General features: G+C 42.5%; 8 protein-coding genes and 1 long non-coding RNA gene across 15 annotated transcripts; 6 read left to right on the top strand and 3 right to left on the bottom strand.

Annotated features, from left to right (window-relative positions):
* Window positions 1-1,998: 1,998 nt before the first annotated feature.
* uchl1 (ubiquitin carboxyl-terminal esterase L1 (ubiquitin thiolesterase)) lies at window positions 1,999-6,326 on the top strand (the record flags this gene model as incomplete). The annotated part of the gene is made up of 9 exons (XM_079279271.1): window positions 1,999-2,031; window positions 2,131-2,142; window positions 2,462-2,590; window positions 3,207-3,348; window positions 3,657-3,742; window positions 4,190-4,237; window positions 4,787-4,856; window positions 4,941-4,999; window positions 5,726-6,326. The coding sequence occupies 9 exons, from the start codon at window positions 1,999-2,001 to the stop codon at window positions 5,807-5,809; spliced, it is 663 nt and encodes a 220-aa protein (XP_079135397.1). The 3' UTR covers window positions 5,810-6,326.
* A 1,342-nt stretch (window positions 6,327-7,668) lies between these two features.
* LOC306785044 (uncharacterized protein) lies at window positions 7,669-33,655 on the top strand. The gene is made up of 32 exons (XM_079279270.1): window positions 7,669-7,918; window positions 14,822-14,892; window positions 15,003-15,072; window positions 15,176-15,282; window positions 15,369-15,399; window positions 15,504-15,614; window positions 16,030-16,157; window positions 16,350-16,420; window positions 17,875-18,076; window positions 18,260-18,457; window positions 18,939-19,241; window positions 19,443-19,703; window positions 21,303-21,560; window positions 22,121-22,480; window positions 22,607-22,936; window positions 24,101-24,448; window positions 24,606-24,644; window positions 25,278-25,407; window positions 25,549-25,706; window positions 25,864-26,497; window positions 26,829-27,089; window positions 28,014-28,394; window positions 29,461-29,563; window positions 29,849-29,874; window positions 30,064-30,177; window positions 30,350-30,442; window positions 30,538-30,733; window positions 30,872-30,971; window positions 31,712-31,786; window positions 31,917-32,025; window positions 32,286-32,388; window positions 32,996-33,655. Exons 1-32 carry the CDS (start codon window positions 7,811-7,813, stop codon window positions 33,019-33,021), a joined length of 5,505 nt encoding a protein of 1,834 aa, XP_079135396.1. The 5' UTR covers window positions 7,669-7,810; the 3' UTR covers window positions 33,022-33,655.
* tmem192 (transmembrane protein 192) lies at window positions 33,135-46,119 on the top strand. Of its 2 annotated transcripts, none has more exons than XM_079278540.1 (6): window positions 33,135-33,207; window positions 36,687-36,842; window positions 37,530-37,791; window positions 37,912-38,034; window positions 44,912-45,017; window positions 45,314-46,119. In XM_079278540.1, exons 2-6 carry the CDS (start codon window positions 36,708-36,710, stop codon window positions 45,426-45,428), a joined length of 741 nt encoding a protein of 246 aa, XP_079134666.1. In that variant the 5' UTR covers window positions 33,135-33,207; window positions 36,687-36,707; the 3' UTR covers window positions 45,429-46,119. The 2 variants fall into 2 exon arrangements, with proteins under 2 accessions (XP_079134666.1, XP_079134665.1); XM_079278539.1 differs by lacking the exon at window positions 33,135-33,207 and adding an exon at window positions 35,357-35,490.
* Window positions 46,120-60,572: 14,453 nt separating this feature from the next.
* Window positions 60,573-69,991, top strand: marchf1 (membrane-associated ring finger (C3HC4) 1; the record flags this gene model as incomplete). Its single annotated transcript, XM_079279269.1, has 6 exons — window positions 60,573-60,659; window positions 64,172-64,222; window positions 64,846-64,919; window positions 67,412-67,592; window positions 67,720-67,864; window positions 69,681-69,991. The coding sequence occupies 6 exons, from the start codon at window positions 60,573-60,575 to the stop codon at window positions 69,989-69,991; spliced, it is 849 nt and encodes a 282-aa protein (XP_079135395.1).
* A 974-nt stretch (window positions 69,992-70,965) lies between these two features.
* tma16 (translation machinery associated 16 homolog) lies at window positions 70,966-73,536 on the bottom strand. Its single transcript, XM_079278058.1, has 7 exons — window positions 73,465-73,536; window positions 73,272-73,381; window positions 72,792-72,829; window positions 72,606-72,690; window positions 72,367-72,515; window positions 72,216-72,258; window positions 70,966-71,871 (listed from the first exon to the last, which is right to left on the bottom strand). Exons 1-7 carry the CDS (start codon window positions 73,465-73,467, stop codon window positions 71,697-71,699), a joined length of 603 nt encoding a protein of 200 aa, XP_079134184.1. The 5' UTR covers window positions 73,468-73,536; the 3' UTR covers window positions 70,966-71,696.
* A 3,414-nt stretch (window positions 73,537-76,950) lies between these two features.
* tmem154 (transmembrane protein 154) lies at window positions 76,951-83,964 on the top strand. Its single transcript, XM_079277864.1, has 9 exons — window positions 76,951-77,141; window positions 77,873-77,935; window positions 79,052-79,108; window positions 79,331-79,366; window positions 79,499-79,678; window positions 80,027-80,081; window positions 80,993-81,069; window positions 81,491-81,533; window positions 82,628-83,964. Exons 1-8 carry the CDS (start codon window positions 77,051-77,053, stop codon window positions 81,520-81,522), a joined length of 591 nt encoding a protein of 196 aa, XP_079133990.1. The 5' UTR covers window positions 76,951-77,050; the 3' UTR covers window positions 81,523-81,533; window positions 82,628-83,964.
* Window positions 83,965-88,107: 4,143 nt separating this feature from the next.
* fbxw7 (F-box and WD repeat domain containing 7) lies at window positions 88,108-183,103 on the top strand. 5 transcript variants are annotated; one of them, XM_079278067.1, is made up of 15 exons: window positions 88,108-88,559; window positions 96,452-96,600; window positions 101,458-101,538; window positions 117,334-117,582; window positions 117,866-118,453; window positions 162,740-162,822; window positions 164,231-164,372; window positions 167,636-167,770; window positions 170,020-170,143; window positions 170,331-170,467; window positions 171,065-171,178; window positions 176,042-176,223; window positions 177,675-177,900; window positions 178,768-178,978; window positions 180,713-183,103. In XM_079278067.1, the coding sequence occupies exons 4-15, from the start codon at window positions 117,403-117,405 to the stop codon at window positions 180,979-180,981; spliced, it is 2,391 nt and encodes a 796-aa protein (XP_079134193.1). In that variant the 5' UTR covers window positions 88,108-88,559; window positions 96,452-96,600; window positions 101,458-101,538; window positions 117,334-117,402; the 3' UTR covers window positions 180,982-183,103. The 5 variants fall into 5 exon arrangements, with proteins under 5 accessions (XP_079134193.1, XP_079134195.1, XP_079134194.1 ...); XM_079278069.1 differs by lacking the exons at window positions 88,108-88,559; window positions 96,452-96,600; window positions 101,458-101,538; window positions 117,334-117,582; window positions 117,866-118,453 and adding an exon at window positions 128,590-128,978; XM_079278068.1 differs by lacking the exons at window positions 88,108-88,559; window positions 96,452-96,600; window positions 101,458-101,538; window positions 117,334-117,582; window positions 117,866-118,453 and adding an exon at window positions 128,590-128,987.
* A 27,154-nt stretch (window positions 183,104-210,257) lies between these two features.
* Window positions 210,258-217,195, bottom strand: LOC306785042 (uncharacterized protein; the record flags this gene model as incomplete). The annotated part of the gene is made up of 8 exons (XM_079279268.1): window positions 210,258-210,986; window positions 212,916-212,963; window positions 213,054-213,212; window positions 213,359-215,357; window positions 215,456-215,526; window positions 215,946-216,051; window positions 216,261-216,383; window positions 217,073-217,195. The coding sequence occupies 8 exons, from the start codon at window positions 217,193-217,195 to the stop codon at window positions 210,751-210,753; spliced, it is 2,865 nt and encodes a 954-aa protein (XP_079135394.1). The 3' UTR covers window positions 210,258-210,750.
* Window positions 217,196-219,010: 1,815 nt separating this feature from the next.
* Window positions 219,011-221,538, bottom strand: LOC306784066. Of its 2 annotated transcripts, XR_013772342.1 has the most exons (4): window positions 221,133-221,538; window positions 219,846-219,959; window positions 219,604-219,766; window positions 219,011-219,499 (listed from the first exon to the last, which is right to left on the bottom strand). It is a non-coding gene; the product is annotated as an uncharacterized lncRNA (long non-coding RNA). The 2 variants fall into 2 exon arrangements; XR_013772343.1 differs by lacking the exon at window positions 221,133-221,538 and having other exon boundaries at window positions 219,846-220,150.
* Window positions 221,539-234,151: the final 12,613 nt, after the last annotated feature.

Raw genomic sequence — 234,151 nt, 5'->3', positions numbered from 1 at the left:
TTTAAAGTACTGTTATCTGTTTGTTTGTGTCACATATTTTATTGTAAATGTTAATATGTTTCTATTTTTAAATTATGTCTTGATTATTGCACTGTGTTCATTGTTATTGTTATGCACCATTCACCAAGTAAAATTCCTTGTATGTGTAACGTACTTGGCAATAAACGGTTCTGATTCTGAACATAAATACCTTGTGTTACCAGTGATGGAGGAAGTTATCAGATCTTTTACTTCACTAAAAGTATCGATTTGAGTTCTTGCCTCTCTTGTCTTCTTACGCAGACATTTTCTACAGACCGTTGCCTCATGCATGTCCACATTTTTTTTGTTTGGAAACACTGACATCCTGTTTTGAAAGTAAAAACCCATTGCGTAAAGTCTAGAGGAAAAACAAAAGATCAGCCTATTTAGTTCAATATATTTATTCGAACGCAATGAATATTATCTAAAAAGAGAAAAAAATGACCACCAAAACATACAATTGTCTTACCTGTAAAAATAAATCTCCTTCCATGTTGGTAGGCGCAAGTGCCTTATACGAGAACAAATGTAATGCACTATTATCTTTATCTTGGATGGTAAAAACATACCTGCCCCTGTGTGACTCCCCCGTCAATGCTGTGGGAACATCAGCTCCATCACCAAGAAGGCTCAGCAGAGGATGTACTTCCTGAGGCAGCTGAAGAAGTTCAACCTGCCAAAGACAATGATGGTGCACTTCTACACGGCCATCATTGAGTCCATCCTGCTGAGAGGGTGATTGGCTGCAATCTGCCGTCCCGCCACGATTTGTGTGCTTCCAGGACCCTGAAGCGAGCAAGGAAGATTGTAGCAGACCCCTCTCACCCTGGACATAAACTGTTCAACCTCACGCCACAAGAACAGTTTCTTCCCGTCTGCAGTTGGGTTCATCAACAAAGCCCAGGACCCCCACTGACTCTGACTCTTACATCCTCAGGACACGTTACACTCCCTTGCACATCCTTTCTATGTTTCTATATTTAAATACACATGCTACTTTTACATATACTTGTTTTAAAGTACTGTTATCTGTTTGTTTGTTTGTGTCACATATTGTATTGTAAATGTTAATATGTTTCTATTTTTAAATTATGTCTTGATTATTGCACTGTGTTCATTGTTATTGTTATGCACCATTCACCAAGTAAAATTCCTTGTATGTGTAACGTACTTGGCAATAAACGGTTCTGATTCTGAACATAAATACATTGTGTTACCAGTGATGGAGGAAGTTATCAGATCTTTTACTTCACTAAAAGTAACAATACCAAAGTGTAAAAACCTTGTGTTACAAGTACTCTATTGGCAGAATAAAATGGAAATACTCAAGTAAAATGGAAACACTCAAGTACCTCAATATGGCACTAAAGTACAGTACTTGAGAAAATGTACTTGTTAGAATGTATTTACACAGTTCATTATCAGTTGTTTTAGTTAGAATGTGGACATTCATGCAGCCACAGGGTTCACGATATTACATGACATTATCATAGAATATGGCCTGAATGATTAACATGTGATCTGTGCACTCCACACCACGACAGTTATTAATAAAATAGATGATAAACAATATTTAAATTGAACTCATTGGCCAGTACCATTGTTGATTGAGAGTGATTAGGGTTGTACATCTTTGCTTCTAGAAAGAGCTGGTTTGACCAGAGTGATCTCACATTTAGCAGTGTGATCTAACTTCTTTTTTTTTAATGAAGAAGGAAATATCTCATCTGGGATGTAACTACATAAATAGATATGTAGCAACAAAAACCTAGCATTTCAAATCCCTTTGATATTTCTCAGAATGCCTTTTAAATATGGAACATCACCAGTTATTTGATCGAGGACACCCCCCTGTCTGCCGGTAAGTGGTATGACCGGCAGCATAAAATATGGGCACGCGCTGTAACTTCACTGACGACTACAAACCGGCAAAGGAAGCACACACAACACGCGGAGTCACGTCGAAACAGTTTAAAAATGGAGTGGACCCCAATGGAGATCAACCCCGAGGTGGGAGGGGAATAACTTCGGTTTGTTAACTTTTTAACACCGTAACGTTTTCAAACCGCAAACTCACCTGTGCCCTCGCTCTTGTTTATGTCGTTTCAGATGCTGAACAAGGTGAGAAACTGTTAAGCTAACTAAGCAATGGCGACGTGTTGGTAACGTTAACTGCTTGATTCTACTGTCAGGTAAGTTTTAGAGTAGCTAGCTAGATATGAGGGGCAGTTAAACTGGTATAAAAAAAAGACCTGCGGCAGCATCATCCCCAGCCTAGTGACTAGGCTAAAGGGTGTGGCCCTGCTGGACCAACACAACGCAGCATCCTTCAACACCCCAAGGAGTGGAGGCATCATTTATATGTCAAGACCTCAGCTGTTTCCATGTGCATTTAGGTCCTCTTATTTTTGTGTTATTGTCCTGTCTTGTGTGTTTTCAGATAATGAGCAAGCTAGGCGTGGGTGAAAGCTGGTGCTTTGTTGACGTGCTGGGTCTGGAGGGGGAGCAACTATCTGCCGTCCCTAAACCATGCTGTGCCTTGATGCTGCTCTTCCCACTGACACAACAGGTAAAATAATGGGTTTACTGGAAGTGGAGACCACTTCCTGAAAATGGAATGGTGGGGTGAGCAACTGATGCAGGCTGTCTCGGGTGGGGTTAGATTGAGGTGCAGGGAGGGCATGGATACAGAGGGAGTAAGAGCTCTATTGTTATGTGACCGGTAGAATAGCGGGAGGCTGTGATGGAAGCAAGGATAACAATATAAGGTCCAGTTATCTTGTTAAACTTACACTATCATTCTCATATGTGCTTGTATTTTGAGCCTGGAATCCAGACCACATCCCCAGAGTCAACAGCCCAAATAAAGCAACAACTAACAATGAATTTAACCTAAAATATATCCGATGATTGTGAAAAATGTCCATCACAGATCCCAAGAGGTCACGATGATTTCTTCTAATGCCTCATTAAATTTACCATAATATTTTTGCTTTATTAATGCCATGAGTTATAAGTTGTCAACATTTCTATATTTTGGTTGATTGCCGTTTCCAATATTGACCGTATCCACACAAACATTTAAAGTGACATAACTGACTGCGCACTGTGTTTATGTGGGCAGTTGCTCATGACGACGCTCAATCTGACAACCATGACCGTGCTCTTATCCGTGTGTGTTGCAGCATGAGTCCTTTAGGGAGCAGCAGGCAGACAAGGTTGCCGACGGCTCTGAGGTTTATTTCCTGAAGCAGACTGCAGCCAATTCCTGTGGCACTATCGCCCTGCTGCATGCTGTAGCCAACAACAAAAGCAAAATGACATTTGGTGAGTGCGGATCAAACGAGCACTGGCACCATAGTAGTTGGTCTGTATGAATGACACAGCAGTTTCTATTCACAGTGCCGAGATATCTTGCTGTCATTATTTCAAATTACAACCCATAAATTACTTTTAATGCACATTGTTTTCTGTGGCTGAAAAATTAGACTATAACAAGTGCTTCATACAACTTTCACTGATGATTGGCAATGCAGTTAGTTAGTCTGGCAGGTTGTGATTTAGGATATTTTAATGTGAATGAATTGCATATTATATTTCTGATTACCGGTACCTTAATGTTTGGGTCTTGTCAGATAGTGGCTCTGCCCTGAAGAATTTTCTAGATGAGACTGCAAACATGTCTGCTGATGACCGTGCCAAACATCTGGAGAAGAACCAGGTAAGAAGCTGTTTTCTGTTATGGATATTGATTGTTAAAGAAAGGAGATGCAGCTGTTTCATGAAGTGGGAAAACAAATCAGCAGAGGCTAAAATATCTTTTCTGGTATCGGTGAGATTTAATTGTCTATGAGCTAATGATCTGAGGCCGTATATAGTTACTGTCTTATATAGACTTATAAGTGATAGATGACAGTGATAAATTAACTTCAAATGTAATGCCTTTGCATTTAACAACTGATATAAACACCTAATTTCTGCACGTTCTGTTATGCATAACCTACATGTTTTGTTTTACCCACTTGGGGGCGCCACACACCACTAAATCTATGTCACTCTACAGGACCCTTAGTAGCTGATTACAGAATTCACTATTAAGAATATGTCGTCACACCTGATTTTGTTTTAGCAGTATTCAACTGACATGTTCTGACATTTTCTTCTGTAGGCAATCTGGGAGGTTCACAATGAGGTTGCAGTGCAGGGCCAGTGTAGGGTAAGATGCTTAACCACAATATCAACTGCTAATGGATTACATCATATTCCCCTTTCTGATACTAGATGGAAGTCTGTCAACCCACATTTGATTCAATCATACGAGTATAAATCTGGAGTTTCAATGATTAATTACCAGACAAAGAAAGTTCAGTTTCACCTTTCTGTTTGTCTATATGCTTTTTCTCCTGATTGCCCATGTGTGAGCTCTCGCTCTCTTTAGTTAGCGAGTCGGTTAAAAACTAGCATCGTTTACTTGATTTCTGTTCCTTGTGGCAATGCCAGTTCACCAAAGCTGGGCAGCCTCCGACCGGCATCCAACCCTGGTCGAGAGAAGGTTCATGAAAGAGTCAGTTGATGCGCGTTCACTCATTCAAATAGATCCTGATGTGGGTTTGACCTGCATCCCTGTTGTGAAAGGGGAAACGGAGAGATGAGAGACTTTGTAATTGTGTGTGAACCAGTTACCTTTCAGTTTGTCTTTTCTGAAGCCTTTTTGTATTGCAGTATTTACTCTGAATATTAATTCTTCCCGCCTGAACTTCCGCAGCCCGAAGCCGATAAAGTGAACTTCCACTTTATCGCCTTTGTCAATGCAAATGGCCAACTTTACGAATTTGGTAAGCACGTCGACTCATTGTGTACAGTCCTGTATGTGTTTCCATGTTGTGGATTCTTATCTTATAATCTTATTTGTTCCTAAGATGGGAGAATGAATGGACCAGTGAAGCACGGAGCTACCAAAGAGGAGTCATTCATAACGGTAAAACTATAGTTATTCTTTCACAGCTGGTGTCCATTCTGTAAATGTTGAAATAGGATTGTTAGCCAAGTTTATTTCGGTCTGTGATGAGTCATGGTGGTATGAACTGGAAAAGGGAGTGGCCGTTCCCAAGTGTCTTGACTCGATCAATAAACTTTGCAAATGCACACTCTCAAATCTCAAATAGGGATCATAAAGGATATTTAGAACTTAAGCAATATTATGTTTCACCTTATACTTGAACCACCACTGTAAGACGTGAACATCAGCTCTCTTTGTTAGATATTAGATTCATAACTTAAGCTCTCTAGGAAGATGACTGATAAAACGAAATGCGTTTCGTCCCAGTTTGTGAGTGGGCAATGTTTGCCAAAACCAAATGATCATGTAATTGTTTTGACCAAATGGTGATCTAAATGTTACAATATTTTGTGGACTACTTAAGGCGCTACAGTGTGTGTGTGTGTGTATATACAAGCTATATGAATACAGCCACATTTGAACAGCCTCATATTACAGTATTGATATTTTAATGCTATAGTATACACCCACTAGGGAGTATACAACATTTAGCCGAGTAACCTCAGATGTCAGAAATGTAGTAAAGTTAAAAAGTGCAGTATTTCTAGTTTTACATACAGTGGATCAAACATAAGTTAATGTAACTAACTAAAAGTTTTACACAGTCAATTTACTTTCTTCTTTCTCCTTTTCATACATGCCCAGGATGCAGCCAAAGTGTGCCGTGGATTCATGGAGAGGGAGCAAGGCGAGGTCCGTTTCTCCGCGGTGGCTCTTTGTCACAGTTAGATATTCGGTAGGAAACCAAAATGTCCTGAAGCATTGTCATGGCAAACACAATGAGCAGACGCCCAGAAACGACCTGTGAACCCACACATCTGCAGACACTATGCACTATAAAGCGCACATTGTTGACACATACTGTTCTTTCATCTCATGAACAAAGCACACATGAACGCAAACTCACCATCAAACCCTTTTGTTCTGCTGACACAAACTGATATAAGCGTGTCTGTTTTATGTGATATCGTTCAGCAATTTTTTTTTTTATGATTGATTTTCACTTCATCTACAAATAGTCAAAATACACTTAGTGTGCCAGTTAAACACAGCAAATACAAAATGTCCAAACACGTTACGGACTGTTTAAAATACAGTGCTGCTCTATGTTGAGTTGTTGCAGGGTGATGGTACTGTATGTTTAGGATGTGCACTAATTGTTTACCTTTATGCACCTTTCAAATACTATGTTGCTGTAGTTCTGTTGGTGAAGCAGCTGTGGGAATTCAATAAAGCAACCATTGGACTTACATGCGTCTTTCTGGCTCTTGACTCGTCTATAGCCCTCACATGACTTCTTCCCCCCCCCCCCCCAAACACCAGCCTGCTTTTTAGCCGACTGCCCATTCATTCATTCTTCTGTCACATGAGGTGATGAAGTGGTTGATGTCCTGTGGCTCTCACAGTTTGGGGCTCGTCCTGTAAAGGGATGAAACGGGAGGTGTGGGACCACAGAGTTGTCGATAGATTGTGTGGTCAGTCCACTCATCCCTGTGGATATCGACGCAATACCTTTTTTATCTGTGTTGCATAACAGCAGGTACAGTGTATTGACTTAAATGACAGGATTCTGTTTAGATAAAGACAAAAGCGATTGTGAAAAGGCATACATGTATACCAAAATCCTGTGCATGCATTTATTATCAACGCCACTGATTACTGACTGCCAAACCATTCTTTGGTCAGTCTCTGAAATACAGTTAGTAAGAGTTTAGGCATACTTCTTTGTTATAGTAACTTAAAGACAGGGCTGTAGCTATATTTGAGGTCAGTAAGGCCATTTTGGTGGGTTTTAGCATCCTGTTGGAGTTAACATTATGCTCTGAGGAACGTGCACTTTGTAGATCTATAGACTCTATATTTTCAATGTATCCACTTAAAGGTCAACCAATTATTATTTTGCCACAAGAAAGAGTAAATAGATATCTTGTTGCCTTAAGTACCCGCCAGCTACAGAGCACACACAGCTGCCATCTATAGAGGGCAGGTTCTTTACATTTTGCCCAGGTTTACTATGTTAGTTTGTAGTAATTTGATTAAACACACTTATTTGTAGGAATATGTACCACAATATCAACTGAAATAATAAAGGTATTGACACCAAATTAATGTTATTTAATTTACTAAATTAACAACGTCCCTATAGGGTCTGAAGGCCCCAGGGTACATTTTTGTCTTTGGTAATCCAGCAGCCCTGGGACTAATTAATTGAACAATTAACTAAGCAAATAAAATGTGGGAACATTAAATAATTCTGACTCTTTTGGTGCATGTGCATCTTTGTGGACTTACTTTCATGGACTCAAACAGACCTCACAGCTCCCCCATCCTTCTCTCTCTTCTATTGCTTTCTATCTCTCTCGACCTCCCCCGCATAGATTCCTGCCTGCGCGTTCACGTCTAAACAAAATGCGCGGCGGCAGCCTCGCGTAGTCAGGCTGCCTACAAGAATCATTATTTTTAGCGCGTGGCTCGTGTTGCAGTGACGGGGTCGCGAGAAGCTTTCCCCCCCCCCGACACTCAGTTTGAGCAGGACTCGCGGGGGGAGCACGAGAGAGCTACGCAACGCACTGCATGGTGTGTGGAGTTGCGGGGCGGTCGACGGTAGAAAGCGAGGAGGAGGATAACAACGGACTTTACGGAGCGGGCGGGGAGAACCACAAACTCATCTTATCCACACACACACGCACGCACACACACTCTGGTCCTCGGTAAACGGCCTGTCCGGAGATGGCTACCCCCTCTGCAGGTCGAGATGACCCGGATGCTTCGCCGATGGACGAGCCGGGGCCGAACCATCCCGAACCAGCGTGTCTGGAGGCACAGAAATGGATAGAGGTAAGTGAAGGAGTGACCGCTCAGGGAGGCTCGGAGAGAGTGAGAGAGAGAGAGAGGGGGGGGGGGGGGGGCTGCTGCACCGCAGCGGGGACAGAAACGCACCACACTGGGGGATAAAAATACCCACAGCACCGGTGCGTCGTCACCTGTTTGTAGGGACGACGCAGTGTCCGCTTACCGTGTGGGACAACGGCTCTGGGGCACGTGGACGACCATATGTGCCAAAAGTTTTAACACATGTGTCTCTTGGTTTTATTGAAAACACACACATGAGCACGGTGGGGACTTTAAACACCGACCAAAACATACATGTAATCATCTCAAAGTAGCCATTCCCGTTAGATTAGGATCAATGTTTTTATTTTGACTTGCTATAAAGGTGTGACGCCCCCTTCTTCGTGCGCGAGTGGATTCCGGTTGCCATGGTATTAACGCATGAGATGCTGTAACCAGTAGGCCCCTACCGACCGTTGATCGCATCGGATGAGATTATCGTTTGCGGTTTGCTGCATCGCTTCCACCATCATCTGCTCGGATAAAAACGCCTCTATATAAGCCTGAGTGGTGAATCACCATTCTTTTTGCCCGTGGAGCTGCGTTATGACCTATTTTTCGCATGTCCCCGAGCTATACCTGCCAACAACAATCTCAGATTTGGGAAACAAACCAAAGGCTTGGTTGTACAACACGATTATACTTTAATGTGAAAGTTTTGGCTTTAACTTCACACCTTGGCTGTGTTTTCACATGACTCCCACAAGCCGGTCTACTACACGCTTGTGGTAGATGGAGAAGAAGAAGCTGGATAGTTTATAGATCTGTTATTTGACAAATGTGAAAGTCATTGCCAGACTGTAACAACCCAGTCCTGACATACAATTATAATAAAACGCAGAGATATAATGCTTATTTGCATTGTTATAGAAGTAGTAAGATGACAGACAGGCTAAGACATGCAAAACGGAACAAATAAACATATGTTAATTGCTCTAAATCAGAATAAACAATCATCCAAACAGTATTAAAGATGCTATACTGTTTATAACGGTGGTTATCAACCGGGGTAAGGACACAAGGGGTTGACAAATACATTATTAGACTTATTAAGAGGATATAAAAGCAAAGCTTGATAGTTTTACCTATTTAGGCCTCTAAAAAAATATTTGATCACAAGGAATTAAACAGGTTTGGGCTGAACTGGTCCCAACCAGTGGGAGAGGGGTGGCAACTAAAGATTGTTTTCTTTTATTTATCGGTCTGTCAAAGTTGAACAGTTTGCCATCTTTCCTCCATGATTACTTTTAGAATTCCAGAGGCCACAGAAGTCGATCATTCGTTTCCCATCCACCCACTTTAGATCTGTCAAGTGTCCCAAATACAGTGCACGGAAATCTAAATGATCAGCATTTATGAACAAAGGCTTTTCTGTCTGTGCGGAGTATTGGCCTATATTTGCTTTAGAGATATTATGCACAGATACTCTTCCACCAAACTTGCACAGTTGCCCCTTCAATGAATGATGTCTCTTACTTATCATACTTGTGCCCTCAATCACAAGAAAGGATGGCGTATATATTCCAGTTAGATGGATTAAGTTATCAGCTTGGCTTTTAGTAATTCTCACACGTCTCCAAAAAATAGAGCCCCTTTAACCTTTAAAGTGCCGTGTTGTATTCAGCATACTATTTCACTAATTGATGGTTAGAACTGGACATTGTTTGAACATTTTATACTGGCACCAATACGGTGCTTGAGTTTGGTGTCAGCTATAAACACGTTATCACAAATTTCACTCCAAACACCAGATAAATAACATTACAACCATCTTTTTTGTTTTTACAGAATGCAGTTTTTCCTCCCCGTTGATACAAACATTTACAAGAAACAAATATAGCCAGAGGTAAAAACAAAAGCCAGCTCGACTCTTAATTTAATGTTCTGTTTCTCTGAAACACAACGTACTCAAATCTACTTTTGCACCTGTGGCTAACTCAAACTTATCATTCAGTACAGTTGTCTTTGGTACATCCAAGCATTCAAACACAATGATTGTTTTTTGAGAACTACAAAAATGGCTTCAACTTACAATTATTGACACGTTTTGATACTGAACGCAATGGACACATTGTGGTCTGTACTTAAAAACATACTTCGTAACATCAGCAGCGTAGTCTCGGGTTAATGCTGGCCTCTTAAGTCTTAATCTCTCCTGCGTTGTCTTTGCTCGTTGTCCCACTTGTTTTGTCGTCTTCCTGTCTCCTAATTCTCCAGTTATTTTCAGTCCGTCCAGGCTGACTCTATTTTGAGTGTTGTATTTATGTGCTCTCACAGGTGGGGATGATTCAGGGTATACCATACTGCACTACGCTCCATGCAGCATTTTCAGCCTGTGTTGCCATGTCTGTAAGAGTATGCAAAGCGTATGCACACACACACATGTCAATCAGCGATGCATGATACTGCTCACACACTCCTCAGGCACGCCCCGGTTGGGTGACACTGGTCACTATGGGAACATAACATGGGCAGGCTCTCAGGTGTCACTGTTTCCAGGGGGGGGCAGTAAAGCAGTAGGCTATATATCACCCCGTGACCCCAGCAGAAAATACAACTGGCACAGACGAGACCTTTTCTATCTGTTTAAAAAACGAGACAAGGCGGGATTAGACCGTCTCAAAGCTGATGCGCACCATCGACTGTGCTTCACACCTGTTGGATGTGACGTTGAGCAGTTTAAAGTTGCACAGGCTTAGAGAAACACAAAGTTAACTTTAGGGACAGCAATTAACCTCTGCTGCCACCGGCATACAGTACATAGCAAGAGTTAGGCGTCTGTCACGCAGGGAATAAATGGAAGAATGTGTGTGTCTGTGTGTGTGTGCTTGTGTGCGTGTGTGTGCCAGATGTCACAGCTGTCTGGCCGAGGCAGATTAACTGCAATGGTCTCAGACAGCCAGCTGTGTCTGAGAGCAGGGATTCATGGGATTTTCCACGCATCGAATACTGTATGAAAGAATGTGAGATAATTATGACACAGACTTGCTGTTGACGGAGACGTCTTTCATGCCTCAATGTTGTTGTTTTTGGTGAAGCCAGAATAGTCGCAGATTGGCCACAGACATCTCAACGTGTTTTGTAAAGCATCAGCATGCTGCATCATGCTACATGATGGATTGGCTCCGATTAGCATCGTGCAGAATTTTCAAGCAGCATTCGTTTGTGTTGTTTCAACTTTGACTGAGTACTAAACTGTACCCTATTTAGGATGCAATGCACCCTGAAGTGCACACAAACAGAGTCAAATCATTTCCTTAATGTTGTACTTTATACTTCAATTTACTTCAGTTGCACAAAATAAAAAAGGTAAAATACAGATTTAATAACAAACAACTAACAGCAACTAAGTATGTTGAATAAGTATGACTACAGTTCTATGTACAGTGCAGAGTGAAATACAAAGGCATATTAAAAACATCAGTTTAAAATATCATTTTTTGCCACATTATACATATATATATATTTAATTGACTTAAAAGTACTACATGCAGTGATTTTGCTATGATAACTCCTAATCGTCACCATAAATTAACTTGTATGCTTTTACCACTAATTTGTTTTACTATTATAAAGATATGTAGTACAGTATGTGTGCTTGGATTACACGGAGGTGTTTTTGTTCCTCATATTGAACAAATATCAATTTTCAGCAGTTGAAGAGATGTTTTCTAGTGTTGAGTCACTGGTTCGTTACTCTGATCCAGATTAAACTCATCCTCCATCTGGATTATGACTTTAAATCGCTCTTTCTCTTTCATGTTTTTTTCCTCTTTAGTGTCTTCTCCTCTTCTCTGCATGTCACGTTAGTCCATTAGTGCCTACAGCACGGGATCGCGTTGTAGAAAGGCTAATGCTTCTGCAGCACCGCAAATAAAAACAGTCTGTGGATCACACTGGAGCTCTAACCGTCAACATCTCCATCAACTGGCTTTACTGGAAGTAAAGTACATTCAGCCCTAGTTCTGCCTCCCGTGCATCAACACCACAGAACCAAAGCATCTGCTTTAGGTTATTAAACAAGACTTTGTTTCTTTTCCAAGAGTCCTCAAACCATTTGTACTGTCTGCTTCACAGATGAAAGGATCTTCCATTTGTTTCCCAAATTGCAACTTTTATTTCTGAATCCAAACACAGACGATATATGACCTCGCTAAATTTGTACGATGTAAACCAAAAGTTGTGTTGACAGACATGTTTGTCTGTGACTGCTTTCTGTTATTTTATATTTTCAGACAAAAATAAACATCTATATTTTTCTGAGGTTCTTGTGTATTACAAAACCAGAAAATAAATTGTTATTTCTGGCCTCTGTCTCGGGAAATCAACTTCAGAAACATGTGAAAGGTCTTTTTTATCCAAAGTGTTATATACATCTTAAGAACAGCAACTATTATCAAACACTCTATTTATCATCTATTTATATATGCTCATCTCTGTGACTCCAATGGTTATGGTAACACATGAGAGCCACAAACCTAGGGTCAACTCAGGAGACCTAACTGTCCCATGATGAACATAATCAACAAACTGTCAGCAGCATGGCCCCATGTTATTATTACCAACATCCTGTCTCATGGCTTTAATGCGTTACAGCAACACATTAGACCTAACTTGATGTACTGCACATTTCTCTCCTCTCCTACTTTCTGTTTTTCTAGCCTCTCATTCTTTCCATGTTTTTAAAGTTGTTAAAACTGTAAAAATTAAGTAAATGGTACTTTCGCCTACTTCGGCTTCTCCTCTACCCCCCCACACACACAGTCCCAGCTCAGGGTTTAAATGGTAGCTGCTGCTGCCATTCACCCACACGGAGCAGAGCAATCCACCATGGGGACAGAGAGGAAGCGAGGGAGGCTCGAATTACCGTTGCTGGCGTTGAAATACCCCCAAGGCCTTTGGCTGTGTTTTTGTGGCAGGCGTGGATGCTCACTTAACACACATACAAGCTGTGTGTCTCTTTCTTACAGTAACACACACAATCGTTTGTCCTCTGCTTACATTTTCTAGACCTTTTCATCCAAAACATCAGTCGCTGTGTCTAATAACTGTGTTTCAGTTTCAGCATTTTACACATAACCAATCATTAACCACCCCACCCCCACCCACTGTCTGTGTCCTGCATCCCACACTCTCACACACACCACCTACATGAAACACAAACACATTTGTCCTGCTGTCACTCGGTGCAGTACTCTCTTTTATCCGTCAATTATGCATGACCATGCTGTAAATGTTTCAAAGACCTGGAGTCAAACCTGAATAAACATGACATATGCCAGCAGCTGTGTGTGTGCATGTGTGTGTGTGTGTGTGTGTGTGTGTGTGTGTGTGTGTGTGTGTGTGTGTGTGTGTGTGTGTGTGTGTGTGTGTGTGTGTGTGTGTGTGTGTGTGTGTGAGTGAGATAACAGAATGGGAAAATAAAAAGATGACAATGGGAAACATCTGGTCATCACCTACATAACGATAAAACAATAGGCTATTTTCTTAGCTGCAGATGCACTTTGTGTGTGTGTGTGTGTTCTTATCATGCACGTGGTACACGTGCATCAGAACTGTACATGGATAATGGAAATGAATCATGCATATCACTAGAAATAAAGACGAGACAAAGACTGATAAAGCAAAGAAGCAAAAGGACTCCAGTATTTTGCCGTCAAAGTAACCTCAGATTATTATTTTTGTCAGTTGCAGACACATTCTGTCATATTGGCTCAGAGTAAATGTAGGTTATTTGAATGTATAAGAGCATACTGCAGCCTGCAGTTAACAGTTTTGGTGCAAACTATAATCCATGCTAATCTGGATTAGAAGTCCAAAGAGTGAAATCTCTCTTTTCTTTCATTCACCTTTGGCTGCTGGTTACACAACCGATCTAGAAATCAGTGCGTGTGTGTGTGTGTGGGTTGGTGTTGTGTTAGTGTGTCAATGTTAGCTTCCTCCTCCTCTCCTGCCTCTACTACAGGATAGGCTGCAAACTGGAGTCGAGGTTGGAGGATTGAGGTTATCGTGCGATCGGGCTACGACTGTGTGCATCCAAATCAGGGAGACTGGAATGAGGGCACAGAGCAGTGTGTCAGTGGCTTGGCGTCACTCTAATTTGGTTTCTACTGAAGCAAAAAATGTTGGGGGATGGGTGAACCGGGCAGCAGCAGGTTCCTCTGTCAGGGACACAGTGGGGCACATTTCAACAGACTTCAATCACTTTTATACTTGATATGTATCTGTTAATTATAGCGATCGCATTAGGGCTGCAAATAATACCTATTTTCACTGTTGATTAATATGTTGATTATTTTTTAATTACTTTACGCCTCCTTTAAACTCACAAATGTCAGGAAGCAGGGACCCCATAAGAAGTACCAGAAGCCCAAAATACATCTTCAAAACGCCAAAATATTTTATTTACAATGTTACAAAACAGAGAGGAATAGCAAATCTTCACATTTGAGAAGCTGGAACCAAAGAATATCTTGCATTTATGTGGGAGAAATGACTGAAATGATAAATGAATTGTCAATAATTATAATTTATTAACAGATCAAATACTTTATTTAGTAATATCGATATCTGCACAAAACGAATCTTTTTATTTTCTGTCATTGTCAAGAAGAAAATGCATTTTCTGCTTCCACCCATCTCAATGTGAGAATTTGATACTTTATATCGTTGTAAATCGAATATCTTTAGATTTTGGACAAAACAAGCAAATTGAAGACATCACCCTGGGTTCTAGAAACGTGACGGGAACATTTTTTTCCCCCAATTTATTGATTAATCAGAAAATAACCAACAGATGAATCTGTTATTCAAACATAACATTCACATCTGTCTCTTCCTGTCCTCCAGGCTGTTACGGGCAAGAGCTTTGGCGACAAGGACTTCCGCAGCGGATTGGAGAACGGCATCCTGTTATGCGAGTAAGCCCCTGACATCACCCCCACTCGGTTTTTGATGTCTGAAGTCGCAACAACATACATAACCTCCTCTAAAACTCAATAAATCTCTGCTTCTCCCCTCCTCCACTCAGGCTGCTGAGTGCAATCAAACCAGGGCTGGTCAAGAAGATCAACAGACTGCCTACCCCCATCGCTGGACTGGTAAGAAGACACTCTCCAGTGTGACATTAGTCCTTGTAAACCAGCCGCTTCATCAAAGTGATAAACTCTGACTGTCTGTGGTCCCCTGCTGTCTGTCTTGTAGGACAACCTGTCAGTCTTCCTGCGGGGCTGTGAGGAGTTGGGCCTGAAGAGCTCCCAGCTGTTTGACCCCGGGGACTTGCAAGACACTTCCATACGAGCTAACCTCAAGTAAATAGGCTCCTGTGGCTTCTTTGTCCTGTTTATGTACATTTGAATGTTGTTCTCACGACAGTAACACACCTCTCTCTCATCAGGGACTCTGACTGCAACCGCAAAATAAAAAATGTGAGTAATTATTGCCCTTTCATTTAATTTGCTTGCTTCATCTTCGATGCCAGTATGTTAGCATTTATGAATATACATGAAACCCTTGAATCTGTGTCTCTCAGGTGCTGAACACTGTGTTCTGGCTTGGGAAGGCTGCCAGCGGCTGCGCATCCTACAGCGGCCCTACTCTCAACCTCAAGGAGTTTGAAGGGCTTCTTGCTCACATGAAGGTGGTGAGTGAACACAGTGAAGAGGACGGGGGAGGAGAGGGACACACAGAAAGACAGATAGCAGCGTGGAGGAGGTGCAGGGGGTGCATTTGTTAGTTTCCTGTTTTTGTTGGGGGGGGGGCAGGAGAGACACAGGACACAAACACATTTTTGTTTGTGTTACACCACAGCTACTCCTATTTCAGGGAGAGACCAAAAAGAGAAACAGGATATAAGAGTTGGCTCTGCACATTTTATCTATTTGATCAATTGGAAGTCTATTAAAATAACAAGACCACCTGGCTTCTTCCTTTGGCTCCTTTCCAATCAATATCTCAAACCATGTTTTTTCTCTAAAGTGAGCTTCTCTATGCATCTTCCCTACTTTTTCCCGATATTCTCCTAATGCCTGATGTGTGTTTTTGTGTGTGTTTTACAGGAGAGTGAGGAAGGAGGCGACAGTTCACAGAAGCGCAGCGTTAGGGACAGCGGATACGACTGCTGGGACTCGGAGAGGAGTGATTCTCTGTCTCCACCACGACACACTCGCGACAACTCCCTAGACAGGTGAGAGACATCTGTCAAGACGCCCACAGGCACACACACCAGGGCTATTTCAGATTGCTGATGAGAGGTTAAATACAGCTGTTGACTTGAAACTCAATTCCAAACCATTGATAGAAAACCCTCATGTGATTTTACAATGTTGAACAGTAATATGTTTTTAAAAATAAATCTGTTTCCTTTTGTTTCTGACAGTCTGGACTCCTTTGGCTCTCGCTCACAGCACAGCCCTTCTCCTGATGTGGTGAATCGAGGCAACGGCGATGGTTAGTTCTGATAAATGTCTCTTAAGGAGGAAAAGTTAAAAATAAAAGAGAGCCAGGCTAGCTGTTTCTCCGTGCCTCATGCTAAGCTAAGCTAGCCCCGGGATTTGCGTACAAACATGAGAGTGGATATTTATCTTCTCGTCTGACTCTCTGAAAGTATGCAGATAAGCCTATTTCCTAAAAACGTTGAACTAGTCCTTTAAAGCAGCAAAACATAACCCACTCACTCATCCATAAATAGCCTGACTGCTGTTCTCTAACATGTTGGGGTTTTAACCTTGGTATGTTATGGCCAGCAGCTGAACGTTTCAGACACTGTGTGTGTGTGTGTGTGTGTAAGTGTGTGTGTGTGTGTGTGTGTGTGTGTGTGTGTGTGTGTGTGTGTGAGTGCCCCAGATGCAGCAGCTGTTGGTCTGAGTAGCAATCACTACAGATTTGGACCTGGGAAACACAGGCTGAGGTCAACATCCTGCCTGTCGTATGTCAGTCTGTGTGTGTGTGTGTGTGTTTGAGGGCGAGTGTCACAGGCATCCTGTTTGTGTCTTTTATGCTGACAGTATAATATTTGTGCAGCAGGGTGACAAGAAAAACGCTATTCCAGAGCCAGGAATAGACTTCTTCCCCACATTCCCAGGAGGCCACAGAGGAAGTGTACTGCCTTACCTTAACTAATATGTATTACCCAACAAGAAAGAAAGACACGGGATTCTGTCTCTCTGTGTGTTTGCAGAATACTTCATAGATGTGTTGCGTCTACCTTTAAATAATTATTCTGGTTTACTATAACTTGAGTTATATAGTTTTGGTTATATTAACACTGTACTCACCGAAAGCAGTTGCTGAGATTTGGGGACAAATCAGACCGCTTGTAACAAGCCAACAGTTTAGCCAAACATCTAAACTACTTTATTTTTTAGGTAAAATGTGAGAACACTCAAAATGTTGATAATAATCCATCAATCTCTTTCAAATAAATTGAACTAACCTTGGAGTTTGTTTAATATCTGTCTGAGTGCTCTTGTGTTCTTGCCTATCAGACTTTTCGGGAGTTAACTTGTTATTATTACAGACACGATTGTGGGATGGGAAAACGTTAAGAGACACATAACTGCAATGTCAGTCTTTTCAAAGTTAATATGGTGGTAGAAAGGCAGACCCATGGACAAACAGAGCTGATTTTGCCGTGTGGTGTCACTGTAAATGCCTAAAAAGCTTTAAAGTGTCGAGACATTTAAGATGAATATCCCGTTTAATTTAAAAGTGTTTTTGTTCTTACTGACATGGAGCAAATTGGTAAAGCGTTGGAGATATTATGAACAAAATGGAGCTAATATGTCTTGAATATCGTTCGGCATTTACAGACGTTATTATGCAAGGCCCAATTAAAATAATTCCTGACTTTCTAACCTTCCCTCTCTTCACTTCTCTATTATGCTCCATTGCTCTCTGCCCAGGGCGAGGCAGCGACTCGGAGGCCGATGCTTCCAGCAGGAGGCCAGATGTGCGAAAGGATGACATGTTGGCCAGACGGACTGCCAGCAGTGAATCGAGAATCTCCGTTCCCTTTAACCAGTTTCTTCCCAACCGAACCAACGCCAGCTCCTACGTCCCGACTCCACGACGAAAACCACATACGGAGGAAGGAGAGCAGCGCAGGTAATGGACCAACAAATCAGTGCTTTAAATAACTCCGATGCAAATTATGCATTTTATACCCATGTTACTTAGTGCTGCAATGGAAAAAATCCACAAATTGAGCTGAAGGAAAAGGTAAATCACACACGACACACAAACTTCCTCATCCCTAATCTTTCCCTGCCATTACACACCGTTCCCCAGTCAGCCTCAAGCCCCTTCAGAGCAGTTCAAGAGAACCCGGCTTCACCACAAAACTCCCAAGACTGTCACTTGGGCACCTGAGAATAATGGGGAAAAACTAACACACGAAGAGGAGGCGGTGACTCAGGAAGTGTTGGAGCAGAAGAAGGTGGAGAAGGCAGGAGTCAAAGTTCTGCCTGTTGCCGTTCGCTTCAGCAGGTCAGAGAGGAGGGGCATGAGAGACGCCGCCGCTGCTGTGGTTTGACAGTTTTGGTCGTGTTCACTAACGGATCACGACGATGGTAATTTTTGTTTGTGGGTTTTCTTTACCTGGTGCTCCATTCACACGAGTGCTGAGGTTTGACTTTTGGTTTGTGTAGCTATCTGGCAGAAGCAATCTGGCTTATTAATGAGTGCGTTTGCAGGTCTGACTAACTGCTCGCTACTGTGCTGTGTTTAACGTACGGCTGAGGTTCGTTTAAATCCTTTCAGTCATTAATATTTCAACAGAGGTTTCGATGGCCATGAATTACTTCCAAGTTGGTGTGGTATTTTCTTGATGTAACGGGACCTTGCCATATTACAATATTGGTGGACGCATGTCAGATCCGAACTCCGCGTGTTGCGACGTTGCTACAATCGATGGATCTTTGATAATCTCTGACATTACCTTGCCACCCCATCTCGTCTCTAACCCCAGCCCTCCGACACTGGAGGAACAGGAAGTGAGGTCACCATCCCCAAACATCATCCTTCGCTGCGAAAATGACTTTTTGAGCTCTCAGAAATCTGCGTGGGACTCCTCCTCTGAGGTGGAAGAGGAGGCAGAGGGGCGGAAAGTTCCGGATGTTCGTAGAGACGACCTGGCATCCAGACGAGCCCATCGCAGCCCCGTTGCTCCCAAGGTGCATCAGTTTGTCCCTCCACCTGTTTGTAGCAGGAAAGACCGAGAGCGCTGGGAAGGCATTCGACGAGCCTCGCAGCAAACACTGCAGGAGATCAGGTTAGCCAGTGGTTGTTTGCGTGTGTCGCCGTTTTTCTTCCATGTTCTCTCAAACTTACTGCTAAATATTCTCTCCCATTCGCCTACTTTCATTGTTCTCTTTGGGTGTTGTGGTCACTTGTGGTTTGACGTGTGCTTGCTTCACCTTGATGTGACGTGTGTGCCGTGTGATGCCACTGTACTGGCGCTGTGAATGGACAGTGAGAAAGAAGCAGTCCGTGACATCATTACACGCAGAGACAACTCTTTCTTAAACTCCGCCCCTCGCCATGAGGAAGAGGAGGATTGGGAGGAAGAGGGGAAGGTTAAGGCGACGCCTAATAAGATGAAGGATGACTTGGCTCGTAGGAGGGCTCAGAGTAAGCCCCTCCCTCAAAGGGACCGACCAGTGAGCTCGGTTTCTGCCTCCATGAGCCAGGCAGATATGCAGAAGTGGGAAAGACTCAAGATGACTGAACCCAGGTGCCCAACACACTCTCTGTTTCAGCACACAGCGCACTGAAATGCAGCTATATGTGACAGTGTGTGGTTTCAAAATGACTTGACAGAATGTGCAGTGTGTGTGCTTCTACTCTGAGTTCCAGTCTTAAGGAGATCATTGCAGGCAGAAGAGAATCTTTATGAAGTAACGACCCAAATGGCGTTCACTAGATATTTCTTAAGCCTTAACAAACAGTGGTTGAATATATGGGGAATTCTGTACCTTATTTGGAATGTCATTTGGGTTGAATCCTCTCTAAACCGCTACAATTTACAAGTGTCATCACGCTATCTGTGTCACCTGTTTTAAAATCAAATATCAGCGCACCCACAGTGGCTTATTTAGTAACATAACGTTGTTTGTACGGACAAAAAAGACACAAGATATTATGTGTTGATTAGCGAATCAGAGGTGCTGGTAGGCAGAGTCAAGCTAGCTGTTTCCTTATTTACAGTCTTTGTGCTAAGCTAAGCTAACTGGCTTCAGACATGACATCGGTCCTCTCATCTAACTCTCGGAGAGAGAGAGAAGATAATTGCACTCCCCAAAATGTTAACCAATTACTTTAAGTCATTTATTAAGCAAAAAGGCCCAATAATCTTAAATAAGGAGAGTTCTACTACTTCTACTTCTACTGCTACTTCTTCATGTTTTCTATCATTATTAGAAAAGATTTGGGTTCTAGACTGTTGTTCAGTGAGAACAATAGAAGATGTCATTTCCCACTGTTCTTTTTACACTTTGTACAAAATTATGGATTCAATCAGTAATCCAAAAAATGATCTACGGGTTATTAATTATTAATCCATAATGTGAATAAACGTCCATTAGTCGTGCAGACTTCAAAGTATATCAAGTTTACTTTAGAGAGATTTAAGGTCAAGCCACTTCAGTAGAATATTTATTTATTCATTTCATCAGTTTCAGCGCTGTTTGTCTCTGGTATCCTTTTGTAAGCACCTATATGTCCCCTTAGGTTTAGCTCTTCCTTTCTCTTTTGCTCCCCATGTTCTCATCTGCTTGTTTATTCTCCTCACTATTGTGCACTTCAGGCCTCTTCAGTCTTCTATGACAGGCATTGAAACAGAGCAGGGAATTGGCGTGTGTGTGTGCGTGTGCGTGTGTGTGCGTGTGTGTGTGTGTGTGTGTGACCAAAAGAGAGGCAATTGTTGGCTGCGAGCACTGCTTCGGCTTTGTTTTTCTCTCTGCGCTGATGTCATTAGATAGGATAAAGAGTTTTTTGTATTCCCAGAGGAGCTGCAGTTACCATGAAAATGTGGCTAGCTAGAGTAGATAAAAAGCTCGGTGTGTGTTGTGAATGTACGTATGCGTGAAAGGGATTTAACCACACAACCCCATGCATTGTCCTCTTTTGTCCATCCACACTTCCTGTCTGATTCATCATTTCCACCTCATCCTTCCTTTGTCTTCACAGTCTGATCCTCTGTCTCTGGTCGCTCATGATTTACCACCCTCTTTATTTCCCACTGCTCTTTTGCGGGCTGTTGTTGTGTGTTTCTGTGTGCGTGTGTGTGTGTGTGTGTGTGTGTGTGTCTTCATTTGTGAGATTGTATCTACAGTGAGGCTAGCCCGGCCCCTGTGTGTCAAGCTTGTCTGGAGAAAAATTATGGGAGTCCTTTCAGCGGATCCGCAAAGGCAGGACGAGGTCACTGCAAAGTTGTGACCTTTGGGGCCGTGACTGAGATCGAGCAGCCAATAGACACAGTCACGTCAAGTGAAGGGGAGGAGATGGAGTTGCTAAGACGACTCCTTTCCAAGGCAACTGTAGCCATGCCTACCATTGGCCTGGGCTCCCAGCTTTCAGAGCGGGAACGCAGGTATGGACGAGAGCAAGTACGAGACAACTTAGCTGCAATGGCTTGACTCCAAAGTCTATTGCATTAGTGTGGATTGTATTGAGGAATAAAAAGCTCCCTTTCTGTTCCACAACTAATGAAATAGGTTAATTTAATTGCGTGTCATTGCCGTTTTGTGACGTTTTCAGGCCTATTTGAATGAGTAAATATGTTAGTTTGGATGCACCTCTTTGCATTGTGTTGATTTGCTTGTAGTTTTGATAGGAAACAAAGGCACACACACACACACACACATGCATGCACATGCTGCAGTGACAAGTAGAGCTAGATATACATATTAGGTATGGAGGTTATCGTGTGACTATGATGGTCAAAAAGCTTAAAATGTTATCACAGGTCTTTTTTATTTATTTATTGTTTTGCATGTTTTTTTCTTTTTTCTAACCTTTATTTATTTGTCCTTCTTTACGATCTGTATTCTGTACACTTGGCCTTCTTTTCTGCATGTTCACGCCTGGATTTTAAGACGATAGTATCCATCACTGTTGCTGCAATTTGAGCTTCATGTGGTGCTCTCACAGCCAGGTAGATGGAGCAGACCTCCATCAAAACACACCTCCTTCAGCTGACTTCCCATTCCGCACAGCTGACACCCGCTCTACTCTCGCTGAGCTGGACGCACGCCTGGATCAATATGAATGGAGCAGAGAGGAGGAGGAAGATGATGAGGAAGAGGACAAGAGTCCGGATCCTCAGAAAGATGACATGATGGCGAGGAGGACAGGAGTTTTCCATAAGCAAAGCACCGCTAAAGCGACTTACAACCATTTCCTGCCTCTGCCCAGCACCAAGCGCTGCACGCAAGGGGAGGTCACCACTGACGCTGCTCCGAGGAACAAACGGGACGTGCAGGCGGACAGGAGCAAGAAACTGAACGTCAGGTGGGCTGAGATTTGTGTGTTTTAACAGTTTGAGAAGGCACTAACACGCTTGGAGTGGCTTGCATCCTCAAAGAGATTCTCCAGCTTGATGTTTAGTCATTTCAACTACAGGAGTTTCTCTCATAGAGTCGAGCAACAGACGCCCAGAGTTCCCATGGAAGCGTCTCAACTTCACCCCGACACGACTGTCATCCGAGCAACGTCTCACGCCGAATTTGAATATGAAGATGATGAGGATGAATATGATGAAAATGAGCCTGCGCCTGACCTGGAGAAGGACGATATGATGGCTCGGAGGACCGGGTCGTTCCAAAAACCGAGAGCGGCCAGAACAAACCAGCCCATCAACCGGTTCCTGCCGGTCCCTGGATCAGTTAAATACAACATCGCCCCAGTGTCTGCAATGAAGCCGCTACGCAACAGACCTAAACTCACAGAGAAGATGGCGAGTGAAAGGTATTTCACTGTGTTTGATTGATGAGGAGATTGTGGTGTCGGCCAACTGCTGCAACTGACAAAGCATATTTTACTGGCAAAGATGAAGGTTTGATTACGTGTACAAGTGAAATGGCCTGCGGTACTAACACTATTAAGTCTCTGTAGGTGAGTTATAGTTGATCCTGACTGTGTTGTTGTTTTGATTCCATGCCAGCATGTTTGAGCGCCTGCAGCTGGACGCTTGATGTGGTTTAGTTTATATTATTTGTATATGAAAGAGCTGGTTGACTTTGATTTGTTGTTGTGGTCGGATACTTTGACTTCTGGATCTCATATGGCTTGGCAAAGTTTGTGCTTGGTTTGGACTTATCTGGCCTTCGGGTTTTTGTTGCTGTTGAAGTTTAGCCTTGGCTTTGTTTGGCATGACTTTGGTTGTTTTGGTTCTAGTTCAGTAGGGAGTGATCAGCTGTTATCTTTGTATTTAAAGTGTAAATCACTGCTGAATCACATAGAGACACTCGTATAAGTCATACCAAATGACAAAAGCAAAAAACTTCAGAGGAAAATATTAGGAAAGCACAAACCTGTAAAATAGCAAACACATATTTTTGCCATACCTGTAGTGGTGTCTAGCCAGACAGATAGTTTTTCATTAAGATCATTTTCCGGGTTTTGATATATTCACCTTTCAACGTTTGCTAGACACCAAGACACAAGTTAATAGTGCTGACACAATTGATTTATCAATCATAAGATAATTGATAATAATTGGTTGGTAGGGGAACTCCAGAAGTGTAACATTGATCTCACATACAGAATGGGGACTTACACGTCTTCATGATCTTCTTTATCTTCATTGAAATGTAGTTCTAGTGACAACACATCACAGTAAGATCTATGGATTATCTAAACTGACAGTTTCTGTAGAGAGATGTTGCTTTAGAATTTTATACATTACATTTTTCAAAGCTTTGAGCACAATTCTACTCACCTTCATTGTTCTGTGGTGGGGGCAGAACATACTGCACATACTGAGTCTTTGAGCTCGTTGTCGTGTGTTAGGAAGTGCAACATCGTGAAAACAGATTTCAGCTGCCGTCTTCTGTTGCCTGCGATGCGGTCTTGATTTATCCCTTGAGCTGTACTTCCTGGTAATCTTGGCCTTGTCACTGGATTTAACAGCGTCGTTAACGTGGCAGCGGAACCTCAGGCGCCGCTCTCCAAAGCCCCAACCCTCCCTAAGTGTGCGGGGCTGAGGGAGAGGCGGCGGGAGGAGGATGGAAAGCAAGAGGGAGGCATGACAACCCCTAACAGCTCTGTCACAGATGTGACCGAGCCCCTCTCCTCTCCGTCGCTCGCCGCTCCATCCCGTCCGGCGACTGCCCGGACTTGTAAAGTGGAGGCAGAGCTGGAAAAACAGAGTGTGGAGGAAAGAGTTGAGGAAAAGGTGGAGGAGAGGAAGAAGGACGTGAACGGGGAGCCACGAAGGAAAGCCTTCTGGCTGGATGACGACGATCTACCTCCCATCATGTGAGATGCTCCTTTTGTGTCTTCATCACTCCACCCTCTCAGATTTACCTCTGCCATTCATCCAGTCTGAAGTGTGACATTAACACGAATGCTGCTGCTGCTGTCATTGCTTCACTTACGCTTTCCTCTCATTCACTTTATTTTGTTATTGTTTTAGGATGAGTCGGCGAGTTGCTTTTATGTCTGAGGACACTGAGTAAGTCTTTTGGCGCGAAGCTGGATGATCTTCTGCATGACAATGACATATACACACACACACACGGTGCACATTCAATTTCAAGAGTACAGTCCAATAAAATATCAATATACGCCACACTAACAGTGTGCTCATTGCTGTGCATTGTCACGTCATGACTCATTACTAACTCATTACTTTTGTTTTGCATTATTTTGCTTGTTTTAATTATAATTTATAGTACCGTAGTCTTTTACTATAACCTATGAATGTGTTCGCTTAGTTTTGTTTGCTCAATTGCTTGTTTAATCGCTTTGTGATTAGTTTATGGAAACAGTAACATGTTTTTTGTTGCTGTGTGGAGGTTTGCGGCAACACGTATGCAACTAATATGAATCCACTATATACTGAACAATAAGAAGGATCGTGTACTATTTGTGTTTAGTGGACTGTCATTGGTTGCGTCTGAGTTTGTCTTGCTTTGTAGTGACCAAAGTAAACAATGAATGAATTAAAATGGAATATTTTCTGTTTTCCAGAGTCAAACTGGACAAAGTGAAACTGTTGGGTCCAGTGATTCAGTGTTTTTTTCATATATATTTTTTCAGAATTCAGTATTTTTTCAGATTATACTGGTTTTTTTTCTCTCTCTAGGAGCGTGAGCATGAGTGACATACTTAACGAGGAAGAGGTGGAACACTTACCGCCACTGAGCCAATCGCGTAATGAGCGAATGCACGAACAGTACAACAACTTTCAGGAAGATGACGACCACTGGCAAAACGTAAGAGACGTATGACATTTAAATTGAGCTTGTAGAGACCATCTACAAACTATAGGGGAACATATTATGTGCATCTTATTGAAATAACAGCAATACCCTGAATTAACTCTGCCACTAATCGACCCTGTGGACCCGTGACAGGACTTGGCTCGTTGGAAGAATCGGCGTCGCAGCGCGTCACAGGAACTGATCAAGAAAGAGGAAGAGAGGAAGAGGATGGAGAAAAGGATGAAGGGGGAGGGAAGTGACAGCAACAAGAGGAAAAGCATTAAGACCTACAAAGAGATCGTGGAGGAGAAGTAAGGATGATATCGAGGCGCTTTGTACTGTTGTACCCTTAACATGAGACAGACTTGGCCAATTTTAAACCTTGATATGCAACGATACAGCATTCAATATCATAAACATGACCTAGATACCAAATACTTTTTGTTCTCTACTTACTTCTCTGTCTAGGGAGCGCAGAGAGGTCGAGTTGTGCGACGCCTACAGGAATGCTGCAACTCCGGAGGAGGCCGCCATGGTTTTACAGCGTTACGCTCTTCGCTTCACCATCAGTGACGCAACACTGGACAGTCTAAAACTGCCCAGATCCACTGCAAAGCCCAAACAGGACCTTCATCAGGCGGACAAGGAGCACAAAACGGCATCACCTATTAATGAAGCATCACAACCTCCGCACAAACCAGAAGCGCCTGTTATGAAAGACCAGAGGCACACACAACCGGAGGAGATGGAGACAAATATAACGGCCCAACAAGAGACATCAGTGTCAGTCTCCTCCAGCTCCCCAACAGCTGGCCGCCCCCTCAGCCCGGTCACAAAGTCAGAAAATGTGCCACCTCAGTCACTAGAACTGAACGAACCTCGATCCAAACCCACTCCAACCACACAACAAAAACAACCGATTGCAGGAGACGCAAAGCCTCAAACCAAACACACTAACATTGCACATGTGCAGCCTCACACCACACAGCCCGGACACTCACTCCCCTCACCTCCATCTGTGTCCAGCAGACCCGTCCCCTTCCTGGCAGCCAAGCCCTACTGCCAGCCCAGGAACACACAGTCCGGACACAAACCTGTCAAGGTGAGAATATCAGTCACAGCAGTCAGCATCATCTGATACTCACTGTTCCACCTCAACGCCTGACTTCATGCTTACATGAAAGGGGGCGTCTGTTATATTTAAGACATTTGTTGAGAAGAATGAATCAAAGTGATTGGAGATGATGTGTTCAACAGGAGCTGCAACTGATCCCTTAAACCTCCACTGAGTTGGAGAAGGATATACGTTTTTTCCATATCTTCAAAATGCCTGCAGTCATAAAAATGACGTCCTTGAGTTTGTGTTATTCTCACTAAATAAGAAAAATGGACTCTCCCTCTAATCCTAACTTCTATGCGTTTGTCCCACTCAGATGGCCGGGTTGGTGCGAGTGAATGGAGAGGTGACGAAGAATTTATCTGTTTCCAGTCCGCCTACCGCTGCTCGTCACTCACCACCGGAGGTCAAAGACGTTCCCTCACAGCAGACAGTGAAAGACGTTCCCTCACAGCAGACAGAGAGATACGTTCCCTCACAGCAGACAGTGAGAGACGTTCCCTCACAGCAGACAGTGAAAGACGTTCCCTCACAGCAGACAGAGAGAGACGTTCCCTCACAGCAGACAGTGAGAGACGTTCCCTCACAGCAGACAGTGAAAGACGTTCCCTCACAGCAGACAGTGAGAGACGTTCCCTCACAGCAGACAGAGAGAGACGTTCCCTCACAGCAGACAGTGAGAGACGTTCCCTCACAGCAGACAGTGAAAGACGTTCCCTCACAGCAGACAGTGAAAGACGTTCCCTCACAGCAGACAGTGAAAGACGTTCCCTCACAGCAGACAGTGAAAGACGTTCCCTCACAGCAGACAGAGAGAGACGTTCCCTCACAGCAGACAGAGAGAGACGTTCCCTCACAGCAGACAGAGAGAGACGTTCCCTCACAGCAGACAGAGAGAGACGTTCCCTCACAGCAGACAGTGAAAGACGTTCCCTCACAGCAGACAGTGAAAGACGTTCCCTCACAGCAGACAGTGAAAGACGTTCCCTCACAGCAGACAGAGAGAGACGTTCCCTCACAGCAGACAGTGAGAGACGTTCCCTCACAGCAGACAGTGAAAGACGTTCCCTCACAGCAGACAGTGAAAGACGTTCCCTCACAGCAGACAGTGAAAGACGTTCCCTCACAGCAGACAGTGAAAGACGTTCCCTCACAGCAGACAGAGAGAGACGTTCCCTCACAGCAGACAGAGAGAGACGTTCCCTCACAGCAGACAGAGAGAGACGTTCCCTCACAGCAGACAGTGAAAGACGTTCTCTCACAGCAGACAGTGAAAGACGTTCCCTCACAGCAGACAGAGAGAGACGTTCCCTCACAGCAGACAGAGAGAGACGTTCCCTCACAGCAGACAGAGAGAGACGTTCCCTCACAGCAGACAGAGAGAGACGTTCCCTCACAGCAGACAGAGAAAGACGTTCCCTCACAGCAGACAGTGAGAGACGTTCCCTCACAGCAGACAGAGAGAGACGTTCCCTCACAGCAGACAGAGAGAGACGTTCTCTCACAGCAGACAGAGAGAGACGTTCCCTCACAGCAGACAGAGAGAGACGTTCCCTCACAGCAGACAGTGAAAGACGTTCCCTCACAGCAGACAGAGAGAGACGTTCCCTCACAGCAGACAGAGAGAGACGTTCCCTCACAGCAGACAGTGAAAGACGTTCCCTCACAGCAGACAGAGAGAGACGTTCTCCCCGAGCAGATTCCGGCCCATCAGGAGACGGTGGAGCAGACGCCGTCTCCACAGACGGAAAGATCGACCTCGTCTTTAGGCTCTGCCATCAGCTCCCTGATTGGAGGCCGAAACTGTACCATCACGACAACTATTGTGACCGAGCTCACACATGTGGAGCCACATCACCCGGACAGTCAAAGCAATGGACAGGTAATATCACATGTGGCATATAAACATATAGACATAAAAACCTGTGTTTCTTCTGGGTTAGTTCATTTAATATATATAATGCACGCTTCACATTACTGATGACCATTTTCAAAAGGACACAGGATTCTTTGATGATGTTTTTGAGTAGAATATATTTTTCTAACCATCCAGAAAGCCATGCTTTTCGGTTATTTTCAATATTATGAAGATCACCCTGCAGAAATATGACATTAGCTTGTGAGAGGAGATCCATCATAGTTACTCTGTGAAAGTTGTGTTTTCGCTGCATGGAAAAAAAGTGTGAATTGTTTTCATGGATGTTCCACCCTGGTACATTCAAGTGTTCATGGGAAGTCTTGACACCTTAACATTAGTGTCAGCCGTTCTTCATAGTATTCATGAGCTTTGTTAGTGGAACATGAAACCCGGGGGACAAACTGAAAGCAGACATGGGTGCTGTTAAAAAATGATGTTGTGAATTTAGTTACTCTTTTCATTAAAAAGGTGCAGTTCAGCAGCTGACTCGGGTCTTGGAAGCGCATTCTTTAATGTGCCCATGAGGGAATTTGTCTTTGACTCCGCACTGCAGTATGAAAACTATAAATATAATTCAGACATAAAACATTAAAAAGACATTAAAAACAGAAGAAATTCACATAACCATAAATGGCCATTGCACAAACCCGAAACCAGTTTTTTTTTTTTCCTTTCTGAATTCAAAACTCCAAATTTAAGAACATAAAGAATATTTTGTTGCAGGTCAGTCTTCATCTGGGAACTTTATGTTGCCTTAAAGAGGGCAGAAGTTGTAACTCACAGTGGAGAGACATGAGCCTGACCTGAAACACTCTCACGCTGTTCGCAGTGATGGATGTCTTATGTAAAGTTTAGAGTCTCTGCAGGTTGATTTTAATATTGTATTTACATGAACTGAAGCCAGCGACTGCCTGAAGAACAAAAGCGATGGTATATTTTCAACTTTAAACTGGTAAACAAGTGGTCCATTCATTTTTGATAAATAGTCAGTTAATGTTTCATTCATTTGGTTGAATAATTTGACTTTCAGGTCAACGGTACTTCTGGGTTGTCTGAGAGTCTAGTGGAGGAAAAAAAGGCTCAGCCAGCTTCATCGCCAAACAGCATGCGAGAATATTCTCCCACTGTCACAGGTAAATCTGTAGATTACAGTATTTGATATTGTATCGCTTACAGCATGATCTCTGCTGCAGACATTCTGTATCATTTACTTTTACAGTTACTTTTTGTACATTTTTCTTCAGTTTTGTTGTCATTGTTTTTAGCTGTATGTCAATATCTATCTTTCTGTAAATTGTTCTGTGTGTCTAAGAACATTGAGAGCAACTTATTTCCCTGTATTTGTGCACAAACTTAGCCAATATATTCTGATATATTTAGTTTATCTGTGTGTTTGTCTGTTTCTTTCTCTGCCACAGAGGGACTTGAGGAGAGCAGTGTGACCGTGAGTATCTCTCAGCAGCCCCAGCTTGTTTTTCTCTGTTTCTCCTTCATTCTTACATTTGACCCTGCCCTGACCCTTCGTCTCCTGTGGTCGCTGTAGTCAGACTTGTCCTCTCACCTTTCCTCTCTTTCTGTCCTTTTGGTCCGTGTACATGTGTGTCTGCGTGATTGTCGGGTCGGGTCTGGGTAGATTGAGACCCCCATGTTGAACTTGGCTAAACGTGTTAATCACTGGGTCTGGGACCCCAATGAGGAACGTAAACGCCTGGAAAGTTGGCAACAAGAGCAGGAGCGCCTCCTTCAGGTACACTGGTGGAATGGCGTTTATGTGCATGGCACCTTGAATGTTTAGCAGAAAAACCGAAGGCACAGGGTGTACTGGATGTGTATATGTGTGTGTATATATATGTATGTGTGTGTCATTGGTGTGTTTTTTGTTGCATTCAGTATTTGACATGCACAATTTGTCTCTGCAGGACGAATACCAGAGAGAACAGGAGAAGCTGAAGAAGGAGTGGGAGAAAGCACAACTAGAAGTGCAGGAGGAGGAGAGAAAACACAATGAAGAGGTACAATCACACGCAGACTGACAAACACATGGAATCAAAAGCATCACTCGCTGCATTTGTATGTCTTACGAGTTGTGTCTTTCTTTTACTTCCAGGAGAGAAAGATCCTAGAGGAGACTGTAACACCCTTAAATCCAACGGGTTTGTCAAACCAGCAGTCGGGCCAGACGGGGACGACTTCATCAGCTCCAGAATACAACGAGACAGAACGAGGAAACGTTGCTGAGCAGCAAAGCGGCCAAAGAACAGGGAACCAGGATCAGCATGCATCCAAGCTGCATTTCTTCCAGGGTGAGAACCCGCCGAAATACACACTGTTATTCAGGAGGTGTCCACATTTGTGTTTGCACAGCTCATTCAATCTCAGTTCAAACATGTAGTCCTCAGAGTTTCTCTTATAAAAGGTTATTTTATGATATATATTCTCAGATTCTACATGTGATGGTGATCCTTTAAAGAAACAAGAACTGTGGAAGACGGCCTCTCTGGATCGCAACCCTCAGCTGAACCAGGCACATATTACTAAAAGGTATGCAATCTGTATTTAAGGATTGTCCCATATTGCTGCATGTTTGTCCTGAATGTATGCAAAGTTGTTTTCTTATATCACATTTAAAAGTAATGCTTTCAAAGGCTGATCAAGTGTTTGGGACTGAAGTGGCATTTTCTATGTACGGTAGCTGGATTCTAGCTAATTCGGGAGCATATAAAGTAATGTATGACGTAACAGTGAGTTAAAGTGAAAAACGTTTGTAACTTTAAATAGCAGCCTCTGTAGATACAAGTGACGAATATGAGACAATAAACTTTTAGCTACAATGCTAAGCTAATGTTACATCAGCATAAGTGGAGAAGAGTCATTCCTGTAAATCAGTGAACTGACCCAGTAATATGCATTATAATAACAATGTTGACTCATGCTAACATTAGCTACACTAAGCTACTGGTCATACCAGACCAAGAAAGGCTGCAGCCGAGTATTTGATTCAGCAATAGTGAGTTTTATTGATTGTGAATTCAACTTTCCATTTGTATGACGAAGAATGTGTTTTACATAGTCTTTAATTAATATGATCCATTAAGTATTGATAGGAACATCATTTCGAATTTTTTATATCAGTTTGTTTGTCAACATTTTTTTTTTTTTAATGAACCTTAAAAAATATAAAATGTTCAACCTAACAGGCTTTACTTATGTAAGAATCAACTGACATATGTTACAAACTTGTTTTGGATGTGCATATATTTGTTTTTGTTTTTTCCCCACAGGTCTGAATCACATGACACTGTGATAAACAAACAGCAGCCCTCTCCTTCAGCACCTCAGCCTCCCTCACCCAGCAGGTGAGGGAGGCTATACAAACACTCATACACAACTACAAACATGTTTGACAGAAGTTAGGCTTTGTTGTTTAATGGAGTGAAGGTGCTTTAATATCCATTTTCCTCCTGTCTTGTGTGTGTGTGTGTGTAGATGTGTTAGTGGGAAGAGACTGTGTTCTGGTTGTTCTCAACCACTGGAAAAAGGAGCTGCCATGATCATCGATACACTTGGACTGTTTTTCCACATACAGTGTTTCAAGGTACTGTACTATTCTAGGACACACACAAACAATACTTTATACACATCTTCTAAGGTTTTGAAGATGTACAAAGTTTACTAAAGCATGTGTACATCCCAATTATCTCCAGGGTAGTGTGAATACATACAAAAGATGCAGTCATAATTATTATTATATGAAACTCATCCTTAGGGTTTGGGAGACACATTTAACCATTTGATAGTCTAAAACAATCCTTTCTGTGTGTAATGCTGATGGTTAACTGTATGTCTCCTCCTCAGTGTGGAGTGTGTGATGGGCAGCTGGGTGACGCCACTGCTGGGACTGATGTACGAATTCGTAATGGACTGCTGAGCTGTCACGAGTGCTATATTGCATCTCGGGGTGAGAAGACGTGCACAAACAGAGACTGACACACACATATATATAGTCATGAGAGCCCCCAATTAACGACATTATTATACTTCTATATTTTTTTAAAGGCGTGTTAGACTTAACCAGCTTCTTACCCCACATTCAAGGGTGTGGCAGGCAAGAAGCTGGCCTTCATAGAGAGGGAGGATTACATAGTGGAAGTAGTAACAGAAATGTCAATCACGTGTTAAAGGTAGAGACAGGTACCTGCATTTTCTGATGTATTTTTCCATCATTTCAAAAACTGGAATGGACTTTCACATGTTTATCCTTCATAGTTAAGTACATTTAGCTAAATTACTCATGCTCTCTTGTAAAATTCTGAATGTCTGACTTTTACTTATAAGTATTGCCACTATTCTAAACTGTATTAATTATTTAAACGATCTTAACTTTAGACTCTTCCTAAAATGGGGTTAGGGGCCGAAATGACAAAACCATCTCACCTATTTCCTTATTTCAAGGGTTGAATAAAGTGGCTCCAACAAGAATACAATCAGACAAACACAGTTATTGAACAACATAATTATAAGTTATGAGAGCAGACTTCAACACCTTTCCATGTGATTGTATGCAGGCAGAGGTCAGCCCACCACACTATGATGACCTGCATTTGAACTGGAACCCCCCCTCTCCCCTCGCCCCTCCCCCAGTGCCCTCGTCAGTGATTGGATGAAGAATTGTTTTATTTTCCTAAAATGCACAAACAGCTTTATGGAGTCTACTGAGAGCGAAAACTGGACTGATATGCGGACTGATTGACCATCATCACATGCACATACAGTACAAGTACAGTGTGTGTGTGTGTGTGTGTTTGTGCTTATTAACTGTACACATGTATACAACTGTACACATTTAACATTTTGAATATGTGTAGCATGGATGTAATCAAGAAATCAGTGTGTTTAAATCTTTGCACACCCATACATGCCACAGTTAAGACGCTTAAATCAGGCTCAGTTCTGTCACAAGCTTAACATATTTCGCTAAAAGCTGAACAACAACCATCAGTCTCAAAATCTTGATCCATTAACCGCTGCTTCTGCACTGATCACGTGACTGGTTTGGGTTGGATAACCTGAAGTAGCTTGACCATTATGCCTTACTCATCGTCATACCTTCTCATTCTTTTGGGGTTTTGTGTTTACAGTTTTGCATGAAAGAAGAACTTATATAAGTTATTGTGAGTGTTGCTCAGATGCAGTCGTGTGAGTTTGACGTACGTCGTTGCTATCGTCTCAACAGCTAAACTTTAACTTTCCTCTTGTATGTTGTACATCATCATCATGATGTTTTTGAAATGTTATGGGAATCTGGCTAACTCACACAAGCTTTCTTTCTTTACAATACATTTTACTGGAATGAGAATGCATGTTATTAATTATATACTTGTTCTTTGGATTTTTAAATATTTTCCCTTTAGGATGTTTTAGCCATTGTTTTTTCTCATAGACTGACTGCATCCGAATCAGTGCCTTATGTAAAGAATGCGAGGGCTAGTGTATGTGGAGGAGTAATTTCACACTCACACGGACCTCTGGGTCTCGGCACATGTGTGTGTGTGTGTGTGTGTATGAAATCATGCATGTATAGGTGTGTAAGCAATGTGTAATTTGACTTGAAGCACAGTTCCATACCAGCAAAAAACATTCAAAATAGATCTCCTAATCACCTGCTGTTCTCTTCCACCCCCTCCCATGAGCTAAACCAATGACACAAAGTGATTTGCTGCTTCCCCAGTTAATTATTCCCCCGTACAAACACAATGTCCTATAATCTCTCCTCGTCTGCCTCTATCACAAGTGTTGCCTCCCCAGAGTCTGAGCTGAATGTGTCTGTCCTTTGTGTGTCGTTGCTTCTATCTGAACACCTGACTAGAGCGCTCAGTTCATTGTCTTTTATAGCAAGTGTATGTTTATCAATAAAATATTTTAAATGGGATTATTTGTCTTTTTTTAAATTAAAATGCACTTTAAGTAAGCATGTTAAGTATACTAGCTGTCCAGACAAATGTGCATAGATCTACATTTAAACGTGTAGAAAGTATTTAGATCAGTAAGAAATACTCTGTTACATGCAAAAGTACAGAAGTAATTTCAACAAAATGTACTTAAAGTACTTCAAGAATGGTCTCCGCCCTTGCTATGCATTACTGTGTAAACAGTATTATAATTTTGTAGCTAATTGAGGGGGAGTTATTTGTAACTATTATATACCAAATGTTGGGTGGTTGAATTTCAAACATATGCTTTTATAAATGTGTCGTGTTTTTGACCATAAAAGCTTCTAATGTCCACAGCTGTTTGACACATATGGAGTATAATGTACCTCTGTCAGGTTGTGGAGTATTCAGTGGCATTGTAATGAAACACAAAACAGTACAGTACTTGAGTAAGTGCACTTCGATTATTTACTTTCCACCATCACAGCCAATTAAACAAGACACAGTTTTGTGATCTGTGTTCCCCAACACATAGAATTGGCTGTAAACAATCGACAATCAACCAATCATGACAATCATGGGCTGAATTACCATAACTCTGTGTAGAACAAAACTTCAAAATCTCAAATTCTTAATCAATACAAGTTATTCCCAGCAATTGATGCCTACAATTATACTTTTACATGCTTGTTTCTGTATTTGTGTAAAGCAAAAAGTAAAGGATTTCCTCGGATAATAGAGATGGTTTGATGAGGAATGTTATGGGAACCAAAGGTTGTTGTTTTTGTATGCACAATTATCGAAACTGTAAAGTATCAAGAATTGTCTTCTGTAAATCCTCTGGCAGCCCATAAAAATACAATTAACAAAATATAGTAGGATTGCAGGACATGGTTTATGTTGTTCTGCAAGTAATTACAATCAAAGTGCTGGATTAATTGTGCTAGGAACTAACGTTAAACAGAGATCGGAAACATAAAATAAGGGGACCGGAAATGCACCAATATTTTACTACCCGCCCCTTTTAGAGCATGTAAGCTAATGGTTGTTTGTTGTTGTTTTGTCATTTCTTCTTTAAAAACGTGGAACATCAAAACAAAATGGAGTCAAAGGGACCCTCTCTTTATGCAGTATGTACCCGTCGTTCACCTTTGACTGGACATATCAACAGCTACGTGCTCTGTGTGCTAGTTAGCCTGTGTTAGCTAGCCAGTAAGCTAAAAACAGCAAGATATACGACTGTGTATCTGTCGTGTAGCAACGTTTTTATCATATAAAATGATCAGATAAGCTAGACGTTATTTCGTGGGTTTCTTCGGCTCTTTCCTGTTTTGTGAATGGCATGTTTGTTGTGGTGCATAATTTAGATTAATCATTTATAAGGGTTAGGGTTTCAGTTTCAGGTACAAACACACAGTCATACACAGATATGTCTTAAATAAATCGACCATTTGTTATTGCTCCCCTTAGTCCTTTCATTGAAAAATGGTGGTCCGGGTGGATTGTAGTTAGTTGTGAGTTGTATTTTGTTGTTGTTGTCTTTGGAAGTGGAATGAGCCATTAGTCATTACTGGAAGATAATCAATTACATGAGTACTGACAGATATGAGGATAAGTACTGTTGTAATACTGGAGACACTGTTGTAATACTGCCTCAAAATAAGTACTAAAAGTAATTGTGATGCATTTCAGGATAGGTCATGGCATGGCATGGCATGGTCATAATAATGATGCATGAATGTATACATCACTTGAATATTACAGCTGCTAAAGTTGGAGCTAATTTAAACTTTATGCTTTATACACTTTCTGTATACTTATCCTAATCTGTTGTAATCTGTCATTTGTTTGTTGATTATAGTTTGTTTTATTAATCTAAATCTGCAAAGAAACTAAAGTTGTCAGAAAAATTTAGTGGCGTAAAAGTACGATATGTCTTGAGTAAATGTACTTAGTTACTTTCCACCACTGGATAAGAGACAACTTGATTGTTCCCCTGGTGGGAAATATAGTGGCACTAGAAACAGAAGACTAAGTAGGAACATATACATAAATCACACATCAATCAGGTGCAACATTAGAAAGTTATGTACAGTATGTTACTTTAGACAAGTATGCATGAATAAGATGTTTATGCCAAAACAATGGTGGTCAAAGGGACATAGTAGATGCAGAATATATACAGTATGTGTAATGTATCTGTAAGGTATGTATGGATGCATTTCTTTGCTGTTATATCAACAGCTCTGTTGTGTATGTTAATATATCTCTGTTGTCTGTTTAAAGACGGGCCAATTGTAACTTTATAATATGCTGTTTGTTTTAGCCGGCAGGCTCCTCAGTAGACATGACACGAAGCACAGAGGAGGACTCTTTGGTGGACGGACCTCTGATCTCTGCCGACGCCCTTTACTCCGCCATCAGGAGAGAGTTTCAGACCATTCCAACACCCTGCCATGCCGTCCTGCTGTCTCTGCTGCATGTAGGACACACACACACACACACACACACACACACACACACACACACACACACACACACACACACACACACACACACACACACACACACACACACATACACACACACACACACACACACACACACACTTTGAAAACACAGAACAGAAAAACTGAATTATTTTGGATTACAAATTCATTTAAAAAAACTGTTGATTTTGGAAATAAACTGCTGAGAGCAAAATGTTTAAACCAAGTTTGAGATCATATTTGTACTATATGTTATTTGTTATATATATTTATTACATATATTTATTACATATATTTATTACATATATTTATTTTATATTTATTATTTATTGATTATTAGTAGTATTTCATTTTTGAAATAGTGGAACTACTGTTGTTGTGATGTTTTTGCCACTATATTTTAGTGCTGAAATGATTACTTTGATAATCAATTAGTCATCTAAATAATTTTTCAAGGAAAAATCAGATTATGAAAATAGGTTCCAGACCTATACTTGTGTATTCAAATGCAACACATTTAAAGACATTTATCTAATCTGCCTTCCTAACCTGCATACTGGCAGTGACCTGTTTATTTTCAATGTGTAATAATATTGATAGTGTGTGCTGGTCTGTGCTGTCTTATCGTCTCCTGCTCCACGTATCTGTCTCACTCACAGTGCTCTCTCCTTTCCTTTCAGGTTGTGTACGTGGTGTTGTCAATGTGTGTGGCAGTGCTGTGTGTGTTGGAGTTGGGCCAAAAGGGGGTGTGTTTGAATATTTTGGGTAATGTGCGAGGCGACAGTGTCATTGTGTTTGGGAAGGTGTGTTTATGGGTGCTGGTGCTGTTGTTCACTGGGTGTGTACAGCACCACCACAGCCAGGCCAGGAGCAGAGGATACCTGCGATTCTACAGACAGACGCAGGGACTGAAGCATCTGCCGCTCACCGTGCACTCTGCAGGTACAGCTGCACACAACTAGGAACCCGTTTACTCAACATGTAGAGGTCAGTTTCCGCCTCAAGATGGCAGTAACGCTGAAGGAGGAATGTGTGTTTGTATTTCTGTATGTTTCTCTGCAGGCAATGTTCTGCTGCTGATTGTTCTGGCCATGCGATTATCACAGACCGTGCAAACCTACGTGCTGCTCAGTGTGCTGGGGTTGGAGCTCTTGGTTGCGTTGCCGTGCCTCCTCTATTACACAGGTAAACGGATCTCAGTTAAGATGTTTTGTAGGACAGCAGGTATATGGTTTACATTTGGTTGCACACAATATATCAGCCAAGACTTTCATATCATTGAAAAAACAAGAATATAATGAGAGTAAAAAAGTTAAATCTGAGCCAATGAACAGAAACTCAGCAGCGATGTAGAAAATAACAAATTAAAAAACAGCAGCAGAAAAAAAAAAAATAGATCTGAGCAGTGAAAAAAAAAAAGAAGTAGCACATGAACAATAAAGAGGGCTCTCAGCTTAACAGCGTCATCAAATACAACATTTTTTCCTCAGTTAGTCATAAAGACATTGCTTGCTGTATCTTTAAAGGATGCATGTTTATTAGATTCTTACGTATTGCTAAAGGGCAACCGGGCAGCATTTGCTTTCCGACTGTAAAGTTTGTGTGAATTGTTTAATATCTCACACAGATCGACAAGGTATGAAAAAAAAGCCCCCGTCCTCCAGGGTTATAGGTGCACCACCATTTTCCTGTGGATGGTGGTAGTTATATCAGCAGTGTTAGCTGGAGAGACACACCCTGTAGATTACACTATACACACACACACACACACACACACACACACACACACACACACACACACACACACACACACACACACACACACACACACACACACACACTACCCCCCACTCTCTATCTGAGAACATTCGCATCACAATACCTGCCCTGCCCTTTTCAGACTCGACGGCATGACAATCAACCATTCAGCTCTCTGTCCTCCCACTGTCTCTCTCCCTCTGTCTCTCTCCCACTCTCTCTCCCACTCCGTCTCTCTCCCTCTGTCTCTCTCCCACTGTCTCTCTCCCTCTGTCTCTCTCCCACTCTCTCTCCCACTCTCTCTCCCACTCCATCTCTCTCCCTCTGTCTCTCTCCCACTGTCTCTCTCCCACTCTGTCTCTCACTCTGTCTCTCTCCCTCTGTCTCTCTCCCTCTGTCTCTCTCCCACTCTCTCTCCCACTCCGTCTCTCTCCCTCTGTCTCTCTCCCTCTGTCTCTCTCCCACTCTGTCTCTCACTCTGTCTCTCTCCCTCTGTCTCTCTCCCACTCTCTCTCTCACTCTGTCTCTCACTCCGTCTCTCTCCCTCTGTCTCTCTCCCACTGTCTCTCTCCCACTCTGTCTCTCTCCCACTGTCTCTCTCCCACTCTGTCTCTCTCCCACTGTCTCTCTCCCTCTGTCTCTCTCCCACTGTCTCTCTCCCACTCTGTCTCTCTCCCACTGTCTCTCTCCCTCTGTCTCTCTCCCACTCTGTCTCTCACTCTCTCTCTCCCACTGTCTCTCTCCCACTCTGTCTCTCTCCCACTCTGTCTCTCACTCTCTCTCTCCCACTGTCTCTCTCCCACTCTATCTCTCTCCCACTGTCTCTCTCCCACTCTGTCTCTCTCCCACTGTCTCTCTCCCTCTGTCTCTCTCCCACTCTGTCTCTCACTCTCTCTCTCCCTCTGTCTCTCTCCCACTCTGTCTCTCACTCTGTCTCTCTCCCTCTCTCTCTCACTCTGTCTCTCTCCCACTTTGTCTCTCTCCCTCTGTCTCTCTCACTCTGTCTCTCTCACTCTGTCTCTCTCACTCTGTCTCTCTCTCCCTCTGTCTCTCTCTCACTCTGTCTCTCTCTCACTCTGTCTCTCTCCCACTTTGTCTCTCTCCCTCTGTCTCTCTCCCTCTGTCTCTCTCCCACTCTGTCTCTCACTCTGTCTCTCTCACTCTGTCTCTCTCCCTCTGTCTCTCTCTCTCTCTCTCTGCCGATCAGCTGATTATTTGCTTTTGATACAAACACCATGCAAACTTTGGATGATACCCCCACATATCCATCTATTGTCTTTTTATTCTTGTCTTTGAAGTCGGGAACAAATTGGTTGAGTTTACATTCACTCCATCTGACTCCAGCGTGTCGGTCGCTTTGTTGAAACGGCCTTAAGCTGCAAAAAACCTACCCGAGGGATTCAACCCCTTTGCAACCTGACGGAGCGTTCCGCCCACACTGTAACACTTTACCTAATGATCTGTGAACAAGTCAAATCATCTGAGAGCGTAGAGATAGATATGGATGCTATTTAGGTTTGTTTTTTTGCTGGATGAAATAAAAAACTACAAAATGTTGATTTAACGTGTAAAAATGACAAATGTATGACTAACTGACGAACTTCACTCGTCGTAACTTACCTTGTGAATTAAATGCTGTTTTGCAGCTGGCTCTCACATGAAATATATACGTCATACTTAACTGCTGAGTGGGGGAGACCTTTATAATTATCCCAACATGCTCTCTGCCCATGCTATGAATGACACAGGTGACATCTCACATGCAGGTTGTGGTTTGTCGATGGTATCATCAATGAGATAAGAGAGATAAGATAAGACAGACTTTATTGTCATCCATCTATATAAAGTGCAGACAGCAGATAGAGGAACAAATTGCGTTTCGCCGGTTCGAGTGCAAACGTTTCTGCCATGTCGGCTGTTTTCACAGAACATCCCCTGATGTGACTCTGCTTGACGTCTTCTTTTGTTCTAATATTATTTTTCTGTGTACGTTATGATTCTGCATTGGGCCTCAAACAACTTATTTAAGGATTTAATGTCGTTATTGTTAAATGTCAACTCTAGAACGTTTTGTCTAGTTGGTGTAAACATCATTTACCTCTGAAATTAGAATTAGGAGTATTCAGAAATAACAAGTCGGGAAACTAAATGTTAGCTCTTATTATTAATACCAGTTAATAACAACACGTGCAAAAACCGTTGGACACACAAGTCGGACAATACTGTATGTATGACTGATTTAATTTGACACAATTAAGACAGAAGTGCGAATAAAACGTATATTACTTCTTTTTTTTTTATACTGTTGACGCACAGAGCAGCCATCTTTGATTTTGAGGTCGGGGGTTGGTGGTTATTCAAAAGAGTTTAACAACCGTCTCATGAAAACTACACGCTTGGTAGAATCTCGAGATTCCTCCAAACTTTAGCAAGTGCAGGATCTTTAAGGACAGAAAGGACACGTCTTGCAGCTCTAGTGGCATGTATGTAGTTCTGTAACACGGCTTTTTGAATATTAAATATTGAATGTTTTGTGTGATTTTTAGATATTGCAAAATCTAATTTAAATCTCAGCTGTTTGTTTCATGAAATATGTCGTTACCACCTACTGTTTAAAAAACTCCTCAAAAAGTACATCATTTTGCTTCTTTTAGACTGAATTTTATTGAGGCATAGTTTTTAGACAATTGTTTTGTGGTCAGATGAAGTTGAACCCTGATGTAATTTGGGTTTATTTGGTGTAGTTTGGAAGCTTGAGTGGATCAAAAAAACCTTCAAAACAGTAAAGAATCAAGAAGTTTATGGTTTATGACACGGAACCTTCTGCAACTTGGCACTGATATCAAAGCATTTTCAATTATACCCAGCCTCACACTAGTATCAGTATTCTGAAATAAATCTTCTTTCGTGTGTATTTTAAATTAAACAAATCTGTAATTTGTAATCTGGGATATTTTTCAACAGTTACAGACAATAAAAATACATATTTCGATATTCCAAAGAGTGTTAGATAAAGTCCAATGCACTGGCCTTCCTCCCAGTAAAGAAAAACTGCTATTAAGGCCGCTGTACCAGAGGATATTGAAATTGAAGAATCTGTAATGAAAGGAAATCCATATTAAAGGTGTGTTTGGCAGCTGAAGGGCACAGATTTCGGTTTGAGATATCGGAGAGGCTCGAAGAGCAGATAAGAGGCATTAGGATTTATCCTAGCCAAAGGCTAGCCCTCGACCCACTCCACCCAAACACAGGGTCACACACACACACACACACACACACACACACACACACACACACACACACACATTGTCCCCGTGTTTACAGTGTGGGGGGATCCAGCTTGTGGGGGGGGGGGGGGGGTATCAGTGTTCGGGCCGCCACATTCCTGCTCAGATCAGTGCAGTCAGCCACGACGCAAACCCAGCGACGCCTCGCAGCGCTAACCTTTCCTCAAGCACGCACACGCACATTCTCCGAATGATGCAGAGTCAAGGTGACATCAGAGAGTTCACGAGGAGGGAAGAAGAAGAAGAAACTCAAAACTAATTTCAGAGGCGACGGAGAAGGAGCGATATAATGCCTGCAGCTATGACGTCCACACAGGAAGGCCTCGTTCAACTTCTCTTTGAAGTGCATGCTCATTGTGAGAGTGTGTGTGTGTGTGTCTTTGAGGTTTGCTGTATGTTTCTGCCTCTCATTTTAACATGAATACACTCTCCTCCATAGACCTCCATGCACATCAAAGCCATGTCTTGGCCTTCAAAGGCTGAACTTAGAATACGTCTCTCTCTCCGCTGCCTCGCCAGAACTTAGTGTAAGCACTGCAGGGCACGGGGTTGACACACACTCTCAAACAGATACAGAGAGCATATAACTAACACATACACACGAACCGCCATGTGCTTTTCGACAAGACTAACTTTCTTTAAGATCATTGTTTTTGCCCTTTATTCAGTAGCGAGGTAGAACAGATAGACTGGAAAGGGGGATGAGAAAGGGGAAGACATGCAGCGAAGGGCCACAGGTCGGATTTGAACCCCCGGGCCGCTGCGGTAAGGACTCTACTAGTTGAGCTACCTGGGCGATTCAATAGCGGGATGATAAAGCATGAGCATCTTGTGAACCTACAGCTGCGTGACGCAGATTCATGAGCAGCGTTTCTTTTCTAACACACCATCGACTCGCATTCTTCTTTTGAACTCCTTTAATGTGCCGCGTTGCTGCTGAAAGGCGATCGTGCCGCTCTTGTCGGGCTCCGTGGTTGTTGGGATCCATTTCCTCCCGCTTCTTTGACTTTGATTCAGGCCGTGCAGAGTTGTGAGCACGTTTTGTGGCGCCCATCAGCTGTTAGCACCTCCGCAGCTCCACTGTTGTCACCTGGAAAGAGGTCAGGTCTGAGCACTGTCTGTCCGGTCGTGTGAGTGCTTCAGAGTCTCTAACAGGGACGCGTGAAATGTGTCACTTCCTTTACGGTGCTCCGTCTGTCCGTCCATCAGAGTATCTCTATCTGTTCTTAGCCCCCTGCTGCAGTACCACTGAACTCCACAGACCTGAATGACCTCATCCTCATAACCTTTCACCCTTTTCTGTTTGTGCACTAATTCAGGGTGTTTACAGGTATTTGGGTGGAATTAAGGTTGAAAGAGTAACAGATGTACAATCCTCAGTCTTATTAATTACTGTTGCATGTACACGTCTTCATTTTTTTAATTGTTATTATGAAGCAAAGACAGACAAATTATCAGACACAAGCAACAACAACAATTAACAAAACATATTCCAGAAACAAACAACACAGAAAAACAAACAAGCCCAAAATGAAGCCTGTGGAGCTTTCAAAAGCACGTTATAGTTACATTACATAAATTATTAACTCTTTCTCTCTCTGCTAACCAACAACAACCCTTAAACAATGTTTACACGGACTATTCCTGATTACAATGTATCTTTATAAAACATAATATATCATTTATTTATAAAATAACTTATTCAAAAACCAATAGTTAGGATGTTTAAGAAACCTTTAACATGTATTGATATTTCAGGAATTTCCCACAGCACCTATTAATAATAAACTCTTTCCCCAAATACAATAAGATTACTAAGATATGACTTTGTGTCTGTGTTCAACCAGCACTACAACAAGTGATTGACATCTTCATTTATCTGCTTTTTATTTTGCCGCTTTTTTTTTATTACGTTCATAAGCTGCACGGTTCACTGGGGGACATACATGTGAAACAATGGAGGACAATCAAAGTAAATCTATTATACATTTTAAAAGCACAATACATTTATTAGCCTCATTAATATACGTTTTTTTAAATATGCCGCTGTGAATATGAATGCTTTCGTCAAAGTGTTTCCTTGACCCGGTCATTCTCCGTGATGTGTGCATGCAAAACACGTGTCACGTTTCTTTTTCTTTCTTTTTTTAAAGAGAATCTTCTTTCCTGTTGGTATTTATTTGACAGCAGTTTGTGTTTCTGCTTTGTCATTTCTGAAACAGACCTCTTCATTTCTCCGTCTTTCTGGAATGTCTTTCTCTCTCTCACACATACCTGCTTGCTGTTGCTATATTTACCGACACAAGCGCACACACACACACACACACACACACACACACACACACACACACACACACACACACACACACACACACACACACAGATTTAAGGCCTCATTATGCAGGAATGTGCAGTATTTCTTTAGATTGTGTGTGAGTGTGGATGCTGAGATGCTGCACTGTAGCAAAGTAAAGATAGCGCTCTTTAGAACCTCCCTGACAATTTCCTCTGGCTAATGACACTCAAGTCTTATCAACACTGGTGCCTCTGCCCTTCCTCACACATTCGGCCTGCAACCCCACACACACACACACACCACGGCCTTATCTTGATTCAAACAGCAGCAACATCTGCCATATTTTGGCTGTGGCTCCTCTTCCAGCTACTGGACACTCCACACCTTGCTGCTAACCCCCCCCCCCCCCCCCTCTTGTGTAAAGGTGTATGTTTAGGGCGGGAGAATTAGAGGTTTGAGTGCAGGATATGGCAGCTCATAAGGACTAAGTGCAGGATATAACAGCCAGTGTGTGTTTAGGAGAGGGAGAGGAATGGAAAACTGTTAAAAAAAACACACAAACGTGTGCAGTTTGTCACCTGAGTGATTAATGTTAATAGGACGGCTCTCACTGCCCGATAATGTCTGCCTGTCTTTATGTGCGGCTGAAAAAGATAAAACACTGGTTTGAGGATGTTAAGGGAAAACCAACCGAGTGTTTTTTGTTTGTTTGTGGTTTTAGTCCAAGTGATGCGGTTCAACAGGGAGCGAGCTGCCCCAGATGTGAGCCAAGAAGAGCATTCACTCAGCCACAGTGTCACGAGTCTGCCGAGGGAGACCGGCTTCAGGTACGCCGATTTCACTCAGTCACCCACACAAAACGAAGGGAAAAATAAACTAAGAGATATTACATGAAAGCATCAAAGCTAAAGTCAGTTTTCCCCGACTTCTCCAGCTTGTCTGCGGCTTCAAACTCATTTATTTCCTCCTGAAGGTGTATATACTTTGAAAGATGTGCTTAATGATCTCCAAATTGATTTCCTAAAACAGGTGGGGACTGTAGTTTTTTGCGGATGTCACTCATTTAAGAGTAAACTGTATTTGTTTGGTTTTTAGAAAAATGTGTTATTGTTTGTGTCAACAGAGAGGGCTCCAATCTGCAGGAGGTGGTGGAGAAACAGGCCGACCTGATAGAGTACCTGAAGCAGCACAACACCTTACTGAGCAAGAGGCTGCTCAACCTCACCGCTCAGCACTGACCACAGTCCGGCCTCCTCTTCCTCCTCCTCCTCCTCCTCCTCCTCCTCCTCCTCCTCCTCGTGAGCCAGAGCCCGATCACTTCGACACTCCGCTCTCTCGACACAAAGGAGAGGGGGGATCTGTGGGTTTGAAAGAGATGACGAGAAGCTAGAAGAAAAACTGCTGGATAAAAGACTAAAAGCAAGGGAATCCCTGTGCACACAAGGCACCTGTGCGCACAGACATGAGATGGGGGGGGGGGGGGGGGCTTCTCCACGAGGCACCTGAGATGGACAGATAACGCAGGAGGAGGTGAAGCTGTAAGTGGAGGGCAGTTAGAGAGGCAAAGTGGGAGGAGGAGCAAGAGCAGTCATGGGTCACAGATCAGAGGTGAGGGTTGTTGTTTTTTTTTATCACTGTGTAACAACCTCCGGTGACCCGCGTGCGCCCGCCGCTTGTGAGAGAAACAGGAGAGGCGAAATTGTTTTTAGAGCTCATCTGCACTGAGGAGGAGCTGAAGGAGTCTGAGATGTGTTCACTCATCACGGTCGAACAAAAGAAACCGATCGTGCACCGCTGTAAATGTCCGTAAGTGATATTTTATCTGTCCGAATGTGTAAATGCTTCGTTTGGTAGAATTGTTTTTCTATCTGTTTAAATCATTGAGTTTGTGTATTTGTGATCTGATTCCAATAAATATGTAATAAACTTCACCTGTGTTTAAGCCTTTTCAGGAGTGACAGTTGACACAGTATACTTCAGTGAAACACAAAGTAAGTGTGTGTGTTTTTTTTTTTTATCGTATTGTAAGAGCTAAAAGAAAAAGCCCCAAACAATAGACATACTGCAGTGTCCCGCCTCACCTTCTCTGTGTTACGTTTCAACAGTCACGGGAATCTACGTTCACGAAATATCGGGGTCGTGATTTGAGCCCTCGGTGTTTGCGCCCCATTGTGATCTCTCTCCGGCGTCCGTAACTCCACGGGGAGCGCTGCATTTACGACTCCTTTACCACGTGGCTTCTGCTGAGAGCCCAGTTATCTGGACTACAGCAGGTATCGGTAGCCACGTTTGATTTTAGTCTTACAGGTTACACATTTACAGAGCGTTCTTGTACTCTGTCCTAAGACTAGCCCGCATTTAAAATGGAGTCTGGCTTAAAAAAAACCTGTATTTCACAATTGCCATCAATCCTCAAAACTGCTTCATTCCATTCCTCTTGTTGTTTTAACACACAAACACATGCAGGAAAAACAAAACACTACATTGACACTTTTTTTGTTTTTCATTGAAAAGGTTTTAAATGTAACTCAATAAACATTTGAAGTGCGTACATGCATTATAGACACTTTGTAGGAATACTATGTGGCTGCTGTTCATCGTGAAGCTGCATTCACGATGATGATTCCAGCTCTTTGGTCCGTAGCGTTTAAGTTGAAAGTCGAATATACTTCATGATGTTGTTGCTCCTTTTCACTCGTTCTCGTTCAGCGCAAAAGTATTGTCGACACAGAAGGAAGCTGCTTGCAACTGGGATCCGTTTTCCACCAGGATGCCAAATCACAGCCTGGTTTTTTTGTTTTTATTTCATTGGGAATGAAGAAGTTCATTGTAGCTCTTTTGCAGCTACATACTTCGTCGTCTTTAGATGACATGTTCATGGTGTCTCTTCCACTTTACAATCCATGTGTTGGTGCTGGGACCCATCCATGGTGTTTGGGCCGCACAACTGCAGATGCTTCACGTTCATATTTCTCTCCTTAGGTCACCTTCATTCTTGTGCTTCGACCTGTGACGGAGAAGAAGAAAAACAGAATTTAGTGTCCAGCTGAAAAGAATTTAGGGGTGTGACAAAAAAAACAAGCTGTGCAGGAGTCAAAAAAATTAAAGCGGAAACTCCCCCGTCTCTTTAAACAGTCCTCATGGCACTAAAGCCTTCCTCTTCATCGTTAGTGAGATTTATGCCTTTCTCCCCCCCCCCCCCCACCCCCACCCCCTGCACGCCTGCTCTATGTGAATACACACCTCTGCCACTAATCACACACACCTTCTTAACTGCCACCTGCCGGCTCTGTAACCTTGTTTCGTTCCATCTATCACGCAGAAGCACACGTGCGAGTGCACATGTCTCACCTTAGGGGAAGGGTACTCTGGAGTGGAGAGGCAGGCAGCGTCTGTGCGGGCAATGGCGCCTGTGATATCTCTTCCGTAGCTTCAGGAAATCTGGAAGAAAAAGATTTAATTTGAATATGCAGAAGCCAATGGATAAGCTGTTTGTTTTATAACATTTGTAGCATGCAATGTTTCTATTTGAATGTGTGTAACTGCTTATCAAATGTCATTTTAGATGTGGGACTCCTTTAAAAGCTAGATGTATGTCTGCAGCCGGACCCCTGCTTATCACCGGACAGGCCTAATTACTCCCAAGTGGAGGAGAGTAACTCAAGCTGAGCTTTTTAGCACCAAAGGCGATAAAACAACACTTCACCATTTTCTAAGTAAGTAACATTTTGGAACGAACAAAAGCCTAATTATGTCCCAAGTTTTCCTCTGTTGACCAAAGATAAGCCCCCCTTTCATAGGTTTTATTGTTTGGACCCATTTACCATCTCAACCAACCCCCCCTTCTAATAAACTGGGACGCACAGGCCTAACACATGATTATTTTTAAACGTCCCTAATAAATCCACTTTGACTCCTGCGGTTCACAGACTGCCAGCCAAACCCAGGAAGAGATAAACTTCCAGATGACTTTATGACTCCCTCTTCCTCCTCCCCCTCCTCTCTCTCTTTCTCTCTCCCCCCTCTGAAAGAAACTGCACCCCACGCCTGAAGGTAGGCTTCTTTACACTTGGCACTGCTCCTCCATGTCATGTTAATACAGCTCGGGTATTTGCATGGCGTTTTAACACCGTGATTAACAAAAGCGCGCCGGAGTGCCTTCCAGCCGGGGGACAAAGGGCCTCACGAGGGTCGCCGCTGTGCGATCCCCGGCGGCGCTCCGCTCGCCGTCCCTCCCTCTTCCTCCCTTCATCCTCTCCTCACCACCATCACACGAACCTAATCACGACCTCGAGCCCCAAAGCCCCTCTGCTTAACACGCGCTAACGCAGATAACCGCCGCTAACCAGATTGGATTTGTGCAGAAAGCGCACCTGTTGCATCCACAAAAAAAACAAAAAACTTATATAGTGGGCGTGTAAAAAGAAAAATAATAAAGCTAAAAATCCCAAATTTAAAAACCCAAACACTACATTGGGCTTAATTCATATTTCGGTTAACGTTCTATCATTACTGCAGCCAAAAAAACGAAGATGCTATTAGATATTAATTATTATTAAAATAAGTTTGTGGGCAATATATAATATGTTTAGATATTTTTACCCAGCAACAATTAGGCTAGTTTAACGTGCCGTTAATTTAGCTGGCAAGAAGCAAAAGCACGGTTCCTCTGGTCTGTACATTACGCAGTGATTTAACAGGACAAGGGTTGTGCTGCCCTGTTTTAACGGACACCTGCTGGACCAAGCTGAACAGCTGGACGGGTTGAGTTTTGGGACGCTCACCTGGCCTGACGGAGGAGACTGAAGCGACAACGGCGACGAGCAGCAGCAGCAGGTAGAGCAGGTTGAAGATCCTCATGGCTGGGCAGCGGTTCTCAAGAGGTTAGTTCAGGGTAATTTACCCAAAAGTCTGGAGAGTCTTGATGACCCTGAGCAGGACTGGTGATGCTCAGCGTGGTTTTCTTTCTCCTGCTCTGTTTCAGTCCACCACGGAACGATCCGGTACCCGGGAAAAAAAGCTCTTCTCTTCAGGATAATAAGTAGGTCCCCGAGGAATGCGTGCGTTCAAAGTGTGTGTGTGTGTGTCCAGTGAGAGTGTGATTGTCTCTGTGTCTGAGAGCAAAGCGACAAAGGTGCTTCTCCCCCCTCCTCCTTTATACAGCCTTTTTCGAGGGAGGTGGAGCATTGGGGAGGGGGTGTAGCTCCCTCAGCCGCCCCCCACCTCAACCCCTGAGACACACACACACACACACACACACACACACACACACACACACACACACACACACACACACACACACACAGAGACTTCTACATTGCATATGTTGACCCCACATGTAGAGGGTAATTCAAATGACAGGAAGCCCCCTCCTTACCCTCCAACTGCCCCTTGAACACAGGCTCTCCTGCGTGCAAGTTGTGTATGCATGAATGTGTGTGTGTGTGTGTGCAACTATGAGTGTTTGGAATATTTAGACAGATACTTTATTCATCCCGCAAGGGGAAATTTGTTGTTTAATTACAGAAGCAGGCGATGTTTGTTCATCACTTATAAACATCAGGGCAGTGATTTAAGAAGTTGAAAGTATAGCAGGTTCTTCAAGGCCGAGAGTAGAGCCAGATCCCGCCTTCCTCAGTTGTCCCCTACCCCCGCACTGAGGAGGACACACACACATCTGGGGCTTTTGGGTGGTGGAGAGGGGTGTTTGCATCCAGGATTTCGGGGGCCGGGTGTCCCGACTGAATGAAATGCAGTGATGCATTGGACGAATGGCACACAAAGAAGTCCTTACTGTCTGCCAGGGTTGCCATCTACTGTCTGTCTCTGTCTGTCTCTGTCTGTCTCGGTCTGTCTGCAGGAGTGTCTATGTTGGGAGGGTGTGCTTGTAGGCTGATAAAAGTTACATTTTTTTAGATTTCTGTTTCGCAGGGAAGTTTCTTCTGTAAGAAACGAAATCCATCTGGCTTCCCAAGATGGCTTCACTTTGTTAGCATCTTCTCATTATTGTCATTAGTACATGCATCAACCTCAAGAAATGTTTTGGCACTGACCGAAATGTGTCTGTAGCACTGAGTATCAAAAAGTGTAAAATGCTGAAAGGGCATCGGATGCTTGATGATTAGGGTTAGGGATGATTAGGGTTAGGGATGATTAGGGTTATGGATGTTTAGGGTTATGGATGTTTAGGGTTAGGGATGTTTAGGGTTATGGATGTTTAGGGTTAGGGATGTTTAGGGTTAGGGATGATTAGGGTTAGGGCATATAACCTTTTTTTGTGTCGGCCAAAATGTGTTTGAAACAGTCCAAATTTTCAGGAAAAGAAATAGTATTGAAAGATAAGCTGGCATCAAATGACTTTGTTTACTTATTCAGGTATCAAAAAATGTATGGGTACAAAAGCTCTGCGCTCGTATGGAAATATCCCAATAATACGCAGCCCAACATCTCATGCAGGCTGTCAGCTGGTGGTACACCAGGGGATTTCCCTGCAGGTAAACCAGGTCACTTGGCATTAGCTCTGCAGTGACTTCTGCAAAGTGTGGGGACTCATTAGCGTGTCTGCTTACGGCCGTCTCTGCGGACTGGAGACTCTCCATTCAGCACCAAGCTAATGAATTAACACATTAAGATGAAATGTCAGCCATTACATGTGAATGAGGATTAGAGAAGCAGCAGGACACTAATGGACCAGGGGCTCAACATAGTCACGGAGACTTTGAACAAGCATCTGGACCCTCAGCGCTCTTCAGCCCTCACAAATATAAAAAAAAGAGTCTGAGACAGATTTGTGTTTTTCTTTTAGTGGTGTGTGTGTGTGTGTGTGTGTCTCATTATGTCTTTTGACATTTTCCCTTTATTGCTTTATGATGTTTGCAAAAATGTTGCTTGATTCCTCATGTACACACACATTCATCCTGCTGCAAACACTCAGCCGAGGTATTCGTTTCTGTGGCGAGCTGCGCTTTTCATCGGTTGCCATTGTCTTTCGAAAAACTTTTATTTTCCCGATTTGAATATGGTAATTCCGTTTCAATTGTCATTCAGAGCCACCTGGTATCCAACTGTATCCAACTGCTGCTGAACTCGGCTTCTTACTCTCTGCCCTTCAAAACAGGAACAAGTCAACCGTACTGACTTCTCCCCACCAGGTTTTCTGTGTGACTGAGTAGAGCGTGTTGTAATATTTGCTCTTCCTGGGGATTATACGTCTTTACAGGGATTACCCAGCCTGCTCAAACACTCCCCTAGGAGAGAAACACACACACACACACACACACACACACACACACACAGAGGGCAACCTCCTATTAAACTGCTTCAGTAGCTTGGCAGGGCTGCACTGCACAGATGGCAAAGGTTATTCTTTGGCGTGTGATTATAAGCGTCGGGTACTGGACTTCAGTACCCGACCAAAATGTTTCCACCAAAATAGTTTACGCTATAAAATCAATGACATAATGCCAAACGCTTTTTTCCAGAATCCAAGGTGAGGTCTTCAGATGTTTTGTTTAGTCCCATCAACATAGATTCAGGAAGTAATGATGTAAAAGAGAGAAATGCAGCAAAGCTGAACGTTGCCATTCAAGTTGAATTGTTCTTTGATTGGATTGAGCCCCATTGAAATCAATATTTTGCTTATGTTCGACAATTTCTTTCAGCAAAATTTTGACAATATGAAACATTTGAGAACTTTATGTTTGTTTACATGTTTATATTTCTGAAAATATGGTCGTTAAAAAGTGCCGTCTCTGTATTTCTAGGAGAGCTGATACAATGAACAATTTAAGCAATTGTTTCATAATCAATGAATCATTTCAATAATTTGTTCTATTTTTTTTAAATGTGAATTTGTGCTGCTTTTCTTTGTTTTGTATCAGAGTAAATATTGAATACATTTGGAAACGTGTGAAAGTATTTTAACCCATTTTATGAACTTTGTTCTGTGTTATCTATTTATATTATTATGTTATAAACTGATTTATTGAACGATTAATCGAGGCAAAACTCTTTGGATAAATATTTAATTAGAATAATCATTAATCCTAATTGCTACCAAAACTAAGGTGTCATATCAGCATTACGATCACAAAATGTTCCATTATACCTGCAGCCCAAGCATTGATCTGACACTCACAATCAGCATCCCAGCCTCCAAGAGCTTTCCACTGTAATAGGCAGTTAAACTCGTCATTGGACGAGTGTGTAACTCAGGAACGAGTTGGACAGAGTTGGACTGCAGAGCTTCTGTTATTGCTTCTGTTGCGAGTCTTCCTAGTAGCTGTGATCTTTACGAGGTCAGAGGGAGCTTCGGCTTCTCCTCCCCTCCTCAATTTTCACTTTCTTCTTCCTCTCGCATCATCTCCTGTCCAGCACACGCAGATAAAGAACTTCCTCTCTGATAAAACCTGTTGAGTGGAACAGAGCCTCATAAAATGACTGTTTCTCTGCCACTGAGACGAACGTCATTGCATTGTGCACACACAGGTACGCTTAACATGGACAAACAGTTATATACAGACACAGATAGGTAACCAATTACATAACGATAACACCATAAAGTGTCTTAGTCAGGTGTCGCTCCCCTTGACAGAGAACACCATTCTTCTTAAAGTAATTCCCTTATTCGATGATGTAATGATGGTGGTGGAGAGTGCTGTCCAACACCGATCCAAAATCCCCCATCGGTGTTCAGTTGGATTAAGAAAGATGTTGGGTTGATCAATATGACAAAACCTTAAAACATCGCCACAGAACAATATTGTGGCAGCTGTCGCTTTTAATGTCACTGGTTGTATTCTTTGTATTTTTTGTGAGTACAATCTTATCGCGACCAATTGAAACGTTTGCCAGAGCTGTCGCATTGACCGTAGATGTTCACGCTCCTTCACGTGGATCCGGAGGAGAGTGTTGGTGGGGGAAAAAAAAGAGGAGCAGAGATGTCACGTGCCGTGATGTCTAAAAAAAGTGTTTGGGGTGTAGTCCTGTGTGTACGTGGGAGCGTTGATTGTGATCTGATGGTTCAGTTCGTTGTCCATCGTTAGAGTGAAAGCTGGTCTGTTGTCACGCCGCAAAGGTCGTCAGTGTTAATGAGAGACGCAGCCAGTCAGAGCTTAATTACTCGAAAAAGCCTTTATCTCAGATTGCCCAATACAAACCCCAATGGATGCATATACACATGAACAGTAGTGAACACCCAATACACACACTGACAGTATGGACCATCAGATCCCATCTCACAAATGAACCGGGCCGGTTCTTTCTTTTCTTTCTTTCTTCTCCTCCGACACAAAAAAAAGATAGGATCTCACGACGGTTGATCAATTAACTTTGTCTTTATTCTGGAGCGCCTCCACCCCTCCGTCGGCAGCTAGACGGCTGACTGTGGAGGAGTGACGGAGGGCTCAGGGGTCAAGGGGCAAACTCAACAGGGAGCAGCCTCTAACCCCCCCAGGATGTCCCCCCCGATAGGGCTTCAGGGGCCAAAAGTCACTTGGTTTGTTAAATCCTAACCCAGACACAGCGGCTTCACAGCTTCTGGACACACAGACCCAGTGTCCGTGCTCTTTTGTTCTCTTTGGCTGCCCATATGGCAATAAGCTGTATTTTGTAGGTGTGTTTTTGGAACTCACGTTCCAGAGATCCAAACAGTCGCCTGTGCGATGTTACTGCGTTGGCAGTTGTTTTTGAAACGTCATCGTCTTGTCGTCGTTGTTCTTTTCTTTCTTTGGTCAGCCATCGTACCAGTTAACTCACAATAGCACAAGTGCGTTGAAGAGCGAGTGTGTTGCCTGAGCTCAGCCTGCTCCCTTCTGACGGGCCGAGCCCTGCTGGGTGATGGAAAAACGCAGGGTCTGCCAACTGTGCGCTGCTTGTGATTATTTCCAGTGATGTCGCCACAGGCACCCAGTCCGTGGTACTGCGGATGCAACGCGCTTTCATCAGAGGTCCATAGTCACCATTGTGTTACCGCCTTACCCGATGAATAATGACTGAACAGGTATTTATTTAAATGTAAATCTTCGAGATTATTACTTGAATGTTCAATGTGAAAGCTCATGCTGTCATGCAGACCAAATTGTCACTGCTCACTAAGCTGATATGCATTTTCCAAAAAGGCTCCAGTTTGAACAAAAAGCGTACAGTGGACAGAGCATTACGTCCATCACGTTGAGGACTGGAACACAATCTAGAATCAAATGGTTTTATTTTATAAATCACAAAAGACAGAGATAGGACCAATAGTCAGGGTCTGCAAAGAAGGCAGGATTTGTATGCATTGGCTGTATAATTCACAGGATGGATCTTTTTTCACGACATTTTCTGTGTTCAAACTGGATTCTGCGTCTCCCAAAACTACACATTTGAATTGAAATTGTCAACAATTGGACTTTATCTACTGATGTGTTTCCCCTTTTGTATAAGATGTTGATGGTGTGCTCAGAGACTGCATCATTCATGGGGGAACAAGTTTATTGTTGCCTTAGCATATAAAAACTCAACACTATGTGCCATAGTGGCATTCTATTGTAAACAGACAAACAAAAAGATGTTTTCAGTTATTCGTGAGAACTTTACATTGAAAACCCAGCAGTACACCAGATCAAGGTAGAGATCTGGGACTTTTACTGGATGGTTTCTGTCCAGCTTGCTTGGTGATCACTCTCTGCTTTCTGTTAAACTTCTTTTCTTCAAAGACTTCTTCTGAAAACACAAAAAAACCATCATGTATGTATGTATATATTCGTGTATGTATGTATATATTCAGCATTGGAGAAGCTGACAGTTGTCTGTGTGTGTCTGACAACAGAGGCGGAGTGTGTACCTGGCCGTGCTGCTCCTTCTGGTTGGATGCAGACTGAAGCAAAGCAGAATATCGAGAAGATGACGAAGGCAATGATGATGAAGGTCAGCTCAAAGCCAGAGAACGGCAGTGCCATCTACACAACTATAGCCGACACAAAGCACGCCATTACTTGATGCAACATCTTCACGTTACGATGCATGACACTCGGGGTGGGCGGAATACCGGTGTCATCACCGGTGTCGCATTTGGCCACGACGTGGATTTTGTAATCTGGTTTTTACCGCGATAAACTCCCACGTGTTTTGGTTTAGCACACACAATCTGGTTTCGGCATACACACAGTGAACCTCTTGCTTTTCTTTCCGGCGCCCATGTTAGCGCGTTAGAGCAGTGGAAGTAGGGAGCCTGATGGCTGTTAGAAAATATGCCATTTTAAGGCATTTCCGCATTGGCTTCACTTTTCAGACTTTGAGGTTGCTGCCAGGTAGAAATGCAGTAATAGTTTCATGATAATCTGTACTTTGCATTATCTTGCCGATCCACACTGTCTATTATGGTCGTATCAATATATGTCATGCATATAGTATCACTATATGTTATAGCCACATGTCACACCCACACAGCAAATACTACACTTTGTATTTTCTTGTGTTTCTGAATGATGATTCACGAAGTTAAAACATCCATCTTTGCCAGACTAATGTAAGATGTGGATCAAATTAGGACTTGACTTGTAAATTCATAGTGAAACTACAGATTATTGCTGTCATAAATACACATCCACATACTAAAATAGATGTATTTGTCCTCACAAACGCCACTGCATTACTAACTAAGTATTTTCATAGCAACACTGTTTATGCAGAGCTTGAGTTGCAGTAGCATGTCGCCTCCACCAGAGGGCAGTACAACGTGTTAAATGTAACTGTTCAGTCGCTCAGTTGTTAGTTTATGACTCGTGCTCTTCAGTACAGTGCTGAGTTTAACTGTATTAAAACTCAAAATGAAAAGAAGATTTTCTTTCCTAGTCGTGACACTTAATGGCACATTTTATTGCAGAATCTTTTATTGTTATGATTATTTTGAGCCTGAAACGGAGCAGTACCAGATGCTGTGTTTAAGAATCACAAAGATAAGAAATGTACTCCAGTGTCAGAGAACGAGTGACCGGTGGAATTGGAGATATGAATAAAACAGTCTGTGCTAAAATCAAAGAAAAAACTAAAAACACAGAAGTTCTTGGAAGTAAGGCTTGGAAGTAAGGTTCGCCTGAAGTTCTTCAGACGAACCTTACTTCAGTGAATTCATTTTTCATTTTCAGCAGTCTCGGGATCAAACCCTTTTTTACGATAACCAACTTCAACCAAAATCCCTTTGCTGTGAAACTTCAACCACATTTTCACTTTGCTCATGTTAACCATTAAGTTAAGAGTATGAATCCCTGGCTAAACATTTCTCATCAACACATCCAGTCAACTGACTGCAGCAGAAGATGGACAGGAGCTTCACTGGAATTACTAATTGTTGCGTCAATTACAAAAATACATAATTTCGTATAATTCACATTGCACCATGTGGTTTTATATCATCACCGAGAGGCTGAGTGAATCATAATGGCCTGCGATTCACACATTTTTCTTGCTGCTGTAAATCTGTCCACCCTTCGATCCCTGACAAGCCTCATTCCTGAGGAATCATTTGAGAGCTCACTCTAAACCTTCCAGCACACCTTCCGCTGTGACCCAGATTCAGAGAAAAAAGCTTCTCTGGGGCCGTAGACTTCGATCAGAGGATGACCTTTGTTTGAGGCACGTTTCTCGACGAGCAAATCCAACAGAGATAAAACAAGAATAAGAGGTTTTGAGACTTACCAGTAGGAAGAATCACGGCAGGTATTTTCAGATCTGAAAATGAATACAAAAGCACTTCTGCGTGTCTTCACATACACACACACCCTCAAAGAGGAATGAATGTAGGCGTGTGATACTGTCTTTGAACGGTTGAAGCAGGCGTTTGTTTATCGACTTATTTTTTACAGTGTAAAATCCAGGCCACTCCTTTGTGCCACATCCTGGAAGAAAGACTGGATCGTGTAACAACGTACACACACACACACACACATTCAGAGGTCACCAAATAGACTTTGTTCCTGGTGACTCACACAAGTCTTTTCGCTGACTCGGCCTCACATAAGGACGAAAGAGGCCGCTGGTGCCGTCATGAATCTCGTCAGACGATCAGTTCCTCCTTCTGTGGTTCTGTGGTGTTTGTCTCTGATGGATAGAAAATAATCTTTTGGTTTTCCACTGCAATATAGAATGGGTTTTTTAAGAAGAAAATTACTGATCAACATGATTAGCGCTTGTTTGTGTCATCTATGATGGATTATAAATGAATCATGTGTGAACAATGTATTGGACCATTTATTCAAAAAAGAATCATCGACGTACGTGAAATGCTGTGAAAAGCTTCAGTAAAAGCGACTAAGATGGTTCCTCAGATGTTTAAATACATTATTTACATTTCTCTCTGCTATAGGAATTACATATGTTGTATGTACGGTTTACAGTCAGCAGATAAGACATCAATAATAAACACATAGTCACACAATTATTACAAAAGCTTCTGGACTAATTATAGAACAGCAAATTATAACAAAACAGAGTAAAAGACAACATCAAGGACAGAACCTTGACAGTTTGTCCTGTTATGATGCATTATATTCTGGTTTTTAAATAAAATCAGAGAGCCAAACAAGTATGAAGTTTCAAAGATAGATGGGAGAGTGCTACCATGTTCTGCAAAGTTAGTTTTAAGGGAACATTTAAAAAGAGTTACAATGATAAAATATATCTCCATCACATTTATGTCAATGAAGTTTGGCTGCAAAATGACCATTCAATTGTATCAACATCTCTCTAAAACAGTTTCAACAAGTGTAACATTATAAGTTTTAACAAGGTTAATCTAATGGCCTGAAAACTGTGCGTAGTGCACGTAGCTGTTTCCTTTTGTTCCACCAATATTATCATCAAAATCCATTGATATTTTAAATGCAAAGTCAATCTGTACCGTATGGAGTGAATAACAAGTGTCTGCAAAGGGACCAAATGGATGTGTGTGTGTGTGTGTGTGTGTTTGCAGTCGTACCACTCGAGCGTGCACATTCCTCGCCGAGCATCCCAGTGAGCGTGAAGAGGGCGAACACCAGCAGAGAGAACATGATCGTCAACACCTCCAGCTCGGTAAACGGAGATGCCATCTTCACCGGCTGCTGCAGCTGTGAACATATTCATCTGTAAAAATCAACTGTTGTCCCTCAAAGGTGACATCCTCCTCTCCCACTACACACACTGAATCAAAAACGATGATTAAGCACTTACCCAGAGTGGGTAACTGGAGCGTTTAGATGTTGACCATCGCACAGCAGCCTCATGACACATGCCACAACCTCCTCTTTGTCACATGCTTGCTAGAGCTGTGAAGAGCAGACCAACACTTCCCCTCTCAAGTTCAAGTGAGATCATATTAACCCGAATTATTGATGGGCCTGTGTGTGTGTGTGTGTGTGTGTGTGTGTGTGTGTGTTTAACAGCAGAAGTGTCCCATGCAAAATGTATGAATGTATTGATTTTTAGGATTTGTGATTGCTGTCAGGTGGAGTATTTGCTTCAGGTAATGAGCGTGTTCGATTTTGTTTTTAAAAGTGCCTGAGCCCACTTCAGAGTGTCTGTAAGCCACACTCTTTGCAGGAAACCACGTGGTGTGGTAGCTTTGCGTGTTGCAAATGAATAGCACTGTTTCTTTTAAACCACACCCCCATTACCATTGAACGGTATTGGAGCAATGTGTGTGTGTGTGTGTGTGTGTGTGTGTGTGTGTGTGTGTGTGTGTGTGTGTGTGTGTGTGTGTGTGTGAAAAGGGTATGGATGAGCACTTCTGCCGTCACAAATCGACATCGCTTTTCATTTTCATTTTCATTTTAAGGAGTCACGTAAAAAGAATCTGAGACACAAACATGAAATAGAAATGATATGTAAAATACATATAATAATGTAAATACTTTTGTGATGGTCGTAAAATAGAGATACTGTATGTACACTGCGATGTGTGCAGGTATAAACAGGAAGTAGTATATTATACTCGCAGAGATACAGTATAAACAAGTCGTAACATTATGATAAAATGACAGCCATTCTTGTTTTAACCGCAACCTGTTTATGATACAACAACATACAGTGTGACTCTATTGCCCACTGTAGAACAACACTGCAAATGTTACAATTTAACACAACTTGTAGTCTTAAAAACACAGTCACAAGACAAGAATAACATCAGTTATCAACAATATCGTACAAATAATAACAGTAAAGGGTCGAAAGTGGACCTGTGGACAGGTGTTGTAAATTAGCGTTTCGCTACAAACACTAAACACAGTGCATCTGGTCCTTGTGCATAAATGTATGTTACAATTCTAATGCCGAACATCCATATCAAATACAATAAACATAAGTTCAAAAATCGGGTTTAATAATCCAGGTGCAGCGGGAATTTATTGGTTTTTTAAATTTATTAAAATCTTTCCCATAATGCATCTTGGAAGCCCTTTGAATGTTTTCGCGAAAAAAAAAGCGTAGCTGTCAAAATGAAGTGGACAGTCACTGCCCGGCGCTCATCTCTGGAGAAACCTCACCTCATTCAGCGGCTGCTCTTTAGTCATCACTTTAAGTCACCAATTGTCCAGTTATATCAATCATAAGCCCCATGACCTGAGACAGGTTGAAATAGGATTACACCCCCACCACAAACACACACGCACACACACATTCTGTGAAGAGGCCGATATGGTTGTGTAGGTTTCTCACTTCGTGGCCGGTCAGACGATTAATGGGCCTTTATTTCTTTAACATGACAGAAATGAGGCGGCTTAACTTCTATTAAGGCATTGTTTCTCAGCGGTGTGTGTGTGTGTGTGTGTGTTGCTGCTGTCCATGTGCACAAATTGTGTAAGCTTATTAGCAGCAGCACTGGTCAGAGGAGGAGATTGAGGTTAGTCTAAACCCTAATCCTTATGGACCGTGTGCTTATTACCCAGCAAGCACGACACAATCCTGGCTCCGCCCCACCGAGAGAGACACCACACACACATAAATACATATATACACACTAACACACACACACACGTGTCACGACAGCGCACATTTTCCCTGTCTCCTTGTTTACTGCTCGGCTCCATCTCAACTCTTGTTCTCTCTCTCTCAGCAGGAGGGACGAGGAGGAGGAGGAGGAGGAGGAGGAGGAGCACACTGTTGAGTAGTTACCCAGTTGTCATGACGACCTCACACCCCACCATCTCTAGAGCTGTCCTCCTGTTGCCACGGTGAACTGATCCTGTTCCAACTCCGCTCCTCTCGATGATCCGGATTGGGCTGATAAAGGAGAGCGAGTCGCTCCGTCCGCTTTCCCCTAAAAACCGCTGGTGGATGGGATAGCGGCTCACACGCAGAGATCGGACAGGACAGCGCGGCGTGCTGGGAATGCTGCCGGAGTAACAGCGTTGCCTGGAAACAGCAGCATGCCAATACAACAGATAACTGTGGTTCCGGCCAAGGAGACAGCCGGCAACGGCAAGAGTGCTACTCGCTCCAAAGACAAGACGGAGGTGAGTTTCTGAGCTCTTTAATCTGCTATCGAGCCTTTGAGGTGCCTGAAAAAAACCCTGAAGATTGATTGATTTTGTCTTTTTTTGCAGTTGAGGCTTAAAACGAAATGTAAAGTTGGTCAGATTACAGACATTTAAGATTGTAGCTTTGCGTTGTCAGAAGGTAGAAGTAATTTGATGGTCCTTGAGCATTGATCTTGATTGTGTAAGTGTGTCAGCCACCAGCTTCCAGGCAGTCAACTCAGTGACTCACATACATTGCATGTATGGTTTCAGCAGCCTTTTATCACTGTTCCCTCACTTGGGGTTTGAGGCTTTCAACTGCCTCCTCCACAGAGCCTGACCTTGAGCTTGACCAGAGCTTGGGATCACAAGATCTGCCTCTAATAGTCGCGAGCTTTTTGAAAAACATTTGTCATTCGTCAGTGACTTCAATATAGGAAAAACTCCTCCAACCATAGGGTGAGAGAACTGACATCATGGGCTGTATTCATTTAGATTTTTACGCATATTGTACATAAGTAAGCCTGAGGAGAGATTTACATACAACAGTCGATGAGTGGGTACACCTGTTCATATACAGTGAAGGCCACAGTAATATACAGAATCCATCAAACCGTAAAGAGTCAAAATGTGATGGCAAATATTGGGTTGTTTGGTTACAACACAACCCTGGTAACGTATTTACGAACAAATATTTTATGTTTTAAAGAAAGACTTCGGATTTTTAAACAACCGTTAGGTTCTGTGAAACACGTCATGACCAAATATGAACAGTGCAGCTGCAGCGTCATGGTTGGTTGTCTAAATGTGGCTGTAGGGTTGTTGTTGTTTTTTTTATCCCAAGCCAGAGCACAGAGCCAAACTATAGTCCTCGGTCCACGCTACATCACTTAATCCCCTCTGCAGAAACATGCACATGTCCACACTTAGACTCACCAAAGTCACAGTGTCCAGAGGAGCAGACGCTGAGGTAAGCAACAGTGGAATGTTGTCTCTGATGCAGCACTGAACTGTAGGGTGACGCTCCAGCAGGAAGGAGCGGTGTGTTTTGCTGCGATCTTGTGTCTCGTCAAGTCTTCCTGTAATGTTTTGTTGTGACTTAGACCAGCCTAGTGAAGCTTAATTGAGGATATTTTGGATGTAACATAACAGGTTATTTGCTGTTCTCTATCGGTGGTTATTTGGTGTGAACCAAAGAGTTGGGAAATCAGAGTGATTATGAAACCGATGCATCCGCTGTACAGATGCTACACACACACACACACACACACACACAGTAGTACTGTTTGAACACTTTATTGGCTTTGTCAGACAGGGAGAGTAATTAGACTGAATAGCAAGTTGAACCTGTTTATGTTTAAAAGACACTGTTGCTCGCTTTCTTACTTACTTCTTAAGAGTTAGATGATTCGAAGATTGATATCAGTTTAAAGTCGGTGTTGTCAGAAAAGGGGTCCAGTTGTTGTTAGCTTAGCTTGACACAAAGACTGGAAGCTGGAGGAAATTGCTAGCTCAGCAAACTTCTCATCGTACTGTAAAAACAACAACAATCACCTCTGTATGTGTAGATGACACTGGTCATGTTGTGCTGTGGAGACCCCAGCTTTTCTCGACAGTTGCGGGCAAAACATTGGTAGTATTCGAAACAGCCGACTGATGAACGCAGTATGTAATACACACTGTGTTCGTCAGTAGTATGCCGTATGAAACCGGTGAATCACTTTATTTTGCAGTATGCTGAGCCAGGTTTTAGCCTGTAAACAAGCTCTTTAAGCACAGGACAAGAATTATTGAAAAATACGGTTTGAGCTTTGAATCTTTTTGAGTTTATGACCTATGTTTGTTTACTTTCAACGAGACTGCATGGTTTAGACATGCATGGTTTAGCTCCCCCAACCTGTAACCGGTTGTATATGGACCCAAACAGGAGATCAGCCCGTGAGAGCGTGCTGGAGAGTCTGGCTTTAAAAACCGAAGAACAATCTGGCAAATGTGTGTCTGGGAGGCAGGAGTTAGGGGCTTGATTGCTGATCAGAGGCAGGTGAGTGAACAGGTGAAGGGCGTTAGAGTGATGAGGAGGGAGTGACTGACAGGTAGAGTGAGGAGGGTGTGGAGCTGAACTGTGACAAAACCCTTAAACAATGTATTCTTTGGCATACTGTCGATTTAGCTTTTGTTTACATCCTGCACAAAACAAATATCAGTATGTACTGCTGCAGTACGCGCTTTCAAATACAGCCATGGTTTGTCTTTTAGGAAAAAACTCCTCATTATTCTTATATATTCTTATAATAATGACCATGTATGTTTATTGTTTGTTTTTTAGTTTCATTTTCTGACAGCTTTTTGACAGCCTACGCTGAGGTTTACATGAGCACATGAATGCACCATTAAAGACGATTAAAATGATGAAGTTGCACAAACCTGCAAATTCAGACGAATGAAAAATATTCTGAACATTTCGGTGCAGCTGAAGAGCACACGTCCACAAGCTGTGGACCTCGGAACTAAATACATTTTTTTAACCACATTATGGAGTAGATATGTGAATTGGTGGCAGATAATCTGTTTTGTGACTCAAAATGAATATCTGATGTGTCCCGTTAAAATACCAAACCTTACAAGCATGTGCCCTATATTCCCAGTACATGTCTCCATGTAGTCCAACACCCAGAGGAGGCTGCAGTGTTTACCTTGACTTTACACAGGACTGCTGATTTAAACCTGGCTATCAGCAAATCCCTTGATCAGCTTGGAAGATGCAGTCTGGTACTTGTCAGTGTCTCTCTTATTTATTTCACTGATTTGCAGAGACTGTGTCTGTGTGTGGGTTGCTATATACAGTATATATATATATATATATGGTTTTGCAGAGTTAAAGCATTAGCATGTCCCAATTTATCTTTGTATCGAATCTTAAACTACCGTAACAACACACAACTCAAGGAATGGTGCCACACTTCTCACATTTCACTTATTTCTGGGGCCTTTGGGGTGAATTTACAAATGAAAATCTAGTTTTAGATGTAAACAAAGTCATTGTGCAGTGTTTGGCGTTGACATATTTGACCAAGATGAAACTAACAGCAGGTTAGAGTTGACACAATCAGTAGATTGAGCGATTTGTTGATTGACAGAAAAATATCACAAACAATCAACCATTGGAAACAATCTGGTTTCTGATCCTAAAGACTTTTCCAGTTTCTTTATTTTATAATATATTTAAAATACAATTTCAAGACTCCATTTTTATCGACTAAACTAAGTCATTTCTTAATTACTAATCTGCAGATTCTTAATAATATAATAATCACACTGAAATGTTTCGGTGAGATGAATGAGCCCCTAGATCCGATGTTCATGTGAGTGCAGTGAAATATTGTTTTCATGTTTTATATACATATATATCACTGGTTTAAACACCTCCGGCTGCATTGCCATGTGCCATTAGAGCATCACATACTTCTCTGTGGTCTCGAATGATTTTCTGTCTCTTCTTCTTCCTGCAGCGGAGGAAGACCCCCGGGCGCTCAGGGAGTCGATCCAGCAACATTTCTAAGGTAACCGCTGAATACCAGAGCTCTTAAAGGGCCAATATCAAGGTCGCAGCTGCCAGTGTTTTGACAGCATCTTTTACTCCAGCAGAATCTAACGTGCCAGAATGTGCTCATGCTAGAAGTCTTAGTGATACAAGGTTGCTCTCAGCACACACTGTTGTATGACTCACGAGACACTGAAGTGTGCTTGCTATGACTTTGTGTAATGTGCTAGAGCTGCTAGTAGAACCAACACTTGTAGCTCAACAGGTCACTTGAGCCTTTAAGCATTTTTTTCAGCAATTTTCTTTCTGTTTACAAACAGCAAATTAACATTTTTAACAGTCGTGGTACATTTCTCATGAGTTTTTGGAGGCCGGACCAGAGCTGGACGTGTACATGCTAATATATTAGCAATACTTTATAAGGCTGTAATACATCAGGGCGGTATGTCAGCTTATCTTGGGTTGTTAATCCCGCTAACAACCAAAAAATTGAATAATTAAGCTCAAAGATCATTCATGTTTATTTTGATGATGTGGTCTTTAGTCATTGTGTGAAGACGTTGTGATGTTTCGATAAACTGTTGATGGTGACTTGCAAAGCAACATGGAAGAGTCGTGAATTTAGTCTGTTGGTTGTTTCAGGCCAGCAACTCTACAACAGGAATAACTACAGCCTCAAGAACATCCATCACCCCGTCTTCTCAGGACATATGCAGGTGAGACAGCTGTCTCTTTCAGTTTTACCCCAGAAGTACAAGACCGAGGTTTCTTAAATATCTGCTGACACCAACACAATATCTCCAAAAAGGAAAGAGCAGCCACAGTTCTCTCTGTGATATTCACATGCACAGTTTCTTCTCAACTGAGTGGGAGTCTAATTTAGTGTGGTCTGCCGCACCCAGAGGGCATTAATAGAACTAAAATGGATGCTGAAATCCAATGATGCGCCCACAGGGCAATCAATGAGGGGAAGATGGCTGATTGCAGAAATGGGATCCTTGATATGGGATCCTTGATATCTACTGGTGGTACGGTTGCAGCTGACAGGCTCAGTCCTGTGACTTGAAGGCTGCAAGGATGCTTGGTTTGAACACATGGGATGTATGTGAGTGCTTGGACCTCCATTTGTCAAATAGCATGCTCGGATCGTTCCATATTCATCATTTCCTATTCTGATTACCCAGCCTGATCATCAATCAATCGATTTTCTCATTTCTTTTCACTTCATTGTTCAGTTATGTCCAATTTCTTTTTCTCTATATTATTTCCCGTTACCAAGGAAGCTGGTGGGAGTTTCAAGGAACATCGAATTTAATGCGTTTCACATTCATCGGAAAACTATTTGCTGAATTTAGACCGATTGGTCCTCATGCAAGAACCACTCGTACGGACACATTCGTTCTCACAATTTAGGAGAACTTGCATCATGTGAAATGAGTCTGCTGTTATCCAGGCCAAGTTGTTCACTAACGGATTGTATATTTCATTATTTTGAGTTTGAAAATCTTATACATTACTCTGTTGACATTATCCATTTTGACTCTGAAAATCAAATTATAGGCTAATATAATTCTAAATGTATTTACATAGCCTAATGCCAACCCATTTAAATTGGCTATTGATTCTGTAGATTACTGTTATTTAGTTTTAGTTGCCAACGTTTGGAGAAATTCCTACCTTCACTCACTGACAGTGGAGCTGGATAGAATTCAGCTTGTGGCTCAAAACACTGACACATTTCTAAAAAAGAATGTTCCTCTGAGAAGTGTCACATGTCAGGAGACAGCTCCTCATTGCCACCAGCAAAAGGGGTCGGGGACACGTCAGTGCCCACACCACAGAAACACTGTGGTGTGAGTGGAGGCACATACAGCAGTACTCTGATGACTCTGAGATGGAGGTCTGCATGTCAGTGGGTGTTTGTGAGCCCGATATGAGTGTGTGTGCGTGATAGGTTCACCTTTAACTTTATCGGCCAAAGAGAGAAAACTCTCTCGGTCAAGGATGCAAAAGAAACCCCCAAAAAACGAAATCAATCCATAAAAATAGTGCAAAGGCTACATATACCTGTGGACTGTATGTTTATTTACTGTATCTATTTACATGTGTTGAGTTAATGTCATCACATTCATGTCTTTTCCATCTCGTTTCATCTGATCATCTCTCTGTTTGTTTGTGTGTGTGTGTGTGTGTGTGTGTTCAGTTCGAGCCAGCTGACCCCTTTAGAGGAGGATGTTTCTGAATCACACGAAAACATCAAGCACACAAACACCTCTGAGATGACCGTCACCAGCGCAGCTCTGGGCTCGTCAGCTCCGGCGCAGAAGAAGCAGCTGAAGCGCCACCACCGGCGCAAGCGCAACAGCTGCACCGCCAGCGACTGCGTGGAAACCAGCGGCAGGCAGGAGCAGAGCGACCGCAGCCTCAGCTCAGACCGCAGCGAGCTCGGGGAGAAGAGGGAGCGGTCCGCCAAGAACCGGAGAGAGCTCCCACCGCACCTCCGCTGCTCGGGGGCCACGGACTCGACCTCTGACGATGAGGCGTTGCGCGAGGCCCGCAGCTGGAGCAAAGAGAAAGCCCGAAGAGTCTGCCACCGCGGCGGCAGCGGCCGAGACAGGGATGCAGCGAATGGGAGGAAAGGAGGGGAAGACAGGGTCATGGAGCTGCAGTCGGTGGGCTCAGATGAAGGGAAGGAGAACCATCCTCTGGTGGAGGACAGCGGGGGCCTCAAGAAGCGCCACAGCAGCACGGCCTCGCTGAAGAGGGACGGCCACGGTTCACAGCAGGAAGGCTCGCTCAGCAGAGACAAGGAGAAGTGTCACAAGTCAGGAGGCAGCTCCTCATTGGCAGAGGACGGCGAGGAGCTCATCACCAAGAGCTACCAGGAAAAGGGGTTAGGGGGTGGGGACATGTCAGTGCCCGCACCACAGACACACTGCGGTATGAATGGAGGCACAGTAAGGCAGTACTCTGATGACTCTGATATGGAGGTCTGCAGGTCAGTGGGTGTTTGTGAGCCTTATATGAGTGTGTGTGTGTGTATGATAGGTTCACCTTTAACTTTATCGGCCAAAAAGGGAAACTCTCTTGGTCAAGGATGCAAAAGAAACTCCAAAAAACTAAAATAATTCCATAAAAATAGTTCAAAGGCTACATATCATAACCTGGTCTCATGTGTATTTTTTCTAATGCGTGTGTGTGTGTGTAGGATCTGCCACTGTGAGGGGGACGACGAGTGCCCGTTGATCATGCCATGTCGCTGCACTGGGAGCTTGATTTTTGTCCACCAGACCTGTCTCAACCAGTGGATCAAATCCTCAGACACTCGCTGCTGTGAACTCTGCAAGTTTGACTTCGTCATGGAGACGAGGCTCAAACCTTTATGCAAGGTATCGGCCCTCGCTCGTGAATCTAATTCACAGCTATGAACAAGCTGTAATAATGAACACCATTTTTCTCTTCCACCAATGTTTCCCCTCATCCCCCCCCCCCCACCTCCATCTCTCCATCTTCCAGTGGGAGAGGCTAAACATGACGAAGGGCGAGAGGAGGAAGATCTTCTGTTCGGTGTTGTTTCACCTGTTGGCAGTAGTGTGTATGTTGTGGTCAGTCTACATTCTGGTCAAGAGAACCGCGGAAGAGATCAGAATTGGGAAGAGCGGTGAGTACCTTCCCCTATTCTCTGTCTCTTTCTCACATGCCAGAGACACACAGAGTAAACGTGTTCTGATCTATGGCAAACTAAAGGTACCATGGGTAGTTTATGAATTATAAAACAACATTTCTCACCTAAAGGTATTGTGAGTGAGGCCTAACGGACATTTCCTACCTCAGTAAACGTTTGAAAACCTTACTTTAAAAGGTGTGGCTTACTGGACTAAACCGTTGGGATGCTCTGATCCGACTATAGCTGAGCTTTGATTCCTGATCCGATGCCAGAGTTTAATTCATAAGCTGTATGCCTCACTGTGTGGAAGAGACTGGGACCATTCTTTTATGGCTCGGCTCAGACATGCTTTCCTAACTTTGTAAAAACTAAATATAACAAATAGAGAGATATAAATGTATTCAATTGTTATTCGATAAAATAATGGCATCTGATATCAGATCAGCTGTGCAATTCTTCCATTGTATAAAAATGTCTATGTGTTACTGCCCTCCACAGACGTTTGTGTCACATCCTGTCACCTAATACAAACAGTACTGTACCATTTAGGCTCTGCACTGTAGCGCCCCTTGTGGTCAAAAGCTCCACCTGTTGATCTTTACACCTGTCTGACTCTGGTGTAGTGATTTTTGATGATACATTTCCTGTGTAGTCACCCACCGTTTTCATGTTTTCTCCAAACGAGTGAAAAGTACGTGTCTATTGTTTCGTATAAACCTTCCGGTTTCTAAATGTGCTGTGATGGTCACCCATCCCCTCGTGTCCATCTGCACATTAGAGGTCGAGCTCTCGTGATGACGTTGGTTTTTAGACATCTTCAATGTTCTTAAATACAATTTATTTGATCTCAAAATCACCAATAGCTTGTGTTTAAACATGATTAAAAAAAAGGTGCAGCAACTTTCCAATAAAGCTACTGCAGCATCAATGTCTTTACAAAGACAAGTTCAATTCATTTGTAGATTCTACTTTCTTGTAAGACGTGAAATTTGACATCGACGATCCATTAATGTAAACACTAGCGCTCAATACTTGAGAGAAAAGCATTTAATTCAAGAGCAAGATCTACAGTATGTTCGAAAATAGAACAACAAATGTCTTGAAAAAGGCCATGTCAAGTTTCAGATGTTAGATTTCATCACAAGAACCAGAATTCACCAGTTTTTCACAGCAATTTTATTTGAGATTGGAAATCGACCCCTCAGTACTTCTGTCTGTTCATTGTGTTTGTTGATGGTGTGTTGTGCTGTAATCCCAGCGCATCCGTATTATTCTCTTATCGTAGGACCTCCGATATGTTATTGTATCCAATAAATAATGGCAGAACACATTTGTTGTTCATTTGGGGATGCACCGATCCAACTTTTCAGTCACGACCCCTGAGCTTTGGGTATCGTCCGATACCGAGTACCGATCCGATATCAGTGTCTAATTAATAAGCTGTATGCCTCACTATGTGGAAGAGACTGGGACCATTCTGTTATGTGTGAGGCAACATCTGGCCTGACTTAAACATTAAGTTCATCAACAAAAATGTAACAATTACATCGATAAATTGTCACTGCTATCTGATGGAGCTATTCGAGTGAGTATCGACCTCGTATCCAACATCGGTATCGCTGCATCCCGAGTTTATTCAGAGGTCATAGAATTAAAGAGAAATTACACTCACCCTTGATTGCAGACGAATTATGGAGAGCTACTCTTCTGAAATACTATACACCAAATGGTAAGCACAGCTCTGCACATACCACCATCATGATCCATGACGCGTCCTGCAGGATGACTCACAATGTGTGCGTGTCCTCAGGTGTGCTCGAGTGGCCCTTCTGGACCAAGCTGATTGTGGTGGCCATAGGCTTCACGGGCGGCCTCGTCTTCATGTACATCCAGTGTAAAATCTACCTGCAGCTGTGGCGCCGCCTCAAGGCCTTCAACCGCATCATCACTGTGCAGAACTGCCCCGAGAAAGAGCTGCACAACCCTCAGGCCCGAACCAGCACCCTGACCAACGGCAGGCACGAAACTGTGGAGGTTCCAGTCGGTCCGGCTCCAGAGGCACTGATGGACTCGGACATGTCGCTGGAGGCTGCGGTGGCGCCGGCTCAAAACCCCGTCTGAGCGATTCTCCTCCCACTCAGACAGAATCGTGACTCACACGCTGCTCACACAACACAAGCTGGTGTGGGCAGCGTGTCCTTTCGACTCGTACAATATTTTAGCGTTCATCTCAGCGCCTGTGATTACTGATCTTAAGACACAAGAGATGGATTTTATGTCCTTCAGTGATCACGGAAAACTGAAAGAAGAAGGGCTGCAGTGACGTGACTGTGCAAAGTAAGGCCGGAGAAATGAGGAGTCGAATAAATCCGTCAGCAAGAGAAGTTTGTAAAGACTGTAGTTATGTAATATATTGAGTTTTATTCCTATCTGCACTTTCTCAAACTGCACTGACACGAGTTGAAGTTGTGAACACCCTGAAGATGCTTTTCAAGGTCTCAGTATGCTTCAAACTTGGGATGTTAACAATTAACTGTTTATCTAATGCCATCAGTTGAAATACATTTCGAAAAAGGCCCGAGTAACTCAAGAGGAGCTGCTTGTCACAGGCTGTTCACACTCCACATGCCAATGACGCGTTAAGATATCGTGCTAAAACGTACACGTAGTTCTATTTTTACTACATTTGGTGTCTGATAGCTAAAGATTGTTGGACATACCCGGGTCTTTTGCTTCCTGTCAGACAGTAAAATTAGCACGATGGCCGGGGAAGTTTGGCAGTCCCTCCCCTTCCGCACCGTAGCAAAGATCGCAACTACATTTTGCTGTACTCGTCGGTGTGAAGGCACTTGTGCACTAACAATAGCAGGTGTGAGTACAGAACGCGAGTTGAGAACACAGCACTGTTGTCATTACAAAGGAAATAACCTCGCACAGTTTGGGACGCTCTCCGTCAGCAGACATTTATTCTCACAACTGTGCACACTTGGCCCACCATTCTGTAAAGTGGGCAAACACGTGGAACTGTTTCAGACGCTGTTTGAAGCATACCGAGGCCTGAACTCTCTTTCTGGACAATCAGGTCTTCAGACACCAAAGAGTGAACGTAGAAGTAGAGAAACTATTATTGAGCTCAGTCTGAAAAATGTATTGTTTGAAAAAGATGAATTTATTTATTATGGTAGGATAGTTTTGACTATTTCTTAAAATAGCAAATCTAAAGTATCCCAGTTATTTATGACATTGTTTTGAGTTTGCAGCTTCATGAGGTTGTGCTATTTATTTAATGTAACTTCATTCATGGTTGCCATCCATAAATGGCTTTACATCAGACTTGACACACAGACTGACCAGTCTGTCTAAAAAAGGCGACTGTTTACACTTATTCACTTTTCTACAGGTTTAATTTGGTGTTTTATCAGCATCGCTGTCAAGTTACAGAAAACCTCTCGTGTCTTTTAGCCCCCACGACATTAGAGCACTCAACATCTTTGTCAAAACAATCTCCGATTGGATAAAATGAAGTATTTCGGTTACATACAATTCATATTTGTTTGTGCAATAAACAATGAATGTAGAACCCTTCACAGGCTGGTGTGAAGTTACTGGGCAACAAGAAGAATTTAAAAAGGAGGACAGACTGATACAACTTTAGTTTGACATCTTTGAGAGTTCGGCACCATCTTCTGGACAAGCATGGAGCAGCAGCACAAAAACACACTTTCTATAAAAAGTATTTTCTGCGGTCCGTCTGATGTTCAGCTCCACGGTCAGTCGGGCTGAATGAACGAATGGAGCTTTGAGCTACAGTCCGACAGGGAGAGGCTCAGTTTAAGTCAGACATCAACTCCAGCTGCTCATCATCCAAATCATCTTCATCATTATCATCATCTTCTGCGTCATCACGTTTATCCTCTTCTTCATTCTTCGTTTCCAAATCTTTGTTCGACACCTTCCGCAGTTTCAAATTTGGAAGTTTCTTCAGATCGCCAGTCCACTCCCTGCCGAAATAATGGAAAAAAAAAGTCAAACGTTACCAGAAAGGAGGTGTAGGAATCATCACGTCATGTGCAAATCATATACTTAATATCCCAATTTTATTTGAAATAATTTAAATAGTTTTGACGTGTTGATATCTTTAGGCTTTTTTTATTCCATGTAGTTGTTGCAATAAATCGGAATACTTGTTCAATTTCATCATTTGCGTGATTGTTTGTCGAATCATTGAAGCTGAATAATTACGGCTACTTTTCAAACACAAAAATGTTTTTTATATACATATATACATATATACATACGCGCACACACACACATATACACACACACACCATTTCTACCCACTCACCTGAATGTTTTCAGATTCTTTGTATTAATGATGTCTGGAATCTCTGCGAAGAGGACAAAACACAGGATCATGGAATTTTTCTCCCCCCCAACACACTGAATGGTCTCATGTAAAACATGTGTGTGTATTCGTATCCGCGTCGAGGACTCACCACACCCGACGCCCTCATACAGCGCTCGCTCTCGCTCGACGGTCTGTTTGATGACAGCCTCTCTGGCCCCATGGAGGCGACCCTGCCGGCCTTTGATGCCGTTCATCAGCTCTATCTGCTCAAGCTCTGAATCAAACCTTTGGAGGTGTCTACACGCACACACAAGAACACACAAGCTCACTAGATGTCACAATGCCATCAGATTTAGGAAACAAACTACATTTTCATAAATCATTCACCTTTCGACGAGGTCACAGGCATCTTTTTTGGTGTAAGTTGTCTTTTCTGGATCCAACTGTTCCTGAAACCACAACAACTTCTCACCTGCGAGTTCAGAGACGAATAGAGGACAGACGTGGTGTTAACGGGGAACAATTTGATCCTCACAGCCAGCAGGTGTGCTCTGAATGATAAAAGGAGCTTACCGATGCTGCTTAGACGTGTTGCTTTGTCACTCTTCTGCCTGCAGCATCAGAAAAAAAACAATTAAATGAAAGTAATCCGATTCTACAACAGTGTGTGCGAAGCAATGGTTGATTACATTCAATTATTAACCAAGTGGAAATGTACTGTAACTGTTCTTTACTTAAGTATTTACATTTAATGCTACTTTATACTTTTACTTCTCCACAATTCAGGGCAAATGTTTTACACATTTATCCGTCTGTTGTAGTTACTTTAAAGATCAGATTTTGCATACAAAATAAATATATACACGGTTTATAAAACTATAGATTCCTTTTGAACAAAAGTATGTTCTAAATATCCTATTATGGACTGTGTTAGGGCTAACTGTAAAGCATTTACTACCTTACTTTTACAGTTTTAAGGACACCTGGAGGTTAGCTGTGCTCAAACGCAGCTAATGTGCTGCATTTATTTTGGTTTTATTTTATTCCTCACACCTTTCTTTCTTTTTCAGTCGGATTTCTTCCCGGTTGAGGTAAGCAGCTTTCCTGCTGTACGGGTGAACAACCTTCTCCGGGGCTTTCCCGTGTCCTTTCTGAGCCTTCGGCTGAAAAATAATAAGAAATATTAAATAATCAGGAAGCTGCTGATTAAAAATAACTGCAATCATTAATAGTACACCAGGCTTACCATTTTTAGTGATTGACAACACGTGTGGTCCTCTTATGTTGACAACGGGACCGGAAGTAGACCGGTCCGTCCTCAAAGTTCGGCCGTATGTGTTGCGGAAAAACACAAAACGGTTCCGGATTTTAGCGCGTGACAAACTTAAAGTGATTTAACGTTTGGATGACTCAAGAGCCAGAGGTATAATCATTCAAATGAAACTATGATTTATGTTCAAACTATGTTTGTCAAACTGTTGTCGGGTCGGAGTTGTCAAAAGTTTGTAATGTTAGTAATGTTGGCTGCAGTCACCGTGAAGGATGTGGATTTTTATTTTTCAGCATTCATTTAAAAGTTCCCCTTTTGAATTGTAGACTGATTCAATTACATTTATAAGGTTATAAACCAAACCGCTGGTTTAGAAATAAGCAGATTTAATGTAAAGTGGATGATCTCGCCAATATTTCAGTATCGCAAGCATCTTTCTGAGAGGATTACCAAAAATGAAAGCAGCAGGACAGCACGGTGCAGTTGGGAGAACATAGTTATCCAAGCTGACAGAGCAGAGAAACAGGTGAGTTTGTCAAACTGTGAGATGTTTAACTCTGATTATCACCTGTTTCCAACTGTTTGAGAAATGTGAAATAGCACTCTGACAAATTGTAAAATGATGTAATTTTCTATGTTTTATGATAAACAAAACAAAAACACAAAGCTATTATTATCTATGCAGCACTTAATTTCTAAACATTACATAGTGTTGAGATGATTCATGAATAAATATTCAACGATTAGACAGATGAGTAAAGCACAGACATAATTAGACCTACAAATTATTATTATGGATAACAATAATAATAATAACTTTATTTATATAGCACCTTTAAAAACAGACTTCACAAAGTGCTTTGACAGAAAGCTCAGTGAGACAGTTGGATACGTTAAAAATAAACTATGAAATAAATAAAATAAAAGATAAAAATAAAGATAATTAATTAATAAAAATGATATATATATATATATATATATATATATATATATATATATATATATATATATATATATATATATATATATATATATATATATATATATATATACACATACTTACATACATACATACATACACACACATATATACATACATACATACATATACAGTTTCACTCAAAATGCTTCAACCCCCATCGCAAATCAGGTCCATCCGCAAAATCTACAAACTACCAGCCGCTCCCAATGAACAACCCAAACGAGGATGCGATGTTACTGATCAGTCCAGTTCAAGCTGCTGCAGCGAGACTAGTTGAGACCAGTCGGGTTCCTCCAGCACCTCAGGCTGCTTTGCTTTGCTTGGTTCATATGTTTAAAAGATCAGATATGAGGCAGGGGAACAGGTTTGCTTCACACCATCATTTCAAAATCAGGAACAACGAACTTACAACTTTAAAAGCTGGTTGATGTTCGGCCCCGAAATGTGTATTTGTTGGTGGTATTATAGTGGACATACCGTCAACATACGTTTGATCAGGGGCTGTTGTTCACAGTTTCAAAGTGTTTCACATTGTGTGGCAACAGTTTGACATGACAACACATGCACAAGCAAAATCTGTAAAGGAATTTCCCAGTTTGGTGTGGAAAAACTTGACTGGTCTCCGAGAGCCCTGACCTCAAGCCCGTTGATCAAACACCTTTGAGATGAAGTTAAAGATAATCGCCCAACTTCCGTTCCCAACCTCACTAATGCACTTGTGGCTTAATAAAAAAAAATCCCTGCAGCCAGGTTCGCAAATCTTGCGGAAAGCGATCCAAGAAGAGTGGTGGCTAGAAGCGGATTAAGATCTATGGTTGTGTGGTGTAGATGTTCAACAACCACATGTTGGTTTGATGTTCAGGTGTCAATATGCTTCTTGCAATAAAGTGTTCATGTGTGTCTTCACCTTTCTTTTGTTCAACAGGAAATGTCATGTGCGTCTGTGGTGAACTCTTATTTCACAATGCCAACAGAAGAAGAAAAAAACACTTTCAAGGTAGGAGACACCTGGTATTTTTCACTTTATCAATGAAATAAAACTCCTTTAAAAAGACCTTTCTGAAAAGTACTCCTGCTGCTGAAAAATGTCCACCACTGGAATATCATTATATATGACATTATTAGATTGTTAATTAATACTGATGCATCTAGTGTAAGCAGGAGCTGGAGTAAGGAGCGGGAAGTAAGAAAAAACAAAATTCTGCTGTACAAATGTTTAGCGGCGTTATCACTATTTGGTGAAAGTGCAAACAACTGGGAACACCTGGTTCAGTCATCAACTACGTTTAGTTTTTTTATAACATGATCATAATCTTTGATTGTATAAAATCTTAATCTATAAAGTAACTAGTATCAGCTGTGAAATAAATGTAGTCGAGTAAAAAGTACAATATTTCCCCCTCAAATGTTGTGGAGTATAGAAATACATAGAAATACTCAAGTAAAGTACAAATACGTACCTCAATACTGTACTTAAGTAAAGTACTTTTCCACCACTAGAATGCCACTAACTCCCAGTAACAAAGCAAGTGTGTGTCCACTGAAGTGAGTTACACCCGACTCAGATCGAATGACACAGTTAGATAGATAAATCTCTTGAAAGAGCAACGGCAGCCATGGATACTAAGATGACTCCTTAGTCACCGACGAGAACTATAAAGCAAGAGATTCGTTAGAAAAACTTCATTTACTTCTGGTTTTCCCAGAGGCAAAAGTTTTGAGGCGGCAGTTATGAAAGTCGTCGCTTAAACTTGACCTCACGCAATGAGCTCAGAAATCGAATACACTGTTATTCTGTGTTGTGTATTCTTTGATTTAGTGTGTGTGTGTGTGTGTGTGATGTTTATTCCACATACGTTTCTTTACAAGTTTGTGTAACAGGGCCTGTATGACTTTCCTCTGACTTTTCCTCTAGCGCCAACACGTGATTGATGTTTTTCATTTTTTTAGAGAAATGTCTCTCCAATTTTTAGAAGGATCAACTTGTGCACAGTTGATAGAAACCTCAAACCCCAGCCATCATGTGGAAACCTGCTACCACCATGTTTCTGCTCTTAGATGAAGAAAATCCTGCAGTCTTCTCAAAGTAGGCCGACAGTCTTCATCCGTAGAGAATCATAACTGCATGACCATCATATCCATGCCAGTTTTCTTTAATTGTTATTTTTTATAATCCTGCCTCTCATACAAACAAACAATCATGCTGCACATTCACAGCCGCCGAGTTATTTTAAGCAGCAGCTCAACACATTCACATTGTCTCTCTGAAGAGATACATGACCAGCTGGCCCTCACTGAGCTCACACACAACTAGCTTCTTTTTCCTTCCTTAAAGTTTGTTCAGCCCCCCCCCCCCCCCCCCCAACCAGCAGGAATGTGATTCTGCTCAGCTGAGGAGACTTGTGTCGACAAGCACACAGTCGATTGCATCACATCCGAGTGAGTTATCTGAGTGAGTCTGAGGGTGTGTTTGTGTGTGAGCGCGAGTCTTTTTTTTTCTTCGTCCTTTTAGCATGTTAAGTCAGATCAGGAAGTGTGATGCTGTGACAGTAGAGAAGGAAGTGTGCACACAATGGCACTATGTTTGCTTCTGGGACTGGTAGCATGAGAGGGCCCCGGATGAAGACCCCTCTGCTGCTGCTGCTGCTGCTGACCACTCTCACTGGAACAGGTAGGACTCGAAGATTAGTTTCTTTACCCTCCCAACTCACCTACGCTTTCCTGCCTCCTCCCTGCTTTCTCTTTTTGTGCTTTAGTTTCTGCCTGTGTGACTGTGAGTGGAACGTCTTGATAGGGCAGATGAATGAAATCGGCTTGAGGATCCAAAGTACTTGGAGGTGAAGTTAAAGTTTGGCCGAAACTCACTTTTTGTAAAAACATATGCCACGTTTTCCTGTATTTCAAATTAAACTATTTTAAGTTAAAGCCAAGATCAGCATACCAAATGTCTTTGTACAATATACACCGTAGTATTTATAAAACTGATCTTTTGCTTTCCTCTTTTGTGTGAAGCAAAGAGGAACTTTTTTCTCACAAAGTGAAATCTTTCACATCGTGACAAAGCTCTGTCGGGAACTAATTGCTCAACATGTTGAATATCTCCACCTACTCTGTGCTGTCCAGTAGGTGCATTTTGCAACAGTTTTGATTTTCGTAGCAACGGCTTGAAAACATGCTCACGGAAGTCTTAAGTTCCTGTGTGATCTCACTGTGACAGTTTTTCAGATGTTGTTTTAGAAACTACACATATTAAGTCCCAGCAGAAGTAACTGACTTATTTCACTTTGTGTACTCATTCATTCACTTTCAATATGAACGCTGCACATGTTTTCCTTTAAGTTTCACTGTATTTTTCAATGACATGACGGGAACCATAAAGTAACGAGAGGCGTTGAATTGCAGTGTTGTGCGAAAATGAAAACGATGCGACAGACACTGAGACAGGTGACGAGGAGACAGCTGAAGGTAAGACGAGAATAATAAATTCAAGAAATAATAATACTCTCTGTGGCCAAAACGTATGTGGACACTGTGGGGCTAGACCGCTCAGTCCCATTTTTTCTCTTAACAAGATACAGCACTTTGTCGAAGAGACACTTTGTCAAGAGAGCAGCATAAAAAACACCGTTACAGCAATAAGTACGACATACGACCAACTTTGAGAACAGCACAGGCCATTTTGGTTTTGATTTTACAGGTAAGGAGGACGCTGCAGCCTACAACGATGTTCTAGAGACAATAGTGTGATCACAACTTTGTGACAACAGTTTGAGGAAATATGGCAATACCCCCTCCTGCACAAAGCCAGGTCTACAGTGAAAACGTTTTCAGAAAGAGCTGAAACCTGAATTTGGTTTGATTCTTCGTTTTGTTGACTTATTCTTTGATCAGACATTTACAGATGTAAATCAAGAAACTTTAGAAAGTTGGACTGTATATTTTTTTCAGGGCAAAATACCATATTAACACTGATTTTGTTAAATGAAAAAAACAACTTTTAAAATGACTACCATGAGAACATTTTTAATGATAGAATATAAAGTCTTTCCTCTCTTTTAGCCTTGTGTGTGTTATCACAGGGCACAACCCGTGAAGTCAGTGGACTGAGTGGTGGTTGGTGAGGGGACACTTTTATGTTATTTTATCAGCTACAGATAGGAATACATATTTTTTGACGACAAACACGGACACAGATGGTAGTTTTGTGTTAAACCCCTGGTTCATTTATAAGTCTTTTGACTTTTGTACTTCTGTTTCACTGAAAGACACTATTGGCTCCTCATTCTGGTCAAAACACGTTGAGTTTCACTGTCTTTAATGCATTTGAACCTACCTGGTCTTGCCTGCACAAAATGACTGTGAAGACTTTCTACAAGTTATAACTTGTTTTGTTTTTTTAGAGTGGAAGCTGTTCTAACAGCATATTACTGTAAGGCAGCCTGTGGTTTCTGAATGAGACGTCAAATAATCAGATAATGCTCAGGTGTCCACATACCTTTGGCCATGTGTAATGAATCTTCAAAGCTCATGAGAATGACTCGTTGAGAATACCGTCATCATGATGCCTCTCGTTGTTTGTAGAAGCAGACCGATCTGATTCTGATGCCACTTCAGCACCGGACCCCACAGAGTATTACAGTAAGTCCACAACAGCAATATATCTCTAAGCTGTTGTTTTTACCGCCAGGAACGCTGTTAAAAGAAGTTATTCATTGTTCAGTCGTTCAGAATGTAACAACATAACGCAATTGTATGTCGCTGCTTGGCACAATGTAATGGAGAGAAGAAAAAAAAACCCATCAGTACTCATTGACATGTTTCAGTAAAATCATCTCATCTTTCCTCTGCTGTCGTGTCCAGGTGACTCAGGACAGACCACCTCCCCCCAAGAATATGGTATGTCACGGTAATTCACGACTTGTATCATGAGATGAAATGTCCGGACAATGACAACGACCCTGCGGCAGCAAACATTCATGACAGAAGTAACAAATCGAAAGACAGATGACCGTTGCCTTGCTTCTGCAGAGAGTTTGGAAACCACAGTGGACAGCAATGTTACGGATTCAACCGACGTGCCAGAAGAGGAGGAGGGTTTGAGTCCCATGGTCATCCTGATCCCTGTGGTGCTGGTGGTCATTATCATCGGCATGATAGTTTGCGGTATTTTCATCAACCGCAGGTGGAACGAAAAAGTGAGGAATCAAGGTATGTCCATCACGAGAGGGAACACTTTCATTGGGGTGAATGCAGTTTTGTTTAACACATTTAAAGCATTGCAAGAGATCCGTGTATTACAATTTAAAACATCAAATTACCTGCTAAATCATAAACATGTTAAATTATAGATTACCTGTATGTGGCCGGGGAATTGACGCTAAATCTGTCCTCATTTTTGTTTCCTGTATTAAAATGATTTTGTTGAAAATACCTCAGCTACATATCAATGTTTGCTGTTGATAAAACTCATGAATACTTATTTATTTTTGGCTCTTTTAAGTTAAAGATGGTGATTTATCATAACAACCATGATTGAGCCGTGTTCTCTTCTCATAGAGCTGAGAAAAGAGGATCCGTATTTGGATGGGTCCAGTACAGAGAAGGTGCCAATGTAAGTATTGAGAATTTAACTCTCGCTGCTAACTTGAAAGACTGTTGTCAACAGTGTAAAATTATACATTTTGAAGAAATGCTCAGTAGCCCATCTTAATGTCAAATGCTGAGAGAGAGATGACCCTTTTCCTGTTTGAAAAACATGGCCATGTGCATACTACTGTGAGAGTTATGTTGAAGTAATATCGGGTTAACACAAGTCCTACCTTGTGGCATTGAGATACAAGGCAAACAGATTCTTCTTCTCTCGCTATGTGTGTAGGTGCACGGCTGTGCAGGGAGCCAAACATCACCTCAAATAAAGGTCTAAGACGGATGTAGGCCTCGAAGTCTTTATGGACGCAATTGTGAAACTGTGAAAACACAATAAATTAAATGAGATTTTAGATCAGTGAAAATGAGATAAACAAGAGAAGGCCTAAGACCAAAGGAAGCTTACTATAAAATTGAATTAGTACAGCAAGAAGGAAATGGGGTTCAACCGAAACCAACTGCTGGTGTCAGAAACATTGAAGTTAGTTTGTTAAAGTGGCGATCCTTAAGATTTCAGTCTTGGTTGATTCAAAAATTCTATTTGAGTGAAACCAAAGGAATTTAACAGTCTGAAGTCTTGGGTTGTGTCTGAAATTCCATATTCAATTTTGTGTTTGTGTGCAATGGAGAAAAACTGAAATACAGCATTTGTTTCTGGGAATGTCATCACAGACACGCAATTTGTAAAACTGCAAATATTCAAATATTGCAGTACTTTCGTCAGTGGGCCATAGGCTCAATCACCACTGCGTTACCTCCTTTGGCGATTAAAAGTAACCTAACAGACATTTATTTAAATAAAAATCTTTGAGATTGCCACTTTAACACTCTTTTTTTTGTGTCTTATTTGATGTCTGAACACTTTGTATCTTCCAGGCCCATGTTTGAAGAAGACGTGCCCTCTGTGCTGGAGCTAGAAATGGAAGAGTTGGGCCAATGGATGAAAAATGATGGTAGGTATCTCTAAATAAGGCGTGTAAGACATTAAAGCATAAGAATCTGTCAAAGAAAAAACAAGAGGTGTCATGTTTTCTGCAGAAAAGGTTAGATTGACTCTGAGGGGATCTGTTGAGGAACATTATAAATATTATACGTTACCCATGTCTGGAAGTTGGATTACACACTCCCAATGGGGTTATGTCTGGAAGTCAACCAGACATTCACAGTTCATTTTATTCACTTTAAAAAAAAAAAAGATCCATTTCTTACAGTGAGATTAGTTGGCGGAGTTTATCCAGCAGAGGTCACTGTTGCTCTAATTGTTGGTGTCAGTTTGTCACGTCGTCATTTTTTTAACTGCGTCTTTTAAAGTTTGAGTGTTTCGAGAATGTTTGAGTAATCTCATGTGTATGTTAATTGTTTTGTTTGTTCTAGTTGAACCTGCAGAGGACTTTAAACACGCATGAATCTATTTGTGGTGAGTACAATTTTCACTTTATTTAGTTTATGAACACATGCAGATTTTATTCAGTTCCTTGTCATCATGATACCTCATGCTCAGAGAGCTATAAAATGATCACTTTTTGTAAGAATATGCCTTTCATTTCTCAACTCTAAAATATTGTTTTTAGATACCAAAACAAATATAAATGCATAAAATGAAGTGCATAAGTATATATTAGCTGAACTCTTTGTTCACATCTTGTTTTCTAGAAACCTTGAGAGTTTATTTGGTAATGTTGATGTGTCAGGTGTGAATACAACCTGCCTCTTTATTAACCTGCTTCTTCATTATCAACTCACTCAAAACAATCATGTGAATATCTGTCCCACACAATAACGCAACAAAATACAGATCAACAGTCGACTTGGGCCAACAGTGTTTGCTTTTCCCTGCCCGCCCAAGTTTGTTGTGATGCAGCAGCTGGTTTCAGCATAGCTACGGTGAACTGTGACCCTTGCGTCATGGTACAGCTTGAAAGCACAAACACTCCCAACACCTGCTAGTCATTACACCAGGCATGTATTGAAGTGTGGCGCAACTTAAAGCCCCGGAATAGTCTCCTTACCGGAAGCGCTGGGAAGGCGAGGTCAAGGTCCGCTTCGGTGTAAAAGATGTTGACTAACATCATTTACACACGGCTCTTTTTCTCCGGATTTTATTTCTGAAGCTGTGCAAGAGTTTAGAGTGTACTTTCATTCAATGTGGAGGCCCTCTGTACACATTAGGTTACACAAGAGATGCCAGAACCAAAGTAGATGGGATGTGACTACTGCTGTGTTTACACGCTGCAGCAGCTCTGCCCTGTTTGTCAGGGCTGTTAAAAGGGATTCTTCAAACCTCTAACACTACATGGGACTATTTAAGTCAAATGTCAGGGGAAAAACACACACTCTGAGTTGACTAAATGACTGTGAACTCCATCACAGCTCCTGACTCAGGCCACCAGAGTTCAGATACAGTATTATTTCTCTCTCTCTCTCTCTCTCTCTCTCTCTCTCTCTCTCTCTCTCTCTCTCTCTCTCTCTCGCTCTCTCTCTCTCTCTCTCTCTCTCATATGATTTCTGCAGGTCAACAAAGGACGCTCTCCAGGCACGCAAGAACACACAGTCAACAATGTGTCAATGGCAACGTGGCTGTTCTGACCTTCTCTACAATAATCCAGAAACAACTGTGACGACAGCAACTCAATGTGACTGCCAGGGAACACAACACTTAAAGGACACTAGACAACACTTGAAGGACACTAGCAAACATTATTTTCATTTTTAAAGAACAACATTACCCCAACTTATTGTCCCTGGAAGTATTCAGTGGGCAAAGATTTTTTTATCCAAAGCTCCTGACAAAAGGTGCGTTCAACCATTTGGGTGTAACTCCAAAAAGTGCACGAATCAAGTTATTTACATTGACTAAATATGCTGATCTACTTCAAGTGCTAAATGTAGAGACAGTAAGAAATAGAGTGAGATTTTTTTGTTTTGTTTTGTTATGTGCCATGGTGTTGTCTGAACGAAAGAGTTTTCAGTCTGCGATGGAGGATGCGTAGATGCTTTGCCTGTTTTCATTGTGTCGTTGAACTGTCGAGAAGTCATCGGCTATAATCCGCGGAAATGCGCCGTATTTTCTGTCCAAATCCATCAAACGGGGTGAAAAGTATTTCGATTCAACTTTTAAAAATCACTGTGCTTCTGCAGATCCATGCTGTGGGAGTACGTGGTCATCTTAGAGCGCATTAGGCCGGTACTCTTCTCGTCTTCGCCACAGACCGTGACTGTTTCTGCTGATGGCTTCTCTTTAGCTCAAAGCCTCTTTGTTGTATTACACTGTGTGACTCCCTCCAGCTGCAGGTTTTAATGGGGAAATATCCTGTTGAAGATTGCAGGCATGCATGACAGAGAAGGCCGCTCCTTTTCATGCCCGTGCAGAGCCGGTTAGGACTGAGAGTTTTTCATGAATTCTCTAAGTGTGAAAGCAGTTGCACTCATTTCTGAGTCTTTTGATATATTATTACCCGTTGCTGAAGCAGCTTTCAAAAAGCTGCTGCTGTTCAGGTTTTCATCTCAGCACACAGTAGATAATAACTCTGTTTTGTTTCAGGGATAAAGAGTGTTTCATCTAAGCAGTCATGACTCATGAGAGTGCCACTCTCTGAACATGTCAGTCAGTATTTTGCATTATCTTGCACTATAAATATGAGAATACAGTATACCAAAGGATATTACTTTCAAGGAATGCCTTTTGTAAATATTTCATATGAGGCTGTTGTCTTGTTGTTTTGCTGATGAAGCTTTGAACGAAATGTCATGAAATAAAATCTCTTGAAAAAAATCACGATGCCAGTGTGCCTCAGGGGATGGATATGTTGCTTTGCTTTTAAAAGATCTCCACAACTATTGGATGGATCGCCATCAAGTTTAGTACAGACATTCATGCTTCCCAGAGGATGAATCCTACTGACATTGGTGGACCCGTGTCTTTTTTTCTGGCGTCTCCACGAGGTTGCCATTTGTGGTTTTGAGTGAAATGCCTCGACAGCTATTGGATAGATTGACAATAACTCACAGAGACGCATTCATCTCCCCCTCACAAGGAATTGTAATATAAAAAGTTGTATATAATGTAAAAGTTTGGTGACCATCTCAATGTTTTACTTTGCTTTATAAGCAAATACCTGCAGAATTAAGCTTGAGCTGTACTTTATGCTAATTAGCGTCGTTTATTGCTAAGATGAAGAACATGGTAAACATTTCACCTGCTAAACATTCACACCATACTATTGCTATTGTGAGCATGTTAGCATGTTGGCGTTTTAATTCAAAGCACCACTAAAGAGCTGCTAGCAGTCTTGTCGTATAATTAATGGAATATTCCATCCAGGCACACATGATAGTTGTCTCCTGTTTTCAGCGACATTAAATACAAAACGGCAGGTTTAAAGTGCCTCACACAGCTGTCCCGTATGTGTTTCTGTCTCATGACGCTCTCTACTGCTATAAATCCACTGATGAGTCCTCTGTGTGCTCTGTATCTGTGATGGAATTCAAACCAGTGGAAGGTCTGAGGGGGTAAGAGGCAGACAATCCATGCAAACCAATGAATACAAATGACAAAATGAGTCCCTCACTCCTTGTTCTCTCTCTCTTTCTCATTATTAGATTTCCAGACAGCAGTTCTGTCTGCCACCTCACAGTGTCTGCATCGTCACTGCTGTCTGGCTGCTCAATAAAAAAAATACAAAAATGACTGCGATAGTAATGTTGGGTGCATTATTTTTGGACAGATTTTCGTTCAAAACGAAAACACTAACCTCCAGTTTCTGTTCTGCTCTAAGAAGCGAGATACTCCGGTTTCAGCAGCATAGGTGTCGATATGGACGAAGACATCTGAGGGGTCAGAGGCATGGTGTAACAATGTGAAGCATGCATTCAATGACTGATGTCAGCATACAGTCTTCTACCTTAAGATGCTCTACAGCAGCATGGTGAAGGGTTTTTCTAAGTGCACAGGCAGCGTGACTTTCAAACACCATTGTTCCCACTGTGCCAGATTCTGGCCTGACTGGTTTTAATCGGCAAATAAAACAGCAGTGCCTCTTACCAAACATGACTGTGGCAAACAATACACACATGGTTTCACACCAGGTACGATATATCTTTTTTTGGTGTATGTGAGGAAGGGTATGTTTATATCTTTGATTAAAGTCATGTCTTTAACAGTGAACAGAAATGTGATGTAATCTGTCAGAGGGCACGTTCATAACATCGCATTTCCAGTGACCCGTCGCTCTGAATTTACTAAGCCTGTGTGGACTGAATCACAGTCTACCCAGCAGGCACTGTGGCTGCCTGTCACACTCTATCAGTTCCATTTCACGGCCGTGTTTGTTTGCTTTCGAGAGCTGTGATGTTACAGAGCACCGTCCGTCTGTCGCAATCATCGCATTCAGTCATTCTTGGGCAATCTTTGAGTGGAAAACACAGCATACACCAGGGAGTGTGTGTGTGTGTGTGAGAGTGAGAGAGAGAGCGAATGAGAGTGTGTTTGTGTCATTACAAGGGACTTACTTCACAATAGTTTTGAGTTTGGTCCTTTGCAGAGTCGTGATGAGCAGTTTAAAGCGTGTGAAACCTTTTCTCTGCCTGAAAGACTGCTTCTTGCCCCATTTGGACAACATTTGATAAGACACACCAACCACGGCTGGAGCTGAGGACACCGGGGTCATGGCCTCTGTACTTTTTTCCCAGGAAATTTGGGAATCTGAGGCACATATTTTACTTGTATTGTGAGTACATTGAAGACTACTTTAAACTGTGAATGCAGAGAGTTATTTAACAATATGTTACGAGTAGTGACATTTACAACCGGCCCTTTGTGGGCGACCATGATGCTGATGTGGCCCGGAGTGGAAATGAGTTTGAGACCCCTGATGTAAGGGGTCATCAAACACGTGTTATTTATACATTATTGTATGAATGCAGTACATATAAAATCACTCCAGACATTACTTTATTTTAAGAGGTCACTGTTTAGACAATAGGGAAACTCTGAGATGTACAATCTTTTTACATGACTAAAAACTAACAAAAAAGATTAAAGAAAGCTGTTTAAAGAAATAAACACGGTACGATGATTCAGGTTTCTTCAAAACTCTCTGCAGTTTGTATGTGGAAATATTGAGATACAATCTCAGTATTTCTTAAGACCTGACACAGACAACACGCAAGATTATCCAGTATTATATTTTAGTGTTTAGTTTTACTGACAAAACGCCCTAAACAGCACATAGAAAGATGACACCAATGAAAATCACAGGCTTTGAGTTGAGCTTTGAGAAGAGTCCACTTTCAGGAGCAATTTCCTCAAAAACACAGAGCTAGAGAGTATTTAGTAACAAAGTGAGGATATTTACAGTTGCTCTTTGTATCCAGGGCTAGCTGCCAGTCTCAATTCCACACTTCTCAGGATCACATGTTTGGTGATTAGTGATATCTCAGGGTTTCAGACTCTCCCTGGAGGATCCAGATACAGGACATGAAAATGACCGTGAGCCAAAGCTAACCATGACTGGTACTACAGGGCTAACCTAAGCAGCAGAGGCAGCAGCAGCAGTCTAATCCATTGTAACTTGTTTGGGCTTTTTTATTTTGCAGACGAGTAAATGTGGCTCGATGTAAAATTAAGTCTATTTTTTCAAGCAGCGTGATTTCTGACACACCATGCAAATTTGGATCCCCCTCCAACATAAAAATGATTTATTATCTTCAACTTCTCTTCAGATAAACTACTTGTGAAACCATCAGTGAGTGAGGTTATGATTTGTGCACAGTTTAAGTAATCGACCCTTCAAGGTATCAATCTTGTATTTTATTTGTTCAATCAAAATGAACATGTGTTTGTATACAGTGAAGTCATGGTGGCTTCATAGAGAATTTGCATCGGTTAGTGGAGCTGTTAAATATGCTCTGTATCATTCTATAAAATGACATATGGGCTTTGAAATCATTAAGATCAGTGGAATTGAATCAGTGGACTAGATAAACTCTGATTAAAATTGCACTAATTGGCATGTCAAAATACATTTCACAAATAGATACACAAATCATGTTGGAAGTCATTTTGGATTGAATTAACTGAAGATAATAACAATGGGTCGTTAACATATACATTCTGCGTTTACAATAATGTCTGAGAAACACATTAAAAATCCTGCTTGACATATTTATTTTATTTTATTATTAGATGCTTTATTTATATTCATGTCCATCAGTGAACTTTGAACTCCTTACTGTCCAAAAAGGCCTCTCAGATCTGCTGGCTTAGTCCTGCAACCTGTTCAAGAGTCCAGGTTCATTTCAAAGGCTTATCAAGTGTTTGTTGCACTGCTTTGGAACAGTCTTCCAGTTAGTTTTCGATCTGCTTACACAGATTTTGCTTTTAAACCCGGTCTTAAGACACATTTCACACAATTTCCTTTTTGTCTGAAAACTAGCATTAATGTTTACATAATACAGCTTTGTTGTGCAATTTTAAGTTTCACTTGTCTGAGCTTTTGAGTGATTTATTTGTAAATGTCTTTTATAAAGTCTTTTAACTGTGCTTGTATTTTGCTGTCCTTGAGTTTTTATTTTGTTTTATTTGTGACAGTTATTTTTCTTCTTTTTATCAAAGGTTAGGTTTGTTATGATTAATGTGTCATTCCACTTTTACATATCTAAGTTGATGTATCAATATTATGTTTATAATTACCCTTTTTAAAGTGCATTTGCGTGTATCTAAAAGCTTAGACGTATTAATCCTTTCTTTTAAATGTATTATTTGTACGCACGAATGTAAATGTTCATTTACCTAACATATCGCAACATGAGTATCATCTATCTTTCAAATAAACAAACCTTCACAAAAAATACACTCGTTACCCGCACATGGATGTCATCCAGGGAGTATATTATTACATCACATTCGAGCGCCCACGACCAAACAAAAACGTGGCGTCATCATGTTGCGACAGCCATTCGCTCCAGTCGGTGGAGAGTCAGGAGACGAACAAACCTGGCGGTTGTCGAAGAGCCTGTGGACGGCTAAATCACTCACAACTGACACGCTGTTTGCTCTCAGTGGATGTGTTTCCCCTCTTGCAATGGTCGGACGCCTTCACACGTCGCCCAATAAAACATCAGAGTCAAAGGGTCGACCGACACTCTCGTCAGTTTGACACAGCAGCTAACGTTAGCGGTGTTTTACTAGCCAGCTAACATTACACGAACTTGGGTCTGTGGAGGCTAGTTAGCTCGTCCAGCTAACGTGCTAGCTTCTGTTAGTTAGGGTGCATACACTTGACTTGCTGCTGGTGGGAAACCAAGGAACGAAAGAAGAGGAGCGTTTCACCTCATCGTCGCGTTAGCTTCATCAAGCTCCTAAAGGATATTTCTGTTTGGATACACAACACAAACGGAATTACCGGAGAGGCCTGCTGTCTTTATTCATCTCCACATTTCTGAGGTAAACACAGTATACAATTAAAGTGCAAGATCACAACTGGGGGATAACGTAGATACTGACCTGTGAAAGTGGGCCCTAGCATTCGCCAGCTAACGAGTAGCTCGTTCGTTAGCTGAGTTAGCATTGCTAACGCCAGCCAGCTTATCGCACTTCTGTTGATGGGGAGCTTGTTAGCGACTTCTTAATAAGTTCTCGGTGTCTGATTCAGCTCACTGGGGCTCGCCTCCACGTGTCGCAATGTACCCACCATTCATTTAAACAATCCGCCTGAGTTTGGTACTTGTATCAGCTCACTGAAACTTTTGGCTTTTTAAACGAGCTGCACAAACTTGAGTCAAAAGCTGCACAGTGCGAGGAGTTCAATCCGCGTGCAACACGTTAACTGTGTGATGAGCACAGACTTTAAGGTGCAATTTAGGAGCGGAATGATCGATTTTTCTCTTGATAGTCAAGGCTTTATGTCTAAAATGCAAAAGTCAACTTCTACCATGCATGTAACATAACTTCAGCTACATCCAGATGTTCTCGTGGGTACACCGATGAGAGGAATCCACGCGACAATAACAGGAATGTGTGGGTTGTTCAGAGATTCTGGGGTGCTAAAGTTCCGAATACCTAGTGGATTGCCCTGATTTCGCAATGCACAGGAGCAATTTTACTCTTGAAGAAAGCAGCTCTTGAAGTAACAGTGTGATGACTGATTGTAATCCAACAATCGTTCCTCTATCTAGGTGTCACTTTATATTCGGTACTCGTAGCCAAAACTAATCCGGTCTGTGACAACAGAGATATGATATCCAGTTTTTGTTGAATTGGTTGAAGAGATGTAGTTTGCTGACACTTTGAATTGCATATTCTCAGAGTTGTTTGTTAGATTTAGTCTGTTTATAGAAGTCGGTGGTGAAATACAATAGACACACTCATATTTCAGTTTTGAGTCTCATCCTGGTTTTGATGCTTTTTTGGGATATGGAACATGTACCATAGAGAGACCTGTTTATTTATGTCAATGTATACAATTCTAATATGATCAAAGTTTACGACCGTCTGCAGCAGTACAGCCCTGTCTTTGATTTCTTGACATCCAGAAAATCTGCAATGTCTGTACTGACTGGGCAACCGCAACCATCGAGGACGAACCTGGTTAGATTTCTTGCTGCATTTGCCACTTGGGTCTGCAGAATCTTTTGTTGAATTGTTTTGTTTGTTGGATTACTTTAGTCAAAGATGCACACACGAGTTGAGAAACTATCAACCGTCAAAGTTGAGAAACTTTGATACGGTGTTGTTTACATGCCGCAGTATCCTGGTTTCTATTGGACTAATCCAGGTGGCAAGTTGATGGTGTCTCAAGATTCCTGATATATTTACATGTGCTACACATAGCCGACACACTCACTTTCAGACTGAGTTTGACCCCATTGCTTCATGTCTACGGTTAGATAAATCTGTGGGCGTGTATATCCACACAGACTCAAGTCTGGAACTGTTCATCACACATTACTGCGAAACAATAGAATTGCATAAACATCAAATAGAGTTCCCGTTTCGTTTACCTCCACACCCTGATCCTCTCCTGTTTGACCGTATGGTGTCTTTCTCTTGTGTGGTTTTCCCGAGTCTGTAAGTCAGTTAAGTTCGATTTTTAAACACCACTAAGGTTGAGATAATTTGCCTCCCGTAATAGGAAAGGCATTTCACAAAAGTTGTGTTCAACTGTTGTGAAACCAAGGTCAGGAGGAGGGATGTGAAGTCAGGTCAAATGACACGCATAGACACAGTTAATACAGGTTTAACCCACTACTTCTCTATGTTCCTTTGAAAGAGGATGTAGACAAGTGGCTCCTATTTCCTGTTCAGGAGAATGCAGCGGCCTCTCCACCCTAACCTGCTAGTTAACTGCCTTCACTGAGCAGGTCCTTCATGAGACAACTAGAATACGGCACGTCTATCTCTTGGTAAAATGTGTAAGTTAACCTGATCAGTATGAAAGCTTTCATAAGAAAAGAGAGGATGATGAGTAATAATGTTTCTGTCAGCTGTCTTTTGTATTTGGATCAAATGAGTCATGTTGAAATTGGAAGTATTGTTTGATATCACACTGATTACAAAAGTGGAACCGCCAAGGTGCTTTTGTTTTTGCACAAGATCCATGTGATGCCCAGACCCCAACCACAGAATCCAACTGTTTACATGCAGTCAATACACTGAATAGATACTTGATTATTTACTCGTCAAATTAGATCAACAAAAAGGCGTTTCCTTAATAGATCAACTTTCTGTGGAACTGTAAAAAAGCACCATAGCATGAAGTACACATGTCTGACACAGTGTCAACAAAAGATGAATACACAAAGGTAGGATTTATTTCAGTGTTTGTTTTCTATTCCCACTAACTACTGAACATCTGGGTTAAGTTGTTAGTTAGTTTGACACTCTGTAACAGAAGTATGGTTGTCAAACACAGAAGTATCGGCTACTCGTCAAAATGAAAGTAGTAATGTATTGTTATTGCTGGCTATCAAAATGAGTCTATACGGATATAGACTAACCGTGTCTGTAATAACGTGCCCTACATAATTAGTCCACGCATCTGCAGGGTTGTCAAGTGACCACGGCTTTGGGGAATATTTGTGGTAGTGTGAAACATCTGGGAATTTAAAAGGCAAGCTTGGGAATCCATTGTAAGTGTGGAGATTTTTGCTGTTGATTTGAGGTCAAATATTGATGTTTTGAATCAGTTTTGCCCCATGGCATGTACACTCATTAATCTGGGTCTGGTCATGGTCCAGTAAGTGATCATTTTGCATCCCGGTGTGATGAAGCGATGAGGCCGTTGCCCTCTATGTATCCCTTCAGTGCATTGCATGACTTTGTGTGAACATTTGTGATTCAGCGATACGAAGTTGTAGTAGACGAAATACCTTTTTTCTTCTGGCTGTGATTGTTGCTGCGAGGCCTTGGAGAGCGAGAGATGAGGGGCATCCTGGACTTTGTTTGCAGAAAGCTTCACGTTCCCACACTCGTTGCTGTGTAACTGACCCCGGGGCCTTCCTCCAACCATTCTCATATGGACAGTGAGATTTCCTGCCTTTGAAGCTTGTATTGACTAAACATAAAGGGGCTATGAGTCAGATTGGTTATATTGGTCAATTGATGGGAAGTGTGGTATACATTCCTGCAGACAAGACTGATCGTAGTAGCTTTATGCTGAACTTTTTATCATGCTTAAATTAGGCAAATGTTTGCTGATATGTTGGCTCATAAGATATTTCCCATAGGCAACCACTCAACCCTCTGAATGTTAACCCAATTATGAAACGTATATCATCTTGGGTTATTGAGGAAACTGCAACTGCAGGTAAACTTTTTTTTTTGATGTGTTGCGGATGCTTTTTCCTGATTTTGTAACGCCCAGTTTGCTTTGCACCCTCGTCACTGCTATCTCTACTGCAGGCCCGAGGAGGCCGGAGACACATTTGTCCTTTTCCCGTTCAAACTCTAGAGTAAGAAGAGGTGGTGGCCGTGTAGACGTTTCCAATTTCCTGCCATACATTGGGAATACCCCCGAGTCAACAAGGATGGCAAGGTCCACCTGGCCGATGGTCTGGGATGAAGTAGAATGAGGACTGAAGAGAGGAGCGTCTTGTGTTGAAGTGGAGTGCTTTAGTAACGCAATGAGTGCAGTCAGCTTATAATGGGCAGTCCTCCGGCGAAGGAAATTAAAAATAAAATATGAAGAGGAGACGCAAAAATATTAGAAGAACAGGTGCTACGCTGGGAGCGGGGTGTGTGTGTGTGTGTGTGTGTGTGTGGGGGGGGGGGGGGGGCAGGGGTACTACAGAGAAAGTGAGATCAAGGAAAGAGGAAATTAAAGGGCTTTTCTGTTGGGCGGTCCAAGCCACCTTGAAGAGCGAGGGATCTCCAGGAAATCTCTAAGACACCCATCAAGTAGGACGTTAGAGCAACAATGGATGACGAATAAAGGTTAGGCTGTACGTAGGTCAAATATTTGGATATTATGTCACACAGCTGTTATCTGGCTACAAAGAAGCTCCTGATTGCTGTGGCCAAAATAACGTCCACACGTTCAGTAGCTCTTAAATGTTAAGCACTCGTAGTTTACCAGTGAGCAGTGAATTATGATTTTGGATGCTTGTAAATCATCATTTGGTGGCATTACTAATTGTAGTAACATTGGGTAGATGGATACAGTAAATATTGTTATCTGGTCTCTGGTGTTGTCTTTGAAATACAGTGTCGGGTTAGCTTGCAGTTAGCATTTAATAGCCACTGCGCAGCTGTGAGGGTAAAATATTGTAGCGTCATGAGAGAACTCTGGGTTTGAGGTTGAATCCTGGAGGGAAACTGGTGTTGAATAAATAGTATGGAGGGTGATGTTTTAAGATATTAATCAGATACTGTTCTGAAGCATGGAACCTGTATAAACATATTAATTTAAGTTATGCTTTAGGCAGATTTTTGGCCTTAATCTGGTTTTATGTCAAGTTTTCAGTGTTTTAAGTTCAATTTGAAACTCTCTGTCTAACATAAAATCACGTTCAGACATTAATTTCGCTGAAATGTCAGTTATTCAATTCTCATGCTCTGCTGTAATTTTATGCTCCTGTCACGCCGGCAAAAAAATGAAACGACATGTCTTTAAATTCAGCATTTCTTCATTTGTTTTATTGCACCGTCCAATTTCTCCGTCGATGCTGCTGTCCTCAGTCATGTGACGGCACCTTCTGCGCTGTGCTTCCTTAATGCGTTTTAATGAGTTTTCAGGGTTAACCGGAGATGTAAAGACTGCCGAGCGTGGGTGCGTTCTGCGGTTGTGAACGGCCCTCTGCTCTGTATCTGTGAGAGGCACAATGAGCACGTTAATAATTCAGTGCTGTGCCATGTAGCCGAGTTGGTTAATGAACACTGAGAGGAATCTTCCAGGCATATTGCTTTGATGTGGGCTATACTGTGAACGCTGTGTGACTTAGTGTGTGTGGGGGGGACGGGAGGAAGTCGTAGATTGGGACATAACAAGTCAGTAGTGGATATATTCTAGTTTAAAATGATGCTGTGGCAGACTATCCTTTCGGCTCCTGAAGATGAGTTAAACTAAGGGAATGGAGGTGAGTCCCTCTTTATCCTTTGCATGGAGAGATGCATTCTTTGTCTCTTGGTGCTGGAGAAGCAGCTTTTTTAACAGTTTGAGTATCCTTTCACTCATGTCCACAGGAACGTGTGATGAGACCGTGTTCCCACAGAGAGCAGATCTTACAGCTGTATAGTGGTTTTGGACTAAATTGTCTCAAATTTGTGTTTTTTGAATCAATAAAGTTGTCTCTGAGGCTTTTATTAATCTGTACACTCCCACAGTTTAAAGGCTAAATTACGAACCCGTTTTTAAATTTATTCAATTAATTAAAACTTTATCAATCCATGTCGGTGTCCTTGGGCAAGACACCAAATTGATCCCGTAGACTGTACCTGCGGTGTATGAATGTTAGTTGGTGCTGATGGGCATCAACAGTTTAATTAGTGTTGAAACTAACCATCAGCTGCAGCTCTAGTGCGCTCAGACTGATGACGGGTGACGACGCCGGTGTGTAAGTAGCTCCACAACACACACAGATCCATCTCCTCGCTCTGGTGTGACTTCCTGTCAGAGGCTCTGTGGCCTTCAGCTCAGACATCTTCCATCTTGTCCTTTAACACAATCGCATCGCTTCACTGCCACCCACAACTCATTGGGTCTCAAATGCCAAACCGGTCGTTCTCTGAGACTGCAGCAGAGGTGCAGGATGAAAACCCTTTGAACGGAGGCCTCTCCCAGCATTTGCTTCCCACTGTCTCCTGGTCCAAGAGGAAGCTGTCAGACCTTTTAAAAGTTCACCAAAACCTGAGTTTGTGGTTCTCTTTTTGGTAACGCCGTTTGTTGTCGTTGTACAGCTTCTTAACTGTTGATTCATAAGATTGTGTGGTTGTGTTTCTGCAGATATTGAGCTTAGATATTGAGCTTAGATACCTGATTATGTGAACACTGGAGTGCTCTCATTCATATGCTGTTCACACTAACTATACAGACCTGAAGTTTAGAGAAATGGATGTTCAAAAGTCCTCTTCTGCTTTCTACTGTATCTGTTCAACACAACCAGTACGAACTCTGTCTGTCTTCCTATAGTTGACAATATATTAACTTATTAGTTAACTAATCGTTTAACAGTTGTTTTCACAAATCAGATTGTGTCTTTAATAAACACTTGAGTTTAAGAAGTCTTGAGTGCATTGATGTTTGGATGGACAATTGTACTATTTGGCAGATCTTCCTCTAGGTAACAAGCTACTCCATGTTGAGTTAGAAACTGATTTAAATTTGCTTTATTTGCAGGTTAGAATAAAGGAGGAAAAATAAATGTATAAAAAAACTTTGATAGTCATAAAAACAATGGCGCTTTGATATTTGGATGATCAGGTGATTGTGACTGAGTCTCCCTTTGAATAGCTTCAAATTAGTAATTGCCGGTAGCTCGCATTTCATCGGCCCAAAAGGGGTCAGGAGAGACAAAGCCAAGAAAGGTAACGCGGATAAAAGAATGAATCGTTGGTTTTCTATGTAGTCGTTCAAGTTATTTGTCTAAATTAGTACATGATGAGATGTCTTGAAGGAAAAGCAGCAAGTGTCTGTTCTGTGTGGATCCGGACAAAGAACCAGCGACTTCATTATGAATGTCCTCATTCCCTTTAATCAACTAAAGAGCCGAGGTCACTGCAGCATCCTGTCCTTGTCTTTTCTTTGCCACACAGGTGTGTACAGTTGGCACGCTCTTCATCGTCCGCCCTTCACACCGTTTCCCAAGTTGTGATTAAAAGTGTAGCTGCACTGTTTGGAATAGTTATAATTTCCCCCATGAATTTTATGTTCGAACTTTGCCCAGCTTTTAACGTGCCCCAAACCAGCCTCTCCATCTGTGGCAATTAAGTCAAAATCATCGTATTTAGGTCTGTAGATTCAACACTATTAATTGTTGCGTAGAAATCATGTTTGAATCGATGTAGATCACAGTTCACTGGCCCACATACTCTTTCTTCTGGATGAATTATTTACTGTTTATCCAAATTAAAGTAGGCTGAGCGGCGCTTACTGAAGCTCTAAAATGTGTCTTGTGTGAATTGGTCCCAATTTGAGTAGACGCGAATAAAATTGGTTCTGATTCCTCCTCCTCAATATAAAGACGTAGCTGATAGCTGCTTTCATTTTGAGTTGATTTGTGGTCTTTATTCCGTACGTTGCGTTGTATCCCATTGCTCTTCAGATCAATAATGGACTGTTGTGGTGTCATAAAGGAGTGCAGGCTCTGTAGGAATGTGTGGCATTGTCATGGTCGGATATCCTCCCGTAGACTTGACCCGGGTGGCTCTCCGTTGGGGATGCAGGCAGCTGGCGGCTCAGTTAAAGTGCCTTTAAGTCTATTAGAGAGGATAATCCTTGAGGGAGAGTTGCAGTGAACAGAAGGACCGGGCGAAACAGTCTTGTCAATTCACTTTCCTCACTTTTACCATCTGACTGTACACCCCCCCCCCCCCCGATGCAGCCTATCGCTCCCCAACACATGGCCGCCTTCTGCTTTCTTCATCACTCCCTAAAAGGAGAGATGGCCTCTCTAAACAAGCCGCAGAAAATAGAGAACTGGCCGATGTAACCTGAAATGTTTAGCTCCGCGTCAAACAAAGTTGCGATCACCGATCTCTCATTTTTCTTTTTTTACGACATTTCAAAGATGAAAGTCAACGGCCGTGTTTTGTTCAATTCTCTGCTGTTGCGGTGTCTTTTGCAAACCCCAGCGTTGTTGTTTTTTCTCACCGTTTTATTGCTCTCTCTGCGTTTTCTCCAGCCTCCCACCTTCCACCTTCACTGCCCCCGGCTCAGTCGGTGTTCAGCATCACTTCAAAGAGGAAGGTCTGCGCTGCTGCAGATAACACGCTGTACCCTAAAGCACCGGCGAGCTCTTCCAGAGCCCCTACGCAGTCCCTCCACTGACAGGTTTGGCCCCTTCTGTCTCTTGTAGGAAACCGTTTCTGCTTCTCTTGTTTCTTTGCTGCCGTTTGACGAGGTTTTTGTTTTGTCTAGTAGCTCTCTGGCTCTTGATCTGTCCAGCCCCAGAACTAAATGTAAACTTGAATTGCTGCCTTGCAGCATTTGTGTATCGTGAAACTTGATGGAAGAAGTTGTTTTTTTAGTAGGAGTGTAACAGCCTATCGTATAGGAGGCGTTTCTCTGAGAATTACATCCACAAATGCTAGTTTTGTTCAATAGGACACCCAGATGTTTTAACTTTTTAACACCATATATCTACCAGGATATTTGGCACGCATTCATGTTTCACGTGTGGCTATACCTTTGTGTTTAGGCACCACTTTTTGCGATTGCTTTTCTAAAATATTGCACCGTTCCTCTGCATTTATTGCTTGTTTAAAAACAGTTATGTATTTTACTTGTATCAGTGATGCATTACATCTCGTCTCACCCTCTGCGTGCATCTGTAAATGATCACACAGCCAGAGCAATTACTTTTTCCTCTTTGGTTTTGTTTGGACCAAGCTCTTGTGGGACACTATTTCTTTACAAAACCTGTTTCAAGAAAGACAAACTGATGTTTTACCATTTAACTGGTATCAGTGCTGTGATATAAAAGGTAATATCCCGTTTAAACCAGTTCTGATTGGTAAAAAGTGAGCTAAAAAAAAGTGCAATGGAGGGACATTTGGGATGGCCGCTCTGTTTCGGTATATTTTGAGTAATGGTCAAAGGCGTGGCATCTGTTGGCTTATCTGTGTTTCCATGGCAGCAGCACGTTGCTGCTCAGGTTCCTCTTGATTTCCTCTGGGATGAAACATCCCATAATCTACTCTCTTTGTCTGCCTGTGGATTTCTGTGCCACCGACCGTCTCTGGTGCAGAAAGAGTCGTTTACAAGACATGTAATATGGAGTCAGATGATATTACTAAATGCGTGTTTAATATAAAGTTCCAGCTAATTTAATGCAAAGAATGTAAGTAAAGTAAACTGATACTATGCTCCACTAAACTGTGGGATTAGTTGGCATAACAGGAAAGGGAAAAGATTCTATCACATGCTGAACAAAATATAAGTTATGTTTATTCTCTGGCAGTAGAGAGACGTATGGCCGTCTCAATATCATGCAAATGTATCATTCATCCTTTAAATAATAGGATATAAATCCTGAACCATGTGTTTTTTTTTCTTAGACCTGATATTTATCTTCAGGCTCAGTATTTGTGGCCAGTTTACAACGAGCTAGCTTCCTCTGCAATATCATTTGAAGTAAACTTTGCATTCATCCCGACTTCACTAGGATCCTTTCTTTTCCCTCCAATTAGTTGGAACTTTAGGCTGCATCACATCTGCATCACATCTGCAGACTGAGTGTTGAAGTGATGCAAATTTGGCACACGAGACAAAATATTAAATCAAGTTTTGCGACACTACAAATGCAAGAGAACATGATTTCTAAGGAAAATATCGACCTGGTCTGTTGAAAATCCTTTCAGAGCAGTAACCGAACAGTACAAAGGAAACTGAGCCCGCCTCATTCTTTTGAAGTTTCCATTACAAGTTCAAGAACAATGTCTGTAAAAGCTTGAAATGATCTTTCTTCGCAGTAATGACGGTAATCAACTCTGTATCAACAGCCCGACTCCGACACGTATGATCTTTGTAGCGCCTGTAATGTGAGGAGGTAGTTTGCTGCAGGGAAAGACACAGCTGCAAAACTGTGTCACGATTGTGACGCTCGGGTCTCTGTCGCCTGATGTAGAACGCTCCTGGAATTGGAGGAAGAAGCTGTTGAGAAGGTGGGGTTGCGGAGGAAATGAGGCTGCATTCCAGCAGTGATTTATGAAGCGTCTCTCATTCTCTCTGTACTGCTGGCGAGTTCGCAGCTTGCTCCTGACAGTCCCCTGACTTCAGTAGAGCTGGACTCACCTCGGCCTATTGAGAAAGGTGGTGAGCGAAGTTAATACAGTGCAATAAGCTAAGTGAGCTGCTACGTTGAAGATTCACCTGTGGCTCTTGAGATTTTCGTTATCGAAAACCCCCCTTTTTGCTTTTCCCTAATACACATCCCCCCCTTGGCATCCTCATTCTGAGACTGTGGGTTTCATTCACCGAGGAAATATCCTGAACAAAGTCGACCACAGAGCTTCCAACTCAAAATGCTGAAAATGTACATGAATGAGTCACATCTTAAGCTCGGGTCCAGTGTGACTAGATGAGGCCTGTTTTCTAATGAATCTGTGCACTGCTGTGTGAGAACATGTCAACCAGTTCACGCCTGCAACAGGAATTAAAGACATTCTTCTAACGCCTCTGGGTTTTTCAGACCATGTTAGGGAATACCAGTTTATAGTCTACCATATGCAATATGTGCTTGGTATGTTAAGATCTGAAATGAGCAGACTTGGCAGTCACAAATCGCATGCTTCTGCCACTTTGGCGGACAGGGAAAATAGCCAAAAAAGACACGTTTCGAAGATTAGCTAATGATTGGATAGAGCTACGTGCCAACTTTACGACTAGGCTGCCACACAAGGTGCGACCTGCACATCAGGATCTAAACTAATGATCACTCGCACACCGATGGCACAGCCTTTCGGGAGCAATTTGTGTTTCAATATCTTGCCCGAGGACACGAAGACGCGGAGGAGCCGGGGATCGAACCCCATCCCCATCTTCCGATTAGAGGTCTACCGTTGAGACACTTTCCTGCCACAGATGGTGAGATGAGTTAATTTCAGACCCTGTGTTCAGATCACATGGAGAATATTGCATCACTGCATAAAATGCCTCACAATGAAGTGAAAACAAGTCAGACCTCGTCATCTACAGTCCCTTCATTTCATTAATGTGTTAAAGTCTCAAATGTAAGATTCAGCCAAAAGAAACAAACTATTCTGAAGAGAAGAAAGCAGCACGAGTGCTTGTGTCTCCAAGTTATTTCTGTTATGTAACTTTTGTTGTTAGTTTGCAATGCTCTTTTCTAATTTGTTATGTAACAATAACAAAGTTATGTAAAAGAATGAAGAGCTAATGATGTCCGTTAGGTTTGATATTACTGCGCTGTGTCCTCGAGGCAAATGCACACAAAAGTGCATCCACGAGTTGAGATACTTTCCACAGCAAATCCTGAATTAGAGCAAGGATTTTGTTCACTGAAGACGGTTGCATAACTCGGTGATTCGCTCATATTTTCTTTTTTTTTACCAGTTACTCAAACTGAACCAAGGCCAGGAAACACGGCAGCTGCATTTTTCCATGTAGACTCATTTTTTTTTTTGGCACATCCAGACACGGTTGACCCAGACTGAAGTAGCAGGCCTCACTCAAAGGCCTCTGGGAAACATTCAGAACGCTAGATCCTAGAAAGCTCTCGTTTATTTTAACATTGGAATTAAAAGGTGGCTTGTTTTGTATCTGAACACCGGACTTTGCTAACATTGTGTCCATATTAAGAAGAGGTTATAGAGACTAGTATAGTCCCCGACTGAACACCACACGCGTGTGTATACTCCGTACTCCACTCTGTATTAACTCTCCTGTTTAATGTTCAATTCTGTACTTCTTTAGAAATAAAAGCCGATCGAAGAATCCCGAATTGTGAGACTTTTTCGTTCTGTCGACCATCTTTCCGTCTCACGGTTATCAAATGGCAAACAGCTGGATGTCTGGACATCTGCTCATTTCCCAGAACTCGCAGATCGTATCCGGTTTTGTTTACGTCAACTTAGAAATCCTATTCTCTCGACACCAGCCAGCTCCTCGGCGCTGCTGGCGGGTCTTGTGGGTCTAATTATGTTTCTATGCAGGTGCTCCAAAACCAATAGCTCCATTACTCGTGTTAAAACACCTTTTTGTCTGTGTTTGACCTGTTCAGCAAAATTATACACCAGGGTACAGAAACCAGCCAGTGGATGATTTGTGTTGATTTGAGTTGAACATATGGATTGGATTAGAATGATAACAATCGGGGACTCTGGCTCACAGACTGCGCTGGTATAGTAGCAGCTCTACTAACACAGACCAACTCATTCATGTGCAGCAGGAACAGATCTTATCCAGAGGTGACAGGTGTTTCCAGCTTAGAGTCCCGGGGAAAGGGAAGTTGGAGCGTCGTTTGCTTATGTATTGTGAGTATTCCCCAGTTGGTACTGGCTCATGTAAGCACACTACATATCTAGTTTTATAGGGAGGATAGATGACTGGATTTTATGATCTAACTTAGAAACATTATAGATTTGTATCAGGACGAGGAAGTGAAAATGAAGGCGTGTCAGAGTTGGCAGTGTACAGCTGTTATTTCAGTGTGTCGGATAGACCTTTCAATCAACATTAAGTTGTATAAAAGTCTCAGATCGGACTCCGGATCGGCAGATACCCAAAGTTAATCTTGACTCCAATAAAAGCCTGATCGGGACGTGCCTTGTTCCTTCCACAAAAAGTGAGGAGAATTTGCAAAATTGCAGTTTGCTTTGCATCATGTTCATGCTGTTAGCTGTGCACTGGTTTGCCGTCGGTTTCTCCCTGTCCACCTCCCTCAGACGAGACAGAGGAAGAACTGACGCATCTGTGGCGGTGACTCACCGTTAAGCGCTTATGCAGGTGTTGTATGTTGTGCCAGGTTGTTAAATTTGAGTTTTTTTGGCGTGTTCTGTCTGGGTTTTTCGGAGAATAAACTGTGAAATGCCAGCATCCTTATCTCATCCGTATGCTCTGGCCCTCCTGCTTTCTCCTCTCCTATTCCAGACGGCCCGTTAACTCTTTGATGACCTCTGAGATTGCTGCACTGACGCCCCCCCCCCCCCCCCCCCCATTTGTCCACAGAAAGAATCAACTCTTAGAGTCGGACCTGGAGTGGAGAAGACCAATTGTGTCCTGAACAAAGACAGACAGGCAGAGAGAACTGTAAGTAAACACTGCAACTGTGTGAGCTTCTCAGGGGTCAGGAAGTTTTTGTGTGCGTGTAACTTGTGGTCAATGCAGCGCTTATCACACTGGTTTACACACAGGAATGGAGAAGTTTGTGCTTGATTTCAATGGGTCAGAGTACACGTGGAGTGATTGTAGATGACAAAGAAGACATGTAAAGTGTGCCTTGGTGGAGCAGTGTATCTGAGGCTTTGTTTCGATGTATATGTGTGTATATATATATATATATATATATATATGGCTACTTGCAATCATATTTGTATTCATCAGGCTGTCTCTCTGCATTCTGTTCACACGCTGTTGTCGGAAAATAAAACCTGGAAGGTAAACAGTGACCGAAGCAAACAAGGATATAACACTTCAGTTAAGAAGGCGATGGTGAGGTTTGCTAATGTATAGAGCGTTTTACAGTTTCACACATTCACAAACATTATCAACAGGCTCAGGTTAATGACATGTTGGTGTTTCTCGTCAGCTGATGGGATGTAAGCTTGAACCCAGTTGTTTCCTAGCAACACATTTCCCATGTAAGGGTCCGTTATCGAGTACGTTTTATTCCCACTGTGGCATCAACCTCCATAAATACGTTCTCAACCGATAGGAACCACTGGTTACACAAAGGGATCAGATCTAAATGATATAATGAACATTCAAGTTAGTATTATAACTTTGCAAGATTACAATGGGAACACCAGACTGGGGTCTACAGAGTGTTGTACGTGAGTATAAGTATCTCACGTTCTTGTTTTTCATGTCTTAAGAACAGCAGTGGGCTTGTGATGATGACTCCTTTTTTCTTCTCGACTCTGAAGATGACACGGTTTATGTTTGTCAGTAATCTACAACGCACGACTACAAGTTGTTGTAGATGAAAGGCAATTCGTTTTACATGATGGGGCACAGCAGAAAGACGTGCTTTGAGTTTCATATCGTCGTATAGCGGTAACGCCGCACAAGCTTACTGTGACTGATTGCTGCAGATTTTCACTGTCGATTAATCTGCAGATTTATTTATAGTCGACTAAATGTAAAATAAATCACAAGTCCTTAGAGCCCAAGTCGCCTTCTTCAAGTACTTGTTTTGTTTGACCAGGAGTCAATAACCAGACGATATGCAGTTTGCACTGATATAAAACAGAAACAAGCAGGTTGTTTATCCAGTTAATTGAATTTTCTAATTGGCTAATTGTTTCAGCTCTACATGCAACATCCTATAACCTGAATCAATGGCAGTGTTGTTATTCATTGCCTATCTGTCCTTCACCTTTTTGTTGTTTATATTTCCTGGGAGAAAGTGAAAATGTGCTGACATGTTTCACATCAGACTGCGGCGTCGACATAAGCTCGTGTTGTCTAATGAAATATAAAAAAGGTGCCACAGAGATCAAGGAGGACAAGAAAGCGATCGCTGTAGTGTCTGTTCGGAAGGCCCCACCCTGGGTTTCATTGTCAGCATCTCAGGCAGGATGCAGACCTTTCACACTTGAGCACGAGACGCAGTGGAAGTTGTTGGAGTTGTTATGAACAAATAGGAGGTGAATTCACTCATAGGCCTCGTGTGTGTGTGTTTGTCATTTGTGGGTGTGTAGAATCTGAAAAGGTAATTTTATACAGTTTGTTTAGACATTGGTTGGGATCATTTAAAAGTTTTTGGAAACCTTGAATATTGGCTGCAGCTAGCGACTTTGATAATCTGACGTCTATTACTTGGCTTAATTGATAATCGGATAAAAAGCAGGGGGGGGGGGGGGTTTCAACGTTTTATTCAAAAAACAAATCTTACACAACACTGTTGGCTCTGTCAACACTTTTGCTGTAGTTTGCGCTGTTAGCACAGTTAGCTGTTAGCTCAGCCGTCAGTAGGTTGAGCCGTTGAGAGGCAATAGAAATGCTTCCAATCTGGTTAATAGCAATTCCCCCCCCCCCCATTTTTCACCTTTTCACACTTGGCACATGTTCAAAGGGTCAAGTTGCAGATATTGAGCGTTGTGTACATTGAGGTCGTTGCTTGTGTGTTTACGGGGTCCAAGGCACACAGTTAATGTGTTCATGGTGTATTCAGCTCTCATCGCTGTCTCATTCTTCCTTTTAAAGCCATGAGTGTGGTGCAAGGCATGAATTATTCATCCTCGGCACGCGCCTGTGAATTAAAGTAAAGCGATAGCGCATAGCAGTGGCTCGCGGCTGCATTTTTAAAGTGTGGACCGGCACTCAAATGTCCAAATGTTAACATTGTCTTCCCTTAATACTGTTCCCACTGATCTCAGGGACCGAATAAAGGAAATTTGATATGGGGTTTTGAATAATTCAGCATGAGGGTTTGAGATGTGAATCCCAGTGTCCTCTCCTTGCGCTTGGGAAAAGGATGAATCTGTCAGTCTTCTGCAAGAAGTGCAAAAAGAAATGACAAATACGTCTTTTATTTATTAACATTTTTGACAAATACTTGAGAAAAACAAAAGGTTTCATCTTGAAACCAAATCACTTTGATATTTGTTCATTGAACTGAGCATGCTGTTACATTCGCTGGCAGAGATTTCTCTTTTCAGATTGAACACGAAGGCACAGAGGAAAAGTGGCTGCACAACTTCTGTGTAGGAAGGAAGGGCACTGCTGTCATTTCAATGAAAGGTCCTTTTTAAAAATTCGAATTTGAAACCGCTTTCCTAAGCAGACAGTGAAAGGTCTGAGATTTAACCATCCTCTGAGTCGCTCCCTAATCAGTCCCACACCTCTCACCCCCTCATTCTCTGTAAATAATTCAGAACGGCCTTTTGCTTTCTCCGGAGATTGATAATGGAGGATAGCTGCTGGGGAGTGGGGACAGTAAAAAAAGAAACAAAATCGCTGCTGATGCACATTTCAGAAGTCTGGAAAGTTTAAACAACTTTAACTGCAGTGACTCTATCATTTGTTTTCATATATCTGGACGTATTTTGCTGGTGATTAAAGTCATGTTTACATTGCACATAACCACCAGTCCTAATGAGACGTCACTGACGTCAACAGTCTGTAGATGAAAGTAAATGAGGTCACCGTGTATGTCTTCTATAAATATCTTTAGATTTTTTTTTCCCTATAATGGCTTTTAGTGGTTGGAATATGTAGCTCACTGCTGTATTGGGGAATCATCAGTGAGGGGGTCTGTAATATCTGTTTTTTATCGTTCTGCTTTGAGGCTGCTTTGTGTTTTTTATTGTTAAATTAACAGTGGAACAGGGTAAGATGGGTGTTAATGTGAGGATCTGTGTCATCCTTTGAGGGGTGTGGTTAACACTCCGGCTCAGTCATTCATGCTTTAGAGATCCGGTTGGAAACAGGAAATCCTGCTGCGTCCCTGTGTCGGGAGACAGGAAATTGTGACTTTGCTGGACCTCTTCTTGCTTTAGCGGAGCCCACAGAGGATTTCTGCTGAGGGTCAAATTTACTTTTCAGTTTCATTTTCTGACGTTACAATTTGTATTGGGGCTGGTCTATTTAGCCGAAATCACGATATGGGTCACTTAAAGGTATAGCATAAATACATAGTCTGTATGAAATAACAACATCATAAAGACTATTTTTGTATCCTCCTGTGTGAATTAAATCCATAACAAATACAAAGTACTGAGTATTTTCTCATTTTAGTGCAAAATTAACACGCGTTTCAAGTGAAAGCATCGAGAAAAGAAATGTCATTGAACTGAGTAATGTAAAGTGTGATGTAAAAACAAAACCGTGATATTCCCACACAATATTTCACGTCATATTTTTGGAGGAATTTGAGATATGACTCCATTGAAAGATGATACATTTATTTATGGCCCAGCCCTATTACGTATGTATGTATGTATGTATTATTACTATATTTATCAGTATAATTATGCTAGTCAGTACATGTTCTCCAGTGGTGAGAAATGATCCACAATCTGCCTTTTCTCCACTAGAGTGCAGCCTCCTCAGAGGACACGGTCTGTCTGCAAACACCACATCAATGTTGAGGATTTGTCTCTTTTGTTCAAAGTGACACACAGATTTGTGCGGTTTTGAAATGAATGACTCGTCCTTTTAACAGAAACTGTTTCACTACCCCACTTCATCAGTGCTTTCCCTTTCAGTGTGTCTAAATTTGGGAGCTTCCCGATAATTAAGGACATAATTTGCAAGCCCACTTAAATGTATCAACCACTAATTGGTTTGAAGAGATTAATGGCACCATTCACCACTTGATTAATAACCGCTGAAGTAATTTGTCTACAAATCGTATTACTCAGGGCGTGTTGCTCACTTTGATATTTAAACACTAACGGTTAGGTCACTGTTGGCTTAATAGTTTACCTCTATGAAGTTCTGTTTTGTTTGGGAAGCGTATAGACTCTGTAAACAGCAGGCCGTGGTTACTTACAGCTGTCTACTTTAATGTCTCACGAGTGGCTTCATCAGTTTTGTCCATGAAGAGCGAGCTGTAGATCTACTCGACAGACGGCAGTCGCAGCGCTGTTGGCTTTATTCACCGAAGAGGATCACGGTTTTAAAGCGTTAAATCCAGGATATAGAGGCGGGTAAATCAGAAAAATAGGGAAATATTTAGCTTTTTAAATGAGTGCTTTACATTGACATCATGCCAATGATGTTAAGAAACAAAATGATTTTTGACTCAACTGTACAAGTTTGGTCTTTAGGGATTGGCAATATGAACATGGTGTATTGTAATTGTTTAAGAACTTTGCCATAATGCATTTAGTTTTCTGTTCTTTGCACAGGCTTTCAACATGTAAATACATCTTCTTACTTGCCAAGAAAACAAATATTAAGTTTGACTTTGTGAAACACAAGTTAAATCAAAGAAGAGATCACCAGCAGAGGCTAAAGTATGTTTTTATGACCCGTTAGATTCATGTAGCTAGGTGTACAGTGCCGTTGGCCTTGATTAAAAAAAGAGCACTGGTATCAGATCATCACTATCGATCCATAACATGGATTTTGTAATAGTTTGTATCAGGAGAAAGTGGAATTGGCGCACCCCGACATTTTTGTGCAGCCTAGAAAATGTCTCGATCGTAGATTTTTACGGCTGTAAAGACATGAAGTGTTATGTTTCAGTAATGAATAATAATCCAAAGAGGCTTCACAGGAGCTTAATTAAGGATGAAGTGCATGAGTTTGAGTCGTGCACGTTTTTGGGAATATAATTATTGATTATCGTGGAACTGCTTCAGTATTTCATGCGCTGGCAATGTGAACATACAACCAGCAAACATGTTTGGATGATTTAAAAAAAAAAAAGAAAAAGCATTTGAGTTTATTTGTCTTGGATACAGCGAAACATTTCCGGACACAAGATGTTTACATGCAGGGACAAAACGTTAGGATTAAATAGATTTCAGTTCCTCACTAGCTTCAACCGGAAATCACAACAGCAGAAGATAGAGAATATTTACTCCATCTAATCTTTACTGAGTACATTAATAAAGGCTATTTTAGAGAAAAATAGTTTGGGTGTGTTCAGCAGGCGGTGTAAGGATGCTACATTTCAGACGACAGTAGAAGAAGAGACAACAGTGACGCAGCTTTTTGTTTTGAGCCAGACTGATTGTGGTGAGATGACTACAGCTATGATCCTCATCCAGGGCTCGACCTACGACTGAAGTTCCATTTGTAGTACAAAAAGCTGCATTGGCCTTCAGGCTGCTGTTTTGTTTTACATCAACTGTTGACATGCATGTCTCTTGGACTTTGTCAAATGTATTTTATGGCCTTTAATTCACTTTTAAAAACTAAATAAGTTTTGAAGTCAGCCTGTTTCAATCCATTCTTGGCTCTTTAAACCTATAGCGGTATGTTTTAAATCGAGTCAATAAACTGTTTTAGGACTACACAATCACTACACAATCAAATCCCACTGGGCCAGTCAAGCTGGCCCAGTCATTATGTCTTCCTCTGAAACCCTCCGCTGTGGTGCAGCGAGCCTCCTCTTCATGGATCGATACCGAAGCGGTGCGCTGACGCGGCGAAAAGCAATATTTATAAATAATGAGCAGGGCACCCTTTCACCCCCGCCTTTCAGTCCTGGCTGACAAAATAACAAAACACTAAACGTGATGCTTATTTTTTTTATTTTTTCTGTTTGAAGACTAAAACATTTAGTCGCTGTTCTGCCATAATGTTCGCCGCTGCATACATTGAGGGAAGGTTTGACTTTCGTTAATGCAACCCGTTGTCCTCGTTCCAGTTTGAGAGTTTCCTTTTCTTTCTAGATGACTACAGACGAAGGTTTCTCTGTTTGATGTGTTCAGTTTCTCTCCTGATGCGCTGGTTGTTCCTGGTGTTGGAGGAAGTCTCTGTTGCGGTGATTCACAGTGAGGCATCACCTTTCAGTGGCACGCTCATCAACGGCACCAAGATGTGCCAGTGAGTGAGTGAGTGAGTGAAGAGAACCTCTTAAAGTGCTTCCTTTTTAGCCCTTTCACCACCTTTTTTACTTTGTCGGTCACAGCTGCACACCAAAGCATGATGCACAACATCCAAATAAACGGATGTAGCAATAACAGTTGTCATTTTTTGCAATATCCACATGAAAAGAGACTAATGGCTGCCGATTTTAAAGTGGATCTCTCTGCGTCATTTAACCCAGCCAGTAGTAGAGCACTGAACAGCAGGGTGGACAGCCCAAGGCCAAAATACTTCTATTGATGTATTAAAAGTGTATTCCATTGTGAAGCCAATTTATTTTCACATGAACCTCATGTAGACATTGGTAGACTCAGATTTGCTCTTAGCAGGACAAACTGAGAGGAGACGTCCCAGCTTCTAACTCAACCTTCATTTTAAACTCAGCTACACATCTGTAAAGATTCGTGACTGCATTTTACCGCAACGGTGGTGACGAAATCTGTCCACTGACAAAAAATATCAACACTCCGGCATCGTCTCACAAGGGGAAACAAATAGCAGCGTTGCTGCGGTCGCAGCTGGTGGAAAAAGGACAAAGAACTGGAGGAGATCAGTTCAGATTCTGAGCCGTCAAACTTAAGGTCACATTTTCAAATCGTGTGTGATGTCCTAACGGTCCAAAAGAAAGTGAGTTCACTGGCGTACAAGACGGGGGTTTAGGTTTATCTGTGAGGTGCAGTTTGCGTGAAACATTGCAGTCGTTCATTGAGTCATAACTCTTAATACCAAGACACGAGGAACATTCTTAGATTCTGTGATTAACACTTCCAGAGGATATATTATCTCCGATGTCCATCTTGAATAAACATCCATAAATTGATTAGAAATAATAAGGAAAGACTCTCCTTACACCGGTCACGGCAACTTGAAATCGGTAGCTGTCCAGAGTGAAAGTGAGGCAACAAAACGCACAGAATCCTCCGAAAGACAATCTTTAAACAAAATCCCCGACCTCTTACCCGCATAGCCTTTACCATTTTTCACTGTCTTTGTATTGGCGGCGATAGCAGGCAGTGAATCTGAATTACCAATTTATGGTTATTATGTGTGTGCTATTAATAGCAAGCTGCTGTTGTTCCTTTAACGGAGAACCCATTCGCAGTTGTTTTTTTTATCGTCTGTCTTTGCCTTGCCGTTATGACCGCCCCTCCCACTCGCTATCTCCCTCCCTCCCAAGGCCTCACAGCGTCATCACCTCTGGTAACTATTAGCTACTGTGATGAACAATGTTCACGTCGCCTCCCGAGCGTCACTGAACTCGTCGGGTTCAAACGTCGTGGATGAGCTGAGCAGTGAGCGCGCCGGCTCCCTGAAGCTGGGGCAGATGTTGACTCTCGAAGGGAATTAAAAAGGATGCCCTTTTATTGCAGATGTTTGCACTTTATTGGCACTAATCACAGACATGCTGGCTGCATGTGTCATATAATGTGCTCTGGCTGTTTGCATGAATAAAAGCTTAATAACTTAATAATTCATTTTCCACTCTTGATCAGTTAGAAATGTAATTTTATTTCTCTTACGTATTACTGCAGACATCAGCCACATCTTGACCGCAGTGACAGATTATTACCATAATAATCCTGTCTGCTGTTATTGTCTCTTCCCCCGGACCCCTCCCCCTCTGCGTCTCTGGCTGTATCATGCTCATCAGTCCTTCTGGTGCACGCAGAGTGGCTTGGATTTCTTCTAATATTCTGTCCACTGCTTCCTCAATTAATGGATCAGCCAGGAGCTCAGATGTCACGGGAAGCACTTTCATCGGCAAGTTGGAGGAGCTCAGTCTGAGAGGTTTACCGCTGGAGCTGGGGGGGGGGCTGTACAGTGGTGGCAGCAGCAGCATTGGCGGTGATAGCATCCTCATTGCACAGCAGCCGAAGGCAGTGGAAAGACTTGCATGGAAATTGTGGGGCACAGAAGCCAGTCGTGGCAGACATTGCATCCTGAGTATTATTTGCAGTATCAGTGTTTTGTGGATGGGAAACGGGAGCTACAGGAGGAGGAGGTGCGTGCTGTTTAGAGGTAGAAGTACAGCAGAGGGAGTGGAGTAAGTGGGAAGCAATCACGAGGGAAATGGACCGACAAACTGCACTTCACAACTCGCGTGCGGTTGCTGTGGAGTAAGGTGAGCGTTGGCATCTGCATTCCGCTGAGTGTAGATAGACGGTAGATGGAGTACCTGTGGATCGGCACCATGTGGAATAATTACAGACAAAGGCATCAGCTGTGAGGACAACTGAGGGGATTCGACGAGGACCAGGAAGTGGCTGTGGCTTGCAGCTCGCCTCTCTTTTCCAACACGTCTTCTTACCCCAGAGCAGCCGGGGCTACTAATGAGCAAGTCGATGTGCGGTTGTGGCTGCAGCTTCATCTCCTCTTTGATGAATAGATTAGGCCGCACGGCGTTTTGCTCGGATCTCTTCTCCAGCCACACTTCAGAACAGCTGCAGCGACTGGCCGCCGGCTGCCCACCTCAACCAAAGGTAACTGAGGGAGCCACGTCGGCGTCTCCGATCAGTCGGCTGAGTGCGTTTTTTATGCGTTATCGCCCGCGTGCAATGCAAGGAAACGCACCGGGGCCTGAAAGCATATTTGCAGAAAGCACAGCGTGTGAAATGCAGCGTCCTTGTTTATCTTGCCTTTGGTTGTCCGAAACAATTTCCCAGTTATAAGAAGTGTGCTGCCAGGGAGAGCGGCGCGGTAATTGATTATTTAATGGAAGCAGGTGATTTAGCTGCTGTCTTGCTGCCTTGACAACAGTGGACTTTCTTTCAGCTGGCAGGAGTCATTTAAATGGATGCCTTCAGAAGGCCTGTGGTTTACAGGAGAAGGAGAAGCTTAATGGAACAAATAAAAGCCAAACGGGATTGTGTCTTAAGTGCTTGTGTGCACGTGCCAGTGTGTGTGTGAATGAGAGTGTGACTTCTGCCTCATGGCTGTAGCATCTCGGGTTCCTTCTTCATTGTTTGTTACGCTCATGACCGCTTTCATAGTTGGCCGCCACTGAGTGGGATTTCAAGTCCCTTCCAGAGTCTTTCTGGCAGAAGACCATTGTCCCAGTGAAGCTTGATTGTCTTTGGTTTCCAACGAGATTCATGCTCTCTGAGTAATGACAGAAATCCACCAAGGAAAATGTCGTGGTATTATTGGGCTGTTGCATGGCAACAATTCAAATAAAGAGATAATGAGCGATTGTTTCAGAGGGAGGCGTGCTTGTAGACAAAACCTTAATGTCACTTTTATGTTGAAAATAAGTTGTTTTCCCGAGACAGCATTGCCACAGAGTGAAGTACTGTAAAGTGTGAAGTAGAACGTTCTCCCTCTGTGGAGCAGCTCGGGGAGTGAGGTCTCACTTTCTTCCTCTGAGACGTCACAGGGCACCGGCTCTAAATAGAAACACAGATCAATGGCTGCTGCATTGAATCGGAGACGCAAAGATTTCAACAAACGAAGAGTATTTCTAGACTTTGGAGGAACCTTTGAAAACATTTTTCAATATAAAATTTGCAAAAGTCAATAGTTTATAAGTCATATGTGGCAGTTATTCAGGAGGCCGGTATGAGATAAAAACACTAATATTGGTTTGTGCCACTCCCTGAGCTGTATACGGCTTCTCTACATCACTCCTCCGCATTCCAAATATGGTAACTTTCGTTCACTGGTTGCAAAAATTCAAGATGGCGACGGCCAAATCGCCGAATTCAAGGCTTCAAAACGGCAGTCCACAAACGTCACAATGAATACGTCCTCTTCTTACATACAGTCTGGTTTATTCTAGGCCGGTGTGCTGGCAAGAATCTGGCAATACAATGTGTGTCGTGATACAGGGGTTACAATACATTACGATATACTGCAATACTGCAATCAAGGCAGTATATTGCGTTTTTAATCTAACTTTAGGAAAACTGTCATAGTATGAAGAACACGCCACAATATGCATAGAAAATGAGTGAAGAAAAGTTTACTTGTAGCATCCACCATCATAGCTTTATTTGTTGTGGAATCTGAGCAAAGGAATTAACATTTGCCGATATCAGTATGCAAATAAAACTAAAGTACTTTCAGGATTGCTAAACAAATCAAGCAAATAATAAAAGTAAACGAACAGTGAAACACGCAGACTATATTTCATTTTTTTTTAGCTTCTGATAAAAAAAATAGATACAGTATCACAAAACATGTCGAGATACTGAAAAGTATAAATATTTTCTCCACCCATGTCCCACTGCTGTTAGGCTATTTAAACATCCAAGAGGAGCCACGATACACCAGCGGCTCGATCTATATCTGTTACCATGTGCTGTGTGAACAGCCAATCGTTCCTGTCCCGCTGCTCTATGATTTATGTGTTCAGCTCAGGCCTCTAATTGTCTTTCCTCGTTCTCAACAAGGTTTGTGTGCTTGTGTGCTCGCTGTATCCAGCAGGCTTGAATAGATTGATTGTCTTTTTAAGTCATGTTTCATCTTTTTCAGAGATCATTGTCACACTCCCCCCCCCCCCCCCCCCCCCCCCCAGTCGCTCTGTTCTCTGAATCTAACATCACACACAGAATCTCCTCATTAGCACATCATGCACTTGAATGATTTGAAATAAATGTTTTCATAGATGCTTCATTTTTTTTACATAATCAACCACCATCAGGCATCAATGATTCATAAAGAGGTGTCGGCAGAACACTGATTATTTTGTCCAAAATAATTTCAGTGTACAATATATTACCCCAATCACCGGAATAAGAAGAGAACCTTCACACCCCATTAAACCAGACTTAACGTAACAGACGAAACCTGATCAGCACTGGACTTCTAGGCCGTTACTATTATTGGAATTTGAGAGTTTTATAAATCTGTTAATGATGCATCGACTGAAAGCTTCCCTGTGGGAATAATCTTTTTTTTTTTTAATTTGTGTTTTGTAAGAATAATGTGAAAGATGATTTCTCAAGGAGAGATCTGCAGTTGAAAAGAAAAATCTAATTTCTCTGACATCTGTCACGTGACACTGAGAGTGCAATAGGTTCCGACTGATGCAGAACAGTTAAAATGCCTTTCCTGATCAGATACTGCATATTGCTCGGGACACCCTTACAAATCATTTCAAACGGCTTACTTCTGGCCTACAACGTCACAGCCGTCGCTCGATTGCATCTCCGGCTGCCTTTTGAGTTGAAGTTGAAGCGGCAGTGATTGAGTGAGCTGTTTGATAACTCTGCTGTTATTTTAACTCATGAACGAACTGACTTTTGGTTTTAGTTTTTGTCTACAGTGGTAGTAAACAAGTTTGGATTTCAGCTGATGCGCTCCGTAGAAAGTCGATGCATACCTGTTGCCCACCCATCACATCATGTAGATCCGTCTGTCCACATCCACCCAAGAGAAGCTCATTCTTTCTGAAGTGCCCTCTGATGAAATGTTAACCCCGCCCCATCAGCAGCTACACCCGGGACGGTCTGGAGTTATGTAACGCTGCTGGGCACACGTTATCAGGGCTGGTCTATAAACACGTTATTGCTCTGACAAGCACTCATAACATGCTTAACGGCGCTATTAATGAGATCGACTGCGCACAGACTGCAGCGTATCATTCGCTCTGCTGAGAAGGTGATTGTTGGCGACCCCTTCCAGCCTGGACACAAACTTTTTGAAATCTCTGCTCTCATTTTCTCCGTTGACTCTCTGTGGCTCTCCATCCCCCCGGGCACCTGTGTCACCTGTTTGCTTCAGGAGACACAAGTTCACACCTGCCCCCTCCAGCTTCCCACAGCTATTTGTGTCCACTACATCGCTCTTGCATGCACAAGCCTCATTCATCAGTTTCTATTCTTAGTCGTGTAATACTAAAGGCCATGTGCCAAGTCTTTGCTCACTACAAGTGTTCTTGGAGTCTTTGTTTGTGTCCGACCACGGTAAAAGCGTCAACAGAAGAGCAGTTTTCTAAGTGTACACTCTGTTCTATCCTACACAGCAGTCTGACACCATGGTCTGCTTGCCATTTAAAGGTGCCTTTGTGTCTAATTGAAGGTGAACTATAGATATATAACGATATGAGTTTTTCCTACGATAATTAAACAAACACAATAAAGCTCTCCACCAACAAATGAATCCAAACTCGGTCACATTTGTCCTGTTTTATCAGCAGCACGTTTTTACTATGCGTCACCCTCGCTTGCTGTTTGCACAACAACAACAAGCTAATTTCATGCTGTGTTTAGGAAACTAACAGCGGAAACCTCGGCCGTTCCGGTAAAAGGCAGGGACAGCTTTAGCTATTCATAGCCTTCCTCTTCTGAGCTCACAGCAGTGAACTGAACAGTCCCGCGAGGGACTGAGTGCAATCTGAGATGAGTCTAATGCTTCCCAGCGCAGCAGAGACAGACGCACATAAAGGGACCGGTGACTTCTTCCTCGAAGTCAAAGCCATTCGTTTTCACTGAGACGGACGAGTATGTGAGCCTCCTGAAGAAATGTTCTCATTTCACACGTCGTTCATTGAGGAGATTTTGAGATTTTGCACGGCCGATTCCTAATTTGTCACAGTGAAGATTAGCTGAAGACCGCATTTAGGCAGTGAAAAAGCCCGCTGGCACCTTTTAAAGCAGACAAAATGAAACTTCTTCTCAGGAATGTGTGTGTGACCAGTCGTGAACCTGTGACCTCATGTGCCTGACCGTGAACCGCCAAATGTAGCTGGTCGATAAATCAAGAATAAAGAGGATATCCAACAAAGCTTTAAACCCGAAATATTATTTCAAAGATTAAGGATTCTTGCCAAGTTTGTCATTGTGTTCACAGACCCCTTGTGTGTTTGTTGTGGACTACTTTGAGAAATGTACGTAACTGCTCCATGACCGCCATATGGTCTTAAATCACAATGTGCATGTTACGTGACAGGAAGGAAGTGTGTGCTCAGTTATGATGTATTAACTGCCTTGTGATGCACTGTAATTATGTAGCTCATATAATAATACTTCAAGTACATTAAAGTTATTAAAATCAATCCAATATAGGCTGTACAATAACAAGGAAATGGCTGCAACCAAGCTGTTTCTTTTCATTTGTACTCTTTTACAAAATAAGTATGAAATATTAAACCCTCTCTGTAATCTTTCTGGCCTTTTCACGTCTCAGGGGAATTTCTCTCTCCCCTTTTTAAAGAGTCTCGTTGCTCGGGTGAAGCCTTTGCCCCAGTTTCCTGAATGAACTATATTCCATTGTGTTTATTTATGTCATCTGTACGTCTGTTTCATGGATTGCATTAATAAATTACTCTTATTGGCCTTTAAAAAATATCAGTATAGCCCAATAGAGCCGATTAGTAAGCAATGCCTTAATCGTCTCCATTTTGGTGTTAAAACAACTTCACTGCCACGACTAATTTATGCAAAGTTGGCCCTTTTGCATAAAGAAGCTGACTTCTTACTACTTGTCTTCAAGCTTCACATGTATTGGAGGAAGTCATTGTTGCTAAAGAAGCCTTTAGAACTGCTTTGCATGCTACCAACCCACAAATCCAAGACTCGCACCACTTACTTTCTTTTCCAGAAGTCTTTATATTGCTACTTGAATGTTGAGTCTGTAAAATAAAATGTGTCTATTAAGTTGATGTGCTGTTTGAGTGTTTGTTTGAGCTTGTGTCGTGGTTTCAGAATCCATGGATTTGGATGTTAGGAAACCTAAAGACTAATGCATAGAGGACACGCCTCCTTTTTGTTTTACATAAAATCTCAGTGGTTATTGGGAGAATATTTTGATTCTGATCAACTAAAGACTCGGCTCAGTGGACTTTCAACGCTATGATACAAACTGTGTCCTCCAAAAGTGAGTTTTTTTGTTTAGAAACACACAGAGCTGCCAGCAAATGCTCAGCACTTGCACTCAAAGATACTGCCTGTGGAAAAATGGAAATATTACTTGCAAATCTAATATCAATAAAACTGTAGTACTTGTGATACTTGTACCATCTCATTTAAACATCAACCATCTTCAGACGAGAATCGTTTATTTGAAGGAAACAGTTTTGGCTGTTACTGGTTAAAATCCAGTGCTGACCCAGATTTTGTGTCCTGTTTGGAGGCTTTGTGTGAGTCAAGTCAGTTACATTATATCGCCCCATATCACAAATTTGCTCTAAAATCTGTACCTCACACTGCACCATCTCTTTGGTACAGAAGGAAAGCTCCACAATATATCCCTGGCTGTAATATTGTAATACTATGTGATTTTTAGAGCGACCCCGTAAAGAGGTTAAAAGGGTTTTTGAGGGTGAGATGGAATATACCAAATGTAACGAACCGCTGCTTCCAGTAGAACAACTTTTCTAGAAATGTCGAAACGTGTAACAAGATTTTGGGATGGAGCCTAATTTGGGAATCAACATGGGGAAAGATTTGGGCATGAGGCATGGAGTGGTGTCTTATACTGGGTCTGTTTCATCAAATTCTCAAAAGCCTGAAGAAAAGATTGCGGTTTGAACATCGGTAAAGCCTCAAGTGACGGCTCAAAACCCAGAGTTAAGGTATCCACATGTAGTTTTTGCAATCATATGTGTAAGTGTGAGGACATATGGATTGAAATATACTTCAAGCACAAGAGAGATGATGGTTTGATGGTGGCAGATTAGATAAGAGTGTGATTCCCGTCTGCGGCGCCGCTTCTGTGACTGTGTCGGAGGGAGACGCTGTCTCGTTGTAGATAAAGCTTTGAGGCCCATCGTTACATTACAGAAGTCAGCTTTGTGACTCGTGTGTTTATTCAGTAGGTTTCCCTTCATAATACAGAGGATGCATAGCAGCAAGACAGCGGCTCTAGAAGGTAAACGTGTCTTTTATTTAAATGCGGCTTGCAGACTCCTCTAAAGGACAGTTGTTTGACATGCTTCTGGTACATCTAAGCCGCGTTTTGCTTTTGCATTTGACAGATTTGGATTTAGGAACCTGGAATACAAGTAGCTCTCAAGGCTTTTCGGCCCATCCGTCTTCATGTGAGACTGCTTCCAACGCCGTGTGATCTGAAGCCAAACACAATCACTCCCACCTTTCTTTCCTGCTCTGCTGCTGAGCAGCGATAGCGTGGCTCCAAGAGCAAATGTTTAATCTCCATTATTTTACATCAGGGGCCAGAATAGAATACGGTGAAGGCTATTCACGATTATCTGGGAGGAAACAAGCAGTTGAGCGTGTGTGTGTGTGTGTGTGTGTGTGTGTGCGCGCAATGATTCTTTCTTTCTTTCTAACAGTCGTTTGATGTTTGCTTCAGAAACACAAGCTGAGTGTGGACACCAGTAAACAATTGACATATTTTAACAATCTGTCTTTTTGTGTGTGTGTGTGTGTCTCTTTGCAGAATGCCAAGTCCTTCTCCTCCTCAGACAGCCTAGCGAAGGTCCAGGAGGTAGCAAGCTGGCTTTTGGAAATGAACCAGGATCTGCTGTCGGGGGGCAGCAGCAGCAGGCGGAGTCGGGGGCCGGGGGGTCCGGCAGTGCGAGGTAACGCCTCCTCCACGGCCCGGGCACCCCAGCAGGCAGCAGAGGAGGGTGATGAGGATGAGCACATGAACCGGGTAGTCGAGGAGGAAGAGCAGCTGCAGCAAAGGGTGAGGCCACCTGACATTCAACGAATAATACGGCCGTCCTGTGGGAGGGTTTGAAATACAAGCCTTTAATCTAAATTGGATTAGCGAACTGTAAGATGAAGTGTGAAGATGCATGTTTCAAATCGATGTAATTGTGTAAATGTGTAAATTAGATTTAGGCCTGCGCTGTGTTACCAATTAGGAACTTTTCGGCAAGTATAACTACAACGGATTTAATTTAGCATCAGACCTTTCCTCTGAGGCATTGAATTTAATTAAATTTTCTTTTTCTGGCCCTTCACAGCCTGAGGCGTCGCAGGTTGATGGCGAGCGAGAACAACCATGGGCGCCAAGTGAATCGGGAGCCAGCAACGGCCCTCGGGGAGAGGAGGACGGGGAGGAAGACGAGGAGGGTCCGCCAAACGAAGTGAACGGGGGAGAGAAGGGAGCCCGATGGATGTGGGGGCCGGAGCAGAGGCGACTACGAGGCCAGCCGCTGGGCGAGGAGGACGACGACGACGAGGAGGAGGAGGAGGAGGAAGAGGAAGAGAACAACAACAGCAGCGGCCACCAGGAGGAGGAAGAAGAGGAGGAGGAGGAGGAGGAGGCGGAGGAGGAGGAGGAGGAGAGGACAGAGGGCGGGGAGGAGCAGGGACGGGAGGAAGAGGAGAGGGAAGAGGGCGAGGAGGAAGAGGAGGATGAGGACGAGGAAGAGATGGACCAAGACAGTGATGACTTTGAGCATTCTGCGGAGAGTGGGAGGGAAGAGGAAGAGGAGGAGGAAGGAGAGAGGGAGGAAGGGCTGCGGTCTCCCTCGCTCAGGAACAATGTGTCTGCCCCCAATAACAACCTGGACTCGGGTTGTACTCACCAAAGCTCTTCCAACAAGAAGGTAAGCACAGCTGCTTTTTGTTGAACAGTTTTCGTTGGAAGCACTCTACCTTCCGCTGAAGAAATAGTTCCTGTGTAAACCGTTCACAGGGAGTTCTGGGAATCCTCCACAGTTAACGGGGTCACTGGTTCTGGAAGAGAAGTCGCTACTATTGGCAACACAAGTAAAATTCCATTCACCTCCGTTGTATCTCAGAGACGGGAACCATAAATGTTGAGCAAATAAAACATAAATCCTTTGCAGACCTCAGTTCCAAAACATGCATCATTTGCTTTAGAGTTCCTGCAGCAGACACAGACGTTTGTCACAGGCAGGTTTTGGTTATGATCACACCGCTGCTGTGAAAACTCCACACAATGTGTCGTCATATTTACAACAGCAGCGCCCTCTTTTGGCATCAGTGTGTCACTGCACTGCAAAGTCCTGCCGTGTTCCAAGCGGTGACGAAACCTTCCCAGTAAGAGGGATTAGGGTACTGGAACTACATTTCATATTTAAACATGCACATACAAACCAATGACAAGTGAGGCTTGAATAGGACAGATCTGAAGTAATAAGAGATTAAACATACGCCTGGACTGAGGGGCGTTTAAGACTGGGGAGAAGGTATGAGACAACCTCACCAAATCCTGATTTATTCATTCACGTTCCCTCTTGGCCACGTGACATTTATTGCCGCTGCTCTCGTCTCGTTCCAATCACGTCGCATTCCTTCACAATCTTGTGTCACTCATGAGTGAATGTTGACAGTTACAGAACTTCTACCCAAACTTTGGGGAGGAGGAAGTTTGATGAAGTGATGCATTCATGTTGACTCTCTGAATAAGAACTCCCTCACCTGAGAGCACCTGAAAACATGACGAATATATAGATACTACTTCCCATTTGCAAATCAATGCAAAGTTATTATCACCTTGTATCCTGTTGGGACTGGTCCCTTCCATCGGTCATGAGGGTTTATTAAATGGTTGAATAAGTATTCAAAGGATGTCAATCATATGCTGTAATCTTTACAGTCAACATATTTCAATGTAACTGAACACCTAATGGGAGATTATGGACTGATGTATTGGATTGTACTCTCTACCAACATCGCCGTCAAAGCTTTAATGACTGAATCTCAACCACATCCGTCCACCGCAGGACAAAAAGGATTTTTCAACTCGTTCTCCAAATGATGATGGTAGCCATTGGTGACCTGGAAAGGAAATAGAGTTGCAATTTGAGTAACGGGTTACTAATCTCAAAAGTTAGTTTTTTATTGTGTAGCCGTGGGCGGAATATATTCTGTTATCCTGACGGTTAAAATAGTCTTTGAGGATTCTGGAAATCCATTAAAAGCAGTGTAAGTGTTAGATGACCTTCTTAAAACAGAGCCTGAACCTAAACGTACACGTGACTCTCCATCACAGAACCAAGCTTAATTGCGTATTGAACTCATTGTAAAACACACTTCATTTGAACTCGACAGATCAAATAAAATTCACCAAAAACGTCTTTGTTAGTCTTTCCCCTCCTCCCAACAATCCCCATTGATTCACAGTTGGATGTGAAAATATGGCGACTTTACAAGCTGCTTTTCCTCGCTGTGTCTCTGCTGTTGCTGAGCAGAGACTCTCACTTGTTCTTTGGAGGCAGACCATTAAATTAGCTCAATAAAATAGCGACGTGCACGGCTAATTGCCCATTGCCGATTTATTTGTCAAGTTGCTCGACCCTTCAGAGGGCCGACATCTTACTAAGACACAGATTGCTCCACTCGATGGAGAGATAAAAGCTTAATCATATCACATTTCCCTTCATTTCTGAGAGGAAAGATGACGTAAAGCACATCCCGTTGCTATCATCAATACCAAAACACACAGAGGAGGGTCTGGATGAATGCGGAATTTCAACATTAGTCACCAGTGTCAATAAAACAGCTGCTGTGTGCGGTCACAATTGAAAAAAATGATAAATTCCGGGGCCATTTTGTCATGCAGTTTGTGATGGCGGAGTCCCAGCGCTGTGTTTAGCAATTCTAGCTCACCGTCCTCCTCGCGAGACACTTCATTCATGTGTAGAGCGCACAGAAGCCTGTTTTAGGACACGGTGAAACTCCAAGCACACGTTCATGCCTCACTCACAGTTTGCTGACCTGGCGAGTGAGGAGGAGCGCTTGATGTTCAAAAGACGAGTGCAACAGATTGTCAGCTATTTTCGCCGTAACGGAACCGATGTGCTGAGTTTGATTTAGGTTTAATACCATCACAGCACCGTTTGTCCTTTAGACCCCGTTGCTTATAATAGTCCGTAAGAGTTGTTGGAGGATCAGGATCACTTCAGCAGATGGTGGTGTGAGTATATTAAGAGTAAAAACCCTCTCACCAGTACAATTCTTTGTTTCCATTCGAGTACTAACTATATTGTACATTTGTGTTATTTATGTAAATTAAAATCCGCAGCAGCAATTAGCCCCAAATATAGCAGATATTTATACTACGTGTGATGTAACCATACTCCTGTTAACAATGTTTATTGTTTATTCATTCTCCTTACTAGACCCGAGATAATACACCGTCTCAACAGACAGAAATGACTAAAGCGGTGACAGATACACTGCTCTCCCCTCACCCTCCTGACCGTCGCTGCACGACGCTGAAGTTTAATTATTGCGGTTGAAAAGCACGCGTCTCTCTTAACACAGTTGTTTCCTGTATTATATGTCATACCTGTGGTCTCGATATAGAGTGGTTTTATGCGTGTGTGTCTGAGCCTTTGATGGAGACACTGTCCTTGCTTATATTGGCCTAAATATAGCAGTTAGTCTGAATTTGCTCCTGAGTGCCTCTTACCATCGGACACAGCTGTTTGTCAGTCACCGCAGTGGGCCAGCTGACTTTGATGTTGACTGTTCAAATATTGTTCAGCTGTGGGTCTTGTGTTCTCGGAGTTAGGAGCGGTGGAGAGGGGATCGGCATTTATCGACGGTTCTCGTTTGAGATATTTACACTCGCTGTGTTTCAGGTGAAACATGCCGGTGTAGGTGACGGCTTCTGTATGTGACTGAAGGTTGAAGGACCTGTTTTTCTACCCACTTAAACCATAGTGCAGTGGTAGAGGTAGTAGAAGATGTATCACCTTCATATATGTTACACATTTAAAGGTTGTGTGTATACTCTTATATGTAGGCTTGCAGACTGTGATATGTGCATTTTGACAGCTGCAGTATCCATGAGCCAAACGCTGGGTTGTGACGGAGGATCAGGACCCATGTTTGGACCAAAAATGTGTCTGTCCATGTGGGGTCAGGCGACATCCACAAGCACTGCATGTGTGGCGGAAGTGTGCGAACACAAACGTGTGTAAAGTGGAATTAGCACCATAAAAAGTTCTAATAGGATGTTGAGCTTTCTGTGCATGTCTTCACATGTCCCCGTTGAGGACATATTGTGTTCCCAGGATCCAGGATCCCCCCCCCCCCCCCCTTCTTACTTGCCATGCTTGTTTTTTTGACCCCGAGCCAACGGGGTGATACTCGGAGGGTCACCTTTTTAAATTCTTTAAGAGCTTCATGAATCAATATTCAAGCCGTGGATCAACATCTCTGCGGGTTTAATGTGCAAAGATATTCTGCAGTTGAGTCTGAACTTCATTTAGATTTTCATCTCAGATGCCTTTCTATTCAAGGGCTCCAAGAAGGGCATGCATCACATGACATTTTAATGACAGAATATGCGGTGCTGAGTGAACATGAGGCGTGTATCTGAAGCGGGTGTTGATGTCTGCAGAGTGTGTCGCATACATTAGCCTCTGGGAAAGCAGAGCACTTGACGGTAGCAGATGGGTTGAATCTTATATCCTATATAGTGGAGTACATGTTTACTGGAAACTGTTAATGATCCCACAACTGATGGAAAATGCTTCCACTCCTTAAAGGGTTACTATGCTCATGTTGCATTGGCTTTATGTCTTTGCAGTGTGGGTGGGTATGTGCAACTGGCAAAGTGATCCTATAAGTTGTTTCACAGGATTTGAAGTATTCGTTGCCCCACATACTGTGAATTCATGTTCAGTCTGTGAACATTGAGGAAATGCTGTCGTACAGTAGCTAATGAATTGACCGTTATTACAGAAGGCTGGTGAGAACTCACAGCAAATGTCAATATACATTTATTCTACTAAGTCTGCTTTGGTTTGAAACCCTTTCTATTGCTCAGCTTCTCAGAGGAAACAGCAGGCAAGCGTGACACATTTAAGCTACTTTATTATTTGTTGGGCTGTAGGTAAATTAGGAATTTTATGATTGCGTTCCACTTTTCTTTATTTCCGTGACTCAGCATGAATTGTTTTGCAATCAGAAATGGCAATTTTTCAGGCAATTGAATGTGTTTTACTGTTCTACTGAAATAACTTTTACAGCTGCGATTTAGATATATATTAATTTTACACGGCACAGGAGACGACCTTTTTTTTTTAAACGTAGCGTATTTTTCCAAACCAAAACTAATCTCCAAGTCTTAAAATCTAAAAGTTCTGTTAAACTGTCATAGTTTAAAAAAATATATATGATAAGAATAAACAGGAACATATTATGCCCATGTTAGGCTCCATGCAGTACTCTGCTGCCCCACCATCTTCGAGTGTATTTGAACTCATCACTCGTGGCTAATTACTAAGGCATTCTGTGATCTTACAGGATTAGATGTCTCACACTGATTCATCAGAGACCTTTGGTGGCAAATGGATCTGCAGAGCTACGATAAGACAAAGGGGCCGGGGCATGAGTGCATTGACAGCGCGACACATTAATCTCAATGCTGGCTAAAAAAAGCCGTAAATTATCTGGATTAAAAGAATATATAAATCTTGTGAGATGTGTGACTGATATGTACAGTTTGTCTTGACTAAAAACAAATTTCTGTATCATTTCAGCCTCTCTCTTCAGCCATCAGGGTAGTTACATCTACGTCTAGATCATTGAATGTGAAGTAAGAGTGTCTATTTAACTCTAAAGTGTTTGTAGCGTCCATAGTTGCTCAGATATCCTTCTCCTCTTTGTGTCATGGCTGTTCAGATTTCCAAAGCTCTTACTTTTTGAACATTGATACAGGGACATTTAAAGAGAGAGGTCAGCTCACTTTGATGCTTATTGGTTAACGGCTTTGGGGACGCGGTGACGTCTATAGACTGCTCCTGCAGGCTGTTCAGAATGTGAACATTTGTTATGTATTACAGTTTGAGATGGGAATGAGCACCAACTCGTCAGCCAAATAGTTTTTACCGTTGCAAACTTGCACACACACACACACACACTGTTCACTGTCGGTAATTAAATGTTTTTCCGAAGGAAAGGCAGCCGGCTTATTGTAGGTGGCATCTCCCACACACTGGCCTTGTCACACAGGCAGAGATGAGCCACAAAGGACCAGTGTTCTTATCCGCCCACATGAAAGCAACTCGTTGAGTCACCAGCAATATATATTGACGGCAAATTGTCTTCACTGAAGCTCTCATTATATACTGATGCACTTCCACAGGCCTGTTGAATTGGTTGTTTCCCAGCAGACATTTCTTTACTGAAACCTGAGGGGAGGAATATTTATCACAGCTGCTCATCTGTCTTCGTTGACACGATTAGTTAGTTTAATCTAATTAAGACATTAAATCACAAATGACAAACAACAATTCCAAGACTTCTTTACACACATAGTTTTTTTGTTACATGGCAAAGATGCAAGTTTCATGGTTACAAGGCGACATCATGCTAACAGCAAACCAATATATGTCCCAGCCAACGAGAGGAAGTCACCAGTGCAGCTAAGAGGTAATCCCGCACTGGCTTCCCACTTGCTGCCACTTGCTATTCCTGGGTCGTCTAATTCTGCTGCAGACGGTTGCTAATTGCGTTCTGTGCAGCTTCAGATAAGATTTGAAATTTTTAGTAAAAATCCAAGTGTGCTAATTGATGTCAACACCACCAGTCGTTGAGACTTGGATCATTGCCTCGGGTAGGCTTTGCTCAAATGATTCTTGGAAAACAAAAAGAGCTGTTCTTTTGTTGCGCGCGCGTGTGTGTGTGTGTGTGTGTGTGTGTGTGTGTGTGTGTGTGTGCGCCCACCACTCCTGCAGGCTCAGCATGTTGGTTTTTTTGTCAGTGGCTTTTTTTCTGCTTTAGAAGGTAACAACAAAGGCACATGGACCAAAAGGATTTGCCCTTCCACGGTAACATACAGCGACAGTAACGCTGCAGCTCGTCTGTGCGGTCACAAGTCTGTTGCCTGCAATGACCATCAGGTTCGGGATGCAGCAGCCTAGTTTAGTTGTGATTTGTATTTTTGCATTGTGCAGCTTTAATTTGCACTTCAGAATTGGTTCAGGTGTTTTGAAGCGGGGTTGTATGAGGTGCTTTACCATAGTCTGTGTATTACTATAGCAGACGTACTATCACTTTAATATTCTCAAGAAAAGCGTCCTGGTCGTGTGTTCATAAGGTTCCAAGCACAGTCACAGTCAGATTCTTGTAAAAACAGGATATTGTTGCATCGGGGTGATTTTGCATTGTTGTTCCAGTCTTCGACTCCAGAGGGAGGCAGTGGTCTGAGAGTCAGTGGTCTGAGAGTCGCCTGCCTACAATAATCCGTGACCCACAGGTTGTGGGTGCTTGTTGCAGCTGTGGTCAGACTGCACCCCCGGCTTCATCCAGTAATGAACCATCGTCTGTCTCACATGGACCAGTGCGTGAAAGCTTTCTCCAGTAATACCGTTGATGTCTGGCAGAGGCTTTAACTTCATTGCTTGCTGATTTAGACACCGTGTGGTGGTGAATAGCAATTTTTGAGCTGGAAACCTTTACTTGCATCTACTATATGAATATTTAAATGTTATAAACTATGCATCGCTGCATGTTTGGGTAGCACAATGCATCATCCAATGCAGACTGCAGAACATGTGCCTCAATGGTTCTATCCCGTAACTAAATTACCATAAATGTGCATCATGTACCGGTAATTCAGTTATCTCCGTCTAAAAAAAGATTTTCTACTCACAAAGTCACCTCACGCTCTCAAGAGCTGCAGAGATGAAGTACGGGTGATATTGGCAGCACTGAACCAGCAGGAATAGTGTGCAGTGCTGTTAATATGCTGTACATTTTTCTATACTGATACGAGTAAAAACGTTTTGCCTGTTCCGTAGCTTGAGTTGAACACTGGTTCAACTGCAATATTACTACTGCTAGGAGCTAAATGAGCGTACCAGTATGCAAACACAACAGCCTCTGCTTTACTTCTAAATCTAAACACTGTTATGTAAGTAATAGTGCATACAACTTAAGTTTATCATTGTTTCACAGCTGACGTGAGTCCCCTCACTCAGTTCACCAGGAGAGTTTGTTTACGATGTTCACGGTTCTTTTTTTGTCCATTTTTCAATGGATTCGAAAGAAAGAGGTCACTTGCGTGACACGATGCTTCTTTGAATGTTAATACCTTTATACTACAGAGGATGACCTACTGTGCCCCCCTCTCATAGGGTCTACATCAGCAGACTACCCCGTCATCTCAGTTGCGCTGAAAAGCAGGGAGTGATTTGTAAGTGTACCGAGTTACTAGAAGCCAAACATTCTCGACCTCTGGCACTACAGGGATTGTAAACTCAGTGACCAGCCAGTGATACCGGGCCTCAAAGAAAGCAGACATTTACCCCTTTAATAGCTTCGTTAGTGGACTTTACGGGCAATTTATGAGCTTGTACAACAGTAACCATGCGGACATTTCTTTGCTTAATTATTAGCGTCAGTTTGTAGCTTCATACTCAACACAGTTTCTCCCATTTTTCCACCAGTGGAATATCGTTTGGGTTTCTTGGTTATGCAAAAGCAAACAGAAATACAACACACACAACCAAAATGGCATGATAGATAATGTTTTAACTTATTGCAGAGGCCTCCAGGGTGAGCATGATTGCATGGCTTGCCATTTAACGAGTTACTTTGGGCCGATCATGTTGTAGCAGACTGGAACAGTGAGTCTGTCACATAGCTTTATGGCCTAAGATTAGTCCGAAAGCTCAAGTAACCTCCGCAAGGCCCGGGGCGAGTCACAGAGTCGCAGCCGGTCACAGGCGCCTCATCGGCCATTTAACACTGCATGTGGACTATTGTCAAAAACGGTTTGCAATCTGAAAGGGAAAATGAAATTATTGTAAGCCAACCGTTCACGTGATTGAAATTCTAAAAGCATCACTTGAGGATATTCAATGAGGCCTGTTGTCAGATCCTTTTTTTTCCTCGTATGTCTATATAGAAAGACACTGGTCTCTGTGTTTGTCGGTGTAAATTTTAAATACAGAACTTCAGCTCTTTACTAGTCGTTGAGTACGGAGGTGTGGTGAGGACCTGACACAGCAGGCTAAACCTAAAGTGCCAAAAAAAAAGCCAACTGATCAAACAAATTGAGTCGTCTGACGTTATCTGCAAAAATGTGTACATGTGAATACACTGCTGACATGCATGCACAGTAGACTGTACTATATTCTGCTCTCATGGTGAAGTACGGTCACGTTACATTTCAGTCCTACAAACAATCGCTCCCATAAACTCTGAGGCAGCTGTGTTTGCAGGTGAAGTTATTTTTCTAGTGTTTTATCACCATTTTTAGGACATTATCAAACCACCAGACCACAAACTGTAGCGTCACTCTCTCACTCTGTTCATAGTCTGCGACTGATCCCAATCGATATTTATGTTTTACCTGCTGCAGAGCGATGATGTCATGGGGCACGAGGGTTTCCTTTAATGGAGATGCAATGTGACCGACTCCAAAACAAATCGACGGCGGAAGTTAATTTCACACACTTTTTCGTCACCACCACGAATCGATTGAGTCTCATTAAATGCTTGGAATACAAATTGTGGATGTGATTGATTTAAAAGCGGCAAACTGGAAGCCTATAAAGTTTGTCCTTGCTCGGCACACGAGTTAGAAAAATAAGAAAAGTCTACTAAATGGGTTGAAATTACTACTTATTTGCTCATCCGACTGTTTAGTCGGGGAGCTTCTATCACCAACAGCCGCTGCTGTTTGTTCAACATGCTCAATTGGCTGAACAGCTGCCGATAAGGCGCCAACTTACTCCAATTGTGCTGAACGTACTGTAAAAACTATGGGCGTTGGTCCGCTCAATGGTGGCCCTCGGCCTACTCTGATAGATGTTGTGGCTCCGTAATCCTCCTCAAACAATGGTGGATGTGAGAATAGAAGAGAGGTTAAGCCCCGTAGGTCTGTCTGTCACCATGTGTTCAGACATTTAAATGCACACAGGGAAGGCTGTCTCCTGCCACTTGCTCTATCTGTAGATTTCCACATATTCATCAGATTCTCAGCTGTTTCCTGTTTTATTTTCTGTAGAAATCAGCATAATCTGCATTAATATCTTTTCTCAGTTCTTAACGGTTGCACCTCTTGTTGCGCCGATAGACGTTTATAGCGTCACTGCACTAGTGCCTCTTTGTGTATGACGGTTTAGATAGAAAAAGACCAACATCCTGCTTCTTCTAGCTGCATGCGAGTCCATCCCTCTTGATACTTGGTCAAGTGAATCATTGTTTAAGTGCATGTGTCACGCATACTAACATTGAACTACTGTGGGATCGTCTCCTGAAATATCCTCCGCCTCTCTGCTGACATAGACAGAGTTACTGACATTCCTGGACACCTTGGTTCATGGGAGAGCTGGAGAAGGCCGGCGGAAAACAAATCCTTCAAAACAAAAACAAAGCTTCAACGCTGACGAATGTGATCCGGACGAGGATACTGAGGAGTTTCGTTGTATGCTGACATGCTCTTGTGGCGTAGAGTTAACCGGGCTCAGGGATGATGTGGTCCACTAAGTTGGGAGGCACGGGGGGGTGGGGGGGTGGTCAGAGAATGACCACAATGAGGAAGCTCTCCGGACTCATGGGGCTGCGTCAGACGCCTGCTGGTTCACATTCCACCACCGAGGGGGCCATGAGAGCAGATTCCCCAGTGCCCGTCTGAGGGGGAGTGGCTGAGTTGGGCCATCCTCTTTTCAGGCCCTGACGGCAGCTGCCTTGCCTGGCTTGGGTGCAACAGTGACCTCACACCTCCAGAGATATTTTAAAGGGTGCCAGTCAGCAGGGAGATGAGTTCTGAGTAGGTAGGTGCAGCATTGAGACGTCTGTCCCCATGATTGAGAGGTCCGAGGAAGGTCCGACATTCATGTGAGAGAAGTCGTCCGCTTGTGACAATCGTCGGCCAGGTTTGGGAGCTCCCTCTGGGATATGATCCAGTAGACGGCCTGTTTTGCAATGCTGAAGCATTGCCCTCTTGCCCGTTTCTCGTCTGGGGCTCGGAGAAAGATGCCAAATGTTGCCTTTGGGAAAGAGAAGACGTCGTCCCACGTGCCGCTGGAGAACCAGGCAGACCCCAAGCACGTTGCCGAGGAACCCTTACCCCCTCAGAAAGTACTCAAGATATTCAGCCTGAACATCATCGCACAGGGTTTGCCTTTCTGCCACCGACGGGTGAGTTTTGTACGTATTAGGCCAGTCACACGGGTCGAGTTCAGTTGAGTAACGGAACCTAAAAATGTCAAAGGTCACCTCTTGCCCTCTTTCCCCTTGGTTGTTGTCGCTTTGTGTTACTGCTGTTTAATCGAAGAGGAGGATCTAAATTTGAGTTCCTTGGCTACCTTCATTAAAGTCACACCCCCTCAAAGCAAACGAGCAGAAAACCTTCCCTTTTAAGGATTACTTGTTTGAACTTTAATAACTAATCGTTGTTGCATTGCTGTAATGTAAGGTGGATGGACAGATTTGTTTGTCCGATGTACTTCAATCGTTTCAGTACGTCCACGGATACAAACGTTCTCTGTCCTCTGCTCCACCCATGACGGGCGACGGGCACCAACATATAACCTTAAAAAGGCCGTCGCCCAATGATCCTATTTTTAGGTCATGTTTTAGATGAAGATATGTAAAAAAAAATGCATGCGTTAATTGGAGAGAAAATTAAAAACAAATGTTTATGGAATAATTACCACAAAAACTCTTGTTTGGTAATTAACATCTTTAATATTCAGATGAATTGATCCTTTGGTTTTATTATAGATACGGTTATATGATTTTTTAATAACTTAATCTAGTTGTCTTGAAATGTAAAATAAATACATTGGTGGTGTTGCCTTCATTGGGAGATGTGTTTGCGTTCTAGTTTGTAATTCCTCTCGTGTGTTAGTTGTTGAAGGTTGAAGCAGTTCCAAAACATCATTACGCTCCAACTATGACATTGGCAACTCCTTCCCCTTTAAAATCAAACATGGTTGCCTGTTAGCAACTATAACGGTAACACTGCTTGCATTAAAAGTCTCCTTTTGATAAATTATTAAGATTAAACTTCCATTTCAAGTGAGATGCTTCTTGGCGAGCCCAGGGCCCCGTCTGAAAGAATGAACCGTCTAAATGACGCTCATCTCTCCATGTTTTCTCACCGGCAGTCTAACGCTCAAACACGAAGAGAGTAAAGGTACGATCATCACATTTTAATTGATATTATGAAATGTAGATTAATTAAATGAACCTGATTTATTCAGATAAATAATTTATCCATGCTGACATTTGAGAATTCAATTATTTTGTGCTCATGTCAGTTTTTTTAATAAATCCCCCAAACTCAAAATGTAAAAAACCCAAAACATTCACTGTCAATATCTAGTATGGTTTATTAAACATGTAAAGCAGGAAATAAATATACTTCCTGATACTTAACATGCGTTTGCTTTTTTAACATTATATATCGGCCTCATATACTTGACCAACCTGGTTTTAGGGTCACTTTAATGTGTCCGAGTTGACTAGTCAGGTTTATAATTAAATATAAAGCCGAGGACATCTTGGCGAAAGGCTCACCAGCTGCTTTTGTACGGCTGCATCTGACCTCTGAATGTGGTGCGGACAGTTTCTTTATTGTCACTAAAGATACAGAGATGGGCAGTTAAACCATTGCAGTCCCGTCTGTCAGGAAAGAAATGGAGATAGATTGGGGTGGTGAGGAGAACGGTTGTGAAACAGACTAAAATAGAAATAAGGGAAGATGTCACAATGATGGAGAAGTGTCTGCGTGTCCTTTAGTCTCTGGGATCAAAGCGTGCCGCTGTGTTCACCAGCTTTATGAAACAACGGGTCTAATACAGAGATTTAGTTTAAATGAGTGCTGTTTATGCAGCAGTTCAACAGTAGTTTCAAAGAATAGCTGAGACGGACCAGCAGGGTTCTTTAGATAACCCAGCCACGGCTCGAAATGGCAAAGCGGCATTGATTTCTACAATGACATCAAATATGATGAAGGTAGACAAAGAGGGCGGCTGTGTGTTGCACCTCTCTTTTGACATTAAGATGTCCTGCATGATCCCTGATTACGTCTCTACATATAGGCTGTATCCTTTTATAGGATGAAGACGTCATATTGAGCATCAAAGACATTTGGTCTGGTCTTTGGTTGAAGAACTACACTCCCATCAGCCTCAGCTTTGCTTCAGCCGAGCCGTTCTGACTCTCATTCATGCATGTGGGGTCCAAAATTCAGTTTCTAGCTTCCCTGCCATCTTCTGGCTGCTGGATGGAAAGAATTTACTCGACAGACATATTGGTTTTTTTTACCAGCCAAAAATAAAAAATTGCGTTTTACACAATTGCGTATTTCTATAACTACTATTTAACATGTCGTCATTGTCTCATATGCGATTCTCAATCAATATATTAGTAGTGTGCAGTAATTATAGTAGTAACACTCATGTTAATTCAACCGTTTCTACACCAAAGTCTTAACACATTTGATTTGATCAATTCAGTAGTATTTACCTTTCAGCTCACAAAGGGTATTTTTTAAGGAGGTTGAGAATATAGCAATGATGGAGAAATTAACCAAACAGAAAAAAGTTAAAATAAGTTCAGAGTAATAGTAGTCCTATGTTTTTTATTCTGTTGTAACATGTTCAATCTTCCTCAGACAATTCTCTCTTTTTCCTCCTTGTATCCGCTTTAGCTAGAACGCCACGGTAGTGCTGCTTTTATTCCACGAATATTTATTTTCATATTCTTTTTTTCAATACATATTCAAATACAGACTATTTTTTGACAGCCTCATTCCACATCTGCCACACTTTACATATAGCATGGTTGGGAACAGCAGTGAAGAGATCTGTCAGGATGATAATTCATTTGAATGTTACAGAAAGAAGAACTGGGGAAAAGCACAGCGTGGAGCTCTTTAATCTGTGTGCCCGTGGATCAGACTAAGGCACCTTTGCTTCTGCTCAGCAACACTGTTACTTTTGATCGTTTGCTTTTCATGTTTAGAAAGGCAAGCACATCAGGAAGCTCTCGACTGAGAAGAGGGAACCGGAGCTTTACGGTTGTTTGTGAAGTGTGTTCACCAAATGGAGGAAGCCTCGTTGGCTGGGCCTGAAACTACCGCTTCATAAGGAACAAACTATTCTGTAAAATACATATTTCAATGCTTCTACTGTCTGCTTTATAATTCTTTATTTTATTCCAATTTAAAATGTTCATGTGGACTTGGACATGGGAGCTTTCTATGAGGCGATGTCGTATCTATAATGTCTCGTATCTTAAAGTGAGATCTTCTCCGGCCCGAACACTTCTCCCACTGTACTGATAAAGATAGTCCGAGGTTACATTTCCAATTAAAACGTGACCAGGAGAAGCCAAACCGTATTTCCGGCAGCCAAAATGAGCATCCAGCTGTTGCAGGATATAGCGATCAAGATATAGAACATTAACAGCAGGGCATTTTAGTTGAGGTATTGCTTTTCTCGCCCACCACACCCTGCACTGCAGGCCTGTTGAGTAAGGCGATCTGGACCTGCCCAGAGCAGCTATGTGTGCATCAACCGCTATCGGCAAGATGCATTTGCTGCCTGAGCAGGTGTTGTGGGTGTGTGGCAACTTTCCTTAGCCAGATTGAAATCAAGCCTCTGGGTTTCCTGTGGTTTTGTCTCCACAGCTATTGTCTTTTCTTTTCTTTTGTTCGGTTTATTTATTATTTGCTTCATTTGTTGGTTTTTCTCCGTCTGTCTTGAACAAATGTGTGAGCCTAAAGCTGAGTTTTATCAGTTAATGAGTACATTTCTATGCATATTTAGCTAATTATGAATCAGAATGATATCAAAAGCCATCTCTCACGATTTGAATGCACAGTTTTATCTATTTTTGAGAACGTATGCCTGGACACACAGAGGACGTTCTTATTCACTTACAGTCCGACTTGTCCGTCCCTGACGGGTTACGTGATACGTTCCTGATCCTGCTGCTACCGAGTCGGATGATCTTATAGCAGCTCAAGTGTTGTTCGTCTTTACTATTCATATTTCAAAACCAACTGTTTTCCATCAACAAAACCTTGAAATCACCTCGGCCACATCGCTGTTTGGACTGTGCATCAGCTACTTTAAGCATCACAATCACAACCATGTCTTTGCTCTTCTTTCCTCTGTTTAGTTTTTTGCACAAATGCACCTGTTGATATCTGTGCACATTTTGTAGTTTAGTAGCTTGTCAAATTTAAATAACAAAACAGGGTCACCTTATCAGTAACCTGAATAAAATAAATTATTATTAACTGAAAAAATATATATCGCAAGCATTGCACATTTCGGAGGTTGGTGCAATGGTAAAACACGGTAGCTACTCTGTTTATTATGAAACATGGCCACAGCAGGAACACTAGATTTGTGCAACAAGCGCCTGATTAAAACACCAAAAGTTTCACATCAGCCATGCAGATTTTGATGTGCTCTTTATTAAGTACCACTAAATGTAAGTAAATGAATCTCCTCAGCGCCTCCGTAGCAGTGAATTCCTTTTAAACTTCTCTGGGCTGCATAAAGGTTGCTGCTCCCACCTGACTCCCTCATTATTCATTGGCAGTCAGCGTTTCACTTAAGATAAAGCTGCTGCCCTGAAGGAGCAGCTGCCTTTACTAATGGCTGTCTCTGTAGATAAGTGTTGTAAAGAAAGTACGGCTCCCCCGACGGGATCGTGCTGCTTGACAAACACCATCACGCAGCCCTTTGAATCATTTTTTTCTCCTATTTTTGGATCGCCAAATGTAGAATATTGGGTTTGACAGCACAATAATCGAATGAATCTTTTGAAGTTTTTCCCCCCTCTCTTCCATGACTGATGCAATATATTGAAACACTGGAGTAAAGTTGGCATGAAGTGAGATTCCTTGTTTAGTTTGGTGGTTGACGATGTATGTTTGGAATTTTAGTGTTTTCCTATTTTTGTCTTAGAGTGTTATATAAAACAAAGAACATAATGGCTGATTGCTTATCTACCAAGTCAAATTAAACTGTCATGAAAATGGTGGTTTTAGTTATTTTTTTGTTGGTTTTGAATAGTGGATAAGAATACGTTGTAGAGGTGTGGACATTTCTCATTTTGAGATGCTCGGCCATGCGGTCGATGCATCAATGCAGCGACTAAACGTGATCAGGAGTCTGGTTTCTTTTCAGCTCAAAGAAAACGGGGGTCACAGATACCGGTAACTGATAATGATGCAGCTTTTGAAAGCATTTCTAAATATAAAGGGAGTTCAGATTGACTTTTATTAACTGATGAATAAGTAGCTGTGTTCAGTAAGACAGAAAATTGGGGATTCATTGAGAATCGTTAATGGTTGAACTGTAGTCGAATCGTGAGGCCAGTGAAGATTCAGAAGAGCTGCTGTGGTTATGCTCATGTCTTTACAAAGAGGCATCCTCTGATGTTGCCTTGATGCATTTGACCCTATTTGTTGAGCACACGCAGACTGCCGATACGAGTCGATGATTAAAAAACGTCTGATTTCGGCCATTAAGGCGTCCTCTGAAGTAAGGACCACAGTCCACTGCAGGGGGTTGGAATTCATTGTCCTTGGGCTCCAAATAACACCGAGAGGAGGAAACCTGCCATTGGCTATTCTGAGAAGCGGTCCCATTCCAGGGAGCACACGGATCCAGTCGGCTAGCTACCCAGCACCCAGATCTGCCAAACGAGACCCGACTATGGCACCCGAAAACTGTAATTAGTTTGTTGAAAAAGATACTCTTCTTTGATTGACGTCTATCTAGCGGGGCCTCCTAATATTTAGTTTGTCAAAATGGGACTTTTTTTCAGATGTGTTAAAAATTATTGCAATAAAGTGAACATCTGCGTACAGCTTCTTTGTCGACGATGTCAAAACAGTCTTTGCATTTTGTCGCTGCACATGATCAGTGGACTTTAAGGCTGCTCTAGAAACCTCTTTAGTTGGAGCTGGGTAGTTTACTCTTGTTGTGCTTCACATACAGAGTGTATTGAATAGCGATGTGCTGCCACTTGCCACAGGGCTGCCTGAAGGCACTGACGTTTCCCCTTGTTTGATACTCGAGGAACTGAGAAAAGATGCAGTCTTCCTTTAGGAAAGCGACACAGCTGAAGGCTCCTCAACATTGTTTTAAGGGAAGATGTGACGCAAAGTGGAACCTCTTAAACACTTTCACACATGCAAACGCTTGCATTACTCATCAGATTAATTATTCATCTCAGCTATGCTGCATATCACACAAATATTCTTCTCCATAATTCAACACTATGGTATGTTACTTGTATGTCGTATACAATGCATACAGAAAAATGGCCCGATAACCGATTTTAATCATCATTTTACTGTGAAGGACGGGGCGCATACATGAGCATTATAGCAGCAGGTTGTTTTACATTAGAGATTTCTGGGTTTATTTTTGGGTTGCGGTTCTGTCATGAACTGTGCTGCTGTGCAATTAATCTCAATTTTGGCACGTTTGAATCAAAATCTGATGCCGGTTGGTGGGATCTTAATGTTGCCAGGAACATGGCAATCATATCATTTTATTGTGAACATTTCCTGTTGGGGAGAAATACTCACAGACTTTAAGAGGATCTGAAAAGTTCATACAAGTGATTAAGTTTTTACTCTGATACTGTTCAGATTGTTCCTGTCTGCATAACTCTCTTTAAGTTCGTGTGTGTGTGTGTGTGTGTGTGTGTGTGTGTGTGATCCCAACCCTCCACACTGATGAGTTGTCTCCTCAGTTGATCGCTGTTACCACAGTGACAGTATTTGAGGACACCGGACTTGAGCCGTGAATCGGTGTGCCCGGTCCTTCACCCCGTCTTTGTATCAGCTCTTCTCTCCGCTAACCTTCAACGTCCCGCTCGCTGTAATCTGGTCATCAGTGAAGACGGCCCGTGAATGCTGAGCTGACCGGCTGTAGCTGACGCGGTCGTCTGCATAGTTTGTCTAATCTTCGTATGAACCCTGCTGTCGGAGTCTCCCGGCTTTTGGTGTGCACTCGTGTCGTCCCGCAGCGCTCGCTGGACACTCGCTGCAGCCCTCGACTTCCCGCACAGTCACGCTCCAGCGGTGTGTAATGTCTGTGAAGTTGTTTTGCCTCGTTTTTTTTATAATGCACCGTAGAAGTTATTGGTAACGTGAAGGCTGTTTACCAAAGCTTGAACGTTTAGATGGTGTTGTCGGTCAGGCTGTGATAAACTGACATCCTTTTTGATCTTTTCTTTCAGAAAGTAGAAAATTTGATAAAAGGAAAGGTTTACAAATATTTCTCTGGTACGGGGCGGTTCCGCTGGCTGTCGAAGCCGCTCATCATGGCACCCGGACAAAGACTGCAAATATTAAGTGTTGGTTTTTAGCTTTTTCGAGTGTTGTGTCGAAAGTTCTTCTGCAGCGTCTGACTTGTCGACACACATTCATATCTAAAGCACACATCCTCCAGAAGACACCGGGCTAGGAAAAAGATTGTGCTGGGAGACATTCGCCCAAACTATTCTGTGCGTGATTATCAGCTCAAAGTGCCCTCTTTTTCAGCTTTGTGACAATCCATTTTCCAGCTAACTCGAACTTCGAGTTTTTAATTGTCGATTCATTTATTCGAAAATGTATCTGCAACATTTTGATCATCGTTTTGACTTTCTTTATTCTTCCTTTTCTTTTTTAAATTCGCTGGTTCCATCTTCTCCTATTTGAGGTTTTGGACGGTCGGTCAGACTAATCAAGACATTTAAAGATGTTATCTTGGACGACGCTGGAAAACACGGATGAACATTTTTGATGAACAAAATGATTCATTGAGAATAAAATTGTCAGATTGATAGACAATCAACATTTGCAGCCCTTCTTAAGAAACAGGAACATTTTATCAAACCACAAACTGACTTCATCCTTCAGTACCAAAAGTGAACTAATTATCCTCTAAACAGCAAAGTCTCTGGCGGCTGCCATTGGCCCAGTGACCGCCTCCAGTCTGCGTCAGCCACTGTACCCGATTCATCATCTGACATTGATTAGCAGCATGTACTGTGTGAGGGATGATGGATGACAGGTTGGCAGGTTGGGGCCACGACATCCATATTTATAATTTGTGCAGTTTATATAATGACCTTGTCTCTGGTGTGCTGTACCTCCAGATCTGACAAGTGTGAGGCCGTGTTCAGAACAGAAATAGCGCGCTGTGTTAAAAACCCACAAGGGGGCTGCGTTGCTACAGGTACCGGTGAGAAAATGAAATGTGATCCAGGAGGTTTAGTTTGAGGCCTACATCAATGACTTTGAAGGCTTATCACATACCGGAACACCGCACAGGGGTTCAGGATACTTTCACGTGACGCTCTCAAGGTAAACAACACTGTTAATGTTGCAAATAACCTCCCAGCAACATGCATCAGCAATGTGGCATCGCACACTGACCACACTACCCACGCATGGGGAGGAAACGGGGTCACCGGGTCATAGTCCCCAGATTCTTACTGTTCTTTTTACTTTCTGGCCACGTTGCATGAATGAGCTTAAAAATCCACCATACCAGGGTCTCAGAGTAGAGCTGCTGAGAATAATATATGAATGACTGCTGCCTTACAACATCATACTTAATCAGAGCAATCTTCTGACTTCAGAGATTTCGTTCTTCTGAGAGTTGCATCTTCATCCCTCTGAGCTATACAGAAATATGTCTCACTGCTCTGTCAAGGACACGCCTCTCCTTTTGTGTTATTAACGGTAGGACGATGTGGAAATTATAGCTTCCCTTTCAGCTGCCCTGTGTGGGTTTAGAACAGAGAGGATGGCTCCGTGCCTGGCAGAATTATTGAGTCATTCTTCATAAAACTCTTTGCTTTGTCTACCTCCTTATATTTCACCATTCTCTCTTCCTACTTCTGCAGCCTTTTTCTTTCACTCGTTCACTCACTCGTTCATTCAGGAGAGACGACTTCCTGGTCTTATCTCTTCGGAGCAGAATCAACACCCCGCCCTCGCCTTATTGTCCCGACTCCATCCAGTCATTCATCCTCGGTACAGATCCCTCCCTCTGACTGAGCACAAACTGTTCGATGGTTGTTTCTGAAACTAAAAGTGCAAATTATTTAGTTACGAACTAAAAATCTATTTTCTCTAAGTTTTGTAAGAATGACGAAGGTAAGAATAAAATAAACTCGGAAGACATGCTGAGTAAAAACCACAGAAGACAGTGAGATAGTTTGACTGATTTAAAAAAAAAAAAAAAACATAAACCATCATAATAAGAGTTAGAAGGTTTTATAGCTCATTATTACGAGCCATATTCATGTTACTGCATCTTGTGTTTGCATGAAGCTGCAGTTTGCATCTCTGAAGAGTAGATTTCTCAGGAAAAAGTATTGGAAATGCTGAAGAACAAAGTGATGCTTTAAGATGCCACGCTTTAGCTGTGACCACTGACCTTTGTGCTGAGTCGTCAGAACAAGTGTAGCAAAGCCAACAAAGCATCCGTTCATATTAATATGAATCTACAAATCTTTACTGTTCGTTCGAGGAAATGTTTGGAAGGACTTATTGTTAATGAACAGTGTTTTGGTTCGAGGTTTTCCAGTGTGTATAACTTTTTTTTTTTTAATGAATAAGTAAAGAAATGCAAATAAGTGCAATTTAATTGCTTTTGACGCCGACGCCTCAGCCTTCTCACAGCATGTGGGCCTCTGCGATTTGAGCGTGGGTGTTGTAGTTGCTTTCAGACGAACACGGTTCTTTATTCCCTTTAAGACAAACACAGAAAGTGCTTTACTTTTCTGTCTGTGCTGTAAAGGCTGTAGCTGATGCCCATCTGTTCATTTGGTCAGGAAACTAAGGAACCTGAACTGATTTCTATGAACCAAAAGTGAATTTGCTTCATCACCGACACAATCCCTCTGTAGTCTTTAGAGTCGGCCTCAAAGAAGGCTAAACAGTCGGCCCTTTTTTAACCCTTGCAAACATGTGAGGAGATTTAAAAGGATTCTCATGGTATGAATCTTTTATGATTTTTTTCTACACTGCAGGTTGTTGTGATCCTGCTCTCTTCCTCTATCACATACCTCATTACTCATTCCTCTGCATATTCCTTCAGTTGATTAAAGCTCCTTGACCTGCAGTCGCGGTGCTTTCATATTCAGTTTGCAGGTTGAATGAGCAGGTGTTGCTTCGTACGAACAGCTCGACGGATACTTAGAAGTGGTTATTCCTGGTTAGACCGCCTGTTTGTGTTGCACTATAACAGTTAAGGACAACAACAACACTTTTAAAGGGTCAGTTCGCCCAAAAAACATTTTTTATCACTGAAGTCATAGCAGTATCGAACGATGCAGAGTAACATAGTAACTAAATACATCGCTTTTAATGAGTGACCACGTCACGCTGTTTTACCAGAAAGTAATTGTGACCCTTCATCGCTCCTTGAACCTGCCTATAATGCTCTTATTTGCTCTTATCCGAGTCTTTCCCTAACATCCATTTGTTTTCTCTTTTCTCTCTTATGTGCTGACCCCTGTTGTGGAACACACAGGTAAGAAACATCTCATTTTCTTTGATTATAGCCCATCACAACCCGCTGTTGTCTCCACTGGTGTTTGAAGTATTTTGTCTGCAACAACTCAGGATGCTGTTTTGGTACCTCTAGGGGGCAGCATGAACTAAAGGTTCAGTGATCACTGAGGAAGCAGAGAGCTCAGTGTAGCCCTGCACCTTCACCGTGTTAGTATGCTGAGAGGGTTCGTGCATTACGGCTCTGTCCGTATTTGCACACTGCGTGTTTAATTTTGCTTTTTCTTAACAGTCTTGTGGCATGTCCTGGTCTGAAAGGAGTCCCTCATGTTGTTTTAGGGCCCGCAGTGGTCTTGTGGCTCTGTGTTGTCATGCTTTAGTTTCGTGGAATCATGGACACCGCCCAATCTCATCTGTTGTGCCTGAAGTCTGTTTGACTCCCGCCGTACACGTCTCTGCCTCTTGCAAAACAAACGAGTATTTATAAGCAGTTCTCGTGGCCCTCGGACGCATATCTGCTGTTTTTCAAGCACCGGCTCCCCCCTCCTCGCCCGTCTCCCACATGCAGACTCTCCCGGCTAAGAGCTTCGATGAATGTTCAGGTTGTTATGGCGACTATAAGTGCAGCATTCAATACCACATTAACATTGACGAAGCTCTTACACTGTCGCACATCTCTTCAGGTTTAATGCAATGCTAATCCCAAAAGGCCCTGTGCTGAAGGATCCATGGGGGTTTGTTAATGGTCTGTTTTGAGAAACAACTTAAATTTGAACGAAGCAATCGAAACAATAAAAGGCCGGCCTGCTATTTAAATATGTTCATTGTATCAATGCTTTGGTAGCCGTTTTAAAAGATGTCTAGTAGGAGGATCGATCCGTTTTTAGGATCACAGAGATGCATGTCATCTTACATCTTTTTCAAAATACAAGGTGAACTTGTGATCGCTGGAGGGAAGTACTGAACAGTTTGAAGCTTCTTTCATTAAGTTGACATTCGTATTCTAAATCAACATTCAAACGCTGCACAGCTTTTTTCTTCTGTTTAAAAACAAAATCTAGTATTTTGTTAGTTTTATAGATGGACATTCAAAGTTTCATAATAAAGACATTTAGTACGGCCCTTAATAGCTGTTTGTTTCGTGACGTCCAAGCACACAGGTACTGTCGACTGATGGGCCGAACCACATCTGTCGACAGTCATCTGCAATTTGAAAATACTTTCCCAAGTCGTCATTGTCTTTGGTAGATTAAATGTTGCCTTACTGTTCGGCCTTCAGTCACTTTGAACTGCTCAGCGATCAGCCTTGGGTGTGCTACAGTTTGATGGGGCGCAAGTCAGTCGATGCAAAGTGGCTCCCAGTGTCACAACTGTGCACGGCAGGAAGTGGCGCGGGGATAATTGAGGACCTGGTGCTGCATCAGCGCACCCTGATTTTTCCGTGGCGGTGTGGGGTCAAAGATGGCATCTCTGTTTTTTCAGTGCCGGGAGGATGAGGCCAGTCTGCTACATGGCGTTAGTCCAGGGTAGCATTTGTGTGGAGCCAAAAGAGTCACCCGTTCTATACAAAAGAACGTGAAGGTAGTGCATCATTTGTCATTTAGTTTCTCAGACCAAAATGGTTCTCTTGCAAGGCCGAGGGTTCTGCCACTATTAAGTCGGGTCTGTTATGAACAGATGCACATGTTCTGCTCATAGGACAATAACAGCGCTTCACTGGAAAGACAACAAGTAGACCGTTGCTAATCTGTCCTTTGAATGTGATGGGGACAATTTAAATGTCCAAGTCTTTTTTTTTTTAAGGGCTTATTTGTTTATTTGTAGAGAAAACCCAGGTATGGGTTGGTGTCCACCCTACCCCCAATCGTATTGTGCATTCAGCAAGTTTTCAATATGCTTCATGTGAAATCAAATTCATCGTCCTCTAATTTATCCGTTGAAACAATATGGACAGCTTCATATTTGACCTTTTCTCTTCAGCAAGGTGTCTGCAGGCATGACAAGCATACAAATCAAGTTGCTGCGCAGCACACCTGCATTCACGTCGAGGTCACATCAGGCTACACGGAAAGCATCAACTTCCTGTTGATGCGTTAGCCGTCTCATTGTACATGGATATCGACTGGAAGCATTTGTCCTCATACGTATGTATTCTTACTGCTCAGGACAGTTCTGACTGCCTGTTGAATTAAAGCATTGCCCACGTAAAGAAGGAGCAAGAATCTCATTTCAGCATCGCATATTGATTCTTCTAGCTGCCTGAGTGCGTATGTAAAAGTATACACACTTTATCTCAGCGTGAAGGAAAATAATTTAACTGCCTCAGGGATGCTCGTGGACGAGTACCAATTGGAAGGAGGTACGTGTTAAAGCAGTACCGTACTTCAAATGCTCCAGTGTTTTCTGGAGTGTCCAGAGTGCACAGAGACGTTACAGTAGACGGCAGCGTGGAATTACGTGCCAGACCAGAACAAGTATGTCACCAGTAATCTTTCTGTTGCTGCCAAGACTAATTTAAATTCAAATTCTGTGATATGCCTTTGTATTTTCAGCCCAAGTTCATTGTATGCAAGTATGCCAACCGCGCCCACAGGGCTTGGATTTGGTTTTGCCAGAAATGGCAATGTCTGCGGTTCAGCTTGAATGAAAAAAGTAGATACATTGATTGCAGTTGTAGGCTATCAATAACTCATTTATTGCATGCAGCTATAGTATCGTGTTTAAAAAACAAACAAACAAGCAAAAGTATGAGAATTTGTTTTGGATGTAACTTGTACCATGAAGAGAAGTTAATATTGACATGACAGTTTTATTTGACTTATAAATAACAAAACTGCCAGAACTACTTCTTTTGGTAATCAGTTAGTTATTCATGGGTTGTTTTTCATACAAAAATACCAAAAAAGTCTCTTCATTATGTCCTTATATAATTTTTAGGTTTTCCGGTGTCGGTCAGACAAAATGAGCGATTTAATAACCTTTTAAGAAACATTTCAAAAGGCTTTTTCACTGTTTTCTGACATGTAATCAATCCAGAAAACAGTCGACAATGATTATATTCATGAATTAGAATATTCATATTGGGTACGAGTCAAGTGTTTTTTCAGTTTTTAAAAATGTTTCATGTCTCTTAAAGTATAAGATATGCCTTTCATAATAGTAAAAAACACTCTTGCCAATTCTGGATTTTCAAATGAACAAATTATACAAGGTCGCAACCAGTGACTCCGCTCCATTTCCTCTCAGTCCCCCAACAGTTAGGCTCGGTTTGTTTTGTATAACTATGAATTGAATATTTACCCTGGTGCAGTTCCCTGCAGAATCTGTTTTGATTAACAATTCATGGCCTCCTCAACGCATTTTAACGAGGCAATCAAAATTCTCTCCTCTGATGAGGACGGGGGGGGGGGCGTTGGGATTAGTTTACCAATACAAAATGTAAAATCAATGACGGGCACACACAGAGATGCTCACATACATGAACACGCAGGAGTTTTTTTTATTACAGCTGCAGTGTGTATATTACTGTGATGGATGACAATGAAAGGGGGTTCCATGGCTACATTAGATCATCTAACTAGGCAGCAACATCCGCAGACTTTCATTGAAACAGAGCTCTGATGCAATTAGCAAAGCCCCATTTCTCTGCCTGCTACCCCTCCCACTTGTTTACCATTAGTTTAGTGGAAAAACACAACTGTGTCGGGGACAGACTTCAGGTTTAGCCAAATTACAGTTTCCTCTGAATCACACTAAAGTTATCTTTTAGAGGCAGACGTTTCCCACTGGATTCTCCCTCCTGAAATGCAACTAGTGGTCAGAATGTGACAATGATCAACCCTTCAAAGCCTGATTGGGTTCTGAATAACTAACGAGGTGAAATAATGTTGAAAATCTGCCATGTCTCCCTTTTATTTTCTTCCTAGCAGTGTTTACCAATTCAACTATTCACAAGTCTATAAAGGTGGCCTCCCACACCATCTGCAATTAGGACTCTTAATACCTGCATTAAAGTCCTGATTTCAGAAGCTTCATTCTGATTCTCATTTCAATGTACTGACATTTAGTCCACATGACCGTACACGATTGTATAACCGTGAATAAGAATAATAAAACCAAGAATGCTTTCAAACTGAACCGACATGTTATTTAGCCTAGGATGAGCATGCCTTTACATGTTCCAGGATGATTCTCCAATATTCACAACAGTCCAGTTATAATGCCCTCATGAACACCAGAAGGGTGCCAGATGTGATCATGAAATCTTTTTTGAGACGTTCTCATGCACGTTAGATTTAACAAAAGTCAGTGGAGATGAAGTCACCGTGGAGTTGCTCAAGGCTCACGGTACGCACATGTGCACTTCATGCTTCACCTCCCTCACACCTCGGTACAACATCGGCACGCTACAGTGGATACGAGGGAAAAAGTGCTGATTTGGTCCGACTGGCCTGTTTAATTTGTGATGAGCGTGGGAGAGTGGCACCTCACGGGGATGCCGGAGAGCCTTGTGGCCAGGTTGTGCTGCTGCACCGTCCCCCCGAGCACCTGCTGAGTCAGCACCGGCTACCCAGGACACCCCCTTGTTCTCGCCAGTACTGGAGCTAAGAATTACCCTTTTTTATGACCAGAGAGGGATTTGAAAATGTCTCTTTTTATTTGGGTGTTGTTGGTGAAATCATTCTTTAATGTAAACCCGTTGCACGCCAGTGATCCTTGCACTTAGTTTACTTTTAGATTAAAGAATAATTTGGCGTCCAATCTCTTTGAGTTCATCTGAGTTCTCACATTTTTACCAGTATGCAAATTCACGTTTTTAATACTTGAAATATATTTCTGGTGCTGGGAGGCTGTTGTGGCATCTCAGATCATTTGTGCATCCTAAACAAATTGTAAAGCGTGAAACTATGTTGTTTCTGGAGGGTAAGCACACAAGAGACTCAATTTCACAGTTTTGTGTTTTTATATCATAGCTGGTACAAAGGATGAATGTGGTTACCTTCACTCATTAAAAAGGAGAGAATGACTTTAGACAAAATAAACAGCTGGAGTCATTTTACTCCAAATCTGCACAGGTGCCTTTATTTTGTGACTCGAATCCCATAAACAAACATTACAGACACGTGACGATCAACACGCTGCAGTGAAAGCGTGACGCCAGTGATGTGGAGGATCAGTTGCATATCGCTTGTTGCTCTTTATTTTACTGGTGATCAAACGGAGAATCCAGCAGACAGTGTAACGGTCCAGACGGCTGTACATTTCAAACTGTTCATTCATCCCCAACTGAGAACGCCGTCGGTGCAGAAATGACAGAGAAACCACGAAGAAAACGATTTAAAGTAGTTCAAGTTATTAGCAACTTTTGGGGAATTTTAAGCATTGGTTTACATATTTTTGTGATGTCAGGTGCTCGTATGAGCCGTGAAACAGGTTTCGCTCGCTGTGATCATTCCTCTTGCCTATAAAGAGATCCCTTCCTGAAGTGATTTCAATGTAGCTGATTGGGGGAAACAGTCTTGTTGTTTTTTTAAAGGTGGAATAAGTGAATCTTTCAAAGTTAGTCTTTTTAGTCTTTGTGCCACTATCTCTCCACTGCAGCTCAGCAAGGAAACCGTGTCCAGGGAAACGGGAAGCGGGAGAATCACACTAAAAAGATTGTAAATGTGGAACATATCCCTGTGATTTGTCAGACTGCTGAAGGCTAATATTAGTTGCAGTCTTCATTTGTCCTCCATCTCCTCCATTGAAATTGCTTTAGTACGGGTTCTCTTTACAGCCAGGAGGAAAGACGGGAGAAATGAATACGGCAAGTGAAACCTGTCTGCTCGGAACAAGCCGGTGGTTAGAAGGCAGAGACCAACTGGTTTGCACTGATGTCAGTTGAACTTGAGTGTGTTACATAACTGAAATGAAGGTTACCACGTGTGGTTTGTCTGTCACCGACTCTAAACTCGGCCTCAAAGACGCTTTGGAATATTTTGCACTTCCGGGAAGAGTTGTTTCACTTCTAAAGACGAGGAGCACGCGTCCTCTTCTGTTACGACCAATTAGTAACCAGTGACGGTAAGCATTTGCTCCGAGCGGTTTCCGCCACAAAAGTAACTCGCTGCTGTGTTGACTTGCTTTGTTTGTTGCCAGGTGTATTCCCCTGTGCATTTCTGAGAGTTTCAGCACTTTTCCAAATGAAAACAATGCTCTTTCATTAAGACGTGTTTGGATTATTTTAATGCCAGGTTAGGTTCAGCCTGTATGTTGAGGTGTTAGCAGTAAAGCCTAAAAGTTGAATCTCTGTCAGCTTTGCCTCTCCACGCCTTAAGTTTCATTTTCCAGTGGACGTTGTGTGTGCGTGTGTCTCTGTGAGCACAACACAGGTGATGTGGGTATTTCCGAGACGGGCTGAATGCTCGGTAATTATCCATTTGCTGTAAACACATCTCCCCTGCATAACAATTAAGTGTCATCGTCACTGTGTGCATCAGAGACAGATGGCACGGCCAACACAGGAGGGGAAAAGAGAAACTCAAGATGTGCCGTCTCCATTGTTTCCAGCCCGTACGGGCTGTGGCCTGATGTTCACGCCATTGTTAGCTGAGCGACAAACTGTAATAATGCACATGGCACGAAACTCCTGGTGCCTATCCAGCCCACGCGTTATGATTTTTGCGTCACATTTTGTGACAGAATTGGCCTTGTTCTTGTGAAACCGAAGGCCTTTATTAGTGGCCTCTGCAGAAATCACTACTGAATGGCGAGCCCTGCGTGCATAGCCAGAATCGGTTGACTCTAATGGGAAACAAGAGCCTTATCCCCAGAGGCAGCACACTGCAGCCTGGAGGCCAGCGAGAGTGAATCCTGTTGCCAGGCAACAGTTTACAGATAGGCGGGGGTGGCTAGTAGCGGGGTCCTCCACGGCTGCCCACGCCCCTGCCCGTCCTTCGTCATTGTCGCGTCAGGATTAGATCTGCAACTTCCCTGGCCTTGAATTATTGATTAGATTTTCCCCGAGCATCAACATTTTGTGGCGCTCGTCCTGCCTGAGCCATCTTGGCATCAGCTTGTCACTGGCCGCCAGTCTGCTACGTGATGAGGCTCGGGAGGAAAATAAATAATAGACTCAACGCTTGCAGCAGTGCTGGAGTAAAAGAAATAATTCCTCCCGATTTGAGCCATAAAAAACTGACATTTCTAATGCGGCAGTTTCTTTTCACTTCACAAGGACTCTTGAGGAGAGAGGACGAGGTCTCTGTGATGTTGTCTTTCCTAATTACTGCATGCATTTGGTTTTCAAAGGGAGGAAAAGCCACAAGGTGGCGGGCAGAGTTCTTCAGTCTCATCACTGAAATAGTTTCAGAGTTCCTTTTTTCTCATTTCGGGCTCTCTCTGCAGCCTTGTGTGTTCGGTTGTTGTTCTTGATTCGGGATGCCTGTCTGTGAAGGAGCCTTATTTGTTTCCTGAATGTCTAATCTGCCAAGTTCATGCCTTTGGCTACCCACTGAGAAGGGGCTCCTTGTTCTGTGTCTGCCTGGCAATCCCAGTGACTGCTGCTGTCCCCGGCCTCTTGTGCACATTACCATACAGCTGTCCCACAGGATGTAGTGAGACAGACACCCATGAGCTTCAGAGGGAAGCTGGGCGCTCCCTCTCCTCTCCCAGCAGCAGATGGGCTGTGGAGATTAAACCACACAGGCACATGGCAGCTATTGTGGCCTAGCCATTGTGAAATTCAACGGTCATCTATAGGGTCAAGGCTGAATTGGCGTGGTGAGTCCCGCCTCCCATCCGTGAACTGTGCCGGTGAAGGGTTTTTGCTAATGATAGCTTTGTGGGTTGTCAGGAATATGATCAATGTACAGCGTGTTCAGGAGTCAGAGTGCAGGTTACCAGCAGAGTGAAGTGATTAGCATCAGCAGCATTAAACACATGTTCTTTGTTAAAGTCGTGTGATATTCTATATTCTCCTTCATTGTCAACAAACACCATGAAAAGTCAAAAACTGAAAAGTATCGCCTGTCTGTCAAAAGCTTATTATACGTGAACTTATTCCTCTGATCGACATGGTTCTTCATTATGACCGAACATGGGCAGTTTATTATACAGCCGTAATCACCATCTGAAAATAGTCTCCAAGAAATATACTAATTACTCCTGTTTGAGTAGTGGGTGCCAATAATTAATGTCCAGCTGCGGTTTGAAATTACTCATGAAAGTATATGTTCATAACCTGCTTGCAGGGATTAGCTCCTTCAGTAGGCAGTTCATTAAGCATCGAGAGACGGGCTAACGTTTGGTCTTCTCATTCTTCTCTTGTTTTTAATAAATTAACTCCATTTTAGCTTCCATATACACCCATAATGAAATGAGGGGCAAAACTTCTCGACTTGTCAGTTTTAAGTAGCTGCATCATTTTGACATTCTGACATTTGAAATCTCTTAAGTTCAGGTTGCGTTTGAGTTAAAGGTTATGAAAGATGGCTGATGGAAATAGAAAGTGACTGAAAGAGATGATCCCCTGAAACAACCTTCCCTGGAGTTTTACTGAGGGTTCATGAATGGCCAGAGAAACCCAAAAACATTGTACATTTCATAAAATATAGATTACGTCTACTGTGAATAAATAATACGAGTTGCATCAACACCCACACAATAAAGAGCGCTGCGTGGATGGGGATGACGTTGGGGTAACCTACTGTGGCTGCTCTGCTGATTCACTTCACTCTACTTTCCTCGCTCTCTGAGCGCTATTGACCTTAAAGTTGTGTCCCACTATTTTTTGAAATGCAGGCTAACATCCCCTAAAGAAAGACAGTGTGGTGTCTTGGTGGAATACATGAAAGCCTCCTCTGCTGTTGCGGTTTGAGAGTATGACAGTGTGGGCTGAGGGAAGTCTATTTCTGGGAAGTTGTTCCAACCTCACTTCCATTTTCCACTCTTGTGCTCATTTCATTGACTGGTCGGTTGGTTGGTTGGTTCTTTCTTGGTGAAGTTGGGAAAAAGTAAAGTAAAAGAAGTCACTGCACGACATGTCAACTGTCTCTCTCTCTCTCTCTATCTATCTATCTATCTATCTATCTATCTATCTATCTATCTATCTATCTATCTATATAAAAATAATTCTGATAACCATCTACCCAACACAAGCAGTTGGTAGACTGAGTTATGAGCTCTGAGCGTTTTAAAAAGAGGAAAACCCTGATTGTAGAGTTATGTTTGAACATGTTGAGTGCCTACAGACATCTGTTGCTCTTTCATTCTCACGACGCTCTGTGTTGAGTTCTAACAATGCCAATGCGTGTATCAAAATGTGAAGGCCACTATTTGAAACGTGGTGCCTGCACCATTGAAACGGGACGGCACGCCGCTTCGATGCTTGCTGCAGCGTATAGAGATGCCGGTTGGCTCGCCCGCAGGCTGGATGTCGCTCATCAAGAAGCTGAAGCGGGACAATTGACGGCGTGAACTAACAATGCACTTCCTGCCACAAGGTGAACATTTGCATGTTCCAGCGTGTTACGGGTTGACCTCTATGTTAAACAGACAGATATCTTCAAGTTAATGCCACACCCCTGACCTCAAACTGAGTGATAGTTCTGAGTTATTTCAGTCAAGCCGTACTCCTCTTTGAGGTTAGCGAGGGAAAATAGCAGCCTTTTATTCTCCGTCTATTTATTTCTCTCAGAACAGACACGACAGCAATGGAGTGTGGAATCAAACTCTACATATTCCACTGTTCATTGTAATACTAAAATCCCTCTTTGTAGCTGGTAAAGACAAACACCAGGGCTATTTAAAAAAAACACAATGAAGCCAACAATCAACATTGTGACAGAATTTAGTGTGAAATACACAGAACGTAACCTTTAATTAAATCGGGTCGTCTCATTGAAATGAGGCTCTCTTTTGAAAGAGACCTGAGTTGAGCAACGGGAAATGAAAAATAAACACAGCCAGACAAACAAAGGCAGCAGATGCATACAAAGAACACAGCCAGACATAATCACACACAGACAATCACTGGCAGCGCTAACTGGATTCGAAGTTTAAAATCAGCCGGTGCGATGAGACAAATTCAAAGTTTTAAAGTTGCTCCACCTGCTTCAGAAGAAGATATCGTCCATCTAAATATTTGGTTACATTAGTGAACGTTCAGTTTTCCAGAAAGTATTGTTAGCTTTGACTCTTTTGCATGTCAAACAATATCAATTATAATTCTATTTCAAACGGTAACACTTCCACGATGTCGTGAAAACCATTGCTCTGCCTGCAAACTCTCTACTATAGTATATCAATGTTATAGACTTGCACTCTGCTGCTGGTGTATGACTGTGCGTTGTATTTTTCTGCTGCCAGAGCTCTTGGGGGAATTCTTGTATCCATTATGTATGACATAAAGCGCTGCACACGAGCAAACAAATCAACACGCACACACCAACTCAGAGATCCTAAAGGTGCTTTTTTCCAAATGACCCAATATACTCTCCTCGCCGTATTCCTCCTCTGCAAGATATGAAGTAATGGAGCGGTGTCTTCTGTGTAGCTCGGTGTGTGGGAGTGCTCTCGGGGTATGTGTCAGACGCTGTATGAGTTGGAGGCAGGGAGGAGGAAAAGACTGCAGCAAAGTCTGAATCGAATCAGTGACACATAAATCCTGCTTTCAGTGTGTAGGCCCCTTATTTTTTTTTTAGGGTGAAGCCACCAGCAGAAACTCACTGAAACCCTGCGAAACATTCAACTTCATCAATTTATTCCAACAGAAGCAATGTCGATTCATCTGCTGATGTATTAACAAGCTCTTGTAGCAAAAAGTCTGAATTTTGAGGAGTTTTGAAGAAGACAGATTATGCCAGACTGTTTCATTTATTTTACATAAAAAAATGCATTTCCAGCTATTCAAGATTTCCTTTTGACAGCAGCTGGGCTTTTCCTCTGTCTCTCTGTTGCCCAGCATGGGATGTAACTCCTCAGAGCCCCCATGCTGCCGACCCTCACCGCCAGACAGATTTCAGTCTCAAGATTCAATGGGCATATGGCAGCCGCCTAACGTCAGCCATACCAAGTAGAACTGCAGGCCTAGTTAGTATATGTGTTGTTCTTCTGTCATCTTCCCATTTTTTTTTTAATTCAGTTTTTCTCAGGCTCAGTGCATGTTAATATTCATTACTTGTAGAACTGCGTCACAAAGACAAACAGACGGCAGCAAAGACAGATGTGGGTAACAGGACAGCAGTAGCACAAAGGTAAGTCAAATCAACAAGGACAGTGTAGCAGCATACAAGCTATGTTTCGACAAATGATGAAGGCATCCAAACTAGTGATGGTTTTGATTGAGGTTATTTTAAGGGCTGTTCATCAGATTTCTCTTATGTAAGTCTGTTATTGAGCTTTCTTTCTTTAAAGAGTTGATATTTTTCCCCACAAAGCCTCACATTTGAATACTACTTCAGCAGTAGTATTCACGGTCTCTTAAATACTACTCTACTGCAGTACTACCAAGTATTTGTATGTCTGCCGTGGCAGTGAAACAAACGAGGCATCCACTGCTCCTCTTCCCTTCCTGAAATGAACCATTAATGCTCCTTGACCTCTTGTCATTCCATACCAGCCTTTTGAATCATGGGAGACACATCTCTCTCCCCGTCACTACTCTGCCTGCTCAGTGTTATCCCTTCTCCGTGTCCCAGCATGGTCGATGTCCGTCAGAACAAAGAGATCCACTCTTTTCCGCCATATTGTACAAAAATTCCAACCTAGATTACTTTTCTTATTAAGTTGCTTTGCCTCAGCCAGAAAGGCTACTTGATCCTCCGGCCTCGCTGTACGGCAGATTAAACATGGTAAATATGATCCCCATAGCACAGCACACTTCATGAGTCCAATCATTGCATTAATTCTGCTCATCTTCTGGTGCATTCTTTCTCAACAAGCAATTTTCTCTTTGCCTCTGGCTGTTTTGTTAAGAAATAGCTCCACGTCCTCTGTGTTCACTGTGCACACCGCTATTGAGTGTCAGTATTTCTACTGCGGAGGGATTCAAGATGCATTTTATTGCCATTTTTGATCGTCTGTCCACCTATTCAGGCCATCGCCAGGGGACGGACGCTTTCCTTTTTAATCTCAGATGTTTAAATAACATGTTGAGATTTTTTAAATTAATAAGTGCTACAGATTTTACAGTCATGAAAGCTACATTTAATAGAATTCATGAAACAAATTGATTAATTAAAACTGCATTTAAATTATGCAATTAAAAAAATCACTTAAGAGTTATTAATTAGCTAATTTAATAAAAATTTGATCTGTTGAATTATTCCATTTCCTGATTTTAGGCAAATCTATTGATTTTAAGACTGATTCTTTCAAGCAGCTATGGCATATATATATATAAGCTGACTGTGCACTACCTGCTCAGCCCAACAGACACAGTACATTACCAGCTGGTGAACATAGTGGAGCATTTATGATGTTGTCGCTCCGTAACTGCTAGACATGTAAATAATCACGTTCACCATATTAACCACAACAATAGCCTGTGGGTTGGGTGGGAAGTTGTTTCGTTGAGTTTGTTTACTTGAGTAAAATCTGCTCGCGTCCAGGAGACGGTCTTCATAAGAGTTGCATTGCTGTTACGTTGCGTCACTCATCTTTACCAACAAGCGGCCAAATACAAAGATGTGTAAACTGCTGTCTCTCTGATCTTTCATTTGACATAAAAAACATGATACGAGTCTCATTTTGTGCCATCAGACATGGCGGTTGATGGCAGTCAAGTCAGGCACTTAAAAGGGTTGCTATCACCCACTCTGCTGGTGGTGCATCACAGATAACCACAATCCCAAACACTTTAGACAAGGGCCTTGGCTTTCAAAGCAGTAGACTCATCCAAACAAGATCAAATGTACCCTTCACTTTGTGGAAGTTGCATTTCTGTGTCAACATGGGAGTCACGTATTCCACTCTTATCAAATGTTGTTGTTTTTAGTCACTGTCCATTTGAGCCACTTCTCTACTTAACCTAGCCATCAAGAATAGGGCTCAAAAAATAGCGTTTTCAACTTTAAGCTGCGCAAACTTCCAAGATGTTCTGCCTGCGTTCTTTCCACATTACCTCATTAGTGAGGCTCACCTACCAGTAGGATCCGCCGTAGTTTAATCTTCTTCCTCTGTCTTGAGTTTGGTCGCTCTACAAAAAATTATCCCTCCATTTATCGCAGCGGTGTAGGGAGCACCACCCTGCATTCTTTGCTCTTTTTGCTCCTCACCAGTTTGTCATGGTGGGAAAGGCACTACAGTCTATGCTATAGTTTATGATCTCTTCCCCCACAGTAGAACTTGTTGGTTTCTTAAGGAAACTTTTTTTAGGAACATTGCTAAGACAGATGCTCCCCTCAAAACTCCCTTGCCTTTCTGCTTCTTCAGATAGATTCTGGCAGAGGCGGCTCGATAAGAATGCATGCACGTAGAAAGTCAGGGGATCTACAGTTCATCCTGACGGTGGCATGAAGGTCTTCACCTAAGTTTATGGCAATTCTTCCAACGTTATATGAAGCATTTTACCCAAAACCAGAAATGTCAACCCCGTGGTGGATCATCAAAGATATTAGCTACAATAATCTGACAAAAGGTTAATGTCTGTACAAAATGGCACGGTGATGCATGAAGTAGTTATTGTACTGGACAAGTGAAGGATTTCCTGAGTGTTGGAGCTAGAAGAAAAGTCACCAAAGTCATTAGACGACAACCTTCTGGGATCATGAATGCTGGTAAAACATTTCTTGATAATACATAAAATAATTGTGGAGATATTTCAGTCTGGAGCAACTTGGCAAATACTGATCAATATATTTGCTTGATTCCTTGCTTCTACCAGACTGTTAAATAGCTTCCTCTGATCCACTTAGATTAAGGTAAGAACCTCCGTTCAGAGGTTACTCAGGCATGTTTTCTTTTGAAATCCTGTATGTGGAACAGCAAATATGCAAATTGCTGCTTTGTTGGGGAGATAAAGGGTAGTATGGGGAAGATGGTGTTCCAGATGGGATCAGTATCAGAGAGGGGGATAAAAGGCAGCTTTATGCATGAGTTTATGTAACAAGTTCAGGTCAAGGCATGCGACCAAGTCAGCGTCAGAATGTCCCCACGGTTTCCCCACCACCGTCTCAAGCATATTTAGGGATCTACATACGACAGGCGACACCCAGCAGGCACAATTTAGCTCGCTCTGCTTCGTCTGGGATGCAGAGTGGTAATTCTGGATGATTAAAGAGGTTTATTCGTTTCTGTGTAAATGTTGATGCCAACCCCAGCCAAGTTTCACCTGGCTCACCACACACATTTCCATAACCCTCTTTCATTTCTGAATGAGATATGACGGCTCGGGCTGCATCCAAATGCAAAAGCTAGATAGGCCTATCGCTGGAAAAGGATTAGACATGGAGGGAAATGTTTACGCCTCCTATGGTTCAAAAAAACCAAACATGTCCTGTACAATTTGCCACGAGAGTGTTTAGTATATGACCTGCTCCTGAGGTACTTATCATGTAGTGTATTTGTTATTTGACTGAGAGAAAATCCAAGTTTCACTACTCTTCCTCTAAAGAGCCCAAAGCTGCTTTCAAACTTTGAAACAGTCCTGACTAATTGTTGACTTTTGCTCATTTCAGAACTTCATAGGTATCCTGAGGTCTTTGCTTGAAACTCTTAAATATATTTCACTGAACATTTCATTCACTCAAAACTCTACTGCTGCGACTATCTTCACGGCACAAACGGAACCTTTTGTTCGCCTGTTCAGTATGGAGGACTCGGGTTTGCTTGTTTTTTCCCCCCGAAGTTCCAGTTTTTTTTTTTTTCATGTTTCATTGATCTAAGGATACTTGGTGTCATTGTTCAGGTCTTATTGTGCAGATATTACAGTCCGCTGAGACTAGCTTTACAAAAATAAACTTGCCTTTGGACAAGGGAGGAAGGTGATGCAGTACAGAGGAATTACTCGCTGAATAAAAGTTGCCCAAACATGCTGGCCAACTTTTCTTTTTTTTTTCCGCCGTGTTGTAGGTCAAATGCAATGCGGGTCAGAATGGAGGCGGCGGTGGCTCTTGGAGAGGGTCACGCTTTTCTCTTTGAAGCTTTTTCCTCACAGCAGTTTCCAGCAGGCTGGTTCCACTGAGCACTGGACACGTTCCTGATGGCCCAAGGACTTGGGTATGATGTTTGTGATTGGACAACATAACGATTGAGAGCATCGGTCAAGTCTTTAAAATGCAAAGAAACACGCATTCAGCTATTGATTGCTTGGACTTCATTACTTCCAGTGCAACAAATTAAAAAATGCACAGCTTTTGAGGACAAATTACAGATGCAGTGTCCATCTTTATCCCCACCTTTATAATTCTTCCCAGACTACAAGGACAACTGGCGTCCAGGTGTCCTTGTAGTCCTGCTGGGAAGAACTGCAGTCTGCCAGGATATATATATACATATATGCATATTATTCTCATTAGGTGAGATTGTGCGTATTGTTGCAAAATAATTCAACAAACTTGTCTTATTTAAACATCAGTGGGACAGAAGTGTACTTCAAACGCAAAACTTTCCTTTTTTTAATTTTTAATCTTTTATTGCACACGTGTTGTAAATAGGTCTGAAATGGAGATAATCTAATATTGCAATATTTAATCCCAAATACTAGTATTGATGTTGCAATGATATTGTAGGTTTGACCATTGGTGCTTTTCACTAAATATAGAGATGTTTGATGAATAATCATCAGTAAATTGTATATAATTATTAAGTCAACACAAAGGCAACACTTATGCCATATTAAGGTATCCAAAATCTAACTCCATATGTAGTCTCATATTACCATATTGTCAGCGAAATGTAGATATATTGCCCAATCCTAGTTGCAACTATCGCAAATTTTGCATCGCCGCTGGTATGAATAGTTGAGCAGCCGTTTTGTAAAGGTCTTTACAGCGTAAACCATGACAGATTTTAGATGTTAGCCGGTTGAATTTTGGGTTTGGAAGCCAATCACAATGCAGTATCTGCAGACCCATTTCTATTCTGCTCAACATTCATAACGTCACAGATTTTGTTGTATGCTGCTGTTCTTTTAGAGATTTGTAGCATTATTTGGGTTTTCTGTGTTCATATTTCATCGTTTCAGTGTACATATTGAGTGTCGATATCATCTTCTCTAAGCACTCACAACAGAGTGACTTATTCTCCACCGGGAAATCAGCTTCTCTGTCTCTTATTGCCTCAATGAGGGCTCTGTGGTTACTTTTGATAGCAAACAAGGAGACGCGTAGTAGTTCTGCTGCAGATGTAGAGGTTTGCCTTCTTAGACGAGCTGTTCCGTAGCTTTCATGCTCTTTGAGTTGTACTTTGCAAATCACAAGTCACATGACTGACTGACTATAGATGCAGATGCAGAAAGACGGACTGTAACGACTGTCATTCTGTTAGGAAGCCATACAGAAGCCTACAGGCACGAGTTCTAATTAAAACTTCTATATCTAAGAAATTAAATTAATTTTCTACTTTGCATCATTATTGTGGTTTTCTGCCTTCTGCTGATTGTTAAAGCAGACATCATTGTGACGGGCCTTGTGCAGTTGTATTTTAACCAGTTTTATATTTGGACTTCTCACAAGGTTGTTTTTTTAAATCACAAAATGAGACGTCACCGCTCATTAACTGGCAGAAATTCCAATTTAGATTATGTTTATAGAGTGATATGCAACAAATATGACCCGGCATACATTTTGCCCAGTATTTTACTGGGAGGTGGGGAACAACACTGGACACCGGCTCTTTCAACGTTAATGTTCTCTCCTTAGTGTTGCAGCTTTTGTTCTTTTGTCCTTTTCATTGCGCAGACCGTTGCCTATTAATCATTTTCTCTCTGCTTGTGTACATTTTCAAATGCTGCGTCTGTTTAAAATTCCAATTTCTAAATATTTGCCATTAATTTGCAAATAGCGACCTCTGTTTTTCATTTATTTCCAATGAACACCATCGATGTCACGAGGGAGAGCCCACTGGCTCTCGCTTTAATTAATTTTTTGACCTGACCCCTTCCAACGTGAATGTTTCGGTCGCGTGGGTGGCTGCAGGATATGATAATTCGGCGCCTTGCAGATGATGCTATTATTATCCTTCGCAGAATGCCATGATCCATGCTTTCCTTATTCATCAAACCTCCCCCACGCGCACTGCATCTGTCCAGCCTGGAATGGGGCTCACGCTTCACCATTTCAGGGAAAAATCCATTGAGAGGAGACCCCCTAGTCCTCATTTATTTTTTTCCACAGTGAAGACAATTGCACAATGACACGGCGCCGTTTAGTGATGCATCACTGCCCAAGAAGCATTTGCCTCCTTCAAGTTCACCACCTCACATCAAAGATTTGCTCAAGAAAAGCTCCTTTTTTTCCCGTGTAGTGAAGCTTTTTCCCACCAACATCTGTTGATTTGTATTCGTAGGCCGCTCACGTTCCTCCAATGGCACTAGACAGGTGTTAGACCTTTTATATCTCCTCCTAAGCTTAAACGATTAATGGGTGACTCAACACATATTTAATGTGAAAATTAAGATCGATCAATTTAGGGCTGCAACTAACTTTAATTTTATCTGCTGAATATTTTACTGGTTAATAGATTAATTATTTGGCCTATGACATAAAAAAAGAAAAACCCTGTTGTAACTTTTCACAGACCAAGTTGGCGTAACAGTCCAGAACCCAAAGATATTCAAATTACTATCATAGAAGAAAACACGCAAATCTTTACATTCCAGAAGCTATAACCAGTGAGTTTTGGGCATTTTTACAATTAATTAATTGTTGCACAATCGGTTTGTGAAACAAAAAGTGATCAATAAATGAACTGAGCATCTGCAGGCTTGTACAGTTTCTGTTGAGTCGGTGTGCTGAAACCGTGGTATGGATGCTGTCTGTTATTTGTGCACAGCCAAATGAGACGAGATTTGCATTTCCCCACAAGCTATCTGCTGCACTGCGATGTGTATTATTTGTATACATCCCCTGCTTTTCAAATATTGCAGCAAAAGGAGCCAATGTCTGATGGAGCACTGGTACCTGGTAAAAACAAGAAAAAAACCCGAAACAAGTAAAAAAAAAACGAGGTTGCTTTGAGAGCAAACAGTTTTTTGCAGCTTAACGACTGACGATCAGGATTTTGGTTTTGATAAAGCAGAAGGTCAGTTTCAGGGGGGTAGGCCGGCTAATTCTTTTCTAACGGGCAGAAGGAGAGCAACAAAGAGGGCCACGGCCTATTCAAAGGCCACAGTGCAACCGCTCTTGCATGCCAAGCATTCCAATGTGCTGTGTAAAGGTTGATCCGGCAGAGAGCAACGAGACGGCCTTTCTCATGTGGGCCACCTTAAACACACACACACACAGCTCAACCAGCTTTGTCTGAGCACCCCAACGTCCACCGGTTTGAGTGCTTTTCTGTGTGTGTGTGTGTGTGTGTGTTGCTGTGGTGAGAAAGTGTGACTAAAATGCCAGAATCAGCCAAATCCTTTGGACACCTGTCGTGTCGTTCAACCTGACTTTATTCAGACTCACTGGTCATGATTATCTTTTTATTTAATTTGGTAAATCACCATGCAGAAAGCTATACAGTTGGCAGTGTCACGCCACGTACATTTGCTAGTGTCTCATCCAAAATAACTCAACGGTTGGAGCTCAAATTGTGGTGGATTTTTTACCAGAAGTCTCTTGCAAAGCGTTTCTTTTCAGTAATGAGCCCGAATGGTGCAGACGTGGATCCATTCACACTGTTGCATGATGGATCATAATGGCCGACTGGTTGCATCAGGAGCAGTGCTTGAGTAAATGTATTTGTGACTTTCCACCACTGCGTGTGTGCTTTACATGGATGCAAAAGTTCTGTTTGCTGCAGAGCATTTTAGAAGTGAGAAAAACCCGAAGGGAGAGTCGACTTGGGCGGGGTGAGCGGATGGATGAGGTGTTGCAACAAGTGGAGGTCCACATTTTACGCATTGAAAGACACGCGCATATACCCCACCCGGTCTCCGTCTGCGCGCATATGTCCCCGGTACCCTGCTCGCGGAGGATGCGCTGCGCTCGGTGCTGAATGTCGGACTGCACCATTCCTGTCGTCTCCACCGGGGAGGCCGTAATCTGATTCCTGTTCGGAGGAGCCGTCGTGCAGCCTGTGAGGAGGAAGAGGGCACTGCTCTGCTGCTCTGACGCTGCCTCCCCCCTTCCACTCCACTCCTCCCACTTTCTGCCGAGTGTCACTCTTTCTCTCTCATCTGTTCACTCCCTGCTCGGCGAGGCTGGTCGGCGGCGCACACGCCTCCGGGATCGTCGCATCGCATTGTTCACCCCACCGAAGGAGAGCTCCATTTAAATCGGCGTGACACGGAGGAGCTTCTTTTTTTCTCCCTTCATGTTATTTTTTTTAAATGCCCACACCCGGGGAATCTACCGCATGCACGCCAGTCCGGTGACGTGCCCGAGCATGTTCACATCAGAGACGGCGTCGGATTTACCTGAGAGTACGCTGCCCTCACACTGTCACAGCCTCCTCCCCACCGCGCGCACGGATCTGGACTCCACCGATTGTCACTGAAGAGGAGGAAAAACACCGGATTACAAGGATGGGGTTCTACGGCACTTTAAAGATGATTTTCTACAAAGTGAGTAGGATTTCTGCTTGCATATAACCGCCCGTGTCACCTCCAACACGTAACCCCTCCACCCCTGTGTCTCGTTATTTAGGCTTTGACTCGCTCTGTCGCGCCCTCATTATCTCTGACGCGCCTCACGCGGCAGATCGTACGGCCACTGCGGATGATGAACAGCAGCGTAGCAGACCCCCAGAGACTCTGCTTTAATTGTGTGTGTGTGTGTGTGTGTGTGTGTGTGTGTGTGTGTGTGTGTGTGTGTGTGTGTGTGTGTGTGTGTGTGTGTGTGTGTGTGTGTGTGTGTGTGTGTGTGTGTGTGTGTGTGTGTGTGTGTGTGTGTGTGTGTGTGTGTGTGTGTGTGTGTGTGTGTGTGTGTGTGTAACGTTAGCGCTGCGTTAAATGTTGGGATTGCACGACGCGCTTTGGCACCATTTCCTTCACAGTAACTTCAGCCGTGTGAATAAACGCCACCGCACCGATTCAGGGCTCATCGTTGCATTTCTAAATAGGTTACCGCTGTGGCACTTTTATGGATTGCTGGATTAAAATATGTTCGTATTTCCGCTCTATACTCTCTTGATTTCCCGGTTCTGGCTGGCATAAAATCAAATGTTTCCTCTCATTTGGCTCGATGCTCCCTGCACCTGTACTGTGGTCCTCCCCTCTATATGGTCGAGTAGATGCTTTAGTTACAACACGTATACTACATACAAATGGCTGATATCACCTCCTATGTTTTTAAAACGTGCAGATTGTCCACTTTTTGTAATTAACTCTCAGTTCCAGGAACAAGAACAGCCTGTCTCTCCCCAGTGTGAATGGTTATTGTGATTCTACATTATGCAGCAGTGGTTATCTTGCAGTGACCAAAGAGAGTGCTTGAGATGCGTGTTGCCTGTTGGAGCAGCCTATTCCTTGACATTGTGCACTGGCCTCTGGCTCCAATCACAGATAATGGGTCACTGTGTCAGGCTGAGGTAGAGAATTTCCTCAAGGATGTTTGGTGTATTATGCTGCATGGCAGCCATGAGACAATGCTCCCTTAGTTGGAAATGGAGAGTGCAAGCATGAATATGAAAGAGAATCCATTACTGTGTGTGTGCGCGCGCGCAATGTAAACACATTTGTTAATCATTAAAAATCCGACTCTCCTGTGGTGGGGGATTTATTTGTGTGTAGCTGTGTGCACTTTGGTGTGTAGTGTTGAAGCCTTTACTCAATTCATTTTAATAATGAAGTGAAATCGCCACTCTGAATCAACGGGCATCAGTTTATTCAATTGAACGGTGACCCTTTAGTATTCTCCATCCATTTTGTGGATGTGCTCATTCTACAATATCAGGATTTTTGGAGTCAGCCTCTAGAGCTCAAATGTGTTCTTGCCGCTCTTTGATGGCTCTGAAGGAAACTGAAACGCCAAGACTGACTTATTGAAGACGTATTCAAAACCCATTTTGTGGTTCGATTGGTCCTCATCAGTTCTTCAAGTTGCCAATTGTGTCCAAAATGGCCAGATCTCGGCTGGATTGTGATGCTGATCGACATGATGGAACGGTTTCATGGCTGCGTTGAAACGGTGTTTGAAAAACGAGAAAAGATTCTTCAAGTGACTGATGCTGCAGGATGTAGTGTGTGTGTGTGTGTGTGTGTGTGTTGAAATGAATCAACACATTATGTAAGAGTGATTGCTGTCTTTAAAATATCATTAACTCTGTGTGTATCCATCTGTCGTGCTTTTTGGCCGGATAGGGAAGCCAAGAGGAAGGGGGGGGGGGGGGGGGGGACTGATTAGTGGTGATTTACAAACACTGCGTGCTCTGGTTACCTTTTTCCCAGGCTGGAACACAAGAAGACGCTGCTTACACGCTGCTTTTTTCACGCCCGCATTCAGTTTTTTTTTTCTTGCATGTACACACACACACACACAGAGGCACACACACTCAAAGCCAGCCAGCACTCCGCCTTTTTAATTTTTTTCTCCCTCTCAGACACACACACAAATGAATGCGTGCACACACCCAGGCTCTCCTTGCCTACTGAACTGCCTTTGCAGTGAGATCACCGCTTTAAGAACAAGGCAGTTGGGTTTTGGTGTGCTGGTCATACACACAAGCCTCTTTTAACTTTGGTTGTGTCGGTGCATTGATTCCTCCTGGAGTCCACATGTAATACTGAGACGGGGAAGCCTGTATTGATACCTGATGCGATGGATGCCGCTGCTGATATTCTGCTCATCATTCAGCATTTCTGAATTGTTTCTCTTGGTTCCTTCGTTCTGCTCTCAGAACACTCAAATGTGCCACTCAGGCTGAAAACATGGAGAGAACAAACACACACTCTGCAAATTATAGTGATAAACAAAAAAAAACACATCTTGAGGAGAGATGTGTAATCGTGGCGCTGAGGAGCCAGACACAGTATGGAGTCGCGTGTCCAATGCCAGTGTATTCTTAGTATCCAATGCTACAATAACATGCCAAAAATACATCAGAATACAACATATTGTTTGCCTCAAAAGAAGGAGTTTATTTTGAATGTTTATTTTTCTGCTCCCGAAAAGCCATAATCAGCTTCTAGTACAGGCTGGACTAACTGGAGGCATGTTGACACGTTCTTTTTACCCGACATGGAAGTACAAAAAAAAGAGATCGTTATGCCGCAAGTAATGTCAGAACCGTGTCAGAAACATGCTACGTGCTAAAGTGCAGCAATAAAAGATTCATCTGCACTGTGATGCCCATTTTTTTACCCTTGTAGGCTCTGCTGGCAGCTCCTACGATGGAGCCTTTTAAGTCCAGTTGAGAGAACAGTCTTTTTATTTCCGAGGCTGAAACAAAATGTTCAGAAATCGCATCTACCTCAGCTTTCATTTCAACATGAAACATGTCTCAGACCAAACAGGCCTGTTGCATTGTAAATCTTATGTTGGCCAGACGCTCCGGTTCCATGATTCCGTTCGCTTTTGAATCGCGAGGGAGCGGCGATGAGATGGTGATCACTCGCATGTGGCGTGAGAGGCCTTGCCAGAGAGAGTGGCAGGCATGAGATGAAGAAAAATTGGCTTGCCCGCGCTCACACAGGCTCCTTTTGTTTGCACAGTTGGGTAGGTGGTAACAGGGATTGGGTGGTGTGTGTGTGTGTGTGTGTGTGTGTGTGTGTGTGTATGTGTGTGTGCACATGCAGGTGATGGAAAGAGATAAAGAACTCTGTTTGTCCGTCTCAAGTATGATTCAAGTATGAATCAAACTTCAATGCCAAAGAATGCACCCTGGACGAGTTTCTTTACTCTGTGGTTGTTTTGTGTGCGTGAAGATGCTGGACAGTTTCGGGTGTGAATGTGTGAGTGCCTCTGGATATTGTGGGGTGTGTGGAAGAAGAAGATAATCAAAGGAAAGCTCAGCGTTGTTATACAAGCACCTGCTTTGTATCCTAACGATCTCATAACGTGGAGCTCCCTCCTCTACAGAAGGGTCTTTACCGCTCTGCTTGGTTATGAATACATTTCAATCTCTAGCCTATGCCGTATAGTTTAATTTCCTATTTTCATGAAGCTGTTGCAAGACTGGGGTGTCTGTATTTTATACATAATTTTAACAAAGTCTGTTACTTGCTTCTCAGAAGGTAACAGTGTAATAATTAGGTTTCTGTTCTGTGTTTTTTAAACGAGTCTCCTCCATTGTAATGCTCTGCTGGATTCTCATGGTTTTCTTCTCTGTTTTTCTTCCTCAGATGAAGAGAAAGTTGGACCATGGCCCCGAGGTCCGATCTTTCCCTTCAGGAAAAAAGCCCTGCAAAGGCCCCGAGTACCCAAGGTAAAGCATCCTAGAGTTCACTCATAAGTCTCCTAGTTGCTCATCAGAGACACGCCCTCTCCCAGTTGTCCTCGCACTGCAGTGTCCTGCATTCATTCCCCACCTTTGGGTCGAGGGGATCTTAGTAGAAGTTACATATTAACGAGTCCTTATTTTTAGTGCTACTCACGTATTAAATGAACCTGACATGAGATGATGAAAAGATATCAAGCGGCATGAACAAAGATGCTCTGTGTCTTCAAACAGAATGATGCTTCACATCATATTGCATCTCCAGCATCCAGCCAGCCATCCCAGATGTTTCCCTCACCCTGAATATTTAATGCCCGTGTTCACGTGTAGCCACATTAAAATTCAGACTGAACACAAGTCGCTTTAACGGTAAATGTTGCCATGTAGCTCGCTCCGGCTCACTTTCCAAAAAATGCATTAAAAATGTATTGATAATGAAATGGACCCCCAGCTTTCCATTTTGCTGCCAACAAGCTGAATCTGAGGAATTGAGGGAGCCCGCCGGATGCTTTGTCCCGCTGCCCTGACATTACAACGGCACATTGGCCGTCCTTTGAAGTCATGCGATGCTTTTCACATCCTGGTTCTTCCAACAGGAGAAACTGGACTGTAACCGATTTCTGTGGGATTGTGCGCACTTTGAAGTCTCTGAGTTAAGGAAAACATTCAGTTTGAAACTAGAAAACGTGTGATGAGGAAATAAAGATATCCTCTTTGTTCTGAAGCTGCAATGTTTCGGTGAAGCCTGGAGATTTATTTACGTTTGTACGTTTTGATTTCCTGGGGCTGGAACTGTACAACAAAAACTGTTTTTTATTTCCTCAGCCAGGAAGTAATTATATTCTGCAGGTCCACCAGCAACTGAAATATTGTTATATCATTTAAAGAGATTTAACCCTTGTTATAACAACGCCATAAACTGTACATAATAAAAAAAGAAATGGGGTTCAATTAAGAAAATTTGCATAATGTAAAAACAAAACACAATTTCTTCTTATTTACTTGGCAGAATACACATGCGTTCAGCTGAGGTTTTTATTGCTGTTTTATTATCTGTGAGTGGCAAAATGCTTTCAGTTTTCTGTGCAGCTTTACATATGTAACTCGGTATTTGCCATCTTTTGTGTTCTCCCTGTTGTCAAAATTTGCAGTGGAAATATCTGCAGAAGCTGCAGCAAAACAACTCGATGCTCTCATATTAAGCTTAATGTTCACATCAATAGCATATCCTTAATGTCTATAATAATCCTGTAATCTTTCCATCTTTCCCTTAATGCTTGTTGAAAGCAGGGATTTCTCGTCCACTCTCTAATGTCTGCAGTAGGCGATTTGCCTGTGACGATCTCATTTAATTATTTGTTTTTAAGCGTTTTTTCCTTCCTTTTGTAAATTGCAGCCCGACAGGAATTGTCCCATGTCCGGCCACACCCACCACATTTGGCCACATTAGAACAGCCAATTGTCAGGGGCAGCAGAGACGGCGCATCACCTCAATCCAGCCACCCACGGGTCTCCAAGAATGGCTCCGAACATTTCAGGTGAGCACGGTGGAGTCTTCTTCGTCTTCGTCTTCTACTACTACATCTCTTTTCCTTTTCCTCCCACGGGCAACTCCGAAGCCCTTGAGCAAAAGCTCATCAAAAAGCAGATGTTATGCCCAATCATTGTTCACTTAGTCTGAGAGATAATTGTCCGGGCCCACCGCATTAGCATAACCGCTGTTGCGTGGAATTAGCCGTACCTGTTCAGACTTAAAAGCAGAGTTATAACATCAATTGTTTCTACTGTCGACTTAAAGTCTCTACTAAAAGTACACATTTCGTCTTCTGTGGTCCTCTGATGAAAGAGAAAGGACATTTCATCGTGCACACTGCAACACGTGTCTTTCGGTTTATTAAAGGCACCAAAATTGAAAACAGAATGCCGACCCAAGGAATGAATAACCGAATCGTTGAATATTCGTGTCCAGCCTTAGTAGCGACGTTAGACTGATGGAGACATGAAGTCTTTTATTTCACCATATTACAGTTGACCCTATTTCCATGTTAATTTTCCTATATTCTCAGAGTCTGAACAGATGCAACATAACAGTCATTTCTTTCATGTTTGACTTCAGCTTTAATGAGTCCAGGCTTCGTGGGAATAGGATGTGTCATTTTAACACATTAGCCTTGATGTGGTCTCTCTGATTTCCTTTATAATAGGTTGCCATGGGCTTCATTACCTAAGACCGCTTAAAGTCGTTTTCTTTGAATAGCTGGGCGAACCTGTGACACCTCAGTGTTTATTTTACATATATTAGTCTTCAGGCCTGACCTGCTGCAGTCTTTAATTTGACAGCACAGGCTTCAGGCAGCGAAACCTCAAACTCCATTCTGTACATTCCCCGGTCCGGTCCTAGCCTGTAGCTGCTGTTAGAGCTGTAGCTCGAGGGAATGCTTTTCACAAAAATGTCCAAACTGCTGGTGTTATTTTGGGATTTTTCACTCTCAAAGACAAACAAGGACACACATGTTCATGGCAAAGTCACATAGAGGATTAGTTTGAGATTTCGGGAAATACCTTTTTGCAGAGAGTTGGATGAGAAGATCGAGGACACTCGCGTCTCTCCATGAAAGGGAACATTTTAAAAGACTATGGCTCGAATAAATCCGGCTGAATATTTGAGCCAGCCAAAGCACTATAAAATGTATCCTTGCCCGTAACACCCTCAATCCATTCATATTTTGGGATTTTCACAGTTTGCAATACAAGCCAAGAGAATAAGTTAGTTCTGCTTTTGAGCGGTAAAGAGCACGACTCCAAGCTGAACTAGCCTGTAGATCTTCCTCGTATCCATGAACGTCACTGTTACGCCAAATGACTGGAAGCAAGCTTAGCTTAGCATGAAGACTGGAGACAGCTGGCCTGGCTCCCTCCTCCAGTAACAGAATCGGCCCACTGGCACCTCCAAAGCTGACAAATGAACACAATATCTCTGGTTTGTTTAATACGTATAAAACCTGAAGTGGATCAACAACATGTGATTTTGTGGAGGGTTATGTGTGGGATTACTCAAACTATTCCTTTTACACAACCAACATAAGAAAACACATCTTATCTTCCAAACAAAGGCACAGGCAGCTGTTATCACTGGCATACAATTGCCTCTTTAGTGTCTCAGTATCTCACATTAATTGCACCTCTCAATAAAATGAAGTGTCTTTGAGCAGATACTTCCAACACTTCCCTGAATGTCTGAACTGAGGTATTTTATCAGCAGCTCGTCATAATGATCTGTAGTGAAACAAGTGGTTCACACTTGTGCATCTGTGAACCAGCCGGGTTTCCCTCCGTGTTTAAGTGTCGGCACTGTGATCCTGGTTTGTGTCACAGCCATTCGCAGGGGATTATTGACAGACATTCTGGGAAACTTAAGAAATCCGTAACTAAAGCAGCAGTGGGACCTTGAAGGAAAAAGATAGTTTAGCAAAAATAAATTTCAATGAATGACGGGATTTGATTCTGGAAGCTCTTGGAATACACTGCTCTGTTTACAACTCCATAGAGAACAATGAAATGGAATATTCTACATTTCTTTAAGAGAATCACAGAGGAAATATTTAAAAGATTACAAACCCTCGTCATTGACCATGAAATATATGAGTGCATAAAAAAAACTAGAAGCTAGAGGTTTTCAGTTTTAACCAAAAGGAAGTCCCATTACATGTTGGGAATTGTGAACCTGTGGTTGTTTAAACAAAACCTAATGATTATCTATGGCAGAAAAGTGATGCAACACAGTCCTCCCAATGGCAGGGAAGAGGTCTCTGAACCCCCTGATTACCCGCAGAACCAGCACCTCCAGCTAAAGCTTTTAGCTGCCAAATTACAGGTAGTTTGTGTGAGCCAGATTTTCCTGCCTCGTAGCCTGTAATCATTGTTAGATTTCCGCGCTCCACAGAGAAAAACAACTGTGGCTGTTGGGTCCAACATGCAGTGCAGCGCTGGTCATCAGCCAGCGTTAAACAACTGAATGTTCAAGCGGAAGAAATAACCCCACAGAGTTCTTATAATGTTGTTGATGGAGTCTGGTTTCTGATGTTGAAATGATCAACCAATGGTTTCGGCTGTTAGAAACAGGCAGGTGCCTCAAGCGCCAAGCTGCTGAGGGCACGTAGGGAACATTAACGTGTTACAGGCGCACTGCACAAGGCTGTATGTTTCCGGGGCTCTCCAGTCAAAGTAAAATAAGAGCTTACACAAGCACACCGAGGCATCTACTATGGCCACAAATGGCTGTGTTTTTCAGTTAGCAATCTACGTTTACAGCTGTGTTTGCAGTGGCAATCCAGATGTGGAGGTGTTGTGAATATTCTGCTGACAGAGTTCAACTAGTGTATTGCCACTTGTGATAGCCAAAAATGCTTTCCCTTTACTTTTAAAAACTTTTGAGAGGACATTACAGAGAGACTGCAGTTAAATGAATTAACGACCCGTGCAGATCAGTGTTTTTTTGTTGGCTGCACCTTTTCTTCATTGACACCAACGATCGAGGTTTGTGATTCGGATGATGTGTCACGGTAACTTAGCTTCTTAGGTGACTGGATTTCGTCCTGATTTGACTTATAATATATGTATTTTATTAGCAGCGTTGAGACTACTCTTGTACTTTCTCTGTTGTGCATTGAGTTTCAATCGGTCTGCCACCCCATGCCAGCACTCAAGGAATTAACTTCCAATTGTTGATGATATGTTGTGTAGCTTTTGTTCCTACAGAAGCGTTTTTTGTTTTTTTTAAACCAGTTCCTTTGTGTTGCAGAGCTGGACTGGCCCAGAGAAGCTGCTGGCGCTGGATGAGTTGATTGACAGCTGTGAGCCCACACAAGTCAAGCATATGATGCAGGTGATCGAGCCGCAGTTTCAGCGAGACTTCATCTCCCTGCTGCCCAAAGAGGTGAGTTCCCGAATCCCCTTTTCATCAGTTCACAGCTTCATCTTAGCTCCCTGTCCTTGCGTCTGACCTGAGCTCCCGTGGGAATCCCTTCAGTTCGACATTGGTTTGAATGTACGACACGTGACGGAGACGACTCTTCCTCTCCAGCCCTAATCCTGTCGCAATCTTCCTTCAGATCATTTAAAGACATCCATAGTGGGGTGTCTTGTTTTTTCCTCTGCATCATAACTGACAATACAAACACTCTGAAGTGTCACACTGACGATAAGATCACATAAGGGATTCTCACAAAACCGCCTCGCTCCACCGTATCTGGTGCAGCTGATCAAATACTTAACATCTCGACTCTCGCTGGCAGGTGTTGGGATGAAAGCTGGGGGCTGATGGCATAGAGAGTGAGGCAATACGATGCAAGAAGTCGAGCATCACTTGCTCTAAAGCCAAAAATACACAACAGCATCATGTGTGTTCTCACCAGGACATGGACACGGGTCCTCTCTTTTCATTTTCTTTTCTGACTCCTTTTTTTAAAATATATATCCTATTCCCTCTGACTTCTTTTGATAATCCTGTTTGTCCTCTCCACTGGAAATACATTGAGGGGGGCTGTCAGGTCATTCTAAGAGGACGATCCCTGTGGCAGCACTACAGATGCAGTTGAAATTTGAACCTTCAGAAGGCGGTGTGTCAGGCTTAAAAAGCAATCACTGGAGGCTCGAGGTCCATTCATAAAACTTTTGAAATATCCTGAATCCCAGTTATGACAACTGGCTTAGACTTCGGCTCTCAGGTGATTTAGGAATGCCAAGGTTTGTGGGTCTTGTCTGGGGCAAATGATTTAAAAATGTCCCGAAAACTAAACTTCAATACCGGAAAGCCTTCCGCAGGTACAGAAAACAACATCAGAACCTTATGATTGCCCTTCATAATGATTCTCAATCCTCTTTAATGTTGTCAAAGACCGTTTGAACTGCGTGAAGTTAGATATTTAAAAAGGAAACTTCTCCAAATCTTTCACAAAGGATTAATCAAGGAAATAGTGGGCGGATTAATCTATGATGAAAAATAATTGTTCATTCAATCTAGACGAGAACGAAGAGCAACATGAGTCTGAAATGCTGGTTCTCCTGATGTTCATGCCGGATACGCTCCTGAATTCATCACACGTGTGTCGAGGGTCATTACCATCTCTGATTATTGTAATATCATAAAAGAACAATATTTACACAACCGGTTACAAAATGAGCCCGTAATCTTTACGCTTTTGTGATGATGAGAGCGTCTCTCGTCCTGATGGTTGATCCACCGCATTCATAAAACAAACATTGTGTGTTGAGACCTTTGTCCAAATATATACCCGTTACAATATGTTTGAAAAAAAAAAACCCATAGCAGATTGTGTTTTTTAATCTTTTGCGCAGGGGTCCAGATTTATCCTCATTAAACCAGGTTGTGTGCCTTTTTATGTCGGCTTTGGCTTAACGAACTGTAGCCCCGACATTATTACCCGCTGTGTCGCTCCTATTGTGTATTTTTCGTTCAGCTTTAATAGAAATGTTGATTCAGTTTTATGGTAATGCCATTGTTTACCCTCGTTCAGTTAGATCCATGCTGTTAATATTTTGCACACAGTTTGTTCCTTTCTGTTGTGATTTAGTTACTTCAAACTTCAAGGCGTATGAACTGCTCTATACACCCGCAGCGGTGAATAATGTGTCCTTTTTGTGTCATCTCCTCCATTTACACCTCTCGTATTCCTCATCTTTCTTTATTTTTTTTCCTTTATTTTTTTTCTTTAATATTTTTTATTGAAATTCACGAGACAATATTAAGACAATACATAGACATAACAAGAGGATGACAAGAACAGTAGGATAAAAGCCAGCAAATATCATACAGTCAGTGTGTGTGTATGTGTGCGTGTGTGTGTGTGAGAATGTCCTTGAGCCTTTTGAGATGGAGGAAAAAAACAAAACAGAAATCAACAATAGTAAAAAAAAATACACACAAAAAATATATATATATACCGGTGTATATATACTATACATATTTCAATATTAATAGAATGGGTGGTGTCACGTTTGCAGAAACATAGTAAGGATGACCAGGTGGAATGGTGTTCTGTTGTATTGTATATGATGGATGAGGTTAGATTTTCCATTGAAATATATTCTATCATTAAGTTTCTCCAGTGTGCATTATTCCTTGATTTCCAGTTCATGATAGTTTTCTTCCTCATCTTTCAACAGCTGGCTTTGTACGTGCTGTCATTCCTGGAGCCGAAGGACCTCCTTCAAGCAGCCCAGACGTGTCGCTACTGGCGCATCCTGGCGGAGGACAACCTACTGTGGCGGGAGAAATGCAGGGAAGAAGGTGAGCCTGAAGTCTTTGCAACAGATGCGGACAGAAAACATGCAGTCACACAGCGGGGAGCAGTCTGGAGCTACAGCTGTGGGCAATGCTGTGCTTCAAGCTGCGGCTGTACTAATTTTAAGAATAAACATTTAGAGGACAAAAACGTGAGTCTTAATCCGATCTGCTTCCATTTGTCTCATCATAGGCATCGATGAGCCTCTGCCCCTCAAGAAGAGGAAAATCGTCAAGCCCGGCTTCACTCACAGCCCCTGGAAGAGTGCCTACATCAGGCAGCACAGAATAGACACCAACTGGAGGAGAGGGGACCTCAAATCACCCAAGGTAGCTGTGCCTTCAAACTTCAATTCCCCAGCGGGCGGATGATCTCATAGACCTGATGTGAAATGGCTTTGAGTCTCAGAAAGTTGATGGGAAGTTAGTGACAGGTCAGGTCTCCACAGTATTCTTGTTGAATAATAATTAAGCTGCAGCACAGGATGATCTTACTGTCCTTTAATGTAAAGACTATTTGTCTTTTTGCCCGTTCAGAAGTTTCCCGTAAAGCACGAGCAACATGAGCAGCTGATCCTTAATGGGCCTTCTGTACTTTGGCTCATTTTGAAACAGCTGCGGGTCGTTTCAGTCCGCCGCCGATGCTCTTCATACTCCTTTGCATATGCAGTGTGCTGAGCTAGCAGTCCTGTGACCCAGTATCACTCTCTCACACACACACACACACACACAAACACACACACACACAGCTTAGAGAGCCGTGTACACCTGCAGCACTTGGTGCTGCAGGTGTATCTATCTCCCCTTTGGTGTACAAGGCACCAGAGACGCCTCGTTGTCGGCCTCAGTTCTTGCCGTGTCGTTCTGCATCCATCCCGCCGTCGCTGTCCTCCTCATTGCGTCTCTCTTGATCTGTCTCATCTGAAGGTGCTGAAAGGTCACGACGACCACGTGATCACCTGCCTCCAGTTTTGTGGCAACCGCATTGTCAGCGGCTCTGACGACAACACGCTCAAGGTCTGGTCGGCCATCACAGGAAAGGTATGGGTTAACTGCTTTTTCCATTTCCTGTTTCCCCCTTTTATCTTAATGGCTTCCCTTTCTCCTGCACTGTTGTGAGACGCTAATGGACTGTAGGCAAGTTCAAGATGAATTCACTGCATTGATCTTTCCGACTTGTTCATTGGGAAGTGGATGAGACATCTAAATGATTGAAAACATGAAAACTTTGCTCCCTGTACCATCAACATAGTTAATAATTAGCCCCATCCGGTGACAATAACCTCCATTCTGTCTATTCTCTCCTCTTACATTTTGCGGTTTTGCTGACTTGTTACACAGCACTTGTCTGCAAGAGCTGTTAGTAGCTGAGGCTGATAGTTAGCAGCTGATAGCTGAGGCTGGTGCAGCTACACAGGCCTTGGCTGCAGCTTTACGCTGCTGTGTATGAAAAAGAAAAGCAGTGGTTGTACGGTGGTGTGGGAGAGCGGTTCACAGATTGTTGTGAGCCGCAGCTCTCTCGTGCCTCGGTGTTGGACGCCATTTTTGATTTTGTCTAAAAATAATATCCTCCGTGAACTGTTGTTGGATATTCCTCTTTTCCACTCTATTCCTTTCACTTTTACTCGGCGAGTAATTGAGACTGTGAGCTGTGAACACACATTCATAGAAAAGTTGATATTCTGCATGATCACACTGCAGTAGGTCTGTCTTTGGGTTGTACACAATACACCACAGAGTTTGCGTTTCACTGCTTTAAAGACTCCAAACAAATAGTAAAGTTGGCTTTCAGCCTACTGGTGATTACGCTCGTCTCAGCATTTGCTGATCCGGACAGATCTCGCCACAGTCATCCGATAGGCGCGGAGCACGATTTGGCTCTCCTTCACCCAAAGACATCTGGATGACGGGTCGTTGAGTTACAGCTGCAGCGGATCCAACGTTGGTGGTGGAAGTCTGCGATGAGTCACATCGCCAGCGGGCTCTGAGTGCTTTTTGTGAAACCTCCCTGCATTCAGACCGACGTCACAGCCAACACAAGCGCGCTGTCTGCGGTTTCGACAACGCTAATCCGCCGACGGTTTGTTTACATTAGTCATGAAGAAGCGATGAGCTCAAATCCGTTTCTGTTTGGGTGATGTGTTCAGAACACAAACCCCTCTGTGGGATTTCATCTCTTTGCTTCCTTGGCTCTCGACACAAGAGAGAGAATCTCACCGCAGACGAATGGCCAATTAAGCCTCGTCAACCATTTCGGATGAAGAGTCTGTCGAAGCCAGTAAAACGGTAAAGTAAAGACACAATGGGATTACCAGCACTTGCATTTGTTTTTGCTCCTCTGTCAACATTCTTTATAGTCCTCTGCCAGCGACTTGAGGACTTGATTGCTGCGTTTTCTTGAGATGCCGGCCTGTAAAGTGGCTATCGGGGATCTCACGGTGTTGAGTAACGAGACGGTTTGCGACGGCCCTTAGCTCCCAATCCGCCTGCCAATGTCCATTCCTCTTGTCCTTCATAAAGCAAATAATATCTGTTCCATAATCTTCCTTTTAAAAGTGATGTTTGCCCGTGATGAGCCTTTTACCTCTCGCATGAACCCTCCAACTTCAGAGAAAGCTCAGCGTAACCTTCCACAGCTCAGCCGCTAACACCAGTGCTTCAGTCTTACTCAGAATTGGATCAATGAGAGATAGCAGCACGATACTCAACGGAGATGAAGAACTCCGATGTTAGTTTTTAAAAGTTCTCCTTTTGAAATGAGATGTTTTCTGCCACCACAAAAAAAGTAGCCTCTCCGATACGAGTTGATGAGCGACGGATTACAAGAGTAAATTGGCTCATTCTCTCCGAGCTCAGCGGCTTCTGTGTGTCTTCTTCAGATGAGAGATTTGAACTGCGGCTTTCACTGCAGGTAGAGGATTTAAATTGAGGGTACGGAGAAAGAAATTGGTCATAGAAATAGACAAAGATGTGCCAGAGGTCGAGCAGCGTTAACACTTCTCCTCTGCCACTTTTGCTGCTATTCGGCAGAAACCTTTTGTTCAATTTGGAACCATCAAAAAAGATTCCCCCTGTGATGGGACACTGTGGGGTGGATCAAGTGGTGCTACATCACTTTGACGGCGTCCGAATGTTATGCATCTCCTCTCCCAGCATCCTCTTCACATATCTAAATGGTGCATACGTTGTGATGCTGGACAGATGTTACTGTCAGTTGTTTAATGAATCCGTCCAATATCTTGTTCTTCTGTTAGTGTCTCATCATATTGACAGGTTTGTTTGCATGGACGTGGCTTCATTTTGATGTATATTTCCATAAATACTCATCAGTGCAGGCTTGCCATTTCCCCAAGATAATGTTAATCGCTGTTTTGTCTTTGCTGCCAGTTTAGTCTTGCCCTGGATTTATCTTGTTGTATAAAACACCGTGAACTGAACTCTTGCTGTGAGGCAATCCCGGGTTATTATTCAGGCTCTTCACATGTAAATGCCTCCACACCTCTGGAAGCACTGGGACGTTGCTTAGCGATCAGGTAAGACAGCGGGGATTTGATTGTGGTTGGAAGTATTGCATCAGAGATTTAACAAACACCAGAGTGTGAGATTAAATAAGATTTAAGGTCTGTAGGGGTTTTGCTGCCTGAAGGCTTCCTGTCTTTACCTGATGGACCTTTGGCTCTGCGCGTCCTCCAGCGTCGCTGAAAGATGTCAATCTTCCGCGCACAGACAGCCGCACACATCTCATCGCTTCAAAGGTGGCGGCCTGGTGCTCAACAGAGCAGCGCATGTCCTTGGCGGTGCCTGTCAGCAGCAGTCTCAGCTGTCAGACCGATGTCAGATGGCAGAACCAGGGAGAGGTGTCCTCTGCCAGATGCCCAGTTTAACTTCTCCTCTTCCTTAACTGGCAGATATGAGAGATTGCTTTTTGAGCTTTTATTGTTCAGATAAATTATGGTAATTAAGGGCATCTAGCATTAATGCAACAGAGGCTTTGTATTGTGTCTCTATGATACAAAGCCTTTTGGAGGAAAATCAGCGTATCTGTGCATATGAGACAAGACAACAGTCTGCCGGTATCGTACCCATCCATAGCCCTCCTCCACCAGTGTGCGTCTGTGAAACAAGCTGAGACCATGGTCAGTTGTATCTGTTCGGGGGAAAGCATGCAGAGTGGGTCAGTTGACTGAAGTGACTCAACAGAAAGTTACTTTACTCACTACTTCTATCCATCAGGATGCCACGAAGTACATGTTACCAAGGGCCACTGACCAGAGAGCAAAGCAGAAAAACTGAAATGTGGGGCTATTATAGTGGGTATTATTGGTTCAAGTGTTTGTTAGTTTAGCTGTTCGGGTATTTCAACATTTACATAGCATGTGTGGTCACCATAGATGCTGCTGCTTTAAAACTTTATATTTTCATCATGCAGTGCGAGTCTGTAATGTGATTTCTTGACCTGAGGTTGTTTTATTTTAACCTTTTGCAAATCATTGGCTCCATCAGCTTTATCCCTCTCATCCCTTGTTTTCTGATATTTCCTGCTAAGGTAAAGAATGTGGCTTCTTTAATACAAAGAGAAAGCTCCAGTACGTAACCAGTCGTACATGGTCGAGAGCTCTGTGGCTGGCTGCTGCACTGGACTCCCACAGTTCTTTCTTTAAATGTATGAAAACATCATGCAACGGTTAAGCACAGTATAAAAGGTTCATTAAAAGAATGCACGTCTTCTTTCACTCTCAGGGCGTCATCTTATGTTTGTTTCATAGACCGATGAAGACGCTTAAGCCCTCCATTTCAGGTACTCTGTTCCCACGCAGTGTGCGAGTACGCTCTACTCACACACTGCGATTCTTGTTTTGGAATCCCGACCACTGGCTTCGATTCACGAGGAAGATCTTTCATCCTTGAGAGTATGATTACAATAAACTGCAGGCCTGTGGTTGGGTATTACAGAAGACAAGCAAATATTTATCACAAATGTGGATTAAGATGCATCCTGGCCAACGGTGCTGTAAATAATCTATATGCCCAAAGAAAATGCAAGACAGCTGTATTATTCATTTCACTGCGGTATAAAGCTCAGAAAACGGACCGTGGTGATAAAACACGAGACTTTTAACACTGTAGTGAGGTTGATTGTCAGGTCATGCCACATTGGCGCACAGTTAATGAAGTGATTCTCTTTATCACGCAACAGAGAGGGCGAAGACGGGCTGCAACATCTTCTGCAATAAAACCTCTCGCCTCTCCTGCTCAGCGGCTTATCAGCAGCATTAAGGGGGGGGGGGGTGTGTCACATGTTGAAGACTTCGTAGACACGCTCCACTCTGAACTTGACACGACCACAGCGCTCGCCACCGACCTCGTCCACAGCTCGCTCCTTTCCCCCAAATCATTTTCATTTAAAGCATTTAGGGTAATTAAATCGAGGGGCAAATTAGAGACTGTGGAGACACAAATTCAATTGATCAGAAATATTTCCATAACCGCTTTAATCAATAGCTAATCTACCATCCCTAATGAGGATGAATGGGTGCGTTTTAATTGAAGACGGTTGTGAAAAAGAGAGCGAATCGTCTGCTTTTCCAACGGATAAGTAAAAGCAATTAAAGATGCTCGGAGAGAGATTTTTTCCCAGCTGCAGGTATTCAACGACTGGCTTCTTCTCTCCCTGAAAAGGTCACATGCATTTCATTTTCCTTGTCTTTTTCCCCCCCTGAAGGCAGTAGGAGGTCACATTGGGGAAATGCGCAAATGTGATTGTACCCACTCAAATGTGATGTACAGTATATGAATGAAACCAACCTGGATGTCTTTGAAACTGACTTTTCTCTGATCCGACGTCTGCAGTTGCTGTGAGAAATATACTGATCGAGGCCTCCTCTTCTTCTGCGATCTTTTCAGTGTCTGCGCACGTTGGTGGGCCACACAGGGGGCGTGTGGTCATCCCAGATGCGAGACAACATCATAATCAGCGGCTCCACTGATCGCACACTCAAGGTCTGGAACGCAGAGACAGGCGAATGTATCCACACCCTCTATGGGCATACCTCAACAGTGCGCTGCATGCACCTACATGAGAAAAGGTATGGGGCAGATTTCACTCATACATATGGAGCTGAAAGAGTAAATGTATTAATTGATGATCAACAGAATATTAATCTGTCTATGGTTTTTATCTTTGGGCTTTGTTCTGTTGGTTATACAGAACTTACAGCTTCAGTCTGATGGCTATTATTCACTTTGCTTTATGACAAACATCTGTTAATTGAGGACATAATGGGCAGAGAGAAATTAAAATAATTAATAGCAGCCCTAAATAAAACATTAACATGTTAATTAGTGAGCTTTACAAATAACGTTGCTGCTAACCGGCACACGCATCGATAGGTTTATTTGTAAAAATCCTTTCTCTTCAAGAAATAGTAAAGTAGGGATACGAGAGGGATATTGATTGGTCTGTATGTTGAATATCAAGTTGTTCCCAGCAGAGCTTAGCTTAGCATAGAAACCGGAAGCCGGGGGAGACGGCTAGACTGGCTCTGTCCAAAGGTAATAAAATCCGCTGACCAGCACCACATAACATTTTATATCTTGTTTTGTTGAAAACAAATAAGCACATGGACTATCCCTTTAATGTGCCCATGTGCTCAGTTATTATTAGAATCATAACGCCCGACTTCACAGCGATGCCACCAAGCAAAAAGAGCATCTCTGCAGCATTGTAAGAGGACAGTATCGCTATGAAAGTGAGCATGTGGTCTCTGAGAGATTAAATAGACCCTGTGAGCCGTCCTAAGTGAACTGCTGCTCACTCATTCACTTAGTGTTACACTCCGGAGACTCAAAGTGCTCTCTTCGCCTTAGGGCCCACCAAGGTTTTTGTGTATAGCATTTGATGACTCACTCAGTGGAAATGCTGCAGGCAGAAGGTAATTTCCATCCATGTAGTGCCGTGGGGCCTTTTACAAGCAGAGTATGTAATGTGTGTATTTACTGCATGTTGTTTTTTTAATAGAATTTAAATAATAACGAATGATAGCCGCGGTACAAACATGTTTTCACTGTAATAATCTGGAAAAATATCAAACTTGAGTTAAGATTTCACCCTAAAGGGAGTTTCCATTTCTATAACCTGTAATATATGTATTTTATTTTTTTCCATTCCGGGGGTGAAGACACTGCTGGAGGGCGGCTGTTGGAATTAAATGGTTGTTGTTGTTGTGCTTTCAAGTATGAATGTGACTCTGAAGGTTGCGCAAAGGAGTGAAAGAAAATGTTCACACCGGTCCCATTATCCTGTCAATGCACTTTGATTCACTGTATGAATCACAGTGTCGAGTATTGAATTCAATCTTACTGAATCTGTTACGCATGTGGGAGACGTCACTCAGGTGGGAAGGTGAAGCTCAATATTAAGACTTCACAACAGTTCACTTAGTTGCTGCATCCAGACTCTTTACAGTCAACGGCCTCTTAAAGCGCCGTGTTTTCCCAGGTGTGTCTGACTCGTCGTGTCTCTCTGGTTTTCTCTCAGGGTGGTCAGTGGCTCTCGCGACGCCACGCTGCGCGTCTGGGACATTGAGACGGGTCAGTGTTTACACGTCCTCATGGGCCACGTGGCGGCCGTGCGCTGCGTCCAGTACGACGGGCGGCGGGTGGTCAGCGGTGCCTACGACTTCATGGTGAAAGTGTGGGACCCCGAGACGGAGACCTGCCTCCACACGCTGCAGGGCCACACCAACAGGGTGTACTCGTTACAGGTGAGCAGCTTCAGACGCGCAGTCAGCGTGTTGTTTTTCTCCATTTGTACATCAAATGCACACATATATATTTCAGGCTGGACCTGCACAATCTGCATTAGGAAATACAGACAGCTATTCATGAATCCAGTTTGTACTTTTAAGTCCTGAGGTCTTAAAAAGTAGCTGGTTGAATTGAAATTATATCTTTGGATTAAAAGGGGTTGCACCATTGAAAGTTAATTGTATCTAGTTCAGACTGTACAATATTGAACCACCAAAGCAATCGATTTTGTCAGTTGGTAACAGTTAGATGTGGCAGTCACGGAGTGAAAATATGTCTTCTCCTTGTACGTTTGTTGTTTTGTCAATGTGGCACACAAACAAGTCATAAACAAGTCCATGTAATGTGATTGCACTAAAGTTTTTATATGTTTCATGTAGCCTTTCCGCGTGTGTGTGTGTGTGTGTGTGTGTGTGTGTGTGTGTGGTAGTTTTAAAATGCATGCCGCTGTGTCCTCTAAGATGTCCTCTCACCCACTCTGTGATTACGGTGCACTTTCAGCTGGTGCCATCAGCCTCAGAGAGGAGGCTGTTTACTGCGCCGACAGATTGGTTTTTGTAGCACGCTGCATCGCTCGGCTTTTTAAAGTGTTGATGCTCCACTATTGGACGTGTGAATACAACGGAAAGTTTCACACAGATCAATGAAATGCATTCATTTCAATGGGTTTAATCTTAAGTTTGTTCATAGAAATAGAAAGTCTGCTGCACTTGCCTCGGCTGCAAGTCAAAGTGATGTTTTACTGTCATCTTGAAGTGGCAGCATCAACATTCAGTCTGCTTTCAGTGCGGAGGCTGAACTTTTGATCCCCCTCTGCCCTCTAGTTTGATGGGATCCACGTCGTGAGTGGCTCTTTGGACACGTCTATCAGGGTCTGGGACGTGGAGACGGGCAACTGCATCCACACGCTGACGGGGCATCAGTCCCTCACCAGCGGCATGGAGCTCAAAGACAACATCCTGGTCTCAGGCAACGCAGACTCCACCGTCAAGATCTGGGACATCAAGACGGGCCAGTGCCTGCAAACACTGCAAGGTGAGTCTGCCATCTAAGTTCGGCTGTAAGTGGGCGTGCACGCGCAGCCTGACTGGTTTGCTGCTATATTAATGTCAATTTCAAATATCATCCAGTTAAAAATCAATACAAAAGAAATCATACATTCCCTTTTTAGTGTGTTGTAGGTCTTTATCTGGTACTAGTTGGTAGTATCTTCCTGCACCATGTTGCTTGAATGTTGCTCTACAGTACACTAAAACGTTTGGATTACATCGTCTTGCTTTACGTTATGGTCTAGACTGTGCACAAAATCATTCAGATGTGCACTTAACTGTAAACGTGTAAACGGCAGCCTTGAGCAAAGACAAAAAGCACACAAGATGGGACTTAGCTTGAAACTGACCGTCCAATTAGAATCCACACTAATATAAATGACGTGTGTATGTGTGTGTGTGTGTGTGTGTGTGTGTGTGTGTGTGTGTGTGTGTGGCAGTACGGAGCCAACACCTTGTGAACCTGCTGGTCCTGATTACGCTCTCATTTCCTTTGTGTCTGTTTGAATAGTTCAAACCCCATTAGCAGCAGCACTGGTGCCTCACAGGAAGTTGGAAATCCTTTGCTGAATAGCTGCAGCAACCACCAGCGCCCCGGCCCCTAAATACGCTCATTAGCAAACTACAACCCTGCATGCTAGTTCTACAAACACCAACACACCCCCCCGCTGAACAAAGGGATGCCCTAGTGAGAGTCTGAAGACAGAGGGGAGGGATACGACAGATAGGGGGGGAGGATGTGTGTGTCTTGTAAAGAGGGGGTGACTACAGTGAAGGGATGAAGGCCGGGGGACGTTGTAGGTCATATAATTAGGTCAGCGCACAATTCCTGCCATTCATTAGCGTGTTTTGATAAGACAACGGGCCGACAGCAAGGTCGGCACTGTCAGCTGAAGAGCGCATCGGTAATGATGGAGCAGGCTTTGTTGTGCTAATGCTGGGAGGGGAGGAGAGAGGCAGGCATGTTGGGGGTTGGTGCAGAGCACGATTGAATACCCGAGTAAATATCACAGCCTTTGAACGAACTGGAGACAGAAATGGAAAACATGTGAAAGCGTGTTGATGGTGAGATTTCAAAAGACATTTCTCCTCAAATGGATTGTGAAAGCGGAAAGAAATTGGAATTTGTCTGAATGAAATGGCTTCTACAGCAACGTCCTGTAAAATAAGTAAATAATAAACGCGGTTCATTTGCCAGCACTTGATTCTGCGCTTGTTTGTGCTTTGTGTCGCCCTAATTGATTTAATTAAGATATCATTTTCAAGCCCTGAGGGAAATCTTAAGTCGCTGCACGCGTAGAGTCACCTCAGCGAAGGCAGTAACAGCCGCCATCTTCGCTTAAAGTGTGGCATCCTGCCAGCTACCAGCACACACAGGTGTAGCTGGAGCTGCTAAGCCTCCGTGACAGTGACAGCCCGAGTCCTAGAGCCTGCCTACAGTAGCAACTCTTGACTACACTGTCACAATAGCTTCAGCAATAAAAGAGCTGAATTCTCCCTTTGTGTCAGAGGTTTTGAGTTATTTATTCGGTATCCAAGTCTCATTTCAAATTCACCCATCCACGTCTCTATACCCACTACATTACTCTATTTATTACAAATGGCTGTTTTTGACTAAATTGCAGCAGGAACCACGAAATAGTTTAGTGGAGACTGCGGCTCATCTGGTATGAATGCAGTTAAGCGTGTCTTCTAAGAACCTGTTTCTCTGTGTGTTCAGGTCCCCACAAGCACCAGAGCGCCGTGACGTGCCTCCAGTTCAACAAGAACTTTGTCATCACCAGCTCGGACGATGGCACAGTTAAACTGTGGGACCTGAAGACGGGCGAGTTCATCCGAAACCTCGTGACTCTGGAGAGCGGCGGCAGCGGCGGTGTGGTGTGGCGCATCCGAGCCTCCAACACCAAGCTGGTGTGCGCGGTGGGCAGCCGCAACGGCACAGAGGAGACCAAGCTGCTGGTGCTGGACTTTGACGTGGACATGAAGTGAGAGGGGACGCGGTGGGGGGGAAGGACGAAGAGAGGGAACCGCGGAGAGGAAGGAATGGAGAGGGGAATGGGAGATGAGGCACCTAGAAACCGGAGGGCCAAACGCCCAGAGCTCTGCACCCAAACTCGCAAAATCTACAACCACCACCACTGACAGTGGGCTGTCCTGTCCTCTACCATTAACTCCCCCGTCCCCCCTTTAGGGCAAATGTTACTGACAGAGCCACAGACCCTCACACGTGTTCGACCCCCTACCACCAGTACGCGGTGGAGTCGGAGGGCATCGGGCTGGAAACGAGGCGGCGGGGCTCCACCGGTCCGTCCCTCGATCGGCTGGGAGGAGGAAGAGAGGAAGAACGACTGACGACTGAACTCTTTTGAAGTAACTCTCAACCATTTCGGTTCGGGCGTTCCGCTTTGCACAGAGACTTGGTTTCACTCAAGCCTGACAGATTTTGAGATGTACAGAGATATATTATTTTTTAAAAGGACCCCCCCCCCCCCCCCCCCCCCCCCACACACACACACACACACTCAAACGCCCAACCGGAAAACATTCACTGCAGGGAGAGATTGAGGAAGGTGGGAGGCATTTATTCATACATTTCCACACACAGTTGCACCGATAGAGCTGCTCGCTGTAAAGGAGAGCAGGCGGTTGGAGGCTTCAGCCTGTAATCGGGCTCGTTTCTTGTCACTCCGTTTCCGTTCTCATTGTTCGACACTCGGTTTTCTTTACAATATCGCACACAAACACAACTGTGAATTTCAACACGTTCTTGGTTGATCATATGAAAGGGGTTTCACTCATGTTTGATTTTTTCTTCTTTCTTTGCGGTTGCCAAAAGCAACAAATCCCAGTATTAATAACCTGCTCTGTTTAGGTTTGCTGTCATTATGTCACACGGTTTTTTATTTTATTTTTTCCTTCTTTGAGTTGTTTGTTCTTCCTACATACCTGAGTTTGGAGCTCCGTCTCCACGTAAAACATCCGTGCTGTCCAGAGGTTTTCAGTCTAGCTGTGGCGGTTTTCTCAGTGCCAGTGCTGTGGATCAATGCCCCCCCCCCTCTACTGTTTTCTCCCAGTGGCCAAACTGTATTTATGCTGCTAGATGAACGGAAAAGAAGAGAGAGATGGAACTTTTACTTGCTGTGACGTTTTAGTCCCAGGCAAAATTCCAAATTGAACTCTATATGTTTGGACTTTAAGAAACAAAAGATCACGAAAGTTAACATCCAACTTTAAGTTTCATTTTGTTTGTTTTTGCCACTGAAACTTGAGCCAAACGTGCCTCTACGAGGCTGAGAGGAGGGAGCGCGTCCGACAGATACTGACGGGGATCGCCTGCTGAGAGGAAACGAGGGGATGTACACTGTTGGCGTGCGTGTGTGTGCATGAGTGCGTGTGTTAGCGTGTTAACGGGCAACTTGTAAACACATTCCTTGGGACAACGCTCTTTCAGCCTGTTCTTTGGGGAAATGTACAAATGCTGTGTGGACTGTGGCAAAGGAAAAAAAAAAAAAAAAAAACTAGCAGATGTATCGATTTTAACACGTGAATGAAAGAACTGTCCGTATCCGTGTGTGATTGTTGTTCAATTCAAAGATGTCTGAAGCAACAGAGACCATCACAAGCATCAACTGACGGGCCGAGCTGCCAGGAGTCTTAGTGTTACATGTGTTGCAGTTCAAACCTCCGGGCCGCTCTGCGGCGGTCGCAGCCTCGAGGATTGTCAGTGGGGGGGGGGAAATAAAAACACGAAAAAGGCAACAAACGTGAACAGAAACATTGTAGCCAAACGAAAAATCGTCTCAATCTCCAAGAGTCACAACTCAAGCTGAACTGTGAAAGTGGTATAACACTGTATATTAAAAAAGAAAAAAAAAGAAAACAATCTTGCTCTATCTCCTCTCGTTGTTTTCTCCCTCTGTTTTAATTTATGGTCTGGTTTGAGAAATCAGATTTGTTGCAGGTGTTTTATTTTTTCAGTTACTGTAAACTGCCTGGCAAAAAAAGAAAACAGACAGAAAAAACCTTAAAGGGATTGTGTATTTGTTTGATTCACTTAGAATTTTATTTTCTTATAACTTAAGTGCAATAAAATGTGGGTTTTTCTTTTTCATTTCAAGCATATCGGTTGTCTGTTTTTGTTACCTGTGTGAAGGCATCTTATATGTTCAATAAAGCAAATTATTTGGTTAAGTACATCCACGAGGGAATACTTCCAACGTTTATTAGAGTGCAGATTTTGTAACCCAAATTGATCTCTGCAAATGATGTATGATCACCCTCAAATTCAGCAGAACCTGGTAATGTTTATCAGGTAAGGTTCTCTTAATTCATCTGCAGTTCGACTGGGAAAAGAATTAGCTTACTTTATAGATCACACGTTTTTCGTTTTGTCTGCCAGTTTTCAGTCCCGTTTGTCAACTCAAGTTTATTCAAATTGCACAATGTCAACGTTCATGAATAGCAACAGTTCCCAACCTTGACCAAGCTCTGTCTCTCAGTCAGGATATTAACTGGGATAAACACTCTAAAAACATGAGAATATTTAGATTTATGCGATCGAGTAGATGGGTACTGTTGTAGAGCTCAAGGTGAATATACTGTAGCTCCTTTACCGTCGCACGGAAGACTCATTCAAATCCTGCCACCCGATGTCACATACACAGCAAGATACTAAACTCAGATTACTGAACGAACTAAAAGTTGTGTAATTATGATAATCTATTCATTTTTTTTCAGTGATTTAGCAAGCAAAGAAATCCACCGTTACCTGCTCCTCAAATGTGAGGAACTGTGATTGTTAATTGAGTTTTGGAATATTCATCAGCGGACACAAGAAACTTAAAGATGCAGCTTTGGGTTTTGACAATGTTTACTATTTAATAGTTCATCAGAAATACATATTTTTTGTTGCAGCTATAATGCTAATGATGTGTTTTGGCCAATCTGAATGACAGTCAATGTGCTGTGAATGGCTTCAATTGTTTGGGGGAAACTAATTCCCTGCACCAAATATCAAACATATTTCTGACACCAGCATTGAAAGGTTTCGGATATACTTACAGTATACCGTGTTGTGCTTTTTTTTTAAACCGCCATTTAACTTTTTGCAGACAGCGGAATGAAGGTAACCTGAAGAGCCAGACCAAATATGAGAATCATCTTTTTTTTAAATCCCCAGAGATTAACTTTCCCCCTGAAAACATGTTTGTCCTTCATTGAATCCTTGTTTTCCAACCTGTTGAGATAATATATGCAACGCTTCACTGAAGCCAGAACAGAAGAACATGTTGCTTCCGTGCTGCTGTATCTAAAGCACCATGAAGATGACCAAATTGAATGTGACCCTCTGTGTTTTGGGCCAGTGTCCATGATATCCAGCCTGTTCCCCGTCACGAAGCCCAACACAGCTCGCTGTAGCAGCAGTAACTGAGTCTGTGCTGCGGATTCCCTTCCTGCCTTTTGCCTAGCGATAGCTCGTCTCTGGCCGGGGGCCTCAGAGCTCAGTATTGTGAGGAAGCAGCGATGGCTGTACATCATGAATGGACGCGTGGGGGAGTTCCCACTTTGGTTGGCAGGGTTACTTCTGAGCGCCTGTTTGTTCCCAGGCTCGGCTCATGTGTTGCGTAAGCAGCAGCTCCGCTCCACTGACTGGTCATGGAGAAGAGTAACCTAGTTTATACAGGATTTGTTGATGCGTTTCGGGTTTCAGACACTGACACACAATGCTACAACAAACCATGATTTTGAAAAGGGATAAAGCGAAAAGCCAGAATTTAAATCAGCAACAATTTTGATAGAGGATGAATCATTCTCATCAAACTCATTTCTGACACTCTTTACTGTGATTTTCATGACATAATATACTTTGACTGTTTATCGTTTCTGTCATGAGATACTGTACGACTTTTTTATTACACTAAACTATGGCTTTTTATGTGTTTGACTATGCATAATAATGACCCTTTTGATGGAATACAATTCCTTTTTTGACACACTTTACATTTACGCCCTCGCTCGCCAGGGGAAGGGGAAACTACATGAGATCAGTTAGAGTTGGTGTTTTTGATTCTGCTTCCTGATTGGAGCACGGTGGAGGCTGCCTTGCTGCTCCAATCGGGCTGCTTCAGAAACAAACCATGAAGTAAGATGAGCATCTGGGAAACAATCGCAGGCAAGAAACCCCACATCCTACTTGACAGATTAAACTAAAACTTTATCCAACATGCTATGACTTAAGACGTGCTATACTGTGACTTTTGTGACTTTATAATAACTTTTATGACAAACTATACCACAACTTTTTATGACAAAGTTAGTAAGTCATGGTGTAGTACATAAAAAAAGAATGAAAAGGGAATAAGTATGCTATGACTTTAGAGGCACAGTATGTCAAAAAATCATAAAAATATAAATGTATAGTATGTCATTAAAAAAAAGCCATCGAGTAGTATGTCATAAAAAGTCATGAAAAGCTATAGTATATTGAAAGAAAATCCTAAAATGCCATAGTATAGTATGTTCAAAAAGAGTTTTAGAAAAAAAGAGTAAAGTAAGTCAAAAAAGCCATAGTATTTCAAAAAGAGTCGTGGAAAAAAAACATAGTATGTAATGTCAATAAAAGTCACTAAAACGCCAAAATATGTCCAAAAAAAAGACCAAATTTCTTCAGGTGGAGCCTCTCCTCTGCAGCTTCTCACCATCAATGGGACTGAGGTGGAGTCGGCCGACAGTTGCAAGTTTCTGGGCCTGTAGCAACAGAGAAGAAAGCACAGCGGCGGCTTTATTCCATCAGGCTGCTGAAGAAGGCCGGACTCAGCCAAGCCTACAGAGGACTCAGTGAGAGCATTCTCACCAGTGGGATCATCGTGTGGTTTGGAAACACAACCCAGGCTGATAGCAAATCTCTTCAAGGAGTCATTAAAGCTGCAGAGAGAATCCTCGGCTCCGACCTCCCCTTCATGGACAATTCCGACACGCTGCAGGAAGCACAGAGCCTCCTCAGAGGCGTATGTCCAAAAATATTGTGGAACAAGTAATAATATAGGATGTTGAAAAAAGTCTGCGTATAAATTGTTGAAATATTTCATCAATAATTGATAGTATATGTCAAAAACTATAATAAAAAACAGTATAGTATGTCGAGTAATGGCACAATAAAATCATAGTTTAGTATGCCATGAAAAAGTCATAGTATATTATGTTGTAAAATGCCACAGTATATAGATTGTTGACAATTGCTGTGAAAATATGATGAAAAACATGATAAAAATCATAGTATAGTTAGTTGAAAAAAGTATAGTTAGTTGGCTAATGTCAAATACAGTCTTAGTCTAGCAAGTACAGCATGTCGACGAATGTCACAAGTCATAGTATAGTATGCCGAAAAATGATTTTTAAAAAGTCATAGTATGTAAAAAAAATTCAAAGAGTAGAATATTATAGAATAGTACATTGAAAAAAGTCTTCGTATAGTATGTCGGAAAGAGTCATAAAAAATGGTTGTAGAACAGTATATTAAAAAAGGAAATGAAAAAAATTCATTGTATAATATGTCAATACTGGTCATGAAAAAAGTCCATGTAGAGTATTTTGAAAAGAAATCGTGTAGAATGTCGCCGAAGGTAATGAAAATGGTAACTGCGGCGCATGTACACGCTGCAGCAGGTCGCTCCCACGAATGTTGTTACATTTTCCCTCTTAATTTGTTGTCTTTTCTTGTATTAATTGAGCACGTATGGCATAAGACAGAACAAACTCATCAACTCCGGAGACTGAAGCGAGGGGATTGGATTCATTGGAGGGGAACAGACCTTGAGACGATCACCGCCCAGCCAGACAAGCCACACCAAACTGGGTCTGGGTAAAGAAACAAAGTTACGCAAAGAAAATGTTTCCCTGCAAACTGTAGTGAAGTAGCTTACAAACTAAATCCTTAAGTAATGTACAAATACCTCAAAATTACAAGTACAGTACTTATTTACCTTTCTCCACTGCAAGAAACACCAATGAATCAAAGTATAAATGATGAAAATAATATAACGATGCAGCCTTACAGTATGGATTTATTTGTGTTCATATGCGGAAATAACTTGTTAAATATATTTTGCTTACAGTTATACTGTAGCAAACAAGATCATCTGAAGTAGGAGACACTGATGTATGCCCACAGGCAGTTCTTTAATGAACTTCATTTTAGGAAGTGATGAATCATCTCCCTCCTTGAGGTTATTAGCCATTAATCTAACTTACGCTTACTGCCTCGATTGCGCTGCACTTCGTCTTGATGAATGAACGTCCCTCTCGCTGCTCTCGCCACTTGAAAGAACCGCATCTCCTGTGGCCGCTCAGCACCGACTCATCCGGCGACAAACAACACGCCACGGACATGAGGGATAGATAAACGAGTGAGGGATGCTGCCTCACAGAGCACAATTTGATGGTACGGGAAGCATTCAAGGGGTTTGGATGTCAAGATGAAAAAAAGGGAGGCGAAGGGGGAGCTCCCCACCTCATTCCATATCCCTCCATCTCTTTGTTCCATAATCCTGCCCTGCAGCATCCTGGCTCTTCTCATTGCCAGTAGATTCTCAAAGGGCCGTAGCATTAGCAGTGGTAGCGTTTCACGTCTCCGCTTAATCCTATTTTGGACCTTTGTTGTAGCCCGAGAACAGATAAAGGAACACTTAATCACCATAACCTGCTGTCAATGGATGATGCCGAATGAAGGTACAGTATTAGAGCTCACCATTGATCCATGCAAACACACACAGGAGGATCTAAAATGCCTTTGTTTCTTTCAGGGAGCTGATTTTGACCACTAATCTTGACGGTTGCCCTCTGGGAGGTCAGCATGTTCACTCATCTCAACTGAAAGTGTGTGAATTTGAAGTCTGACCTTTCAGTCCTTTACACACCTCTTGCTCCCGAAAAGAAGCTGCGGTTCTCCAAAACCCAATTGAAATGCCGGGTTCGTTATTGTCAAAATTGGCAATTTGAATGAAATCCTTCGTTTGCTCACAGCTCAGCAGCGCACCGAATCACACGTTGTGTCTCATAATGAGATGTGTCGGAGACATTCTCGACTACAATAATCCTGGGAAAGAGAGCAAGAAGCAGAAATATGCATCCATCTTTTCTCTTCTCTCTCGAAAATCAGGCCAGGTTGATAACAGACTGGTGAAGACGAGGCAGATCAGGTCAGCTGGAAACCCTTTGATTGCCCTGATGGGATTCATGACACTTCGTCAGAATCAAGAACCCGACAGCGGGAGGAAAAACTGCAGGGGTCGTTCATTCCTACATCACTGACAATCCCACGGACCACCAAACGCCAGACATTTATTTGAAATCATCGTCAAAATGTTACAAATGAATTACCAACCATGTGTGGCTGAATTATAGAGAAACATAAAATAATGTACGAGACGCTTGATGAAATGGTGCAGCAACAGAAATATGACATCTGGGGTTTCAACACTCACCAGTATTAGTGGCAGAGCTTTATTGTACTTCAAGATGTTTTGTTTCTCACCCAAGAGGTGCGTCCTCTTCTGTCGCAGGAGTTTTAACCTTTGTTTCTGGTTGTCCACACGTTAACATGCCCCGAGGGTCATCCAGGTCCCGTGGCAGTCACGTGAGTCATCAGAGCCGCGTGACTTATGCCGTGCATTGGTGTGAAACTGCCTGAGGAAAGAGGATGGTCTCATCTGTGAGTGAGTATACTTCTAGCACTGTTATCCTATGACCTGGATCATTTAACGCTCCCTCACAAAAGATGACAATAAGTGAGGGAGAGGTGGTGAAATCTGTGGATGTTACTGCAAAACGGTGCACAGTGGGAGATACTGTACTTCCACATATGTACAATTTAGGGTTTTTGTGATCAAAGACACGCCTGTCAGAAATGAAGGGGCCCAATTATCTCAATGTGACTTCAACTCACGTCTAAAACCGAACCCATTGGACTATGGCATGAAGTGACGTACAATACACTTCAGCATCGCAGCACTTTTGTAAAACTACGTTTTGTGCCCTCGCTATGGCTGAATAACAGCATCAAAGATGGATGACTTACTAATGTGTCTCTACTCTACTTACATGTCTCAAAACGAATATTGTTACAGTCAGACACAGATTGCAACCGAGATTTTGTTATACCCATCTTGGACACATGACACTGTGCAAGATGCAATTAACCTGCAAGACAGTGTGTTGAGGCCCTAAGTCATCTCCTCAGACATGCACTTTAAGGATCGGGGGGGGGACGGGGGGGGGGGGGGGACATTTCCTCACTTGCTGCAGTGGAAAGCCTGGCATGTTTGGTTGGACAAATTCTAGTTCAGACGAATTCAAATGTGTTGTCATTGCATAGAGTACAAGTACAAAGGCAGCAAAATGCAGTCGTGTCAGTAGTTTGTTGTGGAAGTGAACTCTGTTGGTATTGGGACCTTGAGTTTGTCCGATTTAAAAGTGGGAAAGTGAAAATGTGTTTTCCTACGGCGGAGGACTGTAAAGGAGCATTCAGCTTCACGCTACACCAGAACCCATCTGCAACGCTCGTGTGCGTAGGCAGCGAAAGTATGGCAGGGGAGGATGCCAGCGCATACTGCTCGGGAGAGGGCACACACGCCGACTACCCAGCACCACCTGCCTCACTCTGGGAACTGATGAGCACAAGGTGTGCAACGGTGTGTGCTCTCATTTATCTGCAGAGCAAGTAGACGAGTAAGCAAATTCACCTGTGGTGTCGTCCTCGAGTGCTAATTATGCGGTCAATTTTCTGCAACAGAGGACAGAGTGAACATTTCAGAGACGCATTTATTATGTTCGCATGAATATGGAACAGAAATGTCTGATCTTTAACTGATTAGATTGTCTAGAAAACACAATTGTATCCGCTCTGTTTGCCTGTTTCAAGCAGTTCTGTGCTCCTGTGTGTGTGTGTGTGTGTGTGTGTGTGTGTGGGGATGGAGGTTGTTGCTGGTGCTCGCCTGCCTTTGCCCGCTGTGGTTTGGCAGGAGACGCAGAGCATGAGAGTGCTGCAGGCAAAGCTCGGGCATGACAAGCTCTTCTGGGGCACGCTTATATGACTCAACGGAGCTGAGGTGCAAAGAAATAGAGAGTCCCTGTTGCCCTGACCTCATGTTGAAAGAGTATTTCAGTTTCTTAAACTCGGGTCTTATTTTCATGGTTTAGGCCATTATTTCTATCAGTTATGAGAACATTGTACTCACAGTATACAGTAAGTGTGGCGACCGACTTTTTATCTTATGACTGAAGACATGGGCCGTTATATTTGGTGGTTGGGCCGATTCAAGTGTATAAGAACCAAAAAGGCACCACAGAATAAAGGTTCAGCAGGTGGAGGCGAGTGCCTACATGAAACAAAGCTGCTCTGTAAAAGTCCCTGCGTGAAAGATGCAGCCCTACTTATTCAATTCAAACAGAGCCAAGTCCGTCTGTGGAGAGGGGACTCCATCAAAAACAATGCAGGGTCGCCCGGCAAAAAAAAAAGAAGCTGAACCAGGCTCAACTTCTGCTGCAAAGCTACTCTACGTCACCCAGCAAGGAGATGCGTTGGACAGTCAAATACATGCAAGCGCACATTCCTGCTTGCAAGACGAATATGGAGCGCCTATGAAAAGTAGTTCTCAAGCTGTGGAGGTACTAATTGGGGGGGGGGGGGGGGGCGATGTATTCTGATGGGCCTGCATGTGACATACTGTAGGAAGGGAAACCAAATCTGAATAACTTTTTAGAATGACATGTTTTCTGATCTAGGCAGCTCACAAAAAAAAAAACTGACAGGGTTTTCTCATTTCACAGTTTGTGGGCTGGTTAGTGCTCCAGAAACCCAAATGTAGATGCACAAGCATGAGCAAAAAAAAATGTGATACGTTCTTTTAAAACAATGGATAAAAATACACCCGGCCACAAGGAGAACAAGAACCAGAGGTTTATCCAAAGTTGGGACTGCAGAGGTAAGCCAGTTCCCTTGGAATGCTTGAAAGCATTACTTTATCTAGGTTAAATATGATCCAGAGACAGAGAAAGAGGAAGGACGCAATGGAGCAATTACTTAAAGTGCCTTTAATACCAGGCCACTAATTATACTCACCATCTGCAAAATATTGCACAGCAGTGATTCCCAAGTCTGCCGCGTTGGTAGGCTTTCATCGTGATCACACTTTTCCCCCAGGAGGAAACACTTCCTTCCAACCTGGGACCCAATACAAGTCTGCAAATGGCTCCTGTCGAGTGCTGCAATGTAACAGCGTGATTATTATCCTGTTCGAGGTCACAGCAGCATTGAATTAGTTGTGTCAACATGTTCTAGTTCATTTGAAGAGCATAATCGCATACAAGAGCAATTAAAACCGCTTCACAGTGATAACAATTTGTTAAAACATAGAGACAGACACATCATATCACACATAAGTAGATGAAGATTGTGTTTGTGCAAACCTCAAATTAGCAGGCAGGCTGTTCCAGGCTTTAGGTGCATGAACACTGAACGCTCAGTCGCCAGGTTTAGACCGAGCTCTGGGAATTTGACGGAGACGTCTGTCTCGTGATCGGAGAAATCTGTTGGGTGGATAAATTGGAAGCATGTCAGATATATAACCCGGAGCCAGATCCATGAAGAGCTTCATGGACCAGGAGCGAGATCTTTAAGTCTATTCTGTAATTAACAGGTATAGCGAATTTGAGAATGGGAATGATTGGGACTGAATAAAGACGCGAGAGGCTGCATTTTGATGGTTCGATAATCTAGCCAGCTAAATTCACAGGCATCAAAGGGTGCTTCCCAACACAAATGGGATGGAAAGCATCACTTTTTCAAAAGATTTTTAACAACTTATTGGACAAAACAGTCTTAAATTCCAAACCGTCATATTCAATATGAAATTGAACAATACAAATTCCATCACTTTTATCTGGAGCATGTTGCCCTCAGTGGACATTTTACATTCAAAACTGGTGTCAGTGGTCATTGGCTATACTATAGGACCAGTACGTTATCATAACCTACAAGGATTCTGTGATTAATAGAGAAAGCGTAACACTTAATATTGTAAATAGTAAGAAGACCGTGAGGCTACATCCACTGCGTTGTTTCCATTTTAAAACACATATATTTGCTGATTACGACAGTGAGATGTGGTTTAATGCCCGGGAGAAAGCCAGTAAAGCCTTCAGCTACAATTGTTTTTGTTCAGATGTTTGTGTTAAAAATTGAACCTTCACGCTCAGTTTAAAAGCTTGTTATGATGGCAGTGTGACCTCAGAGCAGAAGTCAACTTTACCTGGAGCCTAGAGATGAAAGACGACCATCCGTAGGATCTTCTCTGCTACAGTAAGCCTGCTCCAGCATGGCGTTCTGTCAGTCTGCAGGATGTGATGCATTTCTCCAACAGTATGATAAAGCTTCCAAGACGAGCGATTTACCCCAAAACGTTGTGTAATCATTGTTGATTCTCATTGTTCTTGATTTGTCTAATCACCTTAATTGCTGAAATACTATTTTAGAGAGCAGATAATCACAACCATAAGAACTTTCTGCTAATCCTTCTCCGACGCTGCTGAAGAAATTCATTTTATTTATTTATTTATTTTTTAATCTCAATTAATTAGTGTTACATCAAAGGAGCAGTCTCACTCTATAACAGGAAATGTAATTAAGCACTAATGAAGAAGAAGAAGAAGAAGAAGACTGTGCTGCTTTCATTTCTCCACTGTGACACGAAAGGCTTGCGTCACATCAATATCTCACTTCTTTTTCTTTTTTTTACCCCCATGGGGAGTTGATCAGCCAGTCGCTGGGTGAAGCTTTAACCCCCCCCCCTCCTGTGTGAGATGAGACACGCAGGGTAGAGGGAGGGGAGCGCTGCTCCGAATGACAAGAGCTCAGACTGTCAAGAAAGCCCGACTTCAAAGGGGCGAATGAGAGGAGAGAAACACGGCAAACACAGGCACGAACAACGTGTCGGAACAGAGAGCAGGCTGAGGGGCGTCTTAGGGAGCAGATTTAAAGCAAAGTCAGATGCCCTTAAACACCGTCAAGAGACACCTGACAAATCAAGTCCACTTACAAAGACTGTCCCAACTCACACTCCGCCCTTTTGAAGCCTGCAGGTCTTTGTTTGTGATGTATAATTAAGGAAACTGAGGATGGACGTTGGAGCGTTGCAACGCTCCGGACTGTATTTTGACTGATAGTAATGATGGTAGCCCCCGGCTGTGTGAGACGACTTGCATGATGATGTGCAGCACACAAATCTGATCAAAGCCCTAAAATATGAAATGTGAAGATTAATGTTTAAATGAGAGTGAGAAATAAGAGCAAGAGCGAGAGCGAGAGAGAGCGAGAGAGAGAGATATCCTGGAAGGAGAGAGACTGGTTTCACCATAGAAACAGCAAATGAGCAAATGAATGGCCATCAGATGTTTTACAGAAATAGACTATCTCCTCTCAGGGAGGACTCCTTCAAACCCTGGTGACGTAAGGCATGCATAAAGGCCTTCCCGGCGGACCGTGACGTATGCGATCAGTTTGCTCGACGCAATGAAGATGCTCTCTGGGCCCGTTGAGAGGGGATTCGGTGGACGTTTGCCGTGCAGCTGATGACTGCCAGACCCTTGGGATAATGAGGCCCGGGATAAGAAGACTGCGAAGAGGGATTCGGGGAATCTGTGGCTCTTGGCAGGCTTGTGTTGTCTGAGCCGGGCTCTTACACCAACTGCACTGCAGGACGACTCTTTCAGATGAGGGGACGGTGGGAGACATTTGGAGTCGGCCGTCGCTGTGAAAGAAAGAAGGAAAACACCCACGTGTAACATTCGGCCTTCAAACATGCATGATTTCCCCATGTGGCCTGCTGCTACCAAAGAGACAGGAAGTAGAATGGAAGGATGTCAGTCAGTCAGACAGTGAGTGGGATGAGATGATCTGCCAGCAGATGGGATGAGTTGACGCCACCAAACATACCGTATTGTGTCTGCATCAGAGAAGAAACCGGAGGATGTTCTGGTTTCTGACAGTTTTTCTGTTTTCCAAAGTGCACACAAAACTTAAATAGTTTGTCTGAGACGAAACTTAGCTCGGCGGTGCAGTTGGGATGTGAGTAAAAACAATGCAACTCTTTGTGGTCATTTTTCATGTCTTTGTTTTTGTTTTGTGCCTCTTGTGCGTCTCTTTGTTATCGTTTTGCGTCTCATTTTGCATCCCTTTGTCGTCGTTTTGTCTTTTTGTTTTTCACTTTGCATCTTGTGCCACCCGTCTACAGGAAGAGTGTTTTGCATGCGAGTGTGAATGAGAATGTCCAATCTTTTGTTGTTTTAAAATCAAAAACAATAACTTCTCCAACAAAAACAACAATTCAGCACCGCATTCTCAGTCGGCACTGCAGTTCACAGGGCCATTCATTACCCTCTCTCATTCATAGTTTCCCCTTGAACCAAAGGGAATGATTAAAAAGCCCCGGCATTGGTTGGAGAGTTTCTGATTCTGCAGTCGCCGCAGACTTCAATCAGCCTCTAATTGAGAAGTCATAATGAGGTTCAGCCGAGCTCAGCTGAAGCGCTCCAGCTCGACTCAGATTCCACGTCGGGCTCGTATCCTGGAACAAAGCGAAGACGCAGCCGCATGAATCTTCACAAACAACCCCTGTGGAAGCACATCTTCAGAGAGGCTTTTATTCAGATTATTTCATCAAGCTTAAAATGAAGTGACATTAAAGACAGATTTAATGGAAATTGAATGCGTGAAAGCAGTTTGTATTTTTCATTTTGCCGTGTGTGTGTAATTCGTTGCAGTCCGTTCAGAGTCAGAGAGGAAACGGATGTAAAACAATGCATGCATATTGCACCAGGGAGCAGACGGCCGGGGAGGAGCATCATGAATCAAAGATCCATAAACACATAATGTTAATCCACCGCTCATTTTCAAAGCTGTGGCCACTTGTAATGAGCCATATATTTCTACAAAGTATTTCTACAAAGTGGAAAAAGATGCAAAGCCAGAATATGTGTGAGATTATCCATTCGTAGGACTAGCACAGTTCCCACTTCTTCTATCTGCTTATTTGTTTCCATCCAGGAACATGAAGCATGAGTTCTACAATCCCTGATGTGATGAGAGTAGTATGTCAGCTTGCATGCTTTTATTTCACCTCCAGCGATTCTCTGTTAGTATTCCTCATACGTCTCATCTCACTGCTTTAGCTGTGGGGTATCAGTGAATGTATGTTTTTTTTTATAGAGGTGCTTCAGATGAAGACTGGCTGGCTTCCTGTGGGCATCACAGTGACACAGGAGGCAGACAATCAATCGCCACTGGCCCAAATCGCCTGAAATTAATTTCCCAATGATTACCTCCAGGTATCCGCCGTTGCTGTTTTTCCCTCTGCAGATCTATAATGCAAACACTCTGCAGCGGCTCCACATGTGTGTATGAGCCTTGTTTTTGTGCGTGATGCACACAAGCCGGCCGCAGCAAACTATAGCTTGTTGAAAAATGAGCACCCCTGGGCGCTGGGGGGGGGCAGAAACAGGAGGAGAGAAGAGGAAATGAAGAGTGATTCTGTGTGTGTGTGTGTGTGTGTGCAGAGAACAATTTTTCTTGGACAAAGGAAGCGAATCCTTAATATAAGAAGTCTGCCAAAAATAATAAAGGCCTAACGAGAGGCAGTCAATCTGGAGAAAAGGCTGCGAGTGAATCTGTCCCACTGATCAATACCCACGGGATCCACTTCTCTGTGCACGATGCTTACATAAGCTCAGTGGCAAAGCCCATTACTCTGCACCCAGCCCAGATATATAGTTAAGATATAATTTCATGCTTCAGTGCTACTTAGCTCATTGTGCTTTAAAAAAAAAGAAAGGCAAAACGGATTCATAATGCTTTCCTTGTACATTTGCTAAATCGCGGTGAGTCATCACTTGTCTCTTTGCTGATTTCCAGAACAACCCAGCTCCAATATCCTGTTGGCATTCCGCCTGAGAGGATGGAGGAAAAAAAGGAAAAAGAGCACACGGAAGCAGCAAGGTCAAACTATCATAAGTCCAAATGAATCTATTTCCATAACTCTCACAGCTATTCCGTTTCTTCATATCTCTGTGCTGGGGGCGACGCTCGGAGCCTTTGCTAACCATCTCCATTACCCTCAGCTTGTCAGGAGGCGAGCCGAGCAGAACAAGGAAGGAGGAACAGCGGCCATAATGAGGCCGACGATAAGAAAGCCGAGGACGGAGAGATGGCAGTGACTGATTGAAATGGTGCACAGATCCAAATAGCCTGAAATGAAGCTCCGTCTCGCAAGTGCGGCCTTCGACGAGGAATCGCGGAACTTACGATGGAAATGACAATTAGCGGGTTTTCCATAATTTCAAGTCGTCGTCCAGAGCAATATCGAGCGCTGCCCTCCGTCATTTAGAGAAAACTATGAATTCAACATGGCCACTTACCACGCTGGTGGAGATGTGAGGAAATTCACAAACATTACCGACTCTTGTTTTTACATGTTATTTGATTATTAACATAGCGGCCACAAGCATGGATGATGTTGAAGTGATAAGTGGTGAAACAAACCTCATTGTTGCTAATTCTCTCCGGAGTGCTACTGCCTTTGGCTGTTGTAACACTGGTGTGAAATCATTCATTTGTAGCACTGAAATAAAATGAAACAATTGTTTGTGCTTGCAGCCGCCCTCGCTCCTTTTCGTCTCATTCCACGTCTGCTCTTTCGGGCTCATTTGTGTGGCACCACTAAACCTTTCAGTCGGTTTTGCCTGCAGCTCCAGCAGGTGTATCCACAATCCGTCACAGGTCACTGATCCTCAGTCCGCCCACCTGCTCCCTGTCTGTGCACCTTCAAGACTGCAAACAGGAAGCTGTGCTTTCTGCCAAAATAAGAGGTCAGAGTGCCAAATGCTGCTCCTTTTCCTTCTTATGAGAAGTCCACTCTAAGCACCAAGCACTTCCAATGACATGACATGCATGATCAGCATAAGTGATGATAAATGAATCAGATAAGTGTGATCTGTTCAGACCCGGCATTTAAGAGGCCTCTTTGGTGGTCTGATCACAAGTGGACCGCTCATAGTACGTCAGTTCATATTCATGAGATGAAGGTCATTTATATTTGCAGACTAAATGCATTGTTGTTTCTAACCAGCGGGAAGCAGCAGTAGCAATATCACAAGAATAACTTTTAGTGGTTTCTATAAAATAAGAAACTTTTTTTTTTATGATTAAAAATGTGGCCACATATTCATGCCTTCTTGTAATATAAGGCCAGACACAGCTCTTGCGCCGATTAGTATGTGCAGTATGTTATATGTATGTATGTTCCACTGCCATCGTTTTCACCATTACACCACCATGAATTGAACGCTTTCATTTACAGAACGTGCAGTCAGGGCTCAAACGTTAACCTGACCCCTCAAGCACTTGTTGGTCTTGCCGTGGGACAGCCCCGAACCTGAAGTTACAATGAGACACAATGCAACATCACAAATTCTTCAACTAACTTGTGCAAGAACACGACTTGTAGATCACTTTGTAACTTAATTCCACTTTTAACCTCACAATCATCGAGACAGAAGACACCGCTTTTCTTGCTTTGATAGATTTACAAACAATTAAACTCCTGTCTCAGAGTATTATAAACCACCATGCAGTGTTTTGACTAACTTTGAAGGCCATCATAAAGATAATGAATTGAAAATCGAGATAGCGATGCACACTTTGGGACATTCTTTCCTCAAAGGAATTCAGCATTTTTAACTTCTGTTTGACCTTTATCGGAAAAGTAAATCCAACAATCAGTATTTCAGGCACGAAAGCTCCGTTTGTGTTTTCTTAGTCCGGAGCCCTCTTATTTAGCTAAAGTTCACACTCTTGTGTTTTCGACTAACTATTGACACTGAAATCCACCACCTGCAGCCAAGAAAACCTCCTTTTAAAACACACTGGAGACAGCTGCCATTTCTGCACAAACTCAGTGACGGTGCCTGAAAGTCAAAGTTGAAGCACAGTCGGGATCAACACTCCAGGAACTACGAGCGATGTAATATTCATGGTCGGGCCTAAATAATAAATCCTACAGGAGAAGAGAATGCCTTGCTGCTTCACATCAAAGGGGAGAAACCGTCTTTTCCAACACGGTAAAAAGAAGAAACAATGTCATCAATTAACCATCAGTGCCAACTCATCATATCCTCTTACATTTCCAAAAATAGTCCTGATCTAATGGCAAAATATGATTTTCAGATGTAGCCCAGTTTTCAGTCCTTGTTCCCGTATTCCCTTTTCCTTTCTAATCATCTGCTCGACAGCAGCGAGCTCTGCTGTATCCCGTGCAGTTTCTCTTGTAGCGAGCGTACAGTATCAGAGCCAGAAAATGGAGCACAATGGCGTCCCCGGATAAAAGCCCCCCAAAATTGGCATCCATAGTTGAGGAACAAGAGTGTGCGTTTCCAGCCCGACCGTCTCAGTCTCCCTCTGCTGCTCTGACAGCTGTGTCTGTTTTAAAGGCCTCATTATGAGCCTCTCTGTCTCAGCTTTCTCCCGTCACCTCACCCTCTCTTCTCCCTCTCTATCCTTGCGACTGGGTCTGATCTTTGACTGCCACCCATTTTTCTTTGCGGATCCATCTGCCCCGATTGGCAGGTAATTACCAGCCAGGTGACAGCAGCCTATTCCAAGAGTTGAGAGGTCACAGAGTTTTCCCTGAAGTTCTTAGAGCAGGATTCTCCTTGTGAGGCAGCACCGGGGCTGACAGTGCAGAGCTGTTAGCTCTGTCTTCATGTGTGTGGTGTTGTTGGTGCTGCTCCCCATCCACATCCTCTCGAGCCATCTTTGATCCAGTGACTGAAAAGCAGGCGGTGAAAAAAGGGCTTGTTTTCCGTCTTAACCACTGTTATTACAGCGGGACAGGCGAGTAATCGCGCCGATTCAACAGCATGTGAGCTTATGTCGAAACGTGGAAGAAGAAAAACGAAAAGGCAGAATGAGAGGAAAAGATGAAACAAAGCCTGAAGACAGTCTGTGAACAATGAGATACTGGATTAAAATGACAGTTTAAAGTCAAACGGAAATGGTATTTTGATGGCGTCTTTCTTGTTGAACAGTGCGGAGAGGGACAGCTCAAAAGAAAGCGGCTTGGACTGTGAGAAACAGAGAGACTTGGAAGAAGTGCCTGGAAGTGTTTATTTGGTGTAGATGCCTCGTGTTGCTTCAAGCGTTCCTTCGTGAAGTCTGCAGTGCACCAAATGTCCCTTTGAAACTGGTGAAGTTGTAGGTTTTGGATGACGAGGTTTAGGGAAAGCTTCAGACATCTTTGATGATGTTGTTGGTTGAAATATTTAATGTAATGTAAGCCCTTACAGCAGGAATAATTGTTTTTTTGGGCACTTTAGGACGGTGGAATTGTTGATATTTACCAACATATATAGTTATTGTGATGAACGTGTTAGCAAACAATAATACATGTAGCAGCCACGGTGCAACATGAATTTGGAGTCATGTCTCAGGTAACCATGCAAATGAAAGTCCAATTTACATTCTCCTTTAGCTGCGTTTTTGCTCTCCACCAACTCCTGAGGACAGTATCTGGATCTTTAGCAGCTAAATGCACGACTATGTTCACCACCAGCGAGTTGCTATAGCTTCGTTTTTGCCTGTTTGTTGTGCAGCATGAAGCTGCTGATGGACAACAATGAGAGTAATGAGAATAGACCAAAACTGTAAAGCTGCAGGCTGTGAAAGCCAAAACAATGAGCTGAAACGCTAAAAAGACTGAAAAACGGAGGAAAGCTCCTTTCATCCAAATACATTATCAAAATATAAGTTATCAGCTTCAAACAAACACATTGAATGACCTTCAAGAATTAACTTCCTGACACGGTTTTCATTTGAACTTGAACCCTCCATTTGTGCAGTGACGTAATTGGCGCTTTCAGTTCAATCCTTAATAACTCATGCCTCAATGTGCCCTCATATCCATCATGTCATGGAACAGCCAGCCTGTTTCTCATCAGCTTCTGCTTCCTGGCCTTTTGTCTTGCTAAGTGGTTGTAATTGTTGTCTGTGTGATCTGGTCAGGTTTCTGCTGGCCCGCTGCCCCTCATTTGTCTCATTCACAGTATTAACACATAACACCATCCTTGCAGCTACATGTGTTGCTCAAAGATCCATCAGTTGCTCGCTTAGCATTAGCTTCTCAGCACTGATAGTGACAGAGATGCTAACTAACAAAGGAAAACAAGACAGAGCAGAGCATTTAGCGTCATAATGTGCTCTGTAGTTAATTATGAAACTGGCTACTCAGGATTATTAAGAAGCCAATTTACCTCCAATGTATTACTTACCTTTTGAACTTTATATATAGTTTGGGTAATGATGTATTAAGGAGATAAACTACTTTGAAAAGAGACCCATCTGTTCCTGTGAAACTGCAATGTTAAGTTAAATCACCCCCCCATCTCAGTGAAGCCATGGCTCCTGTCAGAGTGACGCCCTCGGAGATATTTTCAGAACAACCTGAACAAGTCGAGTCTCTTCTTTTTTACTCAGCATACTGTTATTGCAGACCTTGGTTACATAAGACTCAGTCGTCTTTATTTAGCCAGAGAAGGCTCTCATTTGAGGTGCAGCGTAAATGATGCAGTGCTCTGAATGACGCACATAGACACAAAAGCGACGGAAAGGTTTCCCACCGCGGCCGCCACTTTGGGCATAAACAGTCGCCACCATGCAGGCAATACGGCTGAGTCACAGACTTGACCGCTTGTATGACGTCTGCTCCTCTACTTAAAACCGGTTGCTCGAGTCTCCTCCCTGGAGCGAGTAGACCAAAGTTAAGCTCTCATTTTTAGAGGCTCCGGTGCATAATTCAAGAATCAGGCATTCAAGCATAAAAGCAGAGCTCAGAGAAATGTGCTCTCACTTCGTAAAATAAGAAGTCACTCTTTGAGTTAAACATTGATGCTCCTCAAAATGTTAAAAAGGCAAACAGTCCTGCAGACACACACATATGGGTGTGGTGGGAGTCGAGGCATCCACTTCCACAGACCAACACCACAGAACATTCTGGAAACTGCTGACTGTTCCCGGTCAAAACCACGCCGCCATGCAGAGCCATCATTTACCAACAAGACGGTGCCTTTTGCACCAGCTGACCCTAATACTTACTCCCACACATGCCGACAGCACTGTTATCATCTCGAAATGACTGCAGTCTTCCTGCTCTTCACTCCATTTGTTAAAAAAAAGCAACTGGCAACACAAGCCTCTCTCTCTTTGGCCCCGCGATGCATCGTGCACGTATCGACAACGGTGAGAGATAGAAGGACGTGGTCTTCATCAGAAAGCACCCTGTGTCCTGATTGATATGCACCAACTGTCCTCATATAGGCTGCTGCTGCACTGGAAGGGGGAAAAAAGGCAGGCAGGCACAGAGCTACAGCACGGAGGCGTAGATGAAACAGCTTCTCTGTTGAGCCCTAAGAAAACAGAGCAGAGCTGCACTCTAAGATAAACAGACCTGCAGATGTGAAATCGTTAATCCCATGTAAAACCAGCCCAATTGATACTTCGCTGCTGCTCGGGATTCAAGTCCATTCTTGTTTTTTACATCCTCGTGCAACGACATCTGAAAGGTGAAAAAGATCGTCTCCGGTTGTGCTTGTATTTGACAGGAGTCTTTGATCTGTGGCAGAAGAATGAGGGTTTATGCAAGAAAGAGAAAGACAGTCATTATGGCGTTTGTGTGCAGGCTTTTATTTGGTTGTCTATTTGCTGAAGGTCAATGCGTTCCTGCTGAGTGGGGCAAAATAATCGAGACATACGCCACAGCGAGCAGACATCATGGGGTTGCTGCCAGATGAAACAGGCCCTCGTGCTGCATTACCTACAGTATTGGCAGCCCGAACCATGACTTCACTCATTAAAAGGAGACAATAGAGAGCTTGACAGTTTACATAAACCACAGCAGATATGTGCCCTGCAGGCATAATCAACACCAAAACATATCCTTAATTAAAAATCATTAACTTGATGCTTTTGCTATTAACAGCACCAATTAATTACATAAAGAGCTAATGTCTCATGAATAATGGAAAGCAGGGTAGATGGATGAAAGGATAGATGCGCTCACTGTAGCGCAAGAGGGAAAGAACAGATGGATGTTCCTTTCGCTCGTTTTGCTGCGTCAGTTCATGTCCAGTCTGCCGCCCAGACCACTAAACTATACTAATGGGGTTCTGGTGTCAGCGGTCTGGCGGTTGATGGCGACAACTTTGTTTAGGGGAACAAATGAATCTGTCTGAAGCGCTGCTCGGGCCATCTGTTGACAGGAGCCCACTATCAGTGACGGTCGCTGCAAAGACACGAGGCCCTGGTATGAGGTCCATCGCTAATGTCATTAAGTGTGTCTGCACGCACATCTCTCACATCTGCATGTTGTTGTCGTTGCAGGAGGAAGTGTTTCTGGGTTGAAGAAGTAGATGGGTCGAAGCTCAGCCCCAGTCTTTGTGACTCATGTGTGACCGTTACGTTCCAGTCGCAGAGCTAAGCATCCGTCCAAAAAATAAATCTGGAGAACTTTGAAAAACCGAAACGGTCAAAATATTTACTGTTGTGAAGGTATGTCGAAATCCATCAAACCGTCGGGATGAATACAATATTCCACCCCGCAGATGTTTAACATGCATGGTCCCCAGAGGATTAATCGTTTCCCTCTAGCGCCACCATTCGGTTCATTTTCTTGAAATATCTCAACAACTATTGGATGGATTGCTGTGACTTTTGGGGCACACCTTCACGCCCCACTGAGGATTCAATTCAATTCAATTTATTTTTGTACAGCCCAAAATCACAAATTACAAATTTGCCTCAGAGGGCTTTACAATATGTACACACTTGACATCCTCTTGTCCCGGGACCCTCACATCGGAACAGGAAAAACTCCCCAAAAAACTCGTCTCTCCTCTTAGTTCTTGTTAGTACACGAGCTGCAGCATTCTGGATCAACTGGAGAGATTTAAGAGACTTATTAGAGCAGCCTGAAAATAAGGAATTGCAGTAATCTAGTCTAGAGGTAACAAATGCATGAACTAATTTCTCTGCATCGCTTTGAGATAGGATGCGCCTGATTTTTGAAATATTACGTCGGTGAAAAAAGGCAGTCCTAGAAATAACTTTTTTCTGACAGTTGAAAGGCAAATCCTGATCAAAGGTAACTCCAAGATTCTTGAGTGCTGCTGGATGCCAGCGCAATGCCATCTAGAGAAACTATATCACTAGATAACTGATTTCGGAGGTGTTCTGGGCCTAGTAGAATAACTAGTAGAATAACTTCAGTTTTGTCTGAGTTTAACATCAGGAAGTTGCAGGTCATCCAGGTTTTTATGTCCTTAAGACACGCTTGCAGTTTAGCAAGCTGGTTGGTTTCGTCTGGTTTGATCGGTATATATAATTGAGTATCATCTGCATAACAATGAAAGGTTAGAGTGTTTTCTGATAATATTGCCTAAAGGAAGCATATATAAGGTGAACAAGATTGGTCCAAGCACAGAACCTTGTGGAACTCCATAACTGACGTTGGTCTTCATCGAGGCTTCATCATTTACATAAACAAACTGAGATCGATCCGATAAATAGGATCCAAACCAGTTCAGTGAGGTTCCTTTGATGCCAATATAATGTTCCAGTCTCTGCAACAGGATGCAGTGGTCTATAGTGTCGAACGCAGCACTAATGTCTAACAGGACAAGAACAGAGACGAGTCCTTTGTCTGATGCGATTAGAAGGTCATTGGTTATTTTTACCAGAGCTGTCTCTGTGCTATGATGCTTTCTAAATCCTGACTGACAATCCTCAAATAAACTATTGTTGCACAGAAAGTCACACAACTGATATGCAACTGCTTTCTCAAGGATCTTAGAGAGGAAGGGAAGGTTAGAGATCGGTCTATAGTTGGCCAACACCTCTGGATCCAGAGTGGGCTTCTTAAGAAGAGGTTTAATCACAGCTATTTTAAAGGACTGTGGTACATGACCTGTTACTAAAGACGGGTTGATGATATATAATAAAGTTGTGCTAATTAATGGTAGCACTTCTTTAAGCAGCCTAGTCGGTATAGGGTCTAAGAGACAGGTGGAAGGTTTAGACGTAAAAATTGTTGAAGTCAGTTTGTCACGGTCAATGGGAGTAAAGCCATCTGAACATATATCAGGGTTCACAGCTGTTTCTAAGGTTACTTTATTTGTGGAAAGATCGGTCGAGGGCAGGAGATTATTAATGTTTTCTCTAATAATTATAATCTTATTAAAGAAGTTCATGAAGTCATTGCTACTGAGGTCTATAGGGATACTCGGCACAACAGCTGTGACTCTCTGTCAGCCTGGCTACAGTGCTGAAGAGGAACCTGGGGTTGTTCTTATTTTTCTCTATTAACGATGAGTAATAAGCTGCTCTGGCATTACGGAGGGCCTTCTTATATGTCTTAAGACTGTCTCGCCAGAGTAACCGAGATTCTTCCAAGTTAGTGGAACGCCATGTTCTTTCAAGTTTTCGCGATGTTTGCTTTAATTTGCGGGTTTCAGGGTTATACCATGGAGCGAACCGCCTTTGTTTTACCAACTTCTTTTTTAAAGGAGCAATAGAGTCTAGTGTCCTTCTCAGTGAGCTTGTAGCACTGTCGACAAGATGATCAATCTGGGTCGGACTAAAGTTAGCACAGAGTCCTCTGTTATACTGAAGCATGGTATTGAGTTAAATACAGACGGAATCGCTTCTTTAAATTGAGCTACGGCACCATCAGATAGACATCTAGTGTAGTAACTCTTGCTTAACGGTGTACACTCCGTTAGCAGGAATTCAAAGGTTATTAGATAATGGTCTGATAGAAGAGGGATGAATTACAACTTTGATTTGTTGGCTTTCTTCTAGCGTCTTCATCATCAGGTCAAAATATTAGTTTGCATGATATTTTGGTTTATGACAAAGCATCCGACAATTTTTTTTTTGTTTGTGCAAATGATTTAGGGAGTCTTTGACGATTCTGAAAATACAGCGATCAGTGTTGTAAAACAACATTCTGGGTTTTTCCAAATATCTCTGATTACTGTCATTTTTTTTAAACAGGTGCTCTGCAGCTTAGATGTATTGGCGACACATGAGAGCCAAACTGGGGCTAGCCAAAGCTGAACACTCATCATCAGAGAGTGAGCAACAGAAAATATCTAAATACAGACATACAGCGTTTTTTTTAATGAGCAAAGCAAACCCTCTAGCAGCTCCATTCTCTTTTTTTCTCACACACAGTAGATGCATTTTCTCCTTCACTGTCCCTGATGCTCTTCTTTGTTTCTCATTTCTCCTCCATCGCTCGTTACCCACTTCCTGTCTGCAGCAGCAGAAATGAAAAATGCCACTATTTCATATCTTTGAGTACATCTTAAAAAAAAGGGCTCCCAAGGCTCCCGTCCAAGTTGAAAGTGATTTTTTTTTATATACTGCAGAACAATTTTATGCCCAATTCATTTATTCCCTCGGTACTTTAATTGTGAACTATTTCCAGATCCACTGTAAATTCCCGACCATCTAATATCGTAAGAGCGGTGGTACCAATTATTTTCAAGGCTTGGTGTCTGCAGTTAGAAACTTCACGCTCTGTATAAGTACTTAATTACGCACCCTTAATTACAGCCGTTCAATTTACACTTTTTCTTACGAAGCAAGTGCTGAAACTATAAAATATGAATAGATTTAGAAAGGGGAACTACTCGACCAATGGCAGACCACAGCTTACACCTGCTGAGTCAGACTAGTTTCTAGACGATGTAATTGTTTTTTATCACAATATGATTCTATTGAAAGAATTGTCACATTGAATTATTGCCCAACCCTAGTTTGAGCAAGACACAGCTCGTAACACCATTAGTATCCACATAGAAAATGCTGATATCGAGTAAAAAGTATAGTTCCTCCCTGGACCAGATCTAGCACAGGTGTCTGTTTCCTCATCTGTCCGTTTTCCCCTTACCTCAACCTTAAACCAACCTGTCGCCTTCTGTGATGCTTAAGCTGCCAATATGCTTTGTCGGATCTGTCGGATGCCTTCGTAAGCCCTCTCACACCTTTTCGGATTCGGGGGATCAAACCATTTCTGTAACTTTCTAAAAAAAAACAACTGTCCAAGATTCACACCCACTTCACGCTGTGACTGTTAAGCTGTGTGGAGGTGAGACTTCTCTCTCAAGCTCTCAAGCTTTTTATGTGAATAATCGAGTCACAATGAATGTTTTGAAAAGACAGACTGTCTGAAAGTATTTGCAAGATCCCCCCCCTCCTCTCTATGACAGCTGGCTTTTCACTGCGTCTTCGAGTGTGGCTGTCCTGAACGACTATAAACACTTGATTTCCAACGTGGTCAGACAACAAAAATGTGTTCTGTTCAAGCTTCACCCTAACCTGACCCGGCAGATGTTTTATTACACAACGGCACCATCTGAGAAGGCGCTTTAAAAAAAATAAGAAGAACCATCTGTCACTCAAACTTTTACTGAAGCCAGTCGAAATCAGAATCAGCTTCATTGGCTTACAGGGAATTTGACTTTGTTTTCCAGTAACTCTCTAAACACAGTGCTTAAAACAAAATCAATCGGGAAAGATTGCTTTAGATAGTAATTGGAATGTTATTTCATTTACTGGATTAGCCAAAAACAAACACTCTCATCTCGTCATTGTACCTATAAATGGCATTGTCAGGATCCAGGATCCCTGTCTGACCCGTTGTGTGTTTCCCCTGATCTCCTCTCCTCATGTCTTCTGTCATTCCCCTGTTTGTTATTGTGTGCCATGTGCTCTGTGTTTGTCCTCTGCCTCCAGACACCTCCCATGGCCACACCCTTGATGGTGCACAGCTGAGGACACTCCAGCTGATCACCTCCTGCAGCCTGACACACCAGACTCAGGGCCCACTAATGAGTCTCCTGTCTCTATATAAACTCTGGTCCTGCAGTCTGGGGGTGTCAGGTCGTACAGTCTTTCACCCGCTTCAACCCCGTGGCATCCTCTGCCCTCCTTGTGTTCAACGGACTACACACGCCGTCAAGCTGCCAGCTCTCCGGTGTCGAGCCACGGGCTCCACACCTTCCTGTCTTTAGTCAGGCTAAATAAAACCTGTTTCCATTAACTTCTGTCTCCTGTGGTCTTGCGTTTGGGTCCTACCTATGAACTCCCGTGACAGTAAGATATGATATATCGATATAACAATATATAATTAAATATACCATGACAGGGGACTTTATCCATATTGCCACTCCTAAAATCGACTAATAACTTTACTGCTTTGTGGCTCCAAAACTCTGAGTTGCTTTTGTGCATTCTGGTATCCAATCAGATTAGCCTTTTTATTTTTTTGCAAAGTGATTAGCTGATCAAAAGATGCAGCCTGGTTTCCAGTCTACAGCAGATTACAGTATTCATCATGATATTGGCATCGTGTATATGCAACACTGATGGAATTTGCCAAAATGAGAGTCACAGAGAAAACGTTTTTTGTCAAAACAGCGAGCATGTACAGACACGTTCAGTGTCCATGCAGACACGGAGCCTCTCAAATGAGAAAAGCCTATTAAATCCACGCTTTGCGGGAATTGAACCATAATATGACACCTCTTATCCCCGGCTAAACAAGGACACACAGGTTTAGTCACCGAAGCACACGTGCACTGTATGTGTGATATTAATGTATCTATCAGGTTTTAATGAAAAGATAAACACGACAGGGGTTTAACAAGAGGCTTAATTTCACGAACAGATGAATGCACACCTGTTCCTTCAACATGTTGGGGGATGGATTAGTTTTAAATACATTCTATAGCTGATGTGGAGAAGTGAAGAGGGCTATTACAACAAGCTGCTCGAACTGCAAACCAGAAATAACATCTCAGGTGCAGCTGGTCTGCCACAGATTTCTCCTTCTGTCCAAGAAGTCCAATCAATCTGTGACTAATAACCGCGTAATTAATGCAAATAATTGTAGAGTTACGTATTTCTGCAGAGAAGTGAGTGGTCCTGGTACAACAGCTGTGTACAGCACTGAAAAATGACAGTGCCGGCATGAACAGCATGCAGATAAGTGCTGATACCATTCGTCAATCAACCGATATTGTGATAGCAAGTACATTTTTTTCTGCATTATAGCTTTCGTGAAAAAATGCCAAATGGTTGCCGGTAGCTGCTGTTTTATAGTGTTGATGGAAATATCTTGGGGTTCGGACTTTTGGTCAGAAAAAACAAGCAATTTGAAGGCATCATCTTGAAATTTCCAACAATTGCGAACATTTCTTTAAACAAATAAATGTTCATCTGTCAATAATGAAAATAATTTGACACTAATAAAAGTAAGCGTGAGTACGGCCTCTGTGGCAGCGTAGCAATGCAACACACAGAACTATTTACATACTGTATTTATGATATAATATCGTGAGAATGTCAACATGTCTGCATGTTATGTTGCCCATTCTCTCTCATTCATATTGCTGTTCTTATTTTACAAATGGAAAAAAATGATTGGTTGTTCAAATTAGTGGTCCCTCCCTGCACCATTTAATGCTTTCTAAATCATAACCCTTTGAAGTATAGCCAGCCTTTCCACTTCAAAATACTGCAGCATTCATACCAAAACAGCTGCTCTTCCAGAAGTGCTGTACTTTTAGCAAAGCTATTCTTTACAAGTGGTTCCTTCCTGCAGTTGTGCTGCAAAACTTCAATTATTTCAAACATGATGTGTGTAGCCAGACACTTGAAAGAGGTTAACAGCTTCCTTTTGATATCATGAAACAAACGCAAATTATTTATTTACAAAAAACAACAGCTTGCAATTGAAAGAATAGTTCAGCTGTTTAGGGTGCGCTTATTTGCTTTGTGTGTGGAGAGTAATATGAGAAGGTTAATCAGTCTTCAGAATTTGTTCAGCTTCTTTCAGCATAAAGATTGTGAATGGGGGAAACGGCAAGGATGAAATGAAAAAATACAACTTTTAACACCTAAAGTTCTCAAATTGACAATATATTTCTGTTCAGTCCGTGCACAAATAAAAATGTAATAACAACATTTGTATAATTTTTGTTTCGATCACAAGTTATGCGACAACAGCAGCTGGGCACATTATCCCGAAGACTTGGACTGAGCCAGGTTTGGCTCCATTGTGCCTGTACACAGAAGAGAACACAAACTGCTCACTGTCAATGGCAGCCAACAGCGTAGATATTAAGTACTGGCTGGATGTTCTTCAAGAAATAGCTCCAGCATGTAACGCTCACTGAAGCATTTAAATGTTGTTTCTACCTTTCTTCTTGTGTACAGATGAACGAAATGAGATAAAATGTGCTAATTAGTGAGCTTCAGAGGTGAATTTCCGTTTCTTCTGCTAATTCAGATGAAACACTTGACTCTTTGATTCTAGCTCCATACTTCACACACACACACACACACACACACACACACACACACACACACACACACACACACACACACACACACACACACACACACACACACACACACACACACACACACACACACACACACACACACACACACACACACACACACACACACACACACACACACACACACACACACACACACACACACACACACACACACACACACACACACACTGGTGGATATGTAATAGGCGGACTTTTTCGCCATACAGGCCCGGTTGTGGTTTGGATGGACTACCCTTTCCTGAGGTCCCACAGCTTTGGCAGTTCGGTTAAAACACTTCAAAAAATCTGAAAAAAATTCAGCTCACTTTAGATTTCAGATACAACCAAAACAACTTCAATACACAGCAACCTAATTCTATTGTGGTATAGGCAGACATTTCTATTTTTGACAAAAGTGTGACTTATGAGGACCAAAAAAACACTGTTGGGTCTTTAAAGGGACAATAAGCCCGCCCTCCTCATTAACATAAATACACACACCTGACAGGACACAGCATTACTGGAACAGTTAATTTAATATCAAAACTAATCTTAATAGATGACCAAATTGGAGGCATGCAAGTTGGCCACCTCCAGAGTGAGACAGTATGTGTATAGATAGATCTATCTATCTATCTAGAGAGAATCAGCGAGTGCCTGAACCTGGCTTCAATATCTGGCTTTCATTTAACATGAAAAAAAACAAGAGGTGGGGCGCTTTATCATTCAGTCAAGTTTATTAAGTTCAAACTCAGGCCACAGACTTAATTTTTTTGTAAACAACTCTTGACAAACCGAAGAGAACAAGAGAGAGCGACAGAGACAGAGAGAGAGAGACAGCGACAGAGAGAGAAAGAGAGACAGCGACAGAGAGAGAAAAAGAGACAGCGACAGAGAGAGAAAAAGAGAGAGAGACACAGACAGAGAGAGAGACACAGACAGAGAGAGACACAGACAGAGAGAGAGAGAGCGAGCGAGACAGAGCGAGAGAGAGCGAGAGCGAGACAGAGAGACAGAGAGAGAGCGAGCGAGAGAGACAGAGAGAGCGAGAGAGACAGAGAGAGCGACAGAGACACAGAGAGCGAGGGAGAGAGACAGAGCGAGAGAGAAAGAAAGAGAGAGAGACAGAGAAAGCGACAGAGACAGAGAGCGAGAAAGAAAGAGAGCGAGAAAGAAAGAGAGAACGAGAGAGAACACATGAACATTAACTTTCCTGCCAAAAAAAACAAAATAACAAAAAAGGATATTTGTTTACAGCTTCTGTGACTGTCTTTTTTCAGCTGTTCCCCGATTCCGAACGAAGTCTCTGACATTTTGCACAGTTCTTTGTTCCAAGACTGGTCCTTCCACCAACTTGCAGTGACTGCATTCGTTCTTGGAGGCCAGGTGACCTTTACGAATGTGATTTTTGAAGTGCCGCATTACTGCTGCAACCTCAGCCTTGGACCACGCTTTCTTTGTCCCTCTTCTGGACCCAGCATCTTTTCCTGGAAGATATACAAAGTAGACAAGACGATCACACAAACAGAAAACAAAATGTATTGGCAAAATGAAGCAATCAAGTACGGACACTTAGGAATATGTTAAGCAGTAAAACTTACAACAAATTACTGTGATAACATCTTTAACATTTTAAAGTGGCTGAACCTTTTTATATTTCAATAGATAACTCATTACAGTGCATGAGGGAAACCATTTCTGTTGTTTTGGTTCTGTACTCTAACACACTAGATTGGAAATTAAAGAAAAAAAACAATGTTGAGTTAAAAGTCTCAGTGAAGCGTATTTACCTTCTATACTGTGACGCAATCTCCAATGAAACAGAATATTTGAGCTGTGTACAGTAACAAGTGGGATCAAATTCTTCACATTTGATTGGACAGCTAAAGAGTGGGCAGGCTTAGAGTTTAGCATGATATGGAGCTACAGAGGACTGTTGGCTTTACACACCTCACCAGTTGGTAGAGAGATGGAAGGGAAACCTTGCAGATTTTGAAACAGCACAGTATCACTACACCGTAGCCAGTACATGCAGATGACCGGTACCTAGAGCTCTCTGCTGAGCCACTGACAACGCAGACCGGCGGAAGTACATTTTCTTCCCACCGATATTCAAATGCACATCTCTTGTTGTCTGTCTCCACATTGTTACCAAGATCAACAAAAAGGTGATATCACTGGTGTGGCTACTTCGTGGCTCAAAGTTTTGTTTGATCGGATACATTTTGAAGACTTCAAACATTTGAAACTGTTTTGCTGAGAAAAGAAAGGGACTTTATGGGGATTTTGATGAAAGTTACCTGGATATTGATATTGTTTTACATATATTTGGCATAGAACAAGAAATAAATGAACAATCAACACTGGAACTTTAATTAAGATCCAATTCACAGTTAAAAAAATTATTGAATTAACATCCACATTGGATTAACAGTGGGAATTGGGCCTGAAAGTTCAATATTGACCTTGAAAATATTAGTCATAATCTTCAGACTATGGTCTGCTCTGGAAAAAGGCAAGCTGTGTTGATTTAGTGTCGGTGCTAGCACAGAGGGGAAAAGCAATGCCACTTCATCCAGCAAAATAAGTGCCAGCATTTCTGGTACTAATAGCTATTTACTACAACGTTTTGTACCTAACGGTTTGTGTCTGTCCTGAGACTGCAGATCGAAAGCAGCGGAATTTGGTAAAATGCATCGGTCTCCTTGGATGAGATTAATGTGTTTTGTACATGAATGATAATGGTTTGTTGCCGTGATAACTTCCTTCTCAAAATCCTTCCATAAAGTATTATTAGCCATTGTGAATGTTATGGCTTCTGATAAACCTTAAAACTATTATTAAAACCCGCTGAAAGCTATTTCCAAGAGTCGAGACAAAACAATAAAAAGTGAGTCAGTCGGTTACTGTATAAATATGTATGGACTACAACATATTTTAAATAGGATTAGTCAAGCCTGCAATTTTCTTACCAGACCAGGAGTCTCTGGTCACAGTGAAAATCAGGGTGAAACATTTAAATGGGTCCAATGAGTGTAGTAGACTCATTCGTATGTGTGCCTGAAACGGGTAGAATGAAATTCACTACGGTCATGTTATGTTTTAGTTTATAAATAATGATACATTTTTTAACAGATCTGGTATTAGTTATATTTACCACAATCTTCAATCCCATCTTCAATGAATTAAGGGATATAGATAGATAGAGATATATATATTCATACCACTTTTTAAAATATTTATTTTGCATTTTTCTTGAAAGTGAACTTTAGCGTGAACTACTTGGGCGCTCCTCACTCTTTTTAAATCGTATGTCTTCTCATTTTGCCTTTTCTTTCTTCTATACCTTGCATCAATGCCTTTTTGTGTCTAATGTAACTACTTTAAAAGGTGCTCTACCATCAAACTTGGCTTACCTTCAGAGAGAGGGGCGGTCTCAGTTACTGTGGACGACACTGTTCCTGCTAAACACACAATTTCACAATACTTTAGTTTCAAATTGAATTTAAAGAACATTTGGTGAACAGCGACAAGTATAAAGTGAGGGAACCTACCTGAATCTTCAAAGTCATGGACCTGCTCTGTGATTGTAGAGTCAGATGTAGCATCTACAGGCTCGCTAGTTCCAAACTCTGATGCTCTGCCTGCTGTGCCACAGTTATCGGATTCGCTCCCACTGTCCTCGTCTTCAGTGCCGCTGAATGCAATTTCATCTGGAAAATAGTATTAGTAGTTCTCGCATGAAAAGCTGCACATAAAAACAAATCAAAGTTGGAAATATTTTTGCTTATTATATGGCAGCATATATAAAATTTAAAACAGTATCAGGTGTGTTGTAAGTGTTAATTTCTTTACAAACCGTCCACTTCAATTTCATCCAGTGATTTTCCCTGCATGCTGGAAAGATTCCCTTTCTCCATCGATAAAAGCAGTTTGGAAATCTTGGCCAGTTGTGTTGTGGGAACTGATAATCTGTAGAAATCCCGGTGAACACGGATGTCGTGACCCATGAAATCTGCAACCTGATCAAGTTCATTGTTTTTCAAATTAAGGACTTGTGAGAGTGTGGCGACGTGTTTCCTGAGCTGTGTCGACCTGAGGTACTCGGGGTGCTTTGCTCCACACTCGCTTGCATAAACACGCAAACAGTCCTGTCCCCTGTAGTGGCTCATCGAGTTGGGTATCGCAAACAGGAAGACATTTGTGGCACAAACACCACAATCTGTTCTTTTACTGGTAAGGAGTGACAGAGCATCCATCATGCTTGGTGTGAGCAGAACTGCAACCTTTCTGCCCCTTTTTCCCATGATTTCGATTCGGCTGAAATAGTTGCACAGTCTCTGTTCAGTCTTCGACAACCCCATGGCAACATCTTCATGAAGCTTTGTATCGTCTCTTTCATGGAAACTTTTGAGGCGCATTTTTGAAACCTCCCCAGCACGTCTTCGATTGAACACAATGATTTGTGTAAGTGTACTCTTTGCAAGTTGAGCATAGTTCTGAGTACTGGTCTTCTCCTTCAAGTTGCAAAAGGCAGTTTCTGCAGACTTCTCGAGGTGCCGATGAAGGCTCTGAACATCTTCAGTGAAGGGTAATGTTGATGGCTTGTTATATTTTGCGTCACTCAGTGTGTTCAGGGCACTGTGAGACACCATCTCAGACCACTTGGTGGTGTACAGCTTCTTGAACATGTCAGTGGACTTGATCAGTTCTTCATCTTCTGCCATGAGGCCCCTACAATGAACAATGTCACAGATTTTCTGAAGTGCATGTCCCAATTTCAGCGCGAGGCTTGGTCTTGCGTATGAGTGTTTTTCTTCATCAAAACCTGAAACTTTCTTTACAGCTTGCACAACCCTCTGGAAGTTAGCAGGTTTAACAGCCTCCTCTAGGTTATGTACAGAGAAGTCTTCGCGCAGACATAGCAACAAACGCCCCACTTCACGGAGCTTTTGTCGTATGTACTCATACTTGGTAGGATCTTGTCCATGTTTGTTATAGAGTGACTGAGCTAAATTAATAATGGTGAGGTCATTTCGCACAACTGAGGCAACCGCATCCTGTTTCATGACACTAAGGATCCTCCACACTCCACTTGAGATCTGCTGACAGAGTGCAGATTCTTGAGCTTCAGCCAAAGCCAGTACTTTGGTTCTCCCAGGTTCTTCATCTTTGTTTTCTGGCTTAAAGGGACATCTGCGGGCATGTCTCCAAAGTTCCTTACGAATGTACATGCCTTGACAGTACATACAGTGAATAAACTTTCCAGCCAGTGCTTTAGCCTTTGGTTTTCTTTTCACTTTCAGTGGTCCTGTTCCATCTTGTAAAACTTTAGTGTTGTGTCTAAAATTTCCCTTATTCCTCATCTTTTCTACTAATATCTTGCGATCTTTTGAGTGCTCAGGGAGGGAAAATGCTTTTACAATTTCAGCATGTGTCTTGTGTGTTTTCAAATGGCGGGAAATTTTGCTTTGTGGCTTACCACAAACATAACAGTAATTCTTTTTGGTCATAGTCAGATGTGGTACTTGTTGTTCGTGAAGCGCAACTTCACACTTTTCCTTTGTTGAGTCTTTGGTAGGATTCAATGAATCAGATGTTTCAGCAGCATTGGCAACCATGTGATCTTCAAGAGGTGGGAAACCTTTTACTGAAGTGGACACAACTGGGACGCTCGTGTCTGACCCATAAGATGTTCCAACATCAGGTAGTACTGGTTTTACTTGAATCTGTTCGGCTTTCAACTGACTAGGCATAATGGGGATGCTTGCATCTGAATCATCATCTTCTGTTTCTGAGTCTGGTATGTATTCCTCATCGGACATGCACTTATCATCATCTGATATTTGATCCAGAAACTGGTAAGAAAACAAAGGATTTCACATGATGATGGACAGCTACAGACAGTTAAGAGTTCAGCAAACCATATGTGCTCTGTTTTCTGTGTCCAACTCACCTGTGATGAGTATTGGAAGTTATCATTTTTAATTCTTCTGAGGCAGGATTTATGCCAGACTCCTGAACAACCTGTAAGACATTTTGAATATACAGTACAAAGTTTCAATACCACATGTTTATTCAAAAAGTCTCCCTTTTAAAGAGATAATTGATGCCCATGTTTGCACTTGTAAGTGTAATAACAGGTGCATTGGAGAAAAACCTCTAGCATTAAAACATAACAAATCTTGTCAGTGCCAATGAAGCAAAATAAAACACCTTTAAGTAATCTGAATGATATCCCACACTCTTAACTACTTCAACTTCATCATAACACATGTTTACACATCCTACAATTTTGAGAACTAGTTGATATATTAGCCTATGTTGTGAACCAAGGATTATTTGTCATCAGTGTTTCATTGTTGAATGGTTTGTACATTAGAACAGCAAATATACCGACCCAATACCCTAAGACAAACTCTGTACCAATTCAATAAATATCTCACCTCTGCATTCATAGCCAATCCACTTGTAGGAGGATACAGGTCCCACACAATGAACACACTTGTCCAAGGAGGATATTGTTGCGCACACCAGGCGATGATTTTGACACTGTTAAAATTAAGTATAATTTATTTCTGACAGTTTTACATTGACATCTACTAAGTTGACTACATTTTCCAATTGACCTTCTGAATCAGAATTTTCTTTTAGGAACTGTAATTGTTCCATATACACCATATGAGGCAACTGCACTTACACACACTAATGAAACATGATTTCATGTTTTTCATAAATAATGTAATTAAACTTAAGTTTACCTTTTCAACCCTGTGGAGGGGATCAAGTTGTGGACATGTTTGAGTCAGGCCATCCTCAGAGGTCTCAATCTTGTCAGTCGCTTCACTCTCAGCAGTCTCAATCAGCTCACTCTCAGTTATCATCTGTAGCAGGCAAAAAAGGAGGACAATGAACAGAGAGAAACTGTAATGTACCATTACAGACACTATTTGGAGTTTTAATGAGAGAAACAATCCTACTGTTGCTAAAACTATGTTATGGACACCAAACATTTCCAGAGGCATTTCCTTATCAAGACCCTGAAAAAAAGGTCTTATCATATCTATATTTGTTGAAGACTGGGTGCTTCTTGTGTAACATTATGTGGAAGTTATGACTGTTTTTGCCTTCATAGTTCTTATATTAGCTGTGATTGATTAGTTAAACAGATATACATATCACATGCAGGTTGTGCAAATATTCTTAAAAAACAAAGTGCTTGACACACACACAAACAATACTGACTTACACTTGGACAAGCATTTAATGAGATGGCTGTCCCAATAAAACATACGACAGTCAGGCAGCTGCATACACACACAACCATCATATTGGTATATTTAGACAATATCTCATGTCCTCATATACCACCCGTCTCTATAAACCATGAGAGGAGACTACACACACACACACACACACCCACCCAACATATTGGTATATTTAGACAATATCTCATGTCCTCATATACCACCCGTCTCTATAAACCATGAGAGGAGACTACACACACACACACACACTAATGAAACATGATTTCATGTTTTTTCATAAATAATGTAATCAAACTTAAGTTTACCTTTTCAACCCTGTGGAGGGGATCAAGTTGTGGACATGTTTGAGTCAGGCCATCCTCAGAGGTCTCAATCTTGTCAGTCGCTTCACTCTCAGCAGTCTCAATCAGCTCACTCTCAGTTATCATCTGTAGCAGGCAAAAAAGGAGGACAATGAACAGAGAGAAACTGTAATGTACCATTACAGACACTATTTGGTGTTCAAAACATAGTTTTAGCAACAGTAGGATTGTTTCTCTCATTAAAACCCCAAACATTGTCAGAGGCATTCCCTTATCAAGACCCTGCAAAAAAGGTATATCTATATTTGTTGAAGACTGGGTGCTTCTTGTGTAACATTATGTGGAAGTTATGACTGTTTTTGCCTTCATAGTTCTTATATTAGCTGTGATTGATTAGTTAAACAGACATACATATTACATGCAGGTTGTGCAAATATTCTTAAAAAACAAAGTGCTTGACACACACACAAACAATACTGACTTACACTTGGACAAGCATTTAATGAGATGGCTGTCCCAATAAAACATACGACAGTCAGGCAGCTGCACACACACACAACCATCATATTGGTATATTTAGACAATATCTCATGTCCTCATATACCACCCGTCTCTATAAACCATGAGAGGAGACTACACACACACACACACACCCACCCAACATATTGGTATATTTAGACAATATCTCATGTCCTCATATACCACCCGTCTCTATAAACCATGAGAGGAGACTACACACACACACACTAATGAAACATGATTTCATGTTTTTTCATAAATAATGTAATTAAACTTAAGTTTACCTTTTCAACCCTGTGGAGGGGATCAAGTTGTGGACATGTTTGAGTCAGGCCATCCTCAGAGGTCTCAATCTTGTCAGTCGCTTCACTCTCAGCAGTCTCAATCAGCTCACTCTCAGTTATCATCTGTAGCAGGCAAAAAAGGAGGACAATGAACAGAGAGAAACTGTAATGTACCATTACAGACACTATTTGGAGTTTTAATGAGAGAAACAATCCTACTGTTGCTAAAACTATGTTATGGACACCAAACATTTCCAGAGGCATTTCCTTATCAAGACCCTGAAAAAAAGGTCTTATCATATCTATATTTGTTGAAGACTGGGTGCTTCTTGTGTAACATTATGTGGAAGTTATGACTGTTTTTGCCTTCATAGTTCTTATATTAGCTGTGATTGATTAGTTAAACAGATATACATATCACATGCAGGTTGTGCAAATATTCTTAAAAAACAAAGTGCTTGACACACACACAAACAATACTGACTTACACTTGGACAAGCATTTAATGAGATGGCTGTCCCAATAAAACATACGACAGTCAGGCAGCTGCATACACACACAACCATCATATTGGTATATTTAGACAATATCTCATGTCCTCATATACCACCCGTCTCTATAAACCATGAGAGGAGACTACACACACACACACACACACACACCCAACATATTGGTATATTTAGACAATATCTCATGTCCTCATATACCACCCGTCTCTATAAACCATAAGAGGAGACTACACACACACACACACACTAATGAAACATGATTTCATGTTTTTTCATAAATAATGTAATTAAACTTAAGTTTACCTTTTCAACCCTGTGGAGGGGATCAAGTTGTGGACATGTTTGAGTCAGGCCATCCTCAGAGGTCTCAACCTTGTCAGTCGCTTCACTCTCAGCAGTCTCAATCAGCTCACTCTCAGTTATCATCTGTAGCAGGCAAAAAAGGAGGACAATGAACAGAGAGAAACTGTAATGTACCATTACAGACACTATTTGGAGTTTTAATGAGAGAAACAATCCTACTGTTGCTAAAACTATGTTTTGGCCACCAAACATTTCCAGAGGCATTCCCTTATCAAGACCCTGAAAAAAAGGTCTTATCATATCTATATTTATTGAAGACTGGGTGCTTCTTGTGTAACATTATGTGAAAGTTATGACTGTTTTTGCCTTCATAGTTCTTATATGGGAAAAGTATAGATAAACTAAAGCAAGACAAGCTAACAAATGCTACAGAGAAGTGGATACAAACTGCAGGTTAGTGTTGTGGAAGATGTCGGTCTGAGGAATGTTCTCAAGGTGCGTTCGCGTCACGTTTGGTGTGAACGCAGCTTTAGGATCGCAACGAATGACGTCACGTATGAGCCTCAAGACGCACAGTCACAAGAAGAATGCACGAGTTGTGTTAAAGTAAAATTTGGACTACCTTGCATCTCCACGGCCAGTCTGAGTCACCATAATTATAGGTGATCTCCTCTCCTTGACTGATGTCTCGTGCTGCAAACAAACACAGATGGGGCTTCCCTTTGATGGTTACGTACTTCATCTTGCCATTAGGGTTTCGATTATCGTCGTTTACAAGCCTTCCAAGCGACCCATCCTCTTTTGCTGCATCAACACTACAAAAATACAAGTGAATATTAGTTTCACAACAGTAAATATATAAAATAAAGGCAATGTGTCATTTAATTTTGATTGGACTAAGCATTGACATAATACGCACCACCATAGTTTGCCATTAAAATGGAACTCAAACATGAAAACCTTAAGGCTGTTGTGGTAGATTCTCTGTCTCCGCTCACATTCTTGCTTGCTTATCAGTTCACCTCTATATTCTAAGAGAAATTCTCCCTTTTCAAATGGAGTACAGGTGAAGATGCCGCGACCTATTTCATACACAGAAAAATATCCGTCAAGTTTATTCATACTTAAATCATGATTACAAAATCAGAACATTCAACTTACCTTTGAAGGCATTGATGTATTTGACATCAAGTCCCACTTTGTCCGCTCCAGTGTCAGTGTAGAATTTTGCATCATCCTTTGGATTTATACGTCTTCGCCGTTGCATATTTTTTGCTGAAATTACCAAAGAAGATGGTTGTCAGGATTATCATCTTTATTTGTAGAACATGCATGTTCAGAAAACATTGTATAGCCATTTAAACCAGTAATATACTGGGATAAAGGTGAGGAAGGCCAGCAGCGTGCTGGGGTGTCCACTGGATACTGTGGAGGTGGTGGGAGACAGGAGGATGATGGCGAAGCTCTCATCCCTGATGAGCCACGCCTCCCACCCCATGCAGGACACTCTCGCAGCTCTGCACAGCTCCTTCAGTCTCCCCGCTGCTGTCAGGCTGCACAACAAACTGCTCTCGGTGGACCACTAACACACTGAACACGAACACTGAACACGAACACTTTAATTCATTCACCTGGTGCAATATCTTATCTAATCCGTGCAATATCCAATATGTTTAAGTATTTACCTGATCCGTCTGTATATTCTGTATATACTGGTATATTTAATACTCTTCTTTACCGTCTTATTTTATTACTGTTTTACTGTTTAGTTTATTATATTAATTGATTTGTATATTTTATTTTATTTACTTGTGAGCAATGCTGCTGTAATCCTGTAATTTCCCCACTGAGGGACGAATAAAGGATTATTTTATCTTAAAAAATATGAAGAAAATGCATAACTGCTCCATTCATATTTGTAATTGACACTGCTTCACTTTTTAAGAATATCATTAGACCATCTAAGATTAACTGTCCTCTCTGCAGGCACAGAGTAAACGCACTATCGCACTATTATCATATTGGATAACCCGGACCACCCTCTCCACCAGCTCCTGCAGGGACAGCGGAGCACTTTCTCCAACAGACTCATGCAGCTCCGCTGTCACAAGGACAGATTCAGAAAAACATTCATGCCCTCTGCCATTAGACTTTATAATAAAACACTCGCTCGCTAGCTCGCTAACACGCTAGTTTGCGCTCGTTCGCTAGCTCGTGCGTTGTCATTGTTAAGGCCAGTGTTGAGCCACATCGTGTGTCAGCTAATGTTCGCTACATCGTCTGTCAGCTAATGTTAGCTTGTTCGCTAATGCTAGCTAGCACACCACATGACTCAACTGCCCTTAAAAATCACAAAGCATGCCATCATATCTCACCTCACACTGTCTCATCTCCTCCAGTCTCACCTGTTGCGAGCTCCGTTTTATACATACAAATAAAAATGCTTACCTGGTGGTGGTGTCTAATCCTCCATGAGTCCATGCGTCTCTTCCATGCCTGTCTGTGATTAAAGGGCTCCTTGGACTTGATGTCCGTAACGTTACATCGCTCCGACGTCCCTCCCTCGCGGGAAAACCAGGACGTGACGTCCCTACGTCACTCCGACGTACCTCGACGTAAAACCAGCCCGCGAAATTTAACTTGTGTATCAAAATGTGTATGAAACTGCACCAGCATGGTCAAGCCGATAGCAGGCGCTGTTCTATACACAGGGATACACAGAAATCAGGTCAACTGGTAAAGGTGGACTTAAGAGAATGTATGTTATTTAGACACTTATAAGGCGTTTACACTCTTTGTTTTATGAGGATCAGAAATCAGGGCTGCTGGTAAAAAAGGACTTTCCACGAAAAAGAGATTGTATGTTATTTAGACACTTATAACGGAGTTTACACTCTTTGTTTTATGAGGACCTCAGCATGGTCCGCATATACCAACTAAGTTCTCATAATGCTGGTGTGTAATCAGGTGAACAGTCCAGCCATAACATATCCACAGACACACACACACACACACACACACACACACACACACACACACACACACACACACACACACAGGAATGAGTGGTATTAATCGTATCATCTAGTTCTTTGAAAGGAAGCAAATAAGCATATTTCACAAAATATCAAACCAATCCTGTCAGATACAACCACCACAGGCTTCATAATGACAAAGTAACAAAATATATTAAATATAATTATGAGTTAGCTTTGCATCTCTGGGTTCGAGCGGCTAGAGGGATGTGTAGTAGATTATAAGCCGTCATTAGGAGGAAACAGTGTCATTATACTATATGTTTGGACACAGTTATTGTTGCTTATTATAATACTGTTTGCAATATTTCCTTTTACCCTTAGTAACAGTCTATATATCCATTTTAAGGGAAATATACAGTTATTTACTTTAAAGGAAGTTTTCATCGTGTTTTTTTATATTGTTTTGCAATACCCTGTTTAAAGTGATCATACACCAATGCCGATACTGTATGCTAATAAAGGGGTGATGATAACACAGCTTAATGTATCAGCTGTTTGTCAGCTTTTCCTTTTTTACACTGCAAAAGACACACTAAGACATTAAAGAACAGTCTCTGAATGAATATCCTCCTCTGCCTTTTGAGAAATGATTCTTTCTTACAAACTCTAAAACTTAACCCTTAAGCCCTCACGGTATTATGACAGCCAGCATACATTTGTGTATTAATGAAGGTGGGAATGGATTCCTTCCTTGTGCTCTGCGGCAGTAATGCCTTCCTGTTGTGGCTCTAGATTTTCTGTATTACTTCCTGCATGATTTAACGTGATCCTTTCAGCAGCCAGTGATGCCTCTCCTGCATTTTAAGTAATTGTAAAGCTCAGCTGTAGATCACAACGGTAATGAGCTCGCATCAGAACGCTGCGTTGTTCTCACTCACGCAAATGGGCGCCATCATCGCCGTGATTACCGTTAAATGTTGATCATTGAATCGAGCCCTGCTGTCGCTGCTTGTGTCCCGCTCCCATCCTGACACCAGAGGTGGACGTGCACCCGGCAAAGCAGCTCTGCACAAACAAGCCACAGCAATCAATAGAAACACATAACGGCGGTGTTCTTCCGTAGCCTCTATCTATTGCTACTAAGCACCGGGCAGCTAAATAACCTTCCAGCGGGCCCAGGCAGGCGAGACAGATGACTTTCCTAAATGAGGCTTCTGCTGACGCTGGGCCTTAAATCAATGGCGGTGGCAGGCGCTGAAATGAAGCCCCTGAAGCGTGTGCTCACAGTTTCCGTTGAGAGAGTTGGAAGCTATACCTCCCCACATATATTAATATTTTATCAATGGCTCATTCGCTCATTCCAGTGAGAGAATTTAGTTGCTCTGGGCAAAATTATGATCAAACCCTGACCAGCTTCTTTGTGATCGATCGTGTCGTGCTTGCCGGACCTGCTTTGAGACACTGTAAACTGTACTTTTCGGTTGTTTTTGCATCCCTTGAAATAAAAACTTAGTGACTTTGTTTCATAGCACATGCTAATAATTTGTATTGTTTGTCCGATGGTAGATCAGTTTGTAAAGTCTTCATGCATGAATACACACACGTAGCATGGTACAAAAATATTTATATTAGAAGTTACGAAAGAGAAATATATATTTTAACACAAAAAGAGAAACAGATTTGTATAAAACAAACCAAAAAATAAGAAGAACGAATCCAGATAGAGAGACGAGACAGAGTTACAAAGGATACTCGCATTAAAATATGTTTCCTGCCTCTTGCCTCCATGTTTTGTCTCTCCCCATTTCTTTTGACAAATCTTATCAATGTGCTGAAAGCAACCACAGCATCCATGAATGCACTATTTTCACATTTATTTTTTCACAATTTCTCAATTCAAATTAGGCAAGTATACCTCGTCTATCCAAACTGTGGCTGTAGGAAAGTCCTTAGAAAATAAATAAAAAAACATGATGTACATATGCAGCACTCTGAAGTTTGTTTGAGCATATGTTTCTATAATTACTGCCCTAGTCAACACATTGTTTGTCAACAATTTGTAACCATTGGATGTTTCGCATGCTGAGATAGACCGAGGCCCTAACCTGCTGTGTAAGGGCTTTTATTGAGATGCAAATGTTGTCTGTGGGATTTTAGCTCAGAGTCAGTGATTCATTGTGCATCCCTGGCTTCCTGGTGCTCTGCAAATGTACGATGTTATTTGTGATTCAAATAGATCCACCAGGGCACTGAGTACATGCAAGCTTTTTTGTGCATCTTTGATCTCAAACTTTGAGAGGAATATCTGGAGCTTTTCCGTACCTGACAAAACAGTTTAAAGTGGCAATTCTCTCAAGTATAATTCATTCACTCCGTTAATGGCGAGTTATAAAATCTAATTTGAAATAAAGAAAATAATGGGCAATTTGAAAAATGATCATAAATATATGATGGAGAATTTTCCAAATAGAGAAAGTGATGGTGTGCTAATAATATGAAAGCAATTTCCTTTGACAGGCTGCAAATGACTTTGAGGTAATGATATCTGAGATGGATTTGAATGTATTTCTTCTGTCCATTTAGGGTGGTGTCTTTCTTCCAGTCATTACAAAACCAAATATACAAGAGCAAAAGTGTAAGGAATGGATTAAACAGCGTGGGTGTCTGCTCAAACAGAAGTTGTGTACATTAGCATGTCTATTGTTAGCAGCTAGGAAACTTACTACCAGTCGTGACCTATAGTGTTACCTCCAAGGCTCTGGAGCACTTCTCTGTGCGGTTAAATGTTACATTTAAAAAGCTCTGTTCACAATCGAACATCCATTAGGGAGTAGTTTGCTGGTTCTGGATGCTACCACAGTAGCATCCAGTGTCCTTGTGTTTACACTCCATGGAACCGGGGTCTGGGATAGTGTTAAAACAAAAACAGTGGATAGTTCTCATTCTAAAAGTTTATTTCTGAAAGGCTATCATACTGTTTTAAAATGTGAAGTATAACGCATAAAACAACTTATCTCTTGCATGTCCAAGTATATAAATAAAGCTTTCAGACCGATTTACGTTAGAGTCAAATTAAATGACCTGGTGAGGACTGGGAACTGTTAGCTTTAGCCTCCGTCTTTTAGCCTAATGACATGCGTCTGGCCATCACGTATAGATGTAAGACTGCTTCTACAGGCTCCTGGTTTAAAAAGAGTGAGTTGTGAACATCAAAAAGTCAGACACAAACGGTGTTTTCAACCAACACATGGCGCTAACATTCGTTTCATGAGCTAGCTACAGCTGATCAGTTAACAATTCAGCAAAATCAATGGTCACTGCAAGTGTGAAGGCTGATTTTGTCTGACTCTGGCATCATAGACACAATATTTCATGAAGGACTAACACTTTGTGGGAGGGCCTGAGAATGCTCAGTTATATTTACAGTTCAGGTCTCTGGATCCCCGGTGAGGGCCAACTCAGAAGACAAGATTAAAGTCAAACTTGAATAAAGCAGAAGTCCAGAGGCTTTTGCTCTAAATTCAGGGAGCATCGGTACGTTATTCCCCTAAAGACAGACAACCGTGTTGAAACAGCTGCTCTTTTCATCACCAAACCTACAAGTCTCTCATCCCCTTTAGGTGATCTGACATCACCTGCACTGGAAATATAACATCTTCTCCGTTGCTCTGTATGTCTTTCTGCAGCATCAAATGCAGTTTCACTCTGGTCGGAGTGTATTTGGCTCCATATTTTCCAAGTGGCTGAAAACATAATGGCCTGCGCCTAAGCCACAGCCGCTAATACGCCACGGTTTTCATATAATGGATGCATTTACCTCCATCTCTCGCCTCGCTCTCGGCCCTTTTTGCTCACTCTCACAGACTCAATGCTGTAATGACCCCTCACTTCAGGATTAACACACAGGATTTTTCGTAGTTACAGCTGGATGCGATTTTCATACAGCCTCCTGGTTGACATTTCTGAATGTACACACACAAACACACACACACACACACACAAGATGCAGCAGGAGGACAGAACCAGGGAGGGCACGAACACCATTAATACATTTAGATGCCTTTCTTAGACTTCCAACTGCAAAACAGAGTGAAAGCAACAACTGGAGCTGTGAATTAAGGCCCCTTAATTCACAGCAAAGATGATATAATAAAATGTGAAATATATATGTGGACATTCCTTTCCACATACGGTTTTATATTGTGCTCAGGGCTGTTTTATTGGTTGATCAAATCTCATATTTTAGACAATATGTGGGCCTGCAACTAATGATTATTTTTATTGTCACTAAATCTGCTGATGATTTTGGATAAAATAAATGATTTGATGTCGAAAATGTAAAAGAAAAAAGAAAAAAAAGGAAGAAAGTTCCCAAAACCCAATGTGACGTCTTAACGCAAACCATAGTCCAACACCCAAAGACATTTAGCAGGAAATCCTCAAAAATCATTTGTCTGCCACGTAACTCAACGATTGGTGAACTGCTTGTCTCACCTCCAATAGTGCTCGTCCAACTTTCTGTCAACAGTTTGTGGGAGGCCATTTGCTGTTTGATACACGCAATATGCATGAAGCAAAGCAAAGAAATGCTTTTCTGAGTTTATTGAGGAGGAACATTCAAATGCGAAAATATACATGTCACACACATGTACATGTTTCTTTAGACTTTAGTCTAAATTTAGTCTTTAATATGCTGAGGAGCAAGGCTATTTCGGGTTTTGTGTACAATACAATTGAGAATCAATGGGATCTAAGAACAGGTGTGACATGCTCATACTGCAGCAGGGTTTTGAATCAACTGTAGTCGTTGGGAGGCCGATGAACAGACTTTAACAGTAGTCGAGACCACTTGTTGTAAATGCATTTTGATAAATTTCTCGGAGTCTGATTTTGATGGAAAGCCCCTAAGTTTTGAATTGATTCTTCAGTTGGTAGAAGGCTGATCATGTGATTCACAACGGCTCCGTGTAATGCTGTGAAACTTCTCAGCTCTTTCAAGCAGGGACCACTTCTGAAGTTTGAAACTTCTTGTTCCTTGACGGATGAAGGACGTGGAAATCTATGTTCTGGCAGGAAAAGACGCCACATATTTAGTCTCGACGGAGCTGTGCTAGTTTCTCTGAAAAACTTGCATATTAAACTTGATTTTCACACAACTTTTAATGCCGCGGGTAAAGCGTGCCTGATGACTTGCGTAAGTGGATGCATTTAGAATAAGGATTTCGTTTTAAAGTCGCTTTACACTACGTGTCTGTTACTTAAGCTCCATTTGTTGCTGCTAGAACAAAGCAATTACTTTTCATGAATCAACTGCTTTAACTAATAGAGGCAAGCTGTACTATGTTACTTACATTAATTATCATTGAAGTTTCATGACATTGAAATGCAATGAAAGTAGTTGTGGACAAAGAACAAACGGCCTTCTACCTTTTTTTCAGCCTCGGCTTCCACATGTAGTCTCAAAAAGCTTTTTAGCATTTCAGCGCCCAGGTTCTTTCCAGCAAACCTCACCCGAACCCTACATTTCTCCTTGTTTTCAGGTTTAAATGAAACATGATGGAGCGACAAAACACTGTCAATCAAAATGTGTTTCATGACCACTTGAGATTCTTGGCTGGTCGTGGGGTGTGAAAACATCTGAGGCTCTGAAGCCAAAGACTCATCGAGAAACTGAACAGCAAACCTGACTCGACTGTGAATAGGCCGCAAGACTTTCACTCTCAACTTAAGACTTCTTTTCTTGAGAATAAAATGCTGTTTTGCAGTAAAGCGTCTTCTTCCCGTTCCCGCTGAATCAATGCAACGCTTGTGAATGCGGACAGCCCATTTGTCAAGTCTTTCAATTAAGAGTGTATAATGCCGCTGTGTTCCATGCCAGGAATTTGCTTTTTGAGATGTATAAATACACTGGTAAACACTCTTATTTACCCCTATGTCCTCAAACATAATCAGCAAGCTTGGCTCCATGCTCTGTGCCCTGCAGGAAATTAGCTCGCTATTGATTTCTTCAACAGCTCTCAGCATCGCAGGGCTCTAATTGGGTAATCCGCAGTTTTAGTTTTAAGGAACGAGAGCGTTTCGCTCTTAATGTTGTCTGCAGCAGAGAGGCAAGATTGCAACAGAAACATGCGACGACGATGTATCAGATCTTTGTTGTTTCTAATCGTATTTTACATCTGGAATACAAAGGCCTTGATGTGACATTTAGCACTGGAATGTGAACGACTGCGTCTTCACATGAAAGGTCACGCCATGCGAGAGAGTTTGCCCACTAGATCTGGCTTATGTTCACACTTCTGTATTTGTGCACAGAATGTAGCAACATTGGATTATTTTAGATAATCCTGCTATGTCTGATTGATTGTTTTGCCCTTTGAGTCGTTTCATGAGTTGATGCCGTCCCATAGTTTCCAAATAATTTCCTAGAAAGGAAGTGATATGCAACTGTTGGGCACTTTCTGTAAAGGGCTATCACTGCTATGTGATTTAGCAAAGCAAAAAGTTAAATTGGTTCACTTTCAGTACATTGGTAGCATAACTTTCTATTACCTAAGTAACCATTTGTAGTGCACAACTTGTCTTGTGTGGTTGTAAATTACAGGCGGGCATACAATTCAACAAATGTGGGGAATAAAGGTAAGGAATGAATATTTACTTGGGTTTTTCAGTTTTTTATAGTAATCAAGATTCTAGGAATTAGTTAAAGGAGTTTCCAAACCAGTAATTGCTTATAAACTCGACATAACTGTGTAAAAACTAACATTTCTGAAACAAGCTTTTTTGATTATTTTTAAGATGAAATATTCTGTGGTTCCAGAAAGAGAAGCAAATTGAGAATTGTGTTGTCTTGTGCAATAATAAAGTAAATATGTTTAGGTTTTGTATTTGAAGATTTTCCCTTGAGCTCTGTGATGACATCAGGATGGATATTCTTCACCGTTTTCTGACATTTTTAGACCCCACGATTAATCAAATAATCTGTAGGTTAACTGATAGTGAAAATAATTGTTAATCGCACTCATATAGGTTCATGCGATTATTGAATGGAGAACTGTCAACTTTAAGCACTGAAGCCGTGCCTGCCTTAGCTGGTTCTGCTGCTTCATTCATGCTTTACAATCACTTGCTCATAACATGCGATCACATTCATGCAGGTGTACACTTCAACCTTCATACCCCGACACTTCTTACTAACTCTGCTGATACCTTTGCATCGTGTTTGCTACTGAAGCTCCCCCACAACCCAAATCTCCTCCTCATATGCTAAGCTTTTGGTATAATTGACTTCATTAAGATAAATGTTTGTGATTGGAACATCCAGCAAAATCCTTATTGCAGCTTTGACATCTTAAAAAAGAGTGTCGGTAAACTTAATGTGTCCTCCTTTCCAATATTTTCTCCTCCATCTACTCCAGCCGCAGGTTCTGCAACATCACTGTTCCGGCCTAAGGTGGCTTCTAATTGGTTGGGGAACGAGTGGACACTTGTGATGTGATGGCAGTGACAAGTACAGCAGCGTTCAGAGCTCTCGCCACATCTTCTGACAGAATCGATGTGTGCTGCTGGGCCCACCGAGGCCACGGGAGGTCTAGTTCAGCAGAACTAATTACTGTTCGTTTTGAAAGTTAATTTGCTGCCGGTTCTCTACTGGTGTGTTCTTCTTTCTTTCCCACGTTTCATTGAAGGAGCTGCCATTATTTTTGAAGTGCTTTATGAAGTGCTGGCAATCGGAGAGCTTTAGACAGCTCACATCAGTGACTTGATGTGATTCAAAGAGGATGTCTGGGCAAATGTCAGACGGTCGGATAAATTAAACATATTTTCACAAGTTATTCAGGAAGCAAGAGACGTTTTATTAAGCTGTTTGTGAATGTATTATTCAAATACGGAATTACCATATTTTTATTGATGGTATATTCCCGTCTCAGAGACAACACACATAATAAATCACCTTAATATGTAATAAATGTTTTCAGTGTTAGAATATGACAAAATCTGTCGTATAGTTTTCAGGGACAATGAGACAACAGCTCAGTTGTGTCAGGACCTTTGCTTTCACATCAACTCACCACTGACCACGTCCAGACACGGCACCACATAACGTTTTGTTTACTGCCTGACAGGCGCCTCTGCACCACCCTGATAGACGTGCCCCCACACACAGCCTTCCTCTTATTGTGAATCCAGGGGTGAAGCCTTCAAGCTGGGCTGTGCAGCTCTGAGCTGACACGAGGAGACAAGCGCTTGTCGGTAAACTGAGGGGGAGTCGACCGGCTCGGCTTGTTGGGAAGCCATGGCGGGAGCTCCCGGCCAGGCAGGGGGCTCACTGCAGTGCGCTCCTCCAGCAGGGAGGGCAGCTGATAGATTGCAGTATGCACAGACAAGACATAAGCCAGCGGTAAGATGAGGTCACTGGATACTAAATATAGCAGTGACTCGACAAAAACGACCCAGCTTTAAGAGGAGATACTTCAAACGTTTATCTTTTAAAGTATCATTAGATATTGCTATGTAGAGTATATGTATTTCCTTTAATAACTCGTAGTAATAACACTTTGTTTCAGTCCGCCAACTAATGGCGTAATGTTTGGAAATGCTTTATGACCTGATACATCTTTTCTTCAGTTCATCATTATGACCCTTATTATTGAGCGTTGACCCTTATAAATTACATTATTTGTTGGTCGATCGGAGGTCGGTTTATGTGTCCCATGTGCTCCTTCCACACAGTTTAGAATGGTGCTTGTTGAAGAAAAAAAAAATACAAGTTCCATTGTGAACTTAGTGTTTCAAACCAAACACAGGGAGCAATCGTTTATGAAAGGTAGTGCAAATAATATAAAGAGAAGCTAACAAGGATGCTATGGACAACACCATAATGTAACTCGTTGTTATAGCAGCAAACAACTATTTGATATGGAAAGATATAGTGAAGTAATGTCTACTTGAGCAGAGAATGAAGTTGTCGCCCTCTGTATGTGTTGATATCAAGCTTCTCTTTACGTAGCCAGGTCGGCCGCACATGCTTTTTACTACATGAAGGTTTTGCTTAAGTGTCGCGCCAATGCCCTACCCCTCCATGTTAACACTGTGAGCACATTGCTGTGGTTTGCACTGTTGGAAATAACAGGCCTGTGTCAAACTGGCACTTTTTGAGAAAGGCTATGACTTTGTTCTGTACCGAGCAGAGACAAACAGGACAAATCAGTGTAAGTGTCTCCTTCTGAAATTCACTGATCTCAAAATGATCTCATCCCCATAAATACAAAACAATGGCTGCAACAGTAAAATGCATCAATCATTCCTAATGTTACCATTGATTTTCTTGATTTCTTTGCCCAAATTGCACTTCATATCAGAGAAAGCTTAAATTTCGACAGTAACAAACAAATACTGCCTGATATCAGACAAAATTGTCACTTGATACACTCCAGTCAACTTACAGTCAACTTGGAGAAGTGAGTGGATTCAAAGGTCAGGACCCAGACAAAAAAATAGTCTCCGAAACAAAGATTGATTTCACACTTTATGAACACTGAAGCCTCAAATGTTACTTAAAGGTAAAATTTCCTGTATGTTTGACATTCGGTGATGTTTTTTCCGATTGTAACTGTGATTGAATTTATCAAACAAAAGGGTACAAGACTACCACTCCCACCTCATTTGCTGGAAACAGCCGATCAAACACAGTGTGGGGGTTCACAATAAAATTTTAAGTGCATGTCATTTCAAAGATTGATATTAAAATGTTCCCTGGGAATCCAAAATAATCATTACTTGGATTGCATTCAAGCCTATTTAATATCTCACGCCTAAACTGAGGCATGGCATTAACAAAATTATTAATTAATACATTTATTCGGTTATCAGTAAATTAATTTGTGCAAAGGCTGTTTAAATTTTCAAGCTTTGTTTCCGGTTATGCCTGCTGAATTGCAAGTAGCTTATGCGCTTTACAACTGGATGAAACACTTAATGTCTTTTGGTCCTCTTTGATGCCACAAGTTCATTTATATCCTGGGTGAAAGGGTGTGTGTGTGTGTGTGTGTGTGTGTGTGTGTGTGTGTGAGAGAGAGATCCTCAGAGTTTCCTCACAGAAGAATTTAAGGGTGGCAGGGAGACGGTGAATCTCAAGTGGGTCCACTGTGGTTTCTGCTTAATTAATGTCGTGCCATCTGACTGTCACCAGAGGAGGCAGACCACCAGCTGCTCTGGCTTTGATCCCACATGCCTGTCTGTCTGTGTCTGTCTGTGAATATGTGTCTGTCTATGCGTGTGGGTGTAATTGTCTGCATGTATGTACGTAAGTGTGTCAGACCTCGCCTCCTCATTGCACTGCTGCTTGAATGGAGTACCATCATCAATTCCTCAGTATGGGACTGACTTCAATAAGAGAGCTGCAGTTCTGTGTTGCTTTGCTATGAATTAGCTTTACATTCTTAACTATTTAGTACTGAATTTAGTTAGAAGACATTCAACCATCGTTGTTTTTCAGGATTTTTTGGGTGGAAGGTAATCCTTCGCATAACCCTATCCCTGTTACCGTATAAAAACACTTTAACACAGACTACAGTTTGCTAGCTAGCAGTGGTGTATTGGCCACCTGGCATACCGGGTCAAATTCTGGGGGGCTCTGCATCGTCTAAAAATCCGTAACGTTTTTACCAGCCGTCTGGCCCTGTCTGTCTCCTTACCGGCCGTGTCTGTGTGCCTGTTAATAAGGGTACGCATGAGAGCGTCTCGCATTCATACACCGTTTAATTAGACTTGTAAATGCTGAAAAAATGAATAAGAATGAAAATGGGAAAGAAAACTAAAACAAACTTGTGCTTACGTCATAGTTTCTACCGTAGCCTGCTGTTAAACAGCGGATAAATTGTTTTGAATGTCACAACTCATTTAACGATCAGAATTTGATCAATTCGGGCCAATCACATTTGGAAAGTCTAGAAGAGCCGCACGATTGAATTATTTTAACCCCACTCGAGTTAGCATAGGGCTAAACCGGATTTTAGCATGGCGGAAGTCTCTGGTGCGCATGCTCTGCCCTTATAGCATGCACGTTAACATTCTGCAAAAGAAGCACGCAGCTGAGAGAAGCAGGCAGCTGAGAGATGCGCGCAGCTGAGAGATGCGCGCAGCTGAGAGATGCGCGCAGCTGAGAGAAGCAGGCAGCTGAGAGAAGCAGGCAGCTGAGAGAAGCAGGCAGCTGAGTGAAGCAGGCAGCTGAGAGATGCACGCAGCTGAGAGAAGCAGGCAGCTCAGAGATGCGCGCAGCTGAGAGATGCGCGCAGCTGAGAGATGCGCGCAGCTGAGAGAAGCAGGCAGCTGAGAGAAGCAGGCAGCTGAGAGATGCACGCAGCTGAGAGAAGCAGGCAGCTCAGAGATGCGCGCAGCTGAGAGATGCGCGCAGCTGAGAGATGCGCGCAGCTGAGAGAAGCAGGCAGCTGAGAGAAGCAGGCAGCTGAGTGAAGCAGGCAGCTGAGAGAAGCAGGCAGCTCAGAGAAGCAGGCAGCTCAGAGATGCGCGCAGCTGAGAGATGCGCGCAGCTGAGAGATGCGCGCAGCTGAGAGATGCGCGCAGCTGAGAGAAGCAGGCAGCTGAGAGAAGCAGGCAGCTGAGAGAAGCAGGCAGCTGAGTGAAGCACGCAGCTGAGAGATGCACGCAGCTGAGAGAAGCACGCAGCTGAGAGATGCACGCAGCTGAGAGAAGCACGCAGCTGAGAGAAGCACGCAGCTGAGAGATGCACGCAGCTGAGAGATGCACGCAGCTGAGAGATGCACGCAGCTGAGAGATGCACGCAGCTGAGAGATGCACGCAGCTGAGAGATGGCAAACATATATACTGTGACTGCAAATATCAGCATTTCAGAGCAGAGAATACTGCTTGGTTTTTGGCTGGGTGTGACAAACTCAGAACACATTTATTTTTTGCCTCACCCCGACTTGAACCATATCATTTCGACCATCTGGCACCAGATGTTCTGCGACACCTTTAATGTCACCTTTCACCGTCTCCCTCTTCCATCCATTTTAAGAGTCAGTTAATGCACAGCATCATTGGTCTCGTCATTGATCTCCCTCCTCACTGCAGCCGAGGCCTGAGGACCGTCTGCTGTCACTGCTGGCGCTGACGTCTCCCCTTTAAAAGTCAAGGTGACGCGTCAGTGTCTTGTGTGGGAGGAGAACGAGTCGCAAATCATGGAGCCTGCAATCTCAAACTGCCTTCAACAGGAGAGGTAAAGCAGGCACGGATCTCACTTCAATCCCGCCTCCCCTGAGAAAGCTTAAGGAGGAAGATTCATGCGTCAGTTGGAAAAGAAAAGAGTTTGTCATTGAACACAGCAGAAGTCACCCTGTCCCGGTTTTTGAAATTATTTTCACCACTTGCTGCATCTTCATTTAAAAAAGTGACCATTTTTTTACTGTAGATTGCGATACAAACAGGATTAAACAGGATAACAGTTTTAATTTGTTGTCTTTTCGTGTT

The sequence above is a fragment of the Melanostigma gelatinosum genome, assembly GCF_949748355.1.
Source record: "Melanostigma gelatinosum genome assembly, chromosome: 11".
NCBI classification, from domain to species: Eukaryota; Metazoa; Chordata; class Actinopteri; order Perciformes; family Zoarcidae; genus Melanostigma; species Melanostigma gelatinosum.
This window is presented reverse-complemented; position numbering and strand designations above follow the sequence as displayed.

Coding starts and splice junctions, on each gene's coding strand:
- tmem154 (XM_079277864.1), top strand. CDS start 77,051: ATGTTTGCTTCTGGGACTGGTAGCATGAGAGGGCCCCGGATGAAGACC. Junction 77,936..79,051: donor TGACGAGGAGACAGCTGAAG/GTAAGACGAGAA, acceptor CGTTGTTTGTAG/AAGCAGACCGATCTGATTCT. Junction 79,109..79,330: donor GGACCCCACAGAGTATTACA/GTAAGTCCACAA, acceptor TGTCGTGTCCAG/GTGACTCAGGACAGACCACC.
- fbxw7 (XM_079278067.1), top strand. CDS start 117,403: ATGAACCAGGATCTGCTGTCGGGGGGCAGCAGCAGCAGGCGGAGTCGG. Junction 118,454..162,739: donor AAAGCTCTTCCAACAAGAAG/GTAAGCACAGCT, acceptor TTTCTTCCTCAG/ATGAAGAGAAAGTTGGACCA. Junction 178,979..180,712: donor GTGCCTGCAAACACTGCAAG/GTGAGTCTGCCA, acceptor CTGTGTGTTCAG/GTCCCCACAAGCACCAGAGC.
- LOC306785044 (XM_079279270.1), top strand. CDS start 7,811: ATGGCTACCCCCTCTGCAGGTCGAGATGACCCGGATGCTTCGCCGATG. Junction 22,481..22,606: donor AGCAAGAAACTGAACGTCAG/GTGGGCTGAGAT, acceptor TTTCTCTCATAG/AGTCGAGCAACAGACGCCCA. Junction 30,178..30,349: donor AGCAGGAGCGCCTCCTTCAG/GTACACTGGTGG, acceptor TTGTCTCTGCAG/GACGAATACCAGAGAGAACA.
- tmem192 (XM_079278539.1), top strand. CDS start 35,461: ATGGAGTCAAAGGGACCCTCTCTTTATGCA. Junction 35,491..36,686: donor AGGGACCCTCTCTTTATGCA/GTATGTACCCGT, acceptor TGTTTGTTTTAG/CCGGCAGGCTCCTCAGTAGA. Junction 38,035..44,911: donor GTGCCTCCTCTATTACACAG/GTAAACGGATCT, acceptor TTGTGGTTTTAG/TCCAAGTGATGCGGTTCAAC.
- tma16 (XM_079278058.1), bottom strand. Junction 72,691..72,791: donor AACACGTCTAAGCAGCATCG/GTAAGCTCCTTT, acceptor CTGAACTCGCAG/GTGAGAAGTTGTTGTGGTTT. Junction 72,259..72,366: donor GTATGAGGGCGTCGGGTGTG/GTGAGTCCTCGA, acceptor TCCTCTTCGCAG/AGATTCCAGACATCATTAAT.